Source organism: Leopardus geoffroyi, chromosome C1 (assembly GCF_018350155.1).
Source record: "Leopardus geoffroyi isolate Oge1 chromosome C1, O.geoffroyi_Oge1_pat1.0, whole genome shotgun sequence".
NCBI lineage: Eukaryota > Metazoa > Chordata > Mammalia > Carnivora > Felidae > Leopardus > Leopardus geoffroyi.
In genome coordinates, this window is record NC_059328.1 from 92,636,445 (window position 1) to 92,870,840 (window position 234,396).

The 234,396-nt window shown below is 40.4% G+C and overlaps 6 protein-coding genes, 1 long non-coding RNA gene and 2 pseudogenes across 14 annotated transcripts; 5 read left to right on the forward strand and 4 right to left on the reverse strand.

Moving 5' to 3' along the window:
- Positions 1-4,302: 4,302 nt before the first annotated feature.
- Positions 4,303-16,848, reverse strand: HENMT1 (HEN methyltransferase 1). The gene is made up of 8 exons (XM_045478490.1): positions 13,425-16,848; positions 12,396-12,497; positions 11,024-11,134; positions 8,595-8,710; positions 7,860-7,994; positions 6,665-6,844; positions 5,808-6,006; positions 4,303-4,946 (listed from the first exon to the last, which is right to left on the reverse strand). The coding sequence occupies exons 2-8, from the start codon at positions 12,417-12,419 to the stop codon at positions 4,521-4,523; spliced, it is 1,191 nt and encodes a 396-aa protein (XP_045334446.1). The 5' UTR covers positions 12,420-12,497; positions 13,425-16,848; the 3' UTR covers positions 4,303-4,520.
- A 6,087-nt stretch (positions 16,849-22,935) lies between these two features.
- LOC123598361 lies at positions 22,936-25,685 on the reverse strand. The gene is given in 2 exon segments (XM_045478487.1): positions 22,936-24,920; positions 24,922-25,685. Coding segments are annotated over 2 exon segments (1,830 nt in total). The 5' UTR covers positions 25,462-25,685; the 3' UTR covers positions 22,936-23,630.
- A 4-nt stretch (positions 25,686-25,689) lies between these two features.
- LOC123596834 lies at positions 25,690-28,130 on the forward strand (annotated as a pseudogene).
- Positions 28,131-49,534: 21,404 nt separating this feature from the next.
- On the forward strand, positions 49,535-58,752 carry PRPF38B (pre-mRNA processing factor 38B). Its single transcript, XM_045478489.1, has 6 exons — positions 49,535-50,446; positions 53,317-53,385; positions 53,681-53,832; positions 53,913-53,973; positions 56,187-56,410; positions 56,707-58,752. The coding sequence occupies exons 1-6, from the start codon at positions 50,168-50,170 to the stop codon at positions 57,566-57,568; spliced, it is 1,647 nt and encodes a 548-aa protein (XP_045334445.1). The 5' UTR covers positions 49,535-50,167; the 3' UTR covers positions 57,569-58,752.
- A 14,080-nt stretch (positions 58,753-72,832) lies between these two features.
- On the forward strand, positions 72,833-103,413 carry FNDC7 (fibronectin type III domain containing 7). The gene is made up of 13 exons (XM_045478491.1): positions 72,833-72,895; positions 73,426-73,444; positions 78,024-78,278; positions 79,761-80,021; positions 83,692-83,949; positions 86,391-86,645; positions 88,160-88,417; positions 88,996-89,250; positions 90,436-90,690; positions 93,934-94,194; positions 98,550-98,579; positions 102,258-102,326; positions 102,411-103,413. Exons 1-12 carry the CDS (start codon positions 72,833-72,835, stop codon positions 102,287-102,289), a joined length of 2,202 nt encoding a protein of 733 aa, XP_045334447.1. The 3' UTR covers positions 102,290-102,326; positions 102,411-103,413.
- Positions 81,827-81,921, reverse strand: LOC123600195 (annotated as a pseudogene).
- Positions 103,414-108,804: 5,391 nt separating the features above from the next.
- On the forward strand, positions 108,805-164,350 carry STXBP3 (syntaxin binding protein 3). The gene is made up of 19 exons (XM_045478492.1): positions 108,805-108,941; positions 122,434-122,483; positions 123,068-123,149; positions 127,626-127,702; positions 130,374-130,452; positions 131,781-131,881; positions 136,092-136,246; positions 140,767-140,857; positions 143,885-144,009; positions 146,535-146,630; positions 146,765-146,822; positions 151,100-151,165; positions 151,923-152,003; positions 154,599-154,737; positions 155,026-155,132; positions 155,677-155,769; positions 158,155-158,240; positions 162,305-162,453; positions 163,237-164,350. Exons 1-19 carry the CDS (start codon positions 108,893-108,895, stop codon positions 163,329-163,331), a joined length of 1,779 nt encoding a protein of 592 aa, XP_045334448.1. The 5' UTR covers positions 108,805-108,892; the 3' UTR covers positions 163,332-164,350.
- A 6,691-nt stretch (positions 164,351-171,041) lies between these two features.
- On the reverse strand, positions 171,042-213,211 carry AKNAD1 (AKNA domain containing 1). Of its 6 annotated transcripts, none has more exons than XM_045478494.1 (14): positions 213,094-213,211; positions 208,456-209,548; positions 206,296-206,335; positions 205,538-205,686; positions 205,382-205,444; positions 200,322-200,452; positions 192,690-192,846; positions 186,188-186,273; positions 182,660-182,757; positions 178,984-179,106; positions 178,785-178,892; positions 174,754-174,835; positions 172,166-172,289; positions 171,042-171,410 (listed from the first exon to the last, which is right to left on the reverse strand). In XM_045478494.1, the coding sequence occupies exons 2-14, from the start codon at positions 209,443-209,445 to the stop codon at positions 171,279-171,281; spliced, it is 2,283 nt and encodes a 760-aa protein (XP_045334450.1). In that variant the 5' UTR covers positions 209,446-209,548; positions 213,094-213,211; the 3' UTR covers positions 171,042-171,278. The 6 variants fall into 6 exon arrangements, with proteins under 6 accessions (XP_045334450.1, XP_045334451.1, XP_045334449.1 ...); XM_045478495.1 differs by having other exon boundaries at positions 172,166-172,220; positions 208,456-209,553; XM_045478493.1 differs by having other exon boundaries at positions 208,456-209,553.
- LOC123598367 lies at positions 178,965-207,238 on the forward strand. Of its 3 annotated transcripts, XR_006712570.1 has the most exons (5): positions 178,965-179,136; positions 180,647-180,816; positions 182,268-182,451; positions 182,908-183,017; positions 207,117-207,238. It is a non-coding gene; the product is annotated as an uncharacterized LOC123598367 (long non-coding RNA). The 3 variants fall into 3 exon arrangements; XR_006712568.1 differs by lacking the exon at positions 207,117-207,238 and having other exon boundaries at positions 182,908-183,147; XR_006712569.1 differs by lacking the exons at positions 178,965-179,136; positions 207,117-207,238 and adding an exon at positions 180,215-180,271 and having other exon boundaries at positions 182,908-183,147.
- Positions 213,212-234,396: the final 21,185 nt, after the last annotated feature.

Genomic DNA, 234,396 nt, shown 5'->3' on the forward strand with positions numbered 1-234,396 from the left:
TGTAAATTAAAATATAAATTTTTAAAAATTTAAAAAAGTATATTAACTTGCATGCTTCATACAGTCTTCAAAAACTAGTTGCACAAGAGGTGAAACTAACATTTACCATACAGACCTAGACTTCTGACTCCTACCAGCTTGTTTTGCTAGATCAACAATACCCATAAGTGTTCCCTGCTTTGGGATATCCCCAAAGATGTGTATCCTATAGCTAATAAAGGATGTCAGTCATAGTTAACATCTGGCATCCTTGAACATCGTACCTTGCACCATGCTCCTCCCTGATCTGTCAGCAGCTAAATGCACAGGACCCATGTAACAAGGTGCTTTTGTTGTCATCTAGCTGAGGAAATTACATTTGGAATTATTCCTTGATAGGGGTACCTGGGTGGCTCAGTAGGTTAAGCATCTGACTTTGCTCAGGTCATGATCTCACAGTTCATGAGTTCAAGTCTCACATTGGGTGAGCTCAAGTCCAGCATCGGGTGAGCCCACTTCTTTCTCTCCCTCCCTCCCTCTCTCTCTCTGTCTCTCAAAAAAAAAAAACAAAAAACAAACAAACAAAAAAAAAAAAAACTCTAGGAATTTATTCCTTGACAATCAGCAACAGAACTGAGAGCCCAAGGGGCTGACACAAGTACTTCAAAGAGAGCTCAAGTGCAGGATATGATCTACCTGAGACTGGAAGTGAGAGAACAGAGGAGGGTGGGGAGCAGCGGGGGGCAGCATGTGAGCTGAGCCTCAAGGAGCTGTCAGCGCACTTTTATATCTCAACTGCATGGAAACAGAATGCATGGAAACCGAACTTGAAGACAGAGTGCCGTGAAAACTTACACTTTTAGACCATGAAAAGAAAAATTGGAGACAAACTTTCACTCAGATCAAGGGCCAGGGTGTTCTAATACTTTGTAACCCATTTCACACCTACTCTGGGAGGTGAACTGTGGTCTTGACAACTCTCCCTCTTAAGAAAAAGATCTGCAGATAAAATGGTCTCCAGCAGAACCACATTTTTTATTGCCATTCAGTGCAGTGAAATTCCTTGGAGCAAAGTCATCTGAAATGTTTCAAGGCCTCTATATTTACAAAACCCTGGGGTCCATTCAAGGGGTTTTCCTAGAAAAAGGAACAACCATTCCCACAAAAAAAAGTCACTGGTTCTTGCAACACTGGAATCTGTGTGTATTCTCAGTTAATTGAAGAAACCTAAGAACTTTTGATAGTTGTCCCTAGGGAGTGAAATGGGGGGTATGCAAACTGTTGACATTTTTTTTGTCCTAATAATCAGTCTAGATTTTTTTAGCATGAACTTGCATTACTGTTCATGTTTTGTACCATCTATGTGTATTCATTCTTTTTAATGAATTTATAAAATACATTGCTAATGATAAAGGAAGCTGCATCAAAAAAAAAGTTATTACCATTTACATACGGGAGGCACCTGGGTGGCTCAGTTGGTTATGCATCTGACAAGATCTCATGGTTCATGAGATCAGAGCCCCAAGTTGGGCTCCAGGCTGATGGTGCACACCCTACTTGGGATTCTCTCTCTCTCTCTCTCTCTTTCTCTCTCTCTCTCTGCCCCTCCCCCACAATAAACTTTAAAAAGGGGAGGGGGTGGCAGCTAATACACAGCTCACCAAATGAGAAAAAAGCCATTCATAGCAAGACCTGATTCTTATGTAAAGAGACATTTTTAGACAAAAATTTTAAAATTGCCTTCATGTCCCCTTTTCTTGGGAAGCTCCTAGAAAACCATTTTCAGAAATACAGAATAGGGATGAAGGGAGGTGGCCATCCAGCACTGCCCCTGCCCCCCCGGGTGGTAGGTTTTACAAGAACGAGGGAATGCCCTAGGATGGGGTAGTAAAGGGAGAGCAGGTGTAACAGGTAGTGGTTGGAGAGGACTAAGCTTCTCATCTGAGCAGCTCCCCACATTCAGTTACCTGTGAGTCCTCTCAAATCTGGCCTGAAGTATACACAACTCATGCTGTATACGGAGCAAATTCTCTACATAGAAGTTAATAGGTTGCCACTTTTTAAAAATGGTTGAGTGAGCTAGAATGGGGAAGGTGCAGGGAGAAGGGGACAGAGAATCCAAAGCTGGCTCTGCACTGACAGCAGAGAGCCTGACGTGGGGCTCAAACCACGGATGGACATGAGCTCATGGCCTGAGCCGAAGTCAGATGCTCAACTGACCTGAGCCACCCAGGTGCCCCACCACTTTTTTTTAGTCAGGTATTTGATGGTTGTCTCAGAAAGAACCTTAAAGAAGGACTGTTCACCTTCTAGACCTGCAACATGCATTGATGTGAGAACTGACTAGCCAGATACAAGAATGAGCCTTATTACTGAACAGATACTTAAGTTACCTAACATCCCTAAGATTAACACAGCTGCCTATTTGTAAAGGAACATTTCTCTGGGCCAGGCGCAGTCTTCTTAGTGCTTACAAGAACTCTGTGAAGCAGTTAATTGCTCCCGGCATACACACAAGTGGGCCAAAAACTCCCTTAGCAAACCTGACTTTGGCTGCTTTTACAGCAGTATGAAAGCAGGCCTCTACTTGGTTTTGTCCCTTTAGAAAGATCTCATTTCTGTGCTGCAGAAGGTTGGAGTAGATAGCTTTGTTTTAAAAAACAAAAACAAAAAACTGCAAACTATTGGCAACATCAAGCAGCTGCCTTTTTAGTAAGTATTTCAGTGGAACACCACATGCACTTGTTTGCGTATTATGTCTGGCTGCTATTCCACTTCAACTCCCGGAGAGCTCAGTAGTTGCAAGGTTGCAAAGATTTGCTGTCCCTGCAAGAACATCTGCTGACCCCTGGCTTAGAGCATTAACAGAAGCTTTCCATGTGCAGAGAAAGGCCTCTATCAAAATAGAAGGTAAAGACCAATTTCATGAAGAATGTAGGTGCTGCTGTTACCAAGACATGGGGGAGCCCTGGGAAGACTAGCTCCATCACCCATAGCAGCCATGAGTATTTAAAGGTTTTCAGGTGATTAAGCTTGAACAGTGATCAATTAGCCTGGAGGACAACAGGATAAAGCGTTGGCCTTGGGGTTAAGATGTTGGCTCTAACACAGATGAGAAGGAAACCCTAGGGTGAAAGTCAGGCAGAGGCCTAGAAAGGGGAGGACAGACAGGGCCTTTTGTGTGGGTAGGGGAGGGCAGCAAAGGTAAATCTATTGGTACTATGCATTCAAGAGGGAAAAATCAGTAAGAAAAAAAGGGGGTAGGGGACTGATGGAGCAGTCTATATTTAAGAACAACTGGTTAACAGTGGTTACGGTGATCACCAGATGCCTGGGGGGGGGGGGGGGGGGGCTCAGTTGGGCATCTGACCCAATTTCGGCTCGGGTCACCATTTCACAGTATTGTGAGTTCAAGACCTGTGGTATGGAGCCTCCTTGGGATTCTCTCTCCGAATAATTTTTTTTTAAGTGTTTTAATTTTAAAAAAATAGGAGTGGTTACAGTGATCGGATTCTCTTCCAGAATCCCTTCTTTCCCTCCCTGCCTTCACCAAATCTACTTCCCATCTACTTATTAACCCTTCAAAAAGGCTTGAAAGATCTGCCCCAGCATGCCATTCCCAGCACCAACACTGCACAGCCAGTCTCTCCCAGGTTAGTTGAAGATATGCCCGTTGTGGCAGAGTTGCCACAATGTCCTTTCTGTCCTTGTCCCTTCACAGGAGTGTCACATGGGCATACACCCTCCCAGAATATCAGACTACACCTCCCAGCTTTCCCAGGTGGTAAGGAGGACTTCAATCCGCTCAACAAGAGCCTAACAGTGTAGAACTTTACCCAAAAGCTGGCACATGCTCTTTGCCCCTTTTCCTTTTTCTCCCGACTTGGAATATGCAAGTGGAAGCTAAAACATCCCCAAGGGGCATCAGAACAGGAAGGTGGATGAATTAAGTCCCTTTGGTGGTAGAGCTGCCCTGTGTGGGCAACTTACACCCTACATCCCTCCCTATACTTCAGAAAGTAGTGTCTCATTTAGACCAGTTCTCCCCGTTGTGTGAAACTCTATTTCTCTCCCAATGGAGACCACTACCCCAATTCTAACCAGAAAACTACCCGAAGAGGATGATGCTCTAAAACTGGACAGGGCTTCTGAGGCTTCTCTTCCCTTCAAACACCCACTCCCCTCCCCACCCCCACCCTGTCTTGTGTTTTATCTAAGTATTACAGGTCAGAATTTAGGCCAAAGGAGGTAGGGAATCCTAAGAAGATTTTAAAGTTACTCTTATTCCCTGGGAAAAACTTTAAACATTGATAACTCAATTTGTTTTTAAAAATTTTAATGTCACATCAACATGCGTCTAACAAAAAAACCTGAACACGCACACTGTGAACTTACACCATCCACCAAAAAAAGCATTTAAAAAAACACGTAACGAGGTTAATATCAAAACTAAGCTACCTATGTTATGACTATAATTTTCTAAATGAGCCTAACTATCCTTAAAATCATGAATTTTAGGACATAAAGATAGCTCCCGCTCACTAACGGTAATCGTGAGGGTAATCGTAAGGGTCCAAGTCGATCTGCACTGAAGTATGAGCTCTGTTCAGTCGCATTGGAATTCCTTCAGCAAGGAGTGTTCTCAGCGTGGACACATCAGCAACCAAGCGGTTCACCTTCGGATAACCAATAAGTCTTTTCAGGGGTACATAAAACCTCTTTCCCACAGAGTAGGGTTTGGGGGACTTCTCTATTTGGGCTACTTGGGCATCGGTGAGGAATAATCCGGGCCGTCTGACCAAGCCACTGTCAGTGTCTTCTTCTGACTCGGGTTCACTGGATTCCTTTCTCTTCATAATCCAGACATACTTCTGTCTTATGGCTTCGACCTCTTTTAACACCTCCGTACACAATACAAACAGGAGGAAGTGTTTTTGCTGTAAACTCGGGAATGAGGCTGTAAAAACCTGAAGGCAAATCAAAATGCCACAGTATAATGGGAATCAAACTACTGACAGACATTATCTGATCTGCTTTTAAAAATTCTAATTATCAAGATCAAAGTCACAAAAGCCACCACCAAGTCACACTATTCACAAATTCACACTAACCCAATGTTCCTGTACTTGATATTAGAGGGAAAAAGGCAAAGAAAAATTGTTAAAAGGGAAATGTGTTGGGGCGCCTGGGTGGCTCAGTCGGTTGAGCGGCTGACTTCGGCTCAGGTCATGATCTCACAGTCCGTGAGTTCGAGCCCCGCGTCGGGCTCTGTGCTGACAGCTCGGAGCCTGGAGCCTGTTTCGGATTCTGTGTCTCCCTCTCTCTCTGACCCTCCCCTGTTCATGCTCTGTCTCAAAAATAAACGTTAAAAAAAAAAAAAAAAAAAAGGGAAATGTGTTGTTTATTCTTCACCATTCCTCCTGAACCCAACCAAAAGGGTCTAAGAAGCTTAAGCTTAGAGGCTCAGCTGCCAACAGTCATTTCCTGAGCCACGCTGTGGAGGAAGTCTGCTGGCATTCCTCTTTCCTGCTGCTGATCCTGACAGATTACAATGGGGAGGTAGCTGGCCCAACCGCTTGGAAGCTTTCTAGGATTCCAGATCTTTCTCTGTGGTGCACATTGAGATATGGCAAAAGGCCAGGTGGTCTCCGGGACTGCAGTAGACCAACTCTGACACCATTTGTGAGCATGAAGGATCTTCCTAGGGTCAATCTCAAAATAAGGTCATTTAGACTTATCTCTACAGTGGGGACTCTGTACCCACTGTAATTAACCATCCTAATCTATGTGCTTTTTGCCCCGGTAGCTACCTCACAAAGAATACTCACAACTTGATAAGCATGTTCCTCTGGCTCTGAAACGCGGGATCCAGTTGGTTTTGCCAGGATCCAGCTGCCAGGATCCGGTTGCTTTTTCTTGAAGATCCCTATCTGGGTACAGTATCCAACATGCTTAGCCCATGGTGGTGGAGCACCCACACCAGTAAACTCTACAGTGTAACTATAGAGTTTTGCCACATTTGAAGCCCTGAAATCACAAGAAACCATCTTCTGAAACTTAGAGGTTCTGTTAAAGAATCTCCACTAGAATAGAGCGTAAATACAACTAAAATACTTTTGTTGCAAATTCTTACAGCACCAGATAGTGCCAAATCACAGGTTTTGCTTACTTCTGAGGGGCTTTAGGATAATGAGTGTCAGTTTCCAAGTGATCACAATGACAGAAAGGGAAAGTTACGGAGAATTTAGGAGTAAATAAGACCATGATGACTACAGTCCCAACACCTGTTAGGGTTTGCAGTTATGCCGGAAACATGACCACCCTTCAAGCCCCTGGGAGGAAACACCCCTGCACATGAGGGCATGAAGCACATCTTCACCTCCCCACACTCTGTTCTGTTTCCTCCACACAGATACTCCTAATGTTCTCATATAAAAAAGCACCTGGTGCACCCCATTTTTCCACACTTGCCTGTGGGACATAAAAAATAAACTCCCCCATTTATTTTGCAGAAATATGCTGGTCCCTTTAGGATCTTATTAATTGCTAAGCTGCATCCTGGGAATTTTATTATGATAAAATAATTTCAGTAATGTATAGGGGTCAAGATTGACTTCATAGTACTTTAAACTCCTGTTGGGTCCCCCGCCCCCCAGAAAAACAAAGAAGCACTTTATGAAATCACCAGTGTTGAAACTGCGTTTGGTTCCACTCAAACTTGTGATCTGAATTTCTAAAGGTCGATGCTGGAAACAGGGGATTGAAATCTGAGTTTGGTGTGCTGATGACAACCATGCCTGGAGAAAAGTACCCAAATACGACTTCAGGAAACTTGGCCAGATCTTCTGAATCCAAATGTTCTATTCTGAAATGGTTAATGGGAAGGACAGAATGAAGTTCTCTTGCAATTATTTTCCTAGTTGATTTAGCAAACACTTTCTATCTCTACACTGATTTATCCCCTCTCTGAATATATAATAGTACTTACATGACCTAAAAATCAACTATTCATATATTCTCACTCTGCACATCAGCCATGTTGCCCGCTCCCTGGCAGGATGCAAATACAACCACTTCTGTGGTAGACCAACCAGGACAGTGAATGTGTAATGAGAAAACAGACAAACCCAGACACCGGGATGAATAGCCAAGTGCCAGAGACTACATGTGAAGTCTGCAGCACCAACAATGAACAATGGATTCAAGCATGCAAGGGGAGACTGGCAAGCTCCCCAGGAGCCCTGCAGGGCCATAAGACCAGAATGTCTTAAATAAGTTGTGGGCTTCAGCAGCAGATCCCAGTAGAGTTGTCTACCCACACCCAAGGACAAGATCAACTGCCAATACAGGCAGCCAGTAGGAACATATACCTTGACTGGGGGAGTTATCAAAATTAGCATCACTGGGGAGAGACAAATGGACGTTGGGCCTCTGTGAATGGAAGCCCGGAGAAGGACCCAAATACCGTTCTACAGTATTCCAGGAAGGCATAATCACCAAGAGCCAAAACATGAGTATTCTTGTTAAAAGTGAGGTGAGGGGGACTCATTATTTAACACCCCTGCTTTTAAATACATTCTGAATTTGGGGCAAAAGGCTATGATGGGTAAAACCTACCCTTAAATAATTCAGAAAAGGGTAGGGGAGAAAATTGATAGGTGAATCTGCATAAAGGGTGATCCTGGCACTGCTTGCAGCTTACCTGTAAATTTGAAATTTCTGAATTAAAGCCCCAAAACATGCTAGTAAAAAGCCAGTCCAAACTGTCAAGCATATACTTTACAAATCTGAATTAAGAGGACTTAAATCTAGTTAGGACACTAATTTACGGAGATTAATTCACACTTTTCTAATAACTTCAACACAGTAAGAATACTTACAATTCAATACATGTTATCAAGTCAAATCCAAGCAAGCGGGAGTCTTTCTCTACAGCAGAGCCACGATACAAGACAATACTCAAATCTAGGTCCCTAGGACCTAAATGATCCCCTATTGATGGAGACAACTTATCACTGCAAAAATATAGAAGGAACATTTGAACACTCTAATTTAGAATATCTCACCAGCTATAAATCTGATCTTTTGATGATTATCTCCCTATATCAGTTTTCCATGACTTGATGTATTAAGCATAGGGGTAACTTCCTCTCAAAATTGGCCAATGAGAACAAGATTTTGAATATTGCTGTTGCTCAATATTTTTGGTCTTCCCACTCCCTTTGGATCAGTGATTTCAAATTTTTGTTCTGTAGAGGAAAAACATTCATTCCTGAAAAAATGTGTACAAGAGAGAGACCAGAGAGCTGCTCTGCCTTGAATTAAATTAAAAGACCTGGGGCAACTTAAATCCTCTGTAATGAGTTGCCTTGAGGTCCAGCATTAAAGAAATTAGATTTAGAGGCACGTGGGAGGCTGGGTAAAGCGTCCCACCCTTGGTTTCGGATCAGGTCATGATCTCAGTTTGTGAGTTCAAGCTCCGTGTGGGACTCCACACAGTTCAGAGCCTGCCCGGGACCCTCTCCCCCTCTTCCCCTCCCCAACTCCCACTCTCTCAAAATAAAATAAACTTTTTTAAAAAAGAAAGAAATTTAACATTTTGCCACGTGAATTACCTGTTCCAATCTAATAGACGATCCATGAGGAGATCTACTCCAACAAGTTCTTGAACACAACTATGGAATTTCAGCATGCATAAGAGTGTGGCGTTACCACACCCCAAGTCTGCAACCTACAGATGAAATAGAACATTGAAGACATAGCCAGAAGTCAAATATGACCAAAGCCTTTAAAGGAAACTGGGTATTAGAAATAAATTACAATATAATAAACCACTATGCCGAGATCTTTTTTGGTAGAAAAAAGGTACACAAAAAGGAAATTAATCTGAGATATTAGATGGGTTGGCAGTGAGGCAGATTTGTGGATTGTTACAAGTAAATTCTAATTCAGGTTGAGTATCAAGAGCATCCTAGGGGCCTGGCACAGGGACACCACACATGGCAAGCAGGTACCCTATACAAACTTCATACCTCTGAGCTTCATAATTAACACAAAAAAAGGGTGCCTACCAAACATCAGGACAGAGCCTGATCTTTACCAGTGCTTTATAATTTATCCACAGTCTTGTTAACCTATTCCCCTTATTGTGAATGTTATGTACTCTTAAATGGATTTTTTAATCATGCCCTAAAGTCTTCATTTACCACAGCTGTATCACCTAAATTTCTGATTGCCACTTTAGGAAAAGGAAATTAAGATAAAAATTTAATGACATTTAAAGGTACCCGATACCAAAGATACCCCAAATCAGCTTCTAGTGTAGCTAATTGGCTCTAATCCAGTCTAAAGGGGATATCTGGGGATTTGAACTATTTCTGGATACTCAGACAGGAAAGATTCCATATATCTTAAAATGCACAAAAAGGTTTCCAAAGGGTTTAAAAAACAGACTAAAGTTTACCTCAAAATTCATCCCGTTAGAAAACGTAGATTACATAAACTCTCCATTACAGCAGTTACCAGGATGCTTTCAAAAAAAACCACTAAGGGGGTGCCTGGGTGGCTCAGTCACAGTTGAATTCTTGAGCCCAGCATCAGGCTCTGTGCTCACTGCGCAGAGCCTGCTTTGGATCCTGTCTCCTGGGCCTCTCCCGCTCTCCAGGACTCTTTCAAAAATTAAGTTAAAAATATTTAAAAAACGAACAAAAAGCCACTAATTCTCCTCTGGAAAAGGGGAATACAACTATACTTTAGTAATAAAGGCACATTTAGGGGAGCCTGGGTGGCAGGCTCTGTGCTGACAATGGAGAGACTGCTTGGGATTCTCTCCCTCTCTCAGCCTCTACCCCACTCAGGCTCTCTCTCCCTCTCCTGCCCCTCCCCTGCTCACTCTCAAAATACTTTTTTTCTAACGCTTGAGGGTGAGAGAGCATGTGAGCAGGGGATCTGCAGAAAGAGGGAGAGAGAATCCCAAGCAGGCTCTATGCCGTCAGCACAGAGCCTGGTGTGGGGCTCAAACTCAGGAACCTTGTGAGATCATGACCTGAGCTGAAATCAAGAGTCAGATGCTTATCCTATTGAGCCTCCAGGCACCTCTATCAATATAAACTTTAAAAAATAAGGCATATTCAACCTATACTCAGTCCTCAAATGTGTTTGACTGCAAAATCATTTCCTTCAATGTTTTAGGTAAACCACAATGTTGTGCCCTGGCCACAATCAGTAATTTTCTTTTCTGAAGCAGGCACACCTATGGGGGAGAAGGGTTACATAGCAAGCACTTAAAAAACCTAATCCCAGAGAGCAAATTACAGTCTTAGCAGCTTTAAACTGTGCTTCTATAGTATACCCAATTTCTTGTTAGCCCAACTAGCTAAAGCTTTTCTTCCCACACACACCTTAACTTGAAGGCAGCCTCTACTCAAGGAATCCCTCCTAGAAAACAGGATAGCCTCAGGGGAATTAAATTGTACCCACCCTTTTATCCCACTTCCCCACACCCAGTTTTTATACAAAAACCTTTTTTCGCAACTACTGGGATACCGGTTGATCTTACAGTCAGGGTTCTCCCTATGGCCCTAATCCCTTTCCTTCCCTTGTACCAAATCTTTGAATATTCTAAACACACTTGCTAAATCCTTAAGTTTTTTCCTATTTTTTGACTACACATCTCATAAGACCCTCTTCAGTGTTTGAAAAGAGAAATACTGGGGCGCCTAGGTGGCCCAAGTCATGATCTTCCAGCACAAAGTGTGCTTGGGATTCTCTGCCCTTCCCCCACTCGCACTCTTTTCAAAATAGATTTTTTAATGTTTATTTTGAGAGAAGATAGAGGGCGAGCAGGGGAGGAGCAAAGAGAGGGAGAGAAAGAATTCCAAGCAGGCTCCACAAGTCAGCACAGAACCTGATGTGGGGCTTGAACTCACAAACCATGAGATCATGACCTAAGCTGAAATCAAGAGTCAGATACCCAAATGACTAAGCCACTCAGGCACCCCAAAATAGATAAACTTTTATTTTAAAATAAAGGAAAAATACCTACCTTCTTTGGTTTATATTGATTGACTATATCTTTAACAAAGAAGTATCTTTGTTTGTATAATGGAGGTCTGAACTCGATCGCGTTCTTGCGTGGAACAGTGCTGCGCTGAAACTTTAAACAAAAAAAAAAAAGTGTTCTCCATCATGCCCAACTTCAGAAACTCCACGAGGAAAAACCAGCTTCATTTCCCCAGTCACTTTGTAGAATACCTTGGCCTTTCAACCACTATGTGATACTGCATTTCCTCTCCAGTTCATCTAAGCCTTCTCCTATTTTTTGAGAATCTGGCTTTATGCTTTCCTAGAGTTTAGTCTGCTGAAAGCATAATTCCTAATGAATGCATTTAATAACAATAAAGTCTCCTAGCCACAAGGGACCTATAGTGGAGTGAACTGCCAAGACTGGAGACAGGAGACTGACAAAGACTTCTTGACCCAACTGAAGTCAGGCTCCTTAAAACCTCTTCTAACTAAGCCTTGACTAGTCTTTGCTTATTAGCTCAGTTTTTACTAAGTCAATTGAGACAAAAATTCCCTACCCTAAATAGCTCATTAAACTCTTATCAGATCAAATTCCTCACCACCACTTTTGTAATCTGATCCCCCTGGGCTGCCTTAATCCCGATTCCTGTTAAATCTTAGCAAGACCCTGACACCCTTGTGGTCTTCATAGACTATAAATCCCATAGGCTATAAATCACAAACTGTTGAATATAGGAGTTAAACCCAAATCCACCTTCCCTACCTACTGTCATGTTTATTTCAGTCCTTGAATAGCCTTCCTTTTTCATTGAGTTGTGTTAATCACTTCTACAAGTGCCAGAATTTCTTTAACATGAGGAATGATTAATCATAATATCTGGATTAATCCAGAATAAATGCAAACATTTTTGAAGTAGGCTTCACGCCCAGCACAGAGCCCAATGTGCGGTTTGAACTCACAGTCCTGAGATCAAGGGTGGCATATTCTACCGACTAAGCCAGCCAGGCACCCCCAAATTGCTTTCAATCACTTGCTTACACGTAGCCAAAATCAAATTTCTTCAGACAAAAAAATGCCTCAATTCATCGGGCTCTGTGCTGAGAGGAACCTGCTCTGGATTCTGTCTCCCTCTCTCTGCCTCTCTCCCAGTAGCTCTCAAAAATATACAATTTTTAAAGATGTGTCTAATGTAGATTTTAACTTAACAACCAGAAATTATTCCACTTCAGATACACCAATGTGAAATCTCATCTATGTAGATTCTTATTCAATCCCAACCAACACCCTGGGAAACGTTAGGGACTAAATCTGATGGATTTTACTTCTAACTACCTCACAATACCTCTCAGGGAGATAACTCATACAAGTAGGTTGAGAAAAGCAGCATTACCTCTTCCATGCTGTTTTTTTCCATTTTGTTTCCAAGTTTGAAGCTTCGTTGAGACAAAAAGCAGATTTCTCCTTCAAGTTCTATGAATCAGCAATGACTCTTCTGTAAACACAAAATATTAGTTCTCATAAAGAGGAGCCTGGACAAGAAAGAACTGTATTAATCGACAAGGACAGGGAGTGGGGTGCCTGGGTGGCTCAGTCAGTTAAGCGTCTGACTTCAGCTCAGGTCATGATCTTGTGGTTTTTGAGTTCAAGCCTGGCATTGGGCTCTGTGCTGACAGTTCAGAGCCTGGAGCCTGCTTCAGATTCTGTGTCTCCCTCTCTCTCTGCCCTTCCCCCATTCACGTCCTGTCTCTCTCAAAAATAAACATTAAAAAAAAAAATAATCTAAGTTTTAAAAAAAAGGCAAGGAAAGGGAGAAAGCAAGCTTCCTCCCTTCTCTTTACATATTACCATTTAATCCACAGAATTTACTGAGTATGGTTTCGGGTAAGAAACAAGCACAGAAAGCCCAAGTGACTTTTCACTAGGACAAATCTGGCTAAATGCAGTAACACCCATTCTTCCCAGTTCCTGTTAAAGTTGATACAAACTGAACAATCCTATCAGTTGTGACTATTTCATTCAAGCCCTCAACTTCAAAATTTTTAGGTAGGTTCCACAACCAACATGGGGCTTGAACTCCGGACCCTAAGATCAAGAGTCCCATGCTCCACCAACTGAGCCAGCCAGGCACCACTCTCCCCTGAATTTCTTTCAAGCACTTGCTCACACATGACCAAAATCAAACTGGGGCGGGGGGGTGGGGGGGGGGTGGGGAATGTCCCAAGTAATTGATAAACTAAACACTTCAACATCTATCCAATTTAGATGGACTTGAAACTAAATTTTGGTTCTCAGTCTAAAACGTAAGCATGTCAATCACCTCACTTTTCAGTTATTCACTAAGTCCTATCTCAAGCCACCCCCAACCCCAAGCGACCCAATGCCAAAGTCTGCATAGGGCACGATACCCCCTACGTCCTACCTCCGCGTAAGGAGTTCGACCGCAGCAAAGCAAAGCGCAGAAAACACTGAGTGGGTCCGCCGCGCCGCCACTGTATTTATTTAACTTCGGGCCCCGCCCCCGAGCCTCCGCTAGCACCGCCTCGCCGCGGGGCGTTGCCCGCCGGGGCCACACCTGCACCGCCCACACCTGTGCCGCCGGCTCTTCCGCGGTACTCCCTAATCTTCAAGGTAGGTGGCGCTCGCGGGCCCCGCGCCCTGCCCAGTTCCTCTCCGGGCTCCAGGTTCCAAAGCGTTGGTTTTGCGTCTCTAAACGGCCGCTGTAGCGCATGTCCCGTGGCCATTTTCTAGCCTTCCCTCGGAACCTCTGTAGAGACCACTGTTACCGCCACGCCCCGCTCTGGCGCGCGACCTATACCAGCCCCGGCCCTCCAGGAGCCGAGACTGTTGAGTCGAGGCGGCAGCGCCCCAGGCGCGTCTGCGGGCCGCGAGCGGGGCGGCGGGCTCCGGCGGCTGTTGGGTTCCTGGCTCTCCCCGTTCGCAGCAAAGAACAGAAAACGGTCCGCGGCAGCGGAAGGCAGCAAGGTGAGCGGCCAGGCGGAGCGCGAGCCGGCCAGCGGCTTGTGTCCGATTCAGCCGCCTCTCCGATCCTCACAACAATCCCCAGGGGCCTGGAGAGGACTCTGGGCTGAGTAAAGTTGGTCCAATAACATCTAAGCCCAGAAGAACGTTCTTTCAGCCCCCAAACCTCCAACTGGTAATTTACGCATGCTGGGGATGCAACTGTATGATCTCCTAGAAAAGTTACTGTATCCTGTCCTTCTCCTGCCAGACATTTAACCTGACACTTTATAATCGGTTATTTCTTTATTGTATGTGATGGAAGGGTTTAAGGAGGTGGAGGGGAGAGATGCGAAGCCGCCGCCTTTGGGAAAAAAATTTTTTTCTCCATTTTAAAAGACTCAAAAGCTGGTGTTTACCAATGAATTAATAATCCCCTGATATATCATAAATTATATATTAGAACTGTACTTTCAAACAACACCTACAATATGCAAAGGACGGTGCTAACGGTTTTGGAATATCACAAGGTTAGATTACACAATCTTTGTTTTTGGTGTTTTGAGGGGTCTAGTCTCATAGTAAAAAGCATATAACTCAAGCTTCACTGTTTGAGATGTTCCTATTGTCCTGGGGTTAAAACTGCAATGTGAACAGACTGTCTTCATTAGAGGAGCATATTCCTTATTACAGAATGTATAATTTAAACAGAACCGTACAGGGGCTCCTGGTGGCTCAGTCGGTTGGGCGGCTGACTCCTGCACAGGTCATGATCTCATAGCTCATGAGTTCGAGCCTGCCTGCCGCAACCACCCCCCACCCCCCACCACCCCACCCCGGCCGCAGGGCTCTGTGCCGATGGCTTGGAGCCTGGAGTCTGCTTCGATTCTGTGCCTCCTTCTGTCTCTGCCCCTCCCCTGTTCACACTCTGTCTCTGTCTCTGTCTCAAAAATAAATAAACATTAAAAAAAAATTTTTTTTAAACAGAACCTTACAAGTTAATGAGTGAATTCCACTTCTGGGTATTTTTAAATTAATTAAACAAGGAGGCCGTTAGACTGAGATGACTCTAGTGCCTTGGCAGCCCTACATAAGCAAACCTAAACCTCTAAGTGTCTCAAGGTTAAAACATGGAAACCTAAGAATGTCCAAGAGCAAACAGATCTCTATCTAGGCTTTCCCAAATAAGGTAATTGGTTAAGCTGTAACCAGTCAAATAATTTCCCTGCTTTGCTTTGGCATCTTCCTTATACAGGTCTTTCCTCTAGTTCCTGACGGTGGTTATGACCTACCTGATCTGAATTAATCTTTTCAAATTCCTAAAAATGTCAATATGCTTCAGTTTACCTATTAACAGTGTATATGCAAAAGAATTGAAAACAGAGACTTGAACAGGTATTTGTACACCAATATTCACAGCAGTATTTAGAGTAGCAAAAGGTAGAAACAACCCTAATGCCCATCAATAAACAAAAGTCGCATATATATGGAATGAGATGTTGTTCAGCCCTTAAAAGGAAGGAAATTCTAACTTACTACAATATGGTTGAACTTTTAAGACATTATGCTAAGTGAAATAAGCCAGTCACAAAAGGACAAATACTGGAAGGGGGCAAGGGAACAAGGAAAAATAATTTTCAGTAGCACACTTTAATGGATATCAGATTTTAGTCCTGTTCATTGTCTTTGAGATTTTGTTATCTACCTGCAAATGACTGGATCTTGAATTTTTCTAGTTTGCTCCAATATCCAATATCTCTAACATTATCAGTTTTCTCCCATCCTTCTGACTTGGAATCAGTAATAACACAAAGTGTCCTTTTCCAAAAGCCCTGAAAGCCAAAGCTGGTTAATTTGATATGAATTCCTTGGAAGTCACCACAACACTTCATGTATGGACAACCTTTGTGCCTTGTTATATGGGCCAAACCAGAAAGTTCACTAGAACACTTGGTGACATCACCAGAGACATTCACACTGCATCCCAGGAATATCTATGGTCACCACTGCCTCTCCTCAGTCTGACTGAAGATGCTTCAAGCCCAGCATCTAGAAATCTTCTCAATTAACTGCCCCTTTGCACCCAAAAACTCACTTTGTAGTCTATCCCATAACTTCTGTTTTTCTTTTACTGGGGGACCTGGGTGGCTCAGTCAGTTAAGCACTCTGACTTCCGCTCAGGTCATGATCCCACGGTTCATGAGTTAGAGCCCCACGTCGAGATCTGTGCTGACAGCTCAGAGCCTGGAGCCTGTCTCCCTCTCCCCCGATCATGTGCTGTTTCTCTGTCTCTCTCTCTCTCTCAAAAATAAATATTTTTTAAAAATTAAAAAAAAAAATTTAATAAATGCCTCTTATTAAATCCTGATTGCTTGTTCCATATGGCCTAACTTTGGGATCTCACCTGCAACACCACTTCATGAAATGAGGCACAACTCTTTAACTTAACTGACTTATTCTCAGGGTTAAGAGAGTGGCTCAATAAGGGGCGCCTGGGTGGCTCAGTCGGCTGAGCATCCAACTTTAGCTCAGGTTATGATCTCATGGTTCTTGAGTTTGAGCCCCACATCAGACTCACTACTGTCAACGCAAAGCCCTTAAAAGGGATGCTCTGTCTTCCTTTCTCTGTGCCGTTCCCTCTCTCAAAAATAAACATTTAAGGAGGACCTGGGTGGCTCGGGTCCTTGAGTTTGAGCCCTGCATCAGGCGCTGTGCTGACAGCTCAGAGCCTAGGGACTGCTTCGGATTCTGTGTCTCCCTCTCTCTCTGCCTCTCTCTCTCTGTCTAAAAAATAAACATTAAAAAAATGCAAAAAAAAAATCACCCTTGTTTACTGTGCTTTTCCTGGTAACCTCCCATAACTGGCCTCCCCCAATACCCCTACCCCAACATCTTTCTTTTGAGGATTTAAAGGCCTGGTTTGGGCTTTCTCTGGGAGTTACTCATTCTTCCCAGGTATCTCCCATGTATACACGAGGTATGCATGTTAATAAACTTGTCTGTTTTTCTCTTAATCTATCTTTTAAGTAATCTCTATACCCTATGTGGGGCTCGAACTCATAACCCCAAGATCAAGAGTCACATGCTTCACTAACTGAGCCAGCCAGGGGCCCCTTAATATGTTTTTTATTACAGGGGTCTCAGCCAAAAACTCAGAAGGATAGAGGGAACATTATTTTTCCTCCCCTTCAAGATGAGCCCATTTATATAAGACACTTAAGGTAGTCAGACTCATAAAGACAGAAAAGTAGAATGGTGGTTGCCAGGGGCTGGGGGGAAGAAGGAATGGAGTGTTGTTGTTTAATGGATACAGAGTTCAGTTTGGGATGGTGGAAAAGTTCTGTAGATGGGTGGTGAAGTGATGGTTGCACAACAATATCAATATACTTAATGCCACTGAGCCATATATTTAAAATGGTAAGTTTTAGGGCACCTGGGTGGCTCATTCAGTTGGGTGGCTGACTCTTGATTTCCACTCAAGTCATGATCTCATGGTTCATGAGTTCGAGGATCACACTGGGCTCAGCACTCACAGGGAGGAGCCGGCTTCTGATGCTGTCTCTCCTTCTCTCTGCCCACCCCCCCCCCCCCGCCCACCACTTGTGTGTCCTCTCTCTTTCTGTCTCTCTCTCTCTCTCTCTCTCTCAAAAGTAAATGTTTAAAATTTTTTAAATAAGATGGTAAGTTTCAGCATAACAGACTTGCTGAATCAATATAAACTGGGAAAAAAATTTTCAGTGTTATATTTTACCACAATTTTAAAATATTTAAAGAATTTAAGTTAATGGCCTGTACAGGATTCCTGGATCTAGAGTTTTTGCCTTAACCTGCTAGCCAGCTCATTTATGAACTTGAATTCTCATGTCCAGCTCCCTCTCCAAATTTGCCTATTTCATCATTTTCCTGGTCTCCTACTCTCAGTCTGAAACTCCTCCTTGGCTCTGTCCATTTCCACCCCTCCCACATTTGGACAATCACCAAATCTTGACTTCTTCAAGCTGTCAGTTGCATCTGTTCCTTCCCGTGGCCAATACCTTGGCTTACTCTTTGTCATCTTCTTTTTTCACTGTACCTCATCTTAACTTCTGCCCCCAGATTCTAAGTCCCACTGAGATACAGACCATGCTCTACGCTTTCAGAATGAGTTTAAGTCAAATAGGCCGAATAGATCTCTCTCCACCACCCCTCTTCCCTTTCTCTTTACCCTGCATTGTTTTTTGCCTCAGCACTTAATTGCCATTTGATAGCCTAGTATTTGTTCACTTGCTTATTGTCTGTTTTCTCCCCCTGGAATGTTAGCTACTAGGGACTTGGTTTTGTTAGCTGTTGTATCTGCAGTGTCTAGAGCACTGTCTACCTGGCACATAGCAGGCCCTCAGTAAACAATGTTTGGATAAGTTAAAGAATGATTAGATTTGATGCCTTTTGTCTGTTGCTACTTATTATTATTATAAAATAAAGTCTTGGACTTTGGCCAACTAAGAGGAGGTCTCTGGGTGAACGCATTCACATCTATAACAAGGGTTTCAATAATAAATTCTACATAAGTGTGTGTGTGTGCTTTTATCTTTTTTAAGTGTTTATATTTGAGAGAGAGCGCAAGTCAGGGAGGGGCAGAAAGAGAGGGGGACGGAGGATCTGAAGCAGGGTCTGTGCCGACAGCAGATAGCCCCGTGTGGGCTTGAACCCATGAACCGTTTTTTTAATATTACTCTCTAACCTTTGGAAATTTTTTCAGTTGATAAGTGAAAAATAAGATTACACATTCAATAACTATGTGGAGTGTACCTATTATGGACCAAGTACTGGTTTGAGTGAAGAAGACAAAAGTCCAGGAACTGCGGTGTGTAACTGGGTGTGCAAGAACACCGGGCTACAAGGGTTCCAATCAGACCAGGCTTGGCCACTCACTGCTGACAAAATCCAAAGGCAGAGAGACAAGCATTGGTGAAACGAGAAAGGAATTCATGTCAATGAGGCCAACACTGGGGAAACAGAGGACTAACTAACTTCTCATCTCCAAAGTGCTGAAAATACTTCTAGGTTACTGCAAGGAAAATGTGGGACAAAGCTCGGTGGTACAAGTAGGTGGGCAATAAAGGTCAGGTCAAGCACTGTGTTAGGGTCAATCACTCAGGGTCTTGCTGGCTCCCAGCAGTCTTTATTCCTTGAGGGGTAGTTTTGGTTCCCACCAAGGGATGCTTTGCCTACAGGGTCTTTTGCCTGAGTTAAGAGATAAGCTGGAGAGAAAAATTTAGTTAGAATGTACTCACAGGTCAAAATGGAGGTAGTTGAAGTCCTCTTTTATGAGTCTGCCTTGCAATAAGTGACCAAAAGTTATCCTGGATGCCAGATTGAAATACTCAGAGGTCTGAAGAGAAGATTATCGCATTTTGCACATAAAAGGAATGTAAACAGCTTGTGGCCAGAAGGAAAATTATGACAGATTAAGATGGAAGGGCAGCTCTCCCTGCCCACAGGTCCTGTCCCAGTGTTTTAATAAAACCACCTTTTTTGCATGGGGGTGGGGAATTAAGATGCACAAATTCAAATTTGTTATTTTTTTTAAAGTTTACTTATTAAGAGAGAGAGAAGAAGGGGAAGGGCAGAGGGAGAGAGGGGGACAGAAGCCCCTGTAGCAGGCTCCAGGCCGAAGGCAGAGAGCCCAATGAGGGTCTTGAACTCATGAATCGTGAGATCACAACCTGAGCCAAAGTCAGATGCTTAACCTACTAAGCCACCCAGGCGCACCTCACAAATTTTTTAAAGAAAAAAAAAAAGATACCCAAATTCTTTGACACTCCTATCGATAAGTGGAGTCTAGTTCTTCTCCTTTTGAGTCTGAATAAGTTTTATGATTTTTACCAATGAATATAATACCAGAATGCCAGTTTTGGGCCCAGGTATTAAGAGACTAGAAGCTTTGGAGAGCATGGGTGGCTCAGTCAGTTGACCTTCTGACTCTTGATTTTGGCTCAGGTCGTGTTCCCAGGGTCATGGGATGGAGCCCTGCATCAGGCTCCATGATAAGTCTGGAGCCTGCTTAATTAAGATTCTTTTGTCTCTCTCCCTCTGCTCCCCTCCCCGACTCACCCTCTCTCTCTCTCTCTCTCTCTCTCTCTCTAATATAAAAAACTTTTTTTTTTTTTTTTAAGAAACTGGTAGCTTCAACTGTTATGCCCAGAATTCATGATCCCCAAAGACCACTAGGGAGCCAAGTCCGATGCAAAAGCAAAAGAGCCTTTATTCGAGCTAGCTCGAGCTCAATCCCCTGCCTGCACCAACGCAGGTGAGATACCAGGGAGAGAGATCCGAGTTTCAAAAGGACAAAAGTTTTATTGGGGCCTAGGGGCAGTTGGTGAGGTAATGGCTATGACCTCAGCCGATTGGCTGGGGAAGGGTCCGAGTCCTGTTAGGCAGGTGGGGGGGGGGGGGTTACTCAAGGGGAGGAGGTGTGGTCAAGGTGAAGGACACAGAACAAGATGGAGTCAGCTGGCGTAGGCCCGCCCTTTCATTCCCCCCTTGTCACGTAGCTTAGGGACCCAATCATGGGACTGGCTGCATTTATGGTGACAAGGGGAACAGAGTTTGGAGGTTTACGCAAAGTTCTGGGAAGCAAGTGTCCCTGGGGTGGCTCTGGGAGGTCTGATTAAGTATTGTCCCCGAGCTGGTGTCTATGATCTGCCAGGTGATGTTTTGGGGGGCATGGGGACTCCCGGCAGCATGAGCAATGACAAGCAGAGTTAACAGAGTTACCAATATTAGGTGGGTCGAATGCGCTGTAGCTTGAGCTTGAGCGGGTTGTGTTGGTCCCGACTGATGGCCCATCGCGTGACGAAGTCCTTCGGATCGAGGAGGGGTCCGCTGGCCGAACGTGGGTGTGATGGACCCAGGTTGCGATGCCGTCTACTTTGAGAGCGGTGGGGGTTGACGACACCACGATGTAGGGTCCCTTCCAGCGCGGCTTGAGAGTCTCTTGGTGGTGCCTCTTGATGTAGACCCAGTCTCCCGGCCTGTACTGATGAGGTGTTGGGGTTGGGCCAGCCTCGTAGATGGCACGGAGGCGCGGCCAAATGTCCTCGTGCGCCCTCTGGAGCCCTCTCAAGGAAAGAAAAAGTTCTTGATCTTTAAACTCAGCAATAAGTTCAGCTCAAAGGCTGGGAATAACAGGGGGTGGCCTGCCAAACATGATCTCATAGGGAGTAAAACCCAGAGTGTAAGGAGTGTTTCTAACCTGGTAAAGGGCGTACGGTAGGAGAGTCACCCAGTCCCCGCCAGTCTCCATGGTTAATTTGGTAAGGGTCTCTTTTAGGGTTCTATTCATTCTTTCTACCTGTCCTGAGCTCTGGGGCCTATAAGCACAATGTAATTTCCAGTTTGCCCCCACCGCCTTGGCTACTGCCTGTGTTACCTGCGAGATAAAAGCTGGTCCATTGTCTGATCCTACCATGGCAGGAAAACCATACCTGGGTAAGATGTCTTCTAGTAGCTTCTTAGCCACCGTCTGAGCCATTTCATGCTTGGTTGGGTATGCCTCCACCCAGCCAGAGAAGGTGTCTGTAAATACTAAAAGATATTTATAACCATACTTTCCTGGTTTGACTTCAGTGAAGTCGACTTCCCATTGGGCTCCCGGTCTGGTGCCTCTGAGCCTGGTTCCTTTTTTATTTGATGTGGCTCTCGCGTTGGTGAATTGGCAGGTATTGCAGGCAGATACAACTTGCTCTATTTTGGTGTCCTGTTGGTGAATCTTGATTCCGGCATGTCGGATTAAGTCTTTTAATTTTCGGGCCCCCATGTGAGTAGACTGATGCATGTGCTCTAATATTGAGACTCCGAGCCAGTCTGGCAGCACGAGCTCCTTGTTAGGTGTATACCACCATCCCTTTATCTCCTGGGCCATGGGGAGTTTCTTGATCCGCTGTAACTCCTCCTGGGAGTATTTGGGCTGGTCTGGTAAAACTGGGTCTCCCGGGTCCGGTAGTTGTATGGTCATGGTGGGGACTGAAGTAAGGGCTACTGCCTTGGCTGCCTGGTCAGCCTTTCGATTACCTCTAGCTACTGGGTTATCAGCTTTTTGGTGCCCTTGGCAGTGGATGATGGCTAGCTTGGCAGGAAGCCATAAGGCCGTAGGCAGGTTAAGTATCTCCTGCTGTTTTTTTATAGTCCGTCCTTCTGCCGTCAGTAACCCCCTCTCCTGATAAATTGCCCCATGAATATGAGCTGTGGCAAATGTATAACGGCTGTCTGTATAGATGTTAAGCTGTTTTCCAGCTCCCAGCATCAGCGCCTTGGTGAGGGCTATGAGCTCTGCTCGCTGGGCTTACGTTCCGGAGGGTAGAGCCTCCGCCCATACGGTGTCTGTTTCAGTGACCACCGCTGCACCCGCATACTTGTGTCCGTCTCGCACAAAGCTGCTGCCATCAGTGAACCAAGTAGCCTCGGCATCGGGGAGGGGCCGGTCGGTCAGGTCCGTCCGGAATCCATGTACTTGTTCCAGGATTCCCGCACAGTCATGTAGTGGAGCACCTAGGTCAGGGTCAGGCAGCAGGGTTGCAGGATTGAGGGCTGCACTGGGGTGGAACCACACTTGTGGAGGGTTGAGTAGGAGGCTCTGATAATGAGTCATACGTGTATTGCTCATCCATCTATCCGGAGGCTGTTTCAGGACCCCTTCAATGGCATGTGGGGTCGTGATCCAGATCTCCTGTCCTAGGGTCAGTTTGTCTGCATCCTTGACTAGGAGTGCTGTCGCCGCAATAATTCTTAGGCATGGCGGCCAGCCAGCAGCCACTGGGTCTAGTTTCTTAGACAGGTAAGCCACTGGGCGGTTCCAGGGGCCTAAGGCTTGAGTTAGAACCCCTTTTGCTATTCCCTTATGTTCGCCTACAAAGAGGTGGAAGGGCTTCGTAATGTCTGGTAGGCCCAGGGCTGGGGCACTTAGGAGGGCCTTTTTTAACTGATTAAAGGCAGTTTCTTCGTTTTCAGCCCATTTAAATATTTTCCCCTCTTTGGTAGCTTCATATAGGGGCCTGGCGATCTCAGCAAAACCTGGAACCCAGAGGCGGCAGTAGCCGGCTGATCCTAGGAATTCCCTCACTTCTCTTTGGGAGGTGGGAGTAGGGATCTTTAGGACAGTTTCTTTTCTGGCATCTGATAACCGCCGTTGTCCGCCCTCCAGGATATATCCCAGGTAACTTACCCTCTCTCTGCATATCTGAGCCTTCTTTGGGGATGCCCGGTACCCTAAGGCCCCCAGGGTAGCCAGCAGGTCCTGGGTCCCTCGCTCACAGTCTTTGGCCGTGTCGGCAGCAATCAGGATGTCATCTACGTACTGTAGAAGGGTGAGGCCAGGGTGCTCCCTTCTCTATTCACCCAGGTCCTCGTGTAGTGCCTCGTTGAAGATGGTGGGTGAATTTTTGAATCCCTGAGGTAGCCGTGTCCAGGTGAGTTGCCCACCGTAGCCCTCCTCCGGATCATGCCACTCGAAGGCGAACAAGGGTTGGCTCTGGGGTGCCAGCGGCAGACTGAAGAAGGCATCCTTTAAATCTAGTACAGTATACCAGACCCTGGAGGGCGCCAAGGAGCTCAAGAGAGTATATGGGTTGGGAACAGTTGGGTGTATGTCCGCGACCCTCTTATTTACTTCCCGGAGGTCTTGTACCGGTCAGTAGTCATTTGTGTGAGGCTTTTTGACCGGCAGTAGGGGGGTGTTCCAGGCAGACTGGCAAGGAACTAGTACCCCTAGGCTTCGTAGTCTCCGGATGTGTGGCTGGATCCCCTTCCGGGCCTCCTGAGACATGGGGTATTGTTTGATCCTTACCAGACTCTCTCCTGGCTTGAGCTCTACCAGGACTGGGGTCCTGTGAGCGGCTAGTGCCATCCCCCCCATCTCTGCCCAAACCGAGGGGAATTCTTGTAGCCATCTGTCTATATTATTCTCTCTAGGGAGCGCCTCCTGGTGGAGGAGGTATTCATCCTCCAGTTTCATGGTCAGGACCTGGATGGGGTGGCCCTTGCCATCGGTGACCTGAGGCCCCCCTTGTCTGAAAGTTATCTGAGCTCCAATCTTGGTCAGTAAGTCCCGTCCTAACAGCGGGTAGGGGCATTCTGCTATTACCATAAAGGAGTAGGATACCCAGCCCGTTCCCAAATCTACCGTTCTTCGGGTAGTCCATGAATACTGGCTCATACCAGTTGCCCCTTGTACCCAGGACTTCTTGCTGGCTAGTTTTCCTTGTGGGGTGCGGAGGACTGAATGTTGTGCTCCGGTGTCAACAAGGAAGTCAACAGGGGTCCCCTCCACTTTAAGAGTTACCCTGGGTTCGGGGAGAGGGTCCGAACCCCGACTCCCCTAATCACTTAGTTCATCTAGCTCTAGGACTTTTACTCGATCAGTCTTGCTTCCCTTCCCGCCGTCCCTTTTTGGACAATCTCGGGCCCAATGCCCTATCTCCTTGCAGTATGTGCACTGATCCTTCTGCAGCCTCTGCTTCCCCCCCTTGGTGGTTCTTTTACCTTTTCTTGCGTCGTCTGCCAGCTGCCGGAGACGGTGGTCTCGTTCCTCGGGGAAGTCAGCAGTGGTAGCTAGTAGTATTCTGGCCAGGTCTCGAGTCTGCTTACTGCTGGCAGCCACCATGGCATGAGCCTGCTTGTCCTCAGGAGGCTCCCGGTTATTATATACCTTTTCGGCTACCACCAGTAAGTCCTGCAGACTTTTTTCTCCTAGTCTATCTATTTTCTGTAATTTTCTCCTAATGTCTATGGCCGATTGGTTTACAAAGGCCATGATAACAGCTGCCTTGCTTTCCGGAGCCTCTGGATCCATGGGGGTATAGGTACGGAATGCCTCCATGATCCGTTCTAAAAAGGCAGCCGGAGATTCATCTTTTCCCTGTTGTACATTTCCTACCTTGGCCAAATTGGTTGGCTTTCTAGCAGCCATTCGGAGACCCCCCCCCCATTAGAGTCTGGCAGTAGACCCGGGGCCTCTCCTTACCTTCTGCCATGTTGAAATCCCACTGAGGCCGAGTTAAGGGGAAGGAGGCATCTATGTGAGCCTGGTTGGTGGTGGGATTCCCGTCTGCACCCAGAACTAGTTTTCGGGCCTCATTGAGGATTCTTTCTCTTTCTTCAGTCGTGAACAGGGCCTTCAAAAGCTGCTGGCAATCGTCCCACGTGGGCTGATGGGTAAAAAGAACAGAGTCTAATAAATCAATAAGCCCTGCCGGTTTCTCGGAAAACTTAGGATTCTGAGCTTTCCAATTGTAGAGGTCACTAGTGGCGAAAGGCCAATAGCGATGGGGCTGATTCCCCTCCGCGTCTGGGGGTCCGGTGGCTCGCAGGGGCAGAATAGTGGAGTCGGCAGCGGAGGCGGATTGCTCCCTCTGAGCCCTTTGTCTGGTAAAGGGCGGGCTTCCCACTGGAGCGTTTCCACCTCCCGCTCTCGGAACAGCGTCTGCCTCCCCCGGAGGGGGAGGATGGTGTTCTTCCGGCATCCTAGAGGGGTTATACAGGGGAGGAAAAATTAATTCTTCTTCAGTACCCCCCTGTAGGACAGGGTAGAGGGGTGCTGAAGGCTGGGTAAGACTTTTCTTCTTCTTTGTCCCCTGCAAAGCAAGAATGGGTTTTGGCTCCAGAGGGAGCGGGGCTAGGAAGGGCTTAAGCCAAGAGGGTGGGTCTTCTACAAGGTCCTGCCAAGTGATAATGTAAGGGAGCTGATCGAGATGGCCCGTCTTAGGCCGAAAGATGATACTCCTGACTCAGTGGATGGTAGGGAGGTTGAAGGTCCCCTCTGGTGGCCATCTGACATTGAAAGTTGGCCACTCACTAAAACAAAAAAACTGCCACCGACCCTTTCGGGCTTCCACACTGAGGTTGTTAGCTCTTCCCGTCACATCCTTAAAGTGATCAATCATAATACTTGGAGGAGTAGTCTGAGTCTGTCCCATAATGTCCGTCCAGTAAGTCCACAGAACAAAACAGAGAAACACAAAAACAGACAAGCAGAGGGCCCCTAGAAAGTCTTCCAACTCCATGGAAGCAAAACTGAAAGCTAGCTTAGACCTTTGAGGGGATTCCATGTCCCTCCAAAACCAATGAGGGGATTCCACGTCCCTCCAAAGATGACGGCCTCACGCCGACCAGCGGGAGCGACCCGCCTCGTCTCAGACCTTTGAGGGGATTCCACGTCCCTCCAAAACAGATGAGGGGATTCCACGTCCCTCCAGAAGGGAGGATCAGAACGTCTTCCAAAACTCCCGGCCCGTGTTCCTCCAGTGCGTCCACTTAGACCACGTCGGGCACTACCAGAATTCCAGAAATGAGCTCACACAGAAAAGACAGAACAAACAGACAGACACTAACCATGGCCAGTCAGGCTCTCCGGGTCGGGGGTCCCTCGGGGGTCTTGGGGATCCCGGACGAGCCCCCAAATGTTATGCCCAGAATTCGTGATCCCCAAAGACCACTAGGGAGCCGAGTCCGATGCAAAAGCAAAAGAGCCTTTATTCGAGCTAGCTTGAGCTCAATCCCCTACCTGCACCAACGCAGCGGTGAGATACCAGGGAGAGAGAGTGAGTTTCAAAAGGACAAAGGTTTTATTGGGGCTTAGGGGCAGTTGGTGAGGTAATGGCTATGGCCTCAGCCGATTGGCTGGGGAAGGGTCTGAGTCCTGTTAGGCAGGTGAGGGGGGGGGTTACTCAAGGGGAGGAGGTGTGGTCAAGGTGAAGGACACAGAACAAGATAGAGTCAGCCGGCGTAGGCCCGCCCTTTCACAACCTCTTGTCTCTTGGAATCCAGGTGCCATGCTATGAGGAAGAACAAGCAACCCCATGGAGAGGCCCACAGGGAGAGAAGCCAAAACTTGCTCCCTCCCTGCCCCTTTGGCTGACAGCATCAACCTGTCTTGCTGGCCATGTGGGTGAACTATCTTAGAGGAGAATCCTCCAGACCCAGATGAGCCATGTTAGCTAACTGCCTGAGGAGTGAGAGCAACTTTGCCCACACACACAGAGCTGGAAGTATCTTGAGAATTTACATTCCCCTAGGTAGCATTTGCCCACAACTAAGCAGTGTGGATATATAAAAGTTGGCTTCCTCAGGGTGCCTGGCTAGCTCAGCCAGAAGAGCATACGACTCTTAATCGTGGGGTTATAAGTTTGATGCCCGTGTTAGTATATAGAGATTAATAAAAAAAAATAAACCTAAAAAAAAGAGTCAATCTGTAATAAATAAATAAATAAATAAATAAATAAATAAATAAATAATCAGCTCCTTTCCTCAAGTTAGAACTATAGGGTATAATTTATACTGCAGAGTTCCCCTGAGGTATCAGGCTATTATCCACAGTACTTGACCCAAAATTGCATATTGCCTGTTTTCCTCCCAGTCCTGCTCCCCCATTTCCCTCACAGCTTCTCCCCGGGGAAGATTAATTGCATATAAATCTTCCGGTCTCAGGATCTGGCTCTGGGAACTGGACCAGAGGCAATCCCTCTGGCTGTTTTGTGGAGAATGAATTGGAGGCCCCTAGGAGTGGAAACATCCTGACCATTTAGAAGGCCATTTCAGTAAGTCAGAAGAGGTACAAGAAAGGCCTGGACTTTGTAACAGCAGGGAAAGTCTAATGGTGTGGACAGAGTCCGAACCTACCTTGACAGTGAAACTAACAATTTCATAATGATATGGTGGATTGTAAGGGGTGAAAAACTCAGGGATGTTTCCCAGCCTTGTGCACCTCTGCTCACTGTGGTAGCCCCAGGTGTGACCTGGATGTGCAGAAGGATGCAGGCAAGTTCCTGGGCCTGCACAAGCTGCAGAAACACTCTGCTAGCAACTACATCATTGTGTCCAACCAGATGACCATGACTGAGGCTGAAATGGTGAAAGGCAGGTCAATGGGCCCTTTAAAATCTATACTATCTGTAGGGCCATTCTCAGGAGAGGCCAGTCAGATGATTCCATTCTGGATCTGGCCAAGACAGCATTATCTCAAAGAACTTCTGACTGGGGAAGGTCATGGATGTGGAATATTTGTCATAAATAAGTTGTGGCGCACCCCTCCCCCCAAAATATTTACCAAGTTTCTGGTGTGATCAATTGAAAAACATGGAGGTAACTTTAGTAGATGTAAAAACCTATGGAGAAAAGAGGATTGAAAATCAAGCATTGGGGCATCTGAGTGGCTTAGTTGGATGAGCATCCAACTTCAACTCAGGTCATGATCTCACAGTTGGGGTGAGTTCCAGCCCCAGGTCATGCTCACTACTGTCAGAGACTGCTTGGGATTCTCCGTCCCCCTCTCTCTGCCCCTCCCCTGCTCATGTTGCAAGATTTGTTTTAAATATTTATTTATGTATTTTGAGAGAAAGAGGACATGCACACAGGAGCCGAGGAGGGGCAAACAGAAAGGGAGAGAGAGAATCCCAAGCAGGCTCCATGCTGTCTGCACATAGCCTAATGTTGGACTCAATCTCACAAACCATGAACCATGAGATCATGAGCTGATCCAAAATCAAGAGTAGGACATTTAACTAACTGAGTCACCCAGGCACCCCTTAAAGTTTTTAACTCTTTAAAGGAAGAGAGAGGGGCACCTGGGTGGCTCAATTGGTTAATCGTCCAACTTCAGCTCAGGTCATGATCTTATAGTACATGAGTTCGAACCCCATGTTGGGCTCTGCACTTACAGCACTAAGCCTGCCTGGGATTCTCTCTCTCCCTCACTTTCTTTCCCTCCCCCACTCTTTCTCTCTCTCTCTCTCTCTCAAAAAACAAAAAAACAAAAACAAAAAACTTAATTAAAAAATAGAAAAATTGTGTTCAGTAAATGTTTACTAATGACCCACTCTGATAAATGTTACCCCACTTAACAGTGTTGGCCACTTCTTTGGCCTTCAAGAAATTATTGTTGGAAAAAAAAAATGATTGTTGGTTAGGTCCTTAAGTTACCAAAAGTCTGTTTTTTTCCCCTGTTCCAATTGAGTACAAAAGCCGTTTACAAGCCACCAGAAAGGGCTCAGTTGGTTGAGTGTCTGACTTCGGCTGAGGTCATGATCTCACAGTTCTTGGTTTCAAGTCCTACATCAGGCTCACAGCTGTCAGCACAGAGCATGCTTCAGATCTTCTGTCCCCCATCTCTCTGCCCTTGCCCGCTCGCATGCATGCGCTCTCTTTCTCAAAAATAAATAAACCTTTAAAAAATATAAAAATAAAAGCCACCAAAAAGGAAAAGTTGTGGAAAAATAGCAGAGGAGTTAAATGTGTCTTCATTAGATCTTTGTTTATTTGTCAGCCCCTCTTCATATCAGACATTAGATGGCTCCTGATTAAATCACACCACTTGTCACACATTTTACCATGATATTAAAAAAAAAAAAAAGTTAATGGATTTAAAAGAAGTGTAAAGTGCTGCAAAAGCAGTACTGTCAGAAACCATTAATCTTTAGCTATCTACATTGTCCAAGGTAAGGAAAACATTGCATGAGAAAGAATTGTGCCAGGACAGTCATCTAATCTACCTAGCCAATACAAGCTGTGTTGCAGGGGCAAGCTAGAGCACCTCTCTGGCTCACTCCATAGAGCACATGACTCTTGAATCAGGGTCATTGGGTGTAGAATTACTTTTAAAAATGGGGGGGGGGGACAAGCTAAAATTATTCAGCAGTCTACTCACCACTTAAGAAAATAAGGTACGCATTGCCATTCATCTTTTTTCATGTTTTGAATACGGCTTTTCAACAAATGTGTGTTGATTAGCGATGTTACCTAAAGCACTACCTAGTGCTTTAAGGGTGGGAATAATATGTTACTTCAACCACATATTCCTGGAGTACATGATAAATACTTTAAAAATATTTATAGAATGAAAGTATTCAGGAGCTATGCATTTGCAGAGGATACTTTCTCTATGAAGCATTCCCTGATATCTCTTGGTATTATTGAACAAGTTCTCCCTAGTGTTTCCATTGACCCTGGCTGGAGACAAAAATATGAATTATAGTGGGTGAAATAAGTACTATGAGAGAGATAGGTAAAAACTAGTGGGATCATAAATGAGTGGACAATTCATTCTGCCTTTGATAGGAGTGGGTCAGAGAAATCTACAGAGAAGTGGCTTCTCAGCTGGGCTGTATACGGTGAAATGGCGAAAAGGGAGTTCTAAGGAAAGGAAATAAATCAAGTCACAAAGAAATGAGTAAGAATGCCTTTTTTTAAATTTAAATTTTAGTTAACATACAGTGCAATATTGGTTTTGGGAGAATTCAGCGATTCATCAATTATATACAACAATCAGTGCTCATCACAACAAGTGCCCTCCTTTTTTTTTTTTGATTTTTTTAAATTTACATCCAAATTAGTTAGCATATAGTGCAACAATGATTTCAGGAGTAGATTCCTTACTGCCCCTTATCCATTTAGCCCATCCCCCCTCCCAAAACCCCTCCAACAACCCTCGGTTTGTTCTCCATGTTTATGAATCTCTTCTGTTTTGTCCCCCTCCCTGTTTTTATATTATTTTTGTTTCCCTTCCCTATGTTCATCCGTTTTGTCTCTTAAAGTCCTCATATGAGTGAAGTCATATGATTTTTGTCTTTCTCTAATTTCACTTAGCATAATACCCTCCAGTTCCATCCACGTAGTTGCAAATGGCAAGATTTCATTCTTTTTGATTGGTGAGTAATACTCCAGTGTGTGTGTGTGTGTGTATACACACACATCTTCTTTATCCATTCATCCTTCTATGGACATTTGGGCTTTTTCCATACTTTGGCTATTGTTGATAGTGCTGCTATAAACATGGGGGTGTATGTGTCCCTTCGAAATAGCACACCTGTATCCCTTGGATAAATGCCTAGTAGTGCAATTGCTGAGTCGTAGGGTAGTTCTATTTTTTAGTTTTTTGGGGAACCCCCATACTGTTTTCCAGAGTGGTTGCACCAGCTAGCATTCCTACCAATGCCCTTCTTAATACCCATCACCCATCTAGCCCATCTCCCATCCACCTCCTTCTACCAATCCTCAGTTTGTTCTTTATCATTAAGTCTCTTGGGGTACCTGGGTGGCTCAGTCTGTTAAGCTTCCGAATTCCACTCAGGTCATGATCTTATGGTTTGTGACTTCAAGCCTCTCATAGGGCTCTGGGCTGACAGCTCGTAGCCTGGAGCCTGCTTCAGCTTCTGTGTCTCCCTCTCTCTCTCTGTCCCTCCCCCACTCCCACTCTGTCTCGCTCTCTCTCAAAACTAAACATTAAATATTTATTTTAATTTAAAAAAAGAGTCTCTTGGGGCACCTGGGTGGCCCAGTCGGTTAAGCATCTGACTTCAGCTCAGGTCATGACCTCGCGGTTCATGAGTTTGAGCCCCACATGAGGCCCTGTGCTGATAGCTTGGAGCCTGGAGCCAAGAGCCTGGAGCCAGGAGCCTGGAGCCTGTTTCGGATTCTGTCTCCCTCTTTCTCTGACCCTCCCCTGCTCATACTCTGTCTCTGTCTCTGTCTCTCTCTCTCTCAAAAATAAATAAAAACATTTAATTAATTAAAAAAAAAAGAGTCTCTTGTGGTTTGTTTCCCTCTCTTCTCTTCCCCCTACCTTTCCATATGTTCATCTGTATTGTTTCTTAAATTCCACATATGAATGAAATCATATGGTATTTGTCTTTCTCTGATTGACATGTTTCGCTTAGCATATTACATTCTAGCTCCATCCACATTGTTGCAAATGACAAGATTTCATTCTTTTTAATGGCTGGGTAATATTCTATTGTATATATATATACAACCATATCTTTATCCATTCATCAGTCGATGGTCAGTTGGGCTCTCTGCATAGTTTGGCAATTGTTGATAACACTGCTATAAACATTGGGGTGCATGTATCCCTTCAAATCTGTATTTTTATATCCTTTGGGTAAATACCTAATAGTGGAATTGCTGGATCATAGGGTAGTTCTATTTTTCGTTTCTTGAGGAATCTCCATGCTATTCTCCAGAGTGGCTGCACCAGTTTGCATTTCCACCAACAGTGGAAGAAGGTTCTCCTTTTTCTGCATCCTCACCAACACCTAATTTTTTTTTAAGAAAAAAATTTTTTTAAGTTTATTTATTTATTTTGAAAGAGAGTGTGCACAGGACATGGGGAGGAGCAGAGAGAGAGAAAGAATCCAAAGCAGGCTCCACACCAGTAGTGTGGAGACCAATTCAGGGCTCAAACCCGCAAAATGTGAGATCATGACCTGAGCCAAAACCAAGAGTTGAACGCTTAACTGACTGAGCCACTCAGGGGCCCCAACACCTACTGTTTCTTGTATTGTTAATTTTAACCATTCTGACAGGTGTGAGGTGGTATCTCATCATGGTTTTGATTTGTATTTCCCTGATGATGAGTGATATTGAGCATCTTTTCAGGTGTCTGTAGGCCATCTGTATATCTTCTTTGGAAAAGTGTCTATTCATGTCTCTGTCCATTTCTTAACTGGGTTATTTGTTTTTTGGGTGTTCAGTTTGATAAATTCTTTCTAGATTTTGGATACTAACCCTTTATCAGATATGTCTTTCACAAATATCTTCTCCCATTCCATTGGTTGCCTTTTAGCTTTGTTGATTGTTTCCTTCCCTGTGCAGAAGTTTTAATCTTGATGAGGTCCTACTAGTTAGTGTTTGCTTTTTTTTTCTTAATGTTTTTGTTTGTTTGTTTGTTTGTTTTGAGACAGAGAGAGACAGAGCATGAGCAGGGAAGGGGCAGAGAGAGAGGGAGACACAGAATCGGAAGCAGGCTCCAGGCTCTGAGCCATCAGCCCAGAGCCCGATGCGGGGCTCGAACTCACAGACTGTGAGATCATGACCTGAGCCGAAGTCGGATGCTCAACCGACTGAGCCACCCAGGTGCCCCAGTTAGTGTTTGCTTTTGTTTCCCTTGCCTTTGACAACATGTCTAGTAAGAAGTTGCTCTGGCTGAGGTAAAAGAGGTTTCTGCCTGGGTTGTCCTCTAGGATTTTGATGGTTTCTTGTCTCACATTTAGACATTAAATCCATTTTGCATTTATTTTTGTTGGTGTAAGCAAGTGGTCCAGTTTCAAGAGAATGCCTTTTAATAAAAGGATTCTCCCAAAGTGCATTGCACCGAATGTTTGAAGATTGTTATAGTAGGAAGATAATTTTTCTAATGTTTATTTATTTTTGAAAGAAAGAGAGCATGAGCTGAGGAAGGGCAGAGAGAAGGAGAGAGGGTCCGAAGCAGGCTCTGCGCTGACAACAGTGAGCCAATGTGGGACTCGAACCCAGGAACCATGACATCACAACCTCAGCTGCAGTCAGACGCTCAACCAACTGAGCCACCCAGGCCACCCCAGGAATACAGTTTTTTAAACCACATAATTAATATGGAGCCATTATGAAGAAAAAGTAATTTAATATGTAATTGCTGAAGTTAAGTAAGTTAGAGGAGAAACAATCTCATTCAATTGATCCCTCACTTAATCAGACCCTCTAAAGTCCTGAGAGGGCCTACCACTTGTTACATGGTCATTTTTTAAAATAAATTTTGCATTTAATTGTATTTGATAAAGACTGCTCTCTTTTTCCTCTAACACCCATTTGTCATAATTCCACTTGGGTCGTGTGGCATTGGGGGGATCGGTCACTAAGAAGTTGATTTGGGAATACATGTAATGTGTTGTTCCTCAGTCACTTCCATGCATAGTGTAAAATATAATTCTCATGTTATTAAGAGCATAATTCTCATACAAATAAATAGTGGCCATGGGACAAAGTTTTATTTAACTCATCAGTGAGGGAACCAATGGAATGACAGAGCTGCTTAAAAAGGATTTGACTAACTAGAGGTGTATAGTGTTCATAGGGAAAGAAAAAATAAAATAAGATTTTTAAGCTATATGTAAAAGTGAGTAATACCCTACCAAACCATAAAAATGTAACATTTGTTTGGGTTTTTTTTCTTTTCACATTTTTATTTAAATTCTAGTTTATTAACATACAATGCAATATTGGTTTCAAGAGTAGAATTCAGTGATTCATCACTTACATACAACACTCAGTGCTCATCCCAAGTGCCTTCCTTAATGCCCGTGACCCATTTATCCCATCCCCCACCCACTTCCCTTCATCAACCCTCAGTTTGTTGTCTATCATTAAGAGTCTCTTGTAGTTTGTTTCCCTCTTTTTCCCCCTTCCCATATATTCATCTGTTTTGTTTCTTAAATTCCACATATGAGAGAAATCATATGGTATTTAACTTTCTCTGACTGGTTTATTTCGCTTAGCATAATACACTCTGGCACTATCCACGTCGTTGCAAATGGCAAGATTTCATTCTTTTTGATTGCCAAGTAATATTCCTGTGTGTGTGTGTGTGTGTGTGTGTCTGTGTGTCTGTGTGTGTGTCTGTGTGTGTGTGTGTGTGTGTGTACCACATCTTCTTTATCCATTCATCATTGAAAATTTGACCTCTTTTTGGATATTGTTGATAATGCTGCTATAAACAGCACAGTGCATGTATCCCTTCAAATCTGTATTTTTGTATCCCTTGGGTAAATATCAAAATGCTGGATCATAGGGTAGTTCTATTTTTAGCTTTCTGAGGAACCTCCATACTTAAAAAAAAAAAAACACCTTTGGAGTATCCTTGTTATCAAGCAGGAAATAAAAGATTATCCCCCCTTATCAATGTTCCACAAGTTAACCTCTAACTTCAGGGCTATAAACTATCTGGGCTTCTCATTCATAGATAGTAACTCAGAGAAAGTTACAATATTCAAGAAAGGCAGATGTCTGTGAGCCAGCTTATACTCTGTATGATACTAAAAATATCATGTAGGATGCCTGGGTGGTTCAGTTTGTTAAGCATCCCGCTCTTGATTTCCACTCAGGTCATGATTTCACAGTCCATGAGATCAAGCCTCACATGGGATTCATGCTTACAGCACAGAGCCTGCTTGGGATTCTTGCTCTCCCTCTCCCACTGTGCCTCCTCCATTCATGCATGCACACATGTGCTGGCTCTCTCTCTCTCTCTCTCAAAATAAATAAACTTTAAAAGTAAATAAATTAATTAGTTAAATAAAAATATTTTCCCCCACATTGTATAAACCCACAAAACCTGGATCTGCCCTGCCAGGATCAGGTCTAGAGGAGTTACTTGTACATCACAATTACTCTGATCCCACTCTCAATATAGTGTGGCAAGACCTCAGGCACATGGTGGTCCTCATTCTCAACAGGAGAGATCTGTTTGGTCCACTTTGGTCAAATCTCCACTCCTGGGTCAATCAAATGTAAGGGATGAGCGGTTGTTCAAGCTCACTGGGGACATAGGGCTCCCTCTGTGGGCTTGGAAGGTCAGGACTTCTTATAGAGAAGCATGGTTGGAGAGGAAGTAGGACAGATAACTTGGTGGCCCTCAAGTTCCTTATCTGAAGAATGAGAATTAAAAAAATCTATCAAAGTGAGAGAAACGAAGAATTAAAATATCTAAAGAATGGTATAAATTTAAGATATTTTATTCATTTTTTTAATGTTTATTTCTTTTTGAGAGAAAACAAGAGTGAGTGGGGGAGGGGCAGAGAGACAGGGAGACAGAATCCAAAGCAGCCTCACACTGTCACTGCAAAGTCCTACTCAGAGCTAGAACCCACCAACCCACCATGATCATGAGATCATGACCTGAGCTGAAGTCAGATGCTCAACTGACTGAGCCACCCAGGCACCCCTAAGATATTTTTAAAACAAAAATGACTTTTTTTAAAGTTTATTTATTTTTGAGAGAGACAGAGCAAGTGGGAGAGGGGCGAAGAGTGAGAGAGAGAATCCCAAGCAGGCTTCACGCTGTCAGCATGGAGCCTGATGCGGGGCTGAAACCCACAAAATGTGACATCGTGACCTGAGCCAAAACCAAGAGTCGGACGCTTAACTGACTAAGCCACCCAGGCTCCCCCCAAAATGACTTTTAACACCAAACTGGTGATCTGATAAAAGATGGGATGGGTGGAATGAAGATAAAGTTTTCTGATATTTATTTACTTAGAAATGTATTAAATCAGAGCTCGTAGTGGCAAGAAATTTATGATAGGATACTGAATTCTCACCTAATCTCTCAGAAAAGTAGAGAAAGCAACTACTGTATACATCCTAGAATAAGACCCAACCACCAACGGGATTTTTTACCAAAAACACCACCACCAAAAACACCAGTTGGCCCATCTGAGGCTCCACACTGGATGTCAGAACCTCTGCCACCTCTACTACCATACTTGTCAGAAGATTAATCCCTAGAATGAGGCCACCTTCTTCCATTGCTCACTTTTGAAACTAATTCTATGGGTCTATCTGATAAGTTGAGTAGAGTTTGTATCCGGCAGTCAGTGTATTGGTATGCAAGCTTTTGGGGAGGTATTGTTGCATCCACATGACTCCTGAAACAGAATGCTACGGGCACCAGTGACAGTCACAACAAAGTTTATTGCAATAAGAGGCAAGGCCAACTGATCGGGACTGACACTCTGGACCAGAGTGTGGTCTCGAACAGCCGGGGTACAGAGTTTTTATAGCCGACCACATGGTCTTATCATCACCTGGGAACAGAACAAAGGAATAGTTCCTAGATGGGGGTGGAAACAGTTCAGACATGCCCTTGCCCCAATCCAATCAAACACTAATCCATCCCTTGATTGATAGGATAAGGCTGGTATCTCTTAACCTATAGTTTTAAAACAAAGCTGTTATTTCTTAAGGCTACAGGTTAGCCCTACACTACAATTTAACCCTTACAGTATGGGTGAGGATTCTATCTTGAGACGAATATCATTATGTGGGAAATTACCAAATTTAAAAAGAGCATTCAGGGGCGCCTGAGTGGCTCAGTCAGTTGAGCGTCCGACTTCCACTCAGGTCATGATCTCATGGTTCGTGAGTTTGAGCCCCACATCAGGCTCTGTGCTGACAGCTCAGAGCCTGGAGCCTGCTTCAGATTCTGTGTCTCCATCGCTCTCTCTCTGTCCCTTACCGTTTGGGCTCTCTCTCTCTCAAAAATAAATAAATAAACATTAAAAAATATTTTTAAAAAATAAATAATAAAAATAAAAAGCGTTCAAAGCTACAAATGATAAATTGCTACCTCAAAAAGGCACACTTTTATGTCTCAGGCCATAAAAGCCACAAGAAGAATCAAAAAGAGCTAGATTCCAGGAAATAAGTCCATAAGAGTAAAGCAACAATTAGTACTTCATTATAGATAACTTTTATTAAGCAATTGCAGAACATATATGTGATGCTAGACATAGTATCCATTTACTCTTCATAAGAACCTGCAAGCTGGGTACCAATGATTCTATGTTACAGGTAAAAAAAAAAAAAACCTGAGACCTAAAGTTACCCAAGATTGGAGCACCTGGCTGGCTCAGTCAGTAGAGCATGCGACTCTTTTGATCTCAGGGTCCTGAGTTCAAGCCCCACATTAAGCATAGAGCCTACTTTAAAAAATTAAGGGGCACCTGGGTGGCTTCATTGGTTAAGCACCTGACTTAGGCTCAGGTCATGATCTCACAATTCATGAGTTTGAGCCCCATGTCGGGCTCTCTGCTGTCAGCACGGAACCTGCTTAGGATCCTCTGTCTCTCTCTCTCTCTCTTCCCCTCCCCCACTCGCTGGCACATTTTCTCTCTCTCTCTCTCTCTCTCTCTCTCTCAGAAATAAGCATTTAAAAAAATAAAAGAGTTTTAAAATAATAAATAAATAAATAAATAAATAAATAAATAAACAAAGTTATCCAAGATCTAAATTCCATAAGCAGCAGAGCTAGACTGAGAGTCCAGGTCAGTCTGGCTCTCACCATGTTCCAGCTACAGCTGGGAGCTGATATTTTCTCTCTTGATGAGAAAATGTCCTCCAACTGCTCTATATGATTTGATTATTTAGGGGAATGCACCTAGGTTGCTTAGTTGGTTAAGCTTCCAACCTTGGCTCAGGTCATGACCTCATGGTGCGTGAGTTTGAGCCCAACATAGGATCCCCTGTCCCCCTCTCCCTCAGCCCCTCCCCTGCTCTTGTGTTCTCTCACTCTCTCTCTCTCTCTCTCTCAAAAATAAATAAATAAACTTAAAAAAAAAAAAAAGAAATATTAGAATTTTCTGGTCAGTACCAGTGAGGTAATCTGCCTGACAGACCCCCTGTGGTCCCCCATAAGAAGGTGAGCTTGGCTGAAACAATCATCTTCTTGCTGGAATAACTTCCTTGTCCCACTTCCTCCTGCCTATAAAAGTCTTCCTTAGAACTCCTTTCTATCTGCTAGGTGGGATGCTGCCTGATTCATGATCATAGAATAAAGCCAGTAAGATCTTTAAATTTATTCAGTTGGACTTTTTTTGTTTGTTTAACAATGCCAAGCTGACTTGGTGATATTACACTAAAAAAAATTTTTTTTAGGTTATTTTTTTCAGTAACCTCTACACCCAATGTGGGTCTTGAACTCACAACCCTGAGATCAAGAGTCACATGCTCTTCTGACTGAGCCAGCCAGGCACCCCAAAAATTATTTTTAATGATCTCTTAATAGACAATTTTGTTAGGCCCTCCTCTTATTTATTGGATACCACCTCACCTTGAAAAAACTGTCTTCCCCACCTGAAAAAGGATGTTTTACCTAGTCATTAGAGTCAGTTACTTTATGAACAACAGTGCCAACATGGCACTTTCTTTGGCACCGTGAGGTGTTTATACCCCAGGACAATGCACCATTATAAGATTTTGATGGATGAGATGTATACCTTTCTTTTGCAAAGTGGGAGAAGAAACCTATTGTGGAAGAGGAGGAGGAGGGAACAGAGAACCAGTATTTTACCACTGATCTGAAGAAGGTTGGTTTTAGGAAAGTGCAGATATAGAAATTGGGAATCTGGAAAGTGAATCCCTTAAAACAATATGAATGTCCATGCATCCAGGCAAACCTCACAAAACCATATGAATTGTATACTTAAGGAATTTTTAGAGGAAACTATATCAAAATGCTGCATTTTCATAGTACACTGGCTTGAGAACTTAATCTTTTCTCAACTTGATAGGTCTGCTAAAAAAAAAAAATTCAACTGAGTAAATTTAAAGATATAATTAGCTTTTTTCAAGGATCCATAAATGAGTCGTATCCCATCTAGCAAATCCAAGGGAGATCCTAGGAGTTGTACCAAATGCTTTCATAGGCAGAAGGAGGGTGGGACAAGAAAGTTATAAGACTTGATTCTTTCAAGCCTGGGTACAGGGTGGGGGTCTTATCAGACAGATGACCTTATTAGTGCTGATCAGGAAATTCCAGACTGATTCATTTAAAAATCCATTCCTAGAAGAGGCTGCAACTACAGTTAGGTTAGCTGTTAAGTCTTGGTGAGACTTAGTGAAAGTGATTCCATTTTGGATCTGTTGTTTCTTTTCTTTCTTTTTTTTCAAATAAGATTTTTAAGTAATTTCTACACCCAACGTGGGGCTCAGATGTACAACCCTGAGATCAAGAGTTGCCTGATCCTTTGGGGCGCCTGGGTGGCGCAGTCGGTTAAGCGTCCGACTTCAGCCAGGTCACGATCTCGCGGTCCGGGAGTTCGAGCCCCGCATCAGGCTCTGGGCTGATGGCTCAGAGCCTGGAGCCTGTTTCCGATTCTGTGTCTCCCTCTCTCTCTGCCCCTCCCCCGTTCATGCTCTGTCTCTCTCTGTCCCAAAAATAAATAAACGTTGAAAAAAAAAGAGTTGCCTGATCCATAGACTGAGCCTGGGCCTGTTGTTTCTAATAGGTCCTTGCTCATTTTTTTTTTCCTGCTTCAGAATTTGGGTATGAACCCAGCTGAATCCACATAATTCCTTTTGTTTTTTAAGTTTATTTATTTATTTTGAGAGAGAGAGAGAGAATGAGAGGGGGAGGGGCAGAGAGAAAGGGAGACAGAGAGAATCCCAAGCAGTCTCCGCACTGCCAGTGCAAAGCCTGACATGGCCTCAAACTCATGAACCATGAGATCACGACCTTAGCCGAAATCAAGAGTTGGTTGCTTAGCCGACTGAGCCACCCAGGTGCCCCTCTTATGGCTCCTTTCCTATCTCACTCCTTTCTTTTTGCTTTAGGATCTACTGCTAACTGCTTGGTTTCCCTATGTTCCCCATCCAAATTCCAGCAAGGATCTGGAAGCCCCAGCTCATCTCATTCAGAGGGAGCCATTATCACAGGTCACTGGCTAGCATGTTGATCAGTATTACCTCTGGTCCAACTAGCTATGGCCAGACAGCCAACATCACTTGGTATAAATCATGGCCACATAGGGTTGCCCTGCCAAAAGCACCAGGAGTGAGACAGTTACACATAGAAGGGGCGATGGGTGTACAAAAGCTATACAGAGAAGGGGCTGTTATTCACAGTTATTCTCTTCTTACATGATTTTCAAAGGTTTGAGTACAACCTCTGAAATATTTCCTATTTCTTGTTAACAGCTTGAAATAAATCTGGTATCAAGTTTATGACCCATCTGCTAACTAGATCAATCCCATCTGTAATCCTGGCCATGCTACAAGGCCGGCAGCCACACAAAATATCTCTGGCAGAAACTGTTATCAGGATTGAGATTCCTAATGGGAAGTGAAAAGTTAACAGATTTAGAAAGTAAGACTGCATTAACATTTTCAAGGTGAATTTAGAATATAATAAAAATGTTAAACGCTTTTTAGAAAGCAATAATGGACAACACTGAAGGTCACAGTATATACTAAGTCCTATTCTAAGCATTTACATATATATCAAGAAATTTTATTCACATAAAACCTGAGAAAGTAGGTAATAATAACATCCCTACTTTAACAGATGAGAAAACAAAGGCAGAGAAAGGTGAAACAATTTGTCCAAATTAAAACAGTGGAGACAGAATTTAAACCCAGGTGTCCTGGCTCCAAAATGCTATGCTGCCTGTGGCCCTTTTTTTTTTTTTTTTTTTTTTTAAAGCAACATGCTGGTTATGTGAGAAGTGAGATGATTCATATTCAGAAATACCAAATAAAAGCTGTGCTGTCTAGTTAACAGGAGGTTTACAACCTGTTGGAAATATGTAACAACGCCACCCCCCCACCCCTAATGGAGTGCCAAACCCTTAGATACTTCACTTCCTGGTTCTTTTTACCCCCCTCTCTGTTTCATGGGCTTATTTTTCGCGGGCTTTGCAATGAGCGTGTGTCAGAGAACTAAAGTCTCTGTGTCACTTCAAGGAATGTACATTTGCTCCACTCAGACCTCATTTTGCCTTACCTGGACATAGGCGACTTGGGGTGGGGAGGGTAAGGCTAAACCTGTGTAGTACACAGCCAATGAGGAATCAGGGGAGGGACTTGACGCTAGGAGATAAATTGCCTGCTGTTAACTGTGCATCAGGCACCCGCTCTTGCAAGAACGTTGCAAGCCATGCTTCACTGTGCTCCAAGTCTCCATGTCCATCCTTTGGGTGGGTCAGTGGGCTTATTTCTTACAGTTAAGTGAAATGATGTAGAAAAGGCTTTTTCAGAAAACTAAGAGTAAACCATTAAAAAAAATTTTAGTGTTTTATTTAGTTTTGAGCGAGAGAAACAGTATGAGTGTGGGACGAGGAGACAGAGAGGGAGACACAGAATCCAAAGCAGGCTCTGGGCTCTGAGCTGTCAGCACAGAGCCCAATGCAGGGCTCGAATTGGTGAACCATGAGATCATGACCTGAGGAGAAGTCAGATGCTCAACCACTGAGCTACCCAGGTGCCCCAAGGGTTAACTATTAAATAACTTGGGGCCTGGGTGGCTCGGTCAGTTAGGCATTTGACTTTAGCTCGGGTCATGATCTCCTAGTTCCTGAGTTTGAGGCCCGCATTGGACTCTGCTGACAGCTCACAGCCTGGAGCCTATTTCAGATTCTGTGTCTTCCTTTCTCTCTCTGCCCCTCCCCTACTTGCACTCTGTCTCTCTCTTTCTTTCTTTTTTTTTTTTTTTTTTTTTTAATTTTTTTTTTTCAACGTTTATTCATTTTTGGGACAGAGAGAGACAGAGCATGAACGGGGGAGGGGCAGAGAGAGAGGGAGACACAGAATCAGAAACAGGCTCCAGGCTCTGAGCCATCAGCCCAGAGCCTGACGCGGGGCTCGAACTCACGGACCGCGAGATCGTGACCTGGCTGAAGCCGGACACTTAACCGACTGCGCCACCCAGGCGCCCCTGTCTCTCTCTTTCAAAAATAAACATTAAAAAAAATTTTTTTAACTTAAATAACTTTAATAATTTCATTTAAGTTTTTCTAAAATATATAATCTCATGTCCCAATAACTATAATTTAAGTAATTCAGTTTCATTCTTATGAAATGTTATCTTACATTGTGATTACTGCTCCATCCTTGAAAGAAACTGTTGCATTTTGAGACACGAATCCCTCCTTATTATTTTCTATCTTTCCCTGACATGGCATTAACTGACTTTCTTGGACTGTTCTCACATTCATTGAATACTTTGGATCAGTCTCACTCTCCAACCAAATAGAAGCAATAATTCATACAGTTGTCTATTCACTTAATAAATAAATACTGTGATATTGTGACATAATAAGACATATACATATATCTGGTCTTCACTCCCAGTTCCTGAAACAAGAGCTTCTAAATCCCTTCCAGTCTCTAGAGGGATAAAAGTGCCTTTTTTGTCTTGTTTTGTTTTGTTTTTTAGTGTTTATTTTTGAGACAGAGAGAGAGAGAGAGTGTGTGTGTGTGTGTGTGTGTGTGTGAGAGAGAGAGAGAGAGAGAGAGAGAGAGAGAGCGGGGGAGGAGCAGAGAGAGAGGGAGTCAGGGGATCCAAAGTGGGCTCCCACCTACAGCAACTAGCCCAATGCAGGTCTCAATCAGAACCATGAGATCATGACCTAAGCCAAAGTCAGACACTTAACCAACAGAGTCACCCAGGTGCTCCCAAGGTGCCTTTTTTTTTTTTTTTTTAATTTTTTTTTTTCAACGTTTATTTATTTTTGGGACAGAGAAAGACAGAGCATGAACGGGGGAGGGGCAGAGAGAGAGGGAGACACAGAATTGGAAACAGGCTCCAGGCTCTGAGCCATCAGCCCAGAGCCCGACGCGGGGCTCGAACTCACGGACCGCGAGATCGTGACCTGGCTGAAGTCGGACGCTTAACCGACTGCGCCACCCAGGCGCCCCCCAAGGTGCCTTTTTGTATGCTAAGAAGATGACTCTAGATAGGACCCCAGATAGCATCAGGTGGGAGCAGATTGCCAGATAAACCAAATCATGTGATTAGAGGGCTGGAACTTTCAGTCCCATCCTTGACATTCATGGCCAATGATATAATCAATAATGTCAATTTAATAGAAACTCCGTTAAAAAAATGCTAAGTAATGAGTTTCAAAAGAGCTTCCAAGTTGCTGAACACATCCATGTGCTGATAGGGTAGTACACCCCAAACTCCTCTGGGATAGAAGCTGCTGCACTTGAGACCCTTCTGGACCTTGTCCTGTCACTTCTTCATCTGGCTCATCATTTGTATCCCTTATGTTAAAAGATAACATCCTTAAAAAAAATAAATGAAAGATAACATCCTCTAAGTGTCATTTATAACAGCAACTAGTGTATCCCTGAATTCAGAGAGCTATGATAGCAAATTGTCAAACCTGAAGAGGGGGTCAAGGGAACTCCCAATTTGTATCCAAAGGACAAAAGTATATGTAACCTGGGGCCCCGCTATTTGTAATTTTGTCTGAAATTGGGGCAGTTTTGTGGGAGTGAGCCCTTAACCCATACAGTCTGTGCTAATTCTGAGTAGTTAGTGCCAGAATTGATTTAAATTGTAGAATATCTAGTCAGTGTCTAAAGAGTTTGAAAATTGGTTGGTGTGTATATCCAGGCAGAAGGTAGGGGTGGGGGTGGGGGTGAAACCACACATTTGATGTCAGAAATATTGTGAGAAGAAAAATGATTTTAACTATTTACTTAGTACTTATTATGTGTCCATCCCTATGCCTAGTGCTGGGAATGATTCACTGAAAGACCCTCCCTCTGGTGGCTGAAGGTGACAAATCAGATTATTACATTATAATCAGGATTATGTATTCATTTGTATGACTGTACCAATTTTTCATATCACCCTTGAAAAAAATTTAAGTAGTATAATAGTGACAAAGAGTTCCCTGAATACATCATTTGTTCTTTCATGCCTCAGAGCCTTTGCACAGTCTAGCCCTAACTGAATATCCTTTCCCTTTTATATGTCTACTTAACTCTAATAATTGTTTTTTAAGTAATCTCTACACCCAGCATGGGGCTGAAACTTATGACCCTGAAACCAAGATTCGGACACTTAACCAACTGAGCCACCCATGCGCCCCTAGATTTGTAGTTGTTCTAAACAGTAAATTGTTCAAAATGCCAGAACATTTATTTTAGTTACACATGGCAATTATTTTACCTCTTTACTTGTTTATTAGTGAAGTATACATATTTATTGAGCAACTACTACATGCCGACATGCCAGGCTTTTTTTTTTTTTTTTTTTTAAGAAATTGATGGAAACATAAAGGTCCTAGAGTAACCAAAGCAATTTTAAAAAGAAGAATGAAGTTGGAAGATTTAACCTACTCAACTTCAAAACTTGCTATGAAACCACCGTAATCAAGATAGTTGGGTATTGGTGAAAAGACAAACATAAGGATCAACAGAACAGACACAGACCTATACATGGTGTGTCCATTAATTTTTGACAAAGATGCTAAAGCAATTCAATACGGAAAGAAGTCTTTTCAACAAATGGTACTGGATCACTCGAATATCTCTGGGGCGGGGGGGGGGGAGGGAGGGGGAGTGAAAACCAACTCTATCTCACACTGTAGGCAAAAAGTAACTCAAAATGGATCACAGACCTAAGTGTCAAAACCCAAACTATAGGGGCGCCTGGGTGGCTCAGTCGGTTGAATGTCTGACTTCGGCTCAGGTCATGATCTCGCAGTTTGTGAGTTCGAGCCCCATGTCAGGCTCTGTGCAGACAGCTCAGAGCCTGGAGCCTGCTTCAGATCCTGTGTCTCCCTCTCTTTCTGCCCCTTCCCCACTCATGCTCTGTCTCTCTCTGTCTCTCAAAAATGAATAAACATTAAAAAAATTAAAAAAAAGAAAACCCAAACTATAAAACTTTTAGAAAACATAAGAGAATGTCATTGCCACCTTAGTGTTGATAGTTCTTAAACATAAAACGTGCAAATCATAAGCAAAACAAAAATTTGGTAACTTGGATTTCATTAGAATAAAAAACCGTTTGCTCTTTGAAAGCCACCATTAAGAAAATTAAAAGGCAAGCCACAGACTATGTGAAAATACTTGCAAAACATATATTAGACAAAGGACTTATATTCAGATCATATGAAGAATTCTTCCAACTCAATAGGAAGACCAATAACCACATAAGGATATGGGCAAAATATTTGAAGTAACTTCAAAATAGAAGATAATGCAAACTGACAGAAAATGACTGCCTGGGGATGGAGTTGGAGAGAGATGGATTAGAAAAATAGAAAAAGGCATGAGAACTTTTGGAAGTGATGTGTTATCTTGATTGTGGTGATGACAATGACTGCTGTGGTCTGAATGTATCCCTGCAAATTTCATGTGTTGAAATTCTTTTTTTTTTTTTTTTTACTTTTTTTTTAAGTTTCCTTATTTATTTTGAGAGAAAGAGAGAGAGAGAACAATCGGAGGAGGGGGAGAGGATCTGAATTGGGCTCTGTGCCAACAGCAGAGAGTCCAATGCAGGGCTCAAACTCACAAACCAGGAGATCATGACCTGAGTTGAAGTCAGACTTAGCCACCCAGGGGCCCCAATGTGTTGAAATTTTAACCTCCAAAGTAACCTATTAGGAGGTGAGGTCTTGGAGAGGTATTTAGTTCATGAGGGTAGAGCCCACATTCATGAGATTAGATTAGTGCTCTTATAAAAAAGACCCCAGGAGGTTCCCCACCCTTTCAACCATGTGACTATAGCTAGCCGGTGCCAACTATGAACCAGGAAGAGCATGTCCCTTGATCTTGAACTACTAGTCAGAACTGTGAGAAATAAATTACTTTTTTTTTTTTTTTTAACGTTTATTTATTTTTGAGACAGAGAGAGACAAAGCATGAATGGGGGAGGGACAGAGAGAGAGGGAGACACAGAATCGAAAGCAGGCTCCAGGCTCTGAGCCATCAGCCCAGAGCCCGACACGGGTCTCAAACTCACGGACCGTGAGATCGTGACCTGGGCTGAAGTCGGACGCTTAACCGACTCAGCCACCCAGGCGCCCCAAATAAATTACTTTTATAAGCTACCCAGTTTGCGCTATTTTGTTATAACAGCATGAATGGACTAAGACAATGGGTGTGCACATGTCAAAACAGATCAAACCAGATTTACCTGCTTTATCTATATGCAGTGTAGTGTTTCTAATTTAAATATGAATGGTTAATTTTTAATGAGGAATAATAGTAATATCTTCAGGCTGTTGTAGGAGTCATTGACTGTGCTAAGCATTTTATCATAATACCTGGCTCCCTTAGTTTGGTGCTACTGAGACTTAGATATTAAACCTCAACCTCTACTGATCTCATTAAATTAGAGTCTAGGGGTAAATGAGTGTCTAAGACTAGATCATATGTTTTAGGGAATTTTTATTTATTTTATTATTTTTATTTTTTAATTTTACTTTAAGTAGGCTTCATGCCCAGCACAAACGGAGCTCAAACTCACAACCCTGAGATCAAGATCTGAGATCAACAGTCATACCTGGAGCCTGCTTAGGATTCTGTGTCTCCCTCTCTCTCTGCCCCTCCCTGCCTCCTTCTCTCTCTCTCTCTCTCTCTCTCTCAAAATAAATAAACGTTAAAAAAAAAAAAAAAAGCCATTCAACTGACTGAGCCACCCAAGCACCCCCATATAGTAAGGAATTATTAAAACATCACAGAATTTGGGGGGTACCTGGGTGGCTCGGTCAGTTGAGTGTCTGACTCTTGATTTCTGCTCAGGTCGTAATTTCACGGTTTGTGAGTTCGAGCCCCCATCAGGCTCTGTGTTGACAGTACGGAACCTGCTTGGGATTCTCTCTTGTGCCATCTCTCTGCTTCTCCCCTGCTCGAATTCTCTCTCTCTCCCCCTCTAAATAAATCAACAGTAAAAAATAAAAAAAGATCATAGAATTTGGCAATTGGGAGTGTCACTAGAAAAATTCAATAAACTTATTATCCAAACAGAAAAATACCTGTCTGCCTGGCTACCTAATTCAGTAGAGCATGTGACTCTTGAACTTGAGGTTGTGGGTTCGAGACACATGTTGGGTGCAGAGATTGCTTAAAAATAAAATCTTTAGGGGCATCTGGGTGGCTTTGTCAATTAAGCATCTGACTTCGGCTTGGGTCATGATCTCAGTTTGTGAGTTCAAGCCCCTGGATAGGCTCTGCACTGACAGTGTGGAGCCTGGAGCCTGCTTTGAATTCTGTGTCTCCTCTCTCTCTCTGCCCCTCCCGCCATTTGTGCTCACGTGTGCACGTGCTCTCTCAAAAATAAACATGAAAAAAAATTTGTTTAAATAAATAGAATCTTTAAAAGTAAATAAAAACAAAAAGGAAAGAAGTCTTAAAAAAGGAAGAAAAATACACGTAAAGGAAAAACTGGGTTCAAAATTCTTTTTCTTTTTAAAAAAAATTTTTAATGTTATTTAATTTTATTTATTTTTTGGGGGGGGGGAGAGAAGGGTCAGAGAGAGAGAGGGAGACCGAGGATCTGAAGTGAGCTCTGTGCTGACAGCAAAGAGCCCAAAAAGGGGCTTGAACTCAAGAGCTGTGAGATCATGACCTGAGCTGAAGTCAGAGGCTTACCAGGCACCCCTCAAAATTCTTTTTAATTGTATTTTTTTTAATGTTTATTTATTTTTGAGAGGGAGAAAGAGAGGAAAAGAGTGCGAATGGGGGGGGGGAGGGGCAGAGAGAGAGGGAGACAGAATCAGAAGCAGGCTCCAGGCTCTGTGCTGAAAGCACAGAAGCAGGGCTTGACCTCATGAACTGTGAGATTGTTACCTGAGCCAATGTCAGACGCTTAAGCGACTGAGCCACCCAGGCACCCCTTTTCCATTGTATTTTTAACTTGGTAATTCATTAGAGATTGAGATCATCAGTTTTCCTTGGAGAGTGCATTGGTATAAACTAATGTATAGAAAAACAAGATTTACTAGGAAGTGAAACCCGCTTCTCTCAAAGCTTCATTTCTTTAATGTAAAATAAAGGATGATCATTCATGTACTGTCTAACTCTATTAGTCACTCCAACCCTTCATTTATCATTTATCTTTCCTTGCATTGTCATATTATGGTCTCCCAGTTTACCTCCTACTGCTTTATCTTCGGTCTCCTGCTGGTTCATCTTCATCCAGGTGCGGATTTTTCCCAAGGTTTCTCTCTTACCCTTTCCCCTCCTCAGTGTCTAGGCCACTGAAAGTGAAGATCTCCACTTTCAAACTTCCAACCCCAATAGTTTCTAGGAAAGAGTAAATGATAAAAAGTGCCACAGGAGCTCCTGGTTGGCTTAGTCCAAAGAGCATGAGACTCAATCTTGGGTCCTGAGGTCAAGCCCCACGTTGGGTATAGAGATTAAACAAATAAAACTTAAAAAAAAAAGTGCCACAGAAATCATATAGGATGAAGAATGAAAAAGTCATTGAATTTTGGCAATTGGGATGTCACTAAGTGAGCCATCCAAGGTTTTGAGGAGGGGTTTTGTACTTTTGTAACAAAGAATCTGGCAGTACTCTGAAGAGTACTGAAGAATGGATTGGAGCCAGAGAATATTAGGAATATTAGCATCTAAAAGTAGATTTAGGGGTTTAATTATGTAGCCCTTGGATTTAAACATCATTAAATTCCTAATGTTTCAACTTGGCATTCCAGGCACTAAACAGTGGCCCAATTCCAACCAGGCCATTACTCTCCCTCCCATAAGCGTTATTTCCCTGCTCCTGTAACTGGGCTATTTTCGCTCTAACAAACCTGATCTTTCCTGCTTCTACATAGCCTCAGGGTGATCTCTGCTGATAAAGCTGAGCAGCCTGACAGCATCTGTAGAAACTTAAGTGCTTTTCGCAGCTTTCTCTTAACTCCAAATACCATTAATCTCTCTAGGTTAACAATAGCTTTTGAGAGACAAGACCGATTTCTGACTCATTTTTACACCTCCCGCCTCCTCAACCCCATCCCCCACCCCGTCAATGCCTCGCCCAATGTTTACCACTCAGAATGCATCCGCATAATGAACTAACTCGAGTAAGGAGGAAAGAAAAGGCACCTAACACATACTTGGAGAACTCTACTAGTCGCTGCAAGTACCGTCGCTCTTTTAATGTTCAGATGTTTTAACAGCCCAGCACATTTTCCAATCTTACAGCTGAATAAATTTAGGTTCAAACAATAAATCCTCCGGTCGTACCCTACAGCCGGCAGACAGAAAGATGTAACAATTGCATCGGAATCACATGGAGGAATAAAGTCCTGATCATCCTTCCTTACAGAGAATCTTAAAACTGAACTCAGGAGACGAAGGTACTTCGCAGAAGTCAGAGTCACGAATTCGCAAGCATATATCCATGCGAACCCTTTCCTGTCCGGCTTTCAAGAGGAGAAACTGGGCCCGCAGCTCAGATCCTAAAGCATAGGAACTGAACCTATAACCCCTTCCCCTGACTCCTAGATTCCCAGGGGAAATCTGCCGAGTCGGGCACCGGTGACCACCGAGGGGACCTCAGCGTGCACGGAACGTGCGGAACTAGGAAGAGGAATTTCCAGCCCAGCTGGGCGTCTCTGATTGGCTCCCGGCTCATCTTGGAACTCTGGGGCGTGAGGCGTCACTTCCGCCGGGCCCGCCATCTTGTTCCCAGGGGCAGTTGGCGGAAGAGATCGCGCTCCGTGGCCGCCGGCTCGCCTTCTGCCGGGAGTTCTCGCAGCTCGCGTCTCGGCGTTTGCTCTCGATCCAGCGTCCATTCGTCGGCGTCCTCGTTGCCCTCCCTCACCCAGCCGGGGGACAGCGAGGCGGCCCCCTCTCCCGACGGCGTTCCATGGAGTAGGGTCCCGGACCGTTGTCCCGAAGAGCGAGATCGAGCTTGGCCCCCCTCCCCCTCCCTTCTCCCTCCCTCCTTCCTTCCGCCGCAACATGGCTAACAACAGCCCCGCGCTGACAGGCAACTCGCAGCCGCAGCACCAGGCGGCCGCAGCCGCGGCCCAGCAGCAGCAGCAGCAGTGCGGCGGCGGTGGCGCCACCAAGCCGGCGGTCTCGGGCAAGCAGGGAAATGTGCTGCCGCTGTGGGGCAACGAGAAGACTATGAACCTCAACCCCATGATCTTGACCAATATCCTGTCGTCGCCTTATTTCAAAGTGCAGCTCTACGAGCTCAAGACCTACCACGAGGTGGTGGACGAGATCTACTTTAAGGTACGAAGAGTCTTGGCCTGGGGGGCCAGGGGGCGGTCGGGTTAAGCTCGGAGGAAGGTATACGGTTGGGCGGAGGCAGCCCTTGAGGTCTGAGCATTTGTAGGTGCGGGAAGGTGGGGAGGGGGAGCGGTGGCCAGTAGTCTGCCAGGGAGGGGTCAAATGGGGGCCGCCCTCTCATTTCTTTTTCAGATTTTTAGGGCTGGGAGAGCCCGCCGCTATCGAACTCTCCTCCCGCAACCTCCTGCCCACCCCTGGGGGGAGTTGGATGGGAGGGTAGAAAAGAGTAACCATCCTCTCCAGTTTACAGCTTTAAAATTATTCTTTTTGACGTGCATCTACTCAGCACCAACTTGTTGGTGCTTCTCCCGCTCACCCTGGGCCAGGGCGTGTATTGACTACAGTGTTGGCCTCGTGTTGTTGGTATTCTGTATCCGATCCAGACAGGGAAATGGTCAGTGCGTGTTGCGGGTGGGGGTGGGAGGGTTGAGGGTGGAGAGGAGCCAGTGCAAGAGGTGTGCAGAAGAAGGCCTGGAAATTTTCCCAGCAGGAAGTCAGGAGTAAGTGGTCTCAGTAACTTGTGCATTGGGCTTATTTAGAATTATCTGGGCCCTGGGCTTCTGCGGCAGGGTCGGTGCTGGCTTGGCTGTGCTGGGGAGCTCACCTGGCGCCTCCTCACTGCACTCTTGTCTCAGTTCTTGTTTCGTTAGCAGGATTGACTCAGTCTTGCAGCGAGGCTCGGAGCAGCCCAGGGTCGCAGGTAGAGGTATGCACTATTAATCATGCTCAATCGCCATAAATGCATTTCCCTGGTTAAATGAACGGCTAATTAGGTATTTTTTGGCCATTGGTTTTGGGCTTTTCTTCACCAACTAGATAGGTTTCCTCCACTTACCTGCAAATTATATAGTTTAAAAATATCTTCCAGGCCTCTTACGGTTAATTAATATCTTAAGGAATATTAATAATAGAATTAATGACCTTTAAATATTTTAGCTAGAGCATCTAATAAAATACCATCCATTTTGTTTATTTGACTCTGAAAACACTTGACAGACCACATAAAGTATTTTCTGTGATCTGAACATATCTGTAGAGGTGTTAACAAAAGGAAATTCTCTTTATTTGCTTTTAGGTTATATTTTATCCACAATCTACCCCCCCCCCCCCCTTAAGTGATTAGGTTATCAAAGGATTTGAGATAGTAGTTGTTTTTTTATAGAAAACATATTTTGAGAATACAGTTCAACCTTGGGTATGTAAAATACACTGAAATTTTGTTATCCTTTTACAAGAGTATTGTAAGTAATTGTAATACTGTGAACTAGGTTTTTTTTAGCTTTTAAAAAGGTAAGGCCTTTTTCAGCATGAATACAGTATGGTGAATATTTAATTCTTAGCTTTGTGTAGTAAACTTCAAACAATTGAAAATTGGGTTCCTGCCCTCTTTGTGGCAGGTTCTGTTTAATAATACAGGCAAATGTTACTGTGATAGAGGAAAAGTTTGTTTTCAAATTTCAAATACTGTGTTTTGAAAACTTAGATTATAGTAGAAATAATTTAAATTTAGTTGTAAAATTAAAGACCCAGGTTTTGTTATCAAGATGTCCAGATCAAATAATTACTGAAATATGTATGCTTCTAGTTTTAAGTCGGATTTTGTCTTGCATCCACCCCTTTGGCTAGCCGGGAAGGAATTGAAACATCTTTAATACAGCAAACTGGGGGAACGAAATGAAATAGTAAAGCAGTGCTGAGGAAAATAGTGTAGAGCTCTAAATGCGTGCTTTTCTGTCTGAAGCCACTGAAAAAGATTATAAAATGTAATCATGGATGGGTAAAAATACAGTTTTAGAAATGCATAGTGAAAGAACAGGGTTTAATTTTGTTTTTATTTTAGACTAAATATGGATCTTATTTTTCCAAAACACCTTGAGTTATATGTTATTGAGTTAATATTCGTTCTTTGCTATTTTTAGGTAATGTATGTGGTTTTTATAGGGTACTCACTTCAACAAAGACGATATTGTATCGATTACACTTAATATAATGAATGACTAGTCACACTCAGTTTTTTGGCAGTTTATATTATGGGGAAAATTGACTTGGTTCATGTAATTAGGCTGAAAATAAATTACACACTAACGAGAATGATCTGTGTAGGCGTGGTCCTTGTAATTTCATCTTTAATCAGGAATGAACATAATGCCTGTTCATGGTAAAAAAAAAAAAAACATACAAAGTTCCATAATTTTGCATTACAAGTAACTTGTTACTGTTTTAACGTACATACTTCCAAGTCATTTGTTTTATAATGTAAAATTTTAAACCACCATAAAATTATCAAGGGTGTTGAAGAATTTTTTTTGAAATAAATACTAAAACTTCATTGATTCTACTTATGTATTTATGTATTCATTTTATTTATTTATCTTGATCCTTTTTATTTAAATTGGAGCCTTAAATCCAATTTAAAAATGAGAATTTTTATTTTTTTAGGCAACTCATAATAAGATACAAAGTTGATCTGTTATCAAATATTTTTTACAAGTATATGAGACTACTAGAAATTTCTTAGCTCCACACGTATCCACTCTCTACAAAGCTATTTTAATGGAATCTCTGCTCATAAAGCTGTTGAGGTTTTGTTAAGCCCTGGCAGTTTTATTGGTGCTCTTTAAAATCTAAGCAGTTTTTAAAAGATGTTTTAAAGTTTAAAAGATTTTAAACAAAATACATGCATCATGTCAGAATACCCAACTTCCAAACATTTGGAAGAAGCTGCTCTGATATGGAATTGGGTTTACTTTAATCGTGGTTTTAAAAAAAATTCAAAGTATGAATGTTTGTTGTGTTCCTCTTTTCTATTTCAGGTCACACATGTTGAACCATGGGAGAAAGGAAGCAGGAAAACAGCGGGCCAAACAGGGATGTGCGGAGGGGTAAGTAGAAGTACGTGCATTTTTCAGTTTTTCTGTGTCTGATAACTAAGTTGATATTTAGGAAACTAAAAGTCTTGACAGTTACCCAAATGGCAGTTGACAAAGCTTAGAAGTTTGTTTTTTTGTTTTGATCTAAATTCAAGTGTCTGGTGAATGGGGTTAGAAAAGTTACTATTTATTAAAGCTCCATTCTCAGTTCTGGATTATATCTTGTTATTAATACCTAATGGGATGAATCATTGGTGTCAAATGTCTCTGTTAATTTACTATTTTATCTTAACTGTTTCTCCTAAAGGTTCGAGGTGTTGGAACAGGAGGAATAGTTTCTACAGCTTTCTGCCTGTTATACAAATTATTTACCCTGAAGTTAACTCGCAAGCAAGTGATGGGTCTCATAACACACACGGACTCTCCATATATTAGAGCTCTTGGATTTATGTATATAAGGTAAGCATGCATTTATCTACGTTTCTATTAAATATGTCATTTTAAATCACATAAGCCTAATCAATCTTTTGTTATTCTAGGTACACACAGCCCCCTACAGATCTATGGGACTGGTTTGAATCCTTCCTTGATGATGAAGAGGTATGTCAACAAGGGTAATAATTAGTTTTCTTCTGATTATTCTCATGTTTTTAATATCTTTTATTTATTGGAGGCTTAGTGTTTTTCAGAATTTTCTGTAGTTAAATTTATTTTACTCATACTTTTGGAATGAATGTCCTTTTACTAAGACTTCGTGGACTTTATATACCTTAGGTTAAGTTTCTTAAATTTATTTTTCTTATTTCTTAACTGTTTAAGTGTGTTTTGGTAACAATTGAAAATTTATTCTTTCTAATTACGTTTTGTATATTGCATTGATTTGACCTGTGCAGTTGATAGTGACTTTTTAAGTGGGCCATGCTCAAGACTGAGGCGTTAAGACCTGCGCATACAATACTAATTATAGCACTTTCTTCTCCTGGAACTTTTCAGTTCTTTATGCTCTAACTTCTTGCACATGTTAATACTCCCACTTGTGTAGAAGTGCAGAGTCAAAGAGCTGAGTGGGAGTTAAATAGGGTGAGAATTTAGATGACTTATTCAAGATGATCAAAATATTTGAATTCTAGCTTTCTGACTCCTGATATACTATGCATATTTATAAAGCCAGAAAAAAACCCTTTTTTAAAATTTGTACTTTAGGTTTTTTTTAATTAAAAAAAATTTTTAAAGCAAGCTCTACACCCAGCGTAGGACTTGAATTCATGAGCCTGAGATCAAGAGTCGCATACTCTTCTGACTGAGTCAGCTAGGCGCCCTTTTTGTTATTTAATTATAAATCTAGTTTACCATTCAAGCTTAACAAGGTTGAGCTTGTTACATACATTTAGAAAGTAAAAGTTACTTTGGGAATTGTAATTATGTCAGATTTAAATCATATATATATATATATATTGATATGCTTACACAGTGAAGTCCAAGATCTCAAAAGGTACTTAAAACATACCTGTATTGTCTATACATAAGCTCCCACCATTTTGTATTTTAAGGTCCATAAAGTAAACTTTGAGTACTATGTTCCAGTAGTCCTATTTAAAACATTTATTCAAAGGATTTATTAAAGGGTCATTCTAATAGAGGTTTTTCTAGTGTGTTTTTGTTAATTCGTGCACACCTAAAAAAAATCTCACTAGTGTAGATAGACAATGAGAATTTTTCTCTGCATTTTTTTGATGGGGGCTGTTTACTGAATTGTTTGTATTTTTGGAGAAGCAAAAAACATACTAGGTGATAAATCACAATCTTTAAAATTGTTTTTCTTTTTAGATGAGATTTTTCAGGCCAAAGCACTTCTCCCTTCTATATTTAAAAAGCATGTTCCTCTTTATGATTGGTATTGTATTAGGTTTGTTTCTGAATGCTTCTATTTAATCTGTTTTTTATTGTATTTACAAACCTGAGGATCTCTATTTAAGCTAACTTATTGTTTTCTTCCTTAGATATCTGCAGCGATTATATTTGGAAATACTGTATATCTGAACACTTAAATGTGTGTGAGTGCAAGCAGTTTTACCTTTAGCTCTTGTTTTCCTGTTTAGATAACAAATCTCACTTTCCTTGTGTGCTTGCACTATAGGTTTGGGACTGACAATAGCTGACTAACATGTCCTGAGCTGTGAGAGGGCATAGCAAGAAGGCCTTCATGCGGTAATGACCCTTTTCAGAGACAATGGTCATCATGGATTATGCGTTTCCAATTATTTGTTCATTTATTTATTTTCTACATAACTCTAAATTAGAAACCTCACTGCTTCATGGCAGTTGGTTTGCTATTGCTTCCAGTTTTATTAGGGCTTCATTTTATATTAGAGCTGTTAAAAGATGTCTTTAGACATGATTGTCTGAAGTAGTTCATACATGTAGTTAGGCTACAGTGCTAGGAATGATGTGTGCAGACGTGTCCACAGAAAGAAATACGTACTTAGTAGGTATGTGGAATATTAGTTTAAGTTTATTGTTCCACAGAGTTTAGTAATCTAAGGGGCTGTTTCATACTCCTTTTAACTGAGTGAGCTCAGTGCTCTTTATGCCCACGAGGCTGCAGGATTTGTTCTCACCTGCATGCACACACTAAGCCCAAATATTTCTCTGTATCGTTCATTGCCAGATTAGTAGGGTACACAAATTAAAATTTTTCTGTTAGAATTTTTTGTATTTGAGATTCCAAAGATGGTAATATTTTTATAGTATTCACATACGTATTGAAATTATTTTTTTTTTTGACGGCTAGGGTATCTTTTGTGTTTTTGTAGGACCTAGATGTGAAGGCTGGTGGAGGCTGTGTAATGACCATTGGAGAAATGCTACGGTCTTTTCTCACAAAGCTGGAGTGGTTTTCTACCCTGTTTCCAAGAATTCCAGTTCCAGTTCAGAAGAATATTGATCAACAGATTAAAACTCGGCCTAGAAAAATCAAAAAAGATGGGAAGGAAGGCGCTGAGGAAATAGACAGACATGTTGAACGCAGGCGTTCGAGGTAATGTAACTCCTTGAATTACTTTAAAAATAGGCTTTATACAAAGGTCCTTGGAAATCAGTGGCAAATTCGTAGGAAATTTTATGCTGTTCATGTTAGTCAGCTTTTATGCTGTTCATTTTATGGGTTTGTCACTTTTAACCCCAAAAGGTCATTTTCTGCCTTTCAAGGCCTTTAATTGTTCCTAACGTGTTTGTGTAAGTCTGGGGATGTAAATAAATAACACTGATGAAAGTTAAAGTTTTAGGATACGTTTTATTCATTGAGATGTTTTTCTTTCCTTTTTTAAATATTAGGTCGCCAAGGAGATCACTGAGTCCACGGAGGTCCCCAAGAAGGTCAAGAAGTAGAAGTCATCATCGAGAGGGCCATGGGTCTTCTAGTTTTGACCGAGAATTAGAAAGAGAGAAAGAACGCCAGCGACTAGAGCGTGAAGCCAAAGAAAGGGAGAAAGAAAGGCGAAGATCCCGAAGTATCGATCGGGGATTAGAACGCAGGCGGAGTAGCAGAAGCAGGGAAAGGCATAGAAGTCGTAGTCGAAGTCGGGATAGGAAAGGGGACCGAAGGGACAGGGATCGGGAAAGAGAGAAAGAAAATGAGAGAGGTAGAAGACGAGATCGTGACTATGATAAGGAAAGAGGCAATGACCGAGAAAAGGAGAGAGAGCGATCGAGAGAACGGTCCAAGGAAAGGAGAAGTAGAGGTGAGGTAGAAGAGAAGAAACACAAAGAAGATAAAGATGATAGGCGGCACAGAGATGACAAAAAGGATTCCAAAAAGGAGAAAAAACACAGTAGGAGTAGAAGCAGAGAAAGGAAACACAGAAGTAGGAGTAGAAGTAGAAATGCAGGGAAACGAAGCAGAAGCAGAAGCAAAGAGAAGTCAAGTAAACATAAAAATGAAAGTAAAGAAAAATCAAATAAACGAAGTAGAAGTGGCAGTCAAGGAAGAACTGACAGTGTTGAAAAATCAAGAAAACGGGAACATAGCCCCAGCAAAGAAAAATCTAGAAAGCGTAGCAGAAGCAAAGAACGTTCCCACAAACGAGATCACAGTGATAGTAAGGACCAGTCTGACAAACATGATCGTCGAAGGAGCCAAAGTATAGAACCAGAGAGCCAAGAAAAACAACATAAAAACAAAGATGAGACTGTGTGAAAATTTTTTTGTAAAAGTGGATCACATTGAATCCTATAAATGTTTGATTAAATCTGCTTTCTTTTTCTTCCTCCCAAGTTGAGATTGTGCAGTAGTTACGCACTCTTCAAGCTCCCTGTAGGCTGCATTTTCATTTCCTCTTTTGTGTAGGGAAGTGCCTTTGTAATCCCATTTATTGCATTGATGTTTTCACCCAATTGTTGAGTTTGATACATGATGCACAGATTGTTCTTGCATTTTTATTGTTTAATTGTTTTTGAGATGTACAGTCTGTACATATGTCCTGAAAATGTTTTAATTCCTTTGGCATGGTTGCCATGTTGGTTAAATTTGTATAAGGCAATAAACTGCCACTAATTCTATTTTTGTTTTGTAGGTGTGGGATTATGGTTTGTGTACTGAAGTTAGCATGGCTGTGCTTTTCATAATAGAATGCTAAAGACTTTGAGAATGGATCTTGGATGTCTTTTATAGGAGAATTTTGTGCTTTCAGTGTACATGAAGGCAGCAGTTGTAGGATTAACATTCTTGTCCACTGTATATTATCTTGGAAGGCTCTTGTTACTATGTTACACTTAATATTCTCCACAGTTAACTTTAGAGAGATTCATGACAAGTTTGTTTCTGATGCAGAGGTTTCAATTAGGTTGTGATTTGATCAAAAGTCCTTTTAGCATTCTACCTCAAAGGGACACTGTTAGTATGCCTAAAGTTTATTCACTTAGCTTTCCTTTTTTATTTGAAAAAATACATGACATGTAATCTTTTTTTCTTGAATTTATCAGATTTTAAAGTACTATATTAAAGGAGAAAAATAATGTCTAAAGCCTAGCATTCTTGCAGCAACCCTGTACTAACGTGAAATTGGGAGAGGGTGGGGCAGATGAGTAGAGAAATAGATTCAAGCCTGAAGCTTCCAAAGCATTTTTATAAATGGGAAATACTTAAATTATGAAACCGCTTGATATAGTGTCCTTTTTTTAAAATTCAAAACTTTTTTTATTGATAATGAAGATTGCTGTTTGAGTTTTTAAACTTAATCTAGAACAGAGAAGTATTAAAAGTAATGCTATGCTGCATTATTTAAGATTATCAACAAACTATTTGATAGATTGTTCTTATGACTTGTATTCTGATTACAGAGAACGATCATGAGTGTGGAATAAATACTGGATTAAATCCTTTATTCTGGGTGTTGGCTTTCGCCCCACTTGTCAGCATTTTTTTAAGTATTTTTGTTGTGGAAATTGAAACAGTGTTAAGAGTCCCATTTTGTGTAGAGGGCTAGATATCTCAGTGCCCAGATGACCAGTGAATTTTAAACGTGTAGACTAGAATTGGACATACCTGATAGTAACCCTTACTAGGTTCTAAATAACAGCGGTTCCCTTTGTCATTGGGTGTTCTCTGTGTCACTAGGTGGTTCTTTGGATTGGAGGATTACTTAGTTTTCACGTCAAAGGTGCTTATTGAGGTACTTTGCACTTGGATCACATATTAGGATCCTTTAAAATTTGGACTTGAAGTAACTTTTATAAGATTAACTCATCTAGTTTTTCTTAGAACAAGAAATGGAGGTGCAAGGTGATTTGTTCAGTCAGTGCCAAGACTAAAAGTGAGTGTATACCATATTAACATGTTTTATCTCACTGTTCATATTGGCCAGCTTGATGGGCACTCAGAAGCCACCTTGCAAAAGTGTTAAATGGGGCAAACAAGTACATTTCAATGTACAAACAAGTCCCTTTATGTATCGGCTTAACATTTGTACCTACCTAATTCCAGAAAAATCTCATTAAATGAAGGAATTCCTTTCTGAAAAATGCTATGCTTTTTTCTTTTAAATAAGTTCAGTCATGCCTTTTCAATTGAGCTTCAAGTAAATTGGCATGACATAGAAATTAAAAAAGTATTTTCAAGTAATGAAAGGAGATGTACATTGAAAATATTTTTAGCATACCTAAATTATGGTGCTACTCCTGAATATAGCTCCTCCTGAAATATTAATTTAACCTTGTATTTTAGGTAAAATGTGGGAAGAATTTATTTCAGATAGAGATAAAAGTACTATCAAGCTGTATTTGATTTCATACGATTTTTAATGTTAAGTTTGCTCTTGAACACTTTGATAAGTGGTGGAACATGTTAATACTAATTGCTGCCAAATATGATGATTTAATTTGGAGAGAGGCTTCCTGAAACACTGGGGAAAAATGGCTGTGAAAAAGACCTCTCAAAATTTTTATTTTTTTAATATTTATTTTTTAGAGCGTGTGAGCAGGGGAGGGGCAGAGAGAGGGAGACACAGAAACTAAAACAGGCTCCAGGCTCTGAGCTGTCAGCACAGAGCCCAACGTGGGGCTTGAACCCACAGGCTGTGAGATCATGACCTGAGCCAAAGTTTGATGCTTAACGGACTGAGCCACCCAGGTGCCCTTCAGAATTATTTCTTGGAACATGAGCAAACTTGAAAAGCTTTTGATAGAATTATAAATAGCTTCCATCCAGTGTTCTCAGCTTACTGAAATGATTTTACCTTTTCATGTATTAACGTCTTTCACCTGTTTTCTAATCTTCCATTTGCAATTAAATACTATACATGGGCTAGTATATTCTCAATCTTGAAATTTGAATGTAAAATTTTCATTTTGATGATCAGTTTATAATGTTTGGTGGGTTTAGTGCCTTAGCTCCTCTAAGGCAGTGCGGTTTGGGGGGAGGGGTTGGTTTTTGTTTTTGTTTTGTTTTGTTTGGAGAGAAAAATGTGCATGAGTTGGGGAGGGGCAGAGAGAATCCCAAGCAGGTTCCACACCCATAGCACAGAGCCAAAACCAAGAGTTCGACAACCTGTTAAGCCACCCAAGCGCTGTCCCTTTAAGGCAATGGTTCTTAGCCTTTGAGTTATGGGTTCCTTTTTAGGAATATAATGAAAGCTACAAATCCTGTCTACAAAAATAAAAGTACTCTTAAAACTTGCTTGTAATTTCACAAGAACTAAATTGCCCTAGGGTTTTTGTGATGTTTTCTTTTTAAAAAAAAAACTGTGATTAGGTGAACAGTAGTTGGGAAGGAATAGTAAGTTTAAATTCCTGAGAGTCTACCAAAGGCAATAGCTTTGGGGTTGTTTTGTTACTTAAAAGGTAAAACGGAAAAAAGCTAATGGTACTCCCCCAAAGAGTTGTCAAATATGAATATAAATAGTTTTTAATTTGGGCAGGGATGAGCCCAGACAGCAGTTTATAATATTTTCAACTGATTCCAATGTGCAGCCTTGATTACACAACTGACTTAGTTGGCCAGTTCTCACTGGTTCTGTTGAGCAATTAATGGACTTTAAATTGGTTCTGGTCCCAATCTGATTCCATCATGGAAATGATGAAGTCAGCCTTGAGTAATCCAATTACAGGAAGAGCGTATTTTTATGGAGAAGGAAACACTTTTCCTGATAGTCTCAGTCTCTGAAATTCCTTCACTGCATCCTGTGAGATCTTACAGCACTTTGTGAATACTGTTGAAGTGGCATTTTTTCATTTTAGGATCACTGGCATTTGTTACTGTTGGAAGCATGACAGCATGCATTAAAGAAAATGTTATTCTCATAGCCAACTTAAAATCCATTGTTGCTCAGAGCATTCATAGTCAAATTTCTGTTGCACAGGTGGAGTATTCGGGTTAGGGGAGGTTGTCTTTTCAGCCTGTTGAAAGAATGAGTTATATTTGTTCAAATTGAACAGTTGACCTTAAAGCATTTCATATACACAAACCATGAAGTTTTGTTTTTTTTTTCTTTTTTTATTCACAAGTACCAGGAAAAGAAAAGCCATCACAAGGAAATCTTCACTTAAGCTTCCCTGACGTACAAATACCAAAAATCCACTAGTCTAAAGCTAGTTTTCCTTGGTCAGTACTTGTTCTGGCCATTCTGAAGCTGAATTATTTCTCCATTGGGTCCCTGAATTTAGTGGCTCCCCCACAAATTCCACCAGTCCTGGCCTCCCAACATCCCTAGTAAATATACAATTAAAGTGAGAAAACATGCTTGCTGAGCAAATGCAAGAGAAGTTCTCTTGCCCGCTCTACTTTCCTCCTATTCAGAAATTCTGAAGTCACAGATCAATGTTTTCACTCATATGTGGAACTTGAGAAACTTAATAGAAGACCATTGGGGAAGGGAAGGGGGAAAATAGTTTCAGAGAGGGAGTCAAACTATAAGAGACTCTTAAATACAGAGAACAAACTGAGGGTTGAAGTGGGGGGGAGGAGAAAATGGGAGATGGGCATTGAGGAGGGCACTTGTTGGGATGAGCACTGGGTGTTGTATGTAAGCGATGAATCACAGGAATCTACCCCCAAAACCAAGAGCACACTGTATATGCTGTATGTTAGCTAACTTGACAATAAATTATATTTTTAAAAAAATTCTGAAGTCACCAGTGTCCTTAATAATAGTAAATAGATGACATTTCTTAAATGCTGGACTCAATCAGCCAGTCCAGCTACTGGGTCAGTGAGCATTCCTTCCTGAATGAAATGCTCTGATGTCTGACCCCCGTTCTGGGAAGTTGAGTTATGCCGAGCCTTGTGCAGGAACTGCACGGATTTGTGGTTGTACCAGTTACCAGTTTATTTCTTCTCAGTTCCTGAATCTCTCTTTGCTTGGTGATACTGGGGCTCAGCGCTCCAAACATTTCTTTTTGCCTGCTAGCACAGTACTAAACTTGTCGGTAGAGGATACTAGAGGGATGCTGCAGAAGAAAAGCTTCTCATCCTGATTGTGTGTGTGTTCTTGCTTTGACAGTGTGTGGGGGCCAGTGGCACCTCGTGGGAGGGCATTTCCCAGCGAGTGCACTGGTCCCCCCACCAGCTTCCCAGCAAATCTAAGTGGGCCACTTGCCAGCAAGTCTCAGTGACAGCCCAGTGGGTTGCGTCTGAACTAGTTATGTTGACACCCTCTCCTCTCCAGCCCTGGGCTTCAGTAGCAAACAGTGGGTCACAGCCACGCCCTCTCCAACAAAGTCAGACTCTCAGTCTTGCAAGGGAAACTGTTCCAAATTTGTTCCTTACTTGGGTCACTTGACTCAGCCCTAGACATATCGGCTGCTCCTATACCCACTACTGCTGTATTCATGAGCTCTCCTTACCCTTACTAATTAATCCCCTGTTACTAGGTACTAGTTCTCTATATCACACTTTCCCAGTTCAAATTCCCGTGTCTCCTTTTTGGACTGGACCCTGAATGATACAATGGAATAAGATAACAGTCATAAGGGTGCCCACCTCATTCATTAGATTGGTTGATAACCCCTAGTATAAGGGGCTCAGCCCATTAAGTTTGCTGGGAAGTTTCTAAGTGAATCAGACTGACTCCTTACAGAATTTTGACTGAGAACTAAGAATTGTCCAATCCTTAGAAGAATGGATAAGACTTGTGTAGTTGTCATAGGAGGATGAAATGAAAAAGATGAAAAAGATGGCACACTAAATACCCTGAAGCGCCCTTACTTCCTGCAGACTCCAGTTGGATTTTGTTTTTGCCTTTTTTTTTTTGGTCTGGTCATTGGCTATCCTTGCAAATTCTTTTCCCCTTAAGATGGCCTGAGCTTCTCTACCTTGGAACCCACAAACCTAACTCTGGTTTCTTTTATCATAACCATCAGAGATCCCTGATCAGTGGATGTCTACCTGACATTTCCTTGACATTTAATTCTTATCTGTGCTTGGCACCAGTAAGAAAATATCATCTTCTTGATTGGACTTGGCAAAGAAGTCAACAAAGCAGCTCTAAGTGCAATTGCTTTTCCTTGGTAGAAGTTGTCTGCCCGGGGGCAGAAGGGGGATATATAGGAAAATGAAGTATGAACTAGGGCCACTGTAAATCTCACAGTGTCCAGTTTTTTCCTGGATGATTAATCCTACTCCATGTCCCTTCTATATCATGAAACAACTTTTTAATTTCTCCTGTAAAGGCTATTTCAAATCCTCACTAGTTTCTTTTTAAAAAATTTTTAAATTATTGTTTTTTAATTTACATCCAAGTTAGTTAGCATATAGTGTAACAATGATTTCAGGAGTAGATTCCTTAGTGCCCCTTACCCATTTAGCCCATCCCCCCCTCCCACAACCCCTCCAGTAACCCTCAGTTTGTTCTCCATATTTAAGAGTCTCTTCTGTTTTTGTCCCCCTCTCTGTTTTTATATTATGTTTGCTTCCCTCCCCTTATGTTCATCTGTTTAGTATCTTAAAGTCCTCACATGAGTGAAGTCATATGATACTTGTCTTTCTCTGACTAATTTTGCCTAGCATAAAACCATCCACATAGTTGCAAATTGCAAGATTTCATTCTTTCTGATTGCTGAGTAATATTCCATTATATATATACCACATCTTCTTTATCCATTCATCCATCGATGGACATTTGGGCTCTTTCCGTACTTTGGCTGTTGTTGATAGTGCTGCTATAAACATGGGGGTGCGTGTGTCCCTTCGAAACAGCACACCTGTATCCCTTGGATAAATGCCTAGTACTGCAATTGCTGGGTCGTAGGGTAGTTCTATTTTTATTTTTTGAGGAACCTCCATACTGTTTTCCAGAGCGGCTGCACCAGCTTGCATTCCCACCAATGATGCAAAAGAGATCCTCTTTCTCCGCATCCTGGCCAACATCCATTGTTGCCTGAGTTGTTAATGTTAGCCATTCTGACAGGTGTCAGGTGGTATCTCGTGGTTTCGATTTGTATTTCCCTGATGATGAGTGATGTTGAGCATTTCTTCATGTGTCGGTTGGCCATCTGGAGGTCTTCTTTGGAATCCTCACTAGTTTCTTAAGTCCCCTTCTCCACCTCCATACTCATTCTCCCTTCATCTACAGAGACTATCAGATTAAAAAAAAAAAAAATCCCTCAACTTGCTGTCCTCTCTCCCTCAAATGACAACATTAGCTGCAGTCACATCTATCCTGTTTTCCTCCTTACCTCTCTCACCTTTTATTCTTTGGTTAAATGTTGTAAATTCTGCCCTAGACTTATACTTCTACATTCGTGTGGCACAGACTGCCAAATGTCCCATATCCATTCTTCCTTTTTCCACAGTGATAGAATTTTTTGACTGTGTACGCCTTTTTTTTCTTTCAGTTTGATGTAGCCATGAAACCAACTTTCTGCCCAATGGGATGTAAATGGAACCTTCCTTAAGAGCTTGTTGGCATAAAGTTCATCTTTTTTCCTCTCCCCCTTTACTGAATTTTGCTGCTTAGAATTTTGATATGATAACTGGAACTTTAGTTTGGACCAAGAAAAGGAAGAATTCATCCTCAGAATGGCAAACTAAAAAACTGAAAGGATCCTGGGTCTGGTAGACCCCCCTGAAACAGAATTGCCATACCAGCTCTCAATGCTCTGCCTCCACACTATTTTATATCAGAAAGAAACTTGTCGGGGCACCTGAGTGGCTCAGTTGGTTAAGCATCCTTCTCTTGATTTTGGCTCAAATCATGATCTCTAGGTTTGTGGGTTCGAGCCCCACATTGGGTTCCACACAAACAGTATGGGACCTGCTTGGAATTTTCTCTCTTTGCCCCTCCCCTGCTACTAAGCATGTTCTCTCTCTCTCTCTCAAAATAAATAAATAAACATTAAATAATAAATAAATAAATAAAAACGTTAAACATCTGACTCTTAACTTCCACTTAGGTCATGACCTTACAATCCTAAAATAGAGCCCCATGTCACACACTTTCTCTCTCTAAGAAAAGGAAAAAAAAAAATTTTCTCTCCCTCTGCCCCTGCCCCACTCATGCGTTGTCTCTAAAATAAAATTTAAAAAAAAAATTTTTTTTTAAAGAAACTTCTGTTTAAGTTACTTTCTTTATATGTTTTTTTTTTTGTCACTCTCAGAAAAGCATGATCCTGACATTACAGTTTTTATATCTGAAATTATATACCAAGTAACAAAGCCTAAAATATGTAACATTAGCTCCACAAAGGAGGTCAGATGTCAGGAGGCATAGACACAGGTATCATGGGCAAGAAAGCTGATGTCTTTTGATATGCAGCATCCTAACATTTTCTCTCTTTCATTCCAGACTTTTGTCTTCATTTTTTATTTTCAGCTCCTCTCCAGGCCTTTGGATTATTGGCTAATTTAATTTTCCTAGCATTACCCAACTGGTACACTGAGAATGTTTAAACAGACTCCCTCTTGTAGCCATTCCCCCTCTAGATGTCCTGGCTCCATACTCCTCAGGACCTAAACTCCAGCATGTACTGCTTTGCAGAATTCTGGCCCTGAAAGGAGAATTACAGACAGTTGGCAAATTTAGAAATGTGAAGTTTTAAAGTACGTTTATGTTACAAAACAATGGCTTTATTGGCATTGTTTACCAGTGGAGTGTTCAGCAGTAACACTCATAACCCATTTCAACAACAATCAAGAAGTTGACATTAGCCAGAACCCAGTTGGTAACATAAAATCATTGTACCTCCAGATACCGTTTCTCCCTCTTGGAACCTCCTAGCTTCTCTCAAGTTCATGTCATCAGATTCTACCATCCACTATCCCTCAGCTTGTGTCATCCACAGACGTTTAGAGATACTCCCCTAGAATTTTAACACTTATGGTCTAACGTGTGTCTCGATACCTCTTTCCTCACTACTCCTGCCATGATTCTTAGTGATTCCAGTATCCACTGACCAATCTTTCCAACACTCAGGACTCTCAATTTCTTGATCTCCTGGCCGCCAGTGGTTTTTCCCTCCACCCGACCTCAGCTGCCGATTCCAATGTTTGCATCCAAGAACTGGCCATTATCAGTAACTGAAATTTCTCCGCAGCTTCCATTTCAAACATCCCACTCTCTAATTACCAACGCCCAAATTTTCTCCTTGCTTTCCTCTAATAGCCTTGCCAACAATTCTTTGACTCCACTGGGGCCTCCTATCTGTTGTCCCTGCCAGCTCTTCACTCTCCACGGCACCCCCTTCAGCCTCACTTCCTCGGTTGCCACAGTCTGATATCATGCGTCATTTCCTCATAAACGCCCTCCTTTCCCTTCCTGCAGTCTCTCTCCATCATACTTGCCTAGGTATTTCCTAGTCCTAGTTGGATACAACCCTCAGTCTTCTCTGTTACCGAGCACCAGTGGCTGGACATGACTGGAGAAAATTTACGATCATGCTGACTGGTGTCTCTTAAACTCATGACCATAAACCTCCGGAACCCGGGGCTCATGTGAACCTGAGAGCGAGTGCCCTTCCAACCTCACCCTCGCCCAGCCCTGGGGGATGCCGTAGTGCTCCATTCCCGTCTCCCCTCCAGATATGTCCTGAATTCAGGCAAGGGGCACTTCTCTTCCTTCATCTCCCAGTTCATTGGATGTGGCTGCCCCAGAAGAAGGTGTGACTCTGACTTTTTTGCCAAGGGCAAGTCTGAGAGACTGAGCCTGAGCCGTGATCACAAACACTCCCTACAGCCAGAGGGATGAGTGCTCGCTTTGCTGTAGCCTAGCGCTCCTGCTCCTCAGGTCCTTTGCCCTTCTTTTGCCCTCTGCCTGGCATACTCTTTTCCTAGGTTTCCGAAGGGCTCATCCTCACTTCCCGGAGGCTCTGCTCAAGCGCCTCATTGTCAGAGAAGTCTTCCCTGACCACAGTAAACAAACTCTACCCCTCAATATTCTTTCTTGTTGCTCTGCTTTATTTTTCTTCATAACATTTGGCAACACCCGAAATATTAGACATTTATTACTTTAGCTGCCTATTTTGGTCTTTTCCCGCTAGAGTGTATGCTCCATGAGTATAGGGCTTTGGCTTGTTAATGTTTATATCCCCAGGGTCTAGAATAGATCTTGGTATACAGTAAGTAATCAATATATCCTTGTTGAATGCACAAACAAAAATGCCTTGAATTCAAAGTAGCCAACTTGTAGAAGGCAGAGTAGTTTAGGGGAAGGATCTCAGAGTGTTAGAGTTAGACTGGTTCTTTTTTTTTTTTTAGTGTTTTTATTTTTGAGAGAGAGAGAGAGAGAGAGAGAGAAATTGCAAGTGGGGGAGGGGCAGAGGGAGAGGGAGATAGGCGCCCTAGGCGCTCCCTAGACTGCTTTTTTGTAAAAAAAAAAAAAATTTTTTTTTTTCAATTTTTTTTTTTTTCAACGTTTATTTATTTTTTTTGGAACAGAGAGAGACAGAGCATGAACGGGGGAGGGGCAGAGAGAGAGGGAGACACAGAATCGGAAACAGGCTCCAGGCTCTGAGCCATCAGCCCAGAGCCCGATGCGGGGCTCGAACTCACGGACCGCGAGATCGTGACCTGGCTGAAGTCGGACACTTAACCGACTCCGCCACCCAGGCGCCCCCAAAAAAAATTTTTTTTTAATGTTTATTTATTTCTGAGACAGAGAGAGACAGAGCATGAGTAGGGGAAGGGCAGAAGAAGAGGGAGACGCAGAATCCGAAGCAGGCTCCAGGCTCCAAGCTGTCAGCACAGACCCCGACAAAGGGCTCGAACGCACAGACCGCGAGATCATGACCTGAGCCGATGTTGGACACTCAACCGACTGAGCCATCCAGGCGCCCCCAAGACTGCTTTTTTAAACAACTTTATTGAGATATAACTCGGCTCTTCACTCAGCATAATTTTGCTGAAGTTCATCCAAGTTGCTGCGTGTATCAAATTTATTTATTATTCCTTCTTATTGCTGAGTAGTATTCCATGTTTAATCATTCATGGGAAAAGTTTTTTTTTATGTTTCAGTATGAAGTAATACCATGTCTTAGTCATATTCAGGGAATACCTGTATCCTAGTAGCCACTTATGGTATGCATCAAATAAACACTAAGGGACATACTTTTCCCAACTTATCTCTAAACATTGGAAACTTTTTCAACTCTCAAGTTTTCACAGTGGCAAAAACATGGGTTCAATTATGCCACAGCCAGATTCGTTAAAAAAAAAAAAAAAAAAACTAAAAACTTTCAAAATTAAGATTCCTATTAACCTTAAATAGTTCACTGGCCTCTTTAAGAAAGAAAATGTTGGTATCTGTGAAATTAAGTTTGCAAAAAGAGAAAAGAAATTCTGGTAACTCCAGGAGAACTTATACCTGCTGGAAAACTATGAACTGTCTTGTAATAAAAGCTTTCTGCTTGATGTATGAGCTCACTTAAACAGGAATTAGAACAATCCCAGGTTTCTGGTAAGATGGGACACATATAAAAAGATCCACTCTCAGATTAATAGAACTGGATGGCAATTTTCACAAAAACAAACAAACAAACAAACCTTTGCACAGTCATGCATCATTGTTAGAGGAGCTATCTTTTTTTTTTTTTTTAATGTTTTATTTATTTTTGAGAGAGAGAGAGAGAGAGAGACAGAGCGTGAGCAGGGGAGGGACAAAGAATAGGGAGACACAGAATCTGAAGCAGGCTCCAGGCTCCTAACTGTCAGCACAGAGCCCGATGCAGGGCTCGAACCCACAAACCATGAGATCATGACCTGAGCCAAAGTCAGATACTCAACTGACTGAGCCACCCAGGCACTGCTCCTCTTTCTTTCTTTTTAAAAAAAAAAAATTTTTAATGTTTTAGAGGAGCTATTGTTTCATAAATAAAAAGGAATCATACAGTTTTTCCCCTCACGAAATGCTCTTCCTTTACTTTCAAACAAAACAAACCCAACTATCTCCTAGGCTCAGCTCCAGACCCTTCTCTACAATTCTTCCGAACACACAGCCCACTGTTCTTTCTCCAACTCATGACATCTGTGAGACAGCGCTTCTCATGCACTGCCGCGTGAAAATTCTATTTGAGATTCTTATAGCTGAGCATCTACACTGAGTTCCAAGTTTCTATCTGTTGTTTATTGCCAGCTTGTTTATAAGAGCAAAATAAACCTGGGAGCATCTTAAACTCCTATAATGTAGCATTTGGTACATAAATTATAATTAGCACTAAAGAATGATAATATAGGCATGTAATTAATGTTGTAGAAAGATGTTCACAAAACATAATAATGTCTATTATTGTATTGTCACTGTCAAGCACAAAAAACTAGCATTTTCTGTATATGAAATTATGACAATAACAACAAAATATACATAAAGGAGAGAAATTAAAAAGTTAGCAATCCAGGGTTATGTATTTTCCCTTTTTATTTTCTATTTATTTGGGTTTTTTTCCCCAAAAGTTTAGTGATAAACATGAGCAATAAAAACAACAGCCAAAAAAAATAATGCTTGTTTGTTTTTAATTTTTATTTATTTTTGAAGGAGAGAGAGAGAGAGAGAGAGCATGAGTGGGGGAAGGACAGAGAGAGAGGGAGACAGAATCCAAAGCAGGCTCCAGGATCTGAGCTGTCAGCACAGAGCCCGATGTGGGGTTTGACGAGCTGTGAGATCATGACCTGAGCTGAAATCAGATGCTTAACCAACTGAGCCACCTAGGTGCCCCTCACCCCAATGCTACTTTGAATATTTGTGTGGAAGTTTTTGTATGGACATATGCTTTACTTTTTCTTTTCTTTTAATTTTTTAAAAGTTTATTTCCTTTGAGAGAGATAGAGACGGTGTGAGGGAGGGAGGAGCAGAAGGAGAGGGAGAGAGAGAATCCTAAGCAGGCTCCTCATGCTGTCAGCACAGGGCCCAATGTGGGGCTCGATCTCACCACAGTGAGATCACGACCTGAGCCAAAATCAAGAGCCGAACACTTAACCAACTGAGACACCCAGGTGCCCTGCTCATTTTTTTATTGAGTTGTTTGTTTTCTTATTAGGTTTTGAGAGTATATACATACATACATATATATTTTTTTTAACTTTTTAATTAAAAATTAAATATGTGATTTGCAAATATTTCCCCCCAGTCTGTGGTTTGCCTTTTCATTCTCTTACTAGTGCAGAACTACTTGATTTTATGAAGTCCTATTTATCAATTTTTTAAATGGATCATGCTTTCAGTGTGGTACCTAACAAATCTTTGCCTGATCTATGGTCACAAAGATTTTTCTTTTCTTTTTTTCTTCTAGAAGTGTTACAGTTTTAGGTGTTATATTTAGGTCCATAATCCATTTTGAGTAATTTTTTATGTGGTGTAAGGTATGGATCAAATGTAATGTTTTTTGCGTATGGTTATTTAATCATTCCAGTATCATTTGTTGAAAAGACTACCCTTTCTCTCTTGGATTGCCTTTTTGCCTTTGTTGAAAATCAATTGTCTATCCATGTGTGGATCTATTTTTGGACACTCTACGCTGTACTATTGATCTATTTTGTTCCATTGACGTATCTGTTTTGATGCCAATCCTTGTAATTATTTAATCCTGTCTTAATTATTGTGGTTTTATAATAAGCTGAAGTTGGGGGTGGTAAATCCACTCCATTTTACTCTATTTTGGACAGAAGCAGATGTCAGAGTGATGAGTTTTAGCCTCAGATCCACCATTTAATACTTGTGTGATTCCATACGAGTCAATTAACAATGTTTATTACTCATTTACATATTTTTTATTATTAGAATTAAATATTACAGTGTTTGGATTAAATGCTTATCAAGAGTTTGAATTAGATGATGGCTCTGGAAATAGGAAGTGCTGGAACTACAGGGTGGTGCTGTGGATAAATGAATGGTATTCATTCAGGGTATCTTTCTCTGCACAGGGACATCCTCCTGCCCTTCCATCTTTTTATTTACTTATTTATTTATTTATTTGGGGGAGAATACAATCAGGGGAGAGGCAGAGAGAGGGGCTAGAGAGGATCCTAAGCTGGTTTTGCGCCGACAGGAGTGGCCCTGATGTGGGGCTTGAACTCACGAACTGCGAGGTCGTGACCTGTGCTGAAGTCAGGTGTTCAACTAACTGAGCCACCCAGCTACCCCCCTCCACTTTTTTAAAGATATGATTGACATATAACGTTGTGTAAGTTTGAGGTGTACGATGTGTTGGTTTGGTACATTAATATATGGTAATGTGATTGCTATAACAGCATTAGTCAACACCTCTATCACATCATATACTCATCATTGTTGTATGCGTTATGAACAATTAAGATTTAGTCTTTTAGCAACTTCGAAGGTCTTTAATACAATATTATTGACTATAATCACTATGTTGTCCATTATATTTCCAACACTATTAAGTTTATATCCTTTTTTTATGTTTATTTATTTATTTTGAGAGAGAGAGAGAGAGAGAGAGAGAGAAAGCAGAGGAGGGACAGAGAGAGAGAGAGAGAGAGAGAAAGAGAGAGAGAGAATTCCAAGCAGGCTCTGCATTGTCAGCACGGAGCCCCACGTGGGATTCGAACCTATGCTGAGATCATGACCTGAGCCGAAACCAATAATTGGACACTTAAATGACTGAGACACCCAGGCGCCCTGTAAGTTTACACCCTTAAACAACATCTTCCCGATTCTTTTGCCCCTCAGGCCCCTGACCTTTCATCCTAGATATTGAAGCTTTGCAGCAAATTGCTCCTGACAGCAGAACTGATCACTTTGTATTGCAACAACCACAATAAGAACAACAAATAAAGATGAAAAAGAATGAATAAAACCGGTCAGGATCCCCCAGTTTAAGATGATCATTCCCTTATATCAATAGTTTTCTATACAGCTTTGTAAAATTTTATTTAGAAAAAAAATTTTTAGGGGCACCTGGCTGACTCAGTCGGAAGGGCATGTGACTCTTGATCTTGGGTTTGTGAGTTCGAGACCCAAGTTGGGTGTAGCAATTACTTTATTTATTTATTTATTTATTTTTTCAACGTTTATTTATTTTTGGGACAGAGAGAGACAGAGCATGAACCAGGGAGGGGCAGAGAGAGAGGGAGACACAGAATCAGAAACAGGCCCCAGGCTCTGAGCCATCAGCCCAGAGCCAACGCGGGGCTCGAACTCATGGACCGCAAGATCGTGACCTGGCTGGAGTCGGACGCTTAACCGACTGCGCCACCCAGGCGCCCCATAAAAAAAGCTTAAAAAAAAAAAGTCTTTTAAAGAAGAAGAGAACATTCTACATATACCTCGGAACACAGATTACAGTCGTTTTTTGGCCAGTTTGGTGTGGTTTTTCAATTCTTCTTTTTTTTCAGTCTTTGAAACACCTGTCCCTGCCAGCCTCCAGGTGCCCCCAGCACTAAAGGGGAGGAGCTACTTCCCAGAATCTGCTCCTAACGTTGCTGCCCAACAGCCCAACCACCGGCAGTGCTGCCCTCCTGGGGACCAAAGAGGACCCTGATCACTCTGCTGTGTGCCATGTGAGTGCTATATTCACCAGGATGGCTGGCGGACCCAAGAAATGTTTGTCTTTCATTGGATTCAGCCTTATCTGTCTTAAAATGGTGAGTTCCCCATTCCAACCCACCTGCAACTATTTAGGGGGAAACAAAGACATTTATTATCTCTCTCTCTCTCTCTGTCTCTGTCTCTCTCTTTTTGAGAGATTAGTGGGTGGGGAGATAGAAAACAAAATAGTTTTGGACCATACCAAGATTGTATATGCTTGCATGTTTGAAATTTAATGCAATTTACTAGAGAAAGAAAACAAGATTATCATTATATTTTAAGAACAAAGATTTCTGAAAAATCTGTCAACAGCTACTGACTTAGTTCAATAGGCAGATTCAGGGAGAAAAATGAAAGAGTAATGTGATCTGTTTCCAGCCTCTAAATTCTATTTAGGATTCCTTTGGGGTAGATTTGAGTTTGGGAAATAATTTGTGCAAATAAATGCTCTGTATGGATTCAGATATTGCTCGCATTACGAATGAAAATGTTGTGATACACTTATTACTGCTCCGATTTATGTTTTACATTTCCCCAAATGGTATTTTTCTTCATGGTTCTAATTTTTGTAAACTTTCCTTTTCAGGTTGCTTCAGCAAATACAGGTAAAAATTTTTAAAATGCAAGTTTTCCCTCCCCATATTTGATTTTAATTTCCCCTGTTAATTCTTGGGCTACCCTGAAATAGAAAAGCTATCTCGGAAAAATATTCAACATCTCCTGAGTGTTCACCCTGTGAGTGTAACTGGTAAGACAAATACATGGACCAAATTTACAAGTCCTCATAAGACCTTCCTATTGAGTACTGAGATGTATAAAAAGTAATGTAGTGATGGATTTCTCAAATTCAGTTAGTCATTAGTAAAATATTATGGTGATTATCATTCTAGCCAAAGAAATAAAGTTTTAGCCACAAATAGTGAAAAGTCTAATTTATATAATTTTTCTTATTTGTATTCTGAAGAACTAGAGAAGAAAACTAGACATGTTTTTGAGTAAAAGCTTAGGATTCTCTACCTTTTTTTTTTTTCAACGTTTATTTATTTTTGGGGCAGAGAGAGACAGAGCATGAACGGGGGAGGGGCAGAGAGAGAGGGAGACACAGAATCGGAAACAGGCTCCAGGCTCTGAGCCATCAGCCCAGATCCCGACGCGGGGCTCGAACTCACAGACCGCGAGATCGTGACCTGGCTGAAGTCGGACGCTTAACCGACTACGCCACCCAGGTGCCCCAGGATTCTCTACTTTTGTAAGCAAGGATTTTACACTTGTAATAGTGCATCCTTAAAATACAGAAAACGAAAACTTAGGACTAGAAAAAGTCTTTCTTTTAAAAAAATTTTACCGTCATTTTTGCTGAATAAATGACTAAAGCCAAGGATAATTTCTTTAGAGGAAATTTATAGTCAATGAGATTTTGATTATTTAGAGGACCCATGTAATATTGATCATATCACCAATAAGGTCTCATAGCAATTCAACGTAAATGAGAACAATTTTTATTTATTATTTTGTCTGCCACAGGAAAGGAAGTGTAATTAAGGCCATTTAAAAATTGGGCGGATTTTTAAAAATATTTTTAAAAATTTTATTTTAGAAAGTGGGAGAGAGAGAGAGAGAGCGAGCATGAGCAGGAGAGAGAGGGGGAGAGAGGGGGGAGGGGGGGACAGAGTGGGGGAGAGAGTTGGGAAGAGAGAGGGAGAGGGAGAGAGAATCTCAAGCAGGCTCAGGGTGGAGCCCCACACAGGGCTCAATTCCATGAACCTTAAGATCATGACCTGAGCCGAAATCAAGAGTTGGAAATCAGTAAAAGACTGAGCCATTCAGGTGCCCCAAAGATTTTTATTTTAAAGTAATCTCTACACCCAATGTGGGGCCTGAACTCACAACCCTGAGATCAAGAGTCACATGCTCTATCAATTGAGCCAGACAGGTGCCTCAATTTTTAAAATAAAATAGGGGCACCTGGGTGGCTCAGTCAGTTAAGCATCTGGCTCTTGGTTTCCGCTCAGATCATGATTCCCATGGTTCACTAGTTTGAGCCCTGCCTCAGCTCTGTGCTGACAGTGCAGAGCCTGCTTAGGGGTCTCTCTGCAGAGAGAGAGAACCCTCTCCCTCCCTCTCTCTCTGCCCCTCCCACTCTCTCTCAAAATAAATAAATAAACTTAAACAAAATAATAAAAATTTGACAGTGTTACAGATGGCTGACCCATAAAATCCGTGCATGTGCAATAAGTTTCCAAAAATTATCTCATGTTTTACTTGTATCCTTTACCTTATTCTTGAGAAACCTTCACGATCACCAGGAAGCAATGAAAAGGACTGGTTGGCCATATACAAAGTGACTTTTTTTTAGAAGTGGCCTTTGGGTGAACAAAGAACTAGAACAAAATCTACTTCTGTGTCCTTAGAAGGTCGCAGGAGACACTGAGCCCTCAGGGCGGGGCCCTTTTTAGTCCCACACTATCCACAGTATTTGAGAGAAAGAATGGGGCAGGCTGAGATACCAATGATGCTATTAATTGATTCATCCTGGGTTTTCTTTTTTTTTTTTTTTTTTTCAACGTTTATTTATTTTTGGGACAGAGAGAGACAGAGCATGAACGGGGGAGGGGCAGAGAGAGAGGGAGACACAGAATCGGAAACAGGCTCCAGGCTCTGAGCCATCAGCCCAGAGCCTGACGCGGGGCTCGAACTCCCGGACCGCGAGATCGTGACCTGGCTGAAGTCGGACGCTTAACCGACTGCGCCACCCAGGCGCCCCCATCCTGGGTTTTCAATAAATGGCATGTGCTTTATTGATACTATGTAGGAGGTTCCATTTTGGGTGTGTGTATTATGATTCTCTTTGGGTTCTGGAATAGGCTTTTTATCTGTGTCTGGCCACTGGGGCTGCCTGAGCTAATTTAGATCTCTATGAGTTGGTGGAATGCACAGATACTGAGAAGCAAAGGGTCTCTTTCACTTTTGACTGATCAGAGTGGTTGATTGCAAATCTAGAGAATAGAGTTATCTCTTTTGTCAGAGCAGTAAGTGGGCCAAACACAGAACTGAGAAAGAGGGGAGAACTCCTGCTAATTTATGGAGCCTTACACATCCCAGTCAGGCTTCTCATTTCTTTAAGGGAAGCATAGTACAGAGGTGTTGATCTTTCACTGCTATTACTGGTCAGATTCCACCCAGTGAAGCAGGCAATCTGTCTCTCCTGTGCTTACCCCAGACTCCCCAGGATTTCACCTTCTAGCGCTTGTCCATGGCAGTGCCATGTGGTCTGGCTCTTCTAAACCCAAAAATTGCTCATCCTAATACACACACACACACACACACACACACACTAGCCCTTTCCACCTATCAAAGCCCCCTCGCATGCAATATTTAACTTAATCCTCACAACAATCCTGAGATGTAGATATTTTACATTTCAAAGTAAATCTTAAGATGTAGAAATTATTGGAAAAGGAGTTGAGAGACACAACCAAGTTAGTTAGAGGAAAGAAGACCTATAACACAGGATAAATAGCTGATACCAGAAAGGGGATGATTGGGGGGTGGGGGAGGGGTGAAGAGGGGGGCCCTTGATGGGGCTGTCTATCCTGCCGTGGGGGAGAGGGGACATGGGTGCTTCCTGCAGTCACCTTCTGCTGGTCAATGGCTAAGATGAGCAGGTCTGCGACTTTTCCCCAGCATATGTAACTTTCAGAGTTTTCTTTCGGTGGCAAAAGAGACAGTCCTGGGTGACGTTCAAGGAATGTCTGGCCAGTGCACAGTGGAGACTTTGTTCAGTCTTGCAGATTGGCTATTTCTGAGTTGCTGCCAAAGCCAACCCTCTGGGCTATTGGTGCAGAAAGAGAAGTTGTCTATGCACATAAGGATTTGGCAGGTGGGGGTCTGCCGAGGGGAGGGAGTCGATACCAGTAAATCACACATTTGGTCTATAGTTACTCTTTCTCCTCTTTGCCCTATAGTTTCATTTTGCCCTTTAGTTTTGAAGTTGGTCTATAGTGATTTTACCCGGCAAGTGAGGTACATTGAACATAAAAGGCTAAGTGCCAGTTCCAAACTTAAAACCGGCTATTTCTGTTTGACCTTTTCTTCCACTTGGACCTCCTGCACCCAGGGCATTTTTGTGCCTGTGGAGTTTTACAATGTTGTAAATCTTGTTACCATGCTGTATCTCTTACCCCTTACCCAAAGTGCAGGAATGCCTTATATAAACTCATGACATAAGCATTCATGTCCCACAGACAAACCATGGCCTGGCCCAGGTGAGGAGTGACCACGGCACCTCCTTCTTATGCTGGGGCAGATGTTTTGATGGAGAGTGGGAGAATGATGTTTATTTTTGTTTTATATAGAAGAATCTAAAAATGGTTCCACTCTGATAATATGAAAGAAAGTACGATAGAGCAATCGTAAAACAAAGAACTCAATGTTCCCTCTTCCTCCATTAGATTAGATACCTTGTGGGAAATGTGCAAGTGCACGAGATGGAGACATAGCCACAGCAGAGGTGAGACCCTGGCCTTCAGGCAGAGGCAGTGGAGCATAGGTGAGGGGCTGGGAGGGGAGATTGGTGGCAGCAGAGAAGGCCTGGGAATTCACAGAGTGCCAAACCAGTGTGGAAGCCTCTGGAATGAAGCCCCTCAATGACTCTCTCCTTCCTCTCAGAGTTCTTTCCCACAATCATTCCCTGCTTTTTTTTTTTTTTTTTTTTTTTAAAGTAGGCTCTATCCCCAATGTGGGACTAGAGCTCACAACCCCGAGATCAAGGGTCGCATGCTCTACAGACTGAGCCAGGCAGGGGCCCCACTCCCCACTCTGATTTAACCCTTTGAAAAGTACAAAAAATACAAATTATCCCAGAGGCAACTGGGAAAAACCTCTTTGAAATCCCATTCTGAATGAGAAGTTTGAGCTTTCTGGCTCTCTTTTGGAGAGTAGCTTTGCATTTCTTTTTCTCTGTTTTGTCTTGATCTTGAAAATGAGGGCAGGGGCGCCTGGCTGGCTCAGTCAGGAGAGCATGCGACTCTTGATCTCAGAGTTGTAAGTTCGAGCCCCACATTAGGTGCAGAGATTACTTAAAATAAAATCTCTTAAAAAAAAAAGAAGAAGAAAAAGAAAACGGTGAAAGAAGTAATCTTCATAGATATCCTAGCTAATGTACAACTTCAAAATCTCTTCCAGCTCCTGAAATACCCTCTATTGATCAGGCATATTCAAAAATCAGCACCAGCATCACTGTGGAATGGGCCACAGTGCCAGGGGCCACCAGTTATCTTCTCACGGCTGAAGATGGAGACACTGTCATTGAAACCATGGTGGCCAATTCCCCAGGCACTGTGACAGGCCTGAAGGCTGCAACCTTGTACCAAATCACTGTCAGATCTGTCAGTGCCACTGGGAGAAGCCCAGCATCGCTTCCAAAGCAGGCCAAGACAGGTAGCTGGATGCTTGTCCTCTGTCGGGCTATTGTTTGTGACCTGGATCCGTTATACTGAGGCTGCAAGTACATGATATAATTTTGTGTCATTTGAGTGCCTACGATTCAGGGCCCAGAGGTGAAAGCCACCAAATGTTTTAGGAATTCAGATATCTGTGGAGGTGGTGGTATTTAAATTCCAGATGCTTTGGAAAATAAAACCCATTTTGGGCGTCTTTATGAACATCCTGCTTTTTTTTTTTTTTTTTTTTTTTAATTTTTTTCCAACGTTTATTTATTTTTGGGACAGAGAGAGACAGAGCACGAACGGGGGAGGGGCAGAGAGAGAGGGAGACACAGAACCGGAAACAGGCTCCAGGCTCTGAGCCATCAGCCCAGAGCCTGACGCGGGGCTCGAACTCACGGACCGCGAGATCGTGACCTGGCTGAAGTCAGACGCTTAACCGACTGCGCCACCCAGGCACCCCTGAACATCCCTGCTTTTAAGGGCACCTGGGTGACTCGGTTAAGCATCAGACTTCGGCTCGGGTCATGATCTCACAGTTAGTGAGTTCGAGCCCCACATTGGGTTCTTGGCTGACAGCACAAAGCCTGCTTCAAATTCTCACTCCTCTCTCTCTGCTCCTCTGCCCTTTTTCAAAATAAGCAAATAAACATAAAAATTTTCTAAAAAAATATTATAAACCTTCATTTCCCCATATTATAATTACAGGGATATTTTATATAATTTCTTACAAACCTCCAGTTGAAAGTCATGCCTAATATTAGAGTTATTCTGTTCCCCATTCCTTTAATGAGTCATTTATGATTAATACACATTTAGATAGTCACATTATTTATATATACATTATATATTTTTTATTATTTTATAATAATGTGTATTATAATACAAATTGTTTTTATTTATTTATTTATTCATTTATTTTAATGTTTATTTATTTTTGAGACAGAGAGAGAGCATGAACGGGGGAGGAGCAGAGAGAGAGAGGGAGACACAGAATCCAAAGTAGGCTCCAGGCTCTGAGCTGTCAGCACAGAGCCCAACACGGGGCTCGAACTCACGGACCATGAGATCGTGACCTGGGCCGAAGTCGGACGCTGAGCCGACTGAGCCACCCAGGCGCCCCTATTTATTTATTTTTGAGAGAGAGAGCACAAGTGGGGGAGGGTCAGAGAGAGAGGAGACAGACTCCCAAGCAGGCTCCATGCTGTCAGCTTGGAGCCCAGTGTGGGGCTCAAACTCACCAACTTCAAGGTCATGACCCAAGCCAAAAGCAAGAGTTGGATGCTTAACCGACTGAGCCACCCAGGTGCCCCTAGATAGCCATTATTTAATGGAACTCTACCTACCGTAAATCCTTTTGCAAAGCAAATAATTATTTCATAATATGGATGATCAACCTCAAATTATTTATTTCTAAATCTGAATTATCCTCTATTGGAGTTTCCTAATGCAAATGCATGTGTTTTTGTCTTCATAGTGTTGGCTGCACCAATTCTAGAAGTAAGCTCTCCAAGTCCAGACTCTATTCTTGTGCAGTGGGAAGCTGTATATATGGCAATTGGATTCTCTGTGTCCATTATGCAAGCCAATGGTTTGGGTAGAATATGGAAAGAGAATACCACAAACACCTCCTTGACATTCACCAGGTTAGATGCTGGGACTCTCTACACCATAAAGGCCTATGCATGGAATGCCAATGGAACCCCTGGGGACGACTCCACCTGCAATCAGAGAACAAGTAAGGACTTCCCAGCTCAGCCTCAAGCAATCTCCCTTTTGATTAATGAGAGGCTATGCATCGTAGCTGTAGCCGTTGCAAGCGGGTGTTAACTGATAAGTACAGAGCAGCTGGCGATAGATATTTAAATTTATTATGAGTTTATTTATAGTGCGGTAGTTTAAACGCTGACTGCCTGTATAAAGAAATGCTGCTCAGAATACACAGAGCATGGCTTCTCTGTCTCTGATATCTAACTTATTTCAAGCATACACATGCCGTATCACACAACAGGAGATGATTTTTGCTAGGTTTATGAGTCTCCCCGACCCTTCCTAGCTTCAGACCAACAGCATAAACAGAAAGAACTGGGACAAACAGGAATTCATTTTATTCAGTAGCCAGTTAGTGAGTGTGAGCCAACTTTGAGTGAGCATTGCTCTAGAGATCCAGCAGCAAACCAAACAAAGTTCCTGTTGTTAGGGTACTTTATGCTGTTCTGGGAATCAGAATTTCAGATATATTGCCCCAAACCTCAGCTTAGGCCTGCTCAGGGGATCCTACTGCATGATACGTGGAAACCCAAACCGATCTGCTGGAGTAAGCCAAAAAGAATGAGAGGGAGAGGGAGGGAAGGAGAGGGATTTTTTTTTCTCTCGAGACAGAGTAAGCCACCCACTGACAATGTGGCCTAATGCCAGACTCTCACCAAACCAGATAAGCTGTTTCATCCCTTGGAGAGGACCAAGGAAAGGGAGGAAAGAAACCAGAGCTGTTCTTTCCAACATACCCTAAGTTTGGAGGGTGGGATGGAAGCCCCATTATCTGTGAGTCAAGACAGAAATTCAGGGAGAAAGGGTGTGCCTTTTGTAATACTTCTCTAGAGCAACATCATAGCAAGGTGGCCTTAAGGTGATTCTTGTTGGGCCTGGTGAGTCAGGATGTCTGTGATAAACCAGTCTCTCCCGGCCTTTTTCTATGCATTCATTCATTCTTTCTTTCCACAAACGTTAACTGAGGGCCCACTATGTGCTGGGCATCATTTAGCTGATGGGGACACAAAATCAATTAAAGTGTAATCCCTACACTTGGAGAACTGATTGTGTCTTAGGGGAGACCAACGCATAAATCAGTGATTACAGTTCAGTGTAACAAGTGCTTTGAGAGAAGGATTTGCAGGCACAGAGTAGTATGAGAGGAAACCTCTCCATCAGGCTGGGGTCAGGGACAGCCACCTCCAAAGGTGACTGTTTTCTTAAAGCTTTCCTTTTTCATTTGTTTCCTATGTTTAAACATATTTTAGAGTATTGGGGCGCCTGGGAGGCTCAGTCAGTTGAGCGTCCAACTTCGGCTCAGGTCATGATCTCCCAGTTCATGGGTTCGAGGCCCGCATCTGGCTCTGTGCTAACAGCTAGCTCAGAGTCTGGACTGAGACAGAGTCAGTCTCGGATTCTGTGTCTCCCTCTCTCTCTCTCTCTGTCTCTCACGTGCTCGCGCTCTCTCTCTCTCAAAAATAAATAAAACATAAAAAAAATTTTTTTTTTAATTTTTTAGAGTATAGATTTAGCCTCTCTATTAGTTTGCTAGGGCTGTCTTAATGAAGTGCCACAAACCTACTTAAACAACACAAATTTGTTGTCTCCCCATTTTAGAGGCCAGAAGTCTGAAATCAAGATGTCAGCACAATTGGTTCCTTCTCAGCACTATGAGGGAAGGATTTGTTCCAGGACTTTCTCCTTGGCTTATAGATGGTGCCCTTCATAATCACATGGCATTCTACCTGGAAGTGTATGCCTATGTCCAGATTTCCTCTTTTTATTTTTTAATTAGTTAATTAATGCTTCATGAATTTGCATGTCATTCCTTATGCAGGGGCCATGCTAATCCATATCATTCCAATTTTATTATTAAAAAAATTTTTTTTGATGTTTATTCATTTTTGAGAGAGACAGAGACAGAGCATGAGCAGAGGAGGGGCAGAGAGAGAGAGGGAGACACAGAATCCGAAGCCGGCTCCAGGCTCTGAGCTCAGCACAGAGCCTAACGTGGGGCTCCAACCCACCTACTGTGAGATCATGACCTGAGCTGAAGTTGGATGCTTAACCAACTAAGCCACTCAAGCGCCCCATGTATCATTCCAATTTTAGTATATGTGTTACCAAAGCAAGCACAAAATTTTCTCTCTTTCTAAGGACACCAGTCATATTGGATTAGGGCCCACCCTAATGATCTCATCTGCACTAATTGCATCTACTATGACCCTGTTTTCAAATAAGATGACATTTTGAGGTACTAGGGGTTAGGACTTCAACATACGAATTTTGAGGGGACTCAGTTCAACCCCCCAACAACACCCAATACTGTACTCATTTTTCCTGGTTCTCCCATCCCCCATGTGGAAAGAGCTGGTTGTCCTAAAATACTGCAGGTTACTTTTACTAGCCTTGAACCCAGAATTACTTCAGAGCAGAACTGCCTCTGCAGGCTAACCAGGAAGCAGGGGAAGGGTCCTGTAGGACCTCGAAGGCCTATAGGAGAAACATGGCAGGGATGTGCCCTGTAGAGGATGAGTTGAGTCCCTGTTTCCTCAAACAGGGCCTTGCCTGTATAACCCACGTGTGTCTAGAAGTTGCTGGTTTCTGCTCATATGCTATGCAAGCAGTTCTCTAATGCCTTCCAGGTGGGCCTCATTACAGCACAGATCCCCAACACAAAAGGATACTTCTCAAGCTTTCTCAAAAGGATAACCTTGAAAAGAGGAAGGCATATTTCTAAGAATGTAGAGGGAAGTTTTTGGAGACACTAAAATGACTGCTCTAATATATGACCATCACACTTGATACTTTCCTTTCTTCCCTTTGATTTCGAATGGAATGAAATTTTGCTCTTCTAGAATCAGTTATGACCTAAAAACACTTACAGAAAAAGTCTTAGCAGGTGTCAGAAGTAAAGAAGGGAACAGTGTCTGGCTGTCTCAACTAGTAGAGCATATGAGTCTTGATTTCAGAGTTGTAAGTTCAAGCCCCATGTTGGTGTAGAGATTACTTAAAAATAAAATCTTAAAAAAAAAGTAGGGGTGCCTGCCTGGCTCAGTTGGTTAAGCATCCAACTCTTGATCTCAGCTCAGGTCTCAATCTCAGGGTCGTGAGTTTAAGCCCTACATTGGGCTCTGTGCTGGGCATAGAGCCTATTTAAAAAAAAAAAAAAAGTAAAGGAAGGATATTGTTGAAGCTACTCCGTTCAGCTTCATCTTTCGATAATAGAATATTTGACCTACCACTTAATAATAACATATCCGCAGGGCCCTTTTAGCCCTTCACATTTATAATCTCATTTAATTATTCAATTACTTGTTGAGTTGTGTGTTCACTGATTCATTCAGTAAATGAATGAATGCTTATTTAGCACCTAATATGTGGTAGGGACTGATCTTATTAGATCCATTTTACAGACGTTAAAAAAAAAAGTAAATAACATATTAAATAACATGGATAAGGTCGCATAGCTAGTTATGCGTTTGCATAGTCAACGGCAGATGTGTTACCCTAAGTCCTGATTTTATGCTCTAAACGCTTGTAATTATCCTACTATCGTGGTACGTCATCCTCCAAGCTCTGCAATGTTGTTAGGCCAAATCTTACTTGGATTTTCGAGGCTACTGCAAAATCTTAATTGTTTCTCAAATATCTAGGTCCTCGTGCCCCTGCCAGCATTCAAGTCTCTCTTGACAGTGGGGCTCTGAAGGCTTCTGTTTCATGGGCCCCAACGGAAGGAGCATTCAACTATACCGTGATGGCTTTGAGTGACTCTTCGGAGCTGAGCTGTAGTACGACTCGCAGTGCCTGTACTATCTCCTCCCTACAGTGTGGGACTGAGTACCTAATTTCAGTTTTAGCAAGTAATGATGCTGGGTCTAGCAAGTCAACTTCATCAGAGGCCCTAAAAACTGGTATGTAAGCAAGAGTGACTGTGGGGCTGGCAAGCCAGTGTGACTGCCATAAGGGAAACAAATAACCACCTGATAATGTTGATAATGTTCCAGAACATTCTAGAAGCCTGGTCTAAGTGAAAGCATTGAATGGGACATTCTAAGGAGTTTTAATGTGATAGTAAAACTGGATATCACGCATTGGAAAAAGCACATCTTTGAAAATTAGGAGTCCTGGCTCCTATTCTGTTCTTTCATTAATTGATTTTCTTTATACTTTGTAAAGCTGTAAAAATTCTAGGATCCAGCTGGAGTTATACATAGGTTTAACTGTGCAGTACACACAATGGCCTCTTCCTTACATCATGTTTTGCAGACCTATGCTGGGAGGGAGCTATTTGTTAAATAAAGGTGGGCAGTCTATAATTCTGAGTATGTGTTTAAATATCTTCCTATTTTCATCTTATCAGAAAAATGAAGGCTTACATATGTGGAGGTTTACTCCTCTATTTAGAAACATTTCTGTGTTTTGGTGATGGGAACTAACATTTAGTGAAGACCTACTATGTACCAGGCACTATAAATACATCATTTTATTTATCTTTCATGACAACTCAATGATGTAGGCTCTATTATTTCCTTTTTCAGATAAAAAAAAAATTTAGGTCTGAGAGTGATGTAATTTTTCCAAAGGCACACCAATAATAAGCGTTAGAGCTAGGATTCAAGCCCAGGTTTGCCTGATTTTAGTCCTCTAAGCCAAAGAAAATGTAGATAATCACAATAATGTCCACTTTACCCAACAGAGAGAACTATGTCCTCCTGAGTTTAAAAGGCTTCTGAGCAGAGAGGAAAAGAGCCATCACCAAGCTGATGCAGTGTATTTTACAGGGAAAAAATAAGCCAAGCCCTCAGATACACAGTTTCTTTTTTTTTTTTTTTTAACTTTTTTAAAAGTTTATTTATTTATTGAGAGAGGAGAGAGGAGAGAGGAGACAGAGAGAGAATCCCAAGCAGGTCCTGTGTTGCCGGCACAGAGCTCAACATGGGGCTGGGTCTCACGAACTGTGAGATCATGACCTGAGCTGAAATCGAGTGGGACACTTAACCAACTGAGCCACCCAGGAGCCCAGATGCACAATTTCTTATAGTTATGTTAAATTAAGGTCACTGATAGCAAACCTGGTGATTTGGGTTCTCTTTTGACAGTTATAATTTGCTGCAGACAGCCTATTAGAAATGGTTATGAGGTTGGAATAGCTGAGAGTGAAGGAAAAGATCAGAATACACTTTCAAAAGCATAGCAGATCCAAGTTAATCATTTAATGCAGGAGAGAACCCTCCAGTGTTTCCCAATCTTGGAGGCACATTAAGAGCATCTGGGGAGCTTTTTAAAAATCCACCTAAGATCAACTAAATCAGAGCTTCTGGGAGTGGAGTCTGGTATGACTAGTTTGTAAAAGCTCCTCACTTAATTCTAATGTGCAGCCAGGGTAAAGTGCCACTGAAATAATCCTGCATGTTTACAGTTGGGTGGCATCAGTTTGTGTATAAAATAATCAGTCATGGGACGCCTGGGTGGCTCAGTTGGTTAAGCGTCCAACTTACGGCTCAGGTTATGATCTCACGGTTTGTGAGTTCGAGCCCCGCATCGAGTTCTGGGCTGACAGCTTAGAGTCTGGAGCCTGCTTCGGATTCTGTGACTTCCTCTCTCTCTACCCCTCCCTCACTTGTTTCTTCTCTGTCTCTCAAAAATAAATAGACATTAAAAAAATAAATAGACATAAAAAAATAAATAGACATTAAAACAATCTGTCATGATCATGGGAACAGCCCAACTTACCAATAAAAGAACTATGTTTCAAAAGTGCTATGTGTTTCCTGGGTCCCAGAATTGTGAAATATATTTTAGGAAGATTCCACTAAAGATGGCTAAAATTTTAAAAGCGTAGAGCTTGAAAGAATAAACTTCATTTGAAGTCATCCCTTCATTCTATGCTGATCCTGGCATTGCCTTAACACAGAAATGAATGCAATGTTAACGAAGGTGATCCATGCCTATTTCTTTTATTTTTTTAATTAAAAAAAATTTTTTAATGTTTATTTATTTTTGAGAAAGACAGAGTGTGAGCGGGGGAGGGGCAGAGCGAGGAGCAGACACAGAATCCGAAGCAGGCTCCAGGCTCTGCGCTGTCAGCACAAACTGTGAGATCATGACCTGAGCTGATGTCAGACACTTAACCAACTGAGCCACTCGGGCGCCCATCCATGCCTGTTTCTGACATTGTCTAGCATGTATTGTGTGAGATAAGTTTTACAACATGTGAGAATGCCTTGTTGGTTTGCACATACTGTTTGATTTATTCCTTGTCCATGGCATGTGATATTCTGGACAACTGCAAAGGTATAAAGAAACTCTCTTGCAGGACTCTCATAGCTGTTCATTATTTACTGTTTCCTAGTTGCCTGTGCACCTGGAAGAGTGACCGTCCAAGAAGATCCTCCGGGCCACCTGTCTGTGGCTTGGTCCAATGTAGATCTGGGTGATTACTATGTGGCCTTTGTGAAGAGTGATGATGGCTTGGAAGTCCACTGCAACACATCCCTCACCCAGTGCAATTTCTTATCTGAATGTGGCTTCACTTACTTTATTAGTGTTTTTGCCTATAACAAGGCAGGGCAGAGTCCTCTGGGCGATGTGTTCAATTATACCACAGGTAAGTTGCACTTGATGCTTGTGAAGGGAGTTCTGAGTTCCCTGAACTCAGCAGCAGCATAAATCACCTTTGCGATAACTGACTGACATAGGTTACCTGGGAGTCATTCCAGGGTCAAGAACAGAAAGAGAATCTCTCCTCTCACATTCTTTCCAGAGCAGGAAATTTTGGGTTCATGGACCCAACCTTAACAAGAATGCAAGGCGTAGAAGTGAAAAGAGAGCAAAGAATATAGTCGTTCATACCTGCTCTGAAAAATTAAACCCTCCACCATGATCTACTGAGTGTTCAGCACCCTGTGCAAAGTGCTGAAGGGGACACAGTCCTCCTGTCTCAGGAGTTCACCCTTTCCCCGAGACCTGAAAACAGAGATGCCATGGCAAAGGCACTGCCTGGTGTGGAAGGCTCTGCAGCAGGACACCTGTCCTAACTTGTCCTAATTGTCCTAACTTGACCTCTATCTCATTTGAAAAATGGGGATAAAGACATTACCTTGCTAGTTCCTTAGTGTCCTTAGTATGCAAAATGGGACAAATAATAATGAGAGCATGAATATGAAATAGGTCTTTGCATGTGGTAAAGCACAGTGCAAAGCATTTTTTATTAGCATCATTATTACTATTATTCTCTTCTACTAGGCTTGGATCTTCTAGGGAGCAGGGACTGTTTTATTTACCTCTTCATCCTCAATGTTTCTTATACTGTGATTGGCATATGGGAAACACTTGATGTTTGAAGAATGAATGGAGTGAGTGATTTAAACTTAACCATATTTACAAATAAAAACATAATATCATTGTGTATAACTAGCTGGATTACAATAAATTTTACCAAGTTGAAGGAATCAAATAATTGATGCCTTTGGAAAATAGAATAAGAGGCTATCAATCAAGTCTCAAGAGCACAGGACGGCCTTGCAGAAGGAGTGAACTTGAACTGGATATTTAAGGATGAATGGAATGTAGGTGGGGCAAGGGCATCCCAGAAAACTCCAAGCCATGCTAGACATTTGTTGGAATTTGTCCATGACATAATATAGGGTCTGTTCTAAGATGTACTAATACAATGATCCTTCCCCCTCCTGCAGCCCTCAGTCTTATCTGGTTAGTGTCTGGAAAGACTGATAGGAATGGGAACTTAGACTAGGTATAATTTTTATCAGGCAGAAGAGAGGAACAGCATTTCAGTAGAGGGTTAGCAGTCTTCAAGGCATAAGGAAATGAGAGCACATGTAGGGTGGGGAATTGAGGGAATTGGTGAGGGGAGGCACAGCTGAACATGTAGGTTGGATGCAGCTTGTGATGACCTTGGACATCATGCATAGAGGATTTATCCTTTATGTAGTGGGTGTTAGGCCAAGATCACAGCTGGAAAGACCTGTAGGAGGTCCTTGGAGCAACTTAGGAGGGCTGTGGCAGAAGCTCTGGGCCCTGGGAGATCAGGACTCAATGCCCTCCTCTGACATCCTTGTTCCTTTACTGACCTCCATTTTCTCTCTCTGCTCCTGCTTTCAGCCCCCTGTTGTCCTAGCGATATTAACCCTGTGTTGGTGTCCAGTGACAGAGTAGAGATTGTCTGGTCTCCTGTCCGTGGTGCCGAACTTTATGAAACCAAGGCTGTAGATGGGTTCAAAGTGGTTGAGTGCAATGACACCGCTCCTGCTTGCACCCTCTCCGCTCTAGAGTGTGACACCAAGTACAACGTCACAGTGTATTCCTTCAGCGAAGTCCGGGGCAGCAATATGTCATGTACTTCCCGATTTGTAACCACAGGTACGATACAGCTATGATTTCCTTCACTGCTGTCTGAACTATTCACCCTAGCTATGGGCATGCCCTTCATGATGGGCATTCAGCAAGAACTGTAAAACCACTGTTTGTGGGGACCATCAGAGCCCCTCTCTTCCTACAGAAGGGCAGAAGAGTAGGTAGAACAGGGAAAGTGGGGGAAAAAAACAAAAAAGGAGATCATGGGGAGAGTGGAAAGCTTCCTCAGTAATTACTTCAGCCGTTCAGTTCCTCTGACTTTTGGGGGGCGGGGGGGACAGGGAACTCTCCGTATTCACACCACGAGGGTTAAGACTGCAAATGTTCATCTTAATTACTTTTGCTTTTGGAGTTCAAAATGCCCCTTAATATTTTCCGGTGAGTCTGATGCTAAAAGAACCTAATACCATGTTTCCACACAAAGGCTCTGTGAATCTGGCCTACATGCTCATTATGTTTGAAAGCAGGGATGATCTCATGTTAGGGCGGTGGGGGAGGCGCGGGTGGGAATCACATTTAGACCAGATGGCACACCTGATATTTTTGACTCACACTGTTTCAATTAATAATCTAAAATCGCTTAGCTCCTTGCAGTCCCGAAATAAAAAACGTTTCAAAGGATGCATTCTCCATGATGCGTGTGCACTGGCGATCCACTAATGACGATGCCACTTACACGGTGACTGCCCAGGGGGAGAAAGGGCTGTATCGGTGCAGCAGCACGGGAGAGTCCTGCGTGGTGGGGAGCTTGCCCTGCGGCTCCGTGTTCTCCGTCACTGCGGTGGCTGAAACACAGGCAGGGCGGAGCCTGCCCAGCTTCAGTGTGCCCCTGGAAACAGGTAGGTGGCAGCCTCCATCCTGAACGTTGACTTCAGTGTGGTCCTTAGAAATCGTTATGACATGAACTTTCTCATTTCGTTGACCCTAACTGTGATAGAAATACATTATACTCTCTGGCCTTTCAAACAGCCCAGTCTTAGAAAATAAAACTTGCCATGTTTGGACACAGTTTCTGTAAAAATAGCATCAAAAGACTCTAATATATTCCTACGCTGACATCAAAGGAGGAATACATTGACGCTGCAAAACATTGATTTGAATTCACATTCCTCCATGACATAATCTCCCGAAACAACGAACAAGTAACCAAATGAGCTGGCTTATGTTTTCTTTCTTTGGCTCAGCCGTTTAAAACCTTTCTGTGTAAAATGCTTTCTGAGTTTCAGTTTTCTGGTAAAAGGGGAGAATGGATTGCTCGGATGGTTGCGAATGTTGTTAGTTAACGCTGCAAGCACTTAGCATGGTGCCTGATGCATACACAGTAAGAGCTTGATAAAAGAAAGCTGTTACAGCTTCAAAGCACTGTGTGTGAGTGAAATTTAGCAAATTACTTAAAGCTTTTGGACATTATTTTATATACAACGGATGGCACTTTGGACTATAAAAGTTGAAATGTAAAAAGCAGCAGAATAGAGACCATGCCCAATACTCAGGAAGATTCTAGATATCCTATATCCTGTTTAACAATCTCTGAAAATTTGAGAATTGGCTGTGGTATTCTTAGGTGGCTAAAAATATTGCAAGCTTTTATATCAATTAAGTACTATGAAATGCATGAAAAAGGCAACATACTTTTAATTGCAAAGGCTGTGAAATGTTACATTGGGAGAAGAGGTGAATACAGCCATTGCTTTGAAGTTTGCAACTGGAATTGTTAAAGTTGGGAAACAACAAAGGATTTCTTTCTTATTCTGAAAACATTGGGAGGAAACTCACATTACCCACAGCCAGTTAGTGCTCCGCCTTCTTGGGGAAAGCAACCCCAATGTAGAGTTGATGTTAAATGATGTATCAGAGGAAATGAGATTGCGCTTAACAAAAGGAGATTTTGCTTAATAATTAAAGATTTGAGAAGTGCAGGATACTGAATGGTATACAGACAAAATACCATTCTCTGTCATTTTCCCACAAATAACCCTCAGTGGAAATAAATCCCCAATTCTTTCTCTTCTTCCCCACCTAAGTGCCGTGCTGTCCAGCTGGTCTGACAGTAACTCAGGTCACCCAATCAGTAATCAACGTGAGCTGGACTGTTGGGACCGGGGCCCAAACCTATGTGACAGTTCTGGAGTCACACACCGGACAGTCTAAGTGTCTCACCCATCAAAACCAGTGCCTCCTGGGATGCATCACATGTGGCGTCAATTACACAGTGGCATTAAAAGCGATTAGTGCCACTGGGTTGACTGCAGACTGCACCTACCAAAGTTATTCCTCTAGTAAGTGAATTCTAAATTCCAGCTATGGAGTATCAGTATGGACTTCGACTATTTTTTTAAAGTTTCTTTCTTTCTTTCTTTACTTACTTATTCATAATTTTTTAAAGTTTATTTATTTATTTTGAGAGAAAGCATGAACTTGAGCTGGGAAAGGGTAGACAGAGGGAGAGAGAAAGAATCCCAAGCCGGCTCCTCATTGTCAGTGCGGAGACTGATGTGAGGCTCAAATCCACGAACCGTGAGATCATGACCTGAGCCGAAATCAAGAATTAGATGCTCAACCGACTGAGCCACCCAGGCACCCCTAAGTTTTTTTATTTTTTTGAGAGAGACGGACAGAGCATAAGCAAAGGAGGGGCAGAGGAGAGAGGGAGGATCCCAAGCAGGCTCCAAGATGCCAGCACAGAGCCGACATGGGGCTCAAGCTCACAGAACTGTGAGATCATGACCTGAGTTGAAATCAAGAGTTGGAGGCTGGGCCCAACTGACTGAGCCACCTGGGTACCCCAGGACTTTGACTACTATCAATCCAGACGTAAGCCCATCCTTCTCATTTAAAAAGATCCTGCATCTCCATTCTGCTAGCATTATAAATTCAGATTATTTTCTAAAATGTTTACAAGTTTCCTCTTGACTTAGAACCTCAAAGCGTCAGAGGCTTCTGTTGGTGGTTGATGAATTGATTCCCTTGGTAACATGGTTCAGGTATACTTTTTCTGAAGGCAGGACAGATTTATACGGCACAGCTACCCGCTGCACAGAGTAACCCAGTCTGGCAGAGTTTCCAGAAAGCATTTAGGTCACACATTCTATTTGTCTTGAATTCTTTTCTTCTCATTATTATTATGCTATCACCTCTCTCTTCTAAACCACTCCATCTCCTTCAATGGTTTCTTATTTCAACAGGCTGAAAGAGCACTGTCTACTGACAGTATTGTATCTTGTTCTTCACAAAGAGCAAATCATTAGGGAATAGCAGGGGAAGGTAGTGGGTATGGGGTTAGCAAATAAGATTGATTCTCTTGTGTGAATCTAGTCCACTGAAGTGGCTGTTTGGGGCATGCTTTTGAAAAAAGAAAAGAAAACTCCTGAAAATGCTTTTTTAATGAGAAAGTACAATCATTAGTTCACCGTGTCTGCCCCAGGGCACGGGATGGAAGAGCTAAAATATAATTTTGCCTCCCCAAGGGCAGTAGAAAAGGTCTTCAACTAGGAGTCTAAAGATACAGCTTCCGGGGCGCCAGGGTGGCTCAGTCTGTTAAGCGTCCGACTCTTGGTTTTAGCTCAGGTCAGGATCTCAGGGTTATGAGATGGAGCCCCGCGTGGGGCTCCACGCAAGCCTGCTTGACATTCTCTCTCTCCCTCTCTCTGCCTCTCCCCACCCTGACGCCACCTCTCACTCACACATTCTCTCTCTCCCTCAAAAAAAAAAAAAGGGGGGGGGGGCGCCTGGGTGGCTCAATCGGTTAAGTGGCCGACTTCAGCTCAGGTCACGATCTCGCGGTACATGAGTTCGAGCCCCGCGTCGGGCTCTGGGCTGATGGTTCAGAACCTGCAGCCTGCTTCCGATTCTGTGTCTCCCTCTCTCTCTGCCCCTCCCCCGTTGATGCTCTGTCTCTCTCTGTCTCAAAAATAAATAAAACGTTAAAAAAAAAATTAAAAAAAAAAAAAAAGAAGGTTCCTATAAGCTTCGTTGCCTTATCTTCCCTAATGTTTCCTCATTGGTAAGAGAAATTGTAATAATTATAATGTGAAAGCATTTATAACATGCTACACATACGTAAGCTGTTTCATACTTTCTTTGGGACCATTATCTTTCATTAGATTTACTGCCTGCGTTCTTACCCTGATATCCAGTTCTGGGAATATGGCCCACTGCTTATCTTCACATGTAAAAAAACCTTTCTTTAAAAGAAAGAACAAATCAAATGAACCTGATTATCTATAACTGAATGTTTTAATCATCATACAACAACATTTTAATTTTTGTTACTGAAGCCACCATTCGGTGCCCTGCTTGACACCTGATGTGTGTAGCCTGCTCAGGGCATCTAGCAAAGAAAACAGAAGGACCTAGTGAGCTAGCATGGACAAAGTGTGGATGAGCAAAGCCTGGTCACTTGACTCTTGTGTAAGTGACTACTCCCCAGGTGTCATGCTACTCAGGTCAGCAAAATAGGTATTTTCAATTAAAGCTGATAGCAGTTAATGGGGCACCTGACTGGCTCAGTCAGTTAAGCATCCAACTCTTAGTTTCGGCTCAGGTCATCATCTGGCTTCATGAGTTGGAGCTCCTTGTGGGGTCTGTGTTAGCACAGAGCCCACCTGGGATTCTCTCTCTCCCTTTCTGCCCCTCTCCTGCTCATGCTGACTATCTCTCTCAAAATAAATAAATAAATACATTTTTAAAAACCTGAATGCAGATGATTTAAATTCAATCCCACTAAACTCTTGTGGAACTAGGGCATTATGAAAGATCTTAACAAGGATTCTATACACTTGGCTCACATTTGTATACAATACATATCTGCCAAGTGGAGATTTTTTGTAATGTTTGTTTATTTTTGAGAGAGAGAGAGAGAGAGAGAGAGAGAGAGAGAGAGAGAAAGAGTGCAAGCAGGGGAGGGGCAGAGAGAGAGGGGGTACAGAGGATCCAAAATGGGCTTTGTGTTGACAGCAGACAGCTCAATGCGGGACTTGAACTCATGAACTGTGAGATCATGACCTGAGCTGAGGTCGGAAGCTTAACCAACTGAGCCACCCAGGCGCCCCACCAAGTGGGGAGTTTTGTTTTTTTTTTTAATTTTTTTTAATGTCTTATTTATTTTTGAGAGACAGAGACAGAGTGCAGGTGGGGGAAGGGCAGAGAGACAAGGAGACACGGAATTTGAAGCAGGCTCCAGGCTCTGACCTGTCAGCACAGAGCCTAAGCGGGGCTCCAACCCAGGAACAGTGAGATCATGACCTGAGCCAAAGTCAGACGCTTAACTGACTGAGCCACCCAGGTGCCCCAAGTGGGGACTTTTTAACTCACTGTTGTTCTCCATTAAAAATTCTTGGCTCACCTCAGCATCACACATGGATTTCTAATCATGTGGCCCACCACAGAACGAACTTGAGTACCCCTTCGAATAATGCTCTAATCATATATTATTTAGGTTACTTATCTTGTTTCCCCACTGTAAAAAAGGCCATGTTTATCTGATGGTGGAATAAGTGATTTGTGTCTGTTTTTATCCTCAGGTGCCTGCTGCCCTTTGGGAGTGAAATTATATAGGCTGAGCCCTAATGGCATCCGAATCTACTGGCAAGCCTCCAGGGGCTCTACCAATTATAGCACTGACCTCTACGGTTCTAAAGGCATTTTCACCTGTGCCCCAAGAGCTGGCCTCAGTTTTTGTGATGTCACCGAGATACCCTGTGGGGATGTATATACCGTGATGGTCTCACCAGTTGCTGAGACAGGACTGAAGCTTACTTTCTGTCCAAAAAAAATCTATTCAGGTAGAGCAAGTTACAACGCTTTATTTGAAACTAACCCTGAACTCAATCTGTCAGTTAAGACTCAGAGCAATCACACTTATTTGCTATGTTAGGAAGGTCAAAGAGGTGTGAAATTTCTATATGCGGCAGGCAGATTCTGGCTACGGGGATCTCAAGCTTCTTTGCAACTGTGATGTTTTCTTATTATATGATTTGGAGACACTCCTCCCTTCACTGTCCCTTTCTTTTTCAGAAAAAGGACCAGATGCTTGCTGTTGAAATAGCAAAGCAGATTTAAAATGATTTTTTGCTTTGAGATTTGGGAATCGATTTTTAACACAGTCTCAGAGATAATGATAAACACCCTGAAATGCTGGAAATTAAGAGACTTGAATCTTTATCTGCACAGGTTCGAGAAGTTGGAGAATCAGGGGAAAAAATGAATTTATAAATCAGAAGCTAGCTTTGGAAATATGAGTGGGCAGGCAGTCTGTGGTCACAAAACATGACTGTCAGCAGCTGCCATCTCACCAGAGCTGGCAGAAAAACATTAGCAATTCCCCTGTTCTGTCTTCCAGCACCTTCTGCTACCTTGCCCAGAGCATAGACATATATTTTTCATATATTTCTAAAAAATAAATTTTAAGAGAAGAGATAAGGCCCTAGAACTTTATAGGTGATCACAGGAAGAGGAATAAATACTGACTCAGAAACCTTTACTGATAACCAGAATGTAAAAATTTATAATTATGTATAGGTAACAGGAAGGCTCAAATGGCCCCTGGACAGAACCAGGCCAGGTCTTCTTAATACTGTTCTTGCTGCCCTTGGCTGTCATGCTCTGATTCCTTGTATTTTCATTATCTTGTCCACAGAACAAGCTGGCCCAGAGTAATAATGCCCTATGGGAAGGGACAGGAATAGGTTCTTGGGGTGAGGATCAGATCTTAGGAAAAAGAGACTCAGTACCAGTGTTACGTCATATTTGTATTGTTTTGTAATTTATCAAGTGTTTTCACATTCAGTATCTCATTGAATGCTCAAAATAACTCTATAAGGTAGATTCAACACGTTTTATTAGCTCCAACGTATAAATGAGAAAATTGAGGCTTCCAGCCTCTCAAATCTCTTATCTATAACTCTTCTAACCTCTAAATTCATATTCAAACTTGATACCTCTACCTGGAGGTGCCCCAAGGCATTTCAACTCCTCAGGGCAAAAGGGAACTCCTGATCTTCTGCAGTTTCTAATCTTCCTCCCCACATCCTTATTTCAGGTACACAAGCTAGAAATCCTTCAGTCAGAGGTGCTTGGGTGGCTCAGTCCGTTGGGCCTCTGACTTCGACTCAGGTGATGATCTCACCATCCGTGAGTTCAAGTTCTACATCGGGCTCTGTGCTGACAGCTCAGAGCCTGGAGCCTGCTTCGGATTCTGTGTCTCCCTCTTTCTCTGCTCCTCCCCCACTAGTGCTCTGTCTCTTTCTCTCTCTCAAAAATAAAATAAAAACATTAAAAAAATGTTTTTAAGAACACTGGAGTCAGCTTCAGCCTCTCCTTTACCCTCTATATTTAAGGGGTCTCCAAGTCCTGTCCTATTCACTTTGTGATGTTTTGGGGTTTTTAAAAATATTTTTAAAAAACATTTTAAGTAATCTCTACACCCAAGGTGCCTGGATGGCTCAGTGCATTGAGCATCTGGCTCTTGATTTCAGCTGAGGTCATGATCTCACAGTTTGTGAGTTCGAGCCCCACCTTGGCCTCTATGCGGACAGCATGGAGCCTGCCTGGGATTCTCTCCTCTCTCTGCCCCTCCCCTGTTCTATCAAAATAAATAAATAAACATTTTTTCAAAAACCTAAAAGAAGAAGAGTAATCTCTACACCCAACATGGAGCTTAAATTTACAACCCCAAAATCAAGGGTCACATGCTCTACCAACTGAGCCAGCCAGGCACCCCACAATGGTTTTTAAATCTAACTTCTCTCCTACACCTACTGCTGTATGATAGGCCCTCACCACTTCTCCCCGAGACTACTGCCCCAGTGTTGTCTTCTGGAGCTCATGCCAGCCTCCATGCTATTATCAAAGTTGTCATTTCCGGACACTGATCCAATTATGTTTCCTTTATGCTTCAGAATCCTCAAAAGTGTTCCATTGCCCCATGGGATAAAAGTCAGTACTTAGAGCATGGCATTCAAAGCTCCTCACGGTCCATCCATAGTTAGTCTTCCTACACTTGCACTGTTCAATAGATATTTAACACAAACCATGTATGAAAACATTTAAATTTTCTAGTAGCCACATTAAAAAATTCAAAACAAATAGGTAAAATTAATTTTTTAAGTTTATTTATTTATTTTGAGCAGGGAGGGGCAGAGAGAGAGAGAGAGAGAGCGAGAATCCCAAGCAGGCTCTGTGCCATCAGTGCAGAGACCAACGTAAGTTCGATCCCACAACCCTGAGATCATGACCTGAGCTGAAATCAAGAGTCAGACGCTTAACCAACTGAGCCACCCAGATTCGCCAGGTAAAATTAATTTAATTATATATTTTAGTAATCCAACATCTCCAAAATATAATTTCAACATGAAATCAATGTAAAAATTTCACATTATTTTTTTCATACTAAGTCTTCAAAATCTGGTGTTCATGTAATACAGCATACCTCAGTTCAGACTAGCCACATTTGGAGCCCTCAGGAGCTACATGTGACAGGTGCCTGCTGTGTGGAACAACACAATTCTAGGCTCATTCCACAATATCTGTCCTAAGAGGACTCTATTCTCTAGTATAGCCGCATGGAATCATTCCCACACACCTGCCCTCACCACACACATATACCGTGCCATACCATGCTTCTGAGCTGATGCAGTACTCTTCTCTTTGCCTGGGATTCCACCTCTGCCAAGGGAATTTCCTCTTCTCTGTTAAGTCTTCTCCAATTTTTAAAAAAATGTTTATTTTTGAGGAAGAGAGTGAGCATAAGGTGGAGGAGTGGCAGAGAGGGGGACAAAGGATCCGAAGCAGGCTCTGTGCTGACAGCAGAGAGCCTGACTTGGGGCTTGAACTCATGAACTGTGAGATCATAACCTGAGCCGAAGTCAGACCCTTAACTGACTGAGCCACCCAGGTGACCCAAGTCTTCACCAATTCTTAGAGGCTGATTAGTCTTTGTGCTCCCTCTTTTGTGGCCCCATATCACCCTTATCTTTACCCCGCCATACAGCTGTGAGTTGAAAATGTGTTATTTCCCCTAATAAATAGTAATCTCTGGACTCTCAACATATAGCACATAACAATCTCCAATATATTTTAAATTAAAAAATGAATGAGTTTATGTGTTTGCCTATGATCCCACAGCCAGTATGTCAGCCACTAGAAGACCTTGTTATCAGAATACCCTCGGATTCGGAACGCCTGGGTGGCTCGGTAGGTTGAGTATCTGACTCTTGATTTGGCTCACAGTTCGTGAGACTGCCCCTCGTGTCTTGCTCTGTGCTGACAGCATGGAGCCTACTTGGGATTATCTCTCTCTGTTCCTCTGCTGCTCGTGCTCTCTTTTTCTCTCTCAAAATACATAAATAAACTTAAAAAAGAACTCTATACCCTCTGGCGGGGTGCCATCGCAACCTGTAGCCATTCCATATTAGGAAGGATGGGTGTTTAGACTCAGGGAATCTGCTTTTGCTCCATTTCTCTGGTAAAAATCAGGCCTCTGAGGAAAGTTCTTTCTTTTTGTTTTTTGGGTTTCTTTTTTTCAATATCAGTGATGCCTTCCTTTGATTATTAGGACGATATTATAAATGATAATAATGACCAATATTTATTGAGTGTATTGCCAGGCACTGTCCTATTAACTCAATTGATTCCTATAACCACCTTATGAGGTCGGTGCTCTTATTCTTTACCACTTTACAGATAAATTAAAGCACAGAAAAGGAAAGTGACTTGTCCAGGGTCATACTGCTAGCTGTATCCTCTTATCACCCAAGCCGGTTCTTATTCATTCTTTGGTTCACTTTTCCACTATTCTTTTTTTTTTTAATTTTTTTTTTTTTAACATTTATTCATTTTTGAAAGACAGAGAGAGACAGAGTGCAAATGGGGGAGGGCCAGAGAGAGAGGGAGACACAGAATCCAAAGCAGGCTCCAGGCTCTCAGCTGTCAGCATAGAGCCCGATGCGGGGCTCGAACTCACGGACTGTGAGATCATGACCCAAGCTGAAGTTGGCGGCTCAACCGACTGAGCCACCCAGGTGCCCCACTTTTCCACTATTCTTAAAGCTATACCTTCACCATCTTTTTTTTAAGTATCTTTAATATTTTAAATATGTCAGTTAATACATATAAATGCTTTTGTTGTTATTCATTCCAGTAACCTGCTCTGGAAGTACACTTGGAATGGGTAAGTCCTTTTTCTCATGGATGAAATAGAATTTTTGTTGTTGCTCTTTAGGGTGACGTAATGAAGCTGACTCTATCTGTGATGTGAGTGGTTCCTGCCCTCCCCTCCCATAACCGTTTCCCCCTATTAGAATGCCTCCCCTCAGATTCCACCAGTTGAAATGAATTCCTTTGCATTCGGAAGTCTTTTCAGTCTCCCAGGATCCCACGGGAAAATGTAAATACGTGTCAAAGAGGCTGCCGCTTCCTCCTTCATCTCAGAGACTGGTTCCCAGCCCTGCTGTACGTTGAGTCATCTCGAGAGCTTAAAAGTAACTGACGCCTGGGCTTTATCCCCAGAAAGTCTGATTTAATTGGTCTGGGGTAAGTCTGGGCATCAGGATTTTTCAAAGCTCCTTAGGTGATCCTACAGTGTAGCCAAGCCGGAGAACTGCAGCTTTAGAGCAGGCCTTCTCAGACTTTATTGTGCATGCAAATCACCCGGGGTCTTGTTAAAACCAGATTCTGATTTGGTAGGTGTGGGAGGATCAGAGACTTTGCACTTCTAACAAGGTCCAGGTGATGCCGGTGACATTGATGCTGCAGGTCTGACCACCTAGTAGCCAGGTGTTAGAGGGAAACTGTTAACAGCCTGCAAAGAGCAAGGATGTCTGGTTTGTATTTACATGGGTGGCTATGCCAGTGAAGGAAAAGAGGGTGCTGAAGGGGGAGTTGGAGTAAGGATACTCTCACTACCTCCTTGGCTATGCTCAGAACTGACCTCCGCTGGGCTATTCTAGGTCCTACATGGAGGCTACTCTTGGGCAGGGCATGACCACAGAGCTGTGTGTGCTGGCCCAGTGAGTAGCATGTGCTGCTTTAAAGGAATCCTTGCCACATCTTCCAGCGGCCTGCTTGGTTTGGGGCTTTGAGAAAACCCCCAGGGAGTATTATCAACCCCAAACTACAGACAGGACATACATACACACACACACACACACACACACACACACACAGAGCCACATGCCCATTCAGACATGGCTGACTTTAGAGGGTATGCGTGGAAATGAAACTTTCCCATCGGTAAACACCACAGGAGAGCCTCCCAGACTGGGCCAGCTCCCCATCCAACACTTCCTTCCATTGACAGGGATTGGGTCTAGAGTCTCTCTCCACTGCCTGTTCTCCAGGTTCAATGACTCTCTGAGCACAGCAGGACACATGCTTTCCAATTCTTGTCCCACCTGCAGATCTGAAATAAGCACAATCCCTATTAATTTTTCAAAGTGTTCTGTCTCCAGCGACTATAGGAAAACCTGCCTGACTTATTAAAAACAAACTGTGAGTGGGCACCTGGATGGCTCAGTTAAACGTCTGACTCTTGATTTCGGCTCAGATCATGATTTCACCATTTTGAAACTGAGCCCCGTGTCAGGCTCTGTGCTGAGTGTCTGTGCTGAGTCCTCATGACCATGAGCCCTGGTCTTCAGTGAAATGTACACAGGCCTGGATCTGCATTTTTGGATCCTATATCCAGTATTATGGCAGTATTTAACCAGTGTTTCCCTGAGACCCAGAGGGGTGGTAGAAGGGACTTGGGGGCCTCTCGGAGGAGAGGAGTGGTATGTTATAATACTGGCCTTTCCTAACATTTTGTTAAAGAAAGAGTTGCAATGGCTCTTTAAAAAAATGCTTGAAAACCATCACGCTTAGACTTTGCTACTCATCAGCATCACCAGAAATCTTGTTCAAAATGTAGTCTCGGGGGTGCCTGGCTGGCTTAGTCAGTAGAGCATGTGACTTGACCTCAGGGTTGTGAGTTTGAGCCCCACCTTGGGAGTAGAGATTACTTTAAAAAAATGTAGATGTCTAGGCCTGTTGAGGTGGGATAGGGTCTGGGCCTCTGCAGTTCTATCAGTTTCTCAGGTGATTCTGGTACTCTGGAATTTGAGCAGTAGTGCTCTGGTCAGTACTCTCCCTCCCCTCTTCCTCTGTCCCTCTGGGCTGCCCCAGGTTGTCACTTCTCCTTCCTTAGTGAGGTTCAGGCTTGAGCCTGAAATCTGACACTCTCTTCAAGTAGATCCTGAAGCACTCTCAAAAATAAGAGTAAGCCAGATCACTTGAGAGTCTCTACATCATACAGAATTCATTATTATCTAAGGAGGAATTACTGTTGTCTCTCGGTTTGGCATTTCTCTTCCTTATACACAGGACTAATCAAATTGGGTTGCTGGGGGACATGGGGCTCCCAGATACACTAAGGGAAGCCTTGGGAATCTTGTTGGTCTAAGACTTTTGGTCTTCCTTGGCTCTTGGATTATCCTGAAGTTTTCTAACAACATGAATGGATTGTTTAAGAGACAGATCTGGGTTCAAATCCCACCGCTATCACTTACCCTTCGGCAAGTTGCTTCAACTCTCCCTCAGCCTAGGTTTCCTGAAAATTGGAATAATTGATTAATCAGATGTTGTAAGGATTAACTAAGATATAAACTGTTGGACACAATGAGAGTTCCATAGTAAGCACTTACTTAATAAATGGTAGTTATTTTTTTAATTTTTTAAAAGTTTATATATTTTTGAGAGAAAGAGTGTGCACACGTGTGAGCAGGGGAGTGGCAGAAAGAGAGAGAGCGAGAGAGAGAGGATCCCAAGCAGGCTCAGCACTGCCTGTGCAGAGCCCAACACGGGGCTCTGAACTCATGAACTGTGAGATTGTGACCTGAGCAGAAATCAGGAGTCAGACACTCAACTGAGCCACCCAGGCGTCCCTAAAAGGTAGTTATTACTAATTCAAGATCAGTTCAAGCTCATATCATGCTGTATTATATTATGTGCCAGTTATTAACATTTTAATGTGCTTCTTGTAAGATATTTGCATTGTAACCTCAATCCTCATAATACCCTAATTGATTCATTCTCAGAGTATGGTCCCAGGGCCAATAGCATGAGCAACATCTGGGAACTTCTTAGAAATGCAATTTGTGGGGCTCCACCATAGACCTAATGAGTGATGAGTCAGAAATTCCAGGGTTGGGGCCTAGCAATCTTTGTTTTAACAAGCCCTCTGAGTGATTCTGATGCACGCTCAAGTTTGAGAACCACAGCTCTAATTCAAAGCAGCCATTCTGATGCTCGAAATTTGGTGCAGGTTGGAAGGTAAGAGGGAAAACCACCTGGGGCAAGGGGGCTCTAAGAAGAAGTAGTTTGACATCCCTCCATGGAGGCATTGTTTGTCCTCAGCATCCAACCTGCTTCCTTGTCACTCACACTTTGGGGGGAATTTTCCTCCTGGAAACTCCCTCAGCAGTTAAACAGATTTATTATGTTGTCCCTACACAGACCCCCGAATCAATAAGATTTTGTAGCTGTCTGAGAGCCCAGCAAATTGGCCTGGGGTAGAGGGGGAAGTGGAAAGTTCTTTGTCTTGAGTCAGTAGTCCGAACTCCAAGAGACCCTGGGCAGGTTCGTTTCCTGAAGCAACCTGGTTAGTTAGAACCTGCTGGTTCCTTTCTTCTTGACCTTTGAACAGTTCAGACTGTCTTAATTTCCGGTTTACTTGCTGTGAAGTGCTACGAAAACAGCCTTTCAAGTCAAAAGACTAAGCTAGATTTCAGAGATATTTGAGGGCTTTTTAATTTAAGAAAATGTCTGCATATTTAATGTATCTTGTGGCTTCTTCCCTTCCTTGCCCTTTCAGTGATTTACCGAGGGAAAAGAAATGCAGAATAACACACTGAGCCACAAACAAAAACAGAGGCTGGACCTAGTGAGTAACTTCAATTGAAATGGTGTGATTCCAAGGCAAAATTTTTTGGCTTTGTTCAAAAAAATTCTTCCATATCTTTTGCAGAGTTGACTCGATTGTTAGTGCGATTAGAGGTGGAAAAGCTCTATTACAATACAAAATACCTCTAGGGTAGATAAGCTCTTTTGGCCTTTAGACCGCAACTCAGACTCCACTCCCTGAAGGCAAGCAAGGTCAGGTGTGTCCTCACCTGTGCAGGAGTTCAAGCTCTGATGTGGAGAGGACTCAGTTGAGAAATGAATCCAGAAAGTCCTCTGGAAGACTGCCAGAGTGAGCTAGCATGCTGGGAAAGTTCTGGAAACGTGAAAGGTCTGCTGAGAAGGAACTCTTTCTGAAATTTCACATCCAGACACCACACAGACTTCAACACATCCACTTTATAGGTAGTTCACAGACACCCTTGCCAAGCATCCCTCTCTCCGTTCAAGGGCTGCAAATGTTCACTTGGAGAGCTTGAAATCAAGCCACCACACAGAGACACTGCTCATCTCAAGACAGACCCCCAGCAGGACCTTGGCATAGTTTGGAGAGCAACAGCTGCCAGGGCAACCTGTAGTAACAAACACCCTCATCTTAAGTTCGGAGGAAGCCAAGTTGCTGGTAGTGTTCGCCGAGACAAAGCATCGTGTGATGTTACCTCTGCACAAGCATCTGGGAAAGCCAAACTGCCGGCCTGTTGCTAGGAGGATTGCAGTCATGGTTTTGAGTGAGCAAAGCCTTCGATGGAGCAATGGCCAAGGCAAAGCCTTACACTGTGGCAGACTGACATCCATGCATCTTTTTCGGGGAGGACCATCGATCTTGCTGGTGGTATCCCCCACTCACACTGTGCTATTTTCACCTTTGGAGAGGAAAGACAATGATATCTAATATAAATCTGTCATACCTAGAAAAATGTTTGTCCTTTGAATGTCAATAACATTATTAAAAAATAGTGTGAGTGGGATTGCATAACACACATGACCATAGTGCTACTCCCCAAAAGCATAGCCATGGAGCCAAGAATGTCTGTAGTTAGGTACAACGGTAAAACTCTGCCCAAAGGGAAATGGAGCATAGAGTTAAGGGTTGAGGTAAGCTGGGGGGGGGGGGAGTGGGGAAGGAACTTTTTTTTTTTTTTTCTATGCCTCCTTTCCCTTTCCGTGTAAGACTGATGGGAGATACATAATGTGACACTGATAAGAGATACTACCCAGGGCATCTGCTCTTGAAAAGGAGGCAAGACACAGATCTCAAAAAAATGGAGTTTGCTGCATCAAAGAGCACCAGAGAAGAGAACTGAGTTTAATTCACTTTTGTTCTTTTTTTAAAAAAAAATTTTTAATGCTTGTTTATTCTTTTTTTTTTTTTTTTTAATTTTTTTTTTAATGTTTTATTCATTTTTGAGACAGAGAGAGACAGAGCATGAACGGGGGAGGGGCAGAGAGAGAGGGAGACACAGAATTGGAAGCAGGCTCCAGGCTCTGAGCCATCAGCCCAGAGCCCGACGCGGGGCTCGAACTCACGGACCGCGAGATCGTGACCTGGCTGAAGTCGGACGCTTAACCAACTGTGCCACCCAGGCGCCCCGATGCTTGTTTATTCTTGACAGAGAGACAGACAGAACGTGAGCAGGGGAGAGGCAAAGAGAGAGGGAGACACAGAATCCAAAGCAGGCTCCAGGCTCTGAGATGTCAGCACAGAGCCCAACACGGGGCTCAAACTACCGAGCTGTGAGATCATGATCTGAGCCAGAGTTGGACACGCGACTGATTGAGCCACCCAGGTGTTCCTAATTCACTTTTGTTCTTAAAAAATAACAATTCCCTTTTGTTCTTTTTAAAAAGTTTTATTTGTTTACTTTGAGAGAGAGAGAGAAAGCGTGCAGCGGAGGGGCAGAGAGAGAGAGAGAGAGAGAGAGAAAGAGAATCCCAAGTAGGCCCCACACTGTCAGCACAGAACCCGATGTGCGGCTCCATGAGGTACTCAAACCCACGAACCTTGAGACCATGACCTGGGCTGAAATCAAGAGTCAGACACCCATGGGGCACCTGGGTGGCTCAGTCAGTTAAGCATCCAACTTCTGCTCAGGTCATGATCTCATGGTTCGTGAGTTCGAGCCCTGCATTGGGCTCTGTGCTGACAGCTCAAAGCCTGGAGCCTACCTCCAATTCTGTGTCTCCCTCTCTCTCTGCCCCTCCCCCACTCGTGCTCTGTCTCTCCCTCTCTCTCAAAAATGAATAAACCTTAAAAAAAAAAAAAAGATGCCCAACCAACTGAGCCACCCAGGTGCCTCTTACTTTTGTTCTTAAACACCAGTATATGAACAGGAGCCATCCACATCACTGGGAGAACTCATTGCTTAATAAAGATTCCCAGATATCACCCCTGGAGATTCTCATTCAGTATGTCTAGGACCAGGCTTGGGCATCTATATCTTCAACAAACTCACCAAGTAACACGTGGCCAGGTTTGGGAAACTTAACAGGTTTGCAGTGGTGTGCTCTTCCTTGAAGCAAAATTTCAGTTCAGTGATGAGAGTCTGAGAAGTGTCAAAAGATAAACTGAGGCATACTAATAAATTTGAGAGTTTTACCAGAACCTGATTCTAATTCAGCACCACCAGAACAGAAGTAGTTAGGAGTACTCCACTGACAGGATCTCAAGAAAAGACTTTCATAGAAAAGAGACAGGAGCAAATCAAGTGTATTGTTTAATTGGCTATAGCTTAAGTGGTTTCTGTATTTGGGAAAGCCTAATTGGCTGTTTGGTTGTCCTTAGACTTTGATTTCTTAATCTTGAGATGCTTACAGGCTTAGGTTTTGGTTGGCTTATACAGGATGTTAAGGCATTAGAACCACTTTGCTTTAATAGATTTCTTGTTTATTTTTTATTTTATTTTATTTTTTTAATTTTTTTTTTAACGTTTATTTATTTTTGGGACAGAGAGAGACAGAGCATGAACGGGGGAGGGGCAGAGAGAGAGGGAGACACAGAATCGGAAACAGGCTCCAGGCTCTGAGCCATCAGCCCAGAGCCCGACGCGGGGCTCGAACTCACGGACCGCGAGATCGTGACCTGGCTGAAGTCGGACGCTTAACCGACTGCGCCACCCAGGCGCCCCTAGATTTCTTGTTTAATTTAACACAAGATAGAGGGATGTGGCATGTGAGGAAAGATTTGGTGAGAAGATCTAGAAGGGTCCATGAGGTTCAGAGTGGTTCCATGCCCTATGAGGGCACCATGAACTGGGGCAACATTCTGAGCTGTGGTCCAGGGCCCATGTGAGACTGTGTGTTGATCCCAGTTGCCAGCAGGGTGTTCTGAGTAGAGTTGTGTCCATGGCTGATTGGAATGGCCAAAGAGCCAAAGGCCAAGGCCAAACAAAGGTCAGAATCCCTGATTTTAGGACACCAGGGAACTGCATCCTATATACCTATACCTTATGAATACCAGGACACAGAAAATGAAATGGTTATCTATCAACTATTTATCTATTTTTTAAGTTTATTTATTTTGAGAGAGAGACAGAGACAGAGAGAGAGAGTGAGGAAGGGGCAGAAAGAGAGGGAGAGAGAGAATCCCAAGCAGGCTCTGCACTGACAGCCTAGATATGGGACTCAAACTCATGAACCATGAGATCATGACCTGAGCAGATATTGGACACTTAACTGACTGAGCCACCCAGGCGCCCCATCATCTATTTTAACTAGGCATCTGAGGCTGAGGTGCTTCAGTCAGAATTCCACAGAAGACAATGGGGTCCACACTGGTGAACATAAAACCAAAACATGGATGTGGCACATATCATGTGCTTCTAGGTGCTTTCCACATACTCATTTCGTTCTCAGAACAACTCTATGAGCTAGATAATATTCTTTCATACAGATAAGGAAAATGAGACTCAGAAAGATCAAGTAACTCACTCATGTTTACATAGCTAACCAGTTGAAACACAAATTCTCAGGGCACCAAGAAAAAGTCCATGATTTTTTTTTTCATGATATTTTTATGGAGAATATTTCTCTGGATTATCATGATTAAGTCATCAGTTATTGATAAAGAAGACCTGAGAATAAGATGTTGGGTGAATGATCTACCCTAATTCAGCCCTTGGTTATTCTGGCTGTTTTTCTGCTTTTTGGGTTCAGGTGTTTTTGTTTTTGTTTTTGTTTTATTTCCCACAAAGCAAATTTTTTGCCTCTGACCAGTGTTGTTGGATTTTACCTGTAATTCTGCCATGTCATGTTCAGGGAATTCAAATTCCCTGTTCAATTTGTTTAGGCAAATAAAGTAAAGGAGACTAGAGATATAGCTCAGGGAGGTTATGTGAAATTAAGGCGGCAAGGGAGGGTACACAATATGGTACAATAGAAAGGGCAATAGTCTTGGAGCTGTCCTGAGGTCTTGCATGATTTATTTAACTTCTGAATCTCAGTTTTCACATCTGTAAAATGGCAATAAGTATTTCATCTTGTTGGGCTGTTGTGAGGTTTTAGATATTATACTCATATTTAACACATAAATGCAATCACACTGCTACTGACAGGCAGAGCCAGGATTTGTAGGTTGTGGACCTGTGTCTTTGTGCAGCTAAGGGCCACATTTGTTCTCCTATAACACTCCCACCTTGGAATCTTCAGGGGCATGAACCACAGCTGTACTCCATGTGGTCTGAGGCAAACTTCCAGCCCCAAAGGGCTGTTCTGTTTCATTCTCTGACACTGGGTCATTCTCCTCAAGGTAGGAGATGGAGAAATTTTACCCCCTCACTCCTCTGTCTTGGTTTGACTGTCTAGGGCAAGGAGCTCCATTTTAGAAGGATGAGTCGGCAATGTCATGTCTTTCTCTGATGGCTTGGGGCTCTATCCTGCCATACTAAGCAGAACCTGATTTTAAATTGAAAAGGGAGAGGAAAATAAATGCGTTCATTTGTTTAAAATTCTGAGCAGCTGAGTTCATTTAAAGTAGGTTTAAGAGGCCAGAGCTCCAGCTTCCATTCCCACATAAGCCATGAATGGAAAAACCATTTATGCCACATGTTGTGTTTGAACCTATTTTATGGCTGCTTTTATTCGTCATTCTCTTTCTCTCCTAAAGAGCAAATACTGCAGCTTGTCCCATAGACTACTTTATTGCTTTCTGTGTAGCTTATGCCTTATCCTAGTTCCCACTATACCACAAGCTGAGCATCCTTGGGAAGTTATTTCACTATCAGTTTCTTTATCTTTAAGGGTTATAATCCACTTACCATAATACCTTGTATGTAGTAAGCAGTCAGTAAATATTAGCCAATATCATTAAGAGTATATTTCCACTTTCCTATGTGACCAACTTGAATTAAGACCATTGATTCTTTGCAAATCTATGGGAAAGTCTACTTTCTGACAGTGTAAATGATGGTTAGTGACAGATGGGGCTCTCAGCAACTAAACTGATTTCATTCATGATTGATTACTGTGATTTCACCTCAAAAGCACCATCTCAGGAAATAACTCTTAAACTTGCTAAGTCTAAGCTCAAATCACCTCCTTTGTGAATCCCTTTTTAACAATAACCCCTTCTTTTAAATCCTAAAGCATTGATGTCCTCTCTCACACAATTTTGCACATGAATTTATGCTTGTTGAGTAAATAATTACTGTTTTATTGGTTCATTTACATATATTATCATCATGAAGGCATTCGCTTTTTCAACCAACTTTTGACTATCTTCAGCATACCAGGAATTGAGTTCTCCAATGAGATTTATAATTCTTCAGAAGTGGGTCTCTCACTTCTTTGAGTTTCCTGAAAGTCCTGCATAGGTCGGGGCACACTGGAGGGAACCTCAGAGTTCTACACAATTACTATGTCCTTGAAAAATGAATACAATAGACTTTAATGGGTAAATTTTCTATTCAGTAGTTGAGGGGGCTGCTGAGTGGAGTCTATTATGAACGGCTTCGCCAGGTGAAGAGTTCTTTTGCAAAGCGAAAGAATGACCCATTCCTTTTTCAAATACCGTCTGCGTGCATTCAGAATTTTTTTTTTTTTAATTTTTTTTTTTCAACGTTTATTTATTTTTGGGACAGAGAGAGACAGAGCATGAACGGGGGAGGGGCAGAGAGGGAGGGAGACCAGAACCGGAAACAGGCTCCAGGCTCTGAGCCATCAGCCCAGAGCCTGACGTGGGGCTCGAACTCACGGACCGCGAGATCGTGACCTGGCTGAAGTCGGACACTTAACCGACTGCGCCACCCAGGCGCCCCCAGAATTTTTTATATCAGGTTAACTCGTAACACACAGGTACGACTTCGCTTTTTGACGTCACGGGTCCTTGAACTTCGGCTGACAGAGAGTCCCGCTAGGGGGCGCACGACTGCCCACACAGATTCCACCCGCACTGCGCAGCCTCCGTCCAGGCGTGGGCGGGAATCCCCTGGCGGTCGCGCGTGACGTTACCGGAGGGCGCGGTCCGTGAATGGGGGCGGGGCCACTCCGAGCTTCTTTCTCCTAAAGTAGGTTGCCAGCGGGAGGCGGCGGCTGCTCCTCCGCAGTGTTGGGAAGATGGCGCCGCCGGTGACGGAGCGGGGGCTGAAGAGCGTGGTGTGGCAGAGTGAGTGCGGTGGGGCAGGGGCTGAGAGAGGGAAGGCCAGGAGGCCGCCGCGCCGTGCCTTGCTATCCTGCCCCAGACCAACAGTCTCTTGGGAAGCCGCCGCGGGCACTTGTTGCTTTGGGACCCAGGTCCCTGTTAGGACTTTTTCGTGCTCGCCTTCCCAACCCTATTTCCTGCTAGCCTCAGGGATGGGCAGGGTGCGGGAGCCTGTGGCCTTCTAGCTGTCGTCTGGCACCCCGTCGCCTCGGCCCGGCTCTGGCCCCGAGGCCCCGCCCTGGGTGAGCGGCCCCCAGCCCGGATTCTTCTCCCTCGGCCCTTGTGACTATCCTCGGCGTTGCTCTCGACGCTCCTTGGTTCCCCCCCCCACCCCCGGAGCCCCACCAGTCGGTGATGTCTCTGCACCCAGTACGGTCTGGGCACTGTGTTTCTGTAACTCGCCCCTCCCCTTCTCCTCACACTTGTTTCCAAAGACTGCTTGCTATGTTTCTTCATTTTAGTACCAAGCAGGGTTCTGGAACTACACTTTTCAATGTCTTCTAATAGATAAAACAACAACAACAACAACAACAAACGCTGACTGTTGAACAGATCCTTCTTCCTGTGTTTCTAGAGGAGCTCACTTTTCTAAAGAGTTCATGAGAAGGAGCCATTTGGATGATTAAATCTCAGGGCAAAAGCTGCACCTTCACATCTCTGTCTGTACTCTGAGGGCCACTCACTGCTGTTAGGGCTGTATTACTGCTTGTTGGTTGATATTCTGCTCTTCTGCCATGTCACCTACGACTTTCATAAAAATCGCTCCAAACTTAGGTCAGCTAGGTTAGAGAATGAAACCACCAAACCGGAAGAACCATCATTGTTTGGCAGCTGCGTTGAAAGTAATTATGGCCTAGTAGTGGAAAGGGAGTGACATCTAATTAGTATCTCTGACTCCGGCTTGTTGAGCAAAGGACAGAAGTGACTGAGTCAACAAAATTTTGGGAGATACAGTTCCTCGTGCAAGATTAGAACTCCACATCAGTAACTGTCATAGTGCTGAACGTACTAGAACGAGTGTATAAATAAAAGGGGGGAAAAGGTTATGAGACATCTTTTTTAAAAAATTGATAATTATAAGGTTGGCATTCTGTTTTTTTAAGATTTGCATGGGTGGGTTTTAAGATTTGGTAAGATTTTTATTTGTTTTATATATATATATATATATATATATATATATATATATATATGTTTATTTTTGAAAGAGAGAAAAAGCGCAAGCAGGGGAGGGGCAGAGAGACAGAGACACAGAACCCCAAGTAGGCTCTAGGCTCTGAGCTGTCAGCACAGAGCCCCACGCAAGGATGGAACCCATGAACCCTGAAATCGAGACGTGAGCCAAAGTTGGACACTTAACTGAGCCACCCAGGTGCCCTGTAAGATTTGGTAATATTTTTAAATCACAGTCATACTTAAAGTACATTTCTTTGAAAATGGGTAGTGAATTGTATTGTGTAAATAGTTTGCAAGATGAACATGGTCCTTAACATCAGTATTTATGAGGAAAAAAGGTTAATGATAGTAACATCAGTTTTGATAGCATGGAAACTGGGCAAGAGGGAGATTTTAGAGATAAGAAAATTTCCATCTAGCGCTATTAACTTGAAGCAGCACCAGGATGTCAGATGGAGTGTAAGATAAGACAGAAGAGTGAAGGGAAGGAAAGCAATGTTGAGGTTAAAAAATAGTTCTTTGCGGGGCGCCTGGGTGGCGCAGTCGGTTAAGCGTCGTTCGAGCCCCGCGTCGGGCACTGGGCTGATGGCTCAGAGCCTGGAGCCTGTTTCCGATTCTGTGTCTCCCTCTCTCTCTGCCCCTCCCCCGTTCATGCTCTGTCTCTCTCTGTCCCAAAAATAAATAAACGTTAAAAAAAAAAAATAGTTCTTCGAATCTTTGTATAAATAGAAACATGAGCAAAACACAAGATGACATTCATTCAGCATTTAGGGAGTAGAAAGAGAGAAAGAAGGGGGACTATGAGTTCTGTTAGCAAAAGATGACAGAGTCTGTAAGAAATGATGAAGGAATATCCTAAGAGGTAGGAGAAGCATACATTTGACTGGGGAAAGGTTTTGCTAGGTTGAAGATAGTACAGTTGAGTCGTGGTAGAAAGATAATTTACTTAATCTTCAGTTTACCTAAAATGTAGGGACAAGGAAACTAATATTTCTTGAACATTTATTCTGTGCCAGGCTTTATTCTTTACATCTTTTAAAACTTGATAAGAATTATTATCTTTATTTCATAGACATTAAAACTGATACATCTGTTATCGTAGCTGTATTAATCATAATAGCCAAAAAATCAAACAACCCAAATATCCACAGATTGATGAATAGGTAAATAACAAGTGGTATATCCCAAAAATGGAATATCAGGCAATAAAAAGGAATGAAGTACTGATACATGCTACAGTATTGATGAATCTTGAAAAAGTTGTGCCAAATGAAATAAGCCATTCACAAATAACCACTGTGTGAGTCCATTTACATTAAATATCCAGAATTGACAATATATAGAGACAGAAAGTAGATGAGGAGTTGTGTATGTTGGAAGGTGTAGGGGGTGGGGAGATTCAGGGATAATGGCTAAGGAGATGGTTTCCTTTTGGACGAGTGAAAATATTCTAAGTTGATTATTATGATAGATACACAACTCTGAATATACTGAAAACCATTTATTGTACGCTTTGGGTTAATTATATGCTATGCAAATTATATCTTTTTTTTTTTTAATTTTTTTTTTTTCAACGTTTATTTATTTTTGGGACAGAGACAGAGCATGAACGGGGGAGGGGCAGAGAGAGAGGGAGACACAGAATCGGAAACAGGCTCCAGGCTCTGAGCCATCAGCCCAGAGCCCGACGCGGGGCTCGAACTCACGGACCGCGAGATCGTGACCTGGCTGAAGTCGGACGCTTAACCGACTGTGCCACCCAGGCGCCCCGCAAATTATATCTTAATAAAGCTATTTTTTAGAAAACTGATAGAGGTATTAAATATAGACTTAGTATTCCACACCCAGATCTTCCTTCTTTTTTTTTCCCCACACCTAGATCTTTCTGACTGCAGAGTTAACATGTCATGTGTCTATGACTTTCTGTAATGTTTAAACCTTAGTTCAGAGCCTTATGCCCACTTTGTTGAAGTAACCTCCTAACTAAGCCTCCAAGCACCTATTCTTTCTCACTCCAGTCTATCTGGCCAGTCGCTGCCAGAATAATTTTCCTGTAACAGTGCTGTGCTGAGATCATGCTCAACTGTTTGAAGACCTGCAGAGAGAGACCCCTCCAGTTGTGTAGAGATAATTTCAGATGCTTAGTCTGCTTTTGAAGACTTACAACCTGACAGTAACCTACCTTGTTATCTACCTTTCCCTTGTGTGATCTTGATGTTCAACTAGTCACTCTTATTGAAATCTTCTGCCTCTACATCTGTATGCCAATTCCTGTCTAGAATGCTTGCCTTATGCCTGTTCTTCACCTATCCAAACTCTAGCTAGCCTTCAAGTCTTGGCTTAAATGGGGCTATTATCACCATAGTGACTTCTTATTTTAACCTAGCCTCTTATATTTCTGTAGCATTTGATTTATCCTTCCAAAATGGCACTTCTCACTACTGCCTCATGTGAGCATCTTGATAAGCTTCTTAAAGGTGGGTCCACCAGTTTTTCTTCTAGAGCTTTAAATTTGGAACAGGCCCTAGAAAAATGGAAATGTTTGTTAAAAGTAAACAGTAGACCAGCTTTATAATTTTCTCCATTTTTTGCTACCTAAAGTCCCCATTTACTCAATAAATATTACTGAATTCCTGTGGAAATACAGCAATAGAAGGCAGACAAGTTCCCAGCCTTCTTGAAGCTTGCATTCAAGTGGAAAATAATAGAAAATAAATCTGTAAACATAGAATAAACATTATTTCAGTTTGTGATATATATAGAGAGAGGGGGCTACTTTGGATAGATGGATCAGGAAAGGTTTTCTCTGAGTAGGTGATATTTGAGCTGAGACCTAAAACCTGAGAAGGGATCAGCCTTTAGGGACTATCTCAAAACACTTAAAAAAAAAAAAAAGCTTTAATATTTTGAGTGCAAAGGCTATATTTATTTACAAAACGAATTTCTATACTTAAAATCAGTGAAGTTTCTAGTGCTCAATATTGCTCCCTTGCCACTTTTTACTACAGGAAAGTGGTAGCAAAAATATCACTGATAAAAGGGTTTAAATAAAAATTTGATGAAGTTTATTTAAAAAATAACAAGAGTAATTAAATCAACTACAAAGCAAGCTCAAGCCACCTGTGGCATTTTTCCCCCTTAGTGCAGTCTTTTTTTTCCCCTTATCTATAAACAATAGTCTAGTGTCTGTGATTCATACCACATATTTGACAAATGTTAAGAGAAAATTAACCCAGAAAAATTACAAGTAAAAGTAATCAGAATGTATAAGCCAGTTCTTTACATGTTTCCCCTTTTTCCCCTTTTTTCACATTTTCTTTTAGTTCTTGTATAGCTACAGATACATTTTTTTGTCATTCTGTGATTTCCTTTTTAAAAATATCTAATGTTGACATGGCATTTTCCATGCCATTTCATAGTCTTTGTAATGATCATTTTTAAGTACTTAAAAAAATTTTTTTTAAGTTTATTTATTTTGAGAGAGCAAGTGGGGTAGGGGCATAGAGAGAGGGGAGAGAGAGAATTTCAAGCAGGCTCTATGTCATCAGCACAGAGCTTGATGCGGGGCTTGAACTCATGAACTGTGAGATCATGATGAGCTGAAATCAAGAGTTGGACGCTTAACTGACTGAGTTACCAGGTCCCCCTTAAGTGTTTTTAAATACCTGACTTGGTAAAGAAATTTAGATAGCAGAAAAGATTACACAGCCTCCCTTTTCTGACACAACTACTCTTGGGTTTCTTACAAATTCTTCTAAAGTTTTCTATGCAAATATAAGCATGTGTAAAGCATTTTTGTTTTAATTATTTTAGTTTTATGTGTTTTTTTCATTCTGGTCACTTCTTTAAGTTTATCTTGTTGAGCAAAATTGTATACTTTAATTTTTGGATTTTTCCAGTCCCACAGAGTTATTTAAATCAGTATTTATTGAGTATCTACTCTTTCCTGTACACTATTTCAGGTGCATATCCCTTGACTTCCTGCAATTCATAGTTCAGTGAGAGGAGACGGTACACAAGTACTAACTAAGTACTATATTAGCATTGTGGAAAGGGAGAGGAAAAGAAAAAGGAATTATTTCCTCTGTGGGAGTGGATCAGGGAAGACTCCCAAGAGGAAGTGCCATTGGAAGGTGGTAAGATTTTGCCAGACATAGGGAAATTTGAGCCAAATTTGGCCCAAAGAGGAAAAAGTGCATGAGTTTTTTGGAAGAGGGAATAGTTCCTTTTGAGTATAGGGTATTTGTTGCAAGGAATAGGGTGATGAAGACTAAAAGGTAGGTTGGAGCTAAATAGAGTAGACATCAGGCAGTGGGGAGCCAGTAAAAAGGAAAGGTTTGTTTTTTTTTTCTTTCAAATATCAGTCACTACTATTTTTGAGATTCTGTTGAAACAGTGCTGAAAGGAAGTCATTTTCTTGTTTCTGTTTTGAAGGGAAATGACTCTAAGATTTCATTACGTGTAATGGTAAAATGCACTACTGCTAAGTGTACAGCTGGATGAATTTTTATCCATGTTAACTACCACCTAGATCAAGTTACAGAACATTTTCAAGTACTCCATAATCCTTCCCTCTCCTCTAAAAATCCTAAATTTTTAGATAGTCTAAAATAGTCTAAATAGTCTAATAGTCTAAATCCTACCCTCTCCTCCAGAGTAACTACTCTTCTGACTCATACTGTCATTATGAATAATTTTCTAACAGTGGCTTTTTATTTTACACTTTTATGTTTATGAGAGAAACCCTCTAAACCTTACATTGTTATTTTCTTTACAGAAGTAAATACAGAATTTACTAACCCCCTACCAAGAAATATTAGCTCTTTAATGTTTGTCTTTGTATACATTTTAGTAGGTCTTCTATTAGTTCTCAGTTTTCATATGTTCTACTTTAATACAGTTTTTATTTTTATTTATTTTTTATTTTTTCATACAATTTTTAGTGTACCTTGATAGCCCTAAGTGGTCTTTTTCATGCACAATTCAATTTGTTTTTATTAAGCTGACTAATAATGAGTATTGCATTTGTCTTTGCCCCAGGCCTCTGGCTCTACCTTTATAAAGATTCTTACCTGTTCACTAAATAACTTGGGCCACAGGCCTGCAGAATCTGTTAGAATCATAATTAGGAATTTAATAATATATTTTGGTTTTCTGAGAATGTAAACTCTTTGTAGCCTACAAGTCTGCTTTTGATTTTTGGCTTTTTGATTTTTCATTATGCATTACTTATAAAAGCTGGTTTATTATTTCTCCTCATTGGACTAATAGTTGGAAGACTTGATTTCCACTCCAGATTGTACTTCACTTTCCTAGCCTAAACAATGAAGAGTTTGAGGGGCGCCTGGGTGGCGCAGTCGGTTAAGCGTCCGACTTCAGCCAGGTCACGATCTCGTGGTCCGGGAGTTCGAGCCCCGCGTCAGGCTCTGGACTGATGGCTCAGAGCCTGGAGCCTGTTTCTGATTCTGTGTCTCCCTCTCTCTCTGCCCCTCCCCCGTTCATGCTCTGTCTCTCTCTGTCCCAAAGATAAATAAAAACGTTGAAAAAGAAAATTAAAAAAAAAAACAAAAAAACAATGAAGAGTTTGAACTACATGTTCTCTAAGTCTTTTTCAACTTGAATTCTTCATGATTCCATTTTTTAGATCTTCATTTTGTTATATTTTCTTTATTTTTTTTAGATCTTCATTTTGTTATATTTTCTTTATTTCCACTTAGATTCCTGATAGTTTTCACTTATGCCATGGTTTTCTTTTATGCCATGGTTGTTTTGTTTAGGTCATAAATATTTAATATTAGGTTTTCATTGTTTAATGACATTTTACAAATTTTTGTCTTAAGGTATTTGTTCTGACATCTACTTAGCATGATTCTTTGCTCCTTATTTATTTACTTAGGCATGATCGTAATCCAACTTTAGCAAGTTAAAATGAATTCCATATGTATTAAAGATCTAAAATGTAAAATAAAACAATAAAATGGGGAGAAAATATAGAGTAACATGGGTTACACTTTTAAAAAAATTGATAACCCAAATCCCATAAAAAATTTGTTAAATAAAAATTATAAATTCCTATATGGTAGAAGACACCATTAACAAAAAAATCAAGAGCTAAACTCTAGATTCAAAGAAAATATTGACCACACATAGAAGAGAAAGGGTCAATCTGTAGAGAGTATCTGCGCATTGATAAAGAGAAGATAATGACACAATAGAAAAATATAGGATGTGAACAGGTGACTTGCAGATTAGGACATTCAGTTGATTGTTTTTGAGTGGAAATGCAAATAAAGACGAGTTCCTCTTTTTAACCCATCAGACTGACATGCTATCGTTGGGAAGTTTGCTGGTGGGAATGTGTATTGTTAAAAACTTTTGACAAAGCATTTGGCAATGTATAGTAACACGACAGACACATCTTTTGATGCCAGCATTCTCCCTTATGGGAACCTTTGCTTCAGAAATAAAAGTCTGGGCACTTGGGTGACTCAGTTGTTTGAGACTAGATTTCAGCTCAGGTCATAATCCCAGGGTCATAGGATTGAGCCCCAAGTTGGGCTCTACACCGACCAACGCTGTGCATGGAACCTGTTTGGGATTCTCCCTCTCCCTCTCTCCCCCTCTCCTTCCTCTGCCCCTCCCCGCGCTCTCTCTCTCTCTAAAATGAAGAAATAAAAGTATTGATAATAAAGATATATGTATAAAGATCTTCACTGCAACATTATAGTGGCAAAAACGGAAACAGGATGACTGCCTCTCATAGAGGAGAATAGTTGAATAAATAATGGTGTGCCTGCACTAAGAAATATTATGTAGCTATTAAAAAGAATTATTTAAATCTATATGTTTATATGCTGTATAAAGGGTATCCATGATGTATATTTATTGAAAAAAGCAAGTGATAGAGTAGTGTGTATATGTTGATTATCATTGTAATAATTTGATTATTAGAAAAAACTCAGATGTTAGAAGCAGGGGTGCACTTGGGTGATAAATTGGAGTGGGTGGCAGAGACTGGTACTGTTATGGTGTTGGTCCAAGGAAGAAGGCCAAAATGTGGCAAAGGAGGTAGAAGATGGCTGAGAGTATGAGAGCAGTTCTGGAGAATAAATAGGATTTAAGCTGGGGGAGAGTCATCCTAGACTCGGATTCAGGTCTAGGAGACTAGGTAGTATCTTTATTGATAAAGGGAAAGTGAAGGAACAGTTTTGGAGAGAAGGTTTAAAATACAGTGAGTGTAAGTGCAAGTTGAGGTATCTAGAAAGCAGATGGAGATACATAGGTTTAAATTACAGAAAAGGGAGCTGAATTTGACATCTGGATTTAGATAAGGAAGACCAGATAAAGAGAAAAGGGTACCTTTTCCAGGTCCCTGTTGAGATTGTCTTTAGTACTAGTATTTTTTTCCCCTCTTATTTCCTAATTTATGATTTAAACATTGCTAGGCATTTTTGTTTCCTAAAAAACTGTTATTTACAGATGATTTAGTATTTTCCAGACAAATCAGTTTCTCTTACAATGTTACCATGTTTATTAATACTTCCTCTGTGGTTTAAGATAGTTGTGCAAGTATACTTTCTGCATTGCTGATGCTGCACAAAACTTGGTTAGCTCTGTTCTCATTTTTCCCTTCCATGTTTTCATTTCCTCTTTGGCATTAGTTTTTTGGGTTTTTTTGTAATGTTTGTTTATTTTTGAGACAGAGAGAGAGAGAGCATGAGCGGAGGAGGGGGAGAGAGAGAGAGGGAGACACAGAATCCGAGGCAGGTTCCAGGCTCTGAGCTGTCAGCACAGAGCCCGATGGGGGCTCGAACTCACAAGCTGTGAGATCATGACCTGAGCCGAAGTCTTACTGAGCCACCCCGGCATCCCATCTTTGGCATTAGTTTTAAACACATTTCCTTTTGCATTTAGGAGAAACAGGATGAGCAAAGAGAGTAGTTGGTATTAATAGATAATTATTTGGATATCATTTGGACTGGTGGAAGATCAACTTAGAGAGTAGGCAGAGGCCACTTGGTACAGGAGGTTGAATAGTAAAATCTAGATTTTATTCTGAGGCAAGAGTGAGCATTTGAGGGAATTTAGGTGGGCATTGATTAAGAAATTTGTGCTTCAGGAAGATCACTGACAGCAATGTGGAAAATGGATTGAACCAGGCAAAAGGATTGGAGGTAGAAAGCAGGAAATCCAGGGGCACCTGAGTGGCTCAGTTGGTTAAGCATCTGACTCTTGATTTTGGCTCAGGTTATGATCTCGCGGTTATGAGTTTGAGCCCCGCATTGGGCTCTGCACTGCCAGTGTGCAGCCTGCTTGGGATTCTCAATCTCTCTCTCTCTCTCTCTCTCCCCCTCTCCTTCCCTCCCTTTCTCTGTCCCTACCCTGCTCATGAGCTCCTTCTCTATCCCTCCCTCCCTCCCTCCCTCTCTCTCTCCCTCCCTCTCTCTCTCTCTCTCTCTCTCTCAAAATTAAATAAACTTAAAAAAAAATTAAAAGCAGGAAATCCGGAGTCTATTATAGTAGTTGAGTGAGAGATGATGAGAACCAAGGCAATGCTGAGGACTGTGGCAGTCACCAGAAAGAACAATCAACACTGCATGATTATTGGATATGGGAGATGGAGGAACTATCCAAAGACTATGACTAAGAAAATGTCACTAAAACTCTTAGAGAAGTCTAAAGCAGTTTTTAGGGAACTATAATCTCAATTTGAGGCAGGTAGGTGCTTAAACCTGTACTGTATAATTGAATGATGGAGAGTTAGATTTGCAAAAAATTGAAGACTGATGGGGGTTAGGGGGAATGAGGAGAAGCTGGTCCAAGAGTACAGACTTCAGTTGGTAGAGGAGTAAGTTCTGGAGATCTAATGAACAGTATTGTGATTACAGGTAGCAGTACTACTGTACTGTATACTTGGAAAGTTGCTAAGGTAGATCTTAAATGTTCTCACCTCCCGAAATCACTAAAAGAATGGTAATTATCTGTTAACTAACATTACGGTGGTAATTATGTTGCAGTATGTGTATCAGATCAACACATTATATATTTTGAAGTTGTGTTATGTGTCAGTTGTATCTCAGTAATGTTGGGAAAAATTGAAGGCTAGATCTAATAGACGAAACTTTTAAGGACAAATATGGTTTCTGAGAAAGAGACTAGAGCAAGCAGAGAGTAAGAGAATTGAATTAAATATATCCATATTTGGGGTGCTAGAGAAATGGATGTAAGGTCAAATAATTTTCATTAGTATTTGGAGGAAATACCTTTTTAAAAAGTTGTCATATTAGTTGATGTGATTTCCTTTGACTCCCCTCCAAACATACCTTACCTTTGACCATATTACTTTTTTTGGGTGCACCTAATTTCTAGTCCACAAAACTGGTTGTTTTTCATTTATTGGTTTTTTTTGAAGTTTATCTATTTTTGAGAGAGAGAATCCCAAGCAGTCTCCATACTGAGAGCATGGGGCTCCATCCCAGGAATTGTGAGATCATGACTTGAGCCTAAATTAAGAGTTGGATGCCCAACTGATTGAGCCACCCAGGTGCCCCTATGTTTTGTTGTTAAGATGCTAACACTAACACTGTCTAGGTATCTTCATATTCCAAGGCAGCACTATCTAGTAGGAATATAATGCAAGCCACATATATAATTTAAAAGTTTCTAGTAGCCACATTAAAAAAGAGAGAGAGAGAAACGGATGAAGATAATTTTAATAATAAATTTTTCAAAATATTTATTTGGGGGGAGGGGGCAGAGAGAGAGAATCCCAAGCACTCAGTGTGGAGGCTCATGCAGGGCTCAGTCTCATGACCACAAGATCACAACCTGAGCCCATATCAAGAGTCAGATGCTTAACCAACTGAGCCAACCAGGTGCCCCTAATAATAAATTTCTAAAATATTCTCATTTAAACATGTAAATATAGAAAATTAATTATATTTTCTATTCCTTTTTTTTGTACTAGGTCTTTGAAATCTGGTGTGTATTTTATACTTACAGGACATCTCAGTTCAGGCTAGCCATACTTTAAGTGCTTAATGGCAACATGTGATGAGTTTTTACCATATACATCAGTGCAGTTTCTAAGGGTTTAAAGACTATAATGAGATGAGTTCTTCCTAGGGAACTCTTCAATCTGCTCCATCATAAATTCCATGAGCATTTATTTCTTTGATTTTCAGCTTGTTTGAGGTATACAGAAATAAAGCAAGCTTAGAGAGGGAAGTGGCATAGTATTTTAGTGTCTGAACTCTGCCTGAGAAAATCCTTTATCTCTGCCTATAGAGTAGAAGAAACCAGTGCTTTGGGTTTAAATTCCCAAATACTAAACACTTTAGTCTTTTGCTGTAATTCTCATTTAACATTATAATCTTCCTGGCAGGGGCGCTTGGGTGACTTAGTCAGTTGAATGTCTGACTTTGTCTCAGGTCATGATCTCACAGTTCCTGAGTTTGAGCCCTGCATCAGGTTCTGTGCTGACTGCCTGGAGCCTGCTTTGGATTCTGTCTCCCTCTCTCTCTGCCCCTCCCCCACTCGTGTGCACTTGTGTGCGCACGTAGTCTCTCTTTCTCTCTCTCAAAAATAAATAATAAACATTTAAAAAAGCTACAGTCTTCCTAACAAACACATATAAGCACCTTAACTAGTATTTCTTAACACTTTCAAGCCTTTCCAATCAAATAAAACCTTCCAGATCACACTTCTTATGATGAGTATTAGTAATCCTTATTAAATATACCCTCTGCTTGAACATGTCATTTAATGTGATGCCAAAAATTGATGGCAAGCATTAACTTAAAACAGTTAAAGTTTAGGTATTAAATTAAGAAGTAGAAAAGTTTATCTTTTAATTTTTTTATTATTTTTTTTAAGTTTATTTACTTATTTAAGTAATCTCTATACTCTCCCTGGGGCTCAAACTTACAACCCTGAGATCAAGAGTCGCATGTTTTGACTGAGCCAGCCAGGCCTACCCAAGAAGTAGGAAAGTTTAAATGAATTATATAAACATCTCATTACCAGGAATTAATGAAATTAGAAGTTACTGTAATTTACATTTTAATTATATTTTATTTGTTACATACTACATATCAGTTTTCAAAATTGAAAATTAGTAAAACTTTGTGAGGAATTGTCTTACTATGAGGTAGAACAACAGATATTTGTGTTGATTGCCTATGTGTGTTATTTAATACATCAGAAAAAAATTTTTGTTTATCAGTGAACTAATTTGAAAAATATGCTTAGGTTAATTTTAAAAATCATTACAAGGAACATGTTAATATTTATCGATTATAAATCAAGACTGAATATCTGTATCCTAATGTTGTAATATAAATTGTTGAAATTGTAATGCAGTAAACCAGGAAGAAAAGTGCTTACCCAATTTTGATTGTCAGATATAATTTAGCAATGGGCTAGTTAGGGATTTTCCTATGAGTTTTTTTGTTTTCATCTTGTTTACTTGGGGTTTAAGTAGAATAGGAAAAAGCAAATCAGATAATAGTTTCAGAAATATTTCCAGATATATTTATATACTTATATTAATATTTTATAATACTTTTTTTAAACTTTTTAAAAAATATGTTTTTAATGTTTATTTTTGAGAGAGAGAGAAAGAGACAGTGTGAGTAGGGAAGGGACAGAGAGAGAGAGAGGGATGGAGACACAGAATCTGAAGCAGGCTCCAGGCTCCGAGCTGTCAGCACAGAGCCCAACACGGGGCTCGAACTCACAAGCCATGAGATCATGACCTGAGCCAAAGTCAGATGCTTAACTGACTGAGCCACCCAGGCATCCCTTAACTTTTTTTTTTTTTTTTAATGTTTGTTATTTATTTTTGAGAGCAGGAGAGACAGAGCAGGAACGGGGAAGGGGCAGAGAGAGAGGGAGACATAGAACCTGAAGCAGGATCCAGGTTCCGAGCTGTCAGCACAGAGCCTGACTCAGGGCTCGAACCCAAGAACTGTGAAATCATGACCTGAGCCGAAGTTGGACGCTTAACCTACTGAGCCACCCGGGTGCCCCTATAATACTTTAATTCTCAAAAATTTAAAAATATATTACAGTTTAAATATAGGTTAGGTATTAAAAAGAACTGAATTTTTACTTAGAGTTTAACAGGTATATATACTTTTTATGTAAGTTAGCAGATTTTCAAATTGGGTACTTCCCCAATCTTTTTGCTCTTTCAGTAGTTATTATTATGTTTCTAATTGTTGATTTAAATTTGTAAATAATTGTGTTTTTTGTGTTTTTTGTGTTTTTTTTTTTTTGCCAGAGATAAAAGCAACAGTGTTTGATGACTGCAAGAAAGAAGGCGAATGGAAGGTAGAATGCATATTTTGCCCTTTAATTGAGGACATCAATCTATTGTCCTTATTATACTTCTGTAAGAGTGTAGAGTCTGGAACCATACTGACTGCATTCACATCATAGCTTCACCACTTGATAGCTGTGGCTTCTTAGGCAAATTGCTTGACCTCTCTGTTATTTGTCTCTAAAATAGGGATAGTCTTACCTCATAGCATAGTTGTAAAGATTAAATTAATTAATCCGTGGAAAATAAGAACAGCACCTGGAACAATTATTATTTTGTAAGTGACATTTTATAATTGTAAGAAATTTGATGTTAAACACAAGATACATTTAAAATGAACAAGTTTTCTGCTTCAAAATGGAAATGTTTCTATTTGCTTATGTATAATATTATATGTATGTATATTGAGAAAATAAATCTCTAGGTCATACAAGTTAAGAGTTGAATTGAGATAATTTTGTTTACTGTCCTAATATTTTCATTTTATGTTATAAAAGGTTTATGTTTGAGTAAGTTTAATGGATTAAATTGTGTCTATTGTGAATTCTTGGCAATCAGATACTTACACTATTTCTTAATATATATTCATTTTAAGATAATGCTTTTAGATGAATTTACCACTAAGCTTTTGGCATCGTGTTGCAAAATGACAGATCTTCTAGCAGAGGGTATAACTGGTAAGTGTTACCAATACTCATCATAAAAACTTTTTTATTGTGATTAGGAAAGTTTGAAGTAATAATAAATTTTAGTTAGTCATTGTGTTTTTGAGGGGGTTATATTTCATCATTTTTATAACTCTAGCCATAATAATAACACTGGACATTTCTCTCTGAATCTTTAGAATAACCCCTGGAAGTTTTTTCTTAAGCTTTGACTGGGGGAGGGGCAGAGAGAGAGGGAGACACAGAATCTGAAGCAGGGTCCAGGCTCTGAGCTGTCAGCACAGAGCCTGACGCAGGGCTCGAACTCACAGACTGTGAGATCATGACCTGAGCTGAATTCGGATGCTTAACCGACTGAGCCACCCAGGCGCCCCTCTTAAGCTTTGATTATAAATCAGTGCCTCTAACCAAGAGTAAGTCAATTGCCTTGTTGAGTTTGTTACTTAAATTTTTATTCTTGCATATTTGATAAGGATTTTATATGCTGACACTACGTTTACCTCAGTGTTTTGGTTTTCATGTATTGCTTTTAAGTAGATAGTAAGATTTATGTTATAAAATCAATTTTTGTACATATTTACAAGTGTAGAATACTGACTTTGTAAGTTTTTCTTTATTACCTAGAAATGAAGCAGTTAATTACAAGTTTAAATCAGCTTTATGGGGCGCCTGGGTGGCTCAGTCGGTTGAGTGTCCAACTTCAGCTCAGGTCATGATTTCACAGCTTGTGAGTTCAGGCCCTGCGTCGGGCTCTGTGCTGACAGCTCGGAGCCTGGAGCCTGCTTTGGATTCTGTGTCTCCCTCTCTCTCTGCCCCTAACCCACTTGCATTCTGTCTCTGTCTCTCTCAAAAATAAATAAAACATTAAAAAAAATTGTTTTTAATCCGCTTTAGAATAACATTATGAAAAAAACCATACTGCCATAATCTTTCATTAGGGCAGAATTGTTGATGAGATTTTAATCTCTTTGGGGGATGATACCAATATTTTATAACATTTATAATCTTACCATTATCCTTAAACTCCTCATCCTTTCACTCATTTATTTACATTTGATCTTCATGACAACCCTTTAAAGAGATTTTAAATACCCCCACTTGTAATGAGGAAACTAAGACTCAAAGTCGAATACAATTCTTTTATATTTTGGAATTTAGTGTAGTATGTGTACTGTCTTGTCACTGCTACTTGTGAGGTTCAAAAGTACACTTGGGGTGCCTGGGTGGCTCAGTTGGTTAAGTGACTGACTCTTGATTTTTGGCTCAGGTCATGATCTCATAGTTTGTGGGTTCGAGCCCCACATCGGGCTCCGCAGCTGGCAGCTTGGAGCCTGCTTGGGATTCTCTCTGTCTCCCCCAGATGTCTCTGTCGCTCTCAAAATAAATAAATAAACTTAAAAAAAAAAAACAAACTACACCAGTATTTTCAAGAAAACCTGAGCAGTGTATACAAAGGGAGGATTATCTAAAAAATTTTGTAATAATTATTTTGATACTTATATATAAAATCTTTGCTATATGATACTTTATTATTGATCATATATTCAGCTTGTCTTCCTGGTCTTTATGGCCTTCTCAATGGAAAAACTCTCAACTAGACATTAAAAGATTGAAGCCTTGATTTTTCTGACACTGGACAAATATAGTATTGATTAAGCCACGAAGTTGTTTTTTTTTAATGTTTATTTATTTTTTTTTGAGAGAGACAGAGACAGAATGTGAGTGGGTTAGGGGCAGAGAGACAGAATCGGAAGCAGGCTCCAGGCTCTGAGCTGTCAGCACAGAGCCCGATGCGGGACTCAAACTCATGAGCTGCGAGATCATGACCTGAGCTGAAATCGGATGCTCAAACGGCTGAGCCACCCAGACGCCCAAGGCCATGAAGTTTTTTAAGTTCCAGAGGCCATTCTAATTAGCAACTAAAGTGAGAACCATTTTTTTAAGGTTTTTTTTTTTTTTAACGTTTGTTTATTTTTGAGAGACAGAGACAGAATGCAAACAGGGGAGGGGCAGAGAGAGAGAGAGGGAGACACAGAATCGGAAGCAGACTCCATGCTCTGAGCTGTCAGCACAGAACCCAACACGGGGTGCGAACTCAAGAACTGCAACATCATGACCCAAGCTAAAGTTGGACACTTAACCAACTGAGCCACCCAGGTGCCCCTAGAACCATTTGATAATATGTATGAAAATATAATGAAGCTGCAGAACCATTTTGCACTGTAAGGAGGTTTTATTTCATTTTTGTAACCATTGTTTATTACTGTGTGTTTGGTGTTGATAGATGCTCTTCAAGGAAAAAATTCTATTGCCAAGTAAGTTGGGATATAGCATTAGACAAAGCTAAACAGGTTTCTTTTCTTTTTTTTTTTTTTTAATATTTATTTATTTTTGAGAGAGAGACAGAGCAGGGAAGGGGCAGAGAGAGAGGGAGACACAGAATCTGAAGCAGGCTCCAGACTCTGAGCTTTCAGCACAGAGCCTGACGTGGGGCTCGAACTCCAAACCGTAAGATCATGACCTGAGCCAAAGTTGGACACTCAACTGACTGAGCCACCCAGGTGCCCATAAACAGGTTTCTTGAGGACTTTCCAGAGTTGTTTTTTTCCTTAATGTTTATTTATTTTGAGAGAGAGAGAGGAGAGCATGAGTGGGAGAGGGGCAGAGAGAAAGGGAGAGCGAGTATCCCAAGCAGGCTCCACACCATCAGCACAGAGCTCAACTCGGGGCTAGGACACAAGAACAGCGAGATCATGTCCTGAGCTGAAACGAACAGTCAGACACTCAACCAACTTAGCCACCCAGATGCCACTGACTTATTTAACATCTGAATCTCAATTTTCACATCTGTAAAATGGCAATGAGTATTTTGATCTTGTTGGGCTATTGTGAGGTTTTAGATTAATATTTAACAGCCATTCAGGCATCCTGTAAAAACCTTTTTGTTAAATCACTTATTAGTATATATCCATTTTTCAGGGAATTGAAGAAGTGGCACTTTCTGCTATTAATAACCAGACATTTCAGATTATTTTCAAAGTCTGTGTTCTAATAAATCATACCACAATATTTTCACATTTTAACATGTACATTACTCACCAAGCATAATAGTATGTATAGCGTAAGATGACTATAAGGCACTTGATTTTGAGTATTAAGTAATAAAAGTAAGTTTGCACAGATTTAACTTTAATCTTTTAAAGGTGAAATTACAATAGTTGGGAATGGAGATTAAAATTAAATATTTCCTTGGAAACCTTACTTGATATCCTGTCTAATAGAAGCTGTGATAAGTCTATACTTTACTAATATAAATGTAAGAATGAGAAGGTGAATCACCATATTTACCAGAGAAGTTCAACAGTAGCCTTCCTTGCCTATCAGGTTAATCTTTTTAATTCTTTCCAGGGCTTTTGCCAGCATTAGTCTTGAAAAGTGGTTCTCTTGATTTGTAGAATACTTAATTTTTTAAAAATATAGCTTTAATAGTTAATTTGACAATTTAAAGTTTACTAGTTTTTTGTGTTTTTTGTTCGTTTTTAATGTTTTGGGTTTTTTTTAAGTTTATTTTTTTGAGAGGGAGAGACAGGGCAAATGCAAGCGTGGGAGGGTCTGAGAGAGGGAGAGAGAGAATCCCAAGCAGCCTCCACACTGTCAGCACAGGGCCCGGCCCGATGCAGGGCTCAAACTCCCGAAACTGTGAGATCATGACCTGAGCCGAAACAGAGTTGGATGCTTACTGAGCCACCCAGTCACCCTTAGAGTTTACTAGTTTTAAATTCACTTTGTTTTATATTTGTTAATTTTATGAACTTCTTAATTTCAATAATAAAAATATAACAGTAAATTATGGCGATATTTCATTGTTAAAAATACTTTAAAAATATTGCGTAGTTTTAAAAGAGTAAGAGTTAATTGGTAGTTTATTTAAAGAATATTATAGCAGTTAAAAACTTGGGTTCTGGAGTCAGACAGATCTGGGTTAGAATCCTACCTGTTCTACTTTCTAGCTTTCAAGTTACCTAACTTCTTTAAGTCTCAGTTTCCTAATTTGTAAAATACTTATTTTATCAGTTTGTTATATAATAATTATTAGAAGGTTTAACAGATAAGTAATGTTAAGGACTTAGCCTGATATCTGGTATTATATTTGCTATTACACTAGAATATTTTTAAAAAGAAATACAAATTTTAATTTTTAATGCATTTTCTTGCTTCATGGCATGTTGATTGCTTACACTGGTAGATGTAACTATGAAATAGCTGTTTCATCCTTTTTTCTTATGATGATTACTTAGCCCAGAATTTAGGTTTAGGGAAGATACAATTTTGGGATTTTTTAATTTATCAAAGGGAGACCAAAAAAATGTTAAACCCAGGATATGTTAATGTGTTTCCCTATTATAAATAAGTATAGTTTTATTTTAAAAATTGTTTCAAGTGTATAAATACTTGGTTATATAAAATGGACTTTCTTTTTTTTATTAGTTGTGGAGAATATTTATAGGAATCGAGAACCTGTCAGACAAATGAAAGCTCTTTATTTTATCTCTCCAACATCAAAGGTGAGTATTTTGAATCTATAAAAAGTATTTTCCTCATTTTTCATTGACATCATTTTCTCATAGGCAATTCAAAGCAATAAAACATCCTTTATTAGAAAAATAGTGCCATAAACTAGTTTGCTTAGGAAAGTTTTTCTTTGTTAGAAAATTGTTTCATTTGCACTCTTAATGAGAATGTATAAATGAAAGAATTCTCCCCTCATATCTGAAAGTAGAATTTAATTGTATTAAAATGATGAAGTTTGAGTAGTTTGTTACTCATGCTATTCCTATGCAACCATATTTTTGGAGGATAGAAATGTACATAAAAGAAATAGTCTTGGATTAATCCTTTATCGTAGTTACTTCCTGTAGCATACATGTGTGTATATACACATATATGCATGCATATATATGTAAATATATCTTTTATGTCAAAGGAATTCGTTTATAATCTGTGATTGAATGCATATCAATGCCAAACTTTTAGAGCCAAGTAAATATCAGATTCCTTTATTCTAATTTTTTTTTTTAATTTTTTTTTTTTCAACGTTTATTTATTTTTGGGACAGAGAGAGACAGAGCATGAACGGGGGAGGGTCAGAGAGAGAGGGAGACACAGAATCGGAAACAGGCTCCAGGCTCTGAGCCATCAGCCCAGAGCCCGACGCGGGGCTCGAACTCCCGGACCGCGAGATCGTGACCTGGCTGAAGTCGGACGCTCAACCGACTGCGCCACCCAGGCGCCCCTATTCTAATTTTTTTTTAATGTTTATTTATTTTTGAGACACAGAGTGTGAGTGGGGAAGGGGCATAGAGAGAGGGAGACACAGGATCCAAAGCAGGCTCCGGGCTCTGGGATGTCAGCCCAGAGCCCGACGCAGGGCTCAGTTGTGCTACCCAGGTGCCATGTCAGATTCCTTTATTCTGTACAATATTTGAGAATGGATTTTCTAATACATTCTTTGGCTGTTACATTCATCCAGAATGTTAAGTTGGCAATTGCAGTTTCATTTCTTCTGATTCTAGCAGACAGCAGGAAAAAAAAACAGATATTCACTATTTAGTTTCTATATGCTGGCTGCTGGTGGGTTTTAATGACATTTTATATCTTAATGCTAATTCTTATCATTAATAGATTAATAGTAGGAAAGACTGTGTGTCCATTGAAAATGAGATTTCTAGGAAATTTTAATGATTTAGGTAAGTGTTCATTTTTAATGTTAAGTGACAGAAGCAGGATACAAAATTGTATATTCAGTAAAGGAGCAAAGGGCTCAGAGAAAATAGTACCTGAATATGACTCTTTTTTCTACTATAACCAACTCCAGTTTCTCTTTCTGTCCTGAATCAATTACCTATTGGGCCCCATAGCCCTATGGGTACCAGCGAGGGCTTGAGCTTATTGGATAGTAGTGGAGAAGCCTAGTGAGAGACTTCCTTCCTTAGTAGCTGGGTAAGCACCTTAGACACCAGCATGAGAGTGTTCCCAGCCAAAGTCATAAAATGACAGATTTCTGAAGAGTTTAGCTGTAAGAGATCTCTGAACCCCAGGGGAAAGGTCATTTGGTGAAAAAGCAAAGCCCTGGTGGTTTGTCTGCTTATATACCTACAGCCCAGAGAAGGAGAAATCTTTTTGCCTTCCCCTCTTGTAGAACTGCCTGTATTTAGGATTCTCCAGCAACAAACCTAAACCTTCAGTGAGTTAACAAAGGAAAGCATCAACACATCTAAGTGAGCCAAGCTGCCACAAAGAGGAAGTTCAGTAAGAATGAAGAAAATACAAAATATACCTGCTTAGAGAGAAGGATGATGAACTGAACAGAAAAATGATAACACATAAGAAGAGTCTAGTACAGCATATAAAAAACTTCCTGAAGTTCAAAAGTGTGTGATTTCTCCATTAAATGGTTAATTGCATAAGAGGATAATCACTATTGAAATTTGAATTAATAGCCGAGTTAAAATGGAATATCTCAAAGCAAGAAAACCCAAAAAACAAAAAAAAAAAACCCAAAGTCATGGAAATCATGGGCGAAAGATAAGAGACTTGCTGGATTGATCTATGAGGTCTAACAGAAATAGTTCTAGAGTTCCAGGAGAAAAAGGAACAGATGGAGGAGAGATCATTACATTCTGTATTCCTCATTTTTGCTTTTAGATCATTGTATCTTTAAAACTACCAGCACTGAGGCATGCAAGAACTACCAGACTTTATTACCTGCCATTCCCCTCCTTGCTGTCGTCTACCAACCTCTGGGTCTTTCATTATCCTTAACAATTTTACTCCTAGCTCACTGTCACTCTCTTCAGCACTTTCCCAGTTACAGTCACAATGCTTTCATCATCCAGGTAGATAACATTTCCAGTATGCTTATTGGCTTTTCAGTTCCTTGATTTGTTATCTTCTAATGGTCTGTGTGGCTTCAGCTTCCCAGTCACTGGATCGTTCCTGGATCTTCTCATTGCCAAAACAGTACTCTTTATACATATTACCTTACTACTTCTTAGGTTTTTAGCTGTTACTGGCTAGACAACATAACATTTTAAAAAAATCAGCTTATAAAGTAAGCTTTGAGATAGTTAAGGTTTTGTTTTATTATCGAAAAAGAATAATCTTAGTTATTTCAAAAGCTAGCACGTTTAAATTAGTATTTTGTTAAATGTGTATTAACGTCTAACCTTTTTTAAGTCTGTAGAATGTTTTTTACGTGATTTTGCAAGTAAGTCCGAGAACAAATACAAAGCAGCGTATATATACTTCACTGACTGTAAGTAGCTTTGTAAAAGTACTGCTTCATTGTTTAAAATCCTATTAATTATAAAGTATTTCTTACAGTACTATTATAATATTAAGACTTTCTATTTATTGCTTGTTCTAATTAGATTAGAAAAAATCTAAAAATATAAGATCATATCTGTCCTAATTCATATTAAAGTGATAGAAAATTAAATTCTGAACCAGTCATTTTTGCTGGTATACAATGGTGGGGGGTTGGTAGTGAGAGCTGTATCTCAAATTTTATGCTGATGAAGGAGGAATTCTTTTTTAAATCTAAGTTTTAATTGGGGATTTGATTATGTAATCAAAAATAAGACCCTTTGGGAGGGTACTGGAGAAATTGCCATCTGTTTGGCAAATATTAATGGAGAGAATCTGTCACATTTCTCTTGCAATGCCATATGTTCAGATAGAAAGCAGCTAAACAAAAGCATCACAGAGAAGTCCAGACACACATATAATTCTGCTTTATGTTATATCTTACATAATTATTTTGCAAAATAAAAGTGCTGTTCATCTAAGTGTAGTCTTAGTCTGTGCTATTAGAAATTCATTTTAAGCAGTATATTGTTTTTCCTATAAGTTATTATTTATCTCATGCCTAGTAATAGTTTCCATTTTAAATATGTCATGCCATAAGTATTTGTGTTTTAAATAACTGTATTACACAGAAATTCATGTTTATAGAAGTTATAAAATTTAATGAATGTGAAGCCTCTTTTAACTTAAGGAATCTTGAGGCTGAAGAACATCATGTTAAAAGACACTAGGACCCAATGGTTGATGTTCCAACCTAGATTTAATAGAGATACAGACAGGTAAAGGGAGGGTGGAGAGAACAGGCTCTGGATTAGTCTCAGGATTTCCTGACATTAGAGAAGTTCTTGAGATACAAGGAAAAACTAACAATTTGCGTGTGATGGTTGCACTTAGTGCCACGTTTAGAAAAGCAGTATAAATTCCCTAGAAATTCTGAAAGTCCTACGAAAGTTTATTAAGCCATGGGTTTGGATCTGATTTTCCTTCCTAACAATTTTAGTTTGCTGTGTAAGCAGCTCTCTAAGGAAATAATCATAAGTTATGGTGCCTATGAATGGGGAAAATGGAATTTCTGTTACAGCCCTGTTGGCTAGAATACATTTGCTCTGTAAAGTGAAGAAAAATATTTACATATTGTCTCTGTCCTCATAGTAAATTGCTTTGTGAAAGTCACTAATTATATGTAAAAAATAAATATTCTTGCATGTTAAAATGATTTATTCCAAAGAATAAAAATTTAGATGGAGTTATATGCTTTGATTTTTCCCCCCCTCTCAGTTTGCCCTGATAGTCTCTTTAACAAAATTAAGACTTCTTGCTCCAAATCAATAAGAAGATGTAAAGAAATAAATATTTCCTTCATTCCACTTGAATCTCAGGTACTTTCTTGTTTTACTTTTAATTTTAGTTCATAATGGATTTAAAATTTTGGTTTTATGGGCTTACTTATTGTTAATAAGGTGTATCTTAAAGATGTTTTATATGTTATGTATTTGGTGAATTTTGAATGATCCACAAATAAACATTTCTCATGATGAAGGAAAGGAGAGGAGCATAAATTGGAACAGAACATTATGAAAGTGGAGCTTAAATTTCACAGCTGCCACTAAGTGCTGTGTATGTCAAGTTTTACAGAACTATTAGATTATGAAATGAAAAGATTTTGAACACAATGTTAGATGACTCAAAAGAAATAACCTTTAGCTTCTGTAACCATTTGTGATGTTAAAACAAATGTTCTTCAACAAATTTTTTCTATAACATTATATAGATTGCATTAATTTATAAAATGAAGGGTTTTAAAAATTCATTTTGACTTTGGAATAGTTGTGATCCTTCAATTAATAATAATGATGGTGATAGGAAACACCTATGTAGTATTCTCCATGTGCCAGACACTTTCCTAAATATTTTCCGTAAATATATTCATGTAATCCTCATGATAGTCCTATGAATGGATGTTAATTCTGTCTTCATTTTAAAGATGGGGAAATCAAAGAAGTTAAGTAACTTGCCCCAGATCACACAGCTAGTGCATTGCTCAACTTTGTTGTGCTCTGTTCTCTGTGTTTGGATTCTAGCATTTCATAGAATTCTAATAGTTTACTGTTGTTTGGAACTATAAGGTCAATATTTTAAGAGAAATAAGGGTCCTAGAAGAGGAATTTTTCTTTTTCTTTTCTTTTTAAATTTATGTTTATTTTTGAGAGAGAGAGAGTGCAGGGGAGGGGCAGAGAGAGAGGGAGACAGAGGATCCTAAACGGGGTTCTCCCAGCCTCGACCTCACAAACCATGAGGTCATGACCTGAGCTGAAGTGGTCGCTTAACTGACTGAGCCACCCAGGCACCCCAAGAGATTTTTCTTTTAAGCTATTGCTATTTTGGGCAAAGAAAGATTATAATCCAAATTGTAAAATTTTAAGATATCTGTTTAACGTTACACTATTGCCAAAGGTTACCTTTAGGCCTGTTCCTTTTAATGTGATATGTAAGTTTAAAATAGGGTGAAATGGGCTTTCTAAATGATGTGGGATATGAATAGTAGTGTGATAAATATTATAAACGGATCCAGAGCATCTGCTGTACAGATGGTAAATATAGTTTTAGCCTCAAAATTCATCAAAATTCTGCAGTTGCTCTATTTGAAGGAGAGATTTGTGTAGCTATCTGACCAATTTGATTGGTGATGAGAATAACTTGTTTTTGTCTATATAGAGAAATCTCATGAGAATCTTCTTACTGTGTCTTTGCAAAATGTGATTATTTAAGGTCCTGTCTGGTTTGTTTTTCCCCTAAGAAGTTTTTGCTTTTATTTCCTTGATAAGCATCTGAGAGTTTACTTAGTAACTATAACTGTTACAGAGAAATTACAGTGAAAATGTTTTCAACTTTGTTTGCAAGTGAAGATATAAAGGAAATACTACTAAGTGCTTTGAGCTAAGAGCAAAGGCCTATGTGAGCATTTATCAAGGTCTTGTGCAATGGATACTGTCTGCCAGATGCAAAGTCAGATAGGATAGTGCTCCAAAGAAGACAAGTTGGACGGACATTAAACACGTTTAGAGGTTGCGTGGAGAGGAAGGAGGTTGATTCACTCCTGAATTTATGAGTCCAAGAGATTAAAGAAACCTCTTGCTTTACTTCTTACAGGATTTAAGATAATTAGTGCTATCACATATACATTAAGGCAATTAGAGGGAAAGCATTTAAGAATGTAGGGAAATTTGATTACAGTGGATCTTACAGAGTACAAAGAGTCTGGTGTAGTTAGTAGGGAGGTGTTTAGGTAGAAATAGAGCTAAGCCAGTTGTAGATTAGCAAAAAAAAGTAGATGAAAGTGGCGGGAGTGGGAGGAGTCTTTATTTAAGGAGCTGATTGTGGGTCATAAAGTTGAGGAAAATATTTGGTAATGGTCTGAAGGAACATGTATGGTGGTAATGGAAAGTGGAGAGGAAGAGGAGGAAGGAAATGGAAGAATGGAAGAAATGTGAGAGTAGAATGAAAATAAGCTCTAATATTCTCTTTGGTTCATTGGAGTATTAGCTTAGGTTAAACTGTTGTGATAACTCCCTAAATCTCAGTTCATTACTGTAGCCAAGTTTATTTCTCATATTTTTGTCCATTGTGGCTTGTCTGGGGCTTTGCTGTATATTCTCTTCATTCTGGAACTGAGGCTGAAGGACTAGCCCTTGTCTGGGACATAGCAGAAGGAAAAGAGAAATGTTGGAGACACACAGTGGCTTTTAAAGCTTTTGTGGGGAGTAGCACGTGTCACTTCTACTCATGTTCGAATACCCATAGCCAAGGCTGACTTTAGTGAGTGGGAAGTATACTCTTATAGGGAGAGGCCCTTAGGGAGGGGCAGTAAGTATTTTTGAACAGATAATATTATCTACTGTAGTGTAATAGTGTACTAAGAGAAGTGCTTGTTGGCAGTTAATATAATAGCCAAGATTTTGAGCAACACAGACATAAGTGGATGAGCTATGGCTAAATCTGAATCCATGTGCAGCCTGCTGCTGTTGGTTATGTTCAGAGAAATGAATGTACAATGAAAGGAAACTTTTCATAAGCAGGTTTGTTCATAATGCAATAGTTTAGCATGTAATGTTTATCACATACTTACTTTTACACTCAATACATCATCCTAGGCTAAGAGAGATTGTTATCATTGTTTAAAAAAAATAAAAATTGGTTTAATGAAGAACTAACTCCCAACCCTAGTAAAAGAGCTTCTTCTTTTGTATTCATTTTTTAAAAGTTTATTTATTTAGAGAGAGAGACTGTGTGAGTATGAGTGGGGGTGGGGCAGAGAGAGAGGGAGAGAGAGAATCCCAAGTAGCCTCCACACCATCAGCACAGAGCTGATACCACTATCAGTGTGATCGTGACCTGAGCTGAAACCAAGAGGCGCTAAACCGACTGAGCCACCCAGGTGCCTCACTTTTGTACTCTTCAAATAACATAATAATAGTAAATTTCTAATGTAGTTCTTTTTTTAAATATTTATTTTTGAGGGAGAGAGAGCCACACATACACAAGCAGGGGAGGGGCAAAGAGAAGGGGAGAGAGACTCCCAAGCAGGCTCCATACCATCAGCACAGAGCCTGACACAGGGCTCGAACCCATGAATGGAGAGATCATGACCTGACCTGAGATCAAAAGTCAGTTGCTTAACCGATTGCGCCACCCAGGCGCCCCTCTAATCCAGTCCTTTGCACATAAGTAAATGTTTTTGTTAGTTGAAAAAATGTGTCTTTGAGGTTTCAGTGTGGTCTATGATTAGACCAATTACTGTGTCTGGCACAATACTGTGTCTTTTTGGGAAACATATCTCTATTTTAAGGGCATGAAAAATATAAACCAAAGAATTGAAGATACATATCAACTATGGAAAATTTCTAGGTTATTCTCTAACAGATTAAGATTTTTAATGTATGTCAAGTATATAGACCAACTTTGGCTTTGTTGTATTTTTTTGTGTCAGGTATTAGATTTTTAGTTTAGTTTGACTACCTCAAATTCCTTCATCTGTTGCACAGGTAGTAAGAAACAAATAGTACAGTGTGAAACAAGAAATGAAGGAGAGAGGTAGACTAACCAGGAAAGGAGAGTGGGAAAAGAAATAAAGGATGAAATCAAGATGACTGAGAGAGGGGCGCCTGGGTGGCGCAGTCGGTTGGGCGTCCGACTTCAGCCAGGTCACGATCTCGCGGTCCGTGGGTTCGAGCCCCGCGTCGGGCTCTGGGCTGATGGCTCAGAGCCTGGAGCCTATTTCCGATTCTGTGTCTCCCTCTCTCTCTGTCCCTCCCCCGTTCATGCTCTGTCTCTCTCTGTCCCAAAAATAAATAAACGTTGAAAAATTTAAAAAAAAAAGATGACTGAGAGAAAATGAGATTTGATTAAGGTAAAGACCCAGTGGTCTCAGGAAACAGCATGGTTAAGCAAGTAATTTTTTTAATGTCCCAAATAATAGCCACATTTTTCTGTGTGTGTGTGTGTGTGTGTGTGTGTGTGTGTGTGTGTGTTAAACCACATCACCAATTGACACAGTATGACCTTATTTTTTTTTGGGGGGGCCTAACTTAGGTTTATACTCTTGATGTACCGGATGCATTCTATTACTGTTACAGTCCGGACCCTAGTAATGCAAATGGAAAAGATGCCGTTATGGAAGCAATGGCTGAGCAGATAGTTACAGTATGTGCTACCCTGGATGAAAACCCTGGAGTAAGATATAAAAGGTAGAATACTCAATACTGTCTGTATATGTTATGCTTTCTATTTGATCTCCAATATAGAGGTAAGTAATATCTCTGTGCTAAAGTGTATTGGTTTGCAGGGTTTACTTTGCGAACTCCATGTAAAATTATGCTGTTCAAATAGCAGATTTAAAGTTTAAGGTTGAAATTTCCAAGCAACTAATAGCCCCCTATTACTAAATTTCAGAGCTTAAATTTGGTATAATTTGCAAGCACGTTTTAAAAAATGTTTATTTTGAGAGAGAGCACGTCAGTGGGGAGGAGGTAGAGAAAGAGGAGAGAGAGAATCCCAAGCAGGTTCCACACTGTCAGTGCAGAGCCCAATATGGGGTTCAAACTCATGAACGCTGAGATCATGACCTGAGCTGAGATCAAGAGTTGGACACTTAACCAACTGAGCCACCCAGGTACCCCTCAAATAAATAAATACATTAATTAATTAATTAGTTATTTTAAAAATTTACATCCAAATTAGTTAGCATATAGTGCAACAATGATTTCAGGAGTAGATTCCTCACTGCCCCTTATCCATTTAACCCATCCCTCCTCCCACAACCCCTCCAATAACCCTCTGTTTGTTCTCCATATTTATGAGTCTCTTCTGTTTTGTCCCCCTCCCTGTTTTTATATTATTTTTGTGTCCCTTCACTTACGTTCATCTGTTTTGTCTCTTAAAGTCCTCATATGAGTGAAGTCATATGATTTTTGTCTTTCTCTGACTAATTTCACTTAGCATAATACCCTCCAGTTCTATCCACATAGTTGCAAATGGCAAGGTTTCATTCTTTCTGATTGCTGAGTAATACTCCATTGTATATATATACCACATCTTCTTTATCCATTCATCCATCGAGGGACATTTGTGCTCTTTTCCGTACTTTGGCTGTTGTTGATAGTGCTGCTATAAACATGGGGGTGCCTGTGTCCCTTCGAAACAGCACACCTGTATTCCTTGGATAAACGCCTAGTAGTGCAATTGCTGGGTTGTAGGGCAGTTCCATTTTTAGTTTTTTGAGGAACCTCCATACTGTTCTCCAGAGTGGCTGCACCAGCTTGCATTCCCACCAACAATGCAAAAGAGATCCTCTTTCTCCACATCCTTGCCAACATCTATTGTTGCCTGAGTTGTTAATGTTAGCCATTCTGACAGATGTAAGGTGGTATCTCATTGTGTTTTTTTTTTTTTAATTTTTAATGTTTATTTATTTTTGAGAGATAGAGATACAGAGTGTGAGCAGGGTAGGGGCAGAGAGAGAGACATACACAGAATCTGAAGCAGGCTCCAGGCTCTGAGCTGTCAGCACAGAGCCTGACATGGGGCTCAAACTCAGGAGCGGTGAGATCATGACCTGAGCTGAAGTCAGACACCCAACTGACTGAGCCACCCAGACTCCCCTCATTGTGGTTTTGATTTGTATTTCCCTGATGATGAGTGATGTTGAGCATTTTTTCATGTGTCGGTTGGACATCTGGATGTCTTTGGAGAAGTGTCTATTCATGTCTTTTGCCCATTTCTTCACTGGATTATTTGTTTTTTGGGTGTTGAGTTTGATAAATTCTTTACAGATTTTGGATACTAACCCTTTATCTGATATGTCATTTGCAAATATCTTCTCCCATTCTGTCGGTTGCCTTTTAGTTTTGCTGATTGTTTCCTTTGCTGTGCAGAAGCTTTTTATTTTGATGAGGTCCCAGTAGTTCATTTTTGCTTTTGCTTCCCTTGCCTTTGGAGACGTGTTGAGTAAGAAGTTGCTGTGGCCAAGATCAAAGAGGTTTTTGCCTGCGTTCTCCTCCAGGATTTTGATGGCTTCCTGTCTTACATTTAGGTCTTTCATCCATTTTGAATTTATTTTTGTGTGTGGTGTAAGAAAAGTAGTCCAGGTTCATTCTTCTGCATGTCGCTGTCCAGTTTTCCCAGCACCACTTGCTGAAGAGAGTGTCTTTATTCCATTGGATATTCTTTCCTGCTTGGTCAAAGATTAGGTGGCCATATGTTTGTGGGTACATTTCTGGGTTCTCTATTCTATTTCATTGATCTGAGTGTTATTTTTTAATGTTTATTTACTTTGAGAGAGAGCATGTGTGAATGAGCGGGGGAGGGGCAGAGAGAGAGGGAGAGAATTCCAAGCAGGCTCCCTGCTGTCAGAGCAGGGCTCAAACTCACGAATAGCAAGATCATGACCTGCGCAGAAATCAAGAGTCAGATGTTCCACCCTGAGCCAGCCAGCTGCCCCCCAGTGGCCATTTTAAATAGATTTTCTGTTGTTTTTTTTAAAGAGCTAAAGTTTGACTTTAATACCGTGTACCTTTATTTATTTGCTTCTTTTTAAAAATAAGATTTACTGTGAGGCACCTGGGTGGCTCAGTCGTTAAGCATCTGACTTTGGCTCAGGTCATGATCTAACAGTTCACAGGTTTGAGCCCCACATCAGGCTCTTATGCTGACAGCTCAGAGCCTGCAGCCTACTTTGGATTCTGTGTCTCCATATCACTCTCTACCCCTCTCCTGCTCGTGCTCTCTCTCAAAAAAAATTAACATTAAAAAAAATTTTTTAATAAATAATAACAAAATAAAAATTTACTGTAAAGTGCATAAATGATATATATATTGCTTGATAAATCATTCCAAAGTGAACATATCCCTCTAAACCTACCAAGGTCAAGAAATAGAACATAAACAGCATCTCAGAGGTTCTGCTCATGATCCTTCTTGATCACTACCCTCTTTTTTCTCCCCAAAGGTTACTACTATCCTGACTTTTAACATGTATTTTAGTTCTGCCTGGTGTTGAACTTGGTAAAAATGGAATCATATGAAATTTTTGTTTCTGCCTTCTTTGTTCAACATTATGTTTTGAGAGTCATCCATATTGTTTTATGTAACCAGACAGCTTGGATTTTAATCTCTGCTAATTACTAGCTGTGTGACCCTTCTGCCCTCAGTTTCCTTATCTATGAAATGGGAATGATAGTACCCACCTTATTAAGTTGTTGTTAGAACTCTGTAAAGCATTCGGGATAGTACATGACACTAGTAAAATGGTAGTAGTAAATATACTATGGTATTACTAGTAAGTATTATCACTCATTTCTTTTTTAAAAGTTTCTTTAATTTAAACATTTGCATGTGTCATGTTTGTTGGCTGAGCTGTTTAATTTCAAATTCGTGTACTTTAAGTTACATTAAAATCCTACTTGTAGTTTCTCAAAGCATTCCTTTATGTCTTACGGACTGTTAAAGTGTAATTCTGACATAAAATTATTTCCTTTTGAAAATACTCTAAAGCTAAACATGTAATAAATTTTTCTTTATAGTTGCTATTTTATTTTTAAGGTATAAAACCTAAGGAGTCTTTCACTCTTGGAAGCCGTCACAATGAGATTTTTGAGATTGGTGTGCTAATTGAGGAGCCTTTCACAGAAGTTTTCCCTGTAGATTCAGAAGTTATGCTAATGCCACTGGTCATGAAGTTGTAATTTAAACTATGGTTTTATCATTTTAGAAGACTGATATACAAGACTTTATGCAAAAGATTATACTGGAAAGCTAATTAGATGTTAGCACATTGGGAAATCTCACACTGCTAGTAGGAAGGATAATTGGTCAACTCATTTGGAGAGTAATATGCTAGTATCTAGAAAAGTAAAAATGTTCTTCATGATTCAGCAATTATACTTTTAGATGTAGAAAAACATACATGGAGATATATTTACAAAGATACTTGTTTCACTTTTGTTTGAAATAGTATAAAATTGAGAATGATTTAAATGTCCATCTTTAAGGGGAGGCTGGGTGGGTATCTGACTTCAGTTTAGGTCATGATTTCACAGCCCATGAGTTTGAGCCCTGCGTCGAGCTCTGTGCTAACAGCTCAAAGCCTGGGCCCAGCTTCAGATTCTGTGTTTCCCTCTGTCTCTGCCCCTCCCCCCACTCATGCTTTGTCTCTGAAAAATGAATAAACCTTAAAAAAATTTTTTTTGTAAAGTCCATCTTTAAGGGGATGAATACATAGAATCCAATATAATTATATGATGGAAAATTGTGTAAAACCAAAGTGAGTAAATTTGATATGTGTATGTCAACATAGATATCAAACATATATAACATATACTGTTAAACATATATAAAATAGTAAATATATATAACAGCATTGACAGGAAGAATACACACCAAATTCATGACAGTGGTTGCTATTGGAAGTGGATAGAGGTAGAGGAGAAGATTAGGAATTGGGAAGGAAATAAAGGGACCTGCAGTTTTATTTATAATATATTATTTTCTTTAAGACAATTTGAAGCACATATGATAAGGTTTACATTTGTAAAATCCAGACAAATTGGTATAATATTATATTTGATGTATTATTTGAACTTTTCTGTGTTTATAAAGTCTTTTAAATTAATAAATTATTGCATGGTTTAATTTTAGAATTCAGCTTTATGATACTATAACATGTGTTTTGAAAGAAGGATAATTGTTTGAACATTTTTTCCACTTATAGTAAACCTCTAGATAATGCCAGTAAGCTTGCCCAGCTTGTTGAAAAAAAACTTGAAAACTACTACAAGATTGATGAAAAGAGCCTAATAAAGGTAAATGTGTAAAAGGCAAATAGTGATTATGAACAAAGTCTGTCTTATTTCTTCATAAACCAAAAAAATTATTGTTCATTTCCAGCGTTGATTTGGGAATCATTGATATAGATCCCCAGTATTGATTTAAGAATAATTAATATAGATGGTAGAGGGAACCTTAATAATGTTGTGGTTTAGTGGGGAAGATAAGAGTTTTGAAGTAAGGACTGTGTCCAACTCCTGGTTCTGCCATTTTTAATTCATAGATATGTTAGTTTGGACAAATAATGTAACTTCTCTGTGCTTAAGTTTTTTAAACTGTAAAATGGGGATAATAAGGATACCTATTTTATAAAGTAGAGGGTTAAATGAGTTATTACTTTTAAAGTTCTTACAATGATGCTTGCTGAGTAAACATTTAATAGTTATTCTTATCTTACTGCTAGCTCTGTGACTTTATACAAATTATTTACTCTGAGTTGTATTTTCCTCTATAAAATGGATGCGATAAACATATAGCTTGCTTGGTTGGCATGAAGATAGGTGAATTAACATGTTCAGCACATATAGGAGTTTAATAAATGGCAACTGTTATTATCTTATGAAGACAGTATAAAGTAATCAGAGACTGAGGTTGAGTCCTGGAGAATAGCAGCATTTAGGCTTGCGTTAGAAAATGAAGAGTCTGAGGAAACTGAAGGAGGTGGGGCCAGGGGGCTCGGAAGCCATATTAAATGAGCAGAAGAAACTGTTGACAGTTTAGAAGAGGAGATGGGCAAGGGAAACCACTGATACAGTGTTCTTTAATAAGTGAAATGAAAAAAATAATACATAGAATGTAGTGGGAACATAGGCAGTGGATTAATCTTCTAACTGGAATCTTGGAAGGCATCCCAGAGGAGGAGGCTCTTGAACTTAAAGAATGAGTACAACATGATGGAAGAAGGGGTTTGTTGCTTGGATAACAGGATTCTTTGGCAGAGGCATAGTGAAACAGGGAAATTCACAAATACCTGCACTGGATTAGGAGGGTATAAGCTTAGATATAATGTTAGTTTACAACTTTTAAGAGTTGCTAGAGGTCTGGTGAAAGCTGTTCTGGTGTAGTGATGAAGACAGTGGCTCAGTGTGTAGCATAGTAATAGTCAATGTATGTTGAATGCAGGAAGAGATACATGATGGGTATGTTAGTAAATATCCTTTTGTCCTTCATGATTTCAATGAAAAAAAACAAAAAACGGCAAGATCCACACAAAAAAACAAACTTGTGCTTTCCATTTTTCTGCCTGGGAAATTATACATCCTTCAAATGCTTCGTATTTTTCCTTCATTTGAGAACATGATGAAGGGTCACATTCTTTTTGAAGCATTTCGTGACTCTTCAGGTCAAATGATACTTCCTCCCACGTATTGTCATAACCCCAAAGCCCTGATATAACACTTATATTGCACCATCTTTTTCATATTTGTATTTTTGAGGACCTATAACTTAAATGTATTGAAGGCTTACTAAATCCTAGGCACTAAGTGTTTTATGGTGTTACTACATTAAATCTTTTTCTTTTTTTTAAGTTTATTTTCGAGAGAGAGAGAGAGAGGCGGGGGGGGGGGGGAGGGGGAAGGGGAAGGACAGAGGATCCAAAGCGGGCTCTGTGCTGATAGCAGAGAACCTGATGCGGAACTCAAATGCACGACCCGTGAGATCATGACCTGAGCCCAAGTCAGACCCTTAACCAACTGAGCCACCCAGGTGCCCCTACATTAAGTCTTTACAATAATCTTATACAGCAGAGGTTCTGGTTATATTTTGTTTTACAAATGAGAATACTGAGATATTTAAGTTAAGCAATTTGTCCGAAGTCATTTAGCAAGAAAGTGGTCAAGACTGGGCTGATACCTGGATCTATGTGATTCCAGAGCCTGTATTCTTTTTTTTTTTTTTCAACGTTTATTTATTTTTTGGGGGGACAGAGAGAGACAGAACGGGGGAGGGGCAGAGAGAGAGGGAGACACAGAATCGGAAACAGGCTCCAGGCTCTGAGCCATCAGCCCAGAGCCTGATGCGGGGCTCGAACTCACGGACCGCGAGATCGTGACCTGGCTGAAGTCGGACGCTTAACCGACTGCGCCACCCAGGCGCCCCACAGAGCCTGTATTCTTAACCACTGTATTATACTGTCTCAAGGTTTAAATGAGTAAATGTTAAATAAAACAATTTTTAAAGGTCTTTCTCATGTAATTTACTTATATCTGGTATATGTAAATAAATAGGAAATATTTATCTAATGAGTTGTAGTTATTTCTGACTGCTTTAAATAATAATCCAAATAATTTATTATTTTCTAAAATGAAGCATATGAAAGATACTAGTATTAACAATACTTTTCCTAGCACTGTTATTCACTGTTTAATAATTACTGCTGTTTGTGAATTAATGATAACAAGGCTTTCATTTTGATTTGCCGTCTTAGCTGGTATCAGTATAATCCTTTTAAATAGCATAATGGTTAAGAGCATAGGCATGGAATGAAACTGACATGGGTTTGAATCTCCATTCTGCTACTTACTAGCTATGTCATTTAGTCAAGTTGCTGACTTTTAAGCTCTAATGCCTTCGTCATATGGAGATATAATACCTGCCTCATAGGGTTGCTATAAGAATTGAGTAATACATATTTTTTTGCTTAGCACATGTGTAATACAAAGAACCTAAGTAGTGACTGCTGTTCATAATTTATATCAGTTTTAATGTTTATGGAACTAAATTCCTAAGGAAATGGGTTTAGTGCAAGGCAGATGTTACTTTTTTAAAACAAATTTTCACAATATTGTAATATCAAGTTTGGCTCCTTAATTATAAGTTTTCAGTTTTGTAGTCTTGGTTTTTCCCCTATTGTGCCACTTCAATTTTTCTGTTTTAATAGAACTTCACATTCTTAAGAATGAGACAGAAGTTAGGAAAAGTCTGCTTTTGTTTTCTGAGATATTAACAAGGTGTTCACACAAATTGAAGTTTCTGAAGATAATTTTATCTTGTTATTCCAGGGTAAAACTCATTCCCAGCTCATAATAATTGATCGTGGCTTTGATCCTGTGTCCACTGTCCTGCATGAACTGACCTTTCAGGCAATGGCATATGATCTACTGCCAATTGAGAATGATACATACAAGCAAGTATATTTTGAAGGGCATATAAAGGGCATATACAAAGAGCATATAGGATATGAGCATTTAATGATTTGTGTAGGCACCAGAAATCTAATGCCCCTGTAACTTTGTTATTCAGAAACTTTATTATTCTCTTACCCCTATAATCATAGTGTATTAAAAAATACCTTGACCTTGTAAGTTAATGGGTAATTTGACTGCTTTGAAGCTTCTTTGATGTAGTTGCTTCCTTAACTATGTCTACAACAAAGCTACATTTAAAGCGGTGGAATTTGGGCTTCTTGCTTATGTTAAGAGTAAATACCTGGCCCACTATTATATTTATTGAAGTGGAAACCATATTCAAACTTATTAGGCTGTAATTATTCTGAATCACCCACCCAAAGGTATCTGTGTGTATGTCTTGTCAACGTAATATCTTTAAGAAGATTAGAATACTGGAAAACTGAATAGGATAGCTATTGAGAATAGACATAGTCTTAACTAATTTAGTACCTATTGACTTAACTCTGATATAAGCATATTTACTTTAAAAGTGAGGCCAAATAGCTAAATGAAAAGTGAAATAATTTTTCTATTAGGGAACCATTTTACTGTATTTTTGTGAGTCATTATGAGTGTGTATATATATGTACAGGCATATGTATATTATATGTTATTTGATATCATAATCTCTAAGTCCAAATTGGCGTTTTTCAGCTAAGATTTACTGCTTGAGCATAGTAGTAAAAATGAAAATTAGTTTTCTGAAATTTTGTGTAAATTACTTCAGTAATTTTAATAAATTAAAAAGATCTTTTTTCTGTTGTATATATTTATGTATTTTCTATTGTATGCTTATTTGCATTCTGGTCAAATCCTGGCTTCTGAATTTCCTTCCTGTAATTTATGTTACATCTGGTGACATAGAGAAATCAATATAGCTTATTTTTCTAACATAAAAGTAGTTTCAAACAGTTTATTGAGAATTTTCAGGAGAGAATAATACTGTTTACCTCTGTTGTCCTTTAGGTCTGTAAGCCTGCACTGCTCCAGAGATTAGAAAGGAATGAAACTAATAGACACTGAAGGACTTGGCTCCAGACATTTCAGGCAGTTCTAACCCAGTATTTAAAATATTTATCCCCTTTAAATTTGCTGGCAAGGAAAGAAAGTTTAATTTTTTTAAGAGTAAGGGAGAGACCTATTAAACAAACAAACAAACAAAAAAAAAACAAAACAAAACAAAACAAAAACACCAGCAATACTCCCTTTTATGAATCAAAAAAATCCAGGGATAAAATGAGATGAAAGTTTGAACTCCCTATGGTTTGTGCTCCATTACAATTGTTAATGGAGACAGTACAAAGCAGGAAATTCAAAGTATCCATACTCTGTTTTTTATATTGGTAATTTCTTTAAATGTACTTTTAAAATGGGGTTGTCATCATCTTTTAGTATTGTCAGGCTTGCTGTCTTAATCTTTGTTTATAAATCAAAGGTTAAAAGAATTATGTAAGTACAAAGTTACATTTTAAATGGCAGATAGGCTGCTGTGTCCTTAATGTATCTTCTGATTAAGCTCCCATTCTACCTTTGGGTATTTGCAATTAAGACTGCATAGGTAAATGGTTTTATACGTGGGGCCTGTAATTTTTGGAGCTATGGAAGTGGATTATATTCACATAGTAGAAATATATATTATCTGCAGTTTAGAGCTGGGAAAGTTCAAAGCTGTACTTCCTAATCTTGGCTCAGGAAATTGACAGTTCCAAGGATGATTGAATCTCCTTAGCACTATAGGAGATAGATGGAAGGAGGCTATCTGCATTAAAAAAGAAGGGATGTGTTACATTTGGGGAGGCAGTCAAGAAGCCCATTTTGAGTAGTTTCATGAACCTCTTGAATTTCTACTCACCTCGGTAGGACTTATTAAGGCAATCAGAATTTTTTATGACTGCGTTAGTTTTTCTCTCATATCCTTTCTCATTCTTTATTGGAGATGTGGTTATAGGATTAGGGAAGAATGTAGAAACAGATGACACGTGTTTATGATTTTATATACTTGGATACATGTTTGTGAAAATGTGAACTGAAACACCTTCAGTATTTAATAGGCTACATTAGGGGTGACATTTAATAGGTGTTTAATAGTTGTGCTGATGGTTATTAGCACATCAAAATAGTATTTTAAGCAATTAGAACACATTGTTAATATAAATTCAGTCTTGTTCTTAGAGTTGATTGTAGAATGTTTAATATTTCATAAAGTACCATTTTGCTGAGCTAAAACTCTTTAATATAGCTGAATCTAACATTTGAAAGCAAAAATGTTTTGGTGACATACAACTTTGATTTTGAATGTAAGGATACCAATATGCCTTACTTTTGAGTAGATATTCATTATCCTCCTAAAATTAATGGATTCAATATATATATGTATTGTTCAGTTTCTTGAGCTATGTCTTAAAATTATTGTTTGTAAAGATGTTTCTTCCACTTTAGGTGGGAGATAATCCAAAAGTTTTATATGTCTGTCTGCTTGTAGATACAAAACAGATGGGAAAGAAAAGGAGGCCGTCCTTGAAGAAGATGATGACCTCTGGGTCAGAATTCGACATCGGCATATTGCAGTTGTATTAGAGTATGTGAACCCATTTTAATTCTTATTCCATATTTTTTGGGCACTAAGTACCTGAAAGTACATTTTGTAATGTTAATATATTTCTGTAAAGAGTTAGACCTTAGAAATCTAAATAATTTTCTCAAATTTGACAGGGAAATTCCCAAACTAATGAAGGAAATTTCATCAACAAAGAAAGCAACAGAAGGAAAGGTAAGAATTTTATTTAACATTCAAACTAATGATGGTGAATTTTAAAGTTTGTTTAAAATGTGTATTTTAGGGGCGCCTGGGTGGCTCAGTCGGTTAAGCGTCCGACTTCGGCTCAGGTCACGATCTCGCGGTCCGGGAGTTCGAGCCCCGCGTCGGGCTCTGGGCTGATGGCTCAGAGCCTGGAGCCTGCTTCCGATTCTGTGTCTCCCTCTCTCTCTGACCCTCCCCCGTTCATGCTGTCTCTCTCTGTCTCAAAAATAAATAAAAAATATTTAAAAAAATTAAAAAGCCATTTAGTCAATTTCATAAATGCATTCTTGTTGGATTTTTTAATAATGAGGTGTGATTTACCCAAGTGCACAAATCTTAAGTGTATACTGAGTAACTTTTTACATATATATATGTATACACACACACACACACACACACACACACATATATATATATATATATATATATATATATATATATATATGGAACCACCACCTAAATCAAAATAGAGAACATTTCCATCATTCCAAAAGAGTACACAATAATATCATCTGTGAATAAAGAAAATTTAGCCTGACCCTTTTCAATTTTATACATTTAAAATAGTTTTTTTAAGTTTGTTTATTTGTTTTGAGAGAGAGAGTGCACATACACGCCCAAGTGGGGAAGGGTCAGGGAGAGAGAGAATCCTAACCAGGCTCCCTACTGTCAGCACAGAGCCTGATGCGGGGCTCAAATCCACAAAACCGTGAGATCATGACCTGAGCCAAAACCAAGAGCCAGACATTTAACGAGCTGCGCCATCCAGGTACCCTGACAATTTTGTCTTTAATTGAAATGTTTAGTCCATAAATATTTCATATAATTATTGATATAGTTGAGTTTATGTCTACCATCTTGTTTCCATTTGTTTTGTCCTTTTGTCTTTTTCTTTTCTGTCACCTTTATGTATTGTATTTTTTTTTTAATGATTCCATTGTATCTCCAATATAAATTTGTTTTATCTTTTAGTATCCTTTTTATAGTCCTTATGCTAGGTATTACTAAATGTATTATCACAGTCTACCTTAAAGTATACTTTTGCCATGTCCTGAAGAATTCAAGAGCCTTGTAAAAGTTTAACTACATTTTCCTCCTTCCTCTTTTGTGCCATTATCGTCGTGTATTTTACTTTAACATGTGTTTATAAACTTAAGTTGTTATTATTTAAATTCTCAATAGACTTTTATATTGCCCTCATATTTATGAGATGTATTGTTACTTATTCCTTATAACTCTTCAGTTTTTCCAAGGGCCAGATGAATTCTCTCAATTTTTGTTTTATCTGAGGTTATCTTTGTTTTGTAAGCTTTTCAGCTACACTTTTGCTGCATTTAAAATGAAAGGTTAGCAGTTTTCCTTTCAGCAATGTGAAGATTGTAAAACATCACCTTCTGGCCACCATATTTTATATTAAAGAAAGCAGCTGTCATGTTATCTTCCTGAAGATAAAGTGGCTTTTTAAAGATTTTCCCTTTATCTTTGATTTTTAACAATTTAGCCATCATATTTCTTACTATAATGTGTATAATGTATATGATGTATATAATATATATATATATATAATATGTATCTTCCTTGGGTTTGTTGGGCTTCTTAAATCACTGATTAATAACTTTCATCATATTTGTAAAAATTCTTGGTCATTATTTCCTCATGTTTGTCCTAATCTTTCTCCTTTCCTTCTAGGACTCCATTCACTTGTGTTTTAGAGATTTTTTTTTTTTTTAACCATATTCCACATCTTTTACATTCTGTTCTTTTCCCCCCATATTTCCCTCTCTACTTTAATTGAATATTTTCTGTTAACCTTTGAGTCTCCTATTTCTGTCTCTTTTGTGTCCAGTATGCTGTTAAACCCATTCTATGTATTATTTTTAAGTTGATTTGTAAAGTTTTCTCTCTATAGTATAAAATTCTGTTCGTTTTGACAAATTCATACGATCATATAACTACAGTCAAGTTATAGAATAGTTCCACCACCTCCCCCAAATTCCCTTGTGCCTCTTTGTAGACAACCTCTATAGACAACTCTGATCTCCTGGCAACCACTAATCTGTTTTCTGTCTCTGTAGATTTGCCTTTTCTAGAATGTCTTCTAAATGGAATAATACAGTATGACTTTTCTCATTTACGATAATGCACTTGACATTCATGTTGGCTGTAACAGTGGTTTTACCCTTTAATGCTTAGAAGTACTCCACTGTGTTTATCTATTCCCATCTTGCTGAACATCGAAATTTTTTTCAAGTTGTTGGCAATTATGAATAAAGCCACTATAAAACATTCAGGTTTTGTGTAAAAAGATGTTTTCATTCTCTTGGGTAGACAATTAAGGGTGAGATTGCTGGGCCATACAGTAAATATATGTCTAACTTCATAAGAAAATTCCAAAATACTGTGGCTGTACTATTTTATAGTCCCTCCAGCATTGTAAAGGAATCACTATATTTTTGATTTCTAATATCGCATTTAGTTCCAAGACATCCATTGAATTTTTTAAATAAATTCTAATTTTCTATTGAAGTACTATATCTTTTTGTCCATTTAGTCCATCTTTTCCTCTGTTTTCTTTAACATAAATATCTATTTTTGAATTCCTTGTCTGCTAACTCCAACATCTGGATTGTCCTGGGTCTACCTTTTTTTTTTTTTTTTTTTTTAATACCAGTATAGTTAACGTACAGTGTTATATTAGTTTCAGGTATACAATATAGTGATTCAGCAATTCCATATATGATTCAGTGTTCATCATGATAAGTGTACTCTTAATCCCCTTCACCTGTTTCACCCATTCCTCCACCCATGTTCTCTCTGGTAACCATCAGTTTGTTCTCTGCAGTTAAGAGTCTGGTTTTTTTGGTTTGTCTCTTCTTTTCTTGGTTCTTTTGTTTTTTAGATTCCACATGAGTGAAATCATATGATATTTGTCTTTCTCTGACTTATTTCACTAACATTATACCCTCTAGATCCATCCATGGTGTTGCAAACGGCAAGATGTCATTCTTTGTTTACATCTGGTAGTATCCCATTGTGTATATATACCGCATCTTCTTTGTCTTGAGTCTACTTTTACTATTTTATCACTTCAATATTGATCACTTTTTTTGTCTTATATGTCCAGTAATATTTTCGTGTATGTTAGACATCACAGATTACATTGCAGAAGCTCTAGATGATGTTCTCCCTGCAAAGAGTATTGAGTTCTGTTCTGACAGGGATTTAATTTGCTGATGAATAATCTTAATTTTGTTGCCACTTCATGTCAGGCACTGTTATGGTTAGCATATTTCCTTTAGTTCAGAGACATAGTCCTAGACTAGAACTTAATCTCTGGGGATATTCCCTTAACACTGTCTTCTTCGGATCAGAGAATGCCAGTATTTTCTTAGCACTAAGACCCCTCTGAAATCTCTGTTCAGCATTTAGGCACCCAGCCGTTGTTCTCTGGTAGGCCTTTTTTTTTTTTTTGAAGTTTTTTTTTTCACGTTTTATTTATTTTTGAAAGACAGAGACAGAGCGCAAGCAGCGGAGGGGCAGAGAGAGGGGGAGACACAGAATCGGAAGCAGGCTCCAGGCTCTGAGCTGTCAGCACAGAGTCTCACATGGGGCTCAAACCCACGAACCATGAGATCATGACCTGAGCCAAAGTTGGATGCTTTTAGCCAACTGAGCCACCCAGGTGCCCCTCTGTGTTAGACCTTTAAAAGTTTTGCCCTTTACATGTGCAGGTTGGTGTTTGGCCAGGGATCCAAAGACAACCCTTCTTTGAGTTATATCTTTGAGTTATGTTGTGACTGGCTCTTTCCTAGCACCCTGTCCCCCAAACCCTATCTCACCAGCCCCAAACTCTGACCTCTTTTTCCTCTGCCTGGAGAGACTAGTGCTTTTTAGTTGAATTCTATTTCCTTTCACCATGTTTTCTAAAGTGCTCAAGGGAAAAGCTAGGGTAAGTGCAGGGATCACCTTCAGTGCTTTCTTCTGCTTACGTATCTTAGCTGTGAGCAGTTTTTCTTAGCCATTGCCTGAGAGTTGTCTTATTTACTTTGTCCAATTCTATTTTTGTTTATGGAGGTAGAATAATTTTGAAATTAGCTACTTTATTGTGACTGAAACTGGAAGCCTCTTGAATTTTTTTAATTTGCCAAATGCTTAGAAAATTAACAATAAAACTACAAGATTTAAAAATTTTTATATAAAATACCAGAATTATAAGTTTGCCTTAAAAATGTTTGATTTTTTTCTAGACATCACTTAGTGCTCTTGCGCAACTGATGAAAAAGATGCCCCATTTCCGTAAACAGATTACTAAGGTAAGCAGTATTGTACATGAGATACTTTATCATTTTTAGTTTATTAGTCCAGTTCTATAGTCAGGTTTAGTAGTGGGTGTCATGGGATAGTTGGTGTTAGTTGACCTCTAATATTTTAGTCTAGGTCTGGGAAATTTTCCAAATACTTAAGCTTCTCAGTAGTATTCTCTGTATATAATGTAGATTCATCCAAATCCAGCTTAAACTTTTTATACCTTTGTCTTGAGCAGCCAGAGAATTTTGTATTTATCAACTTAATAAGAAAATTTAATATTAGATTGACCATTGGTTGTTACTCTACTTGGTTCCTTAATAGTTATGTGTTAGTAGTTAAGAGCAGTTAAGCCACGTTGGTAGGTAAACTTTTGTTGTTGTTGGTAGTGGTGTATCATTCTTTCTTATGAGTCATTATCAGAATAATTTTAACTCATTTTTTATCATATGGCACCCTAATCAAGAACCAATAATATAAATTCAAACTTTAAGGACGTCGCTGTTTTTCTTTCTCTGCTTCTTTTTCATTACTCTTAAACCCAACACATACTCAACCCTTCTGTTTTTTGCTGTCTGTTGATTGTCTCCTGTGGACCATGTTAATTGTCACTTTTTTCTTTTTCTTGAGCTATTTTCCTTGCTTTACACGGTACCTACTTTCTGCCTAAGCCCATAATTTCCTTCAGGCCCATCTTACAAGTTTAGTATTATCAGTTGCTTAAAAAAAAATTAAAATGATTTAAATGATTGATTTGTTTTTCAGCAAGTTGTCCATCTTAACTTAGCAGAAGATTGCATGAATAAATTCAAGCCTAATATAGAAAAGCTCTGCAAAAGTGAACAGGTATGTGCAGAGTGAGAAATACATATGTCCTAATACATTTCCGCAATGAACTTTGTAAGGTGTGCTAAACCACAAAATCTCTCTTAGAAGGGGACTCAACTAGGCAGTATTTAAATACATCACTATTCACCAACATTATCATGTAGCTATAAGTATCATAGTAAGCAGTTCCTCCTAATCTGTGATTATGCGTTTTTGGTTAAATGGAATAATTTAAGTATTTAGAACATTGTTTCAGAGTAGCACTGTTGGCAGGCCTTTCTCAGTAGGTACAACATTTAATGCAACATCCTGCAGAGTACTGCATTGGCACATTTAACTTGTTTTAGAGGCCCCTCTTTAATGCCAAACTATTTAGTGCAAAGAGAAATAGAATGCAAGCCATATGTGATTTTAATTTTTTTAATGTTTATTTGAGAGAGAGAGAGAGGCAGTGAGACAGGGAGAGAGGGAATCCCAAGCAGACTCTGCATCATCAGCACAGTGCCTGATGTAGGGCTCAAACCCACAAACCGTGAGATCATGACCTGAGCCAAAACCGAGAGTCAGATGCTTAACCAACTGAGCCATCCAGATACCCCATGTAATTTTAAATATTATAGTACAGTTGACGCTTGAACAAGGATCAGGGGCGCTGACCGCCCACACAGTAAAAAATCCATGTATAACTTTTGATTCCTCCAAAACTTAACTACTGATAACATCTGTTGGCCAGAAGCCTTACTGATAACATAAGCAGTTGATTAATACATATTTTATATGTTATACATATTATATACTGTATTCTTATGATATGTAAGCTAGAGAAAATGAAATGTTTCTAAGAAAATCATAAGAGAAAATACATTTAAAGTACTGTGCTGGGGTGCTTGGGTGGCTCAGTTGAGTGTCCAACTCTTGATTTCGGCTCAGGTTGTGGTCTCTCTACCCCTCCCCCGCTCATGTGCCTGCACATTCACACATAGATTCTCCCTCTAAATTGATTAATTAATTAATTAAAATGAAATAAAACAAAAGTGCTGTGCTAAACTGGTGCAGCCACTCTGGAAAACAGTATGGAGGTTCCTCAAAAAGTTAAAAATAGGACTACCCCATGATCTAGCAATTGCACTATTAGGTATTTACCCACAGTGTACAAAATACTGATTCGAAGGGCCAAATGCACCCCAGTATTTATAGCATGTTCAACAATAGCCAAATTATGGAAAGAGCCCAACTGTCCATAGACTGAGGAATGGATAAAGAAGTGGGGTGTGTGTGTGTATGCACACACATAGGAATATTACCCAGCCATAAAAAAAAAAGAATGAAATCTTGCCATTTGCAACAATGTGGATGGAGCAAGGGACTATTAAGCTAAACAAAATAAGTCCAAGAAAGACAAATACCATATGATTTCATTCATATGTGGAATTTAAGAAACAAAGCAAATGAACATTGATGGGGAAGGGAAATAGAGAGAGGCAAACCAAGAAACTTAGAGAACAAACTGATAGTTAACTGGAGGGGAGGGGAGGGGAGGGGAGTGGGTGGATGGGCTAGATGGGTCATGGATATTAAGGAGGGCACTTGTTATGATGAACACTGGGTATTGTATTTAAGTGATGATGAATCACATAATTCTACACCTGAAACTAATACTACACTGTATATTAAATAACTGGAATTTAAATAAAAACTAAAAAAAAATAAAAATAAAGTCCTGTGCTATATTTATTGAAAAAATCCAGGGTGCCTGAGTGGCTCAGTCAGTTAAGCATCTAACTCTTGATTTTGGCTCAGGTCATGATCTTAGGGTTTGTGGGTTCAAGCCCTGTGTCAGGCTCTGTGCTTTGTCAGCACAGAACCTGTTTGGAATTCTCTCTCTCCCTCCCTCTCTGTTCTTCCCCCACTCATGCTTGCTCACTCTCTCTGTCTCTCTCTCTAAATATAAATAAACTTAAAAAAAAAAAAAGGAAAAGGAAAAATCCATGTATAAGTGGACCCACACACTTCAAACCTGTGTTGTTCAAGGGTCAGCTGTAATCATGTTAAAACGTAAAAAGAAACACGTATAGTTAATTTTAGTAATATACTTGACCTAACATAATAAATTCAAAATGTTATTTCAACATGTAATCAATATAAAATTATTAGTGAAATATTTTACATTTCTTTTTAAAAACTAAGTCTTCAGAATCTGGTGTTTTCACTTGTAAGCACATCTTAATTTAGTCTAGCCACATTTCAAATGCTCATTGACCACATGTGGCTCAAGGCTACCATATTAGCATAGGTTTAGATTAATGGTTTTCTTTGAATTATTTTTTGACTTTTTATATTTTAGACAGTCAATAGTTTACAAGTGATGCCTACTTTTTTGTGAAGTATCATCAGTGTTACATTAAAATTTGGCATAATTTAAGGTATTTTTTAAAAGATTTTATTTTTAAGTAATCTTTACATCCAACATGAGACTTGAACTTACAACCTCGAGATCAAGTGTCTCACACTCTACTGACTGAGCCAGCCAGGCACCCTTGGGTTTAAGATGTTTTTAATTAAAAAAAATGAATTTGGATTATAGGCCGCTGACTATATTTAATTTTCATTAAGGACCTGGCACTTGGAACTGATGCAGAAGGACAGAAAGTGAAAGATTCTATGCGAGTACTTCTTCCAGTTCTACTCAACAAAAATCATGATAATTACGATAAAATAAGAGCGATTCTACTTTACATCTTCAGTATTAATGGTAATTGAGACTTTATTTCACGAATATATTGAAATACTCAGCTCTAAAATCACTTTATAATTAAGTACTTCACTATTGATCATAAGAGAGTCTTGGAAAATTCAGATATTAGCTGAAGTTGGTAAGATAAACATAAAGAAAAATAGGAAATTGGGAGAACACCAAAGGGGGTATGTAATTAAACATTTGTTTTTTATTTAAAAAGCTTTATTAATGGATACTACCTGAAACCTAGAGATGATTGTGGTAGCAATTATGTGACTGTTCACTCATATGTTTTTATCTAAGGAACTACAGAAGAAAATTTGGACAGGTTGATCCAGAACGTAAAGATAGAAAATGAGAGTGACATGATCCGTAACTGGAGTTACCTTGGTGTTCCCATTGTCCCCCCAGTAAGAAATCTTACATTTGGTATATATTCATATACATGCATGTGTGTGTTTACATTAAATATGTTTCCTCATATGGGAAATCCATGTGGATAGTCTTAATTTCACTCAATAGATTTGGTAAGTAGAAAAATTTTAATTTTATTTTCTGTATATGAGTAATTTGTACAAGTACATTTTCTAGTGAATTTGTATCTTTTGTTTTCTGTTGTAATTTGCTCTTATACTTTTCTGTATGATTCATTTATAGCAAATTTTGAAAGAATTCTGTTTAGACTCCCAGTCTTTACCATCAAGTTTTATAGCACTTTTGAGTAAATATAATTTCTGATACTATTACAAATTTTATCATTAGAGCACAAAATACTGTGAAATTTTGTGACCACTCCTATTCAGATTTTTTTTTGAGTAAGCATTTCCACTCTTAGTTCTAAGTCAAATACACATAGTATTTGCTGTAAATTACGTATGTTTTTAAGAAAATGTAATAAGTGAATATTACTAAATAAAATTACTGGTTTTTAATTTTTTCCTCTATTTGTATTAGTCTCAACAAGGCAAACCATTTAGAAAGGATAGGTCTACAGAAGAAACTTTTCAACTCTCCCGATGGACACCTTTTATCAAAGATATTTTGGAGGTATAATTCATTAAATTTTACTTATACGCTAAGCGCCTTTCTGTAGAGTATTCTTTACTCTTTGTATATTTGTCAGTCTGAGCATATCTATGGGTCAGGAATTTTCTGCACTACTGGGAGAGTTCACAAAAGAAGGCTGTATCTGGGGTCAGGGGAAGAAAGGAAACTTGAAGATTCTTTCTGTGAAGATATCAAACAAACTTACACACTAATGGCCTCAAGATAAAAATAAGTACACATACTGCCTTATGAAAAAAACTATTGTTTTAATAACTCTATGTAGCATAAATATAAATAATTTATTTGAATTAAAGTTCAATAAAATAACATTTGTATGTTACCACTGTTAGAAAGTGTTAGACTCCAGGGGTACCTAGCTGGCTCAGTCAGTTAAGCATCCGACTTCAGCTCAGGTCATGATCTCACTGCTCATGAGTTCAAGCGCCGCGTTGGGCTCTGTGCTGACAGCTCAGAGCCTGGAGCCTGCTTCGGATTCCGTGTCTCCCTCTCTCTCTGCCCCTCTCGTGCTCACACTCTGTCTCTTTCTTTCAAAAATAAACATTAAAAAAAAGTTACACTCTAGTATTCTTGGAAATGTATTTGTGATATTAAACTGTAAATTGTAAATTGTAGTTTGCTGTTATATCCAACAGATGGTTTATGCCTTTAATACTGTTTCCTTTTAGAAATTAATATTCATTTATAGGAAATTAGAAAATGAACTAATAAAAATTATATTATGAACAATAAAATCATGGCATTGATTCTTCAGTTATAATCATATAGTTCTATTTATTCCAATTTTCCTTTGACTTAAACCCCAATTTCTATTTTGCTTTGGGAACTAAATGTTTATAATTTATTACTATGATTTTCCTGTTTTGCTTGGCTAATTTTATGTCATTCATACATGTTTAACATAGATGAAAAGTTTAAAGAATTTAGACTTTGTTATATAGCATACAATTTTTTTCCCTATCCATAACAAGGATGTAGAATTAAGTAGTCTTTCTTGGCTAGTACTTTAAAAAAAATACATTTCTTAATGTTTGAGAGCAAGAGAGCATGAGCAGGGGAGGGACAGAGAAAGAGAATCCCAAGCAGGCTCGGCGCTGCCAGCAGAGAGCCTGACAAAGGGCTTGATTTCTTGAACCTTGAGTTCATGACCTGAGCCAAAATCAAGAGTCGGACACTTAACTGACTGAGCCACCCAGGTGGCCCTTGGCTAGTACTTTTAAAATGAGAATTGACTATCCTGAACCCTGTAACAAGGATTTGCATGTTAATTAAAAAATAGTCTATTTTTGGCTCAGTGACGTTCTAAGGCCTTCAAGATTTCTCCTGAAACTTGGTTTCTTTGCTTCTTACAATCTTTTTATTTATGTATTTATTTATTTAGTTACTTTACTTACCTACATGCAAGTTAGGCTTCTTACAATCTTAATGAAATATTCTTGGACTACTCAGTACCTTGTGCTCATTCCTTGTGCCCACCTACTGATACCTATTATACTACCATGCTGTAAAGCAGTGGTCTCCAAACTGTTTTAATCATGTACACTTAACCATAAAAATTATGAACATGAGTTATAGCATATGAACTATTTGTGAACTATGCATTACTGTACTGATAAAGCATAATGTATGTATATAGTATACCCATACATATAAGTATATCATAAAATGTAACCCTTAAAAAATTTTTTTTAAACATAAAGGAAAACTTCTCTCATCCCCTTGGATTGTCTTGATTACCCCTAGGTCAGGAGCGCACATTTTATTTTAGAGCCATTGCAATGAAGGGCAAAACCTGGACTCTCCAGTAGCCTAAGAGGTATGTCAGGACTAGGATGGTATTTAGAAACCTGTAGTGTAGAGATAAAGGTTTTGATAAAGTCTCTGTAATCCTTACACCAGTAGACCCTCCAAATGAAACTTAGACATTCAGTAAATATTAATTTAATAAGTAACTAAAGGATTGCATTAATTTTTGAAGCAAGTAAGGTTTGTAAGTTTCAGAGACAGGGTTAACCTTATTTTATTAAATATTTATATATCTTGAGGCTCCTTAATTGTTAACACAAATTTTGAGTTTTATGTAAAACATACAAATAAAAAACCCTGGAGGGGGCACCTGGGTGGCTTAGTCGGTTGAGTGTCCCACTTTGGCCCAGGTCATGATCTCATGGTTCATGGGTTCAAGCCCCGCGTTGGGCTCTGTGCTGATAGCTCAGAGCCTGGAGCCTGCTTTGGATTCTGTGTCTCCCTCTCTCTCTGTCCCTCCCTGGCTCGTGTTCTGTCTCTGTGTCTCTCAAAAATAAATATTAAGAAAAAAATCCTGGAATTTACATTTTTTTGATGGTGTTAATTTTTTTTCTTCCCTAGGATGCCATCGATAATAGATTAGATTCAAAAGAATGGCCATATTGTTCCCAGTGTCCAGCAGTATGGAATGGCTCAGGGGCTGTAAGGTAAAAGCTATAGAAGTATGATATTATAGACTAATAATTGAAAGTACTCTTACATTGAGAAGTACTCTTATTTTGAGAATTCTCCTGGAAGAATAGTTACTTAAAAGACAGTTTTTCTTTAACCGTGACCTGTTTTAAATGAGTCTAGGTAAGCAATATGAAAACATACCATACTGTAGAACAAATGAATGTCATGATCTTATGTAATGCAGGGGTGTCAACTCCCAGACCCTACTTTGCACAATACCTAAGGCTTTGTCTCCTTTGTTCATTAAACTGGTAAACATCCTTGTTTGCCAAGATTAAGCTAACATTCTACAAGGCAGACCAAGCCTCAACTCAGTTTACCAGCCTAGTTTTTATCTTCCTTTTTACTGCTGGCCTTTGGGAGATTTCTCTTACTTGTTTACTTTCAGCTGTGCTTTTAATAAACATTTTTTTTTTTTTCAACGTTTATTTATTTTTTGGGGACAGAGAGAGACAGAGCATGAACGGGGGAGGGGCAGAGAGAGAGGGAGACACAGAATCGGAAACAGGCTCCAGGCTCTGAGCCATCAGCCCAGAGCCCGACGCGGGGCTCAAACTCACGGACCGCGAGATCGTGACCTGGCTGAAGCCGGACGCTTAACCGACTGTGCCACCCAGGCGCCCCTCAGCTGTGCTTTTAAAAAGAGTTTCACTCTTATTTTAACCAAAGCTTCTAGATGCTTTCTAGAGTGAGATTTTTAGGATCTAGGGATTTTAATTACTATTTGTTTAATCTATCAGAATGTAAAACACTAGCACAGCATCTTATACATATATGTGAAACAAATTAAATATAATCCCTCAAAACTGCTATTCAGGGGGCGCCTGGGTGGCTCTGTCGGTTAAGCGTCCGACTTCGGCTCAGGTCATGATCTCACTGTCCATGAGTTCGAGCCCCGCGCCGGGCTCTGTGCTGACAGCTCAGAGCCTGGAGCCTGTTTCAGATTCTGTGTCTCCCTCTCCCTCTGCCCCTCCCCTGTTCATGCTCTGTCTCTCTCTGTCTCAAAAATAAATAAACGTTAAAAAAAAAAACAAAAAAAAAACTGCTATTCAGAAGTTTAAAAATTGTTAGAATCACATAATTGTTTTGAGCAGCATGATCCCATTTTTCTTCCTTTTTTTTTTTTTTTTTTTTTTTCTTCCTTCCTCTAATTCTCTTACTTTGGAAACAGTTTTTAAACCAAAATTGCACTTTTAGTATCTCCTTGATGTATCTTATATGGGAATCATGAGTGTATCTTAATTCTTGTTTCATCTTTCAAAACCAGTTACTGATTCTTACTTTTTTTTCTGTTGTTGACTACTTCGTCATTCCTTAAGATGTCAGATGGAAATGATGTAGATAAGAACATCATTAAAAGTTTACTATGGGATCCTACATTGCAGGATCTTAGAGGTCCTCTAGAACATGGTCTCCAAAGTGAGTGACAAGATGATTTGAGGGTATTTATTTTTACAAAAGAGGGAGAAATTAAAGCTTTATTAATATGCACCAATACACATATAATTTAAAAAAATTTTTTTTAATGTTTATTTATTTCTGAGAGAGCATGAGTGGGGGAGAGCCAGAGAGAGAGGGAGACACAGAATTGGAAGCAGGCTCCAGGCTCTGAGCTGTCAGCACAGAGCCTGATGCAGGGCCTCAAACCCACAAACCATGAGATCATGACCTGAGCCGAAGTCGGACACTTAACCAACTGAGCCACCCAGGCGCCCCTAGATGTACAAAAATTTTATTTTGAAATATTTACTTTTGAAGTAAAAGCTCAAAATTTTTACTAGTGAAGTATGGGAACATGATTCCTGTGAATAGCAGTGCTATCCAGTAGAACTTTCTTGCAGGAATGGAAATGTCATATATCTGTCCTCTATAGTATGATAGTCACTAGCCACATATGGCTGTTGAGCACATGATATGTGGCTAGTATGACTGAATTTTTAATTTTATTTAATTTTAATTACATTTAAGTAGCTTTGGGGCACCTGGGTGGTTTAGTCGGTTGAGCGTCTGACTCTTGGTTTTGGCTCAGGTCATGATCTCATGGTTCATGGGTTCGAGCCCTGAATCAGGCTCTGTGCTGATAGTGCAGAGCCTGCTTGGTATTCTCTCTCTTTGCCCCTGTCCCACTCACGCTCACTCACTCTCTCTCTTTCTCCCTCTCTCTCTCCCTCTCTCAAAATAAATAAACTTTAAAAAAATTTTAATAGCCTCATGGAGCTAGTGGCTCCTGTATTGGACAGTGCAGATCTAGAGCAATCTGGGGGAGGAAGTGACATATAAATAATAGCTATTATTTATTGAGTGTTTCCTTGGTACCAGATTGCATACTTTGTGTATCCTGTACATTTTTTCATTTAATCCGGAAACAACCCTTGAAGTTTAGAAAGAAGTTCCATAACTTGCTGAAAAGTGCAACTGAATTAGAAAGCAACAGAATCAGAGTTGTAACCCAGGTCTAACTCCTTTTATCTTTTTTTTTTTTTTAAACAACTTTATTGAGGTGTAATTGACTTAGAAACACTGTATATATTCAAGATCTACAGTTTGGTATTTTGATACATGTACATTGTAAATGATCACCACAAGGTAATTAATGTATCTATTACCTTTACAAAGTTATCATTTTCTTTCGCATGCGTGTGGGGGGGGGGGGCGGTGAGAAGGCTTAATTTAATAATTTAAGATCTAACCTTTTAGCAAATTTCAATATACAATATAATTTTTGTTAACTATAGTCACTAGGCAGTACATTAGGTCTCCAGAATTAATTCATCTTGCATAACTGAAACTTTGTGTCCTTTGATCAACACTACTTCATTTCCCTTTCCCCGCCCCCAACTCCTGGCAGCCAGTAATCTATTCTCTGCTTCTGTGAATTTGTTTCATATTCCACAGAGAAGTGAGGTCATGCAGTGTTTGTCTTTGAGTCCAATGTAATTTCACTTAGCGTAATGCCCTGCAGGTTCATCCATGTTGCCATTAGCAGAATTTCCTTTTTTTTTTTTTTTTTTTTAAGGCTGAATAATATTCCCCTGGATATATACACTACATTTTCTTTATCCATTTCTCTACCAGCAGACATTTAAGTGTTTTCTGTATCGTCGCTATTGTGAATAATGCTGCAGGTAACATAAAAGTACAGATATATCTTCAATATCTCCTGCCATCATACTTCAGTGAGTTCCAGCATAGAATGTCCCAGTACCACATCAACTGCAAATCCATACCTGTGCCTCCCTCCCTATACCTATAAATACAGCTGACACTCTCATTTATTTCACATGAAGAAATAATATACCTGAGAAGTCTGTGACTTTGTGAAGTTAAAAAAAAATGGGGAAAGTGGCACTGAAGCAAGAGGGTTTTAAAGACTCCAGAAAGTCATAGACTTTTCAGGTATATAGAGTTTTATTTTATTTTTTATTTTATATTTTATTTTTTATGAGAGCCCTTAGAGACCACTCTTTAAAAAAAAAATATTAATGGTTTTTTTTTGTTTTGATTTGTTTTTTTTATCTATTTTTGAAAGAGACAGAGACAGAGAGAGAGAGAGAGTACAAGCAGGGGAGGGGCAGAGAGAGATGGAGACACAGAATCTGAAGCAGGCTCCAAGCTCTGAGCTGTCAGCACAGAGCCCATTGCAAGGCTTGAATGCACAAACTGCAAGATCATGACCTGAGCTGAAGTCAGGTGCTTAACCGACTGAGCCATCCAGGCATCCCCCCACTTTTTTTTTTTAAGTTTATTTATTTTGAGAGAGAGAGTGAGCAGGGGAGGGGTAGAGAGAGGGAGAGAGAATTCCAAGAGTTGCACCATCTTCCAACTGAGCCAGCCAGGCACCCCTGATCAAAATTAAACTTGAAGTGGGGCTGTCCTATCTAATTCTTGATCCTCCAGTCATATCATAGTTAAGTCATTTCCATAAAATCAGTGTACTTGGTGCCAAATTTGAGTTTGCTTGAATTAGCCTTTTTAAGAAATCTACAAGCACTATGGTTTTGGAAATGTTTTTAACATGTTTGTGTTTATTTTTTAGTGCTCGCCAGAAGCCCAGAGCTAATTATTTAGAGGACAGGAAAAATGGCTCAAAACTGATTGTTTTTGTAATTGGAGGAATTACATACTCTGAAATGCGTTGTGCTTATGAAGTTTCTCAGGCACATAAATCCTGTGAAGTTATTATTGGTAAGTCTTTTTTTTCCACTTTTCAATTTTATTTTAAACGAACTCTAAATGCAAGAATATATATGTAAAACTTTATGTTGTATTTTATATGTAAGACTAATTGTTCAGTGCAAAAAGGTATTAATCATAGTGTGTTTTATGTGATGTACTAGTTTTTCCTGGTTTACCTTTTTGATAATTTGGTTTTTAAATTCTCTGATTTTGAAGGAATAAGCTTCAAGATACTATATGATTTAAATATTAAGTATCTTTTAAAATATTATGTTCTGCTCTTATGAAATAAATTTTGAGACATATATACATTTTTATTACAGAAATATTTTGAATGTTTTTGTGGATGTGACATTGGCAAGTCTTGTGTGGAATTTAGTTTTAAGAATTTTATCAAAGCCACTGATATATAACCTCTCCTCGTCTATGGAATGCAACATTTGTACACCAGGTCTAAATCTAGAGCACTGCTTAATGATCCTGTGGTTGAACAGTGACTATCGCGTTCTGCCACAGGGATAGAATAACTTCCAGTTTTGCTGTTCAGCATATCAATATATAGCACAAAGAAGACAGAGCCCTAGGAGTGAATTATTAAGCCTACTGTTCAATGAAGAGGAAGGACGTGAAATATTGTGGTATAGGCAGACTTCAGGAACGTGTCCTATAGAAATTTTGCTAAATTGCTCCAAGCTATGGCACTTTGCAAATTTGAGGGACAGGGCAATATAATTAACCAAGAAGAATCTATTTAAGTGCTGGCCTCTGAAAATTTATCTTTTCTCCTACCAGGTTCTACGCATATTTTAACACCCAGAAAGCTTTTGGATGATATAAAGATGCTGAATAAACCCAAGGATAAAGTCTCCTTAATTAAGGATGAATAGGGATTTTTTTTTTTTTTGGACATTCTTATTAATATGTTCAACTAAAATAGATCAAGACAAGGTTGCTACCATGTAATTTAACACTGTAAATATTTTATGGAATAATGATTTTTCAAACATACTTCTTAAGGGACTTTACGATTACATATCTTTGGATTTGCCATGTTTAATAATTTAAATAGTGTTGTTGCTTTGTAGATGATGAGAAGAAATGTTAAAATGCTTTCTAAAAGGAAATTTTCACCTTTGGAACTGAATATATTAGAATTGTGGGTAATTTTTCACAACTACCTATGTACATATTAATTACTTACCAGATGCTTATCTGTCTTATACTGAAATATAGTTTTTTGGGAAAGAATTATTTTAAGTGAAAAGGTAGTAAAAGTAAAAACTTTAAGTGTGTGTATGATAGAATGATTTTCTATAAGTGCAGGTTTTTTTCCATTTGAAATTCATAATTTCTTTTACGTGTAAAATAGTATTGTCATTAATAGAAATAATTTCACAGTGTATACTGTCTTCCCAGATACTTCTAAAGAACACAATTTTATGTAATTTCAGAGTCATGTATGTTTAAATTAGAAAGCCAAAATTAATTGTGAATATTCTAAGAGAAAATAAATGTATAGTTACAAAAATTATCTTTTTGGGGGCAGGGGAGGAAAGGGAAGTTGGGAACTTAAAAATTCTAAATCAGAGAGTTACAAAAAAAAAAAAAAAAAGAATGCACCATAATCTTTCCATCAAGATAGCCCTGGTTGATATTCTATAAAAACAATGTAATATTTGTATAGGTTGGATAATATAAGGATGTGTTTGCACAGGTATTACACAAAAGGAATGTCTTCATTTCAAATATCTCTTTTAACCTGTCCTCCTAGTGTTGTCACATTAGGGACCATAATTTTATATATTACTCATCTTCAGAGTTTTGCTTATATATAATGCTGCATTATTTGGGTACATAACCTTCGCAAACACTCAAATTTTTATAATATAAATTTCTAGCAATGGCATAGCTGGTCAAAGTATTCGTGTGTTTAAAATCTAGCTGACCCTGGGGCGCCTGGGTGGCTCAGTCGGTTAGGCAGCCGACTTCGGCTCAGGTCATGATCTCGCGGTTCATGAGTTCGAGCCCCGCTTCGGGCTCTGTGCTGACAGCTCAGAGCCTGGAGCCTATTTCAGATTCTGTGTCTCCCTCTCTCTGACCCTCCCCCGTTCATGCTCTGTCTCTCTGTGTCTCATAAATAAATAAAACGTTAAAAATAAATAAATAAATAAATAAATAAATAAATAAATAAATAAATAAAATCTAGCTGACCCTTGAACAACATGGGTTTATGGACACTGACCCCCACCCTCCCCAACCACGCAATTGAAAATCTGCATTTACTCCTCAAAAACTTAACTACTAATAGCATATGTTGACCAGAAGCCTTAGCAATAACGTAAACAGTCAATTAACACACATTTTGTGTTATATGTATTATATACTGTATTCTTACAATAAAGTAAATGAGAGAAAAAATGTTAAGAAAATCATGAGAGGGGCCCCTGGGTGGCGCAGTCGGTTGAGCGTCCGACTTCAGCCAGGTCACGATCTCGCGGTCCGTGAGTTCGAGCCCCGCGTCAGGCTCTGGGCTGATGGCTCAGAGCCTGGAGCCTGTTTCCGATTCTGTGTCTCCCTCTCTCTCTGCCCTTCCCCCGTTCATGCTCTGTCTCTCTCTGTCCCCCAAAAAATAAATAAACGTTGAAAAAAAAATTTTTTTAAAGAAAATCATGAGAAACAGGGAGCCTGAGTGGCTCAAGTTGGTTAAGTGTCCAACTCTTGATTTTGGCTTAGGGTTCAAGCCCTGCATTGGGCTCTGTGCTGACAGCACACAGAGCCTGCTTGGCATTCTATTCTCTCTCCCTCTTTCTCTGCCCCTCCCCTGCCTCTGCGTTCTCTCCCTTTCTCTGAATGAATGAATGAATGAATGAATGAATGAATGAATGAATGAAAGAAAATCATGAGAAAATAACTTACAATACTGTACTGTATTTATCTAAAAAAATCTGTGTTGTTCAAGGGTCAACTGTGCTGATAGGTATGACCGTTATGTAGTAAATCCATCACTTTTCCTTTATGGCTTTGGTATTATATGTTGTACTTAGAAATACTTCTTACGCTCAATATTATAAAGTCATTCACTGTTTCTTCTGGAACATTTCAATAAGTTCATTTTATTTTTACAGATAATTCATCCATCTGGAATTGACTTTAGTGTGAGAATATATGCTAGCTACGGTCTCTTAGCACTTGACATTATGTCCCATGCCTCCCCATCTCATACCAAAGGGGATGAAAGGCCAAAAATGAAGTTTTGTAGACTCCAAGGTAAGTAGGGTTCGTTCTGAACAGGTTAGGTTCTGCCAGAGATTTGCATTTGGTCAAGATTTGGAAGGTAGAGACCATCTACCATGGCTGTGCTAGTGGATAAGCAAGCTCCTGCCACCTGAAGTTTGTAGCAACCAGACTCCATGTTTTAGTGTCTGTCACCTGCTGCATGGGCACGAGGCAATGCTGGTGGCAGTAGCAGCACTGAATTTATATTCTCTGGATCACAGAAGGTGATATAACCTTGAGTCTAAAAGCATGTTGGCTGGGGCATCTGGGTGGCTCAGTCAGTTAAGTGTCCGACCCTTGATTTCAGCTCAGGTCATGATCTCACAGTTTGTGAAGTTGGGCTCTTTGCTGACAGCTCAGAACCTGCTTGAAATTCTCTCTCTCTCTCAAAATAAAAATTTAAAAAAAAAATTAAATTAAAACATGTTGGCCCCCACTTTCTGCCCCTGCAGCTTTTTCTCTTGATTTTTAAGGACCTATATTCAGTCCCATTCTTTGAAATACCTAGCAGAGTTTCTGTTCCTACAGTGAACCCTGACTGATACATTATTTAATAGAGATCCAGCTTTCTTCTTAAATACCCAAATATTGTACAGATTTTATTGGGCAATTTCTCCTTCCCCAACTAGTCTGAAATACTACCTTTATCATAGACTCTATTTGCATTTTGGTCTGTTTCTGAATTCTGTTTTATTGACCATTAGTATTTGTATTTTTCCCTATTTTAATTCATGCTGTATTTTAATGTGTGATAGATATAATCTCTACCTAAATCACTGTTACTTTTCAGAAATTTTCTGGCTATTACATTTTTCTAAATGAACTTTAGTATCATTTTGTTAATACCACAAGTTATTTTGGTATTTTTATTAGGATTGCAGTAAATTTGTAGGTTAATTTAGGAAAAATTGACACCCCTATAATATTGAAATTTGAAATTTAGGAATATATAATGTCTTTTTATTTACCTAAGTCTTTATAACCTTCAGAACCTTTATTTTCCTCATATAGGTACTGTATATTTCCATAATATCTTTCTTTTGTGATTCCATGTGAATTGGATCTTTTATGTTATTTTCAAACATTTTTTATATAGGAAAGCTATTGTTTTCATATATTAATTTCATAACTTGCTGTTTTACTAAGTAACAATATGCAAGTGCTTACTTAGAGCATAATATGTGCCAAGCAGTGTTTCGAAGTGCTTATATTACCTCATTTAATCTTCTCATTTAATCCTATGAAGATAGGGACTATTATTATCATCTCCATTTTAAAGCTGAGGAAACTAGGGCACATAAAGGTTATGTAATTTAACCTCGATGTTTATGTGGAGAGGAAAGGCTTGACATTAATAAACAGCTCTCTTTGAATATCAAGCGTGGGAACAGTACTTTGTCAGTGAAAGGGCTGGTTTTGGGTGTCTGCATTTTATTTGTGGTCCTTGTAAGCCTTGGTTACTATCAGTCCAAGGTTAGTACTTGTGTGGAACAGAGATTTAGACTAATCCAATGCCCTGTGACAAATGGAACCAAGAGTGTGATGACAGCAAACACTGGCCCATTCATTGAGTCACTTAACACCTCAGTGATGATTTTGTCCTATCATAATGATGTGAGATCCTTTGAGGCCTCCATTTTACATGTATTTTACTCTTAGAATTGGAGTGATCCTTTGTTTCCTAAATCTCTTACTGAATTTGAAGATGTAAGTGTTCATCTCACATAAATTCTTAGTACAAGCTAATTCCACCTTCAGAATTAGCAATTACAGATTCTGATACCAAGACCCTGAAGAAGACATTTCACTGTTACAACTAAATGAAACCATTTATTCAGTATCTCTGAAGCCCACATTAATTCCTGTTGATGTGTGCTTGGCTTATAAAGTATAGTGGATTCACATTGTTCAACCACATTCACAAAAAAATAAGAAAAATATCAGTTGTTCGCAAAGACAAAAATTCTTGGATTTGAGCCCAAAAGCCCAGATCCTGGCAGTTTATTTTTGTAAGATGTGATGCCTCCATAACTCACTTCTATAGGTATTTGTAACCTTCTGTGAATTCTGTCAGGTTGCAGGTAGATTTCTTTTAAAATCAAAAGAGCAAAAAAGTCTTCACCCCACAATAAAATTTCTGCTACCAAAACAACAACAATTTGGGCATTAAATATATTCATATTTAATATGATTTAGGTCTGTTTTAAATCTTTAAGATTCAGGGGCACCTGGGTGGCTCAGTCAGTAAAGCGTCTGACTTCCACTCAGGTCATGATCTCGCAGTTTATGAGTTTGAGCCCTGCGTCAGGCTCTGTGCTGACAGCTCAGAACCTGGAGCCTGCTTCGGATTCTGTGTCTCCCCCTCTCTCTGCCTCTCCCATGCTCATGCTCTCTCTGTCTCTGTCTCTCAATGATAAATGTTAAAAAAAAAATTTTTTTTACATAAATCATTAAGATTCAAATCAGTAAGATTACAGTAGAAAGGAGTGATAAAAAGAGTTTTCATTTGTATAATCTAATAGTTAAAGTGGATGGCTAGAATTTTTTTTTTTAGGATTTTGCTTTTGAATAATCTCTCTACACCCATCCTGGGGCTCAAACTCAAAATCCTGAGATCAAGAGTTGCATACTCTCCCAACTAAGCCAGCCAGGCGCCCCCTAGAATTTTATTTTCATTTAGTTTTATAATTTTAGAGAATGCAAGCTGGGGAGAGAGGCAGGGGGAGGAGAGAGAATCCCAAACAGGCTTCATACTCAGCACACACTCTGACGCTGGTCTTGATCCCATGACCCTGGGATTGTGACCTGAGCCAAAATCGAGTCACTCAGCTGACTGAGCCACCCAGGCACCCCTAGAATTTTTTATTAAAGAGATAAAAGCATTCCCCCCTCATCCTGCTTGCTTGCTTCTGGCAACCTGAAGCAGTCAGAGCACAGCTACACACTGGAAGTAGACATGAAGAGGCCTCTGGACAGTCAAGCTGCCAGATGTTTTTTTACCACACCGCTGCCCTCAACAATGGTGAGTCCCTTGACTCAGCATTGGAAATAAACAGTTAACGAGCTCGTTTTTCTGGTCTGTTACTGCATCAGAATTAAGAGAGAAATCTATCAGAATTTACACAAACAAGGGAGGAGACAGCCAAGGGTACATGATCAGTAAATATAAAATTACCTTTGTAAATCAGAGCTTAGCACTTTTCCAGGACTTCTTAAGGACATAGCCCTATTTCTGTTTCTTGGATTAAGCATGTCACAGTGATTGTTCATAATGATCCTCAGTCATTAAGGAAATATAAAATTAACATTTAGACTATAGTTTAATACAGTAGAGGTGGGCCATATTTTTAAATAAATGATTACAGGGGTTAACTTTCTATAAAGGTTAATTGAGGGCTTAGGAACTTATGGTGGTCCTTTCTAACTTGGATTGCATGGATTTGCTTCAGGTGTCTTTGAACTTTTAAAAATTGTGTGCAAAATTGTGCGTTTTTACATCCCTTTTCCCTGCAAGAGTGGAGTATGGGGGAGGGAGACTCCATAGTTTTCATCAGATTCTGAAAGAGGGTTGAACTCAAAAAAGGTTAAGAACTAATGAATCATATAAGAACCCTTCCAGCCAGAGAAGTATAATTTTAAACTTGAGGACAAGATAGTGATGCTTGGCACATAAAACAGGTTATCAAGTGGTGATTAAATTTAGGTAAGTGCTGGGGCGCCTGGGTGGCGCAGTCGGTTAAGCGTCCGACTTCAGCCAGGTCACGATCTCGCGGTCCGGGAGTTCGAGCCCCGCGTCAGGCTCTGGGCTGATGGCTCAGAGCCTGGAGCCTGTTTCCGATTCTGTGTCTTCCTCTGTCTCTGCCCCTCCCCCGTTCATGCTCTGTCTCTCTCTGTCCCAAAAATAAATAAACGGAAAAAAAAAATTAAATTAATTTAGTTAAGTGCTGAATCTAAAAGCCTCTTGAAAGAGCATATACACAGTTTAAACTCCCTTTTTTCTCTTACAGTGCTACTACCAGTGTTCACTATCTTCCTTATAATGCCACAGCTTAAAGTACCTGTAGCCACAGAGTCAGAGGTATCTTCAGGCTGGCTCTGCTTTATCTCTTCTAAGGCACTCTTAACCAGTTTCCAAGCTCCAAAGTTAAAAATAGCCTATTCTCTAGCCAGATCTAGACAAATAGCAGCTGCCTTGGCCACCGCAAAGATCTTCAAAGTGGGAATGGATTCAACTCTCTTTACCACTAAGCAAAGCTCTGGGGGTTAGGAAACCATTTGTTGACTGTTTTGAGTGAATACAGGCCTCAGGAAAGAGGGAAAGAGCCAATGATGTGCTGCTCTGTCATTAAAGAGGTTCTAAATCAGCCTTAAAGAAGCAAATCAGAATCTTGTTCTGGCATTCTACATGAAATGTAGTTAATACCTGGTACATAGTTGTAATGAATTGTCTTTACTTTTGTCCCAAATTCATTAATCCAGGACTAACGTGTTTGCGTATTTCTGACTTTAAGAGATCTTCACATAACTTATACAAACATAAGAATTTCGTATTATACAGAAAGTAAACGAAAAGGAAAGATTCTTCCTTCTCTGGATGACTCGCATCTCCATTTCTTAGAGGTCCACAGAATATTTCTGTGTGTGTTTCCAGAAAATATGTATGCCCTTTGAAAAACATACACAAACGAAGTCACACTGCATGTATTATTACGTGTTTGCCTTTTTTCACTGTCTTCCCTCCCCCCCCCCCCCCCCCGACCTGCCCAGTGGCTACATTTTTTTCAGTGGCCGCAGAGTACTGACTGATTGCAGGACTGTTGTTATTTATGATTCCTCATGTAGGGTGTTTAGATTAGCTCTACTTGGGGGCTCTTCCCATCAGTGCTTCGGTGGCCATCCCATGTGTAATACCATGGCCTATTGTGGGAGTTACCTATAAAGTCATTGCTAATAGTGGAATTGCTGCTCAGAATTTAAGTGCTTTGACATTTGTAGAATTTGGTACCAAGTTGCCTTCTTTCCACCAGGTTGCACCAATTTATACTTCCACCCTCAGTGTATGAGAGCACCTGTCATCCCCAGCCTCGCTGATGCTGGGTCTTCTAAACTTTATTTTTTGCCATACTAAAAGGCAAAAGTATAGTCTGTTTTGTTCTGTCCTTTTTTTAAGTGTTTGTTTTTGTTTTTTTTGTTTTGTTTTGTTTTTTAGTAATCTGTATACCTAACATGAGGCTTGAACTCATGACCCTGAGATCAAGAGTTAGATACTCTTCCAATTAAGCCAGCCAGATACCCCTAGTTTATTGTTTTAATTTCTTCCATTATGAGTTAGGAATAACAGATTTATTTGAAAATAAATACTTGTTGATTTCAATTTAAGAATCAGTGTCCATTTTTTTTTTTTCCTTTTAAGCACTTGGTGCCCCCCATTTTCTATGGTTTTGGTATTGTCTCTAGAAAGTCACCTTCCTAAATTGTGTAATAAGATACTTTTTGAGGGAAGATAAAGTTTTCTTTGCATTTTTTTTTTTTTAAGTCTTTGGTTGCCTTGGGTCAAACTAGTATTTCAGCCGATTCCTCCATCTCTGTACTTTGGCAAGATCTTCTGCAATAGTTCTAATCATTCGATCAGTAGTTTCTTTCAAAATGGTTGCTGTCCTTAGGGCATGATCCAAAGACGAGTTTAAAATCTACAGAGGAAAAATTCACATATTTAAAGTTACTGTTTCTGTTAATTGGGTTATCTCATTATTAAACATTGCAAGGTGGAATTTTTGGAGTATTCTTTTCCCACCCGGTCTATTCCTGTTTTTAACGGTTGGTTTCCTAGGAAACTAGTCTGAGATGGAATATATTTTTTAGAGAAAGGGACAAAAAAAAGACCCAACACGTGACTGATGAGTGTGAATCAGAGGGTGAGGTCAGCAACCTGCTGGGCTGTTGCCCTGGTGCAGAGGAACAAATCTGTGAGAAAGAAGGAAAGCTATTGGGACTGATTGAAGAGGATTTAGGGGTCATAACCCCTAAGAGGGCACCCAGGGGCATTAGTGCTTGCATTCCAAAGCATTTGAAGGTGGCCTGGGATTTGATTTGAAAACAGGGAAGTGCTGGCAGCTCTAACCCCAGTGTCACTGGAACAGACTTGTGAGCAGCTGGAAACAGTCCACTACCTTCACTCCTGGGCCAGGGGGATCCTGTAGTGGAGGCACCACCCACAAAACACTTTCTCCAGGAAATTTCCCTTGGAACCAGTTTAGGAATAATACAAACCATGTGGCTGCTCAGGCTGTGTGTCTTTATGTTAGTGCTGAGCACAAAGTGTTTTTATTAGCAGAGCATTTCCTGGTGCCACCATACTGTAATAATTTAAAAGCCATCAGTTTTGTGACCAAGACCATACTTACAAGCTGCAAGGATTCTGGAATGGATTTTTCTAAGTCCTCACCTCAGATTCCGTTTCCATACTGCGCAAGTTGCTTAAGGATTTGCTTCCAGAAATCCTGCAGGAGTGGAAATGGGGTGTGGGTGTAGCAAGGTCTGAACTGTAGGTCATGAAAATCTTATTTTTTCTGGAAGGCAAAAGCACACTGATACTTGTGTAAAGCTCCCCTCTCTTCCCTAACTCTGTGGTTCAGTAATGGCTGTGTGCGTGTTGGGTATTAGGACTTTGTGCACTCTCCACTTTTTGTAGCTCTTATAGTCCCCGTGTGGCTGACCACAGATGAGCTTCAGAAAAAGATGGTTCCATGACCACGATCTGGGAAGTGTTTCCTCCCAGAATCTTTCCATTGTCACAGAAAGAGGCAACACTCCAGTTTATTCAGTTTTCATTCTTTGGGGGCCAACCTTCTACCTTGGCATATTTATAAAACAAATGTACACAAATCTGCCAATTGTAGGCACTTTGAGTTCACTTCAGCCCCAGGGAGCTTACACAGCAATGAGGCAGCAGCAATAGAAAAATAAAAGCTGGGGTGCCAGGGTGGCTCAGTCGGTTAGGTGTCCAACACTTGATTTCAGCTCAAGTCATGATCTCATGGTTCATGAGATCAAGCCCCACGTTGAGCTCTGCACCAGCTCTCCTTGGGATTTCTCCTTCTCTCCCTCTCTCTGCCCCTCCCCCACATGTGTGCATTCTGTGTCTCTCAAAATAAATTAAAAGAAGAAAAGCAGCACCTCTTTAAATAGGCACCTCTGGACTACTACACTAAGTATGACTCTCTCTGATGATGGTCTGGGTGAATAAGGAGAGCCAGGGTCACTATGTACAGTTGTTCGGTTGTGCACTGCATAGCTCTGGGAGGTTTCATTCACACATTCTCTGTGAAGGGCACTGCCTGGAGTTATGCCATGAATAGTGGCCGTAGGGGATGCCACAAGTCTTGCCTGTTGACAGGTGGGCCATGGAGCCATCTTCATATCTCCCCGACTTGAGAGTCCTTCTGTTAAGCATTACTTCTTTGGTACTTACTGCACTTGTAAGCAGTCATCTCCAGGAAGTCTGATTTCAAATGTTTGTGACTTTAAGCCTCCCTTCGTGTCTCTCCTCTACCACATTAACAGGAGTTGGTTCTTCAGGTCAGTTTAACACTTTGGATCTATTATCCGGTTGAGAACATCAAAGAGTATCAGCGGCCCCTAGCTAATAAAAAAACTTCAAGCAAGGCAGGGCAGTGTGGTGCAGTGGGAAGGGTATGGGCTTGAGAGTCCTCTCTTTCTTCACATCCAGTCAGTCATGATGATCAACAATAATCGCCATCACTTGCTGAGTGCCATGTACCTTTCCACGTGCTTTATATGTATTGACCCAATTCTTAGTTTGGCACTACTATTATTCCCATTTGGAGAATAATGAAGATGCACAGTGGGGAAAGGGAGGCACAAAGAGGTAAAGCAACCAGCCCAAGGACACGGAACCAAGATGCAAACCCAAGACCTGCCCAGAGGCCACATTCTTAAACACTGCACTGCATATGGTAGTAGCTAGTGAGTTCAGACTGAGTGCAGAACCTGAACTTTTAACCACTCTGCTACACTATTGATTTTGCCTCCTAAATAGCTCTTGAATACTAGACCTCTGTCTCTCCTTCTCTTTCACCCTTGGCCAAGCTACCATCACCCCACTTGGATTATTGCACTAGGCTCTTACTTGGCCTCTGTGCTCCAATTCTTGACATCTTTAATCCATTCCCATTCCTTTAGTAGTTAGAGTGACCTTTTAAAAACACTGGGAAACTTTTTTTTAAGTTTATTTATTTTGAGAGAACACAAGCAGGGAAGGGCAGAGAGAAAGGGAGAGAGAAACCCAAGCAGGCTCTGCTCTGTCAGCGCAGAGCCTGATGGGGGCTCAATCTCACGAACCTTGAGATCATGACCTGAGCCAAAATCAAGAGTTGGATGCTTAACCAACTGAGCCACCCAGGTGCCCCAACACTAGGAAACTTTAAAAACAGCCTCATTAAAAAACTTCATTGGCTTATTATACCCTTGAGTCTGAAATACTTCCTGTAGCTGACAAGCCCCTGCATGGTCTAGCCCTACCCATCACTTCAGCTTCCCCTTGCCAGCCCCATCTTGCCCCACAGCCCCTCGCACTACACTGTTCCTGAACTTCCCAAGGGGCCTTTCGGCTCCAGGAAGCCTTCATAGACTAGATGCCCTCTCACCTTCACATCCCTTTGCTAGTTGATTCACACTTATCCTTTGGTGTTCAGCTTCCCTGAACCCCCAAATTAGGTAATAGCACTCTATACACCCCCTTTGTGGCACTTAAAAGACTGGCTCTTCTACCAAAAAGGTAACTTCCATGAGGGTAGGGACAGTGGTTTAATTTTTCACTGTGTCCTCAGGACCTAGACCAAGACCCTACTATTGACACTCAAAATACTTGTTGAATAAATAAATGAATGAAGTATTAGCCATACTTTGGTTTGAATCTTGGCTCTACGATTTATGATCTCAGTGACCTTGAGCCAGTAATTTAGTGCACTAAGCACATTGCGTGGTTATTATCATTAATAAAATAATACTTACTTTTCTGGTATGGGCTCATGTTCGTCTTGAGAGGATTTTGGATTCGATGTCTGGGAACAGATCCATTCTGGTTTTGAACAAGCTGAAAAATGTTAGCTATGATTAAATTCAGAGTATCAAAAATGACCCCCAAATGGTGGACATATGGGTAGCATTTCCCGAACTTTTCTGTATGAATGTAATATTTCATGAAATCTTAATAAGAAAACTAGGGAACATAGAAAACAAAGAACTTTCTTTCTGAATTCAGGAAAAGAAATTCAGCTTATTTATTTATTTTTAAAAATTCAGCAATCCCTATCAAAATAACACCAGCATTCTTCACAAAGCTAAAACAGACAATCCTAAAATTTGTATAGAACCAGAAAAGACCTCAAATAGCCAAAGCAATCTTGAAAAAAAAAAAAAAGCTGGAGGAATCACACTCCTGATATTCAAGATGTATTACAAAGTTGTAATCATCAAGACAGTATAGTACTGGCACAAAAACAGACACTCAGGTCAATGGAACAGAATAGAGAATCCAGAAATGGACCCACAAACATATGGTCAACTAATCTTTGACAAAGCAGGAAAGAATATCGAATGGAATAAAGACACTCTTCAGCAAATGGTGCTGGGAAAACTGGACAGCAACATGCAGAAAAATGATCCTGGACCACTTTCTTACACCATCCACACAAATAAACTCAAAACGGATGAAAGACCTAAATGTAAGACAGGAAGCCATCAAAATCCTCAAGGAGAAAGCAGGCAAAAACCTCTTTTGACTTTGGCTGCAGCAACTTCTTACTCAATACGTCTCCAGGGGCAAAGGAAACAAAAGCAAAAATGAACTATTGGGACCTCATCAAAATAAAAATTTCTGCACAGCAAAGGAAACACTCAGCAAAACTAAAAGGCAACTAACAGAATGGGAGAAGATATTTGCAAATGACATATCAGATAAAGGGTTAGTATCCAAACTTTATAAAGAACTTATCAAAGTCAACACCCAAAAAACAACCCAGTGAAGAAATGGGCAAAAGATATGAATAGACACTTTTCCAAAGAAGACTTCCAGATGGCCAACCAACACATGAAAAAATGCTCAACCTCACTCATCATCAGGGAAATCCAAAACCACAAGATACTACCTCACACCTGTCAGAATGGCTAACATTAACAACTCAGGCAACAACAGATGTTGGTGAGGATGCAGAGAAAGAGGATCTCTTTTGCACTGCTGATGGGAATGCAAACTGGTGCAGCCACTCTGGAAAACAGTATGGAGGTTCCTCAGAAAATTAAAAATAGAACTACTCTACAACCCAGCAATTGCACTACTAGGTATTTGCCCAAGGGATACATGTGTATTGTTTCGAAGGGGCACATGCACCCCAATGTTTATAGCAGTGCTATCGACAATTGCCAAACTATGAAAGGAGCCCTAGTGTCCATTGATGGATGAATGGATAAAGAAGATGTGGTATATATCTATAAAGGAGTATTACTTGGCAATCAAAAAGAATGAAACCTTGCCATTTGCAACTATGTGGATGGAGCTGAAGGGTATTATGCTAAGCAAAATTAGAGAAAGACAAATATCATATGACTTCACTCATATGAGGAATTTTAAGATACTAAACAGATGAACATAAGGGAAGGGAAGCAAAAATAAAAACATGGAGACAAAACATAAGAGACTCTTAAATATAGAGAACAAACAGGGTTGCTGGAGGGGTTGTGGGAGGGGGGATGGGCTAAATGGATAAGGGGCTTAAGGAATCTACTCCTGAAATTGTTGCACTATATGCTAACTAACTTGGATGTAAATTAAACAATTTATAAATTTTTAAAAATAGATAAATATACTGAATTCTTTCTGCACTGAAAAAATAAAAACTAAAACTCTCAGAATTCTTACCTGCGGAGAGCAAAATGGTTATTGGGGGTAGTCTTTGCACTCCTTGATCATCTCTAAAATTCTGTGATTATGTTGAATCTATTAATTTATTTGGAAATAATTGACATCTTAGAATAGTCGTTAAATTCTAAAAAAGAAAAAAAAAATTCAACTTTTTTTTTTTAAGTAGGCTCCACACCCAGCATGGTGCCCTATGTGGAGCCCGAGCTCACAACCCTGAGATCAAGAGTCAGACACTTAATTGACTGAACCACCCAGATGCCCCTTTAAAAGGAGTTTTTTCAGTAGACAAGAGACCAGGAGTCTGGATTTAGGTTCCCTGGGTGCTAACTCTGTGACACCTGGGCATGCTGTCCAACTTCTGTGGACTCAGCTACTTCATCTGACAAGTGGAGGGATAATCCCTTTCAAGAGCATGGACCAAATGGATTCCTGGAAGTCTTCAAATTCAGGTGCAAGGATTCTGGGGAGTCAAAAACTAAATTATGTTACTAAGACAACTCCAGAAAATAGAGACTAAACAGAGAAGATCGATGTAAGAAAGCCACCATGGAAGACAATAATAAAGCCAGGGAAAGGAAAGGAGAAGAGTCAATGGCCAACAGCCAATAAATCTGCCTTCTCTGTTGCTGGGTCTCCTTCCACGTCTTCTATCTTATTCATCAGTCTCTGGTAGCTAGGTTTCACTCCCCCTCAGGAGGGTCCCATTTGACAAGCGATCTGGGAAATACTGTCCCTAAGACATGGAAGGTAGAAGCTAGAAAGTCCAAATTAATCATGCTGACCACCCAAACGTAAGTCCTGATGAGCAGAGGCACAAATGAGTTCAGTCTTAATCCTTTGCTAGTCTCCAAATATAATTTTGGATTTTATTTGAAACATAGAAACTCAGAGTTGGGAAGGACCATAGCGTCATCAGTTCTGATTCTAGTCCAGTCCACAGATTTGCAACATCCTGACAAAGTACATTGGCTCTGGATGGGATCTGTAGAGACATCTCTACAGATGGGGCTCACGTCCTCCTACAACAGCCCACTCCATTCCAGTTTCTGAAAGGTTCTTTTCAACATTGAGCAAATATGCCTCCCTATGAATCTACCCTCTTAGCCACTATACATTTACTAATGTAGTTCAAGGTCACACTTCAGATGACATAGTTCATTCCCTCATGCCCTCATATATCAGAATAACAAGTCCCATGGGCTATAGACTCAAAGGCCAGGGAGATGATAAAGAAATTAGCGCTGTTGCTTCTGCAGTTTTAGTGGCTGTCATCTTGAGAGAATACATCCAGTTGGAGGATTTAGCAGCTGGGGGATGGCGGTGTAGGGGACTCACCAGCTGAGTTCAATCAGGTAAATGGCATTCTTTCGTCTTGGAAATTGGCAATTGTGAAAGATAAGAAACATTCTCCCTGACGCCTTGTCACTCAGGAGAGAAAGAGCTCTGGAGGTATGAACTTTCCCACAAGGAGAGGATGTCGAAGAACCAGATATGACTGTCATTCAGAAGCACAACAAGGAACATGTCCTTCCCTCCTTTTTTGTTCCCTTAGCACACTCTGACTTTGTTAATTCTAGCACCACGTTTTGCCATGAACTTTCCTTATTTGGGTATGAGTTCCTCAAGAGATTGTGAACTCCTTGGGTGGGGGGGCATGTTTTATTCATCTTTATAAATAAATGTGGGATTTTAGTTTTTTCCAAATTGCTAATTGAAATTAGCAATATGATGTTTAAGGAGTGTAAAAATAGTCTATTACTTTACATACTTTCAGTAGGGATATATGTAAAGTTTTGACCACTCCTGAATAGCAATAATAGTGGCAATTATTTAGTTGGTCATTTGTTTAGCAAATATTTGCAATTTGTTACCAACTTACACTGAGTTAGCCCTTAAAAACTTTTAGAGTCCTTTATTGCTAGGATTTCTTATCTCCCAGCCCTGGCCCAGCCTTTTGCCATCCAGGATGTGGGAGCGTCAGATGAGTACTAGAGATCCAGACAGCACACTGGAGAGGGCAGGGCCTCCCCAAACAGAAGCAGTGGCTGGTGTGATGTGGGTCCCCCATGCCTGGGAGACCAGGTTGTTTACAAAGATGAGATCATGCAGCAGATGTACTTACAAGATGAAGAATTTTTATTTTCATTTAAAAAGCAGAGCTGGACAAAGTTGCTTCTTTCACTATGATATAAGTAATTCTCTCCTGGGGTGTTGTATCTATAATGAAATTCTAAAAAGAAAAGAGAAATACAACTCACTGCCTGGGAACAACAGCTGTCCCCACTTATGCCTTCCTTCTAAGGCCCCTAAGTCTCACTCACCTTCAGGTGGTTTTTTGCCACAGGTTCTTCCAGAATTATGACTCTTAGTGCCGCAGTTCTGACATTTATCACTCAGCAGTCCAGTCCAAGGAGCAGAATAGCAGCTGTGGCCTGTATCAGAACCTGAAAAATCCCAAGTTACACAAAGGACAGGTGAGTTTCTTCATTATAGTCATAGAGTGTGTGGAAAGTAGAGCTCTAACCACGGGAGGTATGCATTAGGTGCAGAAGTGTTCAACTTCCCCAGCTGCATTACCAAGGGGAGTCACCGGCCTCAGGATGGCATTTGGAATCCCCTTATGACAACTGAGAGATGTTTTCAGAAGTAACAAATCTGATAGGAAAGTCTCAAGGTTTTCCTAGCACATGTAGGTGTTTAGTGAAGGCCTGCTGAACTGATGGATCTGTGAGAATTTGACCCCCTGAATGAACTACAAACGCAAGATTGGTATTTTTCCAGATTTGCCCTGACACACCCACATTCTCTTCTCAGACCCTGTTTTGGCCAAGAACTTGTGTTTTGTCATCCACACAATTGAAAAGATGGTTTTACTCTACATCAAATTCATGAGCTGATATGGGAAACTGAATTATAGCTTTGCCCTCATCTCTGCCAAAGAGGGGCTAGTAATAGAGAGTGTGTGTGTGTGGTACCGGTCTAGAACCTGGCAGGCTGTGGGCAGTGGAGACTTCCAGATAAGACCAGAACATGAGATCCTGTGCCGGATAGGTGAGCACATAGGCTTGGGTCTTCAAACAACATCTCAGTTCCAGGAGAGATGAGGCCGAGTGACAAAGCATCTGTCAGGACTACCTGCCTTGCTTCTCTCGTGATTATGCTCCTTTGTAACTATCTTTCAAAGAGTAAGTCATAAATGGAATGAGCTCTAGGGATGGTTTTCCCACCCCACCCCCCCAAATCTCAGTCAGTCAATAGTCATTGAATTCCTTCTCAATCCAGAGCTCAAGGAAATTACAATAGCATGAGGTTCAGACAGACCTGAGTTTGCAGTCTGGGTCTACCGCTAGTTAGCTGTGATGGTTGAAAATATGTCCACAAATTCTTTTATATGTTCTTCAAAAGGTATAGCGTAATTCCACTCTCCTTGAGTGTGGACTGGACTTAGTGACTTGCTTCTCACAGATAAAGTGGTAGTGATGGTGTATAACTTCCAAAACTAGGTCATAAAAGACCTAGATCACTTGGCTGCCATGTCATAATGATACTCAAGCAACCTATTGGAAATGCCCACATGATGAGGAACTAAGACCTCCTGCCAATGGCCACGTGAGTGAACCATCTTAGAAGCAGATTCTCCAGTCCAGTCAAGCCTTCATATGATGGCAGTATTGGCCAACATCTTGACCATAGCCTCATGAGAGAACCTGAGCCTGATTCACCCAGCTAAGCTGCCCCCAAATTCCTGACCCATAGGAATTATGAGATAGAAAATGTTTTTTGTTTTGAACCATTAAGTTTTGGGATACTGCATTACACAGCAGTAGATAATACAACTGCTCTTTGACTGGCAAGTCATTAAATTTCTTTGAGTCTCCATTTCCTTATCTGTAAAATAAAAATCATAATTCATACTTACAGGGGTATAAGGATAGCAAAATGTTATACACTATGTCAGCAGTTCTCAATTTTTTTTTCTTTCAGAACCCTTTTACACTCTTAAAATTGAGGACCTTAAAGAGCTTCTGCTTATTACAGTTTTTATCTATCATATATCATAATATGCACCCTGTTTTATACCTGTGGTGAAAAATCTCCCCCTGTATTGGAGAAGAGCTATTATACAAGTCAGTTGATGATGGACTGGTATAGAGGTACATATTTATAAATTTCAAGTCATTTTTGCTTGTGCAGAATCATTCAAATTTTCCCAAGACTGAATGGACAGTCCTAGGGCTTTAAGTTTTTTTTCTTTATTTATTTTTATTATTATTATTTTTTAAGTACGCTCCATGCTGGGTGTGGAGCTCAACGCAGGGCTTGAACTCATGACCCTTAGATGAAGACCTGAACTGAGATTAAGAGTCAGATGCTTAACTGACAGCCACCCAGCCACCCCAAGGCTTTTTTTTTTTTAATAGAATTTTAAACTGAGGCATCTAAAAATATTTTATTATGTCATTTAAAACCAACAGTAATTCATTTTATGCTCACCAAATAACAGGTTTTTAATGCAAAGAGGTTATTTTTTTTTTTAATGAAGAGTATTAGAAGAGGCAGTATTTTGTGTTTGGGCAAGTGTCTTGAATATCTGGCTTAATAGAAGGCGGCTGGATTACATAGCTGCACCTCCATTCAATCTCCTTCAGTATTGCTTTGCACAGATATGTAGCTGGGAAAGAGGGGACCTCGTGGTCCCCTGAAAGGGTCTCAGGGACCCCCAAGGGCTTCTGATCACATTCTGAAAGCTCTGTGACAGCATCTGATATAGTAGGTGTTCAGTCAATGAAGCATTACTATTACCATCAGAAAATGAATCATCTGGGCACCTGGGTGGTTCAGTCGGTTAAGTGGCCAACTTTGGCTCAGGTCATGATCTCTCGATTCATGATTTTGAGCCCGGGCGTCGAGCTCTGTGTTGACAGCTCAGAACATGGAGCCTGCTTCATATTACATGTCTCCCTCTCTCTCTGCCCATCCCCCACTCATGCTCTTGCTCTCACTCTCTCTCTCTCTCTCTCAAAAATAAGTAAACATTTAAAAAATTTTAAAAAGGGAGGTGGGTGCCTGGGTGGCTCAGTCAGTTAAGCGTCTGACTTTGGCTCAGGTCATGATCTCATGGTTCATGGGTTCAGGCCCAGCATCGGCTCTGTGCTAACAGCTTAGAGCCTAAAGCCTGCTTTGGATTCTGTGTCTCCCTCTCTCTCCGCCCCTCTCCTGCTCACTCTCTGTCTCTCTGTCTCTCAAAAATAAACATTTAAAAAGTAAAAAAAAAAAAAAATGAGTTGTCTGCAGAGAAGAAGTAGAACTCCATGTGACATAGCAAAAAAATACTGACTTGAAGGAAAGGCTCTTAACTAACCGCTTGTATGAATGTAAACAAGCCTCATTAGCTCTCCGGACCTGGTTTCTCACGTAGAAACAGGGTAGACTAGGCTCAGGTGGTGATTTTCATGCTCAGGAGCTGCCTGAACAGGCAGGCCTTGGCCTCACCTCTTCCTCACCCAGGGCGGTTCTGCCAGGGATGTTTTTCTGCTTAAACTACCTTTGGAGGAAGGCTCCTATGACTAAAAATCATTGAATTCTATGCCCTGGTGCTCTCCAGGTCCCCTCCCAGCTCTCATTTTCTTTGCTTCTGAGAAATGTTATGGACAAGTCGGCAGCAACTCTCCCACGTCCTGTGAGCTCACCAGGTGCAGATTATGGGTCGTGCTGCAAGGATGACACATAGAACTGAGGCCACTGCACGACTGAGTGCATGGAGTCCTGTGGCTCCCACACAAACAGAGGTGGGCACTTTCACACTCTCTGACCACACTTGATCTGTTTGAATCTATTTAATTGTTAATTTTTTACGGTTTGCAAAAAAACACAACATGTAACACCCTAATCTGGGTAATGCTATTTGGTGTGGCAGATGGTCTGCCTGCAGTGGGCAGACCCCTGGAGAGGGACCTTGAAGACAGAGCACCCACAGCACCAGGCCCCTTAACTTACCGAGAATTGAGTCTGCGTGCAGTGCCTTTTCTTGAAGGGCAGTGGGACACCTTCCACAGCTGGGCCATCTGTGCCCTTTTTTCTCCATATTTTCCTTCCTAAAAAAAGATGTATAAGATCCAATAAACATTTAACATACTTCTTCTTATTTATTTATTTATTTATTTATTTATTTATTTTATTAACATACTTCTAATAGAGATCGTGAGAGTATCGGTAAAACTGAAATGTTAAATTTCTTGTATCAGAGACTGGGATGATACGGGCGTGGCATGTTGTCCTCCACACAGAGATCCCTTCTGCCTGCATTTCTGAGAGCTTCCCTATAAGAAACTGCACCCAGCGACAACTTGGCCTGGTAAGAACAGGTCTACCAGATGTTGAAAGTAAATCTGGTTTGTTCCCCAGAGGATAATATCTAATTATCATGCACACATATGCAATATAGAAATTTGAAGTATGGAATTATATTTGGAGTTTTCTTCATACTCATGTCTCAAATTCAATTCTTTTTAAATGATTTTTTTTTAATTTTAGTGAGAGAGTGCACATATGAGTAGGGGAGAGGGAAAGAGAGAGAGAGAGAGAGAGAGAGAGAGAGAGAGAGAGAGAATCTTAAGCAGGCTCTACGCTCAGTGCAGTGCCCAACATGGGGCTCGATCTCACAAACTGTGAGATCATGACCAGAGCCAAATCAAGAGTTAGACACTGAACCGACTGAGCTACCCAGGCACCCCTCAAATTCACTTCTTATCAGGGAAAGAAGATGTGCCACATGGCAGTACTAGGTCCCGTGGCTTTGGCTCCATAAGTATAAGCTGAATGTGTCTAAAAAGCCCAGCAAGGTGGATTTTGTCCGGTGTGTATGGGGCTAAAAGCTAAGGGAGCATGTAGGGTTAACTTTAGCTGTACAAGGCCACCAGGGGGCATCAGAAAGATGCCTTACAATTGTCAGTTACCAGGACACCCTCTGACTTGTCTGTAGCTTCTGCCTGCCTTCTTCACAGAAATCCTGACCCCTTCAAAGGAATTCTAGTTAATCACAATTCTTTTTTTTTTTTTTTTTAATTTTTTTTTCAACGTTTATTTATTTTTGGGACAGAGAGAGACAGAGCATGAATCGGGGAGGGGCAGAGAGAGAGGGAGACACAGAATCGGAAACAGGCTCCAGGCTCTGAGCCATCAGCCCAGAGCCTGACGCGGGGCTCGAACTCCCGGACCGCGAGATCGTGACCTGGCTGAAGTCGGACGCTTAGCCGACTGCGCCACCCAGGCGCCCCGAGTTAATCACAATTCTTAACAAAGCCCTTGCTCAGCCCCAGCGATATGGTAATAGCCCCTCCGGGAAAGTGGCTCATTCTTAGTGTGGAAGGCACTGTGCCCAAGATCTGCTGCACGTGGCTGGTGAGAAATGAGGCTGATCCCCTTGAGGACGGGGTGAGAGCCCTAGGAGTTGCTTGGCAAATGCAGCACACCCAGCTATGCCTAGGCCTATGCCTAGGCCTGCCTTCCGTGGAGAGAGCCACTGTGCTCTGGAGTTGGTGGGGTTGGGGGCTGATGAGCTGGGCCCTTCCCCTCTCCTTGGAAAAACATGCTCTCCTCCTGAGTCACATATTTTCTCACACCTCATTTTCTGTCTCCACCCTCCCCCTTCGGGGCATTTGAACATCTGCTCTCCAAAGTGGAAAACTTGGATCTCTTTCAAGTGAGTTCAGTCTAACACATGACTTTCTTTTTCTGCCTCTTTTAAACTTCTTTGTGCGCTTAAAATCTTCTTGCCAACCATAAGAGCTAAGGGCAATTCTACTTGAGAAGACAGTTTTCCAAGAAGACTGAGTAGCTAAAGTGGACTCTTAAATCCCAAATCCTGCATCAGACATAACACAAAGGGATTTGCATTTTATATGTAGCATATAGACCATTGATCTGCATATGTATAAAAATAACCCTCAAAGGCCAGCTAGCTTCATAAAGCACATGTCTTGTCTGAGAGATATCAAATCTTTTAGAAGAGCAAAGAGTATATATAGCCCTTTGTTCAATTAATTCCTCGGAGTATTAGGTAGTTTACCAAGATTTCAATTTATAAATCATGTGTATCTCCACTTCACACCCCAGCGTTAGATGCATTGTTAGATCTGATTTCGCACTTGGTTGTGTTTTTCCTTCCCTCTTGTCTGTGATAAAACAGAAAATTTAGTCTGGGACATTGGTCCTTAAGCCAATGCCAATGCCGAGAGTATTGAGCCAATACTCTTTACAATTGGTATGTAAAGAGTATCTGAAGTTCTAGACTAGGAATTTGAAAGACAAACATTTAGTACCTTAAATCCTTCATCAGAATGTTTTTTAAATGTCAAACTATCTTTATTATACTTAATAAAATCTAAAAAAAATCCCAAAACCTAGGTTTAACTCAATAAATAAAAATAGTGGGCCTGTGGTGACTCAGGGAGTAGGCATCACTATTGCCTCCTATATTTAAAAGGAGGGTCAAAGCTGATGACTGGCATGTCAGTTAAAATAATGGTCCACACCAGATGACGCATGGTCATATTTAGCACAAACAGCATGCTGTTTCCTTTTTCAGGGGGCGGAAACTCAGTAGAACACTTATGACAAGTGCCCATTCCCGTGGCGGAATGCTTTCTAACTTCAGACCTTGTCATCTGCTTGTATTAGAGCTTATTATGTGCATGTAATAGTGGTTGCTAAACCACAAGGAATGGTTGCTCCTCCCTCCTTGACTCTTGACCTTTGGAAGGTAAATTAGCCAAGCTTTGGCAGAAGTCCACAGTGCCTCCTGAGCTTGGAGTTGGTGCCTCTCACTAACTGATAGAAGCTTCAAATAAAGGATTTTGAATCCATATGGCCTAACAGTTGAGCCAAAGAAAGTTTTAAGAAGATGAAGGATTTCTCCTTAGGATTTTACATCTATAGCTTTTTTTTTTTTTTGCACAATTACAGCTTGTAACCTCCAGATTTCTTGCTGAAGAATGGGGAGAAGTAAACGCCTATACATGGGATTAGGCTTATTTCCAGTGGGACTGGGGACAGAGGGAAGGACAGGGAAGATTTTCACTCATCATGAGAAGTTGCTATATAATGGTGCCCAATAATCTCCCGTGTGGATAATGTTCAAATTCAGCCTACAGGACAAACCACACTTCGTGTTCCGCAGCCCTGATTCTTAACCAAGGGAACTTAGGAGAATCTTGAGCAGATTTAAAAGTATTCCTACTAGGGCTCCAGCCCTGGTGAGTCTGACATACTAGGTGAGGTTGAGGCATGTGCATGATCAAAAAATCTCCCCAATGACTCTGATGCTCTCCTCACTCGAGCCACTGCTAGAAGGGTTTGTGAATCAGGAGGGAGGCTGGGCATGCCCAGCCCTGAGATCTGTGATTCTGTAACTTGGCCAGTGGCTTCTGGCACCTGTTCCAGTAGTTGACGCCCACTCTCACTGGAGCTATTATACCAGCACCGGCTCCCACCCACCCTGGGAATTTAGCAGCGAGAAGCCCTCACCATTCAAAGACCAGGTGGCTACAGGCACAGCTTGGACTGGCTGTCTCTGCACGACTGGGCCTTCCTGAGGTGTTGTTGGGGTTCTCCTGCACCACAAAGCACAGACAGATGTGGATGTGACTGAGGAAGTGACTCATCCCTCCGCTGCTCACACACAGAGGCAGCCAAACTCACCACTCCAGGACTCCTTCAGTTCTGATTTCTCACTCCCTCGGTGGGGTCTGTGTTGTAATGGCCTGGGGCTCAGAGAAAGAAGGCTGCAACACTGGCTTGGTTTCTTTCCTTCTCCAAACATTTGAAAATCTAGTTTACAGATGAGAGAATACTTCCCTGCACCCCCTTTTTTTCTTTCCTTAGTTTCAAATGACCCCAAGCTCCACCAGGGGATGAACAGATTTAAGAAGATACTTAAATCCATCAATCTGACCACTGTTAGTAGAGGTCTAAAAGCTTTTCCAAAGAAATGCATTAAACTGAATTAAAATGAGATTTAGAAATCACTTAGAGGCTTAAAGTGTCTATATGTCCCTTTTTAACACAGAGAAATTACACTACTTCACCGAAAAGGCCTGACGCCGCCCCCACCCCCGCGCCCCGTGTGTATTTTTTTACTATGGTTTTTCCCTTTATGTAAACAGAAACCGTGCTCTTCTCGCCATTATAAACAATGCTGGCATAAGCATCATTGTACAGATAGCTTTTTCCATATTTTGAATTACTTCCTTAGGAAATGTCTAGGTCAAAGGTTGTGAACATGTTTGCATGATGATACATATTGCCAAATTGCTTTCCACAAACGTGGTAAGAATTACACAACCGCCAAAATGTGGGCAGCTCAGTTTGACCACACCTTCCTCTGCATCAGGAATTATCCTTGAAAATGTTTTTGGTAATTTCAAGAGGGGGAAGGTGACACCTTGTGTTAATTAGCATTTCCTCTATTATTAAAAGAGACAAACATTTTCCCATGTGCTTATTTATTGGCTGTGTTTCCTACTTGTGACTTTTAGTTCATATCCTTTGTCCATTAATTTTTTGGAGGGTTTCAGTGTTTCCCTATTAATAAAAACAACCATTTGTTGATCACTCATTGGGTCACATGCTTCTCATACAGCCTCCTTTGTTCCTTCCCACCATCCTGAAACGTTGTGCCCATTTTAATGCCCATTTTCAATCATCTGAGGCTCAGAGGATTTAAGCAACCTGGCAAGGTCACACAGGGTGTAAGTGGCAGAGCGGGGATTTGAACCTTTACCCATATGTTTGTGTTATTAACCATAATTTTACTACTCCTTTGTGCATTTGTCAGAGCACTTTGTGTAATAAAAACCTCAATATTAAACATTATTGGTTCTTAATATTTTTCAATATGTCTGCCTTAAAAAAAGTGGCTGCGGTTTCAGTTTTGCAAATATTAGTTAAAATGTTGATGTTGTCAAATGGCCAAGAAACATGAAAATGAGTTAAATTTCATAAATAGTCAAAGAAATAGAGATGAAAACAATGAGAAACTGGTGTCACTTATCACTTTAGCAGAGGTTGGAAAAAAAATACCCAGGGTGCACTCAGGTGAACACATCTCCTTTCTCATGCACAGCTGGGACAGATACCACCTTGCTAAGGGCCAGCTTATCAGAATTTGCACTCTGTGCCTCTTGAACCATTAACTGCACTCCTAGGTTTTTATTTTAAGGAAATATCAAGTATGGCCAAAAGCTTACATGTAAAATGATGTTACTGAAGCAGTGTTTATCGTATCAAAGAACTGGAAAAAACCTGAATGTCCATCAACAAGGGACTGGTTAAATGAGTTGGTATAATGAAATACAATGGAATCCTTAAAAATGAAGCTATAGATTTATTCTAAGTGATTGTTGAGATGCCCACAATAGAATGTTAAATGAAAAAAAAGCATCATAAAACAATACGTATGGGGCAACTATATGCATAGCCTGACTGGGTGGCTCGGTCAGTTAAGCATTTGACTCTCAATGACCTGAGATCAGGTCAGGATCTCACGGTTCATGGGATCAAACCCTGCATCGGACTCTGTGCTGCCAGTGTGGAGCCTGCTTGGGATTCTCTCCCTCCCTCTCTCTCTCTGCCCCTCCCCTACCCCCCCCCCCAAAATAAATAAATAAACATTAAAAAACATCGATAAAACACCAATACATACAGTATGATCTCATTTTTGCAAAAATGTATATGTGTATGCAGAGAAGAAAAGAGACTGGGCAGATACACACTAATATATTAGCTATGCTTTTTCTTTCTGTGAAATGTTCTTCTTTATACTTTTTTTCTACCTTCTAATTTTTTTTTTTTTTGCAGTAAGCATGAATCATTTTTATAATTAAAAAATAAAGGGTTTTCCCTGTGTTTTCTTTGATCAGTTCTCACTTTTAGGCCTACAGGGGTTGCCCTGCACTTCACATTTAAGGCAGATTTACATGAGCAGAATGTAGGCAGGTGCCCCCCACTTGAACTGGGGGATCCAGTGTCCCGTGATATTTGTCCTGGGCAAATCTTACCTTCTTAAGTTTCCAACTCTTCTTCTGCCTAGTCTTCACAAACTGTGGAGCTTTGAACCACCAGAACTATTACTGTTTACTGCTTATTATAGTTTTGTCATTATCATTTTAGACCCGGGGGGTTTATTTAATCCCGGGACTCCCAATTCATTCATAATGAAATACTCTCAGGGTGCCTGGGTGGCTCAGTTGGTTAAGCATCAGACTTTGGCTCAGGTCATGATCTCATGGTTCAGGGGCTCCGTGCTGACAGCTCAGAGCCTGGAGCCTGCTTCGGATTCTGTGTGTGTGTGTCTCTCTCTCTCTCTTTCTCTCTCTCTCTGCCTCTCCCCCACTCACACTCTATTCTCTCTCTCTCTAAAATAAATAACATTAAAAATTTTTTTTTAAAAAAGAAAAGAAAATGGGGCGCCTGGGTGGCGCAGTCGGTTAAGCGTCCGACTTCAGCCAGGTCACGATCTCGCGGTCCGTGAGTTCGAGCCCCGCGTCGGGCTCTGGGCTGATGGCTCAGAGCCTGGAGCCTGTTTCCGATTCTGTGTCTCCCTCTCTCTCTGCCCCTCCCCCGTTCATGCTCTGTCTCTCTCTGTCCCAAAAATAAATAAACGTTGAAAAAAAAATTTTTAAAAAAAATAAAAAAGAAAAGAAATACTCTCAAGGTGTGGTCCCCAGACCAGAAGTATTGGCATCACCTGGGAGCTTGTTAGAACTATAGAATTGCAGGCTCACCCCAGACCCACTGAATCAAGCCTGCATCCAGTAAGATTTGCAGACGATTCCTAGATGCACTGCAGTTGGAGAAGCCCTGATCTAGAACAGGTGCCTCAGACTGGTGTTTCCTGAGTGCTGAGAGAGTGGGAAACATTAGCAATACCAGCAGCTGTCTCCAGCACTAACACCCAAGATGTTAGTATAAGAGCCATGTGATCTCAACAATGCCAGTTTCAGAGCCACATTCAGTAAGTAACACTGGTTATGGTCAGAGATTCAACCGAATGAACTGAACTAAGCAGGACTGGGCTGCTGGACATGACCCTGGAATCAGAGGACAACCTTATGGCCATTTGATCTAGTTACTCCGTGTTGTTTTTGTTGTCGTTTGGGTTTTGGTATTTTTGTTTTGTTTTTTAAGGAAGTTTTTAGAATCAGTTCTTAGGCTACGTGAGAGTCTCACTTTGGGGGATTATTTGCCTAAGAGTCAGTGGGAATTTAATTTCAGCATTCCTGGGATAATGGGAAGGAGCAACCTAAGGTAGGGTGTGATGGGGGCATCATGTGGCCACTCTCCCTCTTTCCTCTGGGAACTTGTCTGAGAAGGAAGGGGGCTGTCGCTGTGTTGAGGGAGCTGGTAGGGGGGCCTGCAGGGCTGAGGAGGGGGAGGGGTGTCCTTTGTCCCCTCACGCCCACATGGGCTCCAAAGGATGGCCCCAGTGTTCCTTGGGAATCCACGGAGCCACACAGAGGGACTGCCTTTTGGGTTGCAGTCCCAGGGGAAAGGGCTCCAATCAGTTCCCATGGGAAAGGGCACCAAGGGCTCCAGCATCACCACCCCACCCCTAAGGCACCATCACATCCTACCTGGGGTCCTTGTCCCCAGACTCCTCACCTACCTACTGCCTTCTCATCCCTCCCTCCCAACCGATTCAATTCAAATCTTACCTTCCCTGACCATGTCTCCCGAGTGACTTTGCCCTCCCACAGTGAGTGACTTTTGGTCACATGCCATTACTTAATAGTCACGAGAGCTAACACCCAGGTAGTATGCTGTCTATGAGCCAGGCTCTGTTTCACATATTTTACTTATATTAACTTGACACTGTAACATCATGCCAATTTCTAACAAGCTGCCAGGTGATGTTAATGTTCTTGGTCTGGGGACCACACTTGAGATTATTTCATTATAAATTAATTGGAAGTGCTGGGATTAAAACTCTGTGGGCCTAAAATGATAACAAAATTATAATGAGAAGTAAACAATAATTCTGTTGGTTCAGAGCTTTACAGTTTGCAGAGACTTTTTGCAGAAGAGGACTTGGAAGCTTGGGCAGATCTTATTATCTTTATTTTACAGAGGAGGAAACTGAGGCACAGAGAGGGTTACATAACTTTCCCAAGGTCACAAAGCTGATGAGTGACAGAGCCAGTACTCAGACCCAGGCAGTTCGGCTTCAGAGTCACAGGAATGTATAATGTTAAATGCATCGCACTTTTAACATTCTGTAATCACACATTAATTTTGTTTATTGTATGTGTCCCTCACAGAAATGTAAGCATCTTGAGGGCAAGTAATTTGTCTGCTTTTTTTTTTTTTTTTTTTTTTTTTTAGTGTTTATTTTTTTTTTTTTAATTTTTTTTTTTTCAACGTTCATTCATTTTTGGGACAGAGAGAGACAGAGCATGAACGGGGGAGGGGCAGAGAGAGAGGGAGACACAGAATCGGAAACAGGCTCCAGGCTCCGAGCCATCAGCCCAGAGCCCGACGCGGGGCTCGAACTCACGGACCGCGAGATCGTGACCTGGCTGAAGTCGGACGCTTAACCGACTGCGCCACCCAGGCGCCCCAAGTGTTTATTTTTGAGAGAGACAGAGTGTGAGCAGGGGTGGGGCCGGGGCAGAGAGAGAGGGAGACACCAAATCTGAAGCAGGCTCCAGGCTTGATGCTGTCAGCACAGGGCTTGATCCCAGTCTCAAACTCACGAACTGTGAGATCATGACCTGAGCCAAAGTCAGACGCTTAACAAACTAAGCCATCCTGCTTTGTTTATGTTCTACCCCGATACCTGAAAAGTACCTGAATGAATGAAGGAATGAATGATCCTAGCAGTAGACTCTCTTTTCAGGGCTATTTATCACAAAGTTACAGAGTTCTCATTATTTCACAGCAAGTGCTGTAAACTTGGGACCAAATAAAGAAGAGCAAACCCAGACCTGAGGGAGCTGCTGGGCGGAAGGCTAAGCTGACTCCTGGACTCCCTCGCACCACCTGGAAGCTAGTTCAGGTTCAGAACTGGAGGCATAAAGTGCTGTGAACCTTGGAGACAGTTGTGAGGTGTTGAAACTCTTAAATCCACAAGGGCCCAGAGGTTACTATACTGAGCATTCATGCTACACCAGGCGTTCAGTCAGATGTTTGGGATAAAAAGATAGGTACAAAGGCACAGGGACAAATGAGACACAGTGCTGTGGGGGCACAGAGGTCTGAACAAAGAATTCTGCCTGGGATGGGGAGGCATTGTGTCAAGGTTATATAAATGGATGAAATTTTGCTGGGCAGGTTGTTTTGAAGGGGCAACTGCACTGATCTGGCAAGGCTAATATTTATATAATCTTCAGCATTTTGTTCTTAACTCTAACAAAAACCTATTCAGATTTTGAATGTCAGCCACAGGCAAATTCTGTCTGAAACAAAAGAGTCAATTTAAGGCAATTATCCAGATGATTCAGTTTCTCAGAATTTTAATTTAGTCTGAATGTTCTGATAGTTGAGGCCACAAAGACAAAAAGTGTAGAAATACTGGGTGGTGATTGATTTGAATTCCTAATCTTGCATATGTAAACAATCCAAAAGAATTGAACTTGAGAGAAGGAAAATGCAGAAGTGGACTTGTGGAAAATAGTTCTTCCTGCTGAGTATGTTATTCTTTATGTAGAAGAGGGAATATAAAACTATTAAGAAGAAAAATTATTTCTTCCAGGCACGATCCACAAAAATGTTGCTATTCATCCAGAAGAAATAGCTTTTCAATGGTTCATCAGTTTAAACTGCGTTGTTACATCTTAAACTATTAAGATATTTCAAAAACCAACACTTAAAATAGCTTCTAATTTTTAAAAGCTGGTTCCATGGGACTTCGGAAAGTTAAATTTTCATGAGATATTAAAATAGAATTCATGAGTTCATGAATTAGGATTCTATAAATGCATAAAAAACATCTTTTCCTGGCATAAAATTAGGCTGTAGGTTGCTGTATTACCTCATTTGAGGGTGGAGAGGATGTGGATGCCAACTCATCAGGGATGATTGGAGAACTCCCGGGAAGACAGACAGCTGACGTATATTTGCCCTTATTAATTTTCTCCTTAACATCTTCAAGTAGCATCTCCAACTTGAAGATTTCACCTTCCACTTCTCTAATAAACATAAACAAGCATCTTATTGGATATGCAGCCAACATTCTAATTAGTAACAACAGTTCTTGAATATAGCATTGGTCTATATTATTAAGGTGGTTTGGCTTCAGACAGGAAGGATAATGGACACCCGCCCTGACATGCATCCTGTTTAGAGTTTCATTCCAAAGGCCTGGGCTCTAATCCTCATTTTGTTATTCATTAGCTGTGTATCCTTGGGAAAATCACTTAATCTTCCTGTGCCTCCAATGTCTCAACTATAACATGGGAAAACAATACTCTGCTTATCTGGATCTAATTATTTTGAGATCCCTTACTGTTCTTTTTTTTTTTTAATTTTTTTTTACATTTATTTATTTTTGAGAGACAGAGAGAGAGAGAGAGAACAAGTGGGAGAGGGGCAGAGAGAGAGGGAGATGCAGAATTGGGAGCAGGCTCCAGGCTCTGAGCCGTCAGCACAGAGCCTGACATGGAGCTCAAATCCACAAACCACAGAGATCATGACCTGAGCTGAAGTCAGATGCTTAACCGACGAAGCCACCCAGGCACCCTGAGATCCTTTACAGTTCTAAGAGCTATGATTCTGTGGAAATAATGATTTATATCAATTGAAAAGAGGAAGGAAATGAACTATCTGAAGAATTTGATTAACAAGCTGGATCTATATGCATCTGTACACACACACACATTTATGTATATGTGTAAATGTATCTATAAATATAAATACCTATTTTACCCAGGAAGAACCCATTTTCCTCAAATCCATTACATTTATAAAAATTTACCTTATATTAATCCACAAAGAAGAATCTCAACAAATTCCAAATCATTAATAATTATATCACTGTTTTCTCACTAAGATCAGGAAAAAAGCAAGGAAGTCCCTTCTCACCACTCCTTTTCAACATTGCACTGGAAGTCCTACTTAATGCAATAAGACAAGAAAAGAAAATATAAGGTATACAGATTGGAAAGGAAGAAATAAAAGTGTCTTTGTTCACAGATGACATGATTGACTGTGTAGAAAATCCAAAAGAATCAACAGAAAAACTGGAACTAATAAGCAATTATAGAGACGTTACAGGGTATAAGTTTAATATACAAAAGTGAATCACTTTGCTATATATATCAATGAATGAGTAGAATTTGAAATTAAAGACAGTACTATTTACATTAAGATCCAAAAAATGAAATACTTAGGTATAAATCTAACAAAATATATACAAGATCTGTATAAGGAAAACATAAAATTCTGATGAATGAAATCAAAGAGCTCAATAAATGGAGAGATATTCCATGTTTATGAATAAGAAGACTCAATATTGTCATGATGGCCATTCTTCCCAACTCAATCTATAGATTCAATGCAACCCCTGTCAAAATCCCCGCAAGTTCCTTTGTGGCTATTGACAAAATGATTCTAAGTTTATATGAAGAGACAAAAGACTCAAAATAGCCAACATAATATTGAAGGACAAGAACAAAGTTGGAGGACTGACACTACCCAACTTTAAGACTTACTGTAAAGCTACAGCAATCAAAGCAGTGTGGTATTGGTGAAAGACTATACAAATAGATCAGTGGAACAGAATAAACAACCCAGAAATAGACCCACATAACTATAGTCACCTGATCTTTGAGAAAAGAGAGAAGGCAACACAATGGAGCAAAGAAAGATAGTCTTTTCAACAGTTGCTGCTGGAACATATGGACATCCATGTGGAAAAAAGAATTTGAATCTGGACACAGATGTTATATCCTTCATAAAAATTAACTCAAAATGGATCACAGGCCTAATGTAAAATGCAAAAGTATAAAACTCCAAGATAACATGGTAGAGTACCTAGATAATCTTGGGTATGGTGATGACTTCTGAGATACAACACCAAAGGCATTATCCCTGAAAGAAATAATTGATCAGTTTGACTTCATTAAAATTAAAACTTATGTTCTGAGAAAGACAATGTCAAGCAAATGAGAAGATAAGCCACAGACCAGGAAAAAATATTGGCAAAAGACATTTCTGATAAACGACTAGTACCCAAAATATACAAAGAACTCTTAAAACTCAACAATAAAAAAACACACACAACCCAATTTTAAAATGTGCTACAGACCTTAATAGATATCTCACCAATGAAGATATAAAGATGGGAAATAAGCATATGAAAAGATGCTCCATATTATAGTTCATCAGAGAAATGCACATTTAAACAATGAGATACCACTATCCGTTATTAGAATGGTCAGAATATGGAATGCTAACAATACCAATTGCTGGCAAGGATGTGGAGCAATAGGAACTCTTATTCACTGCTGGTGGGAATGCAAAATGGTACAGCCACTTTGGAAGACAGTTTGACAGTTTTTTTAAAAATTAAACATATTCTCACCATACAATCCAATGCACTCAGTATTTACCCAAAGGGGTTGAAAACTTATGTCAACACAAAAACGTGAACACAGATGTTTATGGCAACTATATTCAACTTGTCAAACTTGATAGCAACCAAGATGTCCTTCAGGAGGTGAATGGATAAACTATGGTACATCTAGACAATGGAATATTATTCATCACTAAAAAAAAATGAGTTATCAAGTTGTGAAAAGACATGTAGGAACCTTAAATGCATATTACTAAGTGGAAGAAGCCCAATCTGAAAAGTCTACACATTGCATGATTCCAACTATGTGACATTCTGGAAATAGTAAAAAGCAATAAATAGCAATAGTAAAAAGATCAGTGGTTGCCAAGGGTTGGGGTGGGGGCAGAGAGATGAATAGGTGGAGTACAGATGATTTTTGGGGCAGTGAAAATTCTCTGATGCTATAAAGATGGATACAAGTCATTATACATTTGTCCAAAACCATAGAATGTACAGTACCAACAGTAAACCATTAATGCAGAAAATGGGCTTTGAACAGTTAGGATCTGTGTAGGTTCATCAGTTGTAACAAATGTACCACTCTGGTGAGGGGTGATAATGGTGATAATGCATGTGTGCAGGCAGAGGTATGTGGGAAATCTCTGTATCTTCCTCTCAATTTTCCTATGAAAAATGCTCTTAAAAATTAAAGTCTTAAAAAATTAAAGTCTTAAAAATTTGATCACTGGAAATTAATAACAAAAAGATAGCAACAACAAGAACAAACAACTAATTGGAAATTTTAACACTCATCTTACTAACTCTTGGGTTAATAGACATTAAGGATACTCTGTAAGTGAATAATAAATGTGAAAAAAACATATAAAACCAATGTAATGTAGCTAGCGCAGTACTCTGAGAAAAATTTATAGCTTTAGCATGCATTTACAAGGGAGCAAAGTTCAAAATCAATAAACTAAGTATCCAAAACAGGAAAATAGAAAAAAGAACTACCAAATGAACCCCCCAAAAGGAGAAATAAATATAATTTAAAAGAATTTGATTAATAAAATAAAACATTGTCTTTGAAAATATCTATAAAAGAAACCACTGGAAAGTCTGACTGAAAAGCATAAGTAACATTAAGAATGAGAAAGGAAATATACCAGAAGAAAAAGTTTAAATCAAATGGGATTGAACAACTTGATGCCAATATAGTTTAGAATCTAGATGAAATGGATAAGTTTCTATAAAAACATAAATTATTAAAATCTACTCAAAAAGAGGTAGGAAATCTGGAAAAAAACTAATAACCAGAGAAAAATAGAAAAAATAATCAAAAATCCACCAGCCCAAAAGGCACCAAATCCAAGTGGGATTATGAGTGAGTTCTAGTAAGACTTTAACCCTTTTGAAACATAAAAAGAAAAGGGAAAAATTTCCCAATCATTCTATAACTAAACATTAGGATATTTATGAATACATTTTATTATTATATTAATAGAGTTAGGAAATAAACTAAATAGATTTCTAAATCCCATTTGAGTAAACATTAAAACATTAAAAAAACAAATCTAATCCTAGTAAATCAAGAATAGAAGAAAACTTTCTTGATAAACTTATCTACTTGAAACTACAGCAAGAGTCATACTTGAAAAAAATCCCATTACTGTTTGGAATATGAAAAGAATGGTTGCTTTTGCTAGTATTATTTAACATTGTTTTGGAAAACCTAGCAAATAAAATAAATTGATTAAAAAATAAGATATATAAGAATCAGGGAAGAAAAGATAAAGTATAAATATATAGGGGGAAATGGGAGTTGGGGGAACCTGTCATTATTTTCAAATGCTATGATTGTCATACCTAAAACCTAAGACAATCAACAGCTAATCAAAACACACTATGAACAGAAATACATAAGATAGCCCAGCAGAAGTTAAATATATTGTTTTTCTTTATTTCCTGTATATCAATTACAGAAAACATCTGTTAATAATGCTGAGAAAACCTACAAAATAGGTAGGAATAAATCTAACAAAACATGCATGAAATCTGCATGAAGAAAACATGCTCCTGGATGGGACTACTCATTGCAAAGATTTCAACTCTTCTCTAATCTGTAAATTCAACACAATTCTGAACAAAATTCGAGTGGCATGTCCCTAAGGAAGTTTGGTGAGCTATTTATAAAGTTTATTAGTAAGAAGGGTGTTCAAGAACAGCTAAAGAAAATTTAAAGAAGAAATATGTCAAAATATACACTAGACTATTGTAATTTATTTATTTATTTATTTATTTATTTATTTAATGTTTACTTTTGAGAGAGAAAGAGACAGAGCATGAGTGGAGGAGGGGCAGAGAGAGAGGAGAGAGGGAGACAGAATCTGAAGCATGCTCCAGGCTTTGAGCTGTCAGCCCAGAGCCCAACACAGGGCTCGAGCTCACAAACCATGAGATCATGACCTGAGCCAAAGTGGGACATTTAACCGACAGAGCCACCCAGGCACCCCTAGACTATACTAATTTAAAACTGTGTGGTTAATCTAGAAATAGAAATGCAGATCAATGGGATGGAAGAGAACCAGTCCTATCTATATGTGGAGGGTTTTTTATATGATAAAAGTGGCCTTTTCATCCCATGGGAAAGGCTGCTGTACTCAGCAAGCGGTGGGACAAAGATCTATGCATGGAAAACTGTTGATAATCAAGTAAAATATAGGAAAATATGCTCTAATCTAGCAGGCAAATGAGAATTAAGCAGAGGACAAGGAGAGGCTGAAAATTTGAAGGAAGTTCTGAAATGGTGGAGATAGGCCTGAAGGTAGTGGGAAGAAATGGGCCCAAGGACCAGGGCCAGATGGGTTGGAGGTGAGTGAAGGAAGAAAGAGGAGGTGAAAACATGCAGATCTGGAGATGGAGAAAAGACATTTTTGAGGGATTTTGTGATCTTTTCCGTAAAGCAGAAGATTGTATGTTGATAATATCAGAGAGAGGGATTGGTGGAGGCAGAACCCCATTTCTTGACTCCTTGACTTCTGGGGTCAGCGTGTGAAATGACTGTCAGACTACATTCTGACAAACAAGATGCATGAAATAAAAGAACTATTTTTGCATATTACCTTTTAAAGGCAATAATACGTTTGTTGTGTTTTTTTAACGTTTATTTATTTTGAGAGAAAGAGTGCATGGGAGAGTAAGAGAGAGAGAATCCCAAGCAGGTTCCACACTGTCAGCACGGGTCTCAAACTCATGAACCACGAGGTCATGACCTGAGCAGAAATCAAGAGTCGGATGCTTAGGGGCGCCTGGGTGGCGCAGTCGGTTAAGCGTCCGACTTCAGCCAGGTCACGATCTCACGGTCCGTGAGTTCGAGCCCCGCATCAGGCTCTGGGCTGATGGCTCAGAGCCTGGAGCCTGTTTCCGATTCTGTGTCTCCCTCTCTCTCTGCCCCTCCCCCGTTCATGCTCTGTCTCTCTCTGTCCCAAAAATAAATAAGCGTTGAAAAAAAAAAATTTAAAAAAAAAAAAAAAAAAAAAAGAGTCGGATGCTTAATTACTTGAGCCACCCAGGTGCCCCAATAAGGTTTTAGTAAGAGTACATAGCAGACTTAAACAAGTAATTAGCCAATGAGCTTGCAGAATTCTTTCCCTTGCAGGAAGCCATCTACAATGGCCTTTAGATTCAACCCTTAGAAGGTTCTGGACAATTCATTGTATGGGGTTCTGCTCACTGCCACATTATGCCCATGCGAGAACAAGAGGACCAGTGTCAAACCGAGCAGCCTTGCTTGCTCTGAGGTGGTTTTAACCGAGTTTCGGAGAGACTGGGTCCTTCCCTTGCCCCAGTGTTGAAAGCTTTTCCTGTATATGGGACATAATTACAGCTGAAACTTTTTTGATTTATACTGGGTCCAGCACACTGTGGGTGTAACTAGGATATAAATAAGGTGTTGCATAACTTTGGTCTGAATGTGCACAGAGGCCCAACTTTAAAATGACTGCCTAGACAAGTGGGATTCCTCGGAAAATAAATATCCTTACTCTATTAGTTTTTAAATAAATAGTGAAAGTATGTAGAGATCTTTCTTTTCCCAGAAAACAAAATAAGCCTTTGGGCAAAAAAAAAAAAAATCAATATTAAAACCTCATCCTTGCTGTCTAATTACTCAGTATTGAAATAACAGTAGACAGAGATTTCATTCATTTTGAAAAGGTGAAATTGTACTTTGGAAAAAATACCTCAGGACACTAGTGCCGAAATATAAACCATTAAAGTAATCTGGCATCAAGAAAGATTCCGTGTAAAAATGCAATGAATAGAAAGAGTTGAATTTACAGAGATTAAGTCTCCTAAATGGATTCTTTTAATTCATACCAGGAAATTAAATGGAAACAATCCTAGCCTTGAGTCCTGGAATACATCTTAAAATTGTTTGGATTGGAGAGAGAGGAGCACAGGGCCATAAAAATGGCCAGTTGGAAACTTCAGTGAGTTTGCATCCAAGTTTCTAATGTGAATTAACTCAGAAGTCATTTTGACTTTAAGCTTTAACATTTTCCCTAAATTTATCAGGCTTTGTGGGTTCTTCACCCCCACATTAACCAACCTAGCAATGGTCCTCTCATACCCACTGCCCCTTTGGAATTGTCTGTGGATAGGAAAGAAAAGGGGGAAAAAGGGAAGGACAGAAGAACCAGGCAGGGGAGACAGAGGAAGGAGTGGGATGAAGGCCAAGACACAAGGAGCTTAGAGAGAAGGCCCTCTGGGGTTAGCGTGTGAGCCTTTCCAGGATTTTCTTACACTGTTCTGGGTCTCAGGACCAGTTATGACACACAACAAAGGTCACGATTATAGTACAAAATCGCTCCTCTGGGGGACAATTGTTCATGTGGAGGACTCCACCTGGGTCAGTGCCCAGGACAGGACTTTATACGTAGTGGGAGTTCCACACTGTTTGTCTCATGCGCTAACACTTGTTCACTGATGGCACAGTTTTTGCTGACCCTAGGCCAGGGGCTGTGCAAGCATTAAGCCAGCAGCCATATCAGAATCCCACCTGAAGGAGGTTGCCTCTGACCCCTCCACCTCACACAGTTTAAGCCTGACCTTTCTGGATCAAAGTCACCGACAGCTGGGGATTCATGCCTGTGAATTTGCTTCAAAGCCAGATGCTTCTCCTTGTTGTCCCTAAACTCCTGCTCCAGTAGTTCAAGATGTCCCTGCAGTTTCTCCAGGACCTGTAGCAGTAAAGTCACCAGAATCACGCATGAGTGGTTGTTTCCCCCCAAAATACAAGGAGGGTGTACACTATGGTAGTTTCAAAATGAAGCCACCATCCTTCTCCTGGCAATTGTTTTGTTTCAGAGACTGACATCTAAAACAGAGGCAACCCAGGCATCTCCACATTCACAACGCCCTTCTAGCACACAGCTTTTTCAATACGGCGACTTCCGATTTCTTCCCCAGGGCCCACTCAGAGGCCTCTGAACTCCTTAATAGGATACAATAGTCCTGTGCTATTGCAGAATGGCTTTTAGCTTATAGAGCACTTTCCTGAGCATTATCTTACTTAATCCACACATCAATGTTGTAAATGTTGCAAAGTAGATTTTATTATCTCGATTGTATATGGGAGGAAATTGGAGCTCTAGGAGGTATGTCTGAAGCCACAAGGACCTTAAAAGGGACTGAAGTTAGAGGATCTGAGTTTGAGTCTATGGCACTTGGAGGGATGGGGCATTAGGAAGTTTAGCCAGAGCTTCAAATGGGTCTTCTATACGTCAACACTTGCAGCCTCGTGCAGATTAACACTTACATGGTGCAGGTTAAGGTCTGGTCTTGATGTATAGAGGCTTCAACACTGCAGCCCCAATAGCTAAATATTCCCTGAGCACTGCCTATACGTGGCCCTGGGCCAAATGTGTGAGAGATACAAAAGTTACATCAGTCTCAGGGATTTTATTCCAGTTGGGAAAAGAAACTGGATTCAAGGACTTTGCCATGGCACTTTGCCATGGCTCAGTGGAAGAAGTGAGACCTACATCAGGCTTGAAGGATGCTCAGGAAGGCCTGGACCAGGCAGTGTCCACGAACATGGAGAGGAAAGGATGGTTGGAGGGACACAACAATAGGGTTACAGGATCAGACACCCCAGGGTTCAAGTTCAGACTCTTTCACCTAATAATTATTATGATTTTAGTCAATTTGAACTCTAAACTTTAGTTTTCTCATCTGAGACAGTAATAGCCCTCACCTCATACTGTGAAAATTAAATGAGTTAATGCTTAGTGCCAGGATCATCACCATCATCATTATTAAATCTGATTATTATTCCAAGTTTGGAAACATCTTGGCCATAGGGCATAAAAAATGGCAAGTGTGGTAGATGTCTTCCATGTTCACCCCACCCAGATTTGTCCTCCATCTTTCTCCGTGCCCCAGCCAGGAAGCTGACCTTCAGTGGACTGCACCAATAGGCTCCCCTGCCCTGGCATTGGTTTCAGCCAATGGAAAGCAATGGCAGAAGAGAGGAAATGAAGAAAGATGAGGTAGGGGTCTTTATTTCCCTGATGTCCCTGATGTCCTCCTGCCTGTATCCCAGTGGATTGGCTGTGTCTCTCTACCAAAAGCAGAGCTTGTCAGCTACTCCTACCATTATAGCTACTCTCCCTAGGCTCCAATATCTGCTCTTTCTCCTTCCTTTCTGCCCCACTGTTCCTTCTATGAGATGCTTTCTGTCCCTTATTGGTTTCCCTTAACCTTACCCACGCTGTTGTAAAATGATGCCTTATTAAACTCCCCTCAGTTGTTCCATCGGAATAAACCATCTAGTTCCTGCCAGGACCCTGCCTGGTACTACTGTAAATCTCACTGACAATGCTCAGGTTTCTAGCTTGGGAGGCGGAAAGAATGTGAACCCCTGACTAAACTGAGGAATTTGGAAAGGCTAACAGATTTGAATGGAGCTGTCAATGTTGGACATGTAGAATTTTCAGCAAGAGTGGGAGAGCCAAGTAAAGATACACACAAACATTTGGAGCTGTAGATGAGAAGGTAGGACCAGGAATTTAGGAATTGGTAGCATGCAGATAGTGAAAACGTAAGAAGGAATTAGGTGTTCAAAGGAAAGAGAAAAGAGAGAAAGTCAATTACAAATTATAATTTAAGATCTTGGGATTTAAATTGTGTTATATCTCAGAAGAAGATAGGGCACAGTTTTCTAGCTATAAATGTACCTCATGTAATCCTCATGGCAACTCTGAGATGGGAAGTGCCTAAGATCGTACAGTCAGTATATAGAACTACATTGTCTGTTCCAACATCCAGATGCTTTCCATTCTGTTGTGTTGTTCATGCTGAGAAGGTTAGTGTCACCCTCTCTGGCCTTCTTCCAATGCTGACTCAAATGGGCCTGGAAATCTCAGGCCAAGGCTGACACTGTCAGGAATCACCTTGACTCTCATCTCTGCCCTAATACGAATCCCCTCATATCCTAGCATCAAGGGGAAACTTCCTGGATTGAGGCCTCAGAAGGCTAGTGCCTTGAACCAGTTCCCTCTGCTTTGCTCAGCCCTTTAAAAATCTGTGTTCTCCCAGTTCCTGAAAACCAGACTTTTTAAAAAAATTTTTTTTAATATTTATTTATTATTTTTGGCAGAGTGTGAGCAGGGTAGGGGCAGAGAGAGAGGGAGAGACAGAATCTGAAGCAGGCTCCAGGCTCTGAGCTGTCAGTACAGAGCCCGATGCAGGACTCAAACCCACGAGCTGTGAGATCATGACCTGAGTCGAAGTCGGATGCTTAACCAACTGAGCCACCCAGGCACCCCAAAACCAGACTTTTTTGATATCTCCTTTATCATTCACTGCTTCACTCCGGCAATCTGGCTTTTACAGAATCACTTCATTAAATAAAACTGGGCTTGTCAAGGTCCCTCATGATCTCTTGGTTGCCAAATCCAATTCACTTCTTGATTTTTTTTTTCCTGTTATTTGAACATGTGTTGTTGTGGCCCATACCCCCTTCTTTTCTTTTGGCTTTACAGCTCCGCCCCTTGCAGGTCAGCCTTGAGCTTTGAGGTCACTGCTTGTCAGTCTCCTTTGAGGAACCCTCTTTTACCTGCCCCTGTTTGCTGATTCTTTCCTTGGGCTTCTTTACTGCTTACTCTGCAGGTTTGCCTGGGAGTAAACTTCATATACTTCATAGCTTCAACCCACAACTATATCCAGATTTACATTTCTGGCCCAAGCAACTCCTCTGAGGTCCAAATCCATTGCTCTAATTGCCTACTGGATCTTTCCAATTGGATGTCCTACAGGGACCTCAAAATGAACTTGGCACCTTGCCTCCTGCCTGCCTCCCACACCCATTAGGAACTGGATCTTCCATTTTTAGTCCTGGCCTTGGTTGCCCACGCTAGAAATCTGAAACTCATCCAAGCCTCCTCCCTTCCTTTCTTCTCCCCTCTTAATGTGCAACCACTTTGTTAAACTCTTAGATTTGTCCCCCTCTCCATCCTCATTGCTAGTTTTGGTTCAGGCGCTCATAACTTGTTACCTGGAGTATGGCTTCCTAGCCAGGCTTTGTCCCTAAGTCTTGCCCCATGGTGCTTACCATTTCTTGGCTTTCAGTCCTCCAATGTTGCCCCCTCACTCAACCTCAGGGTGAAATATAATCTTCTTAGCATGGTTTAAAGGTCTTTCATGAATAGTCCTTGTCTTGTCCCTTCCTCTTCACCACATGAACCCTGGATTCCATCTGGCTAATTACAGTACCACACGATTCCTCATCCCATCAGGGTTTTCTGTCCCCTGTGCCATTGTGACTGGTGATTCTTTTTCTTGGACCACTGTTTTGTAACTACCCTGTCAATCTCATGCATATTCATCCTACAATGCCAAACTCCGAGGTCAGTCACTTCCAGGGAGCCTTGCAAAGTACCTTCTAACTGTCAAGGGGGAGCCGCTTCTAAGCTGCCATTAGCATTATTTCTCAAGCTTCATGTTGTTTGTCTATTTACCTATCTGTTCCCAGGAGACTGTAAGCCACTTGAAAAAGAAATTGTTTCTTTATCTCCAAATCTCTAGTGCCTGGTACAGAGTCTTGGACATAGGAAGTACCTGATAATTATATGTTGAATTAATTAATTAATAAGTTATTTAATTAATACAATAGATGAATGAGAGTGATCAACTGTGTCTCTTAACATTTGAGTCCTCCTTTCCTCTGTGTATACTGTCTGGTTTCTACCGCACAGCCTGCCATTGCTTTGTTCGTGCTCCTTCACATCAGGACTTCTGACCACCTGCCTTGTTGCTGACCCAGTGGCCTGAATGACGTCTTTGACTTTGCACATTTCTGGCTCTAACAATCTCAGCTTTTTGCCCCATTACCATGTTCCACCCCAACTTCCCACAACCCTGGCACTGATGAACTGTGGTTACAATATAAATTAGTGATTTGATTAAATGCAACAACAAGCAAGGATGTGAAAATCACAGATTTTCACCTGAAAAGCATAGTTTTAAGATCAGGTTTGAGTTTTCAAAGTTTTATATGTTGAGTTGTCAGATATTGGCAAATTTTATAATCTGTATCCCCCAGGACCCATCAACTCTGGATGGACTTGCCCTGTATAACAGCTGGCATGTTATTCTCTTAAGCCTACCATGGTCTCAGATTTATTGTTGGGTGGCCACTGAGGAATAATAGCCATAAGTAATAGACTCCTCTGAGAATGAATGAGGGATAAATACACATAGAAATAGAACTCTAAGCTCTTTTAGCTCCTATAACACAAACCCCTGAGCCAGATAATCAAGGAGATCCTGAACCTCAGCATGTTGGGAGGTTGGGTAGAGGGAAAGGGGAAATAGTATAAATTAAACGTTGACAAAATTTTGTACTAGTTACCAAATATATCAAGCTTGAAATAGATTATTAAAGGTCTTAATTCAGTTCAATTAATCATTAATAATTAAGGGTACAACATATGTAAAACACAAGGCTAGGCCTCTGGAGGTCACAGCCCTTAATCTTCAGCAAAACATTTCCACCAGAACATTTCTATGCCCCCCAGTGTAGAGGAAACATGGTGCTATAAAGTCATTCATACTTATGCACATCAAATTCCTTAACAAAGATGTTTAAAACTTGATAAAATTTTTACCAGCTTCTTGTCTTGCAAATGACAAGGAGAGTCCTGTGCTATGCTTTTGGAAAATTCTTGTACCTGTAGTGAAAAAATGCAATATTTCATTAATTGCATGATGTCTTATGCCTGAATTTGGTCACTTCTATTGGTCATAATCTTTAAAAATATTACTTTAGTCTTCAGTTGATCAGTCTGTTCTTTTAACTTCTGGCACATCTGTTTCCCTTCAGTTATCTTTTGAAATATGTAAGAAGAACTTGGGCAAGGGTCTTTCTGAGAGGTTGATGACACCTTAAAGAGACTTGTCTCAGATTCTATTCCTGTATAAGAGAGAATAAGTTTTGGCTTCTGTTCATCTCAACTTCACTGCAGATTTATGAAGTACTAAAAACAGAAGTCTGTGGCAACCATCACCATTTGCTATTAAAAAAAAAGTTTTCAGGGCGCCTGGCTCAGTCAGTTAAGCGTCCAACTTCAGCTCAGGTCATGATCTCACTGTCTGTGAGTTTGAGCCCTGCATTGGGCTCTGTGCTGTCAGTTCAGAGCCTGGAGTCTGCTTCAGATTCTGTGTCTCCCTCTCTCTCTCTGCCTCTCCCCACTCATGCTCTGTCTCTCAAAATATGAATAAACGTTAAAAAAAAGTTTAAAAAAAGTTTTCAAAATGTATATCTAAATCAGAAGTTTAAAAATGCTAGTGGGGCATCTGGGTAGCTCAGCCAGTTGAGCATCCAAATTTGGCTTAGGTCATGATCTCACAGTTCATGAATTTGAGCCCCATATTGGGTTTGCTGCTGTCAGCCTGTCCACACAGAGCCTGATTCTGATTTTCTGTTCTCCTCTCTCTGCCCACCCCCCTGAATTTGCGTTCTCCCCAAAATAAATAAATAGTAAAAATAAAATAAAATAAAATAAAATAAAAATGCTGGTACCTTTGAGATTGTCTTGGTGAATATGTATTGTGGGCTCCATCTGCACAATTAAAGGATAAGAAAACATTATTGTTGACACAGATCGGTGACGCCACCGAAATGTTGTGGTCATCATGGAGGCAGCCCAGAGTTGTGTCAAGAGCTGGGCTCCCAAAGCCAAGGTTGAATTCCACTCTGACACTTACCTCCCAGGTGACCCAAGGCAATGACTCCATCACTGTAAACCTCAAATTCCTCAGCAATAAAATAAGGGTAGAAATAGAACCCACCTCCTAGGGTTGTTACAAGGATTAAGTGTTAGATTTTACCATATCTGTTACTACTACCATGTTTGATACTATTGTGGGGAACACTGAAACGTTTCTCCTAAAACTGGACCATGGGGTCCATGAGGGCAGGGGCCATTGTTGGTCTTGTCGCCAGCTCTGTCACTGGTACTCTCACTAACACCATGCACACAGTAGCCACATTCTGGAGAATAATATAAAATAGTATGCATTAAGTTCCAAAATGTATGTCATGATAGTGATTGTTTACTTGTCATAAGCTAACAGGACAGGAGCTTAAATTCCAGAGTGACTCACCTTGAGAGTCTACACATAAAGCTCAGAAACATGCTAGTGCCAGAGAGCTAAATGGTGGTGGTCAAATTAGACTTTGGTTATTATGAATGTCTCAACTGTATGACAGATAGAGAACTGATAGAGTCTAGTTCTCCAACCTCAATTAGCAGGACTAGAGAAAATAAGACACCTGACTTTAGACTTCCATTGCCAGAGAGAGGTGAGCCTAATATCCATTTCTGTTCCTGCTAACCTCAGGGCACTGAGGACTGTGCACCCCTGTGCACCCAGGGGTGGGTGCAAGCAGAATGAGGACCCCTGAGATTTGCCAATGTCAGACATAGAGAAGCATTCCAGTCAAGGCCAAGTGGAGCTGCTAGATTCAGGTATGGGGGGGGGGGGGGAGGAGGGAGGGGATGGGGTGGGGGGGGGGAGGGGTTCTGTTCAAGCTCCCCAGAGCATTCAGTTGCTAGAGAAGGGAGTTGAAGTATGAAGGAGTAGAAATGGAAACAGGCATAGAGTGTTCAGTCCAGAGTGCCCTTCATACAAAGCTTCAGGGAAAGATCATACTGTCCTGACAAAGTGCCAGAGAACTGAAATGTTTACTTTGATCATTAATGTGAATTTACCTCACCACCGAATCTTAAATAATCGAGGCCCTGAGCCTCAACGTGTTGGGAGATAGATGGGGGGGACGGGGAGATGAGGAAAGGGGAAATAGTATAAATTAAACATTAACAAAATTTGGTCTTTGGGAGTTCCTGGCTGCCTCCATCAGTACAGCCTGCGACTCTTGATCTCAGGGTTGTGAGTTCGAGCCCCATGTTGGGTGCAGAGATTACTTAAAAAAAAAATCCCAATATAAGCATTTAAAAAATGGTACTAACTAGTTACCAATGTAGCAAGCTTGGATTATGTTATTAAAGATCTTAATTTGATCTGATTTAGCGTTAATAACTAAGGGTATAATATATAGAAGACACAAGGCCAAGCCCCTAGGGGAATTAGGCAATGGAAAGATGAAGACAAGGTTACTGCCCTCCACAGTACTCAAATCTAGTGGAAGAAACAGATATTTCCAAATTATTATGATCCAAAGCAGGCTGAGATAAATGCTCTGAAAGAAAACTAAACAAAAGAGAATGTGAAGGACTGAATGGGAGTGGGAGTGAGGGTCTGAAAAGTCCTGTGGCCAACAGGGAATTGAAAGAGGCCATGAAAATGACCAGATTTTGAATAGGCATAGGTGGGATGTTCCATGGAGGGCAGGAGCTCAGTGGGTGAGCGGCCAGAGAGCTTGGGGACCAGCCAGGTCACTGAAGATGACTCCTGAGGGATGGGAGCTAAGTTTATAAGGGTAGGATGAAGCAAAAAAAAAAAGCAGGGCAGCGGGGGGACTCAAATTCCAGGTCAAAGAGTTTGGAATTTATACTATTGTGTGTTGTTTGTCCAGCCCCTGATTCTTCTCAGGAAGACACCCACTGAGCTTCTGAGGGGTCAAAGACTAGAAGTCAGTTCCATGCACCTTGCAAAGGCCCACTGATATGGATGGGAAGTTGCCCAGATTATGCATTTCCTGGAGACTACTTTTACTCACCTCTGTCTGTTGTGAAGAATCAGTAGTTTTCCTTTTCTGCTTTTGTTTTTCAATACAATTTGACCTAGATATGCTTTCTAAAATATCTTGCATCATAACTGACTTATCTCTCAGTTTAGGAGAAAGGCTTGCTTCTGTATCTATTATAAGTGGCTTATTAATTATGTTATTTTTAGGGATTTTCACTTTGGGAGCAACCTTAAAGAAATCAGAGAACTGGTAATGAACCTGGTCATGGCCATATTTCAACCAATTGCCTGAAATTGCTTTTTCAGTCTGTTGTTTCTGGGGTGGCTGCCCTTGGAAACTTTTTGGTTTATCACATAGACTCTTGATCTTAGTTAGAAAATTTGAAGTTTCTTGATAGCTGCTCTCTCCAGCAACCACTGGCTCTTCTAAATTAGAGGTGTTTTCTTCTCTCATAGCTTGAGAACAATAGGGCTTATTGCTGCTTTCATCATCCCTTGTGAGGCTGAGAGGGCCTGTGAGTTCCGGGGTTTGTTCTTTTGGCCAAGAATTCTTAGCATAGTGCAAAATAATATTTTTAATAATGGCTTCATCAGAACAGCCAGCATTAGAAATCTCAGGGAAAGTTTCACAATTAATGCCTTGACCTTTTAAGAATTCCTCTTTGGAAAGATGATGGAGTAAAATATCAGAAAGGTTTGACTTTGAAGGGTCTCTTTCATTAGCTGGAATATCAAGATTTATGGTGGACTGTTTCTCTTTATCATAGTTTTTGTTAACAACAGTTTCAGTCATTTTATCCCAAGTCTTGGTTATGTCTGCATTTCCACAAATCTCTTTGTATGTGGCCTTTTTTTGAGGATCATCTACTGTTGACATAATTTGATATGAGACATCAAGGATGTCATTTTTTGAGGTAAAATTGTAATTGCTGTATATCTTAATTTGGGAGAAATCCCTACCAAAAAGCAAATGTTCCTGTGGCTTAGGAGTTGTGTCTTCTGAGAAACTGGCTTCCTCCATGTATGTGCAGCCTGATTTCCTTTGTCCTTTGCTGCCTCTTTTTGATGTTCTTAATTGTAACTGTAGATCTTTTGGTTTTCACTGGTTGTCTTCATTGTGTCTCCTAGTCTGTGCAAAACAAGAAGAACGTCATTGTTAAATATATTGGAATAATGTATGACACTATGCTTATATTGCTGTCTATACCAGCACAAAATGGATGCTTTTCCTTAAGGGAAATTCAGTTATAAATATGAAGGCAGAATGCTCAGCCAAGTGGTATATAAGCAAGGAATTTAAAAAAAAAAAAAAAGGTTGGGAGGAGGTTTTACATGTTTCATTCATTAAATTTTGAGGGAGAATTTGATCTCCAGTTGATGAGCACGTATTTTTCAATCTCTCTTAGGAAATGCTATTTGGAATATATATTCCACAAAATAAGAACTTAGGGTGAAAGTGAAAGATTACTATTTTAAAGTAGCAGGGCTAGGGGTGCCTGGATGGCTCAGTCAGTTAAGTGACCAACTTCAGCTCAGGTCATGATCTCATGATCATGGATTCGGGAATTCGAGCCCCACAGCTGGCTCTGTGCTAACAGCTCGGAGCCTGGAGCCTGCTTCTGATTCTGTGTCTCCCTCTCTCTCTATCCCTTCCCCGCTCATGCTCTGTCTCTCTCTGTCTCAGAAATAAACATATAAAAAAGTAAAAGAAAAAAAGAGTCTCTTATGGTTTGCCTCCCTCCCTCTTGTAAAAAAACCATCCATTTAGATACCTCTTCTCAACGTGCGAACTCGTGGAACAACTCCTTAGAAGCAGTAAGATTTCCTCCAGTTTTAGGTGGAGTAACTGAGGCTCTGACTCAACCAGGGGGCCTGCAGCCACCAGCTACCTCCCTTGACCATATAATGACAGGGTTGGATGAGTGGATCTCTGCGGTTCTCTCCCCTTCTAAATTTTTCTGAGTCTGTGAACTTGTGGTTTATTAGATAACCTGAAAATCTAAAATAATATGTTTGACCAAAAAAAAAAAAATGAGCTAAATTGTCCAAGAAAAAAGGAGTACAAACTAAATGTGGTAAAGACATCTGCAGAACATTGTTCAAAATCTTAATTTATAGAGATATATGCCAATGTTAGAGAACTCAAATCAAAAAAATATTTTGTTTAAAGTGAGGGGAGAGGGGAGAGAGAGAGAGAGGGAAGGAGGGGGAAAGAGAGGGAGGGGGAAAGGGAAGGAGGGAGGGAGAAGAGAAGAAGAGGAGGAAGAAGAGGAAGAGGGGGAGGAGGGAATAGGGAGAGGAGGAGGAGGACGGGAGAAAGAGGAGAAGAATCACTGAAGGATTACTTTGAATTATTTAGTGCCTAATATTTACTGTGAAGTGAGGCATATCTTCATGAACAGAATTAAAGATTACTCCAACCCAAATTGAAGAACAAGGAAAAATGCTTCCCAGGAAAGTCAAGAGCACAGTGGGAAAGCAAGAGTTGAGAGACTTAGATGTGAGTTCCAGCTTCTCTACTCATTAGCTATATGCCTTCAGGCAAGTTACTTAGTTTTTCTGAGTCTTAGTTTCCTCTTCTGAAAAATAGGAATAATAATACTTAGTTCACAGGATTGCTAGGAGAACATGAGATAATGCATGTAAATCTCTTGGCATAGTGTTTGGCACAGAATGAGCATTCAGTAATTTGTAGTTTAAAAATGAAAAAGAGGGGCGCCTGGGTGGCTCAGTCGGTTAAGCGTCCGACTTCAGCTCAGGTCACGATCTCGCGGTCCGTGAGTTCGAGCCCCGCATCGGGCTCTGGGCTGATGGCTCGGAGCCTGGAACCTACTTCCGATTCTGTGTCTCCCTCTCTCTCTGCCCCTCCCCCGTTCATGCTGTGTCTCTCTCTGTCTCAAAAATAAATAAACGTTAAAAAAAAATTTTTTTTTTAAATGAAAAAGAAGGAGTTCCTGGGTGGTTCAGTCAGTTAAACATCTGACTCTTGATCTCAGCTCAGGTCTTGATCTCAGGGTCGTGAGTTCAAGCCCCATGTTGGGCTCCACACCGGTCATGAAGCCTAGAAAGAAAGAAAGAAAGAAAGAAAGAAAGAAAGAAAGAAAGAAAAGAAGAAAGAAAGAAAGAAAAGAAAAAAGAATGCCCAGATATAGAAGGCTAGGTACTCTATTTGTGGGAATATTTAAAGGATCAAGGAAGAAACAGCATATATGAGGCATGATCTCTATAAAAGCTTTAAAACTATTTAAAAAATCTACCTATAAATGAATATATTGTTTGGCAGTGAAAACTATCACTAAATAAATTTAAACAGAATGTGTCTAAGACATCCAAATGGTCAATAGGTACATGAAAAGATGCTCAACATCATTCATCATCAAGGAAATGCAAATCAAAACCACAATGAGATATCACCTCAAACTAGTTACAATGGCTATCATCAAGAAGACAAGAGATAACAAATATTGGCAAGGATGTGGAGAAGAGAGAACTCTTGTAACAATGTTGGTGGGAGTGTAAATCAGCTCATCTACTCTGGAAAACAATACGGAGTTTCTTCAAAAAATTTAAAATAGATCAACTATATGATCCAACAATCCTACTTCTGGGTACATACCTAAAGAAAATGGAAATAGGATATCAGAGAGATATAGGCCCTTCCATGTTTATTGCAGCATTATTCATAGCAGCCAAGACATGGAAACAACCTAAGTGCCCATCAGTGGATGAGTAGATGAAGAAGATAAGAAAGAAGGATGTCCTTCCATTTGCAACAACATGAATGGACCTTGAGCACATTATGCTAAGTGAAATAAGTCAATCAGAAGGACAAGTACTGAATAATACTCCTTGTAGGTGGAATCTAAAAGAGCCAAACTTGTAAAAACAGAAAGTAAAATGGGTGATGGGGGTTGAGGGTTAGGACAGATGTTGTTTTCTGGTGTAAACTTGAAATGAGTGGCAAATAGGCCCTACAGCTCTAATGCACAGCACAGTGAATATAGACAACAGTATAGTATTATAATCATAAAACTTGCTAAGAGACTAGAACTTAATTATTCCAACCACTAAAAAGAAATGATAATTATGTAATGTGATAGAGATGCTAATTATCACTACAATGGCAGTATATATATATAAATATATCAAATTAAACGTGTACACTTTAAAATTACACAATATGAAAAGTCAAATATACTTCAATAAAAAAGTCTGATTTCTGAGGGTAAAAAGAGTATCTTTAAATGCCTACAGAGAAAAGAAAGATGAATTCTAGTTTTGCAAGACTTGTAGCAATCTAGGCTATAGCCCCAAACTCCTCCTCATGCCTTCTTTGTATCTTGAGATGCTCCTTGCTGACCTCTAAGTCTTTCTTGCTAAGGAAGGAAAGATCCTTTGTTAACCAGATCCTACTTTCTAAAATACCATCCCACTTAAACTGATGAAATTTAATTTATGCTAAGAAAAATAGAAAGAGACCACCAAGATAAGCCAGAAGTTTAAAGAACTTTCTCATTAGACATGGGAAAACAGCTTCTGTTACTATTATTGTTATTGTTATGTGTGTGTGTGTGTGTGTGTGTGTGTGTGTGTGTGTGTAAAATATCAAAATGATTTAGTCTAATTAAAGGACAATCTACATCCTTGGCATTATAATGGGCCCCCTTACAGGTAACTGGAGGGAACTGGAACATCTTCTCACGTCAAACCCAGCTCAGTCTTGGAATTCAAAGGCGCATCCAAAGAGTTTCCAGTCAGAACCCAACAGAACCTCTCTATAGACCCAATTTGACTTACTAAGTTCAAGTGAACACATTTGGGGCCAAGACTGCTTATGTAGCTGTACTGACCATTGTGTGCTCAGCAATAGCTCATAAATCACCCTGAGCATGAACACTCTGAGCAAATGGCTAGCACATCCCAGGAGCCCAGCCCTGTGAAAACACTTTTAGTCTGGGCCCTGAGCAGGGATGAACAACAAGGTGCTCACCATGCTACACATCTATTCCCTGTGTAGTTTACTTTTTTTATAAAGTCTGAATTTGGTGTTGAAGTGCTGACTTACGCTCAGTAATTTGACTAGTTTAAGAGAAAAAGATAACTATGGCTGGGATGACTAGGAATCTGATAGAATCAATTAAGAATGTCTATACAAGGGGGGCACCTGGGTGGCTCGGTTAAGTGTCTGACTTCAGCTCAGGTCATTATCTCATGGTTCATGAGTTTGAGCCCTGCATTGGGCTCTCTGCTATCAGCACAGAGCCTGCCTTGGATCCTCTGTACCCCCTCTCTCTCTGCCCTTCCCTTGCATGCATGTGCACATTTGCAGTGTCTCTCTCTTTCTCTCTCAAAAGTAAATAAACATTAAAAAAAAAAAAAAAAAGAATGTCTATACAAGGGAAAACCAAAACTTCTTACTGGTTAGAGGCCAAAGATGGTCAGAAAATCATTGTTTCTGGCTAGTGGATGATGTTTGTTTTATTCAATGTTGTGTATCATGTTCTATATGGGAAGATAATTTCCGTCTTCAAAAGAAAACTGTGGGACCATGTGCCTGTGACAATCTCTTAACCTCATCCCCAATACCTTCTGTTCTGTGTTTAGACCTTTGCTAGCCTCCAGACATGGTGCATATGACTCAAAGATGGAGGAGAAAGCAAACATTGTTTCTACCTACCCTTCTAAGACTCCCTGCACTAAAGTATGAACCACTTAACACTCAGGTCTTGAACGCCACTCTTCTAAGACCAACCCTAGTAACTAATAAAAAATAGTTGACTATTGGACCCAAATTCTCCTTCCTCCATTATATGTGTGTGATGAAGAATATGAATAGATTACAGTTAGGAGCTCTAAGTTCATGATCCAATGACATATATAGTTTTAAAGATTTTATATATTTTTTAAACATTTTTTAATGATTATTTTTATTTTTGAGACAGAGGGAGAGAGCATGAGGGGGGAGTGCAGAGAGAGAGGGAGACACAGAATCTGAAACGGGCTCCAGGCTTTAAGCTGTCAGCACAGAGCCCAATGCGGGGCTCAAACCCACGAACCGTGAGATCATGACCCGAGCCGAAGTTGGACGCTTAACCGACTGAGCCACCCAGGCACCCCTAAAGATTTTCTATTTTTAAGTAATCTCTACACCCATATGGGGCTCAAACTCACAACCCTGAGATCAAGAACCCCATGCTCTACTTTCTGAGCCAGCCAGGAGCCCCTGCAACAATATTTTGTACCACCTAAGGCAATATGCTGTTCTATAAGACTTCAACCAACACATGCCACAGTCAACACGAAGAGGTAAAACAATAGCAGTAGCAATAGAAACTCACCTCCATCTTGGGGTCTCTGGGCATCGATGGAATGAACCAGTGAACCTTTTAATACAGATGAGTAATCCTTTAACTCTAAATCATCTTTCTTTTTTTCAATAGTAGGAAGTTGGCTGCAATTAATTAATAGGACAAAAACTGAGCTTCCAAATCATGGTGTGCCTGCTTCTTCCATGTTCCTTCCATTGCAAGAAATGACTATAAGACTATATATGGCTATATAAGGAACTTCTGATGTGATCAAAACGTGTGTGTGTGTGTGTGTGTGTGTGTGTGTGTGTGGTCTTTTAAGAGCATTCAAAAATACTTAGTTTGACTCTGTTTTAATTTTCAACTTCTCTCCCTCTATTTCTAGCTCAAGATTTCTGTTTACCCATGAAGGCATATAGGAGATCGTTCAGAATAATATGTCCTAGGCCACTCCCAGAGGCCAGGTATTCATGGATTTTGTATCCAGTGTACGGTGTTTCTAGATTCAAATATTTTCAAAGGTAACGTGATACAGGTTCCCTCTGCAATGACTGCATTTGGTTACATGCTGGTAATGCTATCAGTTAACTTTATCTCAGAAATGTGGGTGCCCACAAATGCAGTGTCTATAGCTGTAACCATATACCTTTCAGCGTGGCGTCTGGTTCCCTCCTGTTGTTGAGCGGTAGAATGGAGACACTGTGTTGGAACAACAAATCAACCCAGTGCTCCCTCGAGAGCCATATGGGTATATTATTACAGCCCATCTTAGGTGAGTGTGCATGAATCTGATGACCAGCTGTTACAAATTATTTATTCTGAAACTATTTGAAAAATCTGATCTAAAAACCCTTTTGAAACTATGTGTGAACCAGTATTTGGAAAAGCTTCCTCCCTGTGTTTCACCAGCAGACTTTGCTTGCTTTTCTTATGCTTTGGGAGATCAGTGCTATCTCTTTATCCAGTTTTCCCGTTGACATAACCATATAGTCATGGATTGTCTAATTTGTGCTGTAAACCATGGACCTTTGCTGTGCTTTGGAAACATTTAGAAAACTCTTGCCAATTGATTTTCTGAAAATAATTCTAGTAGTAATTTTTTTAAGTTTTATTTGTTTTGAGAGGGTGGGAGGGGCAGAGAGCAAGAGAGAGAGAGAGAATTCCAAGCAGGCTCCTCACTCTCAGCCCAGATCCCATATGGGACTTGAACTCACGAACTGTGCAATGATGACCTGAGCAAGGATCAAGAGTCCAATGCTTAACTGACTGAGCCTACCCAGGCACCCCTCTAATAACAAATTTTAAAGCACACTGATTTAAAGAAGTATAATTAAAAACAAACAAACAAAAAACATCCACCTTGTCCTTTCCCTAAACTTTCTAGCTTAAGTTTGGCAACCCCTGGAGATAAGGGCCAGAATATAAATTATGCCCTTGTAGAAGAATACTAGTACTACTTCCTTAACCCCTTTCTTATTAAAAAACAAACAAACAAAAAACACCCAGAGCATTTTACATAGTAATCAGTTAGGCTCCCCCCAGCATCACTATGAAGTAAATATTTTTTTTTAATTTTTTTTTTCAACGTTTATTTATTTTTGGGACAGAGAGAGACAGAGCATGAACCAGGGGAGGGGCAGAGAGAGAGGGAGACACAGAATCGGAAACAGGCTCCAGGCTCTGAGCCATCAGCCCAGAGCCTGACGCGGGGCTCGAACTCACGGACTGCGAGATCGTTACCTGGCTGAAGTCAGACGCTTAACCGACTGTGCCACCCAGGCGCCCCAATTTTTTTTTAACGTTTATTTATTTGTGAGACAGAGAGAGACAGAGCATGAATGGGGGAGGGGCAGAGAGAGAGGGAGACACAGAACCGGAAGCAGGCTCCAGGCTCTGGCCATCAGCCCAGAGCCTGATGTGGGGCTCGAACTCACGGACCGCGAGATCATGACCTGAGCTGAAGTCGGATGCTTAACTGACTGAGCCACCCAGGCGCCCCACTATGAAGTAAATATTAATCAGATGCTGAAATACCAATTTTTACTGGACAATTTTACTTGCTATATTAAGATCCTAGAAATGACAACCATACAAAAGGAAAATAATGCTCAACATTAAGCCAATTATGATTGGCTTGTGTAGGCTTAATAAACACTAATTAATTCGGACACACAATACCCAGATGAGGTATTTCTTCATCCACTCAAGCAATATCATCATCTCAGAAATGGAAACTCAGTACAGTGCTAAACAATTTAGGACAGGAAATAATTACCTGTTCAAAAGATAACAGTACTTTGCATCTAAACATTGCTTTTTAACCAAGCGTTTCCAGCCACATTACAAACGCTAAGTAAACACTCTCAGAGACTTAATAAGTATTTCTCTTTAACCTCAACAGATTGAAGGAAAAAAAACAATTTAGCCAAAATTACACAGAAGGTCACTAGCAGCGAGGGTTTGGTTCCTGAGATTCTAGTATTAGGTGGAAAGTAAAGAAAGCATGTGTTTATGGACGGCCAACTATGTGCTGAGCCCTTTGTGTATTTCATCTCATCAGTCCTCTCTGTGGCCCTTGAGATAAATACTCTATGATCCCTACTGTGCGCTGAGAACAGGTCAGTCTGATTCCAAAGCCAGCTTGCTTCTGTTCCTATTAGACCACGTGTCACAAAGTGGGAGGAAATAGAAAGTTCAGACTCACCAGAACTTTAAAAAAAAAAAAAAAAAAAGAAAGAAAGACTGGTAATTAGTTTTCTATTCCTGCTGTAGCAAATTATCCCAAACTCAGTGGCCTAAAACAACACAGATTTATTATCTTCTAGTTTTGGAGGTCGGAAGTCCAAAAATGGGTCTCCCTGGGCTGAAATCAAGGTGTCAGCAGTCTGCATTCCTCCTGAAGGCTTGAGGGGAGAATCCATTCCCTTGCTTTTTTTAGCTTCTAAACACAATCTGCATTCCTTGGCCAATGGTCCCTTTCTCCATCTTCAAAGCCAACATCATAGCCTCTTCAATCTTTTTGACTCTGACCCTGGTACCTCCTCTTTCACTTAACAGAACCCCTGTGATTACAAAAATGGGCCCACCCAGATAATCTACAATAACTTCCTCACCTTAAAATCCCTAACTTATCACCCTCAAAGTCTCTTCTGACAGGTACAGGAGCATATTCACAGGTTCTAGGGCTTAAGACATAGGCATCTTTGGGACCATTATTTTGCTTATCACAGTACTTTATATTTTGGAAAAAACTTTTTTTAATATTTATTTATTTTGGGGAAAGCACAAGCAGGGGAGGGGCAGAGAGGGGGACAGTGGGTCTGAAGTGTGCTCTGCACTAATAGGCTGACAACGGAGAGCCCAATGTGGGGCTCAGACTCACGAACCTCAAGATCATGACCTGAACTGAAGTCTGAAGCTTAACCAACTGACCACCCAGGTGCCCCTATTTTGGAGAATTCTTAGAAAACTAGGATCTGGGGCACCTGGGTGGCTCAGTCGGTTGGGTGTCCGACTTCAGTTCAGGTCATGATCTCACAGTCTGTGAGTTCGAGCCCCGCGTCAGGCTCTGTGCTGACAGCTCAGAGCCTGTAGCCTGCTTCAGATTCTGTGTCTTCCTCTCTCTCTGCCCCTCCCCCACTCATGCTCTGTCTCTCTCTGTCTCAGAAATAAATAAACATTAAAAAAATTAAAAAAAGGGGCGCCTGGGTGGCGCAGTCGGTTAAGCGTCCGACTTCAGCCAGGTCACGATCTCGCGGTCCGTGAGTTCGAGCCCCGCGTCGGGCTCTGGGCTGATGGCTCAGAGCCTGGAGCCTGTTTCCGATTCTGTGTCTCTCTCTCTCTCTGCCCCTCCCCCGTTCATGCTCTGTCTCTCTCTGTCCCAAAAATAAATAAACGTTGAAAAAAAAAAAAAAATTAAAAAAAAAAAAAAAAAAAAAAAACTAGGATCTGTGCCTCATCATTTCTTACCCAACTAGCATCTCTTATATCTGTTACCCCCAAAGCCCCTCCTAAAATGGAACTCTGTCATCTCATGGAGCAAATTGAACACTATAGGAGGGCGTACCTCAAACATGGAAGGTTTAAAAAAAAGAAAATGATAGCTGTTGATATATGCAACTACTTGGATGTATCTCAAAATAATTATGCTATTTGAAATAAGCCAGAAAAGAGTACAAATTTATATAAAATTCTACAATATGCAGACTAATATATAGTGACAGAAAGCAAATCACTGGTTGCTTTGGGTTGAGGGGCAGGCTGGGGGAAGGATTACCAAAGGACATGAGAACATTTTTAGGATTGATGGATATATTGATTGTGGTGATGGTTTCACAGATGTATAAATATGTCATACAAGTGTCAAACTTAACAAATTGTGTACTTTAATTACGTACTGTTTCTTATATGTTACAGCTCAATAAAGCTGTTTTTTTTTCAACGTTTTTTTAATTTATTTTTGGGACAGAGAGAGACAGAGCATGAACGGGGGAGGGGCAGAAAGAGAGGGAGACACAGAATCGGAAACAGGCTCCAGGCTCTGAGCCATCAGCCCAGAGCCCGACGCGGGGCTCGAACTCACAGACCGCGAGATCGTGACCTGGCCGAAGTCGGACGCTTAACCGACTGCGCCACCCAGGCGCCTCTCAATAAAGCTGTTTAAAAATACATGAGGGGCCCCTGGATGGCTCAGTCAGTTGGGCATCTGGCTCTTGGTTTTGGCTCAGGTCATGATCTGAGGGTTCATGGGATCAAGCCTGGTGTTGAGTTCCATGCTGTCAGCATAATCTTTTTGGAATTCCCTCTCCCTCTCTCTTCCCCTCCCCCATCTCTTTTTTTTTTTACTCTCTCTCTCTTTCTGTTATCTCTCTCTGTTTTTTGCTCACGCGCACACACACACGCATGCCTGTGTGTATCTGTGCTCCCTCTCCCAAAATACATAAATAAACTTAAAAAAAAAAAAGATTCTCTTTCTCTCTCTGCCCCTCTCCCCCGGTCTCACTCTCTCTCTAAGATAAAAATAACAAATAAATAAACAACAGTATTAAAACATACATGAAAAGAAACTTCAAAATCCTCCAAGGCACCCAAGAACTGCATAATGAGGTTCAAGAGCCAGAGAGAAACTTGTGTCATGCTTCACTAACCTTATCTATACAGTTCTTCAGAAAATTCCTAAACACCTCATTCAGATGTTATCATTTCAGGATGATTGAAAATTTGCAAGTGTAACACATTTGGGAGCTTATTTTGCATATTATCTCGGTTCCTTAGCTTGGCATAGGAGATCCTTTGTGAACTGTGTGGGCCGCCTACCTCTCCAACCTGTCTTCCTACCACACCTGGACTTGAAATTCATGCTTCAACAATGCCAAGCTATTTATAGCTGTGCAAGCTCACCTGGTGTTTTATGTGTCCACAAAATGTGCTGCTGTCCTCTCTGCGTCCTTGGCCAAGAGAAGCCACCATTTCCTCTTCCACCACCTCCATTTCTTGGACAAGCATCTTTGGTTGCACTTTCCCCACCGTATTGTAACTGATCGTTTCACATCTGTCTCTGTCACTAGCCTATCTGTACTCCCAACCTTGGCATGTAGCAGAGACTCAACAGCTATTTCATGGAATTAGAAAAGCTCCCAGTATGTCATAGAGACAAACATCAGAGCCATTAGGGTATCTTTAGGGAAGGACATCCACCAGAAGAGGATTTTGGATGCTGGTGGATGAAGGGATAAAGCATGGTCATGGAGTTGGTGATGGTGACACTTCTGTGGCTCCAACTCGAGCGATGGCTGTCAGTAGGAGGCAGGACCACTCCAGAGGATTTCAGAAACTGTGGGGTGCTTTTGGTTATCACAGTGCTGTCTGACCAGGAAGGTGCTACCAGCACGTTGTACCTGGAGACCAGGTGGAAGCTATGTATAGAGCAGCCCTGTAAAAAGAAGAATTATCACATCCAAGGTGCCAATAAGGCCTTCATTTAGAAATAAAACACACTACTCTAAAGATAAAGGGTGTTTTCTTTATAGAGACTGAAAATATTCCTCATCCTCAGTGCTTCAGGGAAAGGACCAGAATCCTCTCCCCCAGCTGCAAGCACTCACTCTCCCTGCCCCTGTCTGCTTCACCAGCCAAGTGTCACTTTTCCCTCCTACTGTCTGCACTTCATCCTTTCCTTCCCACCCTGGGGTCTTCACTTCACGCTGTTCACTCAGCCTGAAGTGGCTGCTCCCCCTCCCTCCCTTCTACCTGGTCACTCCTTACTCATCTTTAGCATGTCATTTCTCTAGAAGCTTCCCTCATCTCCTATACTAGGTCTGTTTCCCCTGATATAAGCTTTCAGAGTATTCTGTGTATCTCTCTAATAGCCTTTATTACAAGGATAAAACCTTGGTGGAAGGAACAAGGGGAAAGAGGGAGGAGGGAAGCAGAGAAGAAGACTCATTTGGCTGTTTGAGGAGGATGGAAAGAGCACATATTTTATTTTTTTTATGTTTATTTTTGAGAGAGAGAGAGAGAGAGAGAGAGAGACAGAGCACGTGTGCGAGCAGGGGAGGCACAGAGAGAAAGGGGGACAGAGGATCCAAAGCGGGCTTTATGCTGTCATCAGAGAGCCCAATGCGGGGCTCCATTAGGGGCTTGATCTCACAAACCGTGAGATCATGACTGGAGCTAAGTCCAAAGCTTAACCGACCAAGCCACCCAGGTGCCCTGGAAAGAACACGCATTTGAAAAAAACCAGACTCTTAGCTCTGCTCTTTATTAATTGAGGAACTTGAATAAGTTACCTAACTGATTTGAACCTTGGTTTCCTCATCCACAAAATGGGGCTAAAGGTGTTAGTGACAATTAAAGGACAGAAGTATACAGAGTATCTTGTTTAGCGTCTGACACATGGAAGGTACTCGGTACTCGGTACTCGGTAAATGCCAAATCTTCTTTCTCCCTCTCCCTCCTCTTCCCCTGAGGGAAGGGCATGTAAAGTCTGGACTAAAAAAACCTTGATGCCTAGCTTGACGGAAAGCAGTTCTATAAGCCTTCTAAATGGACTTAAGTGACTCTGAGAACTCACAAACGTCTTAAAGAAAGCCCATGGTCAGGGGGTAGATGGTTGTAATAGATTGTGAGTAGAAGCAATGAGGGGAATTCATAGACACTGATGTGGAGTGTTGCTCAATATTCTTGTAAGACCTTCTCTTCATAATTCCTCCAGCAGGCAACAAGTATATGTTGGATGGCTATACCTGGTTTCTTGGAAGCAATATGAGCTAACTGGGAAGTGAGTCACCTCTAAAAAGTTACTTGGTCCTTTATGTCTCTGAGATCAGGGTCCTACTGAAGTCCCACTGATGCCAAAGGGGCCGGGGGCGGGGGGCGGGGGTGGGGGGCGGGGGCGGGTAGGCTTGGAAGGGTCAGTAAAAATTATATGAGGTGTCTTTTCTAGCCACTAAAGTAGAAAGAGTTCTAAATGACCACAATTTAGATTCATATGATTTGCCATCAAGGCAACCTCTGGGCACATCTGCAATCCCATAATTAAGACTGATAATAGCATCATAAAATAATGGGTATAATCTTTAGAGGGAAACATCTGAGTACGCATACTATCCTAAAGGCAAACAGACTCTTAGAAGTTGGACACATGGGAGACTGCAACAGGTAAGAAAGTCCCGCCTCCTTCCTAAGCAATCCACCCTAAGTGATCTTTAGAATAACAGAGTAGTAAGTTAGGTTCATTGTGCAACTTCTTTCTGCCTGACATCACTGGAATTAAAAGCATTTGATTGCTTTGCTAACAAGAGCCTCCAAATCCGCTGTTAAGCAGTGATATTGACCACTTGAACTTTATTTAGAGAACCCCAAAAGTTAACCCTATAAAGCAACACAGGGCTGTTTCCTGATCAGAGCCCTGAGCTACTTACTTGCTTTTCTTTCTCAGACAGGCTTCTTAAAAGGATCTTCTTTTTTCCGCAAGTCTTAAAGGGTTGCCTTGCTCACCTGCCTTTACCAACTCCTGTTCTGGATTTAAAGTAAAAATTTCTCATCCTGGGATGCCCTCAGTCCAAGAATGTAGTGTATGGCATTTACCCTCACCCCTGCCAAACTCCTAACCTGTTATCCTTTCACCTCTAAATATTTATCCCTGTTTCACATCTCTTTTTTAAATAGAAAGCACCAGAAGGAAGTAACAGAGAGCACCCTTATGGGCGAATATTCATCTCCATAGTATTTTGTCTTAGTTTTTAAACCTTTTTTATTGCTTTATGCTTTTAACTTAATGTATAAAATGGGAAAATACAGAAATGTCCAGCGTCAGAAAACTTCAACATAATTCTTTCTATTTATTAAACATGTTTTACATAGTTGGGGTCATAATAAATGAGCAGTTTTACAACCTGCTTTTTTTTCACCGGACATAAAGAACATTTCCCCATATTATACTTTGAAATAAATATCTTTTTAATAGTTATATCTACTACATGGCTATATTGCAATCATTTCTCTAACAATAGACATTTAGATTGTATCCAGTTTTCAATATTTTTAATTTTTTTAATGTTTTTTTTTTTTTTTTTTTTTGAGACAGAGAGAGACAGAGCATGAATGGGGGAGGGGCAGAGAGAGAGGGAGACACAGAATCAGAAGCAGGCTCCAGGCTCTGAGCCATCAGCCCAGAGCCTGAAGCGGGGCTCGAACTCACAAACCGTGAGATCGTGACCTGAGCGGAAGTCGGACGCTCAACCGACTGAGCCACCCAGGCGCCCCCAGTTTTCAATATTTTTAAGTGACATAACAGTAAACATCCTTACCTATATTTTAAATTATCTCCTCAGGATAAATTCTTATGTGGGAAAGTGTTAGGACACAGTATAAACATTTTAATGTTCCTAATACTGAATTCAAAAAGGCTGTACAAGCATATACTCTCACCAGCAACATGCCAGTGGTACTTTGATATGCTCTGTAACACTGAACAGTAACATTAAAAAAAATCTTAGTCAATAAAAAAAAATATTTCAACACTGTGTTAATTTGCAGTACTTTGATGACTGGTAAGGTTGGACATTTTTCATATGTTTATTGGTCTTTTTTATTTTTTCATTTGTGAATTACCTTAGTCCTTTGCTCATTTATCTACTATCTACAATACGACTAATTTTTTTCTTATTACAAAAGTAATACATGTTCATTGTGAAATGTGTTAGAAAATGCTGGTATTGATAGTGTTTTATAACTGTTTATAGTGCCCCTTAAAGAACTCAATCCAATATATTGTATCTGTCAACCAGTGTATGTTTAAGCCATCTTTTTTTGAAATATAGTTGACACCCAATGTTACATTAGTTTCAAGTGTACAACTACATTAGTTTCAAGTGTACAACATAGTGATTCTGACAACTCTATACATTATGCTATTCTCACCACAAGTATAACTACCATATAATCCTATTCCAATACCATTAACTATATTCCCTATGCTGTACCTTTCATCCCCATAACTTATTCACTCCATAAAAGGAAGCTTGTGCCTTCCACTGCCCTTAACCACTTTTTGCTCAACAGCCCCCCTTCACTCTGGCAACCACCAGTTTTTTCTCTATATCATTGGTCTTTTTCTGCTTTGTTTATTCATTTGTTTTGTTTTTTAGATTCCACTCATAAGTGAAATCATATGGTATTTGTCTTTCCCTTTCTGACTTATTTCACTTAGCACAATACTCTCTAGGTCTATCCATGTTGTCACAAATTGCAAATTGCAAATATTGTATATGTATCTGATATATATATATATATATATATATACACATATATATATATATATATATATATGATTATGATATCTTATCCATTCATCTCTTGATGGACAGTTGGGTTACTTCTATATTTTGGCTATTGTAAATAATGCTGCAATAAATACAGGGGTACATATATCTTTTCAAACTAGTGTTTTCATTTTCTTTGGGTAAATAAATACCCAGTAGTGGAATTACTGGATCATACGGTATTTCTATTTTTTTAATTTTTGAGGAATTGTTGTTCTGTTTTCAACAGTGACTGCACCAGTTTACATTCCCACCAACAGTGCATAAGTGTTCCTTTTCTCTATATCCTTGCCAATACTTGCTATTTGAAAATTTTTTTTTAATGTTTATTTATTTTTGAAGGAGAACGAGACAGAGTGTGAGCATGGGAGGGGCAGAGAGAGAGGGAGACACAGAATCCAAAGTGGTCTCCAGGCTCTGAGCTGTCAGCACAGGGCCCGATGTGGGGCTCGAACTCATAAACTGTGAGATCATGACTGGAGCTAAAGTCGGGTGCTTAACCAACTGAGCCACCCAGGTGCCCCAACACTTGTTATTTCTTATCTTTTTTTTTTTTTTCTTATCTTTTTGATAATAGCCATGCTGACTCATGTGAATTTATCTCATTGTGGTTTTGATTTGCATTTCCCTGATGATTAGTGATATTGAACATCTGTTCGTGTGTCTGTGGTCATTTGTGTGTCTTCCTTGGAAAAAAAAAAATGTCTATTCAGTTCCTCTGCCCATTTTGAATTAGGTAATTTTTTTAGGTTGAGTTGTATAAGTTCTTTATATATTTTAGATATTAACCCATTATTGGATATATCATTTGCAAATAATCTTTTCCCATTCAGTATATTGACTTTTGTTTTATTGGTGGTTTCCTTCTCTGTGCAAAAGCTTTTCATTTTGGTATAGTCCCAATAGCTTATTTTTGGTTTTGTTTCCCTTGCTTAAGATGAAGTATCTAGAAAAATGTTTCTAAGATTGATGTCAAAGAGATCACTGCCTATATTTTCTTTTGGGAGTTTAATGGTTTGTGATCTCACATTTAGGTCTTTAATCCTTTTTGAGTTTATTTTTATGTGTGGTATAAAAAAGTGCTCCAGTTTAATTCTTTTTATAAATTTTTTTATTTAAAAAGTTTTTTTAATGTTTTTATTTATTTTTGAGACAGAGAGAGACAGAGCATGAGCAGGGGAGGGGCAGAGAGAGGGGGAGACACAGAATCTGAAGCAGGCTCCAGGCTCTGAGCTGTCAGCACAGAGCCCAACGCAGGGCTCAAACTCATGAAGTGTGAGATCATGACCTGAGCTGAAGGCAGATGCTCAACCGACTGAGCCACCCAGGTGCCCCATCCAGTTTTATTCTTTTGCATGTAGCTGTTCAGTTTTCCTGCCACCATTTATTGAAGAGACTGTCTTTTCCCCATTGTACATTCTTGCCTCCTTTGTTGTAGATTAATTTGCCATATATAAGCATGGGTTTATTTCTGGGCTCTCTATTCTGTTCCATAGATATTTGTCTATTTTTGTGCTAGTACCATACCGGTTTATTATAGCTTTGTAGTATATCTTGAAATCTGGGATTGTGGTACTTCCAGCTTTACTCTTCCTTCTCAAGATTGCTTTGGCTATTCAGAGTCTTTTGTGGTCCTGTGCATATTTTAGGATTATTTGTTCTAGTTCTGTGAAAAATGCTATTGGTATTTTGATGGAGATTGCATTGGATCTGTAGGTCACTGTGAGTAGTATGAACATTTTAACAATATTAGTTCTTCTAATCCATGAGCATGGAATGTCTTTCCATTTCTTTGTGTCATCTTCAATTTCTTTCATTTGTGTTTTGTAGTTTTTAGCATACAGGTCTTTTACCTCTTTGGTTAACTTTATTCCCAGATATTTTATTCTTTTTGGTGCAATTGTAAATTGAATTGTTTTCTTAATTTCTATTTCTGCTATTTTGTTATTACTGTATAGACATGCAACCAATTTCTGTATATTAATCTTGTACCCTGCAACCTTACTAAATTCATTTATTAATTCTAACAGGTTTTTTGGGTGGAGTCTTTAGGATTTTCTATGTATAGTATCATGTTATCTGCAAATAATGACAGTTTTACTTCTTCCTTACCAATTTGGATGCCTTTTATTCCTTTTTCTTGTCTGATTGCCATAGCTAGGACTTCTAGTACTATGTTGAATGAAAGTGTCAAGAGTAGACATCCTTGTCTTACTCCTGATCTTAGAAGAAAAGCTCTCAGGTTTTTGGGTTTTTTCTTTCTTTCTTTCTTTCTTTTTTTTTTTTTTTTTTTTTTACCAGTGAGTATATTAGCTGTGGGTTTGTCATATATGGCCTTTATTATGTTGACATATATTCCCACTATCATTCCAAATTTTAGTGTATGTGCTGCTGAAGCAAGCATGAGGTATGTTCCTTCTAAACCCACTTTTTTGAGAGTTTCTATCATGAATGGATGTTGAATTTTATCAAATGCTTTTTCTGCATCTATTTTTTTAATGTTTGTTTATCTATTTTGAGAGAGAGAGAGAGAGAGAGAGAGAGAGAGAACATGCTTGTGAGCAGGGAGAGGGGCAGAGAGAAAGAGGGAGAGAGAGAATCCCAAGCAGGCTCAATGTGCATCACAGGGCCTGACATGGGGCTCAGTCTCATGACCGTCAGATCATGAACTGAGTCGAAATCAAGAGTTGAATGCTTAACCAACTGAGCCACCCAGGTGCCCCTTCTTCTGTGTCTATTGAGGTTATTATATGATTTTTATCTTTCATTTTGTTAATGTGTTTTGTTATACTGATTGATTTGCAGATGTTGAACCATTCTTGCATCCCTGAAATAAATCTTATTTGATCTTGGCATATGATCCTTTTAATATATTATTGAATGCAGTTTGCTGATATTTTGTTGCTTGATGTTTTGTGTTTGTTTCTATGAATTAGGCAGAATAGCTACTTTTTCTAAACTTGAGGGAATGGCTTTGTGTGTGGTCATTCCACTGTGTATTAACTGTGTATTAAGCCATCACTTTAAATGGTTGTATAATATTCCATTGTATGGATGAACAAATACTGTTTTTACCAATCTCTGGGCATATAAGTTGTATCTCATGTTTCCATATTACAAATGATTGTGTGATGAAAGTGATGAACATCTGGTACATTTATTTTTCACACTTGTCTGATCATTTACATAGGTAAAGTCCATAAATAAAATTATTTGGTCAAGGGGTACTGAAGCTTTTGATATACCTTACAAAATCTCCTTTCAAAATGGTTATGCCAATTTCCAGCCCCAAAAGCAACATGTGAGAGGACTAATTTCATCATATCCTCACCAACATTGAGTATTATTCTTTTTCATCTGAAATCTGGTAGGCAAAAAAAAATTGTCCCATTGTTTTAATTTGAATTCATTTCAACACTAGTGAAGCTGGAATTAATATGTGGGCTCATTGTGGTCTCTTAAAATTCCACTAGAAAGTGCTAGTACTTGTCCTTTGCCTTTCTATTTGGATTGTTGTCATTTTTTTGTTAGGCTGTTTCATTGTGAGAGCTCTTTAAATATAAGTATTTCATAATTAACCCTTTGCCTATCACATGTCTCCATTTGTCATTTTCCTTTTAACTTTATAAGAAGCAATATAGGGAAAGGTTAAAAGCATGGCCCTGAAACAGACTGGCTCTGCCATTTACTAGCTGTGGTTATGCTGCTTAGGTGCCCTGTTCAGATACCTTTTACTGACCAGTACCCACATCTCTCAGACCTGTGAGGCTGGCTACTAAGGATTACAGCTGTCCCTCTCTCTAGAGTTTGCACTACAGGGAGCTGGAGAAGTTATACCCCATCCCATCCCAATACAGGGATACAAAAAGCTGCCACTCTTCTATAAAGTGGGGGCTAATTTTATGGTTTATGCTCTACAGTCTAGAGACCTCCTTGTATAAATCAGACCAAGGCTTAGATTTTCTAAGATACAGTCTTGCTTGGCTGTTTTCTGTTCCCTATCTGGTTTTACTCTTTTCCTTACAGGCTCATCCTGAAAAGCCCTCCCTCAATAAATCATGCATATTTAATCCCTGTTTCAGAATCTGCTTCTAGGGAACCAATTTAAGATTCTGTAAAAGGGGATGCTCTTAGCACCTATGTCATAGAGTTGTGGTAAAGATTAAATATTAATTAATAGTATCTTGTACTTATTATGGGTAAGGCATTGTCAGACACATTTTACACATGTTAATTCATTTAGTCCTTAAATCAGTCAGGGTCCAGGTATAATCCTGAAACATGTAAAGTGCTTAGAACAGTGCTGGTGCATATTTAGCATCAATAAATCTTAGTCATCATTATTTATTAAATCATTCTACATTTCAAATGGAAGATTAAGCCTACAAATAGACTGTTTCCCCTGGATTTTGATGTCTCCATTCCATGCCCCTTTTCTTAGATATTCCTTTGGAAAACTCTTTCCCTCTCATTTCCCCCCTCTTTTATTCCAAAAGGTAGAGAGCTACCAAGTCCACATCTTTGTTGAGGAACCCCTATACCTAATATTCTGACTTGGTTTTAATTAAGAAAGCACTCTTACACTCTGATAGACTTTGTTGGAAAGGGAAGAAAAAGTGTTTTCTTCTTGATTATTCAAATTTGCCTCGACTTGGTTCTTTTATAACTCAGAGGAGAGTACAGCCACCCTAGCTTTATCTTAAACCCAAAACAAAACAAAACAAAACAAAAAGAAGACATTAAGCTTGGGCTATCCTAACAACCTTGCATGTTGTAAGGCTATGCACACTCTCATTGCTCTCTCTCTTCTCCAAGGCATTGGAAAATGGTCAAGAAGTGTCAATGTCAGCAGTGTCAACACCAGAGGGGTTTTCAAGAGATGTGGAAATGCAGTAAAAACCCCACTATGTCCCTAGCACCCAGAATAGTGTTTGGCACATAGTAGGTATTTAAACATGTGTGTTATTGAACAGATGAATGAGTGAATTTACAAAGAAAGAGCAATGACATTGGTTAATAGTGGTTTATATTTATTCACATATTTACCACTTACTGTGATTATCACTTCCTTCCTGCATCTTTATCCATCTAAGATCATTTTCCTTCTTCTTGAAGCAGAACCTTTATAAGTTCCATTATTGAGGGCCTGTGATGGCAAAATAACTTTTTGTTTATCTAAAAATGCCTTTCTTTCACTCTCCTTTTTAGATGGTATTTCCACTGGTTAAATAATTCTAGGTTGACAGTCATTTTCTCTCAGCACATTCTTTTGCCTTATATTTTTACAGTTGCAAACTCACCTATCAGCTAAGTGTTGTTTCATTGGAGGTAGTCAGCCCTTTCTCTTGTACAGCTTGTAAAGTTACTTGTTTTTGGTGCTCTGCATTTTCATTATCTTATGTGTAAATATCTTTTTTCTTTTTTTCTTTTTAAAATATTGCCTAAAGTATTGTCCATTTTTCTTATTTTAGAATTTCAATTAGACATGTTAGAGCTCCCTCTATCCTCCATGTTTTTCTTTTACATGAAAAAATGAATTTGGTTCTAGATTCCAATTTGCTAATTTTCTCTTCAGCATGTCTGATCACTGTTAAACCTGCCCATTGACTTTTAAATTCTAATTATTATGTCTTTTTTGTTGTTAAGTCTAGAAGGGTTTTTTTTTTAATTCTTTAAAAAAATTTTCTTTTAACATTTATTTATCTTTGAGAGACAGAGCTTGAGTGGGGGAGGGGCACAGAGAGAGGGAGACACAGAATCCGAAGCAGGCTCCAGGCGCTGAGCTGTCAGCAAAGATCCTGACACAGGACTCGAACTCACAAACCATGAGATCATGACCTGAGCCGAAGTCAGATGCTTAGACGACTGAGCCACCCAGGCACCCCTTGAATTCTTTTTTAAGTCTGCCTATTCATTTTTGGCAGAACTTTGCTCTTTATTTATATTTTCAATCTTTTATTGCTTTAAATATATTAAACTTATTTATAATCCATGACTGGTAATTCCAATTTCAATGTCTTTAAGAGTTTGATTCCGTTGTCTTTCCCTGCTAATTCTTGTTTAAGAATAATTCTTGGAACTTTGTGTAAATTTTTTGGGTCTGGATTAAGTTGGTGTCTTAGTCCATTTGAGCTGACAAAATACCACAAATTGGATTGCTTAAACAAAACATTTATTCCTCACAGTTCTGGAAGCTGGGAAGTCTAAAGTCAAGGTGCCAGCAGATTGTGTCTGGTGAGGGCCCATTTCTTGGTTCTCAGAGCACTGTCATTTCACTGTGTCCCTGTGTAAGAGGCTGCTTTTAGGGTCTTTTTTTTTTTTAATAAGGGCACTAATCTCATTCATGAGTGCTCCACCCTCATAATGTAATCAAAGACCCTATCTCCAAATACTGTTACATTGGGAATTAAGTTTAAGCATAAAATTTGGGGGAGACACAAATATTCAGTCTATAGCAGTTGGTTTTCTCTAGAGGTGATTTGGTTTACCTTTGCCAGCTGGCTGGAGGCACCACCAACCTGAAACCACTTTAAATTATGTGCTTGAGTTTCAGACAAAGCCAGGTAGAGCAGATTATTGCCTTTGGTTTAAAAAAAAAAAAATCTCGGGGCGCCTGGGTGGCGCAGTCAGTTAAGCGTCCGACTTCAGCCAGGTCACGATCTCGCGGTCCGTGAGTTCGAGCCCTGTGTCGTGCTCTGGGCTGATGGCTCAGAGCCTGGAGCCTGTTTCCGATTCTGTGTCTCCCTCTCTCTCTGCCCCTCCCCCGTTCATGCTCTGTCTCTCTCTGTCCCAAAAATAAAAAATAAAAATAAAATAAAATCTCAGAGGAGATATTTCCTCTTTCATTCTATGCTAAGGATGATTACAGGTAATTTTCTTTTGTTGTCTTCTGGTAAAAGACAGTAAGAAAAGATCTAGGGGATCCTGACCTATGTGTGGAGTCTCTCATTGGATTTCTCATCTTGGTAGGATTTGACCTTTGTCTCCTTTTTCCATGCTTCATGAGACCATGACAACTAAAACTCAAGTTCCTCTGCTAATCTATTTTACTAGTTCCTAGCTTCTGAGTAATCCTAATCCGAATGCTGGTTCATTAATAAATTTTCTATTTTTTAAAAAATATTTAAAAGCATTTTAAGTTGTTTTAGTTGTTTTCAGTGGGAGAGTTGAACAGGGAATCTGGTTTACTACTGTCAGACATGGAAGTCTACAGAGTGATTTTCTTCACTACTTTTTATTCTGAAATATTCTAAATTTCTAGCAAATGTAAAAGAATAATACATGAATAGTATAATACAAGAATAAGAGATATGTCTTCACCTATATCTAATTGCTAATATTTAGTTTATATTTCTCTCCTTTCTCTTTTGCTGAACCATTTGAATATAAGGTGCAGAAGTGATGAACCATTTGAATATAAGTTGCAGAAGTGATGGTTTTTTTATCCTTGAGTATTTCAGCTTGCATTTCCTAAAAATAAAAAAAAATTTTCTCCTATGTAACCATAATTCCATGTCACCTCTAGGAAAATTAACGGTAAATCTCTAATACTATGTAATATATTATCTACATTCAAATTTCCCCAATTGCTTCTAAAATGTGTGTCTCTCTTATTTATGCCAGGTCTTCCTGCATCCCGTTATGAAGATGTTCCCTGGAATGTTCTTGTACTTCTGCAATAAGTTGTTTCAGACTTTACTCTCCATCTGAATATTCAGAAAGAGGTTCCCTCTCCTTTATTTTGTGGGGGATTTCATAAACCCTGTGATGAAATGTTTTCTGTTGGTGTATTCCATAAAGAGAAGATATCCATCTGGATTCAATGTTTACTGAAAAATAAAATGTGTATCTCTCTCCCTCTCTTTCTTTTTCTTTCTCTCCCTCCCTCTCTGACTTAGGACTCCATAAAGATTCATGTATGTTTTTTTGATTGGTTTGTTTTTCATGACAATGATGTTTATGAAGAGTCTGGGCTGTCTTACAGAATGTCTGAGATTCTGGTTTTGTTTCAAAGTACTCCTTTAAAAATATAAACAAATGAAGTTGTTCTCAAGTTTAAAATCGTCCTCTGGCTATTATAACATTTAGAAAATAAAACCCAAGCTCATTATCCTGGCTTACAGAGGTCTACATGATCTGGTGTGACTTCACTTTGTATGTTCTTCTCTACCTCACCTTCATTTAAGCCATAGTGGTCTTTTTCCAGTTTCCCAGACAAAGCTTGCCCTCACAGGGCTTTGCATTAGCTGTTCCCTCTCCCTAATATTCTCTTCCCTGAGCTTTACTTGAAAGTTGGCTCCTTATAATTAAAGTCTTGATTTGAATACCATCTTCCCAAAGTGGACTTTCTTTCTACCTTGACCCCTCAATGCAGTTTTCAGTCACTCATTCTCACATCACCCTATTTTGAATTCTCTGCTTGGTACCTGTCACAACCTGATATTTTTCTCATTATTTATTTTTATTGAGCTCCATGAAAGCAGGGGCTGTGCTTGGTCTTGCTCATTACTATATTCCCAGCACCTAGAACAGTTCCTGACACATAGCAGAAACTTAATAAATACTTGCTAAATACTATAATGAATAAGCTGAAAGCTGAGGGCTGAAAAGTAGCCAGCCATTTAAAGGGCCGGAGGGGAAAAATCTTGGCAGGGGCAACTGCCAGGGAGAAGGCCCTGAGAGAACCCTGAAGCTTGGTCTATTCTAGGGATGGAGAATCGCTTCTCGGCCTTTTGGCTAAGATCAAGTGTATTCTAGGGATGGAGGAATGACCTGTGTATTTGGAGGGAAGTAAGCTAGGAGAGAGACATACAGGAGAGGAGAGAGGTGAGTAGGGCAAGATGACTGAGAGCTTTGTGGGCCCTGATAGGGAATTTAGATTTTATTTTAAATCAAATGAGAAATTGAAATGAATGTAATCTAAACGAAAACTAAAAGTTTCAAATAGGAGAGTGACATAATCTGAGTTATGCCTTTTAAAAGATAATTTAAAAACTAATTTAACTTGAGTAAGATGGAGATAACTAATACCAGTGATAGAAAGTCTTATGTGTAAGAGAAGATCTGCAGGCGGGAAATAATGATTTATTTTTGGACATGTTGAATTTGACATAAGGCACTTCCTTTGTGGTTTTCCTATCAACACCCAAAAAAGAATTTATGAGTAAGATGGTATAATACCTACCTCTGAAATGTTACAGCCATCTAATTCAGTTGTTATTTATAAGTACCTGATATTAAAGGTAGTTGTCGATAATAAGTACCATATATTAAGCAGTCAGACACTATGTCAACTCCTTAACAAAACTTACCTCACTGAAGCATCACAACCACCCTTATATTACAACAGGATTTCTTTCCCGTGTTTTGCAGCTGAGGAAACTAACGCTAAAGAAGGATAAGGAACTCGTTTAAGGTCAATCAGCCTATAATTGGCAGAGATGGAACTCAAATCCAGGTCTAGTCTGATGCCAAGGCTGTTATTTTAACCAATTTGCAGCAATACATTCCCAGCAAGAGAAATGCTGCTTGGATCACTGGTTATGGCCATCATTCAGAGAGATACTGAAAGTGGGGATTTCTCTAACACCTCTTTAAGCCTGCAGAAACATGTAAATTTCATTTTGGTGGAGAAATAGTTGAGAAATAATCTAATTAAATTCATCTGATTCTTCAGCCCAGAGAGACTTGCTATTTTTGTGAAAAACTGAGACCAATTTTTTGGTTAAACTTGACGTGGAGAGGAGGTGCACGGAAATAAAACTACTCTTCCCAGTGTGTTTGGAATGCATTGGCCTGAAACTCAGTAGACTGCCACCCAGTTTTCCTGGGAACCGGCAA

Excerpts from the sequence above, each read along its gene's own strand:
- HENMT1 (XM_045478490.1), bottom strand. The coding sequence starts at position 12,419 with ATGGAAAAAAACAGCATGGAAGAG. Across the intron at positions 6,845-7,859 it reads TTGATAACATGTATTGAATT|AATAGAACATTTGGATTCAG; the intron begins GTAAGTATTCTT and ends TAACCATTTCAG. Across the intron at positions 6,007-6,664 it reads CAAACGCAGTTTCAACACTG|GGCTTCAAATGTGGCAAAAC; the intron begins GTGATTTCATAA and ends TTGTGATTTCAG.
- PRPF38B (XM_045478489.1), top strand. The coding sequence starts at position 50,168 with ATGGCTAACAACAGCCCCGCGCTGACAGGCAACTCGCAGCCGCAGCAC. Across the intron at positions 50,447-53,316 it reads TGGACGAGATCTACTTTAAG|GTCACACATGTTGAACCATG; the intron begins GTACGAAGAGTC and ends TTTCTATTTCAG. Across the intron at positions 53,833-53,912 it reads CTTGGATTTATGTATATAAG|GTACACACAGCCCCCTACAG; the intron begins GTAAGCATGCAT and ends TTGTTATTCTAG.
- FNDC7 (XM_045478491.1), top strand. The coding sequence starts at position 72,833 with ATGGCTGGCGGACCCAAGAAATGTTTGTCTTTCATTGGATTCAGCCTT. Across the intron at positions 86,646-88,159 it reads TGTGTTCAATTATACCACAG|CCCCCTGTTGTCCTAGCGAT; the intron begins GTAAGTTGCACT and ends TCCTGCTTTCAG. Across the intron at positions 98,580-102,257 it reads TGGAAGTACACTTGGAATGG|TGATTTACCGAGGGAAAAGA; the intron begins GTAAGTCCTTTT and ends TTGCCCTTTCAG.
- STXBP3 (XM_045478492.1), top strand. The coding sequence starts at position 108,893 with ATGGCGCCGCCGGTGACGGAGCGGGGGCTGAAGAGCGTGGTGTGGCAG. Across the intron at positions 146,631-146,764 it reads CATATTGCAGTTGTATTAGA|GGAAATTCCCAAACTAATGA; the intron begins GTATGTGAACCC and ends CAAATTTGACAG. Across the intron at positions 155,770-158,154 it reads TTATCAAAGATATTTTGGAG|GATGCCATCGATAATAGATT; the intron begins GTATAATTCATT and ends TTTCTTCCCTAG.
- AKNAD1 (XM_045478494.1), bottom strand. The coding sequence starts at position 209,445 with ATGGAGGAAGCCAGTTTCTCAGAAGACACAACTCCTAAGCCACAGGAA. Across the intron at positions 205,687-206,295 it reads TCACCAAGACAATCTCAAAG|GAATAGAATCTGAGACAAGT; the intron begins GTACCAGCATTT and ends TCTCTTATACAG. Across the intron at positions 171,411-172,165 it reads GTATGGAAACGGAATCTGAG|ATTTTAAACTCGTCTTTGGA; the intron begins GTGAGGACTTAG and ends TTTCCTCTGTAG.